The sequence below is a fragment of the Sceloporus occidentalis genome, unplaced genomic scaffold (assembly GCF_023333645.1).
Source record: "Sceloporus occidentalis isolate IW3139 unplaced genomic scaffold, rSceOcc1.0.p SCAF_11, whole genome shotgun sequence".
Classification (NCBI taxonomy): Eukaryota; Metazoa; Chordata; class Lepidosauria; order Squamata; family Phrynosomatidae; genus Sceloporus; species Sceloporus occidentalis.
Window position 1 is genome coordinate 793,476 of NW_028316991.1, and position 243,793 is coordinate 1,037,268.

At 37.1% G+C, this 243,793-nt stretch overlaps 3 protein-coding genes across 3 annotated transcripts; all 3 read left to right on the top strand.

Moving 5' to 3' along the window:
• Positions 1 to 66,473: 66,473 nt before the first annotated feature.
• Positions 66,474 to 68,142, top strand: LOC149305404 (transcription factor Sox-17-alpha-like). Its single transcript, XM_089477492.1, has 2 exons — positions 66,474 to 66,759; positions 67,280 to 68,142. The coding sequence occupies exons 1-2, from the start codon at positions 66,474 to 66,476 to the stop codon at positions 68,140 to 68,142; spliced, it is 1,149 nt and encodes a 382-aa protein (XP_089333618.1).
• A 7,628-nt stretch (positions 68,143 to 75,770) lies between these two features.
• Positions 75,771 to 77,436, top strand: LOC149305405 (transcription factor Sox-17-alpha-like). The gene is made up of 2 exons (XM_089477493.1): positions 75,771 to 76,032; positions 76,571 to 77,436. Exons 1-2 carry the CDS (start codon positions 75,771 to 75,773, stop codon positions 77,434 to 77,436), a joined length of 1,128 nt encoding a protein of 375 aa, XP_089333619.1.
• Positions 77,437 to 121,958: 44,522 nt separating this feature from the next.
• On the top strand, positions 121,959 to 235,767 carry LOC149305406 (lipoxygenase homology domain-containing protein 1-like). Its single transcript, XM_089477494.1, has 58 exons — positions 121,959 to 122,603; positions 124,691 to 124,862; positions 137,811 to 137,974; positions 138,431 to 138,517; positions 139,151 to 139,283; positions 141,676 to 141,827; positions 141,998 to 142,076; positions 142,431 to 142,506; positions 143,335 to 143,411; positions 143,523 to 143,554; positions 143,659 to 143,788; positions 144,449 to 144,552; positions 144,914 to 145,090; positions 145,636 to 145,848; positions 148,986 to 149,163; positions 149,591 to 149,670; positions 150,388 to 150,582; positions 155,566 to 155,652; positions 160,416 to 160,545; positions 161,774 to 161,925; positions 162,730 to 162,884; positions 163,766 to 163,824; positions 164,187 to 164,231; positions 164,429 to 164,592; positions 167,044 to 167,148; positions 169,082 to 169,301; positions 169,902 to 170,050; positions 171,686 to 171,785; positions 172,389 to 172,470; positions 175,643 to 175,662; positions 175,758 to 175,790; positions 178,444 to 178,613; positions 183,162 to 183,381; positions 184,684 to 184,838; positions 185,569 to 185,785; positions 186,792 to 186,973; positions 189,364 to 189,574; positions 189,988 to 190,139; positions 194,286 to 194,364; positions 195,656 to 195,787; positions 198,034 to 198,215; positions 201,367 to 201,499; positions 203,066 to 203,217; positions 205,328 to 205,586; positions 206,414 to 206,655; positions 210,415 to 210,541; positions 213,364 to 213,512; positions 217,377 to 217,575; positions 219,983 to 220,024; positions 220,605 to 220,783; positions 222,630 to 222,852; positions 226,411 to 226,559; positions 227,656 to 227,731; positions 229,359 to 229,434; positions 229,588 to 229,876; positions 232,258 to 232,336; positions 234,824 to 234,899; positions 235,713 to 235,767. The coding sequence occupies exons 1-58, from the start codon at positions 121,959 to 121,961 to the stop codon at positions 235,765 to 235,767; spliced, it is 8,400 nt and encodes a 2,799-aa protein (XP_089333620.1).
• The last annotated feature ends 8,026 nt before the right edge of the window (positions 235,768 to 243,793 follow it).

Consider the following 243,793-nt stretch of genomic DNA (forward strand, 5'->3'; position numbering starts at 1 on the left):
ATATTTTCGACATCAATGTACTTTGTTTTAGCCTTGTCTTACATTTCTTATCCTTTGCTCCTGTCTGTCTGTGATATTGACATTTGGCAAGCGAACTTGAATTGGAACCTTTTATTTTTGATCTGAATTGAATCAAGTGCCGTACCAGGGATGAAAAGCGATCCTGGCACTTTGGCTAAATGACATATAGTGTCTGCCTGTTTTTTTTTATCCTTTGTTGGCGGGGGGAGAATGGAGTAGCAATAAGTTTTAGTATTCGGCACTAATGGCCAGCAGCCCATTGGGCACTTGCACAGTGTGCCAGATGACCAGCCCGGGCCTGATATCTACCCTAGATAGGATAAAACTCTATAGCTAGGGCAAAATCCCTGCTTTATGATTGTGAATTTGGGCTGGGATTATCATGTTTGCACCAGTAGATGTTGGATCTTGATCTCTTTAATTTGATAATTTTACTAGTCATTGTAGACAATCAAAAGACTAGGGCATTTTTGCACATTTGGGATAAATCAAGTTAAGACAAGCTAAATACTAACCTTGTAAAAGTGAAATGAACAGTACATTATGTCATTTAGTAAAGGACATATTCTGCTGATTATTATCTTTGTCCATTGTGACACACAGTATGTTTCTATTCACTTAATCAAAAGGGCTATTATATTGTGAGGATTTAACATACAGATATGTTCCTATGCTCAGTTTGATGCCCAAAGTAGAATTATTGGTGATTAAGAATTAAATAACTGCATCCAGTTTTGAGGAAAATAATGACATTTCATAAGGAGGACATGAAATCACATAATGCCTACTTTGCTATTTAGTAACCAACACGCTATGACAAATATGGCGGTATAATAAGCGTAAAACAACTTAATCCTATACAAAGCAAGGTGATGCTTTAAACTAATTCAGTTGCAAAAGTTTTAGTGATTTTTAGTGATTTTGGCAAGGAAATTGGACTATGATAGTTCCAGATAAAGTTGTGCTACAATTCATGTTTTGTGTCTTGTTAATAAATGTGTCTTTCCCAACTATGACCTAGCTAGAAACCTCCTTATTTGCATTAGAATAAACAGAAAACCGTTACTAAAATCAAGTTATCCCCACACTTTGGAAGTTATGGTATATCAGAGTGAATAAGCAGGATTTGAGAGAGTTTACTAGAGGTTTCTACTAACTGCATTTGTTATGCACAGTGAAGAACCATCCCTGGCAAGTTTCTCTGCAAAAAGTATAATACATACTTCAATAAAGAGGTAACTAGGTTTAAACCAACCGCCATCCTTACTGCTGAGCTGGGATAAAACATCCTTTAAGGGCACGTGACAATGGGCAGAAGAACACTATGGAGGCTTTGCTGACTTGGCCTAGACATCCATATTGTTAATGGGCCAGTTAGGATACCAGTGATCTTTTAACCATCCCATTAAGCAGTGGTGCTACAGAGAGATTGCTCACTAGGGCAGTTGGCTCTCTATTAAGTGTCTTATGGAATGCCATAGGCCTAGTGGACTTAGGCCAGAATATACCACTGGGTAGTTGAAGAAATCTCACTGATTTACATGTACATTATACATGCTGATATTTTAATCTTGCACAGGTCCCCGTAGGGTGGCCACATCAGCCATGTTTTCCAGGAAAACATGGCCAATCTGGTCACCCTATCATTGGGGTTGGCCTTTTGCCATGAGTAGTAAATATGTGAGTTGAAACCATCTTGCAGACTTTTTTTTTGATCACAACTTTAGTGATTAAACCCCATTATGTACATTGCATGAGTCATAACACGAAGAATAAATATATTTTTGTAAGCCATGGTTTAAGAGGATTATATTGTAAATATTTTGGGGCTTTCTGCTGGTGCTTGCCCCTGTTCATTTTCATACATGGGACAGAGGGCTAATTTCTCAACTGCTCCTCACCGCCAGGTAATGATCATATCTATATATGCCTTCCAACAGGAGACGAAGGGACTGTGCACCTTCCTGTTCCCCTGATAAGTCACTAGATATAGGGGATTCAAAGGGTGTAGTACAGCTAGGTACCCTTTAACCCCAAACCTGCGTCATGTTTTTACTTTCTATGACTCCACACTTGTAGACAATATGATATGTTTCATATTATGACATAATTTAATATTAAAAAGAGTAATAAAACATATGTATGAGTGCAGCAATGTTTCTGTACTATTTTATTATGCCAAGTGCCATACCGGCAACCATCACTAAAGGATGTCCCACAAATAAATTGCATTGTTCTGATTGTCCACTGGGTGGAGAAGCACCTCAGTTCTTTAAAAGACTTACGGGAGATAATTGTATATTGCTCTGCTTTTAGTTTCCAGTTTTTTGACATTTCTGTGACAGGTAAACAAGTATTCATGCAAATCAAACAAAATTGTTCATTACATTAAAATAACCCTAAAATGATAAGTTAAAGAGGACCACATCAATGTAAATACATATTTATTTAATAACTGCTATGTACAGGTCTACGGAGCAAAATGTAATTTACAGTAACCAGTCCTTTAGCAACCGTGTCCATTTAAAGGTGAAAGATCTGGTGGTGCACAGATTTTAGCAGCAAAGCAACGCAGTTGGACCTCCACTGCGTACGTTTCATGCAGTACACAAAATCTCTCTAACACACATGCATCATCTGTTGTTGTTTAGCTTTTGCACAAAGTTGGGCGAGCTTTGCTGAACTGGTTGCGGAGTCTTGCATGACTTTCTGATTTTCTGTTGACAATCCAAGTGGTCTAAGAATAAGGACCACCAGCAGGAAATGAATTATCCTGTAGGGGAAGAGCAAATGGAAATTTATAAAAGGGATTGAAGGCACATTTGATAAATATTCCACTTTAAACCATGTATGATCGTGCTTGGCTGGTGCAGATAAAATTAAGCCTTATGCTGGACAATTTATGCATACTGACATTTCTAATCAAATCCATATTGTACCTGCTTCAGGAATACAGATCCTTGCCATAGATATTAAGGTCCATACTTGTTTACTTTGTATCCTATATGCATTGTAAAGAAATATGGAAGGCCACCACAATAGGAGAATGATTGTAGAACCTGTCTGAGCCTCAGCTTTGATACACCGTGAGAATTCTTCTTATGCGTCTATATATCTGTTACTTTTTCGGTGACCGTCTTTGTAATGGAGGCATGAGGAGAAATATACTGACTTCAGAACAGCAAGTTAATTATTAAGCTAGTTTTTTCTGTTCTTGCCACACACATCAGTTTGCCTGAGATAAAATAGATCAAAAAGAAATATCCCCAGAAACACCAGCTATTGGAGTATTTTATACAACCAGTCATGACAAATGCTGTTTTAGAACCAAAGAAGGAAAGTTTTACCTTATATATGAGAATAAATTATTATTTATTTTACCCAATTACGTAACATTCAGCTTGGATGGCTTCTAAAAAGATTATTTCCTCTAGTGAGATTATGGAAAAAAATAATTGATAGGATTACATATAAGAATATCAGCAGTAAATGAGCTGAGTTAAGTCTACAGGTTGGTTGTGCCAGTCAGGGGAAACATCCTGTTGATTCCACATTCTAATTATTGCTTCATGCTGAGTCTGATTATATCGAGCTAAGTGTCATACAATGGCAGTGAGAGAAAGATACTAGCCTCGACCATTACTATAGCTCCATTTTATAGATACATAATGAAGGCTAACAACAACCTCATTGTGTTCTAATCATCTAAGCTCATCAGTAAAGTGACATCAAACACTTGTTTACATTCCCCTGCAGACTTACAGTGTGTCTCTCAGTGAGACATAACAATCCAATCGGTTAGGCAGGCACATTGTAAGCAAATATGAAGATAGACCTTCGGCCTAAATTAGAGGGACTGTCAAACTTGCTAATGGTGTGACCATGTCACAGTTAGCATTAACACTGAGAAGAAGGTTTATTGTGTCAAAGTGGGCAGGCAAGGTAGCAGCTACCTGCTGTGCAACCACAATGCTCTTTAAGATTAGGCCTACATCCTTAAATCAGCCGCTGCTAATGTAGGCCAACAATACTTTTTAGAGGAGAAATGCCTTAACCTGATTTTTTTAAACAATGTCCCAGCCTAATTCTAGATTAGAAAATGCTAATGTATTGATAAATTGATTATCAAGAATCTCCAATTGTATGTGTTTTAAGTTTCTTTCTTTTCCACTAATAATCTATTGTTCTATTGTCTGGCTGTGTGTACAGTTTACAGAAAGTGATAAACACTTGCTAAAAAGCCCCCTCTTTTATAATGTTGTTTAAAACTTGGCCATAACTTTTAATATATGTTGAAATATTGAGCAAAAAGGACATAGAAAAATGACTAAAAATTAAAATAGAAAATCAACCCTTATCAATTAATAGGTGAACGAAAGTGGATTTGTTGTTGGTAACTCATGAAACGTTAACCCCTTCTGGGTAGAATTGCCATATACTAACAAGGTTCTAATTATCCTTCTGTTGGATAAATTAAATAAGTGACGTTTTGCAAAGGTTGACCTTGAAGAACTAGTGTCCTTTTTCAACCTTACTAAGCAGGCATATACGTAACTCGGTGTTATAATTTAATGTGCCATTGTCTCGAAGAGGCAAACATAACAACAAAGTAAATCAAAGTTTTACAAAAGAATTAAAATTTTTAATACTTGGTACAATACAGCATGTATGTCACTATGCCCAAGGCAAAAACAAAAACTCAGTGTTTTAGGCATTGTACCGTAAACACAGGTGTCTTGCCCTTGGTCTGCTTTACGAAAAGCTACAGCTGCTTATTAAATAAAGTCCGGGTTGCCAGGGTACATCTACACAATGCTAAATAAAGGTAATGGACTGGCACACTGTAAAGGTGAATTAATCCACTTCTATGATACATTTACAGGATCCAGACTTCTGTGCCCACAAACAGACTCTCTCAAGCACAAAATAACCAGAAACGAAAATACTAAGAGGACTATTGTGTTGCCTGAATTCAGTAATGTTCATCAGATTGGTCTCTAAAACATTAAAAGGTTTTCTTGGTGCATCTGGCACTTGAAGAGTTAATAAACCACAATAAATTTATGTTAAAGAAAAATATATATTTTTAAGAGGCATATGGAAATATTAATGGCTATTGTCTTTATTAAATGCCCCATAGGTTTAGGGTAGCCCTAAAAGATACCACATTTGTGTATTAGAATAATGGATGTCTCTCACCTGTAACAGGAGAAAGCACCTACCGAACAGACATTAAAACACATAACAACTAATACAAGTTTTTAGACAATTCTATAAGTATTTAGACTCTTCTATATTACCAACAAGGTTTTATGAAATACAGTGGTGCTCATTTCATTCATTACATCAACCCTTTTTCCAGTTTATAGCTTTTGCACCAAACACATTAACACCATTAAATAAAGGGTAAAACACATTTGAAAACTCTTTTCAGAACATTGTGTTAAGTGAAGTTAAATTCCATTTTCGAAAAACCACAAAAATGTGTTATCTGTGCAAAATTACACTGAAACCTTTGACATTTGGAGATACATTGAAAGGATAAGGCTTTTAAAATGTGAACCCGATTATGAAATTCATTATTCACCATAGTAAGTGGACCACTTGAGAATATCATCGCCCATGCGATCAATAAGATCAAAGCAGCCTGCACCAAATGGTCAAGACAATGATGCATTATGGCAGGTGACAGGCCCGTAAACATCTCCAGGGTCACATCTTTTCTTTACAGTTGCGCAAAATCCATCTAGAGCGGTGACAACCAAACATATCCAGCTTTAAAGTATCCACCAAGAAATACAAAACAGGGTCTCCTTAAATATTTTCCTTAAAAAATGTTCCAATAACCCAATCATGTTGAGGTTCTGGTTTCCTTAAGATCATCCATTTATAATCCATCTTCCAAGAAACACAAAGTGCCATATCCACATCCCTAGAGCTGAAATCTCAGAGGTATGGAAGACGACAGGTGTAGAGTGTGAGGAGCAGGTAAATCCCAGTACGTTCAACTAGAAAAAATACAGAAAATGGTGATGTCTCTGGAAAACTGGCATTTTATGCACTGATCTTTGTATTCTGCACAATGAGGCATTGTTAGGTATGAGATCCGTCAAACAATGAAGCCTTGATAGAACATAATACCTATTCAGAGGCTCAACTTTGCACTGTTACTCAGAAAACACACAAAAGCTCAAACTAAATTTGCTTTTAGTGGCATACAATGCACATCTGACATAATGCTTTAGTTAATAGCATTATATCTCCTTATATACATTTTGTATGTTTGTCACTTTCTGGTTCCTTCCTATAAGGAATATACATTATGGAACATCTGTTTTCTTATATTTTGTCTAAAAAATACATAATTTATTGTCTAATTTATTAAATGGAAAAAAAAAATAAAGCAGAGACCATGTTCTTGAGATTATGTGCTTGTTGCAATCCAAAATAAGGCTACAGGAATAGTTAATTATTTTTTTTTTAACTAAAATTAGATTATGAGAAGATCTACGTAGAGGCAGGCAAAATCATTTTGGGGCCAGCTTGATTTTGTAAAAGCCAGAAAGGTGTGGTTCTGTATAGTTCAATCAAGATGGATTTTTTTTGTTATTTGATTTGTGGGGATTTGTTCAGCACTAAATTGCATGTAAGATTTTAACTACATAAATATTTGGCTGTAGACATTCTAGACATACATATTTTGCTTTAATAATTTATAATTTATCTTAAATGTGTACAATTTGTGCGTACACCATTTTTAAAATAGACATTCAAGTTATGTTTGCATGTGTATTAACAATGTAACACTGTTTTATATACACTATGAGTCTATGACTATCTTTTTACCAATCTACATGGACAACTGAACTCTTCAGACAAGTTAACAGTCCAGTTGATTATTAAGAAACAGAGAGGTGCACCTTTCCTGAACTCATTCTGATGTAGCACAGTTCAAATTCTTGGTGCGGTTGTGTTAACTTGCGTAAATATGACTTTTATAGTTATTGCTATTCTGTTTTTCTGTTTGCTTGGAGATCTCAACGCTTGGGGTTTCCATACAGCAAAACCACATACAATTTAATTTTTTTTCTGGCTAAGATAGGATCAGTATTTCAGGCTCCATACAAGCCAAGGGCTTCTGGCTGGGAAATTCTAAATATAAAATGTTTAACATCTGCACTTAGATAGATGGTGACATCTAAATGACTCCCAAATGTTACCATTTGTTCACCTAGGCTTAATAAAATATCCTAGACAACTTTGTAGCCCTTTCCCAAATGGTATCCAAGTTGTGCCCTAAACATGGATGTCGCCAGAAGGGGGCACCAGTCTTCATCCTGCTCCACCTACACGAAACTTCAAGGGACTGCTCTAACATTTAACCTCAGATAGATCTTCTAGTGTTATGGCCAGAATGCTTTTGAATAGTCTCTTTGTGCCACATGACTACAAGGTTACAAGTAAAAATATTAATAGTGCATGATTAATAGGCTGTACGAGCTTCTCCTTCTGTACCAGTATGTCTTCCATGTGCTCATATTTTGTATATTGTCAATTTTAATGTTATTGTTAGTGTTATATTCTCCCTAATTGTAACAGTGCTACCAACTCTGCTGACACTCTGTATATAAAATGTACTACTACTAATAATAATAATAATGGTAATAATAACAATGTGAGGCATGATTTGGGAATTACACGTTAACAGGGCCGGCCCGACAATGGAGCCGAGTGGGGCAACCGCTCCAGGCGGCACTTTTGAAGGGGCGGCACTTCGCCGCCCCAAGCCCTTTTTATTTTATTTTTTTAAAGCGAAAGAGAGAGAAAGGGGCACTGAGTGGTTTTCGCTTACCAAGCTGTCAGTACCCGCTCGGCGCCCCTCTCTCTCTCCTCTGCGGCGAGTCTCCCTGTTCCGTCTCGGTGCCGGCTTGTAATGCTGAGTGCCGGAAGATTTCCGGCGCTGAGCGTTAAAAGCCGGCACCGAGACCGAACAGGGAGACTCGCCGCAGGACTGCTGAAAGGTAAGTACAAGGGGGCGGCAGGAACGGAGGGAGAGGAAGGGTAGATAAGGGGGGGGGGCATTTTAAAATTCGCCCCAGGCGGCATTTAGCCTTGGGCTGGCCCTGCACGTTAATATTGTTGATATTTCTATAATTAGTTGTACAAATTAGGTCAGGATGACATAGACAATGAGATCATATCCAGTGGTTTCTAATGAGACACTTTTACAGTATACACAGGTCAATCTAGATATGCCCATAAAAGGGTTCTAATATCCCCATTACGCCATTGTTATGCTGTGTCTGCATTTTTTAGACTGCAAGCTGTATGTATTCATACCCATTGTACCCCAATCAAAATGTGTGTACACCACTATTCTTATTATGCCTTTTATTATACTGTAAGCAAATAGTTTTTTGGGGTTTGCAGCACTTGATTGTAACACCGCCACATGAGCGGACCTGTCGTTTTCCACAAAATCTCTGTTTTTCAGTTCAGTACAACTAAATAAAGTAACTATGTTCATGAAATGAAAGAAGCAATATATGTACTAGATATCTAGATTATATGTTTACCATGTGAGCATCCGTTTAAACTTCCTTTTCTCAGGATCTGCAGGTTTTTTCCACCCTATTATTTATTTTCTTTTGGTACACAAAGGAGGACTTTGGATATATTTATGTTGCTTTTCTGTATTATTGAATCACGCTAACACCATAACACAGGTTAATTTTCTAGACTGAACTGTTTGATATAATATTTCCAAAAAATAGAAATCTGGTTTAATTTCCAAATTACCCTTAATTGTGTTGTAAAATTAGTGAAAAATATATATTTTTAAAAATAGATAGAAATGCTTCTAAATCCAGATTTTTTATGAGTATATTTGATATTGCAAGGTATTTTTGGTCGCTCTTTTATATAAAATATGCTTTGCTGTATAATCCCTTGTGCATTGTGTCTGCCAAGTTGTCATTCCTGATGGTTTGCCTGTGACCACTGAGGAAACATCTTGCTAACATTGAGGAATATGTCATGGTTGTGAAAGTATGTCATGGCAGCTCGTAGATTCCACTGCCAAAAACTCTGAGCTCACCTGTTCACTAAGCTGTTTTTCATTGCTTCTAATTATCCAACTGTGCATACTTGGCTGCCATATTTTCTGAAGTACTTACGCAATGATATGTGCCAACTACGTCAATTCCCTTCCTGCCTGACCCTAGAAGGCTGGCTTGACTCAGAGTTGCACTTTCCTAGCTAAAGATTAAAATGGGGCTCCTGGCTTAATTATTTTAACATTCCTTTCAAATCATTACTTATCAAGCAATCTGGGGAAAACGGTTTCCTACAGAAAGTTGGGATATCAAACAAGACAACAACATTGCTCTAGTAGTGAAAGTTATTTTAGGACACAATTTCCTGATGTAAAAGAAAAAAAAGTTTCTAAGTAAAAAGAAAAACTGAATATAAACAGAATAATCACTATCCAAGCATCCACGTATGCATGTACATTTATTAACAAAGTCATTTAAGCGAAAGGATATATGTTTTTTGTCCCAATTAATGGGTAATGAATGTGTTTATAAGTAGGGCCTGTAGAACACATTAAAGAATTGATACATCATAACAAGTTTAATTTAAAGTGCAGGATATATTATTGACTAGATTCTACATTATGCAAATTATTGCTTTGTTATGATCCCATATATATATATATATATATATATATATATATATATATATATATATATATATATATATATATATATATATATATAAGGGGTAGTAGAAGTATTATTAAACACTCATCTACAGACACCAGACAAGCCAGAAGGCTTGCTTTTCCCTCGGAAATCTCATGGTGCTTTCACAAGCACAAGGGATTCTGGGTAGGCGCATGCAAATAAGGTTAACAATTATCACCTTTGCCTCTATATCCACATTATACATGGATCTATATATATATATATGCACATTAATTCATTAACAGGAACATTTTTACAACTTAAAATAATTGTATGGGTGTTGAACTTGCATTTCTCATGGGCAGAATTTTTATAGCTGCAGCGTGGTTTAAGGAACGTTTCTCACAATGGCTAAAGGCATTTAACAGGTAAATGTCAAGTTGCTTCTTTGTAGCAAGAAGGTACTAGCGAAAGTAAAAATACAATCATTGGTCCGGGTTTGTGGAATATTCCCAAATTCCCTTCTATTGTACAACTTATCTCATTATCATGGCTATCTAATGTGAGCAGCTCATTTCATTGTTGGGTTATGGCAGGAGTCTAAGAGGGCTTGCTTCGAAACAATGGTGATGGTGTCTTGTGTTAGCATTTCATTTCCATTGAATCTGGCTCTGTTTGGACATGCAAGGCTTTGATTGTGACGTGCCAGATACCAAAATGAGGTAAATCAAATTACAGCAAAACTCTGATTTGGTCCTTGTGAAACTTCCTGGTAACCAGAGTTCAGATGGGAACATTATATTAAATAGATGAAACTTTACCGCATGTGTAAGTTATGACAAAGTTAATTACTATAATCTTCCCAATATATGACAGGTAGTTTTAAGTGAGAATGTAACAGTGTAACATTATACATTATAGTGTTGCAGTATACTTATACTACTACTGCTAATAAAAAATAGTTACCATAATAAAAGATAGTTCTAACATATATTTGGAGGGATCACTCTTATACCATATATATTATTCTGCAAGCAACATACATTTCGCTCTCGCAAGGTAACATTTTACTAAAACGTGCTGTCCTCATGTTTAGGAACTTTCTAAATGAACTCACCCTGAGACATTTAACCTTATAACAGTTAACCACTGACTTGCTAATGGTGCTCACCTAATGGGCAGTTTGAAAACCTAGCTGATCAGGTAAAAAATATTCTTAATTAAGTCAACTAATATTCAAACAAGAATTAAAGAGCTAACGAAACAAACACTAACAAAACCAAGAAAGACATCTCCAAATCAGAGTAGAATAAAAAAGAAGTCAGATCCAGACTATATGACCCTGAGAATCTGTCCATTCACCCTCAGATGACACCTGCGACTTCAGGTTATACCTGTGTGTCCAGGTATGATTTTCACTTTAGAAACAGCAGATGTTTGTATTTTCCTTCTTTGTATGCAGATTTAATAAAAGCTTATATTAAGTAGTTTTAGGTTGTTGGGTTTCTTTTTACATTTGAAGTCTTTGGACTGCAGATTTATGGTTCAGATGTTCCCCTGAGGACCACAAGTTAGCTACCTGTAAAGACATAGGCCTGTGCAGCAACATAGCAAGCTCACCACTAGCAAATAAGATACAGAGGAAGATATGTTTGCTTAAATGACATGCTAATTACAAAAATGCCAAAAAATATTTAAGGATTAAATAAAGTTCAACATGGAAGTATTTTTATTAATAAAAAATAACGGTCCCAGGATAAAAGGATATGATTTGATGATGATGATGATGAACATTTAAGAGGAGATGGTACAAAAAGGGTAGGAGATACCTGAAACAGGTCTGTCCTGGAAATATTAAATAAATAAAAAATTCAAAAAAGAGTGCCTAGGCATTTTGGTTGGATACATGGCATCATGGACTTTTTAAAATGTCAACAGATATTAAATAAACACCTGACTGCCTCTGCCAGAAAGCTTAAAACGGGCCGATTGATGGATCTTCCAGCAGAGCAATGATCCAAAATATAAATCAAAATTAACACAAACAAGGTCGTCCCCGTCCTCTGACTTGAACCCCATAGAAAACCTGTGGTGAACTGAAGAGGAGCATCAACCCCAAAAGATGAAGGACTTGAAGGGATTGTGAATGAAGTAATGGTCTAAGATTCCTTGCCATGTATTCTTCAACCCCATCAGTGATTATAGGATATATTCCTATATAAGACTCCCATTATCATGGCAAAAGGAGGAAGCACAATGTATTGAATAAAAGAGTGCCAATAATTGTGCCACACATATATTTAACAATTTTTATTTTTTGGGATAAACCTGTGTTGTATTTGCAATCGTTTGATATACATGAGAGCAGAGCATTTTTGTGTATTTCTTGAAAAAAAGATCAAAAGGTTAAACAAGAAAGACAAATTTTCACAGTCTTCTGTGCCAATATCTGTGGAGGGCACTGTACACAGAACGTCTCCTTAAAAGCATGTGGAGTGATTTGCTGAATAGCATATAGTAAATATAATTATTCACCTTCATCTTGGATTGAACTTTTCAATCCTTATGCATGACAAATTATCACATTCAAATATACCACTATCGTTGGTTTAAACTGGGGTATGCAATTTTACTTTATGTTATTCTGAATCTTGGGACATTAGGAACAATACCCACATTATCTATAATTATCCAGTTATTTCAGGCTACACATTTTCTTCAACTAGGTCAATTCATTACTCAATACATAGGATAATATGATATCAAAGGTTATGTGGATAAGCTAGTCTCTCTCCCAAATGTATTCTAAAAGACTTGATAATACACACACTGATATAATGTGTACTAACTATATGACCAGTCAATGAAATTACTGGTATAACTAGTATTATGACATCACTTAACCCATCACTTAACCCATATGTGCAAACATATAAAGTTTCAGGGCTTTTGAGATTCATTATTGATAATTATGCAGCCTTTGTAGTTAGAAGATAGTATACTACACGTATTGTTTCCAAAGAAGTGTAAGTAAAACATGTCTCTTTGATGAGAGCATCTGAGCCTCCAGTAGCATTCTAACATTTTTTTTATCCCATCTGATTTCTAAATTTCAATTAATCAATACCAATGTTTTAGATGCAGTGGGTTAACCCAAATCTCTTGGAATTTAATTTAATTCCTAATTTATTAGAAAATAAAGTTGTGTTTATAGTTGAAATTTTGTAGCAAATGCTAATGATCTATGATGGTATGGCTTCAAGACCACAGCTAAATGATATGTTTAACACAACATGAAATGATTACCAATGGTTCTGAAAATCATGCTTATGAGCCTTTGATGTGACTTGACCTGTAATTTCCATTGGATCAAAATCTTCTTCTATGCATATTGGCAAGGGATTTCCTTAGGATGCGTGAAAGTCTACAGTGGAGTGGATGCAGGTTTACATTAAAATCAAAATCCAAGTGGCCAGATAACCTTTTTGTTGTTTATTAGATAAATTGCGAATTTAGTGTGGAAATGAAAAACTTCAACTCACCAAATTCATTATAAGTTATTATACGTTTCTGCTGCAAGAACCCTATGTGTACAATGTATCACCCGTCTTGCTCATCAAACATTAAAAACAAAAAAATAGATACTCTGAATACTTTCATAGTTACTTGCCATACCAGGTGAAATTTCTAGCCATACTGGGATAAAAAACACATGCTCTTTATCATTCTCAGCTCATTGTTCAGGTTAATCTTAGTAACAAACAGGTAGACAGTTACAATACATAAAAGGCTGAAACACTAACATCGTATAAGCCAGACCACATAGGAAGACCAAGCCTTACATTACAGCTTAGCTCAGCAGGAGACGTGAAGCTTCTCAAATAGACTGCAAAGTCCCTTTCTTATCAGAAGGTTCAAATCACAGCAGGGATTGCAGGCGAGATTCCATTCAATTCCTTGGACACCTGTCATAAAATTTGGGAACCTGTGTCGCTCTGGATTTTTCACTTGTAATATGGATTTTGCCCCATGGACATAATCATTTCTGTGCACCTCCAACACAGTAAGCACCTTCAAGGGGTACAGCTGCTTAGGAAACAGCATCTGGGGTGCCATAGTCCCAGAATGGTGAATCCCTCCTCCATGTACCTACAATGAATTCCTATTCTTTGCTTGTAACATAGATACCAGGGAATGGTATAGTTTTTTAACCTGGAGGAAGGGATGAGTGGCCTTTTTTCAGCATGGATTGCTCCTTTGAGAATAACCATGATGACCTAAGATAAGTCATAAATTGAACATTTTTTACTGGCAGCTCTCACAGTAAAATGCTTTCTGATAGCAGTCTTAAAGCAGTAGACTTTCACAAATTAAAGTACGAGTCTAACTAAGGTTGGTAATCTTAAAGCTCTGTAAACAGAACAGTATACATATTGTATAACCATAACCAGGTCTGGACTGACGATGTTGAGGTGGCCATGATGACATAGGTATAGCCGGAGGCTGGTTTATATTTTTATGCTCATAAATCGTGCACCCTAGCATAGCGAGTTACTGACCGCTTGGTTCAGCTCCTGATCTGCTGCAGATCGGGTAAGGGTATGGAGCTAAGGGCCACCAACTCAGCGGGCATATGCCCCCAACACTATAGCAATATTCAGTTACATTTAATGATACAGCACTCGCAATCACTTCATAATGTAATACATACCGTAGATGACTTATATTACATAAATGACTGCTCACTTCATATACAATACCCGTAAACCTCCTCTTACCATATCCAGATACAGATAAAGCAATACACTAACAATTCATAATTTAAGAAACACACAAACAATTGGCAAATACACTTCCTAATGTAGTACATGCATTTCGCAATATCCAGATACACTTCACCAGGGCCGGCCTTAGGGGTGTGCGACCTGTGCGACCGCACAGGGCGCCATGTTTGCAGGGGCGCCTGACCGGGACTTAGATTAAAGCATCGGTTTTTTTTTAAACTTTATTTAACATCGATGATGTTAAATAAAGTTTAAAAAAAAAAACGATGCTTTAATCTAAGTCCCGGTCAGGGGCGCCGAGCGGTTGCTCGCGAAGTTCTCAGCAACCGCTCGGCGCCCCTTACTCTCCGTGACTCCGTTGCGGTGCCGGCATCTCATGTTGAGCGCCGGACTATTCCGGCGCTCAACATGAAATGCCGGCACCGCGGCAGAGCGAGAAGACGGATGCCTCCCGCTCTCACCGCAGGACTCCGGCAACAAGGTAAGGGGGGGGTGTAGTTTGAAGAGGGAGGGGGGTGTAGTTTGAAGGGGCAGAGGGAGGGGGGTGTAGTTTGAAGGGGCAAAGGGAGGGGGGTGTAGTTTGAAGGGGCAGAGGGTGGGGGGTGTAGTTTGAAGGGCCAGAGGGTGGGGGGTGTAGTTTGAAGGGGCAGAGGGAGGGGGGTGTAGTTTGAAGGGGCAGAGGGAGATGGGTGTAGTTTGAAGGGGCAGAGGGGGGGTGTAGTTTGAAGGGACAGAGGGGGGGGTGTAGTTTGAAGGGGCAGAGGGGGGTGTAGTTTGAAGGGCAGAGTGGGGTGTAGTTTGAAGGGACGGGGGGGTGTAGTTTGAAGGGGCAGAGGGGGGTGTAGTTTGAAGGGCAGAGGAGGGTGTAGTTTGAAGGGGCAGAGGGGGGGTAGTTTGAAGGGGCAGAGGGGAGGGGTAGTTTGAAGGGGTAGAGGGGAGGGGTAGTTTGAGGGGGGGGTAGTTTGAAGGGGCAGAGAGGGGGGGTAGTTTGAAGGGGCAGAGAGGGGGGGTAGTGAGGGGGGGCGCCAGAGGAGTAGTCCGCACAGGGCGCCACAACGCCTAAGGCCGGCTCTGCACTTCACAATATAGTATGATATTATCCACTGTATTTTTTTTAAATTTCATTTTAAATGAATATTGTTTTAACTTTTTACTCATCAAACTGCTAGATTATAATCTCATTTGAGCAGGGCCTTCCTCCCCATTTTGAAGCTCAAATTGTTATGTGAATTTCTTTGAACATTGCTGCAGAATATGATGGTGCCATTTCATAATAACAATTATAATAATAATAATAAAAATACCTCTATGTGCACAGAGATCCAGCAATCCAGATTGTAACATGCAAATTATAATTTCGTCAGGAATAAATGACACATTTTTGTTATATTTCTTTTTTTTTTTTTTGCATTACTTAAAAGGAATCTGATGCAGAAAGAAATGTCCACATAGAGCTCTGCCGTGAATGAGATAGAAACCTAAAGCTTACTTAGAAATGTATGAGCCTAGAGTTTGTGTATTTCACTTCAGTCCGCCCATATTTTATATCACTGATTATTTGCACCTTCAAGAAGCTTGTTAAATTGTCCCATGGACCTTAGTATTATTAGTATTTGCCACTGGCCCATAGTCATCAAAAATGCAAGGTGTTTAAAGTCGTGATACTTTTCCTGTTTAAGGTCTTTAAAATATTTCAAATAACCTTCAAATTACTCAGGATACACAGTTCATGTTTAGCTGACCTCACAAATGTTCTATGTGCTCTAGACCCGAATACGCTATTGGGTTGCAATACTTCTGTAATCAAATCACAGAGAAATGCAGAACGGTATCCCCTGTTTTTCATCCTGAGCATTATACAGTGCAAATAGGAAATAGAGTATTATTACTGGCAATGAAGAGCGACAAGCCTTATTTTCTGCATGTACACAAATTGTTTCCATGTTTAATTAACCTCTGAAAGTATTCTGTTTCTTTCCTCTCCATGGGGACAATAGAATATCTTCAGTTTGCACTTTGGAACCATAAATACACAACAGTAATACAATCTGTTCCCAACGGAACACTTATAATCTCCTACTTTTTGCCTTAGTGTATATTTCATATATGTATTTAAATAAATAGTAGCAAATTTAACAGCGAAGAAAACAATAAATTAAATAGTCAATTAAACAGCACTGCGGATTTCAATCTTGCCCTGAATGTAAGCGTTATACTATTTTGTAACAAAAGGTATCCATGGAGAATTTTCATATTTTCCCGGAGCTGTGGGCAAAATTTGAAATAATTCAGGTTGAGATGTAAATGAGCTTCGGTGAGCTTGTTGATGGAAGAGGGTTTAGTTAATAACACTGCAAGAGGGACTAAGTTGACTTTTCATATTGCACATTTACTGTTCATCTCCCCAAATTTTTCAGGGTTAGTAAATTACATTGTCTACTTCTGAAACTTTACAGTTTTCTTCAAGTGGACTGTAGTGCCACTGTTTATATGCCTATAATTCCATGGGTAGAGCATGTGCTCCCGTAGACACCATGCATCAGTACATAGATTTCATTTAATTACCTCCACACATGGTTAAAACTGTTGAATAATTTGTAACCACTATAAGGAGAGTTTGGTCAGTTTCATATTCTAGGATGGTATACCCAAGAGAGTCTCCTGAATATCTCTGAAGTTTATTATGTATGAAGGACATAACTCTACAGTATATGTAAGTGATTACAGCAGTACTGTACCAAGCCAGGCTGACTTGGTGTTCAGTTCCAAGCTATTTACGGTTGTAGTCATTGTAGTTGTTGTTAGTTTTTTATTTAATCAAAGATAAAAAGATTAGATAAAAAAAATAGTGCTATTTTTTGGAAATTTTTAATTAATTGAATATCAGAAAACTGTTCTTAAAGGTACCTACAGAACTTGTGGTTTTCGTCTTCACTAGTAGTCCATTCAACTTTTCTCAAGACTACAGTAAAGTTCTTGATTTTCAAGGCACGTTCATGAAGTCATGTTTTTGTTTTATGGGAGGTCTGTCACACATATACATTACATTACATAAATAACACATGTTTAGGTTGCACACTGTTAATGTGCTATTTTTTGCTAAGTGATTATCATATTACCTGTAATTACTGAGTTACACAGCATGTCTGTTCCACTAACATATCCCTGTTTCAGGTGTTGACTATTTTTTTTTTTTTTAAAGTTCTTTTAATTTTTCTTTTAATAAGTGGGCCTCCCAAATGAAGTTTCATGCCACATAAATTAAAGACTAATTAAGGAACATCAATAGTGAGACTCTAAATCAATATACACATATGAGGGAAAGAAAGAAAGAAAGAAAGAAAGAGAAAGAAAGAAAGAAAGAAAGAAAGAAAGAAAGAAAGAAAGAAAGAAAGGGACTGGTACTCTACTTATTTGTCTAGGTAGTATAGAATCTAAATTATTAGATACTTTTACATGTAAATCTTCATCATTTGCTTGCTTATTGGGTGTGCCAGGTCATTTTACTGTTACTAAATGTAATCAGCCTCCTCTCTTTGCCTCTCTAGTCTCCTTTCACCCTTTACATTTTCCTCTCTATCTGACACTCTCCTGTGTCTGTCTGACTGTCTCTCACACACACACACACACACACACAATTAGTTATTCTTTCTTTTTGAATTAGCGCCAGCACCTGTACAAACAGTAATAAATAAAAGGCCTATTGCACTATTCTGAGGTCAAGTCAACCTGTCTCGTAACCATGAGATTTGAGAACAAGGAACTTTCTGCTCTTCATGCTGGAGGTGTTGAATTTCCAATAATCCGATTAAACAGCACCGTTGCAAATTCTATTTATTTTATTTTATTATTTAAAAAAAGAGATACATTATACTGTAACATTTGAACTACCTTTTTGCCCATAACCTGATCTTCAGCGTGACCTTAATATGTATAATTATTAATTTTTCCCAGAGTTTTACGTCTGCACTATTGATCTCCCAAAGCTAAGCTCTGACTAAGGCTTTATCAAAGTCATCTCAAGGAATAAGGAACCCTTGACTTTCTGTTTGATGACTTCAAATCAATATATTTTCACAACCTATTCACATTACGTAGAACAAGGTCCTTAAAATGTAACAAGTAATAACTGTAACATTTTTAAAACAAATCTACCTTCAATAATATAGTTGACCAGCTGCAAGAATGTAGTTAATGAGGTGTCCCAATAAAACACATTAAAGCACACCTTATTGTAATCACAGCATACATGAGGATGTTGAAAAATCAATGTATTTTTTCGTTCACTGTGAGAAAAAGAAAGCAAATTAATTTGCAATCATAAGAAAGGGACCCATTTTGTCCTAGCATTGCCTTGACACATTTGAAATACTGTAGTCATACTTGTAATGCTTTTTTGTGCAACTGTTTGGGGAATTTCCACCAAAATTATTACTAGTTTCAGATGAAAAATGCTGTGCTGTTTTCAGGCAGCTCCATTATTTTAGCCCAATCCACTAGACAAACTCAGTGACTCCTTATCATACTGCCTGCGCGGAATAAGATCTGTCATAGTCACACGTCCTACCACTATGATTAAAGAAAGTCAATGTAGGAGAGGATTTAATTTTACGAACAGGCCTTTGTTAGGATTGCCATAAAGAATCGGCTGAGTGTGGCGTTTGAGCATGGGAAACCCAAAATATATCACATGACTGACAACAATGGCAGCCTCCAAGTCTGTAGATAAAGGGAGTTTATTGGAGAAAAACAAAATAAAATCAAGTTCTTTTCATTGCTACTCTACATCCCTGTATATAGCACTATATTTCATGTGACTTCACCTTTAAATACTTATGCTAGAGGAGCACTGGTGGTTGACTTCACTTGCGTACTTCAAATTATAATACGTTCTAATGGTCTTCTTAGTAACCTTTTAAATAATGTTTTTCCATGTAACTACGTTTTTTTTGTCTCCTGAGCATTTTCATTCTAATATCAGGGAAGTGTTTTATTTTGGCTAACATTATGATGTTGACCTTTTAAAATAAGTCTCTGCTGACAGTTTTCCCTTTAATCTCTCTATTCACAGCAGGCCTGGGGGGTTTCTGCTATCTGAGGCAGAGAACCAGTAGCAGGCCCTGTATCAGTCCAGTACAAGTATTGTTATTTTTCCTGTCATGTTTGTTGCAGCGCTGAACTAGTTTATTTTTCTTACAAAATACAGGAAGACACATTTTGAAAAAAAATATAGCTTGTATGTCATCAGCAATTACTTGGCCGTGGTGCTGGGCACTGGCGTGCCGACAGTTTATAGGTAAGGAGAATGTGCAGCCAGGAGAAAAGAGTAGGGAAAATGGAAAAAGTAGAGAGATGCTTATCTAGTGCAGCCTTCAGCGAGCTTCCCACCTCCCTTGTTCCCTCTTATTCCTCTCTGGGGAATACTGGATAATGCTTCACACAATTAGCTGTATTTCACCCTCATTCTCCAAGTGCCATTCTATTCTATAGAGTTAGCAGCTTTCTGTCCACCTTTTTCCTTTTGCGGCGTATATTAAGGAAACCACCCACCCATAACAGCCTCCAACTCCCAGCTGAATACAATTCCCTTCCCGTCTTGTAGAATAGGCACAGTGTGCCCACATCATGTACTGCACACGGCTCAAAGATCTTTGCCGGATAGCCACTCATACCTTAAAGTGTTATGGTGTTATTTATTACTTGAGTGCATTTGCATAAACAGTTTGAATATATAGGTAGATGGTCCAACTGTTCATATAGGTTGGCAACATAACAGAATATTTATGCAGTGTTTTTCTATAAAAATGTGGTTGGTACATAAAAATTTTAGGTGTACAGACAGAATTGCTAAAGAATATGTGTTCATATTGAGGAGCACTTCTCTAAAAGTCAGTTCACATAGGACACTGTCAGGGACATGTCTACTAGACATGTGCAAATGGGCCAAACACTTTTCAGTCAAATTTTTCGATACCTTTTTGTCCATTTGGTTTGAAAATCGGGAGCATTTTTAGAAGTTGCCCAGGCCCACATGCACTTATCAATTATGCTTCTGCATAATAAAATAAAATAAAACTCATGGGGTCACATGCATATGAAGCAATTTTGGAGTCTATTGGAGTAATCAACATGAAATCAAATGGTATGTGCTTGCTGATTGCATCATAACTAACAGTTTGCCTCAGAATTACTATGTTAAACCGATGATACACATTAATTAAAAAACAATATTAAAGTTTTTAACATGTGATAATTAGCAGGGTTATTCAATTGGCTGTATGTGTTTACTACTCCTCATTAATTTGCCATAAAATATGGCTCTGAATATGAACCATTGGTCCCCTTTCTGTAAATTTATCCTTTAGACCCAAACTGGCTGTTGAGCATAGCAGGTAAATCCTCCAACTCAGCTTCATGGGCTCAGGAAGCCAGCACAATTCTGTATAGAGTGAAGCCTTCTGCTGCATCAGCACGTCTTGATGCTGCAAAAGTGTCTGCAAGCTTGCTACAAACACATATAAATTCTACAAACTGAATTAAAATGCATTTTGGACTCCTTGTGTTGAATGGTTTGAGATTCCAGATTTTGAATAAAGATTACCCTGCATGATTCCTAAATATTTAACAGAAACATGCATTATTTTATGGGCACAGTCAAAAAAAAAATAGGGAAATCCTGTGTGATAACATATGGCAAGGCAAATATTTGTTTGGGTCCTTGTCACAATCATTATCCATCAATTTGTTGTTTAAGTGTCGGTAGTAAATTTGAAGAAGTACATCGTGCTTATTATTACAGGTTGTTTAAAATCCTGTTTCTCTTTCTAGGATATGATTGCTTACTCTAAACATTGCTAATGTAGTGTAGCAATTAGAACATAATTTACTAGAATGACTAAGCAGCTAAACTGCTAAGTGTTTATGTATGCTGATGCCAACACGTATATGTATTTTAATGTATATTAAACTGAGTTTTCTTATAGGAAGTAAATAGGATAAAGCAATATTTTAAATATAAGGGTTACAAATGAATAAAGCCATGGCATGTACGCATGTATGAGAGGTACAACGGTTAGAGCTTCAAGTCAAGTATCTGTCAACAGTTTTGAAGTGTCACTTTAAACATCCCACTGAACCACGTTTATTGTGTGTGTCCATTTACTCAAATAGACAAATAAATATTGATCCTACACACAAAGTATTTCCTTTCCGTTTTCATTGAATGTAAAATTGGAAGGGAAAGTGACTGCAAATGAGTAAATTAGAGACTTGTGGTATTGTGCCCTATCACAACCATGCCAGCAGGTCACCACAAATGATTCTTAGGTGCTGTTTTTTCATACAATGAAGTATTGTTTGTATTCTGCTAAATTGTTTACAGAGCTGGCTTCCTAAAACATCGTGGGCTAATTAACATTACACTTAATAGAAATGCCACCTAGCACAATACACATCTACACGGTTTCTGTGCAAGTTTGTGCCGTGATACTTTTTTTTCCAATCTAGGAAAATACACACAATAAGTTTAAACAGAAGAAAGTTTATACCAATTTAGTTTTCCTTTCATCTACCGAGCTGTTTATTTATGCACAAGGTTAATGAGGAAACAAAGAAGTTTCATTCCACGATCTAAAATGTGTCATCTGAATTTCCCATGGACTTTCCGCAATCTTTTGTAAAACAAAGAAAATGATTGATTCTCCAAACAAGTCAATGAAATCAAAATGCAACTGGGGACATTCGTCCTTATAGCATTTATTTATAACTAGCCAAATGACTGTGTTAAAAACTCTAACTTTTACAGATGAAGCAGAAATAGCCCCATATCAAGGCCACACATTTAATCTTTATGAGAAAATGAAAACGTGGGACATTGGACAGTGGTTGTCCAACACATTATGTCAGAGAACCACCTTCTAAAACCTTTTTAAATCCAAAACCAATCAATTTCCAATTAATAAATTTTTTTTTAAAAAAAAGCACCCTTAGGCCAATAGCTGCGATTGGTTGTAGAAGTCTGGATTTTAACATAAAAAGGTATATATATATATATATATATATATATATATATATATATATATATATATATATATTTGCACATAAATACATGTAAATATAAATAAATAATTAAATAATAATTATCTATAGCCATAATATGCTTAAATCATTGTTCCTGGCAGGTGAACCCTGCTTTCCAGTTCATAAAGCAAATTAGAGAACAAACCAAATCTTTCCAAAACAACCAATTAAAACATAAAAATATGTCTATGTTCAGTTCTATGTATTTGGTTCAAAGTTAACGTATGCATGACTTTAAGAAAAAAATACTCTTGCTCAGGCAATGAATAGCTTTTTGCAGTTCTTACATCACACGTCATATCCTGATCATTTGAGAACAAAATGAGTAAAAGAATGAAAGAGAAATTTGCTTGGCTTGTAACCACCTTGCACCTTTGCTTATAAATGAAGGGTAGGTAGTATACTGTGACGGGGTTCAGAAAACATAAAATGTTCGTTCTTGGAAAAAATAATTTATTGCCCGACTACACTGTGACAGCACATTTGTGTCTAGTAAACCCCCCTCCTTGCCTGATCCGGTTCCCATCCATATACTGTATGTATTCTGGACTTTTTACAGTATTTCCTTTTGCTTTAAACTGCTCTTGTAACAAAGTATTTTTTATTGTGTTATTCCAGAGTTGAGTTTTGATTACAAGGAAGAAACATAGTATATTGTTTCAGCTCATTCTTTTTAATAGGTTTAATAGCTACTAGTTTCTCACACGCAGAAATGTCCCATTAGACTTTCACTTGGCAGAGGGCTACATTTGCTGGCTGGATCAAATGACTACAGGGATTCACCAGGTTTCCTCAACGTCTTTGTTGCTGCTCTGTAACCCATTCACTGCAGTGTGAATGCACAAACCCATATAGGACATGTCGCCCATGTCAATCAAGTGCTATTATAGCATAAGTAACACATTACATTACATTTATTTATAGAATGCCAGCATATTCTGGCATGAAGAATAACTTTAAAACTGACAATACAATGAACATATGTTAAGACAAACTGACACAAAGAAATAAGTTCCTGCTCTTGTGTGCTTACAATCTAATATGACGATAAACACATCATGATTGAACTACACAAGTCAGAAGAAATGGACGAAGGCTAGTCGTATTTTCTCATAGCACTTGTGACTAGTAACTTTTATTAAATTTTATGTTTTGCAGTTTAATGCATCACATTCATGCAACTCCACATTACTGGGGCGCTCTTCCACTCACACTGTCACTCACTCTCCCACGCTCTCAAACTCATTCACTCTCTAATGTTTCCATACCTTCTCTGCTGACCACTTCTACTTCCGCTACTTGTTCTTCATCTTCTCTCTTTTGTCTTCTCCCTTTATTCTTTTTATCTTCTACCTTCTCTCTTCGTCCTCATCTCCGTGGACATAACCTGGCGGAAGTTCATGCCAGGTTATGCCCGTGGAGATGCGGACAAAGATAAAAGAGAGAAGACGAAGAACAAGAAGATGCAGTGGACGTAGAAGTGGTAGAGAGCGTGTCAGAGAGTGAGTGAGAGTATGAGAGAAAGAGTAAAAATAAAAGTAAATTGGGGCCCCAGGCAACAAATTTTCTTCCCAAATTAAAAATGCCCCCTCATTTTCACCTGATTCTAATGGGCAGGGAACGTAATTTGTTGCCCGAAAATTAATTGGTCAAAAACTAACTGAAAAATTTGTCTGAAATGTTTTTGGCACATTTGCACATGTCTAATTCCCAATAACATATTGCTAGATGCTGAGAGGTATATTCAGTCTGACTGTTTTCATCTTTTGGTTTTGGCTGTAAAGTGCTTACGTGCCCTTGGTAATCTTGCAATCTTATCACAGCAGAAAAGAGTAATTAGCAATTGTGGGCGTCTGCTGCTCATTGTTAATGATGAAAGTAGTCTTAACTTTCGTAGCCAATATGTCATAATAGGTTTCTTACCCTGTTTAATGAACATAATTTGTAATAAGGAGGTCATTTCCCCTTAACTCATACCAATGTAGAAGTATTGGTATGATAAAAATCAAATAGAAAGGTTACAAACAAAAATAATATATCCTGAGTCAGCATCTTGCCAGGGAGAAGGGAGACGGATGTTATTTGTGTTACTGTCTGGCTGGGAATTCTTTTATTTTCTAGCCACTATGGGATCTATTCCTTTACGTTGATACCTTTTCTGGTAAAAATAAAATGTTACCCAACATTTACTAAAAATCTTAAAGTCTACTGCAGTTGCTTGAGATAGTATCTAAACTCTATGCTATAGGGTTTACGCACTAATGGATTCCTTTTCATGGGTTTATTCATGGGCAGCACTATGTATGTTCTGGTCAGCAATATGTGAAAATGATATATAGTTGAAGTCGTCGCCCTAATTATGAATGACCAACTCCATAGGTAAAATCTGCATGATTTCTTGACTCAGCGGAGCAAAATGTTGCATCATGGAGGAAGTATTCTGGTGCAGCTCTTGAGCACTGAGTACTTTAAAATGCATTATTTTTTCAAGAGCCTGCCGAGGACACTGGAGAGTGCATTTAATGTTTCATGTTTCATAAACAGAAATGGTAGAGGTTAATATAATAAGGGAATTTTAGCATGTGTTGGATAGGCATAACCCTATCTCTGGACATAACTAACATCTAACATGCTGTTAACTATATCTAACATGTAAATTAATGTAAAATAGTGCCATTTTCTTACTTTTGCAAAGACAGATTTGCTGCACTACATGAGAAAAAAAAAAATTTCACTTTTACTGTTGTTATGACCTTTGGTGATATGATATTTTTTTCTTTCTCTGAGAATGTTAACAGGAAAAAGCAGCGGTTGACTGCTGGCAGCAAAAGAGACATTTATGTAGATTCTAAACATAATGATGTATCACCCTTGCAAATATATAGTACACGAGAACAAAAGATATCAAGTAGCGCCCATAACTGCACCACGTACATGGCAGGAAAGGATCAAAGGCATTTTAATGTTCGCTACGTGAGGAAAACTGGTGAAACGACTTTATAGGGAAGAGCCCAAAAGAAAGAGTTGGTAATGTGTTTATCGTTGTTTTGTTTAAATGCATGAAGAACAGAGAGGCAGCCAGCACCTCCTGAGAATGAGTGGCACCACTTATGATCATGATCTGCTTCTAGAGGAGGTTGGACTTGTGGCATTTATATAAAGGCAGAGTCTAATAATAGTCAGATTTCTCAGGTCAGAAAAATGTGAAAGCTAGTGGTTTTGTGAATCAATAATTTTCTGTTAATACTGAATGTTAATAGAGCGTGTAGAAAAACTTATCATTTGAAATGAATAAAGAGACATTCTCAGACAGATATATTTTAAGTCCATTAGCACTCATGAGAACACAGTTCTGTGCAAACTGATTAGTTTGTCATTATAGTCCACTAAAAGTCCACAACTTTTTATTTTGTAAACATGGCATGCACACCAAGTCATTTGGCACTTCTATGTCCAAGCAAACCAAATAACTATATGTCCAGTCGCTTACTGTGAGCTTGAAAGTCACCCCACAAAGCCCGGGAATGCATCACGCTTCAAAATGCTCTTCCGTAAATCCAAAGAGTGATGGCACCTGCTAAAGCCACATAAATACCTACCATAATACACTCTATGAATCAACAAGATCTGTTTGTCAGGATGGTTGTGCCTCATACTGGATAATTGGATCATGGACAGCAATATATAGAATTTGTAATTTATGGGGGAAAAAATTTTGGAAAACATTATGGAAAATTAAATGGAAAACTAAAGACAATGGTTAAAAAATATGAACATTAAGGTAATATTTGGAATACTTACATAGAAATTGATGGCAGATAAGACCATTTGCCCCATCTAGTCTGCCCATTTTTTGTATCAGTCCTTGGTCTAGTTTGTAGATATTTACGCTGCAGCATGGAGTATATGGTAAATATAAGAAGGTGATTAGGACACTAAAGCAAATACAGATCTGATGAGTGCTAAGAGTGTAAGATATGAACCTTTTTTGCCTATCACAAAGGCAGCAGCCATGATTGCAAGCATAAGAGAGAATGAAACTGAGATTAAAGGGAATTAGTTCAGTAGCTTTATGATTACAATCTATTGATTAGGTCTACAAGAAGAAACGTACATTCCAAATATGATCAACACTGTTTGCGACATCACAAATGTAAATAAGATCTAACACACCTTAGCTGTCCATATGTGCATGAAAAGAAGAGCCGTGTCTACAGATCAATAATGAAAGAAGACAGAGGTCATATCTTCTGGTATCTTTGGTAGCTTTTTTTAGTCAAAATGCCTCCTATTTCAAATTTCTCACATTTTATAGCACTGCAAGTACCAGATTAATTGTTTTAATATTTCTTTTTTTGCCACAACCCATAAAATCCACCCAATTCAATATTTATCCTTGGAGGACAGTTAACTTCTGATGGTTACTTTTGTATACCAAATAAGCCTGTTGTATATTATTACATCATTCAGTGCTTGAGAAGGTAATTTAGCCAGTTCCTTTAAAAGGTAAACATTTAGAAGGTTTGTGAATTAAAGCTATAGGACTTTTTTAGTGTGAAAATGAAGAGCAGAATAAATTTAGCTACGAAAGTACAGCAAAGTGAAGTACCTGCAACCAATCACCAGAGCCTCTAGCAAGTATGTGTCCATCTTTTTGCTAAATTACTTTACGTGCTTTCTTTGGAACAAGAAAAACAAACTTTTGTAGTTTATGCCACATTTTCCAAGTGAAACTCATTTTTCTTGCGAATAATTTCTTTAGTAAAGAGATTGAAAGATTGGCAAGGTTAACAAAGACACTCTAGCATTTATTGTTTTGCATGACTCACTCTTGCTTTTCTCCTCTTTCCAAAACATGAAATTTTATATGAAAAATATCTACAGTATTTAGAGAAACAAAGACATCCCTTCCAATCTACATCTCTCTGCTATTTCGGAAACAGGTGACATTTGGAGATGGGCCATTATTAGTTAAGTCAAATCCATGTAAGCTGTGGTATAAAGGATCAAATTAAGTATTTAAAGCCATTTCCTCTGAAGCATCCAGGGTCAAAGTGAATTGCAGCTCATAATCTTGTTTTCATTCTGAGCACTCATGCTCCCTGTGTTGCTGTGTAAGAAATGAGGAAATAGCACAAATCATCCTATATTTTGATAAAGTCGAATTGAGCTTTGGGTATAGATGGTAAACATTTAAGTATGTTTAGCTTTTAAAATCACATTTTCTTTTGGGACTTGACTACTGTTACGACTCTGCTCCCCACAGTACTTCCTTCCTGACCTCTCACGACTTCCTGCTTGAAGCCTTATCACTACAGAAAATGTGACACTTTACTGGCTGCGTTACTCGGAATTCACTAAAGCCCCATACATGGTAATCACCTCCTCATGCGCAAGAGGAATGCTCGGGTCTCTAACTCAAAGAACACACTGCAAACCGTTTGGAACCATGTTGTTAACAAAATACACAAAATAATTGTGGAATAGAAGCTTAGCGGAATAAACAGTACAGAAATATAAAGCCGTCAAGCTGTCAAGTGCTAAGTGACTTATTCTCCTAAATAACACATTAAGATACAGTTAAGCTACCAAAAATGACTTTCTCAAAAGAACAGCAGATTGGAAATGCTACATAAGGCACTATTTTCCTGGACATAATACACTGTTTTGTTAAAAAAAACTTTCCCTATACAGAAGCGTGTTCTCTGGATTTGGATAATGTACAACATCCCAATTAATTATGAATTTCCTAAGATTTTTTTAAACTTTCTATATAATTTGCATACATTCTCCGTACAAACTGCAATACGTGTCAAGGAATGACTATGTGAGTAACCGTGCTAAACAAACTGACTCGGCATGTTTACTGCATTCCACAACATCAAGATCTAAGTTGAGTGGAAACACAGGGGAAACATAAGTTTGTAAGTGTGGGACCAGTGAAGGAATTCTTTAAACATACCCAAGGAAAGGATAATATAAACATTATGACAATTTGATAGGACTTGGAGACAACTAATAAATGACCAGATAATCACAGAAAGCCAAGATGTCTGTGTTAATAACTGTGATTAAGAGTAAAGGGGGTTTCCTTTGCTTAAGGTTATTGTTACCAATGTGTCTATGACAACTATGATAATAGTATTCCATGCATTATCAAAAAAGTAAGCTCTAAAAATGTAATAAAATTGGACATAACACTAAATGACGTAAAATGATACCTACCATTCTAAACATGTAGAAGTGCACGCTAAAGAGAAATATGTAACATGGCTCTATAATAGCATATGTACCTTACATTTGTCTTTCACATGTGGGCTCTGGAGGAACCATAGGCATTGTAGTGGTCAGTGTACCCCAAAACTGGTTTATCGTTAAAGTGGTGGGATCGTGTTACTGCAAAACTCAATTTCAATTACTGTTCCACCCCCAATAACATTGGTTCCACAAACTGGGATACTGCATGCAGTGTCCTGACAAAGAATTGTCCTGTTTGTACAAAAAAATTATTATTATATGCTCCACCTGTCCATGTTCCACCCGTACAACCCCTGAATAGACGTAAGCCATGGGTCTTGGAATCACCTCTTCATGTCCTGCAAAATGGCGGGCATGTTAGTTTACATTCCTGCGAGAGAGGCTGCCTTTGGACAAATGGAAGTGGCCACATTTGGCAGGTCCCAGGAATGCATGTGGAGAGAGGCATGATATTCATTGTGTGTTCATGTGTGGGAGGTTGACATTTTTTGCATGATCCTGAGAACGTCTGAGATGAAGATTAAGCTATATGATAGAGGTGTGGATGTGCTAAAGCTTTGCCACAGCCCCGTCAGTGCATTTTCTCTGAAAGCAAAAGAGTGACTGACATGGTCTGGAGAACGAAAACTATGATCAGGTTTTGCTTCTATTTTAAATGAGGTGTGCATGTGCTGCCACTCGCCACCAGTTAAAGGTTTTCCCCTATTCCCCCCCCTCTTTTCTCTTTGCCCCTTTTTCATGCCTCTTCTTTCATCTCCTTTCTCTCCTCCTCCTCTTTCTCTCTTAACTCTCCTTTTTTTTTTGCTCACTCGCTGTTCTTTTTCTCTCATTTATTTCTTTACCATTTACTTTCGCTCTCTTCCTTTCTCTGTTTTTTTTTCATTCTCTCACCTCTTCTTTCTTCTCTCTCTCTCTCTCTCTCTCTCGCTTATCCCCACTCTCCACTCCTTTTTCTCTAGTAACAGTAGTTAAATGCTTCATATATGCAGGAAACAATGTTACTCATATGAGTCTTTACTACTGTACAAACCACAACAAAATCCAGGGTATGTCCAATTTAGTTGTTTGTTCAAGTTCATGAAATCATGTTTTCATGATCCAGAGTTCAGAGTGTAATGGAAGATTGTATTCTTTCATCCCTCTAATTATTAATATCATATATCTTCAGGATGCTCCAGATATTAGAAGTTACATGTTGGGGGGGACTTTTGTCAGACGTATGTCTCTCAGATAAGTATAGCCTGTTTGAAAGGATAGAGGATAATTTTTTTGTTATAGTGCAAGGCAAGCTATGTTACCCTTGAGACAGTTTCCCTAAGCTTTCTAGTCAAGACATAAATAAGTTCAGAAGGCAGAATGTCCCCAACTGAAGCACATTGTAACAAAGCAGGGAAGTAAAGTACTGCTTTGTTTACCGTGAGTACGTGACAATACTGACAGAGATGAAACACTAGTGCTTCTTAATGCTGAGAAACGTGAACATCTCTTTGTTATTTCTATACAACAGCACTTGTCAGCTGTTTCATTGGACAGACTGTAGCTCTTTTGGACTTGTATACTGGGAGAGCCAAGTCCCAGTAAAACAAAGACGCTGTAGGATGGTGCCTTTGGCAATTTCAGATCTCCTGTTGACCATGGAAGTTACAAGAAAAAAACCCTTATGGTTAGTGGATGCAACATGAGAAAAAGCTCAAACTGAAATAGAAATTGTATTGCAATTATTGTAAGCTTATTTACTTACGTGGAGACCTCAACAAGTGAAACATAAGATATATTCTTTCAACACATACCAGTTTTAAAATTTGTTTGACCTTCACATTATCAACAGAGCCAGTGCTGTCATTTAGAACAAGTTAAATTCCATATTTAACAACAGTTCTAAGATATTTCAACACAAATAGGTGGACAGTGGGATATATTATTTTAAAACCTAAGCATCCCTGAGCAGAAAAAAATGCACATTGCACATGCACTTAAATTATTTCTAACTTTGTATAGTGCCCATAGTAGACTATATATTTGGCACTCCTCATGCTGAATGGACCTACTTGCTAACATAGGAGAGAAGCTAATACGGTTGTCCTCTTTCAGCATAGCCCCTAAGCAGCTGCCTAGTTGGCCTTTATGAAACCAATGTAGTAAAAATGATATAAATGAAAGTGATTCCTAAAGTGCTAAAGGAACAACACACATATTCTGCATGATATCTGGTTAAAGTGACAGACCGTCTATAAATACCTTAAATACCATAATATTTGGAAATGACAAAGAAGAGCTTTGTCATCTGTCCACTTCTCCCTCCTATGATGACATCAGGATTCCTGGACGGTTAGCTGGTCTGCTCATTTGTGCAGCTCCAAAGCTCGGTGCTCAGAACTAGCTCTGATTACAAATCCATGCATCTATTTCCCCTTCTTGTTTGTGTTGGAAGGTTAGGTTCTATATTTTGCAAAAAGGAAGAAAAAAGCAAGCTGCAAAGGAAATAGAGTCAACATAATTTCATACTCATCCAAGAGTTTTGTCATTCTTGTAAGATGATAACGCGTGAAGTACCAGAACGATAAGCAATGTGTAGAATATTGGCAAATTCAGTTGTGGGTACCAGCAGATATGACATATGAGGTTGTCACATTTGCAGGCCTTTTGGGTAGCATCTCCTTTCATACTTGATTATATATGTGTCCCCTGTATGTTATTGCCATGCATGCCAGTGAAGTTAGCATGGGTTTATTGGACAGGCCTGGCAAGAACCGAATGGCCATAATAACTTGGCTACTGGCTACTGTTATCTCATGATGTTGCCACTCGATCAGGCACTGACCCCGCACTACTCATTCTATTCATGCGCAGAACCCTTTTTGTTGCAAGATGGCACTGTGTATGTGTGTAGGGGTAATTCTGAAAATAAGAAAGCAGCTGGGATAGCTGACTATGGTTGCATAAGCACTATTGGCGCAACCAAATTAAAACGGCTTATCCTCACCACATAGGAATCACCAGCTACAGGTTGCTATATCTGTTCAAGCTTGTGACGCTCATTGGTTGCTAAACATGCTCAGAATTTTGGTGCTATAAGTAATCACTTACACCAAATTTTTAATGGTCAAAATATAAATCCGCTTGTATCCTGTAATGTATATTCAATACATCGGTATGTTATAATAACAGTTTTATTGATGGCAATATTGGAGCACATCCAGTATTTTTATATTTTTTGTCTCTCTGATGTACCATATGGCAATCCTCTTTTGATGAGTTCATTACTAATAAGACATTTCTGCAAACAGGTTATACCTCAAACTGTAGGCAATACACAGCCAAACCATTAACTGTTAATGCCAAATGGGCATATGACAAGTGAAGGTCTCAGTGACCTGGCAACATGTTGTATAAGTAACATGGTGATTAATATGTTCTTTGTTGAGAAGGCTGTATTTCAATTAATTTCAATGACAGTAATTGCAGCAAGCAGTATTTATGAAGGCCACAAAGTAAAGTCAGTGAACCACATAAGAATGTCAGCATGTCCACTGAGGAATATGCTGTCCTAGGCTTTTTTTTAACTGCTTTTTTACATAACTGCATGTATTGGCATGGCAAGCTTCATTATTAATGAGAAATATATTAATACATACCAAACGTCATCCAGGTGCCTCTACCCTTCTCAGTTTTTTTCCTCTAAAATGTAAGCCTGCATGTGAGTTGCAACAAAATAAAACATTTAAAATCACTTAGGTTTATTATATGAAATGTTAAATACATAGAGGGAGAATAGAGGGAGAAACACATTTACTTTCTCCTATAAGAATGGCTGAGATGGCTCTTCATAATGCATTGTTAAATCAGAGAGGATATTAAAAAAAACACATAACACACGCTGAGCTTCCAAACACTGCATATTATATAATGCATAGACAGTATAAATGCTGCCTAGAGGGTGCTTTACTATACCTTCCAATGTGCCCAGCTATTTGTTTTTAATCTAAAACAAATATTAGTGAGTTCGTGTCAGATGAGGTATCTCACCAGGTTCCCTATGCATTATGAAGGAGTAATAACGGTAAGATTCTCTTGCAAGAAGGGATGGCTTGTACCTGCATATTGCTTAGCTAAATCAGTCAGATTTCATCATACCAACATATCTATTATAAGGTGTTAACTCATTCTGGCAGGATAGGCTTACTATGGTTGGTGATAAGTTGATTCTCGTTGGGTTCAATGGCTTTTGGTCCAGTTTTGGTGAAGTACTGGACCATTTGTCGGAGCAAGCACCCATTCTCTGTAGCTGGCATCCTTTTAACATTATGCCGTACTTAGAAAATGGCATTTTTAAACTACTTAGTAATGTAGTAGTAACACGACTATTAAGGTTGAAAAAATAGTCCATCAAATTCAACTAGTTGTAGATGATTGTTTTGCAGCAAAACCCAATGAGTATACCTCTGAACAAGAAGGGTTAATTACAGGGATATTCCCAGGGTGAGCTCCTTTTGAAAGTTTAAACATATGGAACATTGTGATATAGTCTTCATTCCTGTGATTGTGATACAAATCAAACTGTACATTTGCATTTTGGCAAACAAGCCCAAAAATTCCCAGTGATTTTAAGGATACCTTGTTTCCTGCCACTCTACAGACAACCAAAGGTGCATGGAGGTCAATTTTAGTCAGGTTGCTTGTAACCTAACAGACTGTCGGGTTGCTTTATTTTTCACTTTCTACCGAGAACTATAGTGTAATATAAAGTCCATCAAATGATGCATAGAATGTATGAAGGCTTCCATTACTAGACAAACGAGATACTGCTGAAAATTACACATGTATACTTGGAATACTGTATATTCTCATGTTAAATAAAACAGAAGTTTAAGCCACTTTAGCCAAATAGGAACTAGCCACTATATTAGATAAAGCAAAATGCTTTATTGTAATATGATTCAGGATGTGAGGAAAAATAGTGCAAATTAAGGTCTAAAGTCACAAAAAATTACTTCCTCTAAAAGTAAATTCATGAACAGGGCACTCTGTATTACAATAAACACTTCTATTGGGAAGTTGAATTGTAATGACAGTATATTGCTCGTAAGAATTGTTTTGCAGAAATAATTGTATTTGTTGTATGGTAATAGTATTTCTCAAGCTGGTGACTAATATAATGCATGGAGTAGTTATTGTCTTAATGCTTTTTCCTTTCTACCCCAGGGGAATAAAAAAACATCTTACATTTAATCATATGGTGTTATACATCTTGCCAAAATAAGATTTTTTTTTTTACTAAAGTAAAAAACTTCCACAAATATATTATATAATTTAATTTAGTTTATGGTCAACAGTGAGGACTGCTGCACAGCCTTATAAACTGTAGTAAATTGCTTTAAGTTGCTTGGGGTCCCTATTTGGTTATGGTGCCCCTCAGTGGTTAATACTTAATACAGATTCTTTATAAAGTTATATGACTTTAATATGTATTTTTTTTTTTAAATCCTTACATGTTTTTGCTTATTGTCCCTTGAAACCCATTGCCACCTCATAGAGAGAGATATTGATCTTTACTTCTAGATAAGTACAGTGTACATATGATATTCCTTCTCTGGACATTTTAAGGGCTAATTATATACTAGAAGATATAAAGGGAAATAGAAGGACAGAGATAAAGAGTATGAAATCCTCCTAACTTCTCATCATCTTAACATGAGACATGAGGCTTTTGTTTGTGCATGTCCTTGAAGTCTTACATAAAAGAAGCCTTCTACTGACGTCTGCCCTCTCTTTTATGTCAGCCATGGGCAGGTTATGCATCTTCACCTTTGCACAGATATTATTTAGTTATCATCTCTTCACGGCTGGATTAATTTACCAGACATGACATATTAACTTACACCTGTAACCTAAAATGTGTAAGTAATTTGGCGGCATGTTTTGGTCAGGTAAGGGGTTATTCTTCAGATAAGAAAAAGTTTCAGATGTCTTACTCAGATTATTTTGGTCAATAAATGGAAAAACCAACCTATAAAATCAATTTTGCAAATGTTGCCTAGTATTGTCATCTAGGAAAAAATGGGCCATTTCTGTACAAGCTTTCAAAAAACGAGTACAAAAATAAGTTCAACTAAGAAAGAAACAATATAGTTTTTTTTCTGTCTATATGCTACATTTTATTAGATACGAAATAATCACTTTTGGAGACAGAAATATGGATTCTTTGTCCATTCAGGATATGCACACAACCATGGGCCTGGCATAAGCCTCCAGCAGAAGGCCTTCACAATGTACTTTCGGACATGCATAATAACCTGCATCTGCAGGTATCATTAGAGCAATCTGCCCACCTTTATTAGTAGAGAAATACAGAGTATCAATGTTCGATTGTTCCCTAGTTGCAGAGTTTCCCAGTTACCGTCACTTAATGTTAGCACACAGCTGTGCAAAGGATCAAGAAGTATAAATCAGTGGCATTGTATGCATTGACTCCACTACTCCTTCCTGCTAGACAACCAGGGATTGTGGTTCAATTTAGAAGTGGGAAAAAAGATGATCAATGAGACAAAGGGGTCAAGTACATGCAAGCGGACATCAGTAGTTTAATTGCTCTTGCTTCTCAGGAGGGCCTCAATGTACTGTGTAAATATTAATGTTAATTTAAAGTGTCTGTATTTTCTTTCTTTATTATCAATTGTACAACATTGTGCGAATGTTTAAAGGATACTTATACTGTAGCTAACAGTTAAAACTTTAATTCCAAAAACTCTTGAAATTAGTCACCAGGAAAGGATAGAACAACTATAGTTTCTAAATCGGCAGATTGGCAGCGTAATAAAAGATCCAGCAAAACACCTGATTTAGGGGGTTAAGTCATCCATGCGGTTACGGATGGTTCCGTAGCAAAATGTCATTGTTTGAAAGTGAATGGGACAAGGAACACGGCATTAGAATCTGTCCCAGTGTTTGTCCCATCAGTCATTACAGTGTGTGTAATTTTAACTGAAGTCCCAGTGAGACCTGTGAGAATGTCTTCTGATGAAAGTGTAATGTGGTGCGGTGAGGAGGGGGGACAACTGGATTTGTAGAGAAGAAGTCATAAAGTCTGGAGCCGTAGCCAGATTTCCTCTGAAAGGTGAGGTGTGGCAGTATGTGTGTGGAACTGCTTAAGAGGGACACACGCCCTCCCCCTGGACTGGAGAAGCTGGCGATGTTCCAAGAAGCCAGACGCCAGGCTCCAGGCTCTCAGCACTGGGAGAGGCCGCTCAGCTTGGTTATACAATGGTATTATCTCAGGCCAACCACCGCTGCAGAAACTCTAAGCACTTCCTGTCCTCATGGTAGCTGTACAAACTGTCCGCTTTCCAGTCAGCATCTGACATACTCACCAGCACTTGGTCGCCAGACTCCCTGTATACATGTCTATAATTTCTCTCTGGGGCTTTGCAACTGGTGATTGTGATTTATTCCCCAAGGTCGTAGAAATAAAGAAGAAGAAAAATCGCTTTCAATTATTTAACCCTTTAAGTGCTGTTATAGAAACTGAGGACTTTGATGTTCCTAAGTACGAAAAAGTAACAAAATTCTGTTGATATGGCATAAAATTACTTCTTTGAAATAATTGTATGAGAGATCAGGGTTTACACAATTATTAACCCATCTGATTATGTATTATGTAATAAAACTGAGAATTAAATTCATGTAGAATGTATACAGTGGGGTTAGAATGTATAGTATCATGAAGTGGGTAGTTGTCTGCTGTGGGTACTACTACTTTGGCTTTTTATTTACCGCTGAACAGTTACTAAAGTTTAATTGCAGATGTCAGATTTTTGCCAGGACACATCTCTATCAGTGTCTATCAATGGAGATTCCCAGAGGAAGTGAAGTATGATTTTCTACAGTATAGCTTAAAACGAATCAATTTGTGTGTAGCTAAATCCGCAGCATCTAACAAAGATTTGCATTAGAAAATAAAGTCTGACACAAGAGGACGATGATAGATAGATTTAGATATGCACTGCGGCTTATTGACAGCGACAAGTTCTGGCCTAGGCTAATGAAGCCTAGGGTGGCAGGTCTAATGAATGGCAATACCTTTGCTGCAAGACTAGGGAGCAAATCATCCTATTGAGACTTTAGGCTATCCCATGTGCTGCTGCTCTTATGATGTCATATCTTGGTTTACAGCAGTGGGGGCAGCTGGGGGCACTGCCATATCCAACCATTGGCTGCTCTTACAGTATGTAATTTGGTGGCTGTCGTCCTTAAAGTGCCAGGGTGCCTCATCATCCCCAGCCATACCCATATACATGCATTTATAAATGTTAGCTAACTTATGTTCAGTGAAAAGCTCACAAGACAGCAAATAAGATAGCAGAAACTCATATTTCAAGGTCATCCTGATAAAGTATATTTGGTTTTCTATATTCATGCTCAAAAAATATGCCTGTCTAGTTTATTACTTGAAACACATTTCTATTGTTACAAACCTTTAAATATATAGGAAAAAAACAAAAAAATAATTATGCACTATGGACAGCAGCATATTCTGGCACAAGACAAATAGCCCTAGGTGGCAGTCCCTCTGCCTCAAAACAGGGGGCAGATTACCTTATTGTGTGATCAAGCTCCCTGGTACACTGCTGCTTCCTGGACCAGTTAGAACAGAGAGCTAATGTATCATCTCCCCAACTGTCCCATTAATACTATGAAGAATTATGCTTAGCTGTGAGGACCTCTTTTACTAATGTATTCATAGCTATTATAGCATTTATTATTTAACAGCATGTCCCCTTAATTACAATGTAAAATGTAAACGCTATGCATTAAATATAAAATATACACACAAAGAATATATATAGCACACTATACCTCACATTATGTTTTGACGCTCAAAACTAAGAATTGCAGCTCAGTTGCAGCAAATGTATAAACTAGCAACTAATATAGCTATATGGTTGATCATGGAGAAACATTTTAGCAGGAAAGGGTGGGCTTTGTGGGGTCTTTTTTTGAGGGGGGCAGGGAAAATACCTCTTCTTTAAGATTGTCTATTGAATTTATTAGAATAGTTTCTGTCTAAAATATGTCAGTAGTATATGTGTATATACAATCATCTATTCCTTAGCAGGTCTAAAAATTAGGTAAATACAACCTCAGGTGAACAGCAACACATGACATATTACAATGTGTTATTATGTATTCAACAAAAATAAAGCAAAAATGGGGAAGCCATGTGTGAAAAACTAAGTATACTCTTATTGAAATTAAAAGTAGCAGACAGGTGCTGGTAATGAAATAAAAAATGAGGTTTTAGCAGCTTACTGGTCTGGAGCATCCAGGTGTGTGATAATATAATGCCAATGAGGAAATATATCACCAATGAACTTAGAGAAGCAATTATTGCTGTCCATCAAGTCCATCATACTACAGTGAGCAAGATTTTTCAAAAGTGAAAAACATTCAAGACAGTTGCCAATCTTCCCAGGAGTGGACATTACAGCAAATTCACCCCAAGGTCAGACCTTGCAATGCTCAGAGAAATTGCAAAAACCCCCAACTCTACAGGCCTCAGCATGTTAAATGTTAAAGTCCATGAAAGTACAATCAGAAAAAGATTGAACAAGTAGGGGTTGTCAGGAGAAAGCATCTTCTCTCTAGAAAGAACACGGCAGCACAGCTTAGGTTTGCAAAGTTACATCTGAACAAACCACAAGACTTCTGGAACAATGTCCTTGGGACAGATGAGACCAAAGTGGAGATGTTTGGTGAAAACCAAACCCAGTATATCAGCACAAACACCTCATACCAACTGTCAAGCATGGTGATGGAGGAGTGATGGCCTGGGCTTGCTTTGCAGCCACAGAATCTAGGAAACTTGCAGTCATTGAGTCGACCATGAACTCCTCTGTATACCAAAACATGCTAGAGTCAAACGTAAAACCATCTGTCCAAAAGCTAAGGCTCAGACCAAATTGGGTCATGCAACAGGACAATGATCCCAAGCACACCAGCAAATCTACAACAGAATTGCTGAAAAAGAAAAGAATCAAGGTGTTATAATGGCCAAGACAATGTCCTCAACCTGATTGAAATGTTGTGGCAGGACCTAAAGAGAGCTGTGCATAAACAAATGCCAGCAAACCTCAATAAATTGAAGCAGCGTTGTAAAGAAGAGTGGGCCAAAATTCCTCCACAACGGTGTGAGAGACTGATAAAGTCATCCAGAAAATGATGACTGCTAAAAGTGGTTCTACAAACTATTGAATCATAAGGTATGCTCATGTTTTCACACATGGCTTCTCCATTTTGGCTTTATTTTTGTTGAATAAATTATGACACCGTGTAATATGTCATGTGTTGTTGTTTGTCTGAGGTTGTATTTAACCAATTTTAGACCTGCTAAAGAACAGATGATTGTTATGATGTCCTGATATATAAAACCACAGAATTCAAAGAGGGTGTACTTTTTTTTTATAAGACTGTAAACAGAGTATATATACTGTATATATATAACACTGAATGTATTGTGTGTGTCAATTCTAGCTTTATAATACAATACCACAGTAGCTTACTAATAACCTATGTGTTCTGTTGTGAGTTGAATCTGCCTAATGGAAACTTTAGAATGAAATCACAGTTTGTCTGGGTCATGTGAAAGTTCATAATAGGCTATATTTGATGATTCAGATATGTCTTTCTCTGTCTGTAAAGGCGGAAGGGCAGATCTGTTTTAGCATTGACTGCATTATTATACCATAGGTTAAAAAACCCCCCAAAAAACTGTAAGACCAGCTGACCTTTTTAGTATAATTTTTATCTACAATTCTTGAGGCTATTAGTCATTTCAATCCAAAGCGCCTAAACTAGACAGATAAGAAATACACAGCTGACACAGTAAAACACAAGGCGTGGAAACCAACAAGATACACTATACCGACAAAAGTATTGGGACACCTGACCATCACACCGACAGGGACTTTTATGATATGGCATTCTAAATACATAAACATTACTATGTAGTTGGTCCTCTTTTTGCAACTATAACAGCTTCCACTCTTTTGGGAAGGCTTTCCACAAAATTTTGCCCAATCATACAGAAGAACATTTGTGAGGTCAGGCACTGATGTTGGAGAAGAAGGTCTGGCTCATAATGCCCATTCCAGTTCATCCCAAAGGTGTTCGATGGGATTGAAGTCAGGGCTCTGTGCGGGCCAGTCAAGTTCTTCCATACCAAACTCATCCAATCATGTCTTTATGGACCTTTGCTTTATGGAGTTGCTGGTGTTCCTAAACACTTCCACTTTCCAATAATACCCCTTAAAGTTGACCATTTAATATCTACCAGGAATGACATTTTCATGAACTGACTTATTGCAAAGGTGGCATTCTATCATGGAACCACGCGTGAATTCACTGAGTTCTTTTTTCCCAAGTATGTGAAGGCTGCGTGACTAGGTGCTTGATTTTATACACCTGTGGCAATGGAACGGATTGAAACACCTGAATTCAATAATTATGAGGTGTTTTCCAATACTTGTGTCCATCTAGTGTATGTATCCATTTTTTTGAATTGTTGAGCTTCCTAATGCAGGATTATTCTTACCATTCAGATTCAGAGGCTAGCTAGCCAGATGCTGCTAAGTGGTCAATATAATTCAATAGAAAGTACAGCTTATGCAGAAATCAAATACTCTTCAGAGATGCACCAAGCCTATTTCAAACAGTAAATCCTACCTACATAATGATAGACTGTTTGCAAAGCATACACCTGCATAATATGTATGGCCTACTGGAAACCTGGTGTGCAGGGCTGCCAGCAGGGATACAACCAGTATAAGTGTACAACCTGCTCTCTCACCTGAGGTTACTGTATGTGTGTAAGTATGTTACTGTGTGTGTAAGTACTTATGTCAGTTTGTATGTGTAAGTATGTTAGTTTGTTTAGGTATTTTATTGTGTAGGAAGAGCTGCATGGGAGACAGGACTCAGCGAGATAAGAGGATGAGTAGTGTGTATGTGTGTATGTATGCGTACTGTACTCCTGTGTTAGAGCCAGTATGTATGTAAACTGTTAGAGTCAGTGTGTGAGTATTTTATGTAAAATAGACACACTGACTATAATACCCCACATATACACACATATATGTATAGTGTTAAAGTAACATAGTAACATAGTTCATAAGGTTGAAAAAAGACCAAAGTCCATCAAGTTCAACCTATATACATATTGTGTCCCTACTGTGTTGATCCAGAGGAAGGCAAAAAACCCTTATGAAGCAGATGCCAATTGCCCCATACCAGGGGGAAAATTCCTTCCCGACTCCAAATATGGCAATCAGAATAAATCCCTGGATCAACGTTCTGTCCCTATTAATCTAATATCCATAACTTGTAATATTATTGCTTTCAAGAAACACGTCCAGGCTCCTTTTGAACTCTTTTATTGAGTTTACCATCACCACTTCCTCTGGCAGAGAGTTCCATAATCTCACCGCTCTTACTGTAAAGAACCCCCGTCTGTGCTGGTGTAGAAACCTTCTTTCCTCCAGCCGTAGAGGATGTCCCCTTGTTATAGATACAGTCCTGGGTATAAATAGGTCCTGGGAGTGATCTCTGTACTGTCCCCTTATATATTTATACATAGTTATTAAGTCCCCCCTAAGCCGTCTTTTTTCCAAACTAAATAACCCCAATTCTGATAATCTTTCTGGGTACTGTAGTCCTCCCATTCCCCTTATTACTCTGGTTGCCCGTCTTTGAACCCTCTCCAGCTCCACTATATCTTTCTTGTACACTGGTGCCCAGTACTGTACACAGTATTCCATGTGTGGTCTGACTAGTGACTTGTACAGGGGTAGAATTATTTCCTTGTCGTGGGCATCTATGCCCCTTTTGATGCACCCCATGATTTTATTTGCCTTAGCAGCAGCTGCCTGACACTGGTCGCTACAGGTAAATTTACTGTTAACTAAAACTCCTAAGTCCTTTTCCATGTCAGTCGTCCCCAGTGTTTTCCCATTTAATACATATTCCCAGCCTGGATTTTTCTTCCCCATGTGCATAACCTTACATTTATCTGTGTTGAACCTCATCTGCCACATCCCAGCCCAAGCCTCCAACCTATGCAGATCCATTTGTAATCGTGCGCTGTCCTCTATTGTGTTAACCACGTTACAGAGCTTAGTATCGTCTGCAAAGATTGATACTTTACTATGCAATCCCTCTACAAGGTCATTAATAAATATATTAAAAAGAAAAGGACCCAAAACTGACCCCTGTCGTACCCCACTAGCAACAGTCACCCACTCAGAGTATGTACCATTAATAACCACCCTCTGTTTCCTATCACTGAGCCAGTTACTTACCCACATACACACATTCTCCCCCAGCCCAAGCATTCTCATTTTATGTATGAGCCTTTTATGTGGCACCGTATCAAATGCTTTGGAAAAATCAAGATATACGACATCCAGCGATTCACCCCGATCCAGTCTTGAGCTCACCTCCTCATAAAAGCTGATCAGGTTAGTTTGACAGGACCGATCCCTTGTAAACCCATGCTGATATGGAGTCATACATTTATTTTCATTGAGATACTCCAAAATAGCATCTCTTAGGAAACCCTCAAACAGTTTACACACAACAGAAGTTAAACTAACAGGCCTATAATTCCCCGGGTCACTTTTTGTCCCCTTTTTGAATATTGGCACCACATTTGCTATGCGCCAGTGAGTGTATATTAGTATATTAGTGTAGATTGTTTGATAATGTGTGCATGTGTTGTGTTAGTGCGGGCAAGGTGTTGTGTGTGTTACGTTATGAGTGTGTACATCTGCATGTAGTGTTAACATGTGTGTATTGTTTTTGGGGGTTAGCATGCCTGTGCATGAGTGTATGGTGTTAGAGTGTGTAAGTGTGTGTTAGTGTATGGTGTTAGCATGTGAGTTTATTTTTCAGCGTATGATGTTATCATGCATTTGTGTGTCAATGTATGGTATTGGAATGTCAGGGGTGAGAATAGGGTTAGTGGCTCCTGTGAGGAGGATATATAATGTGTGTGTATGTAAGTGTATGATGGAAGAGGGTGTTACAGCACCAAGACGCCACGAACCCCTGTTCTTATAAGGTGTGCTTATGGAAGGATCTTAAAGCAAAGTGATGATGACATTGTGTGGGCTGATGGGAGGCGTTAAGCATGTAGTAGGCCCCAAAATTTCTCGTGTGTAATGTAAGATGTGATTCTTTCATCTTCTTTCACCTTTCTAGTGATGTTTCCATCTGATTTCCCTAATTATTTGTCCTTTATTCAGCGCTTTTAGCGGAAGCTGTTATATCCTTGCATGGATGGCAAGCTCAGGACAGATTAGTTAATAATTATGCAGGATTTTCCAGACAAGGCATAACATAGTGGAAGAGTGGCCTTTGTAGATATAGCATCCTAGTTATTTTACAGCTTAAAAAATAAATAAATATATATATATATATATATATATATATATATATATATATATATATATATATATGTAATAAATTGTGTGAATATATACTGAAAGTCCCCTTGAACAGTTTTTTGTCTTTGAATGTGACCTTAATACCCTGCCAATTTTTGAGATGGTCCTGTTGATTTTAAGATTCCATTGAATTCAATTGGTCTAGGTAGACTGCAACAGAATCTCTTTTTAGCCATAAAACATTTGCGATTATGACTTTATTGCCTCTCGCATGATCTGAGGTTTCCCAATACATTTTTGTGACATCACTGCAAACAAAATAGCTGTTCACTATAGAAAATAATTTGTTAGATAAGTTTTACTGAGAACTAACACATGTAATTCCAACGGCAATCACTATGTTAACAGAAGTGCATGAAGGTCTTCAGACTTAGTCTGTATTATAAGACCTTTGGGAAAAACTAGATAGGAACTGTTAGCTGCATGTGAACAAGGTTTCAGGAACAAACTGAGCAGGGATTGAAGGAAACACATTTTAATTGGCCCCTTGTGCTGCAACAGGACTTCTGGGAAAGTCAACTTTGTCATGCATAGAGTAGCTAGAACTAATATATGTTAACACTTCCTGTAAAAGATCTCAGCCCATAAACACGATTTTCTCAATATGCCAACTCCTAGAACACAGGTGCTTATTTTGTGTTACATGTCATTTGTTTTGCTGTGCAATGTCTCGTGCCTGTATTACACTATTATTTATTGCTTTGCTCTTTTTGTTTTCATAATATTGGGATTTGCACTTCACAGTAACTGTGATATACATGATATGTGTTATACATCGATTTTGTACCTCAGGTGAAACAGGAAGTAAACTTTTTGTTCAGATTATAACATTATAACATAACAAATTGTAAACACACAATTTCTCCAAGCTTTACTAAGAGTCTCTAAGTCAAGCCCTGTTTCCCTAGGTCACATAGCCACTTTCTCCACAGTGAGGCACATAGTTTGGCAATGCTTGGTCCCTGCCTTCTCCCCACCCACTTTACTCCCATTCCCCACCCACTTTCCTCACATTCTCCACCCATAAAGGCATCTGGGGCTAGCCCCACCCCTACATACAATTATTCTTACTTATACACACATCTAGCTCTGTCCCTTAAGGAAGCTACAGCCCCAGAAGAGGAACAACTCCTGGTAATCCACCCTGATATGGATATACACTTAACATACACTTAAACAAGGGTTAAGTTCCAGTAGTCCTTTTTTAGAAGCCATTATTATGTGTGTTATCAGTTACTAATTTCAATATACACAAAATATTTATATCTGACCTTGCTAATCATACCGATCACACACAAAAAAAGACCTAAACATTTCCTTAACTCTCCTTCAATGTCCCAGAAGAATTAAGATTTATTAGACAGTTTGTCTGCTAAATCTAGGGTGTGTTCTTCTGGGGGCCAGCTAAATCAACAAAGCTATACATAGCACAGTCTGATTTAGTTAACAGCTGATAATTGTCCACCAATAGCTGTTCCATAGATAAGTGAGCTGCAAAGGAAATTCTCTACTTCCTTATTCACCAAACATGCATAAATGTTTTAGCCATAAAGATACTTTGTGGAATGACATCTTTTAATAAATGTCTTAAGGAAATTTTCACTTGCTTTGATAAGAGATTATTTCACAAGTGACAACTAATATTATCAGTTACCTCAAAATCCTGCAAACTAGCGAGACTGAGCAAAATTGCTTTTACACTTCCTGGAAACACCCTTCTTGTGGTCTGAGGTCAAGCCACAGTACCTAAAAGAAGTCACTGATGAATTATCATTGCTTCCAGAGATAGAAGACTGGATTAATCACTTTTTGTCATAACTGGATCTTGGTTCACATGGAAGAAACTGATACGAAAGACAATATATTGGCCTGTCTGGATCTTTGCAGATGGCAGACAATAAGGGACTTGCTCATCTAACCTCACATTGGGAGTAGGGTTAAATAGGGGTGGAACACTCACGACACTTGGCTTTGTAACAACCGTATATCACCAGTTAAGACGTTCCCTCCACCAGAGCCAGTGTGGGAAAAGATGCTTGATGAACTGCAATCTAAGCATACATTATGTTCAGCCTACTTTTGATCATACCTGGGCACACTCTAGAGCTGGCTGGCCCTCTCTCTTTTCCTAAAGAGCCAAGAAGGAGTATATCTTAGTTAAGATGATGGTTGGCCTGCATAGGGGTGCAGCTAGCATTAGAAACAATGAAACTGGGTGAAGACTGCATGAGGCAACCCCTCATTTACTTAGAACTTACTTACTTACACTAATAATGGTAGTGTTCCCATGTATGCTTCTTCAACCACATGAGGAAGTGGGGCCTTTTTTATATATATATGTGAGCCCTTGTCAGGAGGAATGTGTGGGTGAACTTTATGAAATGAGGGGATGTTAGGGCAGGGGCAAGGTTAATTTGGCTATGAGAGGTCATGGGACAATGGGGACTTGAGGCCTTTTATATTAAAAATTGGAGGACATAGGAGGACAATGAGATATTTTTCAGTGCTAACCCATACAAATGTGGGAAATGGCTTTCTTCATTGGGCTTCAAGGGCTTTCTAATACTTGGGAATCGCTATATACCAGCACATATTTCTCCCTTAACACTTCCTTAATGGACCACCCTATCCCATCCAACGGCAGGTAGTCAGTAGGACTCAAGGGGAAAAGAAACTAGGAGAGGACTGTTCCGGTGGCTACAATTACAATGGTTGTCACTGTTGAGGCGGTCCAAAGAACCCTTGTCTTGTGCACTTAAGGTAAGTCTTGGCCCAGGACAGCTGCCTTTTATGCCTCACGTTAAAAATTTACACTCATACTTATATCTATGTAAAATATAAAAAATAACTATTTAGGAAGATTATTCTTTCATGTGGTACCTTTTTGTGTAGGACCAGCGTTGGTTTTTAATCATGATTCATGTTTCTCAAGTTTTGCCTTCATAAGTATGGCATTTAATATATTCCTGGTAATTCCTGATAAATATAAAAGTTATCTAATATCTCCAGATTCTCAGTAATACGATATTGTGTACTGTATTAAGTTGTTATAGGCATTATAACACAGACAATTGTTACTTGCAAATACGGATGCTCCCAGAAGCCATTGAAAGTAATAAATAGAGTAAACAAGTATATTAAGGAGTAAATTTTCAAACTTCTGTGCCCATCAAATTTCACTATACAGTTGTATAAACACAATGAAGGGAAGTTTTGTTTTTTGTATGAAACTTCCCCTCAAAGCTTGAGTATTCAATGTAATTGTGAAAAACTAAAACAAAGAACAAATAAAAGGAAATTAAAATATATATGACACTGTTTATTAGACAAGTAAGTAATTTTCAAAAAAAATAATATTTTTTTTTGCGTTTCCATGTCCATCCTTTGGACACAACATGAGATGCCAAGAAACAAGAACATACAAAAAAGTAAATACAAAAATACCAAAAAATCTGAACTTCACTAAGCCTCCATGATGAACAGCGTTGAAGGCATATACCGTATTTGCTCGATTATAAGATGACCCTGATTATAAGACGACCCCCCAAAATCTAAATATTAATTTAGGAAAAAAACAAAAAGCCTGAATATAAGACTACCCTATAGGAAATATTAATTCATGTAAACAATTTTTTCATATTTAATAAAAGCTAGATATTTTTTTTATTTCCTTTTACTTGCCAACCTGCCCCCCCCCCCCAGTTATGCACATCTTCTCCTGCTGCTAGTGGAAAAGACGCTGCTCGCGACCAAAGCACCGGTAAGCAGCCTGGCCCCAGCGGACATTTTATTGAGGTCTGATTAGAAGACGACCTCGATTATAAGACGAGGGGTATTTTTCAGAGCTTTTGCTCTGAAAAAAACCTTGTCTTATAATTGAGCAAATACGGTATTTTGAATTGTTTTCAATAACTAGCAACTGTAAAATAAAAAATACAAAATATGGGAGTGCATCTTAAAAAAGCATAAAAGGCATACACATCCAGATCCCCAAGCTGCTGCTAGAATAACAATGGCTAATAAATACACAAAACAAATAATACCACTCCAAAAAATCTAAGGCATTAATATATTGATGATTCCATCAGCTACCACTGAAGCTATAATTAAGCGAACAGTCGTGTAGATTGTAAGCTTGTGAGTAGGGCCCTCTTTACGTAATGTATTGGTTTGCCAGCCTCCTCCCCAACACATTGTTTCAGTTTAAAACAGTATGCTGAGTACTTATGCTCAACCACTTGTGACATGACACTTTGGCCTGCATACTAGACTGGTGTGCTATTGGCATCAGTGAATTGTGGAGGGAGAATGCATTTAGAACCTGTGTACTAATAACTCCTGTGCATGTACAGGTATTTGCAATGTCGTGTGACCATGCACAGAAAACCCAGTACTACTCACTGAAAGAAGTCAGCTGGCAGCCACCACGCAAGTGAAAGCATGATAATTCTCACCAAAACATTACTTGCATTTCACTGAAACTATTTTATTTCAGTGACAGGCAATAAAAAAGATGGTTCCATGGTATACAAATAAATTGGGTTTCTAATACATATATTGCTTAATTTAATTTGTGTACATCAGTATTTTTAGTGTATCAAAGTGTAAATTGTAGGATTTGGGTGAGTGAATGGTCTACGTTAAGGTCCTTGAAAACATTTGCTTGTGCATTAAAACTATAAATATAACAGTATGGATGTGGAGTAAAAGACAAGTGGATTTGCCAAAGATGAATATTCCCTGACATTCTTAATTCCTTGGTTTCTTGAAAATAAAATGGGGTTTATTCAAAAAGTTAAGTGGTCTCACCATTGTTAACATGCTTTATTGTTGGCCAACAAAAGGTAGGTTTCTCTTGCAAGAAGGTCTAAGTAGTCCTGTGTAGTACATAGTATACTACATTATTATTTTTTGCTTCTCGACTCTTCACGTAGGATAAAAATCTATCTGGGTTGACTATATAAACCATATTTAAACTAAAGTCATGGATGTTTCAAACCACCTGCAACCTGTTGTGATTGACATCAGGTATATAAACCATATCACTGCATTAGAATTATTGTTCAAGACACAATTATCTTGTTCCTTTTTGAGTTCTTATTTAAGTATAAAGAGTTAATGACCAAGGATTGCAAAGCATTATATACCTACTACTGGTAATTTAAGGGTTAGGGTACATGCGATAGATGCTAGATGATGGCGTACAGCAATAATCAATGTATAATAAATGCAATTATGTGTGGCCTTGACCAGTGTATCGATGATTAGAACTGTTTGAGTTTCTTGGCGAAGCAGATTCTTTATTTGACATCCCAACACCTTTCCAAACATGAGGTGTTTAATTCTCTTTGCTATTTACATTTTATTACTTTATGGACAAACTATTGAAAACATCAAAGCGGTTTTGCATACACTGAAAGTACAGCCCTGGATTTTAAGAATCAACAGGAAGGGCTCCGTGACTAGGCCCAGGTTAGGGGGATTCCTTTGAACATTATGTCAATGGAGTTGTTTGTTATGTTTGCAACATTAATAATGGTTTTCCCTAAGCATAAGGTTGGAGAGCCAATAGCATGACCATTCATGAGAGGCAGCAGAAGTTACTTATATAAGATCCCCTGATGGTCAACTCCTTTAACCTTAACTGGTTTCCCGCTCACCCCCCCTCTTTAAGGTCCTGTACTATCGCAGGAGGTAGATCTCACAGAGAGGGAAAATCCAGGTGCACTAAACATGGGGCTGTAGTTTGTATTCTGTTAGTGGGACAGGCCCTAAGGTGTCATTTGGGTTAATGGCACCACCGTGCTAAGAGGATGTGACCGGTGTTTATCTGTCATCTATATACGCAGTTACTTTTTGGACATAGGACAATTCTTATTTATAGTTATTTTTTTACCTGAATGTTAAAGTGACTATATGGAACTATTTGATCATATGATGTCATATGAAGAGCTTTAATAATGATGAAAATGTTTTTTCATGTTATAGCGTTTTTTAGATAAATAAAACGCTGTGTCCTCTGCAGACTCAAACTGGGGTCGTGTCTTTGATGAGTTGGGTAATTTTACTTGAGGTTCCCTCAATAAATGGTGCCTGCATGTCACACTGAGAACCATTTTGCTGTATTTTAAGCTAAGGAATATAGCTACAAATATATGACATGATTTTATTCGTATACAGCAACACATAACTATGATTATTACATAATCGTAGGTTCTTTACATTGTAAAGAATATACACACAACATAAAAAGCATATTATAAGAGAGCAATACTTTCAGCGCTGTTTGTAAATTTTTAATAATATATCAAATTGTTAGCTATAACTACAAATCCTTATCTTATTATAGTATAGTAAATAGTACTATTTCTTGTCCTTAACACCCGAGAAGCATGATTTTACTAATGAAGGCCTAAGCAAGAAGCATTCAATAATGGTCTCTTAAAATCTGCTATTGGTCAGTTCAGCGAAGCAGGGACATTTACTATAGTGCATGGCCGGCATGGCCTCCATAGAACAGCACACTGGGTTATGACACCGGGTTATGACACCTTACCTTAGGTTATGACACCGGGTTATGACATTATATCCCTATGCATACTGATGAGTTCTGCTTCAACATAAGCTAGACTCCAACTGCGTCCATGGCTATAATCTGAACCTAAATATTTATTCACCAATCAAGATTTGATTTGCAGACAAAATATACCTTTAAATGACATTTAATAAGAAGAACCTATGTTCTTACTTCTACCTTTTTGAAAACTTGTTTTAATATTAAAATTGTATTTTTAATTCATTTTTATCACTTAGGATATTCCATAAATGGCTTGTGATCATATAATTTTGTCTCCATGTTTAATTCTGTGATCAGCGAAGTACATTCTCGCATATCACTAGATTGTTTTTCTTTACTTGTTGCAGATTTGCTGGTTCCAAGATGTGTAAAATATATTTCACATGCCCACCATGACAGTACACACTGGATCAGTCAACCAGTCCATGTTTCTCCTACCATCATTCTGTATGCAATTATGTATTTTTTAAATAATTTTAAGCCATCATTCATGTAGAATACAAAAATGGAAGAGAGATAATGAGCCCCCAGTGCCACTTTAGTCTTTAAACAGCTTGTCTATGCCATATTTCAACCCAAACAGCTTGCCTGTACAATCTTTGTTCCCGAGCAGCTTGTCTGTGCCATCTTTGTCTCTAAACAGGTTGTCTGTACCACCTTTGCCCCAAACAGTGTGTTAGTGCACCAAAACAACTTGTCCTTGTCATCATTGTCCTAAACAACTTGTCAATGCCCGCAAAGTGTATTAGTCTCTACAACTTCTGCTGTGAGACTATTATCTAGTACCTCTCCATCCTTATTATACTCACCTGTGATATTTATTAGAAGGTGTAATACTATATGATAGCTTTAAACGTGTGACTCATCTCCTACCGCAAGAAGACCTAAAGAGAGTGGCAAATGATAGCTGTGTAGAGTAACTGAACAAATAAAAAGTTCAGATTTTAATTTACTGTTGCTTTCATCGTGATTTACTGTTTTTAAACACAGTCGTGTTCAACCAAACCACATTATAATTTTACTGGATTGACTGTTCTAAGAAGTATTTATTGAACAGTATATAAGGCTGATTTCCTAATAGAAAAGGTCATCCAAATTTGGATCATTACCCAGTGTTGTGTATGTCCCCTGCTTCTTCTTTGATGTCTACAGTAAAATCTATACTGATCCACAGTAAGCAGTACATTGTATACTAAGAAGCACACAAGAATCTCCCATTGTGTTATATGTAAATACCCTGATGTCCTACCACTGAAACCCTTTCCAGGTTGTCCCTGAAAAAGAACCAGGCTTTAAACTTGGCACAAGCCTGCTGAAAAGCAGTCCTAATTATGAATCTCTGTAATTAGCAGACCTAGCCTAATCAAGAAAACATTTGAAAAACTGTCTCAATGGGACCAAATGCATCTTCTTCTGAACACATCATCTTGGATTGTTGAAAAATATGATGCATATATTAAAATAGCTGTTTTACACCGATTTAACAGAAGTAAGTTCTAATATTTGAATGGCCACCTCTGCTTTAGAACCTTTAATGGCTTCAGACAGCATTCCTTAAGTCTGTTTGTCTCTCTGGGAACTACAGTGATAAATTAAGCTCTGGAGCAACCCTTCTGTGACATTTTAACCCGGGTTAGTAGCCTTGATTATGGTTGAGCTCTATTAGAGAATCTTTGATGTTGGGATCTTCATTCATCTCCTGTTTGTTATTGTCATGGCTGTTTACCTCTCTCTGTATATGTGTCTTTTGAGGCGGGCAATAGGAAAACTGACACTACTTGTGAGTTATCAGAGCAGGATTGGAGAGGGAAGAGAATCTTTAAGATAGGCCTTGTTTGGTAAGCAGAGCACCGGCACTGAAGGTAATCACTTGCAGTCTTCCCTATAGACAAACACTGCTAGCCATAAACTGCAGGGTCATTACAAGTGCAACGGCTGTTTTATGCCCAACTACTTTACGGCACTTAGTTTACCATTTTACAAGTGTACTAAGTTAAGCTGAACCCCCAAGTATTTTAGAAAGACCACATTAAAACTTAATAGAAAACATAATGACTAAGTTGATGTTTTGTACCATTTATTTTGACTGGATAATGTTGACTGGGAGTAATTCTTCTTTTATAAAGTTGAGCTGTGTTTTAAAACTTTAGCAATATAAGGTATTCAGGCAATTTATTGAACAAGATACTTAGGGCAGCACAGGTACACACAGATTAAGAGGATTCTGTCTCCAGAGGGGAAGTCGTGCAGAGCATCCAAAGTGGGATGTTCTAATCCCTGATACAGCAGAGAGGTTTCTCCCCAGACGTACAGTAGATGCTTATCAACTTTCTACATTTGCCCGTAGTGAGAAGATTTTTACCACCACCATAGGAACTGCTAACATTTTGTATCTTCTTGTAATTTCATTATTCAGAAACAGAATCCTTTATTACAGAACGTTTAAAGCTCCAGCAGGACAGAAACCTGTTGTCCACTTATCTTATACTGAAAAGATTGATGTTTATCCCATCTACATGATGAACCTAAAACAATATAATTACAATCACAATGACTACAAAAAGAATACAAACAGACTAATATTAAATGATGCCTTATGAGTGTTAAATCTCATTTTGACTAACTTTATAAAAAGTTACCAGCTAGGTAGCTGTGGAAGTGCACAATTTAATAGCCCAAGAAGAAAATGCTTTGATATTCTAGGTGTAAAATAATGCCTGTTTTATTACTATGATAATAGATCACGATGTTCAAAGGTGGTTTGAGAATTTTACTTGCATATATCTTGCCTGCATGGATAGTTAACCATATCTAAGTAATATGTCTTACCTTAGCTATGCACATTAGTGTTTTTTTTTTTTACATTTTGGACAAATAAAATGTATGATTAACAAGAGCAAAATTAGCCATGAGAGCTAATTTTCTGTGCACCATGTCCACATTGCAGGATATTATATACATTTCTACCTATTGAAGACAAAGGAGACATTATTACTTAAAGTTTTTTTAAACACATAAGGTCATGGATTGCCATCCATTGTTGTCCTAAGGAATAGCCCAGCTGCCCAACAGCTATTCCCTTATACCAGAGAGAGTGTACCATGATGCCAGTATTGTGACTGAACCAAACAAGAATACTTTCCCAAGCCCAGAGGTAATTAGAAGGGAAATCCTATTTCCTTACTAAAGAAGCATGTCTCTGTTGAGTGCAGGAAGAATGAGAGCGTGGGAAGCATGACAAGAAGATCATTTAGGGACAGGTCTGCTATCAACTAGATAGTGTGAGCAAGGAACTTTGCACATGATACACTGTATTACAGGCAGGCTGTCGACATGCTGTTACTGTTGGATGTTGCAGGAAGCATAATATAGTTGGGATAGTTTTCTTTGTCATACCATAGTTTCACCAGGTATGGTGGGTCCGTTCTTTGCCATTGACAATGTAAAGTAAGAGGTTGAGTAGTTACTTGTATAACATAGATGTGTGAGTCCCCAATTTGCTTTTGTGAAGATTGTTCTTGAGAGAAGGAGCCATCATTGGTTTGAATTAAAAGCCCCCCCCCAACTATGACAGTACTAATAACTGATTCTTGCATTTTTTGATGTTCAAACAATGTATACTTTCATGAATGCCAAGCACCTTTAAATGTCCTATTTTCCCACCTGCCAATATAATTTAGGGATAAGCTATACAACCATCAGCTGTCATAAGATAACAAATGTGCAGTTACTTGGTTTGTTGCTGGCAAATTTAGACCTGCACAGAGCTCTACCAAGGCCCGCTTGATCCTTAGTGTCTGACATGGACCTACATTTTTTAAAGAAAGACAATACCAAAAGGCCAAACACCAGTGACCTGCTTGTCAGCAGCTTGAGAGGCTCGTTTGATTAGGAGGGAAAATATGGTGTCTGCTGCCTAGGCTAAGAGTCTTCCAAAAGTTTGTTCTGAACCTGCTGACTGTTTAAGACAAGATAATATACAATCTCCCATCAAAAGCAAGGAATCGGGAGCAAAGCAAATTCATTAAAACACAATGTTCCTTCTTGTTATAAGCTGAAAAAGGCCACTTAAGTAAAGACAGCCAAGCCAATTTGTTTTACATTCACCATTGTTTTGTTGTCTCTTATGTCAGTCTAAATGAAGTAACCCAGGTCGCACATGGTCAGTGTTCCCTGCCTCAGTTAATCATACACATGTAACTGGAAACAAGCCCAGATTTCGGTATTTTTCCAATATAAATGCCACCTTTGCCAGTAGCTAAATGAGAATTGACTGTTTGTGAAAAGATAGAGCACATGAATGCAAGAATCTGAGAGAAGCAGCTATAGTTTCACTGTGCTTGACTACATTTAACACAGAGAGAATTACATTATTTCTGTAAGCGCTAAAAGAATTATATCCATATTATGTAGGAAATATAAACGCATGAATACTTAAAAAAAACCTATTTCTCTTATTTTGTTCTGAAAATGTTAGGCACAAACCCATCTCTAAATTGGTACCACCACACATGTTCTAAGCAAATCATTACTTTGAACAGTAGTGATGGCAAGCGCAAAAATAAAAATGAATGATTTAAAAATGAATTAATTTTGCTTGTTTTTTTCTTCTATTTTCTTTACAATCTTTTTACATTTTATGACTATTTGAGGTTGTAAACAGTGTATATATTTGATGACCATCTCAATGCTACCTCTATCTTCTCTTCCAGTAACAGGGGCTATAAAATGTTAACCACAATGCTTGTCAAACGCAAACTTCAGACTGTTATAAACAATTCTGGTTAGAGTTTCATGGATTAGTTGCAATGGCACAACCCATGGAAGTTTTATATACCATTTGAAAAGTGAATTTGCTAGTTTATCATAAGAACACCTCATCTCTGTGTAATTCATTCTTTATGAGTTTCCTTCACAAAACCCCTCTCCTCAAGTTTTATGTAGTTGTCAGGACAAAGTTAAAGACACAAATCCAAAAAAGTGCATTTTGTTAGTGGACCATACCAAGTTAACTATCATGTTAATCCTGTAATAATTTGAGTGAATGAGTTATCATTCTCAAAGTTTACCTGAGAAGAAAGTAAAATATTGATGTTATTGGCAATTTTAGGCGTTAGTCGGTATAATGTTGTTAACCAGAGAGAAGAGAGTTTCATGGATCAGTTGCAATGGCACAACCCATGAAAGTTTTATATACTATTTGAAAAGTGAATTTGCTAGTTTATCATAAGAACACCTCATCTGGATTCATCTCTGTGCAATTAATTCTTTATGAGTTTCCTTCACAAAACTCCTCTCCTCAAGTTTTAGGTAGTTGTCAGGACAAAGTTGAAGACAAAAATCCAGTGGACCATACCAAGTTTAGCTATCATGTTAATCCTGTGATAATTGGAGTAAATGAGTTATCATAATCAAAGTTTACCTGAGAAGAAAGTAAAATATTGACGTTATTGGCAATTTTCGGTTTTAGTCGGTATAGTGTTGTTAACCAGAATATTTTTTAGGGATTGTTTACATTACAGTTGAGCTGAAATGTTTAAATGGTTGTATTTTCCTTAAAAAAAAACTCATTTATCAGGTTCCCCAACTATATGAGTATACATATCACTGTGCAAATGTCCAAAACTGTGAATATGACCAATTTGACCCCGAGGCTATGGATTTTCAGAAGTGTCTCCAGACTCTGGGTCTGTGCCCACTTCCTCCAGGCTTCCACCAACAGGAAAAAAGAGACGGTCACTTCTGGAAGAGCCTCACCCAAACCCCACTCAGTTGTCTTCTCAACTGAAATGAAATGAGATTTCATTTTTATTTCAACCTCACAATGTCCTTGTGCAATATATGCGCACCATAAGTTCATAGTCCACTATATATTTTTTTAATTACATATAGTCTTGAAGCTGTACTAATAATGAAGCATTTTATTTTTGTAAGTGTTTACACTTTTTGCATTGCAAGAAATGTAATACTTTCCCAGATACTTGGATCGCCATCTCCAGCTTTATTTAGTGTCATTTAGTCTTAGGAGAGTCACAAATGTTTTTTTTTTAGTAACTGGTTTTCACTGGACATATTCAAGTACAAATGCAGCATTTAAGTGAGACCATAATTTTTGCATGAGAAGATTTATTTTTATTATGGTTTATAATTTTAAAACCATGACTTATATTAAAACATATAAATCATTATTTCCATTTTGGTGACATTTAGAAAACACAGTCTGATCTGTTGGGAAAAAAACAGTAAGTGATTTACAAACTTTAAGCCCAAGAAGAAAATGAGTACCATTTGTTTGTTAGAGAATCAACAGCAAACAAAGGTTCTGCTTTCCTCTCTTTATAGGCTATTGTCTAAATAAATGAAATGTGAACTAATACTAGATCCTGTAATTCTAATCCTATTTAAGGAAATCCATAGCTGCACAAATGAGGGACATATGAGTTATTAAGGAAAAGTGTGGGAGGCACGAGTCATCAAGGAAAGGTGCTGTGAATACAGCGAGGAAATGATATCATTGCTTCTGGGAGAGTTAAGCCAGGTTGAGACTGTGCTAGGAGTGCAAACAGAGGACACTTTACATTATAGTTTTCTTCAAAGACTGTGAGAAGCACTTTAAACAAAGAGTCTACAGATTGATTTCTAGGTATCTGAGTGTTTTCAGATAAACAGACCAAAAAATGTAAATGTGGAAGCATCTACTGACTACAATATTTTATATAACTGTTATCCTGGTGTCCCACTAGGAGCAGACAAAATGTATGTCTAGGAAAATAGTGCACATGGCAAGTTTTGGAAACATGCATAAGGCACCCGAGGAATTCACTTGAGTGCCACAAAAATCTCAGACGCACATTCGTGCCAACTCCAGACTCACAGTGCAACGTACATGAGATCTTTGTGCAGTAGTGTTCAATACCTGGGAAATGTCAGGGTTTGACAAGTCTTTAATTTTTTTTTACATAAAACTCAGTAGATCAGCTGTAATAAGCAAAATTCCAAGGTCAAATAGTCTTTGATTGACATCTTCCTTTTGCACTCAGACTTAATGATACTTGAGCATCCATGATAATGGTCCTTACCTTCTAACAAATTTTTGTAACCATTTGGTTGTCAGCAATCAGCAATTCCCTACAATAACTTGTGATGGACTGTTAAAGGCTTAATATTTGAGGGGTCTCATTGCCAGGCCATATTGGAAAGCTTCCAGGTATGCTACTACTGGACCCCCACCTCTAAAACATTATCATTATTTAGATAAAAATAAAAAGGGCTCATTATTACACCTCAGACAAATGCCTAGTTTATCTTCCCAAGACACATACCTGACAGAATGAGCCAGGTTTCGTGATGGATCTTGGGCAAATTACTAGATTATTTTTCAAACTTATTTTTCGGTGCTTCGACTGCCACCTCCACCGTGAGACAATCACAATATATGATTACTTCGGTATTGTCAAAGTATAAAAGTAATATATAGAGTAAAGATATAAATTTACATATAGTAGGGAACCACAATTTCAGAGACCACATCAAATGAATTGCCACTTAAGACATTGTGATATAGTGATTGTTCCACATTAACGCTGTCAAAGAATCCATCTTGATACGTAACCCCCTGTATGCGATTATCGATTTGAAGAACTTCCCTACTACGAAAGCTGATTAAGGTGAACAAAGATTAATAGATGGCATTTTTAGTTTATGGTGATGTCTCACATTTTGTAGAATCAATTCTAAATTTAGGATAATCGAGCAACACAAATAAATTAGTAGAATTATGTCATATGCATACAGAAAGTAAAAATATTACTACATGGCCAGGTATTTAACACCAAGGACCAAGGCTGTTGTTAAAAAGCTGAAACAATAACTTAATTAGTGACATTTATTTTGTATAATCTAAATGTTAATTGAATGTATGAAGAAGATCTAGAATGTAGACACCAACTGGAAAAAATGTGGTGTCTAATAAAAATGAAAATTGTAGCTATTGTACACTTGGTATGATAAATGTAACTGGAGAACTGTTTCCTTTGCCATGAACTATGCCATGAACTATGCCATGATGCATGCTACACTCCCATAACTCTCTTGGCCAGACAGAGGGAAATCACAGTTTAGCAGACAAAGTCTTTCCCAGCGGGGAAAGACTTTCTGCTTCCTGAGTCCTAGTGTCAGAGGAGACGCTCCTTTCACCTCTATCCCTACCACTATCAGTATAAACTGATGAAGAACTTATCAGAATATGCAACTGGAACCTGAAATAACCAGGCCTAGTCCCTACGGTGTATGTAAGTGGTTCTCAAGTGAGGTTTTTATGGTGTTTGGCAGTGCTGCCAAAACCATATTCTGATTACCAAAAACCAACCCAGACTCACATATACCTCTCTTAGCCAACCTAATACACACAGCATTCACAACCAAATGGGCTCAAAATTACACAGAGCACATTCTGCCATACAATCAACAGAGCAGTGGGTGCTTCCATGACCAGTTTGCTTCTCTGTTTCACGAAGTACTAGAGTTAGAAAGGTAGGCAAGGTAGGTATTGAAAACATTTTAGATCAATATATCTATAGAAAACAAACTTGTTATGTGTTCCCTGCACCTGATTCTTACACTGGAATTCATTCCTTCATTTTGTAAGGTGCAGACAGGCTCCAGTCTTGGGAAATAATAAGAGTGCACACCTGCAAAGGAAGGAGACAGAGATTAGCCAAGCTCTCTGTATTATCTGACCGATCTCTTGATAGTACTGATAAGACCATTTGTAAATGTACAGCGTTTACTGTATTAGGATCTGACTGCTGACACAATGAGGCTGTCTTGTGGGAAGTCTCCTCCTCTGTGAAAAGGAAATTATGGTTCCTGTGAATTTCAGTAGTTTTGTAGATGAGAAGCACAAACACTACAACAGGGCTAAAACTAATATAGGTACTTTTCTTCAAGGGATTAGTTGATACTCGCTGACCACTCTACAGTGGAATCATCAAAAGAAAAAAATCAAAAGGAAAAGGTGCATGATAAAGTCTAGAACTACATTACTTTAAGTGGGCCACATAGTTTTCTCTGTACTGAGAGATCTTACATGGGTTAAATTATATATATATGTGTTTCAACTATCTAACTTTAATATATACGTTATGAAGGGCCAACCCTGATGAGCTTCTCTATCAATATGAACTGAGCTACAACTGCAGGTTCAGCCCTTCTTGAAGGAGAAGTCATCTAGTGTTGGCCGATTATGTTGTATCGTAAAATTATTGAGCTGAGGTAAATGACTTGCCTGTATAATCCCAGTTTAGTGAAGAAGTCTTCTACTGGTTTCACACAATATGCACCTTGTTCTGTTTTACACCCTATGCCTTTGCTCGCTTGGGCTCACACTTTGTGCCTGTCTCTCAGTTTCACACTTTTTTCAGGCACATGTTTGCTCCTTTTCACACTCTATGAGAATCACATTCAGTGAGTGAATTTTCTGACTCTCACTCAGCTTCACACATTTTGTCTCTTACTCACTTTGTTTCACACTCTCTGTGACTCTAAGCTGGCTCAGTTTTACACTTTGTTTTAAATTGTCTCTAAATTTCACACGTTCTCCTTTTGGGTCTGGTGGATATTCTGTGTGCTACTCAACATTCTGGGCCAGAGAAGCTTTACTCTTTTACAGTTCTCCTGATTACTACTGTCTCTTATAAAGTACATTAATATTCTTTTTGTGTTATATTTATATAAAGATTTCATGAGTCCCTGACATGTGACTATGTTGACTAATGTTTAAGCTTTGTGTTACCTACTGAAAAATATTATTGATCATTTAAGAACATATTATGGACAAACTTAAATTGGCTGAGTGTTTCAGTTCAACTTCTTTACCAGTTAATATTAGTGTTAGTTGCCTTACAAGACTGTATTTCAGAACATTATCCAAGAGCATGGAGATGTCAAACACTTACTCCCCTGTGTCAGCTGTTAAGAAATAGTACTTGGATATATTATGAACGTATCCTCTGGGGTAGGATCACTTTAGGTGTATCTAATTCAGTGCACAGGGGTTTTGATCACTGAAGTGGTCTAGAACAAAAATGTCTGTGTTATATTTCCTAGCTCTATCTTCCGCTAGAGCTTTGCATGGATCATAAGAGATATTTGAAATTGGTGAATAGATGGATTTCCCAGTCACTGAATGATGATTATCTCTGCATAATTAGTGAGACTTAAGAAATGGCCATCATGTGTTACTATCCATATAACAGGCATCCTGCTGTGGAGACATTAAGGCAGATGTAAAGTTAGAAAAATACTGAGGACAGAGCTATCCTGCATTCAGATATACAATTATTACAAGCATTGATCATTTAAGAGGAGATAACGGTTTAGACAATTCTGTGTTAATTTTTTGGTATTCATTGTCTTACAACCCATCTGTAATATTGGGTAACCAAACATCTTTACCAATACAAAATGTAATATATAACACAACCAATAACTATTTTACTCCGTGCCATTACTAAATCCTTTCTGAAGGGTATTGTCAATAGCACAGAAGATTTTCTGACCTAATAAGCATATTTTATTTACTTTACTTAGAGTTAAGCAGGTAGACAGTGATTAACAGCCTAGTCTCATTTACAGTTAATTAGAATACAATACATGAGAGATACACAAATTATAAATGTAAACACCTGAAGACAAGCAAAGATCACAATGTCTGTCTTTTGGATCTTGCAGCCGAGCATAGACAAAATTGGTAATTACGTACGGTTATAATATGTAGCACATAACACATACACACTCATGAGATTCACAATGGGTGTCACAAAACAAGCAATATGTTGATCAGAAGAAGAAAATTAAATCGAGTTGGAAATTTTATTAATAAAGTTTTTTTTACCACCCATAATTTGTACATTTTAATATAATACATTGCACGGAATTATAAACTTTTCATGGCAAATGTAGCCACAAATTTGAAAAAAGCAAGCAGGGCTCATTAGGAAGTATCCTTCAGTGACACTGCTTAATGCCTCGCTTAATGCTGGTGCTATCTCACAAGTCCCAGGACTGTGCTTCTTTCAGATCAAAAGAGACAAAAATTGGAAGGGAATATGAGAGCTCAGCATGACCCTTTCTAAGGGCATAGGGTCCAAACCAGGCATGGCTCTAGTATTTATATGGTACCCTTACATCTAAAAACCCATCTTCCTACTAATGCTTAACAATCATCATTCTGCTTTTGACCATCACCATCTCCCTTTGTGTCTGTGTAGACAGAAGGTCTGTTCATATGTTGGCAAGCAAACATGACACTGACTTACTTAAAACCTTGGAAAAAGGGGAGTAAGGGAGGAATGGGTGTAGATGGCTTTGACAGCTTGTGGGCAACACAACCTGACCATGATGAACATATTATTACAGTAATCGCGCTCTACAAAAACATTAAGAATGAATCAAATATATTATATAATGTATTAATATTAGCATCTTATAAAATCAGGGCCGGCCCTACAATGGGGCCGACTGGGGCAATTTCCCCAGGCGGCACTTCAGATGGGGCGGCACTTTGCCGCCCCAAGCGGTTTTTTTTTGTTTTTTTTGAAGCGGAGGAGAGAGAGAGGGGCACCGAGTGGTTTTCGCTTACCCGCTCGGCGCCCCTCTCTCTCTCCTCTGCGGCGAGTTTCCCTGTTCGGTCTCGGTGCCGGCTTGTAATGCAGAGCGCCGGAAGTGACGTGAATCTCCGGCGCTCAGCATTACAAGCCGGCACCGTGGCAGCACAGGGAGACTCGCCGCAGGACTGTTTAAGGGTAAGTAGCGGTGGGGGGGGTAGATAATGCCGCCCCCCCCCCGGCGTCGGCGGGGGGCGGCATTTTAAACTTCGCCCCAGGCGGCGATAAGTCTTCGGCCGGCCCTGTATAAAATATATGCTTACATTATTATCTTAATAACCTAAATCCTGAAAGACATGGAGGTCCAATGCAGAGGATTTTGGGCTGATGGGTTCTGCATGGTATCTTATAAATGCCAAGACTATCTAAAGTAGAACTTTATGGTGGCATTACATTATCATGCATGTATTTCCTTTTGCGTTATGAAAACTGAAAAATCTAGAACATTGCAGGATGTTGCACATAAGTTTCTTCAGCCACCAAGAATTAAATAAGTACAGGTTTATTTTTAAAGTAAAAGCTCTTTAATGCAACAATATATTATTTTTGTTAGGTTGTATTGTTAAAATGCTATGCCCTCACATTTTTCTTTGCAGATTAAAAGATACATTTTTGTTATTTAGATTTTTATGAAGATTGTACACAAGTGATTTGTGATCAGAAATCTAAAAACTTAATGAGTAACATTAAGGAAGGTTTGAAGTGGTGAGCTATGTTTTTTTTACATAGGTGAGTGAGAGGTAATGGGATATCTGTTTTACGAAGATTGCTTTGATGTAATGGAGAATCCATACACATGGATACTAAGTATCCAAGGTAATCAATAGGTGGCTGAAGAAAGTTGATTATTAAAATATAAACTATCTTGGTTTAGACGCTTTACTTTCTTCTTGGTATCACGGATAACTGTATTGACATTTGTTTTACATGCCATCTGACAAAAGGCTTTTTCTACCAATGAGTTCTATTTTATTTTACTTTTGCAGTTCAGAAAATAATCCTGGCATAAAGTTTCAATGACATTCATGGTACATTTATTAATTCTTAAAATGTAATGCTTCTAACACTTCTAAAATTACATTTATTGATTATTAGATTACTTATTTTTTCATTTGTACTTTAGAAGTGGAAAATATCAAAAACACCTATAGGAGGAACCTACTCTATGTTAATGAATCTGATGCTGGTATTGATAAGTAAAAGTATTTTTGATGATTCATAATGTAGTTTGTGAGCGTTTGAGGTGATCACTGGCTACACTGCATCTCATTTAGAGGTTTTAATGTGGAGTTAAATGGCACATAAACCAAAATTCACTGAAACTATTGATGAAAATTGTTGCCAACTGTAGATCATTTCAAGTTTAGAGGCTGTAGTGGGAGATCAACGCTGATCGTTAAAATAGACATTCCATATTTACAAATTTGCAGAACCAGTTCATTACTTGATCACCATGTTATGTGGATTGAATGGCCTGAAATCATTGGAAATGGACACCAATGGATACACAGATGATGGACAGACAGATAACTGCTGATGTGGCCAAGCATGTATGCAGGTGTTGTTGCTCCTGCTCTCCCACCCTGTCTTGCCCTTTCTTCAATCCTGAGCATCAAAAAGAAGACAAAAAGGTATTGCCTGATAGAGGTGACAAGGCCAGGCAAGACCTTTGTGACTCAGTTGTAACTGTTCCCAAGAATATACCTAAAGTGGTGAATAGGTGTCTAGATTGTACTTTTAAAGGGGGTTCTTGAAGGTTAAAATTGAAATCATCTGTTTTAAGATGCTAAGTGAAAGTAACATAGAAAAACTGCAGAACAAAGCTATGATTGTTATGTTTTCATATAACAATATTATATTGAACATTAGGAACAAATATGTAAATGTAAATATATACAGGTGTGAGAGTACATCCCAACAGATATTACAATGTATATTCCTGTAACACTTTGTTTTATATTCAGATGCCTGATAATCATGTTTGTATTAAAGATGTATTTATTGAACTTGATAATCTATTATCTGCACGGTAGCTTTTCTCAGAATTTAGACACAGAGAATCATTACTAAGTTTTTACACTTTAGTCACTATTTCAAGGCGCCCCCTACAGGACACATTTGGAACAAAGTATTGTGTTCAGTACAGCCGTAAAACACGAGCTTTAATAATATTTATTTTTATCAGAAGAACACATTACAATCATTTTTTCAGCGAACAATTTTAAGAGCCCGAGAATAGATTTAAAACACTAAGATACTACCAATATATTCGTGTCAAATAGCGTCAACTTCAGTGAAAAGAAATATATACACATATGCGGTAAATATACATGCAAATAAATGAAATCTGAAACAACATATAAACAATATTAAAAAGTTTATGCGATGTAACGTGCGGATTGTGGCATATTCTTATTACATTTTACATTTTGAAATATGCATCAAATGCAGACGATCTCCCTCAATAAAAAAAAACATCATGTGTGTAAAGTTGTATCACCAGCAAACTAAGCTCAGCTTTAAATTACTGCTTCAGTAAAAATGAAAGTTATAGAGTACACTATAAAGATCGTATTTTTTATTACATAGATATTTAGAAAAAAAATCGTTGCATTAACTGTCATTTATGGACGAATAAAACATTTATAAATGTCAAACTGTAGTATGGTCTGGATCATATATTTTTTTTTGGGGGGGGGATTTGTACTTTTCTAGCACCTAATGGGTTAAGATTGCTGGATGCTGGATACGCAGGCTTGTGTGGCAATGAAGGGGTTACTCTCAGTGAGGCTTAGTCCTGATTCTTTCTGTCTTTCTGTCGAGCCTGGAGTAGAAATTACAGCCGTGCAGGAAGCCCTGCGGATGCTGGCAGCCTCTCCTGTGGCATTTGTGGCTGACCCTGATAACAGTCAAACGCTGTTGTATTTGCACAGAGGACTGAAATAGAAACCTATTTAGCCAGGACTTGATATAAAACCTAATTGTCAGAAGCGTTAATGTGACTTTGGGCTAATGGGGGGTGAAGTAAATTAATTAACTTAAATTCTTTCTTTTAAAAACGTAAAGATAATTTGACAAATTAGGTTGAAACCTAAATCCATTTCCTGCTTCCAAGATCACAAATCAAACCCTGTATAACTCCAGTATCAATAATCCATCAGAACTGTCCACAGCCACCTATTATACAAATATATAATTCGGATCAGGACTAAGTGCAGGAAACTAAAACGTAGTAAACCCCTATGCTGGCAGGCTGATCTGTGTCTGTACTAATACATAGATGTGTTGGCATGCTTGGAAAAGATCAGAGAGACAGATATGTAATTTGACATAGTTTGAGTGTTTGTAATAATACCAGAGACTAATACGTTTTTTTGGGGGGAGATTTAACTTTCACAGCCGTAAAACTGAATTAACTGGAAGCTAATAAAATGCTAATTGCGGACAGGTTAACTCTTCTTGCTAACAGAGAAATGAGCTGTCAAGGCATTAGCCCCTTTAAAACCACAATAAAAAACCAATAATTTGTTTAGGTTTATAGAAACAGTATCAGTTATGACATCAAGCTTCATTTGTGATTTCCTCTCCAGGAAACCGATTTTTTTTAAAAAATTCAATAAAAATGGAAATGCCTAAGGAATCCGGATATATATTAAGATTTTTACTACTTTAACATTAATAGAACTCAATCGCACAGCTATATTCAATGAGCCTTATGCTAGAGACCAAATGACACGAATGTATTAGTCTTCAAAACGTTTCGTGCATACATATGAGAATTCGTATGCATTTTTGGGAATTATGTATGCATGTTTGTATATATATATATATATATCTATATATATATATATATATATATATATATATATACACACACACGCACACACACACATAGAGTATATAGTTATATAGAGTATATAGTTATTCATGCTAAATATATTTTCTATAATATAAATTATATACATTTTATTTAGAATGTATAATTATATATAATTATATACTCTATTTTGTATTATATGATTTATACTATTTAATATACTTACTTACCATTTATAGTCATTATTTAATACCCTGTCTGTCCTGTCCTAATAACTAATTTGAACTCCACAATCGTCTACTTTGTGTCAGTCTCATTTGTCTTTTTGTTTTTAATACGGTTTTATATTTATTTAGATGTCATTATTGCTTATTGTCGCAACTGTTCCTTTTCCTATCGCTACAAACATCTTTTAAAGAAAGGAACGCAAAAAAAAAAATAATAACGCCTGTTTATTATTTATATATATACTCCTTACGTCTAAAATATCATTCCTTATTCGTTTGACTATATATATATATATATATATATATATATATATATATATATATATATATATATGAATTACATCTAAGATATAACGTTAAGGAATCTTATCGGTCATCAGGCGTTATCTATAAGTGGTCACACAGCACATACTTTGTATATATAGTGCTTGTTCATTTTATTTACTGTAATAGACGGTGTCCGTGTATCTCATATTGTAAACTAGTAGAAGAAGGGTGGACCTGGTTTTCTGTATAATCAAAAAGGTTTCCCCCATATAAAAAAAATGTATACTAATGGAGATAAAATCTTGAGCTTTTGGGATCAGGGCTGTAATGTACAGGTGCCACTTTCTTGGAGGGGGTGAAGGACAGGCGCTGGGGGTGAAACTCACACCGATCCAGTGACAGACCTGCCCTTCACACCTTTCAGCTCCAGCCACGCCCCTTGCTCGCTGATTGGCTTGCACTCTTGTTATAGATCCCTGTGTATCGCCTCAGGGCAGACACAAGTCCCTCAAGCCCCAGAGTGAGCAGGAGGAGTTAGACAAACAGGACAAGTGACCGCCTGCAGACCGCTCCACTACTCACTCTCTTCTCCAGACATGAGCAGCCCCGATGGTGGCTACGCCAGTGACGACCAGACTCAAGGAAAGTGCTCGGTGCCAGTGATGATGTCGGGACTAGGGCAATGCCACTGGGCAGAGCCACTGAATTCCATGGCAGAGGGCAAGATAAAGGGTGAATCCGCATCTGCCAACCCTAGGAGCAAAGCTGAGGCTCGGATCCGCCGCCCTATGAACGCCTTCATGGTCTGGGCTAAAGACGAGCGCAAGAGACTGGCCCAACAGAACCCGGACCTACACAACGCGGAGCTCAGCAAGATGCTGGGTAAGGAGGAGATCGGGTTCTGGGGTGGGATGGGGATATTCAATGTGTTTGGTCAACATGTAGCTTCCTATATATGCTAACCTGTCATCTACCGAAATTTAGCTACTTATATATTTGAGTTGGATTACATATAGCGCCCGTTGAGTCTGTAGCGCTATTACAATGGGGTGACAATGATGTAGAGATAACATTAAAAATCACACTGTACAAATTGACAACAAGACGTACTGGTGCAGAGATCTTAGACGTGCAGATACAATTGGATATACAATGATTTTTTCTTTATAAAGTATTTAATCAGTGTGGCAATAAAACGTTTATTAACATTAGACAGTATAGGAATCAGTATATGTTAGCTGGTACACAGTGCCATTATTAACTTTCAATAATTATTGAGTGATCGGTTTGCGGAGTTTGTCTTCAGTGTTTCGGTCATTAAGTTATTTAGAACCTACTTTGCATCAGATGACATTACTTGCTGGAATCCTAATAACTAATTTGTTTCTTGTCTGCCCTGCAGGTAAGTCTTGGAAGTCCCTAACTCTGTCAGAGAAGCGCCCATTTGTGGAGGAAGCAGAGAGGCTGAGGGTGCAGCACATGCAGGATCACCCCAACTACAAGTACCGACCAAGGAGGAGGAAGCAGGTCAAGAGGATGAAGAGAGCCGACAATGGATTCATCCACATGTCCGAGCAGCCAGATGCTGCTGTTTTGGCCAGTGGTGGAAGGATCTGCCTGGAAAACTTCAGCCTAGGTTATAGTGACCAAAGTTATCACCATAGTCAGGTCCCACAAACCGGCCACTACAGAGACCACCAGCCAATGGCCAGCCATTATGACAACTACAGTCTGCCAACACCCGAATCCTCACCTCTGGATTTGGCTGACAGTGATGCTGTGTTTTTCACATCTCCCGCCCAAGAAGATTGTCCGATTATTCCTTACAGCTACAATGCCACCTACTCCCACCAGCAGAATCCTGTGAGTACCATGATGGGAAGACAAATGCCACAGAGTGAGCAGATGGGTCAGGGTAGCCCAGTACAGACAATGATGGGCTGTCAGACCCCACCGCAGATGTACTATGGTCAAGCTTACCTATCCAGCAGGCACCACCAAATGGCACAGCCTGGACAGCCGTCCCCACCACCTGAGGCTCAGCAGATGGGCAGAATAGATCCCACCATGCATCAAGCTGACATTTTGGGTGACGTTGACAGGACTGAATTTGAGCAATACCTGAGCTATGTAACAAAGGCAGATATAGGGATGCATTACCATGGGCCGGAACAGACTGTGTCCAGCGCAGAGAACGGGCTCATATCCTCCATTCTGTCCGATGCCAGCACCGCCGTGTACTACTGTAATTACTCCAATGTATGAAACACTGGTCCCGTGATCTCGAACAGTATTTTGCTTAATTTTCAATACTGGAAAATGTACCTTTAAGTCGTTTCAGACTTAACCTTTGAACGCCAGAGGTGCTCAAACGGTTATTTTTTTTAAAAGAAAATAAGAATATTTGTAAATAATGTAATATGGTCTAATTTATGTAACTTATTGCATATAGCGGAAGGGTATGCAATTTTAGCATTTGGACAATATAACTCTCATTCCCAGGCAGTGAGCCTTTCGAGGACAGTAAATTGTTGTCTTCCCTTCTTAGATTATATGAGAAGGCCTTATATTTTGAAGGTCGAAACATTGAGTTTGAGCTTCAATATCATCTCATTGAATGCAATGGCAAAACGCTGTGATTTTTTTGTGTACATGTACACGGGTTCTTTCATGAAATTGTAATTATTGTCGGTATTTTTACAGTTTTTTCTTATTTTGCACTTTTCTTAAATAAACTACATAAATTAAAAAAAAAATCATGTGATGTGTATACTTATTAGCGTCTGTTGGCAACAAAAATTATTTCCCACAGATCTGTGTAGAAATGCAATAAACGAAAAGTATCTTATGATGTATGATAAAATGTTTATTTCCAGAGACAGGAACAAAGTACATTACTTGGCTACCGCGTTAATTCTATTAAAAGGAAAATGTTACTACGAAATGTTTTCCCTCCTAATTGCAATTACGAGATATACAAATCAGTGGTGGCACTCAGAGGGTTAATCTGCGAGCCCACACTGGCAGATTACAAATCGCAATATTTAGGAAGCTAATTGCCAGGTTATAGAACCCCTGAGCTGCCCCAGTGTGTTCAGATTATTGAAATTAACCTCTTATTGTCTTGCCAGTGGGGGAGTTTATCTAAAGTAAGTGTATTCCTGTACCACCTGCAGGGCTAGACAAAGGAATGGCTGGACTAGGAGAATATTTTAGCTCTTTATTTGGGCTAATTGGTCTAAAGTAATTATATCTCTTAAACACAATGACCTTCGCTCGATAGTAGATCTGAGCAGTGATATATATATCGACTATAAGTAAATCTCTCTATCTCGACCGATTTTAAAGCGATTTAATTCGATTACACGGAGATTACACTAGTTTATTGGGGTGATGTCTTTCTGGCACGACCCCAAACTGTCTGGAGCAGGACCAGGGCATCAAGTTACTTATAAATTAGTTTTTTTTCTGACGATGAATGGCACCCACTAATAGCACTTAAATATGTAAGTATACGGTATATATCTATATCTATCTATCTATCTATCTATCTATCTATCTATCTATCTATATAATTATTTGCAGGGTCTCATAATTTATTAAAAATAGATTATTCGTAACGAAATTATTAAAAGTTTGTGGCACACAGTGACATCTATATGGAGGATAAATTTATAAACTTCGAGAGAATATTGCCTCTAATTAAAGCGCAATTAACTAACTCTAGATGGGATAAGCATAATGTTTAATTACTATTGGAACTATGTCATATGAGGTTATAAAGTAGAATGAATAAATGGGCAATTTAATGTGAGGGTGGAGAATATAATTATTATATGTGATCTTTAATTTGAGGCTAGAATGCGAATTACTGTTTTTAGCTGCACCCACAATCCCACTGATACCTCACTGCTACAATAACACATGCTCTTTGTGACACTTTAGTTACTGCAAAATATTCACCAGGTAGCTTTGACACTATTTCCCTAATTTTAGCACACAAAAATGCAAACCGTACAAAAAAATAGATTTTGCAGAATACATAATACACACTTTGTGCTCTTCGAATTTTGAATATTGTTTGCGAATTTGGAACGTAATGTGTTTTCTGTTTTCTTTTTTCATTATTGAAATTGACATTATATATTAACTTTAGTAGTCTGGACCCAGGCAATACTAAGGTAAGACATGGTGCAGTCATGGACCTGTGAGGGTAAGTGTGTTTGAAGAACTCATCTCACAGTTTGCCCCATCCATGGAGCAGTGGGAATTGTCAGTAAGGAACCTCCGCATATTGGTCCATGACATATCAATATGTGTCTTGGTATTTTATCTGTTTCTTTCTTTGGTTTAAGAAACATAATCTTTTCTTTTTGATAATCATGTAACCATGGGTTTGTGAGGTCTATTCACAAAGATAATTCTATGCACAAGGCTGATCTGAGGTTTTGGTTAAGCTGCAGAGTTTCTTTGGAGGCTAAATAATACAAAATGCAAGGCATTTTAATGTGATGTAGGGGATCACAATTAGCCTTGAGTACCAAAAAGTCTACCATCGTGGTATTACATATAGATACATTTATTTAGATGATTCTTCTAGTTTTCAGATCACTCAAGATAATAATCAATATACATCATCCAGACACGAGGCGGATTAACCACAAACCGTCTGCGTGCAGCTCTTGGTCACACTCAAGCTGGAGAAAACCATGAAGATGACTGGCTGTAGTTAAAGTTATGAATCGTGCTGATCTTTGATGGCAAGATGTCAAAACCCCAAATAATTAGATGCTATCTAGCTAGTGATTGGATATCCAACACTAAAAACCGTACTAAAAATATCACCTATAAATAATTTCTAGACAATACAGGTTAAAATATTTAGAATGTTTAAATGTATCTTCTGCTCAGACAGGATTACACCTTGACTATAGAGTTTAGAAAAATATGTTCATCTCTATCCTGTTAACAAATGGAGGGAGGCAATGCAGAATTAACACACAAAGATGCGATGGTACTGGGTTAGATAGCAGAAACATGATAACACATAAGCAAGACTGTACACAATACTAAACAATAGCTGTAACACCTGTAGAGACTAAGGCTTACTGCAAACATGTGGACTTGGCTGCTCTTCTAACCTACTATCTAGATTAGAAAAAGTTGGTTTGTATTGCAACATAATTATCTGAAGTCTGGATAATCACAGTGACATCAAAGTGTCTGAGAGAACTGGCTCGTCCATCTATCCTTAAACAAGCTAGACTCGTGATATGGAAAGTCTGTAAAGAGTATGAGGGATACAGGTGGAAGATAAAAGATGTATTTTAGCGGGGACTCTCACTTTCTCTTCGTTCCATAGGCTGCAGGGATGCCAATACAAGTTTCAGACCCAGCAATGGCGAAGGTACTGGGCTCCCGTCTCCTCATGGCCCATCATGCTCCCCATGTTAAAAATAAACCTCACATTCTCCAGGGTTCTCGGTGGTCCAGTAACCACATCCCCAGGATCCCAATGTTTCTATTTTACTTGTTTCTACATGTAGGCACACCAGTGGGGGACTCTCTGGACCCCAGGGCCAGTTGCATGTTCTGGCTTAGGCCAACAAGGCTTCTGGCAGCAAATTCAGGTGCAGCCGGAGTCCCCATCACAAAACCAGAGGACAGATTGCATTACAAAGTGCTGCATCCCTCTGAGACATGGAGTGTTGGGAAACAACATCATATCCTGGAACTCCACAGTTAATATGATGTTGATGGAGGGGAAAGATTGGCATATTGCCTTTAATCAGGCCAATTGCAGTACCCATGTTAAATACGCATTGCACCCCTGTAGAGGATGAACTGCCTGTACTCCCTGATGACAGCAAAGCCAAATTGGGCCCCAGCTAATGTGCCAGGCTAAGCAAGACATTTGTACAGCTAGACAGTTAGACATAGCTATTTTCGTAACTCTTAATTTATTAAGGTTTTGTTTTTATCATTTTAGTGGAATAAGTATTAATGTGTTACCATTTTATGGATATGCAATTATAAGTAATTATTAATTATTAATTAATTGTTATTAATGAAAACATTACAGGGCTACTCTAAACAATTATAAATAATGGTACGTTTTATTCACATAAAATCGTAGGATAGTTAGGATAGTAGGATAGCCTCTTCTGGCAGTAGTAGACGTTTAATTGAAGAACCAAATTAATTCATTAAACGTAATTTACCCTAACTAGATTTTGGGCTGGGCTTCAGTCACCTGATTGTGTAGTTTACCTAGTGTTTTAATGTCTTTACTGAATTCATTGGAGACAGACAGATAAATCTGTGTCGTTTCACATTGTATGGTAGTAACAAAGATAACAGTGTCTTATAATTAATTGGACATTGTTTTTTACTTACATGCCTGAACATGCTTGTACAATGTTAAATCTGGTACTATACCTTACTATCAGGCCTGAGTGTGGATTACTTGCCACTATAAAACAAAATATAACATATATAATTGTGCCACTTTGATATTGGATGTTCTTCTTGATATATTCTTCTCTCTCACTGGCATTTTCTGTAGATTTGTGTGTCTACTCATTGTATATCTACCTGCATACTAGGTGAATATGTCTCAGAGAGTATCAAGATATACACAATGGTGGTTTTTAAAACCCAATATTACAATATTAAATATAAAATTAAAATATTATATGAAACAATATATTTATTATTGCACAGAATCGATCAACTATAGAACCAAACTTTGTCCAGAATGTGAATGTATATTCTGTGAATTCAAGGGTAAAAAGGCTCTGTTGATTGGATTCTTAATATCATTAATCTATCAATGGCTATATCTCCTTGTAGACCCACATTCTAACTTAATCATATACTTTATCTTTTTTAAAAATAAAATTATACTCATACCTGTTATTCCCTGGGTAGGTGCCATATTATTTGGGCCATCTAATCCTCTTATCAAAAAAGTAAAATCTGCTAAATCGGATTTATAAAACAAGTTTATGGAAATATGTCTGGATAGTGCATCTTACAATTAATTATGTACACGATAAAAGTGATGAAATTATACTTGATGTGCACGTTCCAAAAATGTACCTTTGTAGTGCCGGAAACGACTCAACACATAGCTATAGACATATTGGCCAGGATTCAATATTGGAGAGAAACCTATCCTCCCAAAAATTAGAAACAAAAAAAGGTGAAATAAAATACAGACCTGGAAAAATAAAATAAAGATGGTAAAGGAAAAAGTGAAACAAGACACACACACACACACACACATATATATATATATATATATATATATATATATAGATAGATAGATAGATAGATAGATAGGTAGGTAGGTAGATAGATAGATAGATAGATAGATAGATAGATAGATAGATAGATAGATATATGAATATGAATTTGTCCACAGTCATATATTAAGATACAATTTATGTATGTATGTATGTATGTATGGATGAAGTATTGCAATCTATGGGAGGACTTTATTACTTGATAACATGTATTACTTCAATATTATTACAATAGCCAGTCAAGTTTTTTCAAACTACACAAACAGTAAAGTGTTTAATACTAATACTACTACTACTACTAATAATAATAATAATAAGGTATAAGCATTAGTATTGCTACTAGTATTATTATTGTTGTTTATGTTTGTTATTACTATTTTTGGTATTGTTACATGCATATTAAAAATCTTATTTTAGGAGACATTGCCAAAATGAAGTTTCATCAATACAATGCTTTTTTAATTAAGTTAGTTAGAGGAAAATGTAGTATATTACTGTATGGGCTACAATGTGCTAGAAGAGTAGATGTATAAGGGAGGAATTGTGTAATTGAATTGAGGGATCAGAGTGTTTAAAGGAGCAGTATCCGCTTTCAGCACCCAGGATAGTGTCTGTTCTGAGCTCAACCCAGTTTCGGTTGACACTTGTCCACTTCACCCGTGCGTGTTGATTCGACGCCTGGTCTACCTTAGTCTCAAACCCAAATCACATATTATTGAGTTTTCCTTTTTTTGTAATTTGAAAAGTGTGAGAAGCAAAATACATATATTTAAGTTAATTTAGACCTTTCCAGGTGATTTACACTTTTCATAATGATGTTTATCGCCAGAGATTTTTTTTTCTGGAGTAAGTGACCAGAGATAAGCCCTTCCTTTATTATTTTTTGGAAAAATCACACTTATGACTGTCATCAATGACTCCCGTGTGGAGTGTGATGCATTCAGGTGTCAAAACGTGTCTGGGTATGAAAGGGTAAAGAGATCTTTGTGTCTAGGCGTGGTTTCGACCGTGGAGCAGTCTGGAGAAAGTTTCGATGTAGTCTCGTTCCCCACCAGCACCACCATCTGATGTCCAATTATAATATCAAATGTATTAAATGACTGTCACTACCCCCACTCCAATTTCAACCCCTTAACAGTTTTGCCCTAAATGTACTTCATCTGTCTGGCTTAATTAGTTATAATACTGTCTCAATTGTATCTATAGTTAGTCTTTCCTTGTTAGTTTAAGAATGACCCTGTAACCTAATACACTTATTTGAACTTGTCTTCACGACAGCGCTAAACTAGCACGATACATCTTTACAGAGAGTCTGTCCCTTTAAATTTTCCAATTTATTTCAATTTACACACACAATAAAATAAATGCATTCTTATTCTACTGTATTTTCATGATTAGCTGAGGAAAAACAGTAAGACTATGAGGGAAGGGAGAATTTGTACCAAGGTCTCGATTATTGGTTATTTAGGTATACAATATCTGTCATTTGTGGTCATCAAGACTGGAGTCACCTGGCCATCCTATTATGATAAAAAAATAAATAAATTGGTGTTATCATAGGATTTCGGAAATTATGTGTTGGTAAAAAGCAATTTCCCTGTTGGAAAATATCAGGAAAAACCCCATAAACGTTAATTTTATAATATAATCTGTATATTATAATGTAATTTATATTTGATACAATGTATGGTCTAACTATATCAAGCTAGTGCCATAATTGGCAAATAATATTGGCTAAACTGGTTTCTTTGGTGTATTCATTTAAGAAGATTTTGTGACATAAGCTTTCTGTGGTTTTCAAAGCATTTCTGATTTTTCATCTGATTCCTATGCTACAACTAAAGGGTAACAAAAAACTTCTAAAATGTTCCATACTTGGTTTGTAATTGAAAGTACATCAAAAAGTTACTATTTACAAATGATTTAGATTTAAATTCATGTATAAACAATATCTCTATTTATTTAAAACTAAACCTTTTCAAAGCTGTCGAAACGTGAGGCTGATGAATATGCTATACAGTCAACCCAAAGCACAAATTGAAGAGATCAAATGCTTACAATGTAACCAATGTAATCAGTGGCAGATATAAAATAAATATATGAAATATCAATAGGAGATATTTCCCTCTATTAGATCTCAAAATACATCCTGTATATAAATTAAATTATATTGACTTTAACTTATAGTAATATTAATTCAATTTCTTTGAAAAAAGGTGACAAATCCGCAAAAAATTAAAAATAAAACAGAAACTCCTTTAATCTAGTGAAATGTATCTTTTTTGTTATTTTTAGCCTGTTGATTTATTTACCTAAATCCTCATTTACAATTTTCTGGAATCCTAGTCTGAGGATAATTACTCTAGAGGTGTTTGCTGGCCCCGCCCTTCACACCTTTCTAGGTCACACCGCTCGCTGGTTGGCTGAAGCGCTTGTTATAGCCCTCTGAGCATGGCCTGGAGGCAGACACACGTTGTAACGCGTTCTAGAGAGAACTGGAAGAACTAAAGCTTATCCCCAAGGGCAGGATCTGAGAGACCCACAATTGACCGCCTGCAAACCATCTCACAAATTGATTATTTAGACATGACCAGTCCTGATGGTGGCTACTCCAGCGACGACCAGAAAATGATGTCTGAACTAGGGCAATACCAATGGGAACAGCCACAAAACTCCTTGGCAGAGGGCAACATGAAGAGTGAATCCGGATCTGCCAACCCCAGCAGCAAAGCTGTGGCTCGGATCCGCCGCCCTATGAACGCCTTCATGGTCTGGGCTAAAGACGAGCGCAAGAGACTGGCCCAACAGAACCCGGACCTACACAACGCGGAGCTCAGCAAGATGCTTGGTAAGGAGGTGATCGGGGTCTGGGGTAGGATGGAGGATCAATGTGTTAGGGCAACACGTAGAAGGCGTTATATGTTTTCTGTCATCTACTGTAATACAGCCAATTTTGTTGCAATAACAATTGCATATGTTATCATATATCTAGTACGGTATCTGTCGAGAGGTCATCAATCTGATGCAAACTGTATTTTTCAGTATTTAAATATTGTATGTTTTTTTGGTAACAATTTACTTTTCTTAATCTGTTTTTTTTAGTTGGTAACAATGTATATCTGTGTATATCATAGCATGGTATGTAGGCAACAAAAATGCATCACCATCATATGGATCGGTAGCTGTAAGATTTAATGTACAGACTGATTTTTTAGCTACCGCTGTATTTAATTTCATAGAGATTGTTGAGGGTTCCAAATTTAATTTTTGGCCATTAATTTGCTTTGAGGCTCATTGTTTCATTAGTTAGGTAAATATTGAAGAATTGCTTAATGTTACATGACACCAATGGCTAATAGCTAATATGATTATTGTCTACCCTGCAGGTAAGACCTGGAAGTCCCTGACTCTGTCAGAGAAGCGTCCATTTGTGGAGGAAGCAGAGAGGCTGAGGGTTCAACACATGCAGGATCACCCTGACTACAAATACAGGCCAAGGAGAAAGAAGCAGGTTAAGAGAATGAAGGGTGCTGACAGTGACATGATCCACACACCTGAGCAACAAGAACCTTCTCTTTTGGGCAATAGTAAAAGAATCTGCCTGGACAACTACAACCAAAGGTATCCTGAGCACACACACAGCCAGCTTAACCAACCCTGCCAGCTAACACCAACCAACCACTATGGAAACCATCAGGCAATGGGACAATATACCAAAAACTACACTATGCCAAAATCTCACATGTCTCTGAATGGCAATGCCCACTTTACATCTCCTGCTCACGAAGACTTCCAAATTAACCCTTACAACTACAGTGCCCCCTCCTCATGTCAGAGGAGACCTGTTAACTCCATAAATAGCAATCAGATGCCACCAACCGGACACACTAGTCAGGAAAGCCCTGGTCAGAGCTTCATGGGATACCAAAGGGATGAGATGATTTCTCAGCAGTCATACTATGGTCAAGCATTCATATCTAGCAGAGATATTCATCTGCCGTCACATGGACAGTGCTCTCCATTATCAGAACATGAAGACATGGGCAAAGTAGCTTCCCCTATTCATCAAGGTCAAATGGTGTGCGACGTCGACAAAAACGAGTTTGACCAGTACCTGATGTATGACCTTAAATCAGAAACCGAACTAAGTTATAATTTTGATCACTGTTCAGGAGCAGGTGCTGGCAACCTTCTGTCTTCGTTAGCTCCAGAAGGAAACACCATTCCTTATTACAGCTATTGTAGTTTATAATGCACTTCCGTATTGTTTTAAATAACAGAATACACTTTTGAACCTCAGATGATGTCCACTAGCTTGACACTCAATGATTTAATGTAATTTTCTAAATGTATACATTTTAATATTTAGATTTAATTTATATTACTGCGCTATTAAATTCAGCAATGTGAGATCTAACATAGTTTACATTGTATAGTGTATAGGTATTTTTTACAGTATTATTTACTTTGAATATATTTACGTTGGAATATTTTACGATAAAATAAATGAGCAGATATATGTAAATTATGTCCCTTTGTCATGAGTGTCTTAATGTTATATGGTTTGGTTGATATCATAACATGATTGCTACATTACATAGAACATTCCTTAATTTTACACTAAACATCTGCAAGTGAAATATAAAAAAAAAAAGATTCACATTCTTTATAAAAGATATAAATTTTTATAAGTGCACACAACTGTCAACAACAAGTGTAACGGTTATTTAGAAATTTCTCCTACTAGATGCATTAAAACATCTCCAAACATGAATATGGCTAGTTTTCTAAATTTGATCACTAGAAGATATCTGCTAAGTATAGTAAGTATAGTAAGACACTGTTAATAAGACTTTATTGGTTTGTATATCCATAATCGCACTTTTGACATTCAAGCGGTAAAGACTTGCAATTGAAGTCATTTTGTGCAAACCTAATTGGGATTCTCCATATTTAACATTTATGACCTAGTTGTTATACATATGTTAAAGACACTTATATAGAGATTATTTTTCTTTAATTTATATACCTGTTATATACCTGGGGAAGAATGATAGGTTAATGAGAGGTCAGCTGGACATCAGTAGTAAAAGCAAGCGATTTGTATCGACTCAGTTGGTCTTGCAGGGCTACAATGAGGGGGGTACAACTAGTACCTGTGTATGGGGCTCCAGCAGGCAGGGGGGCCAGAGATACCATTTGGATGTAATTGCCATCGTAACATTCTTACAGAGTGCCTGAAGATTAAATGTAGCTGTTAACGTGAATTTAAACTAAAAATATTAAAATTAATAAAATACTTAATTGGCAATAACATAAAAGCACAAATGACATACTAGTATAGAAGGAGAAGAGAGATCTGCACCTGTAGGTCTGACTCTATTAAGAGAATAATAGGGAATAAGACAAAAAATGTGAGTCTGTCTGGTCAAAGATAATTTGATTGTAATGGAGGTTACGAACAGAACTGGCTTAAATATCTGGAAGGTAGTGGGGATATTGTCTGATTTGTTTTTTTAATGTAGGTTGGAGAGTATTAAGGCACATGGAACAGATTGTATGCTTATGGTAAATTGTATAAAGTTGTTCTCTTAATTAACTTTAACTGAGAAAAAATGCTCGATTATAAGACGACCCTGATTATAAGACGACCCCCCAAAATCTGAATATTAACTTAGGAAAAAAGAAAAAGCCTGAATATAAGACGACCCTAAAGGAAAAAAGTTTTACCAGTAAATGTTAATTCATGTAAACTATTTTTTTTAATAAAAGCTATGATTGAGAAAAATATTTTTTTTGTTTTTATTTCTTGTATTTTCCAGCCTGTCCCCCAGTTACGCACATGTGGCCCATGATATGCCTTTTAACCCTCTATATGCCACTGTGCCCCATGGTATGCCTTTTGACCCCCTATATGCCACTCTGCCTCCAGAAATGCCTTATACCCCTATATCCCATTCTGGCATTTAGGGGGTTAAAATGCATATTATGGGGCAGAGTGGCATATAGGGAGGTATAAGGCATTTCAGGAGGCAGAGTGGCATTAAGGGAGTTAAAAGGCATTGTATAGAGCACTCTGCCTCCAGAAATGCCTTATACCCCTATATGCCACTCTGGCATTTAGGGGGTTAAAAGGCATATTATGGGGCAGAGTGGCATATAGGGAGGTATAAGGCATTTCAGGAGGCAGAGTGCTCTATTAAATGCCCCCTTAACGCCACTCCAGAAATGCCCTATGCCCCCATTTAACTAACACACACACACACACTCTCTCCCCCCCCTCCCCTCTCCTCTCTCCTCTCTCCCCTCTCAGCCCTCTCTTACCGGTGCTTCCAGCCGGGGCAGCGGGTTGACGTCGCCTTCTGCTGCAGCCGGAAGGAGGTGGAGTTGGCAGCGGGGGTTTGTATGCGTCCGTCGCGTATACTTTCCCCGGCTGTCAGAGATCAGAGATCTCTGACAGTCGGGGAAGGTCTACGCGACGGACGCAGACAACCCCCGCTGCTAGCCACACCTCCTTCCGGCTGCAGCGGACGTTGTCTACGCGGATCGCGTAGACGTCAACCCGCTGCCCCGGCAATACAGCAGGAAGCACCGGTAAGTGTGTATGATGGGGGGGGGGGGGTGAGACAGGAGGATCCAGGTCCCCTGCAGCGGTGCGGGGGATCTGGATCTTAGTCTCCTAATCAGACTCTATTTGAGGTCTGATTAGAAGACGACCCCGATTAGAAGACGAGGGGTATTTTTCAGAGCATTTGCGCTGAAAAAAACCTCGTCTTATAATCGAGCAAATACGGTAATAACATATTTATAAGCATATACAGGCATGATCAGGGTTAGAAACTTTTATAAATTTTAGGACATGATACTGTATCCCCGCACAGCCTCAGTAGACCTTCAATGATTATGAAGAAACACCACAATGTAATATTGATGCCAATTTAAATAATCATGTAGATTAATACTGGTAACAATATCGTTTATACAACTGACATTACAATTTAAGCCAACTCCTTAGCATTACAAGAAGTGTGTAATAGTACAGACGATTTAAAAGACATTTAAAAAACAACGAAACATTTTGCTTGGACAGAAACAACAGGATTATGCTGTTAAAATTTCCTGATGAGTAAATTCCTGGTATGATTCAACTATCTTGCCTGGGTTCTGAAACTGCCCTTCTCAACAGTGACATCTGCAGGTGGAGCTACAGTACTGTTCATCAGTTACTAACAACATCAAATTGTACACTTAAAAGTAGATACACCTGCAAACGAAGCCTGTGTGATGCAGAGTTCTTTTGTCAATTGTCTCAGATTTGTGCTAGGAGATAGGGAACCAGATTATCCCTATTGTGATGTCTTTTTGTGGTGTTTTTCTCCATCAATTAAACATTTATCATAACAGGGTTACATAACAGCCATGCATGACAACTTCACCTCTAGTAGCCTACACCATCTTGCTTTAACTGAAACCTGGCTAACTTCATGCAACAGTGCTTCTCCAACTGCCACTCACACTCCCAGACCTAATGTCAGAAAGGGTGGTGGTGTAGGCTTCCTACTCTCTTCAATTTATACTTTCAACCTATTCCCTCTGCTTCATTATTCTTTTTCCCCCCTCATTGATGTTGTATACCGTACCCTTGCCCCTGCTAATATCTTTCTTGAATGCTTCTCCTCATGACTGTTTCAGTCAACTGACTTCTAATTTCCTTTCCTTTACTTCCTCCTTTTCTTGCACACAGCAAACCAACTCCCATACTCATGATTATGGTTACAACATGAACCTTGTTTTCCCCAGCATGTGCTCATTCACTTTGCCACCTATTTCAATAATAACAATTAAACCATCAGATGTGAAATATATGTACAGTTCCCCTCTGACTCTGCACCCTCCCTTACACTGAATTTCCCTTCCTCTTGTACATTAAGCTAATTATCCTGGGTTATCTCTTGCTCTCTTTTCTATCTTTCACTCCCCTTTTGTTCTATCTCATCCCCTCTTCTCTCTCCCCATGCTTCTATCATTTCCTCCTCCCCCATGCACTACATAATGGAGATGCCCTGATGGGTCATGTAACGCACATTATGTTACCCCATGACAGGAGGGCAGCAGTGGAGTGGCAGCTTTACCAGTGAAGACAGGTAAAAGGGAGGGGTAACAGTGTGAGATGCACAGATGATGGGATAGGAGATGAAGTGAGAAGAATATATATAAATATCGTGTTTGTGAACATATAGTGTCAAGGGTGTTACTGTACTGCATTAATGTATGTCAGCATGTGGCATTATAGTGTGTGTTAGTGTACGATGTTAGCAGGGCCGGCCGAAGACTTAACGCCGCCTGGGGCGAAGTTTAAAATGCCGCCCCCCACCGACGCCGGGGGGGGCGGCATTATCTACCCCCCCCCGGTACTTACTCTTAAACAGTCCTGCGGCGAGTCTCCTTGTGCTGCCACGGTGCCGGCTTGTAATGCTGAGCGCCGGAAATTCGCGTCACTTCCGGCGCTCTGCATTACAAGCCGGCACCGAGACCGAACAGGGAAACTCGCTGCAGAGGAGAGAGAGAGGGGCGCCGAGCGGGTAAGCGAAAATCACTCGGTGCCCCTCTCTCTCTCCTCCGCTTCAAAAAAAACAAAAAAAAACCGCTTGGGGCGGCAAAGTGCCGCCCCTTCTGAAGTGCCGCCTGGGGCAATTGCCCCAGTCGGCCCCATTGTAGGGCCGGCCCTGGATGTTAGCATGCATGTGTGTGAGTGTATTGTGTTAGTGTATGGTGTCAGCCTATGGTAGTACAATGTGTTTGTGTTAGCATGTGTCAGCGTATGGGTTATTATGTGTGCATGTTAGTTATGGGGGGCTGAAAAATACTACACTACTAAACTAACCGTAGACTCACACTTGCCGCCTTGTCTATCTCTTCCTCCCATCTTTGTCTTTTCCTCTCCCCTCCATCTCTCTCCCCTCCTTCTCTAGCTCTCTTGTTCTATCTTTCTCTTCTGTTAATTTCACAAATAAGAATGCAACATGTGCACTCTTATTTGACCTTACTTTAGGTCTTCCCCAATGTGACTGGGAATTCCCATGGCGACAAGGCTATTATAAATAGGGAGATATATTAGTAGAAAGAGAAATATTTCAAAATAGTTCAGAGAACGCCTCTTTACTGTACAACATTGGTACACTTTCATCAAAACATAAATTTATTTTTTACAAACTTAATGCTACAGTGAAGATACCGAATTTAGTTAATTTTACATATTGCATAAGTATACTACTGTATATAACTCTACTAATTCTAAACTGGGGGTTGCAACAATAACTAAAAATAATACTTTACAGGTCGAGACCCTTATGACTTTTTTTTATATTTTTAAAGGTTTGTACATGCCTCATAAATAAATGGTAGTATGGCAAGGGACTTATGTCTTTTGCCAAAGGTTACTAGACTGTAAGATCATAACTTTCCTGTCTTCATATAACCAGGTCATTCATTGTTCAACATTATCTGTCATCTGCTTTTTAGCTATAAAAAACACACAAGTAGAGACCAAGACCTTTTCTCAGTTTGTCTCACTCATTAGACTTCATAGTTAATATAGAACCCATTTTTACATTCTTTGTACAATTACAGTGAGAAATACAGCAAATTACAGTGCAGATTATAAAACCAATGTACAATGTACACAACAAACAGAAACAAACATGTAAAATAAAGAAGCAAAGAAATTTGTAGATATCCCTAGCTGCACTGATCTAGATGAAGAAAAAAATAGGAGATTTGCCCAGAAGGGGGAAATAACCCTCCATGACTCCATACAGTCATGGAGACTGGAGATTACAAAGAGCCACCAACAACAAATCTTGTTTCATGTTTAAGGATAAATGCTGCTCACTGGCTAACTGGAGCACATGGTTTTCATGGGGATAACTATCATTAAGCATCAATATAATCCTCACAAACTATATATTCCCAAAAAGCAAATTCCCAGGGGATTTCAAAGACACTCGATTTACCTTTCTAGGTGGCCCACAGCATTCAAATATCTGACAGGAACAAAGTATTTTGAGGGCTGTTTTTTACAACCTTTTCATCGAAGTCTCAACGTCACGTCGCCATGCAATCCATTATGCGTTCCATTTTGTGCACCAATGCATTGTGTACAAAGATATGCAGTGACAGCAATAGGTACATTGAGAAAACCCATAACTATACAGTGTGATAACTGAAGATCTGGAGATAATAGAGCCTCAATTATATATAGATCTGAAAAAAAAATATAATATTAATTTAGTAAATGGTAACATGTGTAATGCAATTGTTTACAATAAGATTGCCAACAAATGACATATTGCAAATATATAAACACATCACTACATATTGTATACAAATAAGCAATAAGCACATACATGCACCAGTGTTTTTTTTAAACCCAAAGATAGGGTGCATATTTTGTATCCACTAGAACATAGTGTAGAAAAAAAAAAACCATGTATGTAAAAATATAAAAAAACAGATAGATAAAATAAAGTATCTAGGAGCTAGGATCCCTGATTTATAGATCCAAAATAGTTCTCTCCTTTTCAGGAATGTTTCCCCAGGGATCCCTTGAAAAGGCATTTCAAGTGCACAATTTCAAGTATATAAATGTAATAAATATATGTATAGAAAAAAGGCACACCAACCAACAATAAATGATAGAATAACCAAACATATATGAAAATATGGTGCAACACTCTGACCTGTGCCTACCAGGTATAGACCAGTACCTTTTTAGGTGTACCACAGCAACTATAAATTGGTAGCCAGCAGGACAGTATCTTTCGGTATGCTCTCCTGTTTAATAACTTCACTAAATGCGAACACGAATCCTTCATAAGTTTAAAGCGTAAGTTATTAACGCCACCAGGGTCTGGGGATTTTCTAAATTTTAATTTGTGTTGCTCCCCAAACTTTTTTCTCAGTTATTGGCTTATTGGGGTCTAAAATATTCAGTTATATCTTCTATTTCAGTCTCCTTCAGTAGTTTACATGAGGTCTGGTAATAATTATTAAAAGCCTGACCTATGCTTTCTTGAGTTAGACAAAGCTTTTGTCCCTTGCTGATTTTAACCCCTTAAGGACCAGGCTGTTTTTTAACCTTTTGTATTGAAAAAAAACCAACACATTTTCTGACTTTTACCAGAAAAATCTTTTACTCATCCAAAAAAACTAATGAAAAAACCTGCTAAATAGATTGTACTGTTTGTCCTGAGTTTAGAAATACCCAGTGTTTTTATGTTTTTTTTGCTTTTTTCTGCATGTTATGAGGCAATAGGTACAGGTAGTGTTTTGCTATTTCAAAACCATTTTTTCCAAATCTGGTAATTTTCCTCCATGTCCTATTTTGGGTATCTTTGAAGCTGGCCAATGCAATTTACCCCATCATACCATATATTTTTGAAAACTAGACACCTCAAGGTATTTCAGATGCTGGTATTTTAACCCTTTCCATGAACTACCACCCTTTGTCAAACTTTGTGGTAGTAATTTATTTTGTGTTTTTTATCACTAAAATTGTGCTTCAGGTATGGATTTACAGCTTCTGGTATATTTCACTATCAAACAACACCCCAAGGTATTTCAAATGGTAGTATTTTAACCCTTTAATATCTTGCATTTAACCTTTTAATGTCATGCATGAGATTCTACCACCAGCCTTTGCAAAAATTTGTGGTAGTAATTTTTTAATCAAACACCCCAATGTGTGTTCAGCAACATCCCCCGAGTACAGTGATACCATACATGCATGGATTTGTCTGGTGTTTGTGGGTTAAAAGGCCACATTTGGGAAGTGCACTTTTTTTTTGATTTTGAGCCCAACCACTCCAATTTACCCCATCAAACCATTCATTTTTTCAAAAATTAGACACCCCTTTGAAATGTATTTGAAATGCTTTCACTTTAACTCTTTCCATGTCAAGATTTTTGGGAAGATACAGCGCTAATTTTAGCACTTGCTCATAATAATAAACTTAATTTTATTTCTTTTATTCTTTTTGGACTTTTTTACATTTTGCTGGAACCGAATGGTTCCTCCTCTTAAGCTTTTTTTTTTTTCATATTTTTTAAAATTATTTCCAAAATTTTACTAGATTTTTTTAGATTTTACTAATCACATTGTGATTAGAAAGCTGGGCTCCATTGACTTGCATGGTTGAATGCAGTACCGTTATTCAACCTGCAAGTGGAGCCAAAGTTCTCTAGAGGGTCTGGAGACCCTCTGGCGAACTGTTCCAACTTTGTTATTTTTTTTACAGGACACGCCGCCATCTTGCGAGTGGCAAAATCACTCTCCGGAGCGGTCACAGTGCGTCCTGGGGTGAGTGATCAGTGCCGCTGAATATATTTCAGCGACACCTTTGAAGTTTAAGAGGCGATCGTTGATTGCCTCCTAAACTCTTTTAAATACAGTGTATGGCGGATGTTGACCCCCCGGCAGAGGCGTATCTACTGAAAATAGCGCCTATGGCAAGCACTGAAATTGCGCCCCTGTCCAAATATCTAAAACCCATTTACTAGCCCCTGCTGCCTATATATATTTATATATATATATATATATATATATATATATATATATTAGTCCCTGCTGCCGATAGCGGGTATAGATCAACACACAAACCCAGATCAATTGAAATTCACTTGTGATCTCAGCACTGAAGGTATATATCAAATAAACAGAATCAGACATACAAGTCCTGTATTTGCAGGTATTCAATAATAATATATGAAACGTAGCATTGCAGGTATAGATCAACTGAATACGACATATTAACCCTGTATTTGCAGGTACACATAAATAATGTATGGAAACATAGCATAGCAGATATGGATCTACAGAATAACACAAAAACCCAGCTTTGCAGGTAAAGATCAATTGGAATTCACATAAAAACACGGCATTAAAGGTATATTTAAAACCCCATAAATTACAGGCATAGATCACAGGTTGCACCCCAAAGCCAGCCCTGGCGTCCACACTGCCCACATAGAACCTGACCAGCGCCCAGATTACACACATAAAATTTGCAATCTTTGTCGCCAAATAGCCCAGCACAAGTCAACTTTGTCCCCAAACAGTCCGGCCAGTGCCATCTTTGTCCCATATACACCCTGCCTGTGCCATCTTGGTCCCCAAGGCTCAAACCTCCTGCTAGTGCCATCTTTGCCCTTCCACAATTATACATCTATGATACACAAACACTTTTACAGTCACTCACTAATTCACACTTTAATTCAGACAACTCATCCACACATTAACTCATGCTCTCCCTCATTCACTCAATGCATCCACACATTAATGCACACTCTTTACTTATATCTACCCCCTCTCCCTTATCACTTTTTAACCCCCTCCCTCCCTCATCACTTTTTAACCCCCTCCCTTCCTCATCACTTTTTAACTCCCTCCCTCCCTTATCACTTTTTAACCCCTCTCTCCCCCCCCTTCTCTCTCACCTTGAAGTCCAGCGACGGGAGGACGATGCTTCTGTCTTCCTGCACCGCTCGCTGGTGCCCGCTGCTTCACTGCAGGGGCTTTTAAACGCTGTCTTCTTTTTTTTTTGATGCGGGGGAGAACCCATAGCCATACCCTATATACGCCTCTGCCCCCTGGAAAGGGTCCAGACATGGTCCCTGATGCTGATCTCGGTGTTGCTGAATGCCTCGACGCTTGTTTTAATTTACCGACCTTTTGACTATGAAATTTTGCGAAAGAAAGAAAGATGTTTTATCCATCAGCTGATCCACTAAACAGTTATAGTCTCCAGCCATAACTAATATACCTTTGATTTTTTTCAACTGTAGAGGATATCCTTTTTAGAAAAGCTACTGGGGAATAATTGGGTGCACACAAATTAATCAATGTATATATAGAATTAAATTGAAATTTTGACGTATCACTCTCTCTTCATACATTATTAATCTAAATCATCTCTATATAACATATGTTTAATATCTAAAGTTTACAAACTAAAAAGTATCAAAGACCAATAAGTGACTCTAACCCATTTCAAGGTAATTTATACCAAATTGATCCATCACCTATATTTATATGTCATATTACTAACAAAACAAAAAAAAAGGAAGTGAGTCAAAACTATGTAATTGTGAATTGTCCCAGATCAATTCACAATCCAGAGTTTGTATTGTACATTTTAAGAATAGAAAGTGCAGGGGAAAAAGGTCTTCTCTTTTTCCACGTTTGGTATGATAGATCATGGAAGATCTTTATTTTCTTATATTTTTCTTCAGAGGCTTCGTCTAACACTTTTTGCTCTGAAAACCTGCACTTTATACAATTGGCAGCAGGCTAACATTCCTAGGTAGAATCTCCAACCGTGTTTTAGGCTTTGGGATCCTGTGACATTTTTCCGTGGAATCCATTTGTTTTATTTAATTTCTATTCCCAATTCCTTAAAACAAGCAAGCAGATAATCTCTAAATTGCTCTTGGGGAATTTGTTCCAGTATGTTTTTAATAGGTAGATTGTTTCTTTGGGATCTCTCTTCTAGGTCTTCAACCTTTTTATCAAGAATGTTATATAATCCAGAGCAGAACAATTTTTGGAGTAAGGTCACATCAGGTTATGTCCAATCCTTCAATTGCATGAGAAGACATCACTGTACATGCAGCAAAGAAATCTACTGTTGAGCCAAAGGGGAGTGAGTCGGGGAAGGAGGGAGAGGGTAAGGGGTGGGGGCAGAGGGAAAGTGTATACCTATGAGGATGCATGCATGCATGCAAGTATGTTTGTGTCTGAGCATGTATGTGTGTTTGTGTATGAGCATGGATGAATGTGTGTGTGAGCATGGAAGTGTATATAGGTGTGTGAGCATGGAAGTGTATATAGGTGTGTAAGCATGGATGGGTATATGGGTAAGTAAGCATGGATAGGTAAATGTTTGTGTGTGAGCGTGTATGTGTTAGGGTGTGTGAGCATGTATGTATAAATGTGTGTGACTATGGATGTGCATAAGTACGTGTTAGTATGTGTGCATGTGGGTTGGCGTGATTGTGTGCAAATGTGAGAGTGCGTATGTAAGTTACTGAGGCAGAGGCAAGGGAGAAATGGGCAAAATATTCCAAATATAATTATGAATGGCAGGATATATAGGGAGTGATAAAGAAAATTGAGATCATGAAAAAGGAGGAGAGAGAGATCATGAAAAAGGAGGAGAAAGGAGAAGGATGGGGAGAAAGAGGAGCAATAAGAAGCAAGAGGGATAATAAGAAAGGGGAGAGATAATGAGAAAATAAGGAAATAAAAAGAAATTAAAGAGATTAGATAAATAAAAAGAGGAGATATAATGAGAAAGGAGGATCAAGGTATATGTTACAAAATTTAATGTCTAAAGCATATTTTGCATATTTCACAGAAGTTGCTGGAAATTAAAAAGTGTAGTTCATTTATAAGCGTTTTGCAAATAGTTATGTGTGTATATGTGTAGCATGCACAGTCTGCCGTGGGAGATCTAGCAATGCTCCTACTTGCCAGGTAATATTCCAAAAGATGCGAACGAAGATAGAAGATTACATTTAGCAGATTGAAGATACAAGAGAGAAGAGAAGACAGAAGGGAGATGATAAAAGATAAAAGATAGAAGATGTAAGATGAAGAAAAAGAACATGCAAAAGTGGAAGTGGTCATCAGAAGCAGAAGTGGTTGGCAGAGAAACATTCTGTCAGGAATCACCCTGAGTTCTACAGACCGCAAGGCATGGTTGCTCTTTTAAGAGGCCTGGCTGGACTTGAACTCACTGATGTATTATCACCTAGTTCTGTTATGGACTGAACCCCGCCTCCCTCACCTGGCCTCGTCAACACGCTGAATCTTAATATGAGATAGTCTGTATTGTAGAAGCTGGTGAGACAGGTAAGTACAGGCTCTAGACAGACAGGGGACAGGCAGATGTACAGCACCATAGCCCCCTAGTCAGGCACAAGATAGTCCTCGGATGCCGTAGCATGACAGTCTCTGGACTGACAGGGCCCGCTCTCTGGAACTCGGCTGGAAGGGCACAAGACTGGACACTAGGTTGGAAGCCCTCAGACAGGGCACATGGCTGAACATACGACTGGAAGCCCTCAGACAGGGCACATGGCTGAATACACGGCTGGAAGCCCTCAGACAGGGCACACAGCTGGAAGCCCTCAGACAGGGCACACGGCTGAACACACGACTGGAAGCCCTCAGACAGGGCACACGGCCGAACACACGGCTGAAAGCCCTCAGACAGGGCACACGGCTGAAAGCCCTCAGACAGCGCACACGGCCGAACACACGGCTGGAAGCCCTCAGACAGGGCACACGGCCGAACACAGGGCTGAAAGCCCTCAGACAGCGCACACGGCTGAACGCACGGCTGGAAGCCCTCAGACAGGGCACACAGCTGGAAGCCCTCAGACAGGGCACACGGCTGAACACACGACTGGAAGCCCTCAGACAGGGCACACGGCTGAACACACGACTGGAAGCCCTCAGACAGGGCACACGGCCGAACACACGGCTGAAAGCCCTCAGACAGCGCACACGGCCGAACACACGGCTGGAAGCCCTCAGACAGCGCACACGGCTGAACACACGGCTGGAAGCCCGCAGACAGGGCACACGGCTGAACACACGGCTGGAAGCACTCAGACATGGCACACGGCTGAACACACAGCTGGAAGCCCTCAGACAGGGCACACAGCTGAACACACGGCTGGAAGCCCTCAGACAGGGCACATGGCCGAACACATGGTTGGAAGCCCTCAGACAGCGCACACGGCTGAACACACGGCTGACAGCCCTCAGACAGCGCACACGGCTGAACACAAGGCTGGAAGCCCTCAGACAGCGCACACGGCTGAACACATGGCTGGAAGCCCTCATACAGTGCACACTGCTGAACACATGGCTGGAAGCCCTCAGACAGCGCACATGGCTGAAAGCCCTCAGACAGGGCACATGGCTGGAAGCCCTCAGACAGGGCACACGGCTGGACACACGGCTGGAAGCCCTCATACAGTGCACATAGCTGAACACACGGCTGGAAGCCCTCAGACATTGCACGCGGCTGGAAGCCCTCAGACAGCGCACACGGCTGGAAGCACTCAGACAGGGCACATGGCTGCCCTCAGACAGGTCACACGGCTGGACACATGGCTGGAAGCCCTCAGACAGGGCACACGGCTAGACACACGGCAGAGCACTGGAAACACAGCAGGGCACACGGCAGGAAGCCCTCAGGCAGGACAGACATAGTCAGGCAGGCCAGGTCCGAATGACAGGGCACCGACACACGGCAGGGCACTGGACACACGGCAGGGTACTGGACACACAGCAGGGACACTGGACACACAGCAGGGAGAGTGGACACATGACAGGAAACCCTCAGGCAACACAGTGGCTGAGAGAAGGGTGCAAACATTAACTAAAAAAAAACAATTTCAAAGTTAAATAGAGCAGAGCCTCAGCACTACTAGTTTTTTCACCAGGAGTTGACACTGGTAATCCTTTGTATTTTTGATGTGATCTATGTGAAGACCACAATAATATCATAACGCAAGGTTATTCAGATTGTCTGTTATTGAGCAACAGGTAAAGCATCTGGGTTTAAACAGGTGGTAGAACTTTGCTAGCGAAACAGAGGGTAGTTGGAGGTAGGCAATCTTATATTTTTCCTCAGGGTGGCTTCCCCATAATGTCCCCACACTCTATCTTTAAAGGATGTGTCTTATGGCGAGTGTTGCTGGGTCTGTACCTGCTGTAACTTGGCCTAGGTCAGGATGGGTAGGGAAAGTGTCGTTTAGTGACACTAGTGTCCTTGACAAAGCTTGTTGCAGTCATTGATGCATAATAGACATTTGATAAAATGCTGCTATCTGTTGGTAGCAGGATTTTATATGACTTTTAAAGATGGTTGCACTATTTATATAGTTATATTTATTTAGTTTTTTGGGGAAGATGTCACAAACGAACATACAGATATATTATTAGAGTTTTATATTACCAAAGAATACAATACAATCAATTACTGTTCTAATAAACAAAATGTTGTTAGAATAGAAACATTTACACCAGCCCACTGTACTATTACACTACAACAACAGTGCACTTCATGCAACCAGACAGAAGGGAGGTGTGAGACAACACAGGTTTAGTATATGGAGGAAACAAGGCTTAAAGGGCCAAGTACACAACAACATTAAGGTCAGGGTCACCATAACCTGGCAAGCAGGAAGAAAGCACAGCTGGTTCACAATGTAAAGGAAGTCCATAAGATTGTAGAAGGTGCAAACTGATAATCCCAGAATGGTTAGGCTCAGAGTAAGGATGTCAGGAAGAATTACTCAGCAGTGAGAGTGTGTCTTGAGCAGCCACACCATAAGCCTCAGATTTGCATTCTAACAATGGGCTCAGTTGCATTACTATTGTGCATGTGATTTATTTTAGTACTTTAATTGAGTTTTAATTTTTGGCCAATTTATTTCCCTTCAAAATATAAAATGCTTTATTAGCTAGAATAAGCATTCTTATTAGATAAGAACCATTCAACCCATCTAGTCTTCCAGATTTTCCTGCTATAAAGACTCAAACCTCATTATCACTTGGTATTTTCTTAATTTCAGTATAGCTATATGCCTAACACATGCAAGTTTAAATTCCCATATTGTGAATTCCCCCTTGTAGCCAGAACACTACACCAAACAAGCCTAATCTGCCCCTGGTTTGCACCCCCCCCCCGACTTGCCTCAGTAGGCTTAGTCATCCTAGACCAGAAGAAGCCACTGGCCACTACTGCATACCTGTACCTTTTGGTATCAGAGACATCTTTGTTCATTGACAAGGCTTAACTCTCAGCACCTGACGTAAGCAGATTTCACATCATACAAAGGGTGCCTGTCACTGCCATTGTGGCCTATTGTTAGACAGAGACCCACCAATTGGCTTTTGCCTCACAGTAGCATTGCATGTATAAGTTACCAGAATCAGAAGGATTGTGTTTTTGTCAGAAACAACACTTTGATAAAAATACAGAATAAAAAAATCATGTATTCACAAATAAACAATTATAATATGTTAAAGTACATAATTCTACTTGTTTACTTTTTATTAAGTTACTTCTTTAAAAGACAAACTGACATTAAGCTGTTTTTCAGTTGTAGTTAAGTTTTACTAAGAGATTTAAGAGAACAGCCTATATGTTAAACATTCTAAGTTGTTGTTCTATCATTGTACAGGAATTGTACAGTTGCTTCTACGTAATACACAAAACGTATTTTACTGGTTTAAAGACTGGTTGTGGTGGTTTCCATGAAATACATTAAGAATATTAAATATCCATTGTATACTACACAGGACTTTTGCCTCCTCATCCATCATAAATAGGCATAGTCCTTTTTTAAATGACCTCTAACACCCTTCACATTTATATTCCAGTCCCCCAAAAAATCAGTACGTAACAATATTGCAATAAATCATTATGAACAGATAATGAAATATATGTGAGCAGACAAACAGAAAAAGAATAGATCTGTGTTAAGTATAAATAGTACAAATATGTCTTACTTCCTTACAGGAACAAGAAGCTGGGCAGAATTTTTAGGCTCAGTCAGGATGTATTCGACCAGTAAAAAGTGACTTCTGTTCTAGACTAAACAAACTCATAAGGGCGATTTGTTGGTTTGTTTAGTCTACTCCAGAGGTCACGTTCTGTACTCAACTCTTCCTGGTGAAGGGAGATGGTCCATCAAACATGATACTGCTTCACTATGCCATCCATGTGAATTCTAAATTAGATTTGTGAAGGATATAAGGTGAAGAAAGTGTTTAAAACAATAAGGTTATGAATGTGTAGCCATTTTATTTTGTCAATATTTTTGCAACAAATTATGCCATGTTTTACAGGAAACACAATGTTTTAAAATTTGTTGCACTTTGAATAATTTGCATATTTTATGGTATAGTGTGAGTATTTCAGACAAAATCATTTTCTATTTAATAGCCAGTTGGTACATCTGTACATTTTTACATTTTTTAATGGTCTGTAAAGGATTTTCACATGCAAAGTAAAGTTTTCAAAAACAATGCAATAAACAGTATGTACACTGTAGATACACAAAAAAATATGTTTTTTTTTCTAATATCTAATAAAATATTTAACCTTGCATAACACATTTATAAAGATAAGTATGAGTCCATACATTGTGTAATATCAGAGTATAGGCTTCATAAACACATCACACAGATCACAATATTACCTTATGTAGCTACAATCAAATTGAAGAGTTCCTAGCTATGTTTACTTGCATTCATACATACTGAAATAAAATATACTAGTCTCATTATTGTATGTATAATTGCAATTACCAGCAGCTATGCATGTTTTAGTCGCAGCTGCTATACCACCATTTCTGGTGCTGTGCTTCATTTGTAGGGTTTTTGTGGGGGAAAATTTATATATGAGATTTGCCACTTTTCAATCACAAATATAAACATTGCTGCAATCACTTTAGTATTTTATCAGGGTTTGACATCCATGATAGGTTTTTAATTTGCCTCATTAGTGTTTTATAGACTTTTATTGAAATCATACTCCCTTAACACTGTGACCTGACAAGAGGAACCTCATCATAGGAAAGAGATTGCAGAAGGACTTGGTTCCCAAAGAAGGACTGTCCTCCCAAATCCTGATCCTGTTTTTAGCTCTGTGGCTCTTTGGAAAAAAAAACTTATTTGGATACTTGTGGGCCTACATTGACACTTTTTATGGGTCAACTTTGTGGGACCTCTCACTTTTGGGTTCTTAAGCAATTCATAAGAGTAGGTTTCATAAACAAGTCATAGGCCACATTGCCAACTCACCTATGCGGCCACAATATATTGGTAACCAGTCTAAAACACAGTGATCTTTGACTTGGAGAGCTCCTAGCTATGTTTACTGAATTCACATGTAGTGCTGCTATAGTATGTAAGATGTGCATTCAATTCCCACCCATGAATGTATATGTTCTACCTACTGAAAGGCAGCATTTAACATGTGCGGGTCCGCAATATGTGAAAATATGTGTCCTGGAAAACATGGTCAATGAGGTTACCCTAGCACACACTGAAATTTAACACATCAAAACAGTTAAGAGAGTGACCGGTATGGCTGGGAAATATAATTCGCTAGATGCTGGTTGCAGTTGGAGTAGCTTTGATATAGTTTTGATATGCAGTAGTGGTTTCAGTAAACATAATTAACTGAAAATGAATTATTTTGAATGTGGTACATTCTACTTCAGTACAGCAAATAAATGCCACAGGAATAAGCAATATTAGGTCATTTGCTGGGTTAAATGTCTATTGTCCTTATACTGCGGGTTCAAAGTGATGAATATTCAGCTCATTGTATACAGTGTATTTTCTTAAGCCTTTGTTTGTCCCATTTACTGGCAATTTAAGCAAACACGTATTTAGGAGGAATATGTAAATGTGGCGTTTAAAAAAACTGATAAGATGATACCACATTTTATTAACAAACGTGGTGCAAATGGCATACAGCTATATCCACTCTACCTCTGCATGCATAAGTCCAGCGTGCCGAGTATCTCATTGGCAGACTTTATATACCTAGGTGTACCAGCATGTTTTACTAACACGAGAATTTGATACATTTAGTTAGTCCATTTATGCAAACACTTATGCAGTCATATTGCTAATCCCAAAATCACACACCTATCTGATAATTCCCTTTGCACCTAAGGCTAAGAGAGAGGATTTCCTTTAATTGGATGCAACCTAGCTGCAACCTTCTGTTTTTATAACTAATAGCTTTATTTTTGTTAATTTCATCTTGCCTGTTCTCAAGTGTTTATTTACAGTTGCTAATTTTTCTGAAAATACGTTTCAGTAATTAGTAAATCATCTCCTGATAGGCTGTAAACTCACAAGAACATGAATGATTTGAGACAAGTGAAATACTCAGTATAATTATTCTTTAATATGGATTATAATGTGAGAATGCTCTAAACGCAATTGTATTCTATTTATATGAACTTTGTAATGTATAAAGGTTCAGCAGCATCTTTAGTCTTCAAGAACTAAAACACTCTTTAACGTCACCATTAATACTAAAGGCCTAAAAAGACTGTGGAACACTGAGATCTGCACAAGGGCAATAGGAAAGAAATGCTTGTATATGCATTTGCCATCTTGTATCTCTTTAGAAAACGACTAAGCTTTCATTTCTACTACTTATTAAATGTAAGGTTCACACAGTCGTCATCTGATGACATTCAACAAAACATAGCTTGGCTTTTTCCTATTTTGGTGAGCAGAGATGGTCACCAAGAACATGGCTTCTGATCCAGTTGGGAGTTGTGGACTCTGCTAGTTCCTCTATTGTCTGCTCATCTGGACAGAGAGGAGGTTTGATGCAGCAAGAGAACATCCTAAGGTAACTTAGTCTATATCATTGAAAATGTTTATAAATTTGGATTCCCTAATCATTTTCAAAGAGTTTAAAAATAACTTCACTGTTATTATAATGTTTTGCATAATTGAATTTAAGGGTAAAAAAAACAACACAAAATGTCTCTTGTAATGTATCAGTTTGATTTTTAACTTTGATGTCCATAATGTTGGGTTAAGCTATAAGTATTATACCACATCATGTCCATATTATTATGAGAAATACAGACTAATATATTTACATTTCATTTAGCCAACTCCCCTTTACTCTATTAATGGTCAACCCTAGTTAACTTCTTGCGCAAGAAGCTGATCTGGGCCAGCATAACATCTTGAGCCACGGTAAATTGTGCCATTTGCTCTTACAAACATTATGGTTAGCGAATGCTCATCAAACTAGGGATGAACCACTAACAGTAACAATACTTTGTGTGTAATTTTACTCTTATGTGCAGTATCAAGTTTGATGGTTCACTGCAAAGTCACCACAGTGTGACTTTGCTATCATATAATAATAGAAATACTTATCTACCAATAATATTACACTTTAATTTATAATGCATCATAAAAATGTAGAAGGAAAACAAACACTACAAAATACTCTAGAATGAAAAATAAATGCCTTAATAGAGGGTATGATCAATTATGTTATAGAACTTAACACATTGACTTGATAGTTAAGTCACACCGAAAGAATAGAATGCGCCGCAAATACCCAAATATTAACACTTTCAAAGAGAATTAAAGTATCCTCTGTGCAACACGCAATTAGTTCATTCATTAATCTACAGATGCCATAATTCAAACATTTTGCAAACACCCCAAAGACCCTGACCACTGCCTGCCAATTAAACTGACCAGATTTTGGACATAATTAATTAAAAGTTTTTTTATTATGAGCTGCTGGTGGTGCCACACACTCAAAATCAGTACCACTTATGGGCCCAAGCTGCTGTAGATGGGAAACAAGCAGAGAAGTGGTGCCAGGTGCCTGGCTAGTACCTACGAGTGTGAATCTTGTGCTTCTTCTTGTCAAATGAAGAAAAGATTCTCCATATCAACCTCTTATAGGGCTTCACTTCCCATATCAGGACATGCAGCCACCTCATTCCCCCCTTCCCTCCATTGCCAAAACCTAAGAAGGACAAGGGGACAGGGGGGGCTCACTAAAGACTTTAAAAAGAGGTGGCAGTCAAAAGGCACAGCCATTCCCACACCAAAAACAAGTCTTGGGTCCTGGCTCCATTGAGGCATTTTCAATGCAAAACAATGTAAATCCATTTGAAAAATCAATAACGTTTGTGTACTAAAAACAACAAAATTGAATCTGTGAATATGTAAAAAACGAAATATTTATGCTATACCTGGCCCCAGCTTATGACTGGGTTATAATTTTAATCACCTCCACTCGCCAGCTATAGGCTTGGGCAATGATGGATAAAAGAATAAAAGGCGCATAAAGGATCAGTAAATTATACTTGGTGATCTTACCAACCAACACAGTGAAAAAAGCTGCAGTCATTTGGTGGCACCAAATTAATTAATCAAACTACTTTAATCTCAATGTGGCATCAGTATAACTTTCTTGGAAACATTTTTGAGTACACACAGTCTTTTGTGTCTTTCTCTTGTATTTTTCTAAATACACCATAAACAAATTGTTCTCTGGGATACATCATGTTGATAATGTAAAATCTGAATGAGTACCTTGGTGTGCAAAGCATATAAGGATGACATAATAATCTTTTCAGGTCCTATGTACCACAGCAATAATTAACTTTATGGTTACACAGACTTACATTGTGCTCCTCAGAAGGATATTAAACATTGTAAAGCATGGGTAGACATGGGTCTTCAGAAAAAATGTATGTGCCCATGATTTGACAACAACATAGAAAAATAGACCTAAATGACAACCCTCTTGTGTCATCACCTAACGCTTCTCTAAAGTGATTCCCAGACCCCACACATTTTGACAACTGCTGTACTGGAGTGTGTAAAATATTTTATAAAGAAACAAAATAAGAACAAGTTTGATTGCGCTTACAGGAGTAAAACTCTTACTCATCAGCCGTAAGTATACCTGCCTTAGGTAGAAACATATATCTTACTAAATGTCTTCTTAAATATCTGAGTGCCAGCTGGCTAGGAAATTTACTACTTTTCCATAACTTACACTATTAATTTCACACTTTTAGTTAATTATTTCAGACTTAACTTGTTTGGGGTATCTTTGAAATCAATGTCTTTTGCTAACAGCCTCTTGTTCCCGACATGACCACCCACTGTGGGTATTTGTCCTGTTGCTTACATCCCAAGCAGGTACATTAGTTCTTAATCCTGCTATAATACCTTATTTAACTAAACACAGAAGCAGCCAAACCCATCCCACCAGGTGTAAATTGACTAACTAGTAACATTGATTACAGCCCAAGGCTGGAAATTGAATGAACTGAGCAAAATAACCGATTTTACTGAAAGGTTATATGAGGTTGAACTTATTTAAGGGTAATTAAATTGGTAGCATGATAAATAATCATTTTTGTAACATGTAACAGATATATCCTAAAGCCAAATGTAAGATGTGATAAACAGGTTACAATATTAGTTTATAGCATTGGTGACCTACTGGTTACACATCATCCCAAAGGCTTTTGGTGACTTTGGCAAACCTACATTCTTTAAAGTTTCCTTTATCTGGTTTGGCTCGCAAAGTGTCCACTACTGCCTGGAATAATAGACAGTCACCTTGTTTAGCCATGTGGACAAACTGGTCCTGCTGCCAAGCTGTGTAAGGCACGTAAATGTATCTTTCATTATATAAAACATTACAATTATTGGGAATAACATTAACCAGTTCTTGGTAAAAGGAAATGCCTCTTATTTTATTGTCACTTGATAAGTTCTGATGTAGATAGTCTTCTTTGCTGAGGTGGAAGTGTCATTTGTTGGAGCTTAATGAATACAAGTTAATAATAGTGATAATGATAATAACAATAAGTGAAAAAGGGAATTATGAGGGATGTCAGGGATAGTCTGTAAGTGTCTACAGAATAAACTTATAGTGGAGTCCTGCAACATTTGAGGCATCTCATGCAAACTTTAAAGCACCTTCAGTAGCCTTACATGAAAATGAAAAATGTTTTCAAATTTGCAAATGATGGCATTAACCCATAGCTGGAACAGTCGATATGATTTAGCATAAGAAGATCAAACCTTACTTGCATGGGGTCATGGATGTTAAATTAAACTCTTAAATGCCATAAAATGTATTTTTTGTTTGTACATGACACATTTTTTTTTGCAATACATGTTTGATTATATATAATTATGAGGAGCAATCAAATCACATGCCAAACATGTTTATATTTTTTTTTATTTATGAACTTACATACAGGGTCATAGTCACTCCTGGGAATGAAAGGGTGAATGTGTGGAGGGTTGTAAGAGATGATATCATTATTAGGCTGAAGAATGTTCCCAGATGCCTGATTTCAGGAACACTCAAGTCCTTCCTCAGCTGTAATCTGTTTTTATGCTACACATTCTTTCCTTCCTCATGCTGCGGAAGGAACTTCATTGGCTTTTAACAGCAACATTTACAAATGTTCATTAGCCATATAAAGGTATCATACTTAAGACAAACAAATGTTGTTTTCCTCTGACTAAGAAATTGCATATCTGCAATAATGTTAAGGGTTGTTATATTATCATCAGCTCAAACAGAGATAACAGATAACTAATGTTTCTGTGTTCATCTAACTGTGACTGGATATCAACAATTTCCATTTCATTTCACTGATATCAGTATATTTAAAGCTCTGATTTGGCCTTCTACACATGTATTCTTCATATTGAAAAAAAAACTATGCTTTTGTGAATTTTATAAAGACATGATCAGTACATGATTCAGATAAGGGTTACTGAATAAAATACACAAATAACCTACTCTCCATCTATCTCATATTATCACACACAAATATATACACAACTAATATTTTAAATAAGCAAGATTTCTTAAACAGATAACAAAAAGCCTGGGTCTACCTATGTCAATATGTACAGAACTACATATGTCTTAGACTCATTGTACATATGGTAGGTTAAGCTTCCACCTAGAGCACCCAAATGCGTGGCCATTATTTTGTGAAATTAGGCTAATGCTGTAATTAGTTCTGATTTCTAGGGCACTTACGAAACTTTGCACCCAAATCATTTATACATAACTCAGTCGAGCCATATTTATACAGAGCAATTCTGTTGTAAAATACTAAACGTGGAGCAATCGGCTGGGCCATCCTGTTGGCTCTTATGGTGCTTGCTCAGGAAGCATTATATTGGCCAGTCTGTGTTTCATGGCCAGACTTTTTGATGTTGCTCTACTGGTTATCCTTAGGAAATAGATGACTAGTGCTTTATATTTAAATCAGAATAAACTACTCAGACTTATTAATTCTTACTTCAGTTTTATTTAGCCACACTGACTGCAAACCAGAATATTGTACTTTCATTTCATATTCAATATCCATTCATCATTTATCACTTGATCCATATTTAAGAAAATAAACATTTTATAGGTTTTCTTAAAATTCCTTTATTTCTAGTTTTCACCATCTGGTTTAAAGTTCTGCATTCATTTTTTTTCATTATTTATTTTGTTCATTCAAGTGGCAGGGCTAGATCCATACCACTGGAGTAGCAAATATTATGAATGTTTCTACAATCAAGCTACCCACATTTGGTTGGAAAATTTAGTAAAATAAGGGATGCATTTCAGAATTCTTCCTGGTTACAATTTCACACCTTTGTCTAGTCAATATCAGAATATACAAACTAGCACAAATTGTGCCATTTAGGTCACATTCCAAGGTTGACTTGATCATACTATTTCTAGGTTGTGTTACTTGACTGTTATGAAATGCATCATTACAAAAATATAATCATTTGTTTTACCTTTTACAGAACAATAAGCAAGTGTTTGGTACCTCCTGAAGGGATATAGGAAGACATATTACCCTCCCTTCTTTAACTATATTCCAGTAATGACAGATGATTAACTTTCTTCCAGGGCTGGTCTATCCATTGTAGCTTGCCTAAAAATGCCAATGTACCTTAGGGATGTCCTGACAACTTTTCAGTATTTGAGAGTTTTGGTCTAACATTTTATATCACAGATGTCAATGGACAGATGCTGAGTCTGTATAACATTGTACCGTAGTAGTATAGTATTGTACTCCACAGGAGGAAAAAAGAGCAAACCTGGTAAGGATGATACCTTTATTGGAAGACACCTATATAATCTTATGTTTTGTATTATCTTCACTAAATCAACTATTTCTGAATATTTAATAGTATACAGGTATAGCACACTCTCCAATAAGCAGAGTAAGTTATTGAGACTATTGTCACCGCAAGGTGATACAGAATGTACAGAAGAGCTGACAACTTCTAGTTCCAGGGGGAAGCCTAGGTAGATGGACAAGTATTATACCGGTTCAAAATGCATAGTATTCAGTCTTATCCAACACTGATTAATTAGTAGGAGATAGCTGGAAAACCCACAACTAATTCGGCCAAGGGTAGATGCCACAATAAGTTCCTGTTGCTATATGTGCTCTAACGGCTATTTGTCGAGTGGCAAGTAAAATAGAAAGAAATTGGAAGAAAAGTCAGCTTTAACTGTAATAAATGGAAAAGCTAAGAGAGCAACATTTTTTTGCGTCTTATGCATTTTACATCAACACTCAACACTTTACACCTCCAACACAACACCCCTCTCCGGCATTCGCGCGTGGAGACTCTTCACTTTCCACCTCATTCATAAATTGACAGTTCTGTAACTTTAGTAGCAAGCATCTGGTCTATGAGAGAGAGGTGAGTGAATGAAATTGAAACTTTACTTTTGTACCAAAATACCAAATTTGCTTAGGTTGCTTCTGATAAATACACAGTTATGCATGTTAGTTACAATGTAGCAGTGAAGAGCTATTTATGGTATGAAATATGATTTAGTATGACATTTGTAATAACAGCCAATTCCTGTACTTTGAATTTCAAGACCACCTGCTTGGTTTCCTCGCCTTATGGCCTTTGTCTGCCCTGGGGTTGACAGATAAGCTGTGAACATCCTTTATGAAAGGAAGCAGAGATACATGATATTTGCACCAGGGTTTTTAGTATATTATCTGAGCCAGGACATCCTAAAATAAGAAAAGAAAAAAAAATGGTCAAAAATAGTACTTAGAGCGGAAAAATGTCAGGGTTAAAAGTAAACAATGCACTTGTTCGTGAAGATTGTGGGAAATGGTAGTGTCTTTATATCTTTGCACAGGTGCAGTCAAACTTCTAGCATGTATATATAAAGTGAGGACATGACTGGTGGAGTCATACATAGAGCTATTCAATTAAACTTGGAGCAAAACAGGAAGTCATTTTACATTGTATTTTTGCACCATCCCCTAGATGCTATACTGTGCCATGGCAACAATTATATTATTTTCCTTTGTATAAAAATAATCTTCCACATTTTCCATGATCATCTTGACAATATGATTCCCATGGTAAAATTTCTAAAAAGAATTGACTCTTGACCTTATCTAATTAGGTCAGGGTAGAACACCTTCCATTTGACTTCCTCTCGACTGCTGTTGTTTGGTTAATGAAGCAGATTTAACAGAATCTTATGGAAGGAAAGGAATAGGTGGAGCAGCCTGAAATCATCTTAGATACTGATTTATTCAGGGTTTAATGTTTGTTTTGGCTTGGAATATTTACTTTCAATTGGAAAAAATTGTCTGGGATCTCAATGGTTGTTCTAAGTCCTATATCAATTACATGGGGTAAAATAACATATTTTAATGGTTTAATTAAGACATTTTTATATCCATTATCCATATCCCAGAGTTCAGAAAGTAGGTTGAAGGAGATTGATTATTACATAACTAGCCATTTTTTATGTATTTCCCAACAGACTAAATAGAACCCTCAGCAGACTCAATGAGCAAGGGCCCACAATCATGAACCTACTGTGGATCTGGACCACCTGTTAATACATGTTTATCCTAGCCCAGACTGGCCATTTGACACACTGAGTAAATGCTCAGTAGGCCAGTGCCCTGTAGCTCTCCCATAATGTAATCCTTCATTTGGTAACCAACTGCAGGATATATATGGCTTCAAATTGCCAAAGTGTAAGATCTGCAGTTGCACACATGTAATTTAATGGCTGCTTCCCGTAACCTGCAATGGACAATTTTCTGTCCTTGTCCATTTCTTTCTGCACCATCTGCTTTACATTCATACCCTTGGAGAGAGGAAGGAATAACAAAGTACATAGTTCTTGGTGTTGTTGGGAAGTCAAGATACACAAAATCTCCCACTCTCTGCTCTGAGACGTAAGTGAATCAATCCCACTGATATGCATGGCGCTCTGGGAAACTCATAGGAAACCCACAGCAATTTAGGCACCAGTAGTTTTAAACAAGTTACCCTTAGGCTAGGTTTCCACTTGGGTTTTTTTTGCTAAAAACGCCCATAAAACGCCAATTCAGCCACACGACGTTTTTTTAGTGAAAAAACGCTGCGGCCAGATGTTAGCTGTTCTTCAATAGGAAATCGCACAATGCCATATCCACTTGGCGTTTTTCTGGTTGGCGTTTTTTCAGTATCTGTGTATCTGTGTGTCCTACGAGAAATAGGCTGGAAACAAACAGTTTCACACAAAACAAAGTTCATATTGAATTTTACACCGTTTGGTGTTTTTTCAGTCCTCTTTGGCGTTTTTCTGCTTTTTTGGGCTCTGTGGCAGTTTTTCAGAATCGCAGCATGTTGACACTCTGGCGTTTTTTGCAAGGAAATCTTGGCGTTTTTCTCCAATAGAAGTCTATGGGAGAGAAAAAACACCATGAAAAAGCCATGTGGGTTTTGCCTTGGTGTTTTTTATGGCATTTTTTTCCCACAGTTACAATGTAGAGGATGGACCCAGTATCTGTGTGTCCTACGAGAAATAGGCTGGAAACAAACAGTTTCACACAAAACAAAGTTCATATTGAATTCTACACCATTTGGAACAAACATGCCATTACAAACAAACATACCCAACTGGATCCTTTGGGGCCAATCTTCCTAGAGGAACAGACATTCGGAATAAAGCATGCCTTACAAACCACAGAAAATAGACAAAAGGGTCCGCCGGGGCATGTTTAAGTAGAACTCTACCATGGAAATGACATCAGGAGGGGCAGATACTTGCCATTTATCCTAATCCCTTTTAGCTGGGTGAAAATTCCAACGTGTAAAGGCTGGAAACACTGCCTAAGGTCAAAAAAGCAATTTCCACAGAAAGGCTAAAACGCCAGAAAAAACTCCAGAAAAAACGCCAAAACTAAAATTATGGCAGTTTTCTTGGCGTTTTTCCTGGCGTTTTTCATCAAGAAAATAACGCAGGACAAAAACCCAAATGGAAACCTAGCCTTGGGGTAGGTTTCCACTTGGGTTTTATTTGCAAAAAACGCCCATAATAACGCCAATTCAGCCACATGACAGTTTTTTTGTGAAAAAACGCTACGGCCAGATGTTAGCGGTTCTTCAATAGGAAATCGCACAATGCCATATCCACTTGGCGTTTTTCTGCTTGGCGTTTTTTCAGTATCTGTGTATCTGTGTGTCCTACGAGAAATAGGCTGGAAACAAACAGTTTCACACAAAACAAAGTTCATATTGAATTTTACACCATTTGGAACAAACATGCCATTACAAACAAACATACCCAACTGGATCCTGCCTGCCAAAAGCAACAGCAAACAATTTGCACCATCATTTGGGGCCAATCTTCCTAGAGGAGCAGACATTCGGAATAAAGCATGCCTTACAAACCGCAGAAAAGAGACAAAAGGGTCCGCCGGGGCGTGTTTAAGTAGAACTCTACCAAGGAAATGACATCAGGAGGGGGCAGATACTTGCCAATTATCCTAATGCCTTTTAGCTGGGTGAAAATTCTAACGTGTAAAGGCTGGAAAAACTCCAGAAAAAACGCCTAAAAGCAGGTAAATGCAGTGGCAGTTTTCTTGGCATTTTTCCTGGCGTTTTTCATCATGAAAATAACGCAGGACAAAAACCCAAGCGGAAACCTAGCCTTATAGAGCTTTCAAAAGTAATGGGGCTCTGGAAAATCTTGCCCATGACAACAATTAGAGACTAAGTGGGTCTGAGTCCAAGACCCAGCTTAGCCTTAATAGGTGTTAAGAATGGTTGAAATTGTGCAGTTTGTGATTCAGCTCCCTGACTAAACCCCAAATAGCAGTCGTGGATTCTACACTGCGAGCACTAAAAAAAGCAAAATCCAATTCTGTGCTCCGTAATCACAATACGCTAGCAATCGATACTGGGACATGACGTCATAACCCCGTGCTCTGGATCAATTTCCAGCGCATAGTGATTAGGGAGCATCAGAGCAGAGGATGGAAGACTATGCAACATTATATCCTTGCCCACCAGACTGAAAGCAGCTAGTGATGGGAAGTTCGGATCATTAAAGTGAATCGGATCATTTCGATTCGTTCACTGAAATGATCCGATTCATGATCCGGATCTTCGGATCACTCAGTGTGTCTGCACGGAGTTACTGTTTTCCAGTAACTCCGTGCAGGCACACTAACGATTGGCCCCGCCCCTTTCATTATGAATCCTCCCCCCTGCCTCCAGTGATGTCAATGAAGGCAGAGAGTCGTTCAAAGATTCGGATCTTACAGGGATCCGAATCTTACAGTGATCCGGATCATTGTAAGATCCGGATCATTGTAAGATCCGGATCATTGTAAGATCCGGATCATTGTAAGATCCGGATCTTTGAACGACTCTCTGCCTTCATTGGCATTGTAATCATTCAGAGAATGTCACCATACTGTTATAAATAATACATTCATAATCACTGCCCCCAGGATTTACATTCCCCTTTACCTGCAACTGCACCTTAAGCTAACTTTATTAAATTAATTAAATTAACCCTCACCATTAAATTAACCCTAAACACCCCATCAACCATGACTGCCCTAAAATTAACCCTTAACACCCCATCAACCATGACTGCCCCTAAAATTAACCCTTAACACCCTATTAACCATAACTGCCCCCAAATTAACCCTAAACACCCCATTAAGCATAACTGCCCCTAAATTATCCTTAAACACCCCATTAAGCATAACTGCCCCCAAATTAACACTAAAGACCCCATCAACCATACCAATTTATTAGGTAATTTATCTGGAGTACATGCAATTAATTTAGGGGCAGTTATGGTTAATGGAGTATTTAGGGTTAATTTCAGGGGCCGTTGTGGTTAATGGGGTCTTTAGGGTTAATTTCAGGGGCCGTTATGGTTAATGGGATCTTTACGGTTAATTTCAGGGGCAGTTATGGTTGATGGGGTATAAGGGTTAATTTTATGCTGATGATTGAGGGTTAATTTAATTAATTTAATAAAGTTAACTGTAGGTGCAGTTATAGGTAAAGGGGGGCAAACTCAGGGGAATCTAAATCCTGGGGGCAGTGTGAACATTATTAATGTATTTATTTATAAAAGTATGGTATCAGTGATTTTCTCTGAATGATTCGAATCTCTGTAAGATTCGGATCCTTGTAAGATCCGGATCCCTGTAAGATTCGAATCATTCGACTCTTCGGTTCATTCGACTCTTCGGTTCATTCGACTCTTCGGTTCATTCGACTCTTCGGTTCATTCGACTCTTCGGATCATTCGACTCTTTGAACGAATCTCTGACTCTATGAGTCATCGTTCCTGTGAGAATTAATGAGCTGTAACCTGACCCCAGAGTGCTCTGCAGATGACTCACAGCTCTAGGATCAGGTTACAGCTGCATGATGATTCACAGACTGAACCGCTACAAACGAATCGTTCAGTCTAGTGAACCGACTCATCCGGATCACTAAAAAGAACCGGATCAAATGAACGATTCGTTCATGATCCGGACATCACTAAAAGCAGCTAGTGCTTCCCTGCTCTCCCGTACATGTACACACATATGCTTACTTCATTACTCCTCATCTCACATCATGTTTTCGTTTTTTTGGGGGGAGGGAACAGTGCATTGCCTTGCCCAGGTCCTACAATTTTGTTAAAATGACCCTCCATATCAGTTTCACAGCATAAACTGCAAGTTTATCTGCCTCCCTGATTATGACATACTGTATGTAAAGATTTATCTGTCTTTAATTATATTGTAACAATGTTGCTCCACATGTCAGGGGAGCGAGAGGATGACACCGCTGTGCGTTCCGTCCATCTTCTTGTATATGACAGCCCCTTAATTAACATCCAGGCAACGTCTATTTGATAAATGAAAAACTGCACCTGAAAGATCTTACTTGATAATCTGCAGAAACTTTCTCTACCAGGAGAGGGCAACAGGAAACAAGGAAACAGGAAAACATTAGAGCAGTTATGCCAATGAAAATAATGCTGCCTTTATGTGAAAAAAGTTAATATATGATTTTGTTAAATAAGAATCCAAGGACAATATTAACACATAGTTAATCTAATGTTGTTGAAATGGCATTTTCTCATGTATTTATGGAAGTATCAGAGCTCAGATCAACTATAAATACTTAAGAAGACTGTGTTGTCTTGAAAACAGACATGAAACTATCCTGAATCTAAGATGAGAACAAGGACTGGTAAAGACCTGCGTCGTTACATCAGGAAAATGGGCAGACTAGATGGGCAGAATGGTTCTTCTCTGCCATCAAATTCTGTCTCTTCGTTGAAATCAGTTGTTCTAATATTCCTTTTTTTCCCACAATGCTATTTCCTACTGCCTCTAAAGTTGAGTTGCACTGAGCATGTTTGCATTTCCATAGTACATTCATGTACATCCACAATACAAATGCCCACTCATAGTTTCAGTTAATAGAGTATATAATTATTTGGAGAACTGAAACTGTGTGATCTTGGCTGATCGGTAAAATGTAAATTCATTTTCATTTACTAGAATGTTTTAGATAAGGTATTTGGTTCATTGAATTCAATATGATTTTCATAACTGCCTTGTTTGTGCAGATATGATGGATCTTTGTGTCAAGACAAGCAACCCAGCTTAGATAATCCCTGGCTTTATTTGTAGGTGTGGCAGTGCCTTACTTACCGTTGCCACAGTGCAGCTCAATGAAGAATAAACATAAGAGATTTTTAAAACAAATAAATCCTCATTCTTCACTCTGTGGTGGCTTGAATAAGAACGTTTTATTTATAATATACTGGCTCTTAATATCTCTCCAAATGAATGAGGTTCGATGGTCTGGCCCAGAGGAAAACAGGTATTACATATGTATTTTTCTCTTAAGGCATATCCTTCTATATTTTTATTGTTAAATGCATTTATTAAATACTTAAAGCACCAGCAGATCTTGTTGCAATGGCGTGAGTTTGGTGGAATGGATAAAATGGTTTATTGCACATACATATTTATCCAGAAAGTCTGTGAATCGATGACTTGACAATGGAAAACTACTTGCTCCATTTAAACTAATTCCTTAATTATTAATTAAAAACATTTCATTAAAATTAATGGTATGTTTTGTGATAAATGCACATCATTTACCAACTTGCTCCAGATTTGTCCAATTTTTAGCTTGAATCATTCCTCCTGTGATTAAAACATAAAACACAGGTAATAGTTACAGTACATTTTTACAAGTGAGTCTTATTGTAGGAAACAGTATTAAGCACCTTCTATGCTATTAAATTATCTTATAACCTTTATTTGGAGTATATTGCGGTGTGGTTTAATATGATGCCCATTTACATTGAAAAGTGTAATAGATGCTTGTTTAGACAGGACACACATACTAACTGTGTGATACAGCACTTTCTAGCTGTTTTTCATTAGTGACAGTAAAAAAAAAACTATTCTGCAAATCATACCAAGGAAATGACATAACTGCACATGTTGGTGTTAAATTATAATGATTCTCTGACTTATGATTACTTTGTATCTACCTGCTATCAGGTGTGCTGCATATATATACAAAATTTATATTAATTTTGAACTTGCTGGCTTTATTTTAGTCAAGAGTAGCCAAATGGGCCTTGGTACCGCACACAGCCTTAGGTTTTTGATCTATCAAATTATCTTACATTTGTCCTGACACGGTTTGAATCCCTGTCCTATACAGCTTTGTAGTTTGTGAAACAAAGATAATAAACCATTAATATGTCTCAAAGTAATAGCAATGGGTATGCAAGATCCAAGCTGTCTATTGGCTCTAAACACATATCTGGAAAGTTCCTTTATAACTGAATGGGTTGTTATGTACAATGTGTATACTTGTTACTACTCTTCAACATTGTAAAATAAGGTACACAGAAAAATACCACTAAAGCAAATATAACAAATGAAGTTAGCAAACAGAGCTCCATTACACAAGCTTTATAATGAAGTGTCTATTTCAATTATTTATGATCAGCACCATGGCAATCCTGAATGTCTTTGTGTAATATGCTTAAATGATCAATGGTATTAGAATACTGCAACAAACGAACCTATGCTCTTATAAACTTACTCTAACAAAATCCTCAAGCAAATATCACTTAATGGTTGGACTGGGAATGGAAAATTCATTCTTCAGCACGTAATCATTTTTTTTCTAAAGTTCTCTAGCCCAGAAATATCAGGGCCAATCCATGATTTTGTTTTCTAGATTTCCAGATCTGGATCTATTTTGTGAAACTGACCCTGCTGAATTTACTGAAATGCTTATTTGTTATATTGTTTATTATCAAAATATGGCAGTTTTCTACTTGTCTGCCTTCTTGAGTTCAATATACTGTATGTCCTCCAAGGGTTGCAATAACTCAAGTGGAAGGAGCTAGCTTGACCTGGTGACAGAAGACCTCTTGCTTTGATGGTAGAACTAATGAGTCAGATTTTGTGGTAACTGTTTCTAATCTACTATGGAGTTGTTGCTAATTAATAGTACATAGTGTTACACGGAAATCGATCTATTGATTTCTCTAAAAAGGCATCATTTTGCAGAGGAGGCTGTACTGCGTGTATTTGACATCTACTACAATTAAAATGGTCTACTCTACACCACGTCTTCCTAGACATAAGTTAAACGGAACTATTTGGTTATTCCATACCGTATCAACTATATTTTAACATTGGTATATATAGCTCTCTTGCGTAATTACTTATTCTCAAGGTACCCTACCAATACACATTTATTTGCAATGAGTTGATGTATTTCAACTCATTTATGTATGCTTTATGCAATGTTAATGTGGCCCTTACAGCAAAAGAAACCTTGACAGTGTTGACCCAAATGAATAGTGAAGCTATTAACTCACCAGCACTCACTAATAAACCAATATAGACAGTTAATTAATAGACCCAGCTATTACTCTTAAGTTGGCATTTACACATGGCAGCGGATCCTATACTTTACCTTGGCTCCTGTGCTGCCCCATCAAAGAAAGGGGTTATCTTTTTAAAGTCACCAACACCCACATAATCTCTTTTTGTTACTACTAATATTATTATGGCACGGCCTATAACATATTTCCATACATTGAATAAGCCGTACAATAAGTCAAAGGTTTCTTTCATTTGTTGTAGGGAGCAATGTTTACGTCGTGCTTTTTGTGGTTTGTAGACAGTACATGCCATTATAGTAATGTATTTTATTTATTATTACATGAAATAAACCCCAGCTTTTCCCATTGTGCACTGAAAAGCAGAGGGTTTAACTGATTACATGACCATCTATGGCATTAACTATATTATGTGTGAATGCGTTTAATAGTTGAAATGCCACTAAAAACAAACTTTAGCAAAACAAACAAAAAAAAACAAAAAAAAAACCCCCAAAGCTTTAGCAAGCTGATATTGTAATTTGTATCTTTTTTAAAGCTTCATTTTCTATAGCTAGTTTTAGTAAGACTTTAGACCAAAACAACAAATAAGTAAAATCATACCATCATACCATGCTAGACAGGTGCGGTTGCCAATATCAGCAAAGTAGAAGGGGCAAGCCTTTCTGATTTAGCTTTGCCTTTTTGTTGGGCTGTTTCTCAAACTGCACCTCTATATTTTAAGGTTTGTTAAACTTATTGGATACTAATAATAGATAAAAATGGTGCTACAGGGAAAGTACTACTAGGTGACTTGCTCTTTGATGAGTTACATCTTGATTTCAAGAATACTTCATTCATCAATGCCTTGAGATCATGTCATCAAAAGTCATTGTGAAGTATGTGCATAGAAATTACATTTACGGTAATTTATAGAACTCCTGCAGATTCAGTAACACTATTACAATGAGTTTGTAACAACGTACAAAATGAATAACGTAAGACATGCTTGTATGGCTGAGAAGAGAGCCCTGCTCTTGTGAGCCTCTGTAAAGATGAGACATTAGGTGAAGGACTACTTGGATTAGATTGCAGAGAAGGTCACGTGCAGATGCCAGTTCTCTAAAGAATTGAATGGTGGGGGGAAGTTGGGAGTGCAGGTTGTGGAATATTACAAGGATAGATATTTTGCTTCCCTGAACAGGTTGGTTTTTTAAGAAGCATTTAAAAATAGAATATGTAGAGGAGAGCCAGACAGAACGAAGCAGGGAATTCCTTATGTGGGTGCAGCACGGCAGAAACTCTGGAAACCGCTGTGAGGAAAGATGGCAACAAATTATAAGACATACGAGTCCTGGGCAGAGCAAAGAGAGCATTTAGGAGAGGGTTTAGAGATCGCAGAGATATGGGACAGTGCTGTTAAGGGCAAACAGGGGCAGCAGGTGAAGAGGAAATTGGATAGTACTGCCACCTGCTGGGGTTAGGTAGGTTAGCCTCGAACAAGAGTCAGACTGTTTTTAAAATTGATACAGGAATGTGATGGACTTCTTTGAAGACTGGACTCCTAATGACAAGGCATCATTGGCACTTTAAGGCCAGCGGCTCTCTGGGTAGCATAGGTGCAGCCTATGGCTGATATGTGTGGTAGCACATTACCTTGCAATGCCCATGTGGTGTGCAGCCAGGCATATCCAGCCGATGGCCACACACTGCTACACTCGATCTACTGCTGGAGTGAGGGGCAGTGGCCTATCAGGCATTTTCCCGGTGTGCCTGATGGCCAGTCAGGTCCAAAATATATTCTCTGTTCAAAAAACGTAGCCTGAAAAACACTGTCTAAATAAAAAATATTTCAAATTTTTTTCAGAGGGTAGTTAGTAGACTTGTGCATTCGTCTTCGGGCGAACATGAAAACGAACACGAAGAGTGCGTTTTCGTGTTCGTTCCGAAGACATGAAGAAGAGAAGACAGTGCAGGTAAAACGTAGGCGAAGACGAAGACTCACACACGAAGAATCTTCGCCTTCGTCTACTAATCTACCCGGTCCCTCCCCCATCTAATTTACCTTATCTTCACAGCATCGCGGGAGTTGACTGAAGTGGAAATCAGAAGGTTCGTCGTCAGGGGTTACAGGGCAGTGTGAGTGAGCCTATTGGTCACCTGCAGGGTCTTCCTCTGGCATCAAACAATTGGTTGATGCCAGAGGAAGACCCTGCAGGTGACCAATAGGCTCACTTGCACAGCCTTTTTAATTCCTGATTTCCGCTCCCGTTAACCCCTGCAATGCTGCGTTGGATAATGGGAGCAGAAATCTGTAGGGTAAAGGGCTGTGCAAGCGACCAATAGGCTCACTCGCACGGCCCCTTACCACTAGTTGCTAGGCAGAAAAAAAAAGCAACCTGGGACCCTGCTGCACCAGTTAACTTAAAAGTCCGTGCCAGTGACCAACAAAGTCACTGGTACGGACATTTAACTGACACAGCAGGGACACCAGTGGTCTCCCCACTGTGTCAGTTAAATGTCAGTGCCAGCGACCAACAAAGTCGCCGGTACGGACATTTAACTTAGTATAAATAGCTTACTATAACTTCGGACAGAATGCTGCCCTCTGTTGGTTTTACATTAAGTAGCATATGCTTGAAATCCAAAGTTATTCTGCTACTCAACGTAAAACCAACAGAGGGCAGCATTCTGTCCGAAGATATATTAGCCATATGTGGCAGTGTGTTCATTTTCATTTATTAATTATTTAAATAAAATATATTTCCATGATCCGCTGGTCTCCCCACTGCAACAGTTAAATGTCCGCACTCACGGACATTAATTTTGTCGAATTTACAAACTCTTTTTTTCTATTTATTTTGGGTTTTTTTGTATTAAACTGTTAGACGAAAGGATCATGGGAATAAATGCAAATGAGCACACGGCCCCATATGGCTTATATATCTTTGGACAGAATGCTGCCCTCTGTTGGTTTTACATTAAGTAGCATATGTTTGAAATCCAAAGTTATTCTGCTACTCGACGTAAAACCAACAGAGGGCAGCATTCTGTCCAAAGATATATTAGCCATAGTCTAACAGTTTAATACAAAAAAAACCCTAAATAAATAGAAAAAAAGAGTTTGGAAGTTCGACAAAATTAATGTCCGCGAGTGCGGACATTTAACTGTTGCAGCGGGGAGACCAGCGGATCATGGAAATATATTTTATTTAAATAATTAATAAATGAAAATGAACACATTGCCACATATGGCTAATATATCTTCGGACAGAATGCTGCCCTCTGTTGGTTTTACGTTGAGTAGCAGAATAACTTTGGATTTCAAACATATGCTACTTAATGTAAAACCAACAGAGGGCAGCATTCTGTCCAAAGATATATAAGCCATATGGGGCCGTGTGCTCATTTGCATTTATTCCCATGATCCTTTCGTCTAACAGTTTAATACAAAAAAACCCAAAATAAATAGAAAAAAAGAGTTTGTAAATTCGACAAAATTAATGTCCGTGAGTGCGGACATTTAACTGTTGCAGTGGGGAGACCAGCGGATCATGGAAATATATTTTATTTAAATAATTAATAAATGAAAATTAACACACTGCCACATATGGCTAATATATCATCGGACAGAATGCTGCCCTCTGTTGGTTTTACACTGAGTAGCAGAATATTCTGCCCGAGAATATATTAGCTATATATGGTACTGTGATCATTGGTCGACAGCAGGAGGCCCCCTGCTGGCGACCAATGGAGTTGCTGATACACACATTTAAAGTACTGGCGCCAGAGCTGCGTTAACCCCGTATTAACCCCTTAACCGGAAAAAACGAAGAAAAAACGAATATTCGCCCGAAGAGAAGACAGGAACGGGCGAATATTCGCGGAATACGAAGATTTTTTTTCCCCGAAGACGAGCACGAAGACGAACACGAAGAGCCCCCTGGTGCCCAAGTCTAGTAGTTAGTTGGGAGCTGCATTAATGAAATATCAACGGAATGAATCAGTATTTTCGATGTTTCTAATACAAGGATAGGAAAACTCATCCAAACAAAAGTTAAGAACGTGCTCATCAGAGATTTTTAGAATGTTTAGTGTAAAGGAAAATATTGGAGCTATAGAGAGAGAAGTCCAACATAGCTCATCCTTAATGGACCATATCGGCATGCCATTGTGGCAGTAGATATCAAATATTAAGTGTTCCTTGCCTGATGGAACCTTTTTTTAAATAGTAATAAAAATATTTATACGAAACCTAATGATTTCAGTGCATATCTTTTGTAGTAATCAGTGTACTCCGGATCGAAGGGTGTGTGCTAATGTGTCAGTGGTGTTAAACGCTTGTAGATAAGTCACTCAGCTCATTTTCTTAAAGTCGAGTGATGTAAAACAGCTTGCACGATGCAGAGAGGTTGCTTTCCGTGAAGCTATTCCAAAGCTAACAAATGTTTTACTTTTAAAATCCCGCTACTGTTTTGTCAGCTGGTTAGACATCAAGTCTTAAGGACGGGTCTGTAATTGTTTAAAAATATAACACATGCCAGAATTTCACGTGAGTACTCTATCTGTGCAGTTTTAAACTCTGATAACGCAAGTAATAAGAGAAAAAACACAACAGGAAGAAAGCAGAATACCATACTGATGAGATCATTCTATTTTGGAAAGGTAGTATCTGGAATAAACAAAATTCTGTCACATGATATCCAGATTCTATATTTTTGTTTTGAGTTAATTTGTTAAACATGTAATGAGGCCCTATATATAAACATATGTTATTCTAACCTTTATTTTTTATAACCCCTTAAGGACAAAGGGCGGTCCCAAAACCCATTGAAAACAATGCATTTTGAGCATTTTAAGGGGTTAACACAAATTATGATATATATTTCTGGAGCAATATGAGGAGGAGAATTAATAGGATCAATTACCTAATATTATTCTTTTAAATATATATATATATATGTATATATATACATATATATATATATATATATATATACCGATCAGCCGTAACATTATGACCACTGACTAATCTTGTTATCATTGCACCTATCAGTGGGTGGTATATATTAGGCAGCAAGTGAACATTTTGTCCTCAAAGTTGATGTTTTAGAAGCAGGAATAATGAGCTACTGTAAAGATCTGAGCGACTTGTGACAAGGGCCAACTTGTGATGGTTAGACGACTGGGGTCAGAGCATCTCCAAAAGTGCAGCTCTTGTGGTGTGTTCCCAGTCTGCAGTGCTCAGTACCCATAAAAAGTGGTCCAAGTAAGGAAAAGCAGTGAACCCACGACAGGGTCATGGCCATTCAAGGCTTATTGAGACATGTGGAGGGGCGAAGGCTGGCCCATGTGGTCAAATCCACTCATGTGGTTGGGTCCTGCCAGTCATGTGGTTGTTACTTTGACACGTACCACCTACCTAAGCATCTTTGCAGACCAAGGTGTTGACTCAATCCAATCAAGCATTTGCGGGATTGCTGGACAAACAAGTCTGATCCATGGAGGTTCCACCTCGCAACTCCAACCCGCAACAGGACTTAAAGGATCTGCTGCTAACGTCTTGGTGCCAGATACCACAGCACACCTTCAGAGGTCTAGGGGAGTCCATGCCTCGATAGGTCAGGGCTGTTTTGGTGGCCATAATGTTATTGTTGATATATATATATATATATATATATATATATATATATATATATATAGTATATTCTAGTCAAGTACCACTGTATGTGGTGTAGCAGTTAATGGCAAAGTGCTTTTGTCCTCTCTGTATGTATGTCACAACCCCAAATCGTATATTTTACAATCTAGTACACTCTACAAGTTATTGTGTATAAGGAAGAACGTTATTATGTTTACAGATTAAAATAATTAATTCACATGTATTCAAAGACCATATTATACATATAAAAAGGGAGCAGTCATCTTATCTTCCTGAATTAAAGTAAAACGATGTATAGTTACATGATTAGTTATATCGTTTTATTTTCATTTTGTTGTTTTAGATCAGGTGGAATCCTACTTGGGAACCTGGAACTTGAGTGCTGCCTAACACAAGGATTGTTTCAGTAGACTTACTTAATTTCATGTTCTCAGAATGTGAGTGATTCCAAATAAATGATTCCTTCAGTTTGTTAAATTACTGCTGCCCTCTGGTGGCAACAGATTGACTCTGGCAACGTTTTGTAAGTTGGGATGAGAAGGTGGGAGGAAAGTTCAGGACCTGAAACTAGTTTTGCATATTTTTTCCCACAGATCTCAGTTTTCATTTGGTAAAATAATAATTTATTTTTAAATAACATATCTCTAAAACAATAACACTGATTGAAAAACACAAAGAAAACATTACAGGCTATTCTAATAATTGGTGTAATGGAGACAGCTCATGGAACTTCATAACCAGCATAACCCGAATCAGTGACATCTTTTAACTGCAAATGCAGTACTGCAATATTTGTAATTTTAGGTCCGATAGCAAATTACATACACCTTGATGTCCAGAAGTCCTGTTTCTCTTGTGATTTATTAAGCTCCAAGAGAGTCTTATCAGTAGAGATAACAAAATTCAGGCATTATGCTTACTTACTTTCTGTGAACACTTTGTCTATAGCCCTGTCAGGTTCGCTTGAAAGATTGTTGCAGGTTGACCTTGACTGTACAATATATTTCTGCCATTCTTCTGAAGTTGCGTTAAAGCATGATTCGGTGTTTTATTTCTAGCTTCTTTTTACAGGTAGAAATCACAATATAGTCCTGCATGCATAGTTACAGTTTTTGATAACAAAATAAGAGTTAAAACAATATTCATGTAAAGTTAGCTAAAAGATGCACACAAGACGGTTGATTAACGTTGAATACATTTATTTATAAAGCACCAATATTTCTCCGTAATGTACAATTTGAATCTGAATGTAAAACAAAAATACAAGCCTGCTGATTGGATGATTCCGTTTACTACTATGGTGATGAGACCACTTTTTAAACTATGCACCAGAAGTACTTTTTCCACCCAGAAGTACTTTTTAGATTTTCTGGCAAAGTAAACTTGTATTTGTCATTTATATATATATACCTAGGAACTTTCCAGAATAGGTTACCTGGAGCTCTTATGGGCGAGTGGCTTTATTCAGGGGTGGTGCTAGCCACTTTGGTGGGTGGGGAGTGGGAGGTAAGTGGGCAGGGAGTAAGCAGGCTGTTGCTCCTCTGCCTGTAGAAAGTAAAAACTGACCCAGAGTTGGCAGAGGAAGGCCTTGCCTTCTAAGTTCCTAGGTATGTATCAGGAGACATGGAGGTTGTCCACCAGCGACCCTGCCTATGGTAGGTGGTTCCTCCAACCATTACGTCACTAGGTGGCCTCCCTATGGACATAATACAAATACCCGAGCAGAGCAACATTCAATAACACAAATGATTAAATTGTTGGCAGATTAAGTGGTAATCGGTGATTCTATAGAAACTGACTGATTGTGTCTTTTTATCTTAGAAGAAAAGAGTGAATATCTGTGGTTCTCAAACTAGCCAAAAATCATACAGATTGTGAGCTGTAAATATAACACAGACTCGTGATTAGAGACAGACGCTTACGGTTTCTTCTGGCTCCTCCTCCTGGATTTAAGAGCTGCTTGCAAATGATGCTGTATTTCTGATCCGATATGTTTGCATTGTTCCTTCCTTGTGTTAATTCAAATGAATATATACATACTTTCTAATACAAAGCTCCAACTATCTTCTCTGAGTATGATGGTACAGACAAAACTCATCTTATGTAACCTTAAATCTAGTTCCTTTATTTATAATCACTAAACTAGTAAAACAATAAAAAGGGGATATCACGTAAAAGCTGGAATCAAAGCATTCCTTCTGCAGAGCATTTTTTGCAGATATTTCTGGCTCTGCAATCAGGTCCTGGTGCAACTTAATGGGCCCTTCTGTTTGAGAAAGACAGCAAACTGTAGGTGGTAAATGCAGAAGCTGATTAAATAAACACAACCTTCAGTTTCACCATCGTTACCTTTTAAATAATAATAATAACATAAGTTTAATACCGTAACATTTTCAAAAGCAATCAAATACTTTTTTCAAGAGTGTAATATGGGGTTAAAGTGTGAATACGCCAGACTGCAATTAAATCTTTCAGTAATCTGGATTAAGTAAAGATGTTACAAAGCTCATTACAGGTCTACCAACAATAAAATAGGTCATATGTGGAAAGGAATTGTATGGATTACGACGTACAACAGCAACTGCTGCATGATTGGACAAAACCATAGGGGTTTATTCACTAAAGAGTGAGTTTGCAAAGCACTGGAACATTAAGACTTCTTGATATCATTATGCATTACGAGGAGCCAGCTTTTTCTGCAATAAAGATGGGCAGAAACGTTCAACATTCCACCAAATGCCCACTTTATTTAACCTATGTTATCTACAGTGAAAAAATAAGCCAACACTCCAATACTATGGTATTATCCCATAACAGAAATGGCTACACAGTCCCTTTATTCATCCAAAATGAAGCCCTTTCTATCATGGTGTAATAAAGTAGTAGTAGTAAAGCAGTAAAGTAGTAAAGTATGATTGTTAGATTAGAGGAATTTATGTCTAAAAGTAGGTAGTAGGCAATGTGAGGCATTGGCACACCAGACATTTCCACGGCAGATAGCCTGGACATGATGCCTGGAAAAAAAGTAGACCACCTGTGTCTTTAATTTACAATAGGATTCAATGATAACACAGAGTAATATACCTTTTTTGTCCCCTATGGATGCATAGGCTGTCTTTTCAGTAGTGAGGGTGATAAAACCAAGGACTTCTTCAGTGGCCAAGGCGCATCGCATGGCCTAGGCACATCCTGAGATAAAATTAACAGGTGCAACAGGTCCATATGTGTCAAAACAATACATGAGATTACATGAGGTTTTTTTTTAAATAAGAAAATCATAAACAAATAAACTTTGTCACTCTGTGTCCTAAATTTATGAGAAATGTAGACACAATAAAATACATCTATGCCTGCTGTACACCAAGGTTCACTTAATTTGTCTCTAGAGTAGTGATTAGCTCTGAAACCGTATTAAGCAAATTGATACTGATGTCTTGAGAGGCAAGTGGCCCTCATAGAATTTAATCTTTTAGAGCTGTTATGGTGCACAGACATATCCTGGAACTGATGGACTTTTAAAAATTCTTCTGTTTATGGCAGTTTAAAATGTTGGTAAGTACAATTACCTAAATATTCTACTTATTTAGGATATAATGATGTAACATACAATGTTTTTATTATGAAAGGTATAATTTTGGCAAATAGCAGCACATTGCATTTCAGAACCTTTAATAGTATTACAATACTTAACAAAGGGGACGTGAGCGACCTTCAATTAATATGTCATAGTACAAGCTCTTTTCCTGGAAATATACCTATTAATTGTTTGAATTAACACATCTTTAATATTTCACAGCAAGCATTTAAAAATAATATTATTAAATTTTTTAATGATCGACATACCATTTTAGTAATATGTTACATTTCCACACGCCACAAAAACAGAGGCTTATTATACATGCACAGTAATCAATACTTAATAATAGTAATTGTTATAAATTAAAATGTTATATATTTTATAGGGTTTATTGTTGCTAAAAATCCAGCCCCTTAAAAATAACTTTTTTTAGTGATTACTCGACAAGTACCTGTTCACATGTTATTTTTTTTTAAGAATCTGTCTAGATGGTAAATTAGAAGCGAGTATGGTGATCCGCATAGGGGCTTTGTAGATCCCAGGAATCTGTCTTGTAACTAAAGGGTACCACTGATGATGCTTTGGTGACATTACTGGAGTCCCTTTTTTTATAATTGCATAATTTCTTTTTATTTCCTATTATTTAAATTTTTACAAGTTTCCTAGTTCCCTCTCTTCATTTTTTCATTGCTGTTACTGCAAATCACATAGTGATCAGACACAGAGGTTTCACTGGTGAATGCCCGAACCGCCATCCAGGCATTCAAACACTTTCCGTGTAACCAGTACTGGTACCAGTACCTAGGTGGAAGAAGACCTGTTGTCTGTAGTTTAGCTTGTATAAGAAAAGACTCTGGCTCAAATCATAGCTGAATAACTCCCGTTTGTTTCAGCCATTACGTTTGCCACAAGCTAAATGCTTGCCTACAATGCTTACATCCAGTGCTCTAAATTCATCAACGTGCCAAGTTAAATGCTTGTCTACAATGCTTACATCTAGTGCTCTGGATTCAGCAATGTTCCATGCTTACTACACTTACTATCATGTCATAGAGCAATAATATTGTCAGTTTCCTGCAAAGCTGAGAGATGTGACTGCTTTATTCACTGATAGAACCCTGTGAAACACAACGGATTACCAAGCATAATACATAGTAAACCCATAATATGTATTAATACTGGTTGTGCTTTGTACACTCCTGATGGAAACCCTTAACACAAATTAAGCCCAAATACTGCACAAAAAGGGGCTTCATGTGCCCATGGGAAAGTTGAGCATGGAAATGCATGGCTGCTGAAATAAATGTCAAACCCTTTAGTCTGGTCTGATATATTCATCTAATTTTGTCAGAATTGTACTTTAGCATTTGTGAAATTAAATATTATTAAATATTCTACAGCAAAGTTGTTCTATGGAAAATGCCAATACATAAAGTTTAATGGTAGGCACAGAAAATCCAGGCTTTGTTTCTAATTTTACATCACATTTAATTAATAGGCTGGTGTTGTACTTGCATTGTAAAGGTTACTGAAGTGAAATTAGAAACTCACAGATTATGAAAAGATCATATCCCATAAAATTCTTCATTTTATCGAAATGGATTTAAAGTCAATGTGCTTCCATGAAAATCATGCGATAAAAGATGGAGTATATTGCGAGAATAATGCAGATCTGTACTTAATTTTGTCCCAGAATGCCCCATTTACATACAATATAAATAAGCCAGCATCATGTAAGCCAGTCATTCTATTATGGAAATTTGGGAAATGTTTCCATCAAAGCAATATGATCAGGGATATTAAGGCAAACACTAATGTCAACTCAGTGGTTTGACTTGGCCTTAGAATACCCAGCTAACCAGGGCCAGATTAAAATTTCTAAATGCTTGAGGTGTTAGTCATTTTTGGTAAGAGAGTTGTGGCATAACCTCATTTATAGAAGGTCACCCCTGGCAAGTTTCCCTGTGAATGTATATTTTAATCTATAAAGTGTCTTTTGAGAACGTACACTGATTTAAATATGCGTTATACAGGGACATCCAAACTTCTATTGGAGAATGACCTCAATGGGGCTGGCTCTACATAATGTTTAGTGAAGTAGGTAAAAATTGCAAATTTTCCTAGTTTTCTAGGATTCTAAATTTCATTAGTGAATAAACCACCATAGTAGTGGTGCCCTCCCACGTTTTAACAATCAAAAGCTTTTTCCAAGAGAGGTATGGGCAGACCAATGAAGGATTATGAGGAAAAATTAATTACATTTCCTTGTGTGACCTACCAACAAGAAGGTTCTTGCATCATGATAAAATTAAGGACGGATAATAAAGAAGGGTAACCAAGAAAAAAAAAAGTAAGTTTGTTATCATTATGTTGACTACTGAAAATAATTACTGTGTAAATCAGTTAGTCAATTGTCAACCCCTATCAAAAGGTAACTAATAATGTCAGAGCTACTTTGCCATTATATAATTGAGGCAAATTCTTCTGTGACCCTGGTATCTCTGTCTTCAGATGCCTTGAAAAGTACATCTAAAACACAGAAATCTACATTAAAACTATCCTTTAACCCTGTGTCTAAAATACCATCAATGGTTTTTATACATGTGCAGAGTTTGAATATACGGTATATTGAAAAGCGAGGAAATCAGTCTGAAAAGGCTAATTTTCAATTCTTTTCTAGTGGAGTGCTGTCAAAGATGAGTGATACTACTTCTACCAACATCTCGGTGGCTCAAGCAAATTCCATTGACAGTGTGCAAACTGGTTCAGTACGACAATCAAATCTAACAAGATCTAATACAACCAAGAAGCTATGCTTCTACAAAAGTGGAGATCCACGATTCAGTGGAATAAAGATGGTTGTCACCAATCGTTCCTTCAAAACATTTGATGCCTTACTAGACAGTTTGTCCAAAAAAGTCCCTTTGCCTTTTGGAGTTAGGAATATTACAACTCCACGTGGGATACATCATGTAACCAATTTAGAGGAACTTGAAGATGGCAAATCCTACATATGTTCCCAACAGAAGAAAGTAAAGCCAATTAATCTTGAAAGGGCAAACAAAAAACCATTACGATGGCAGAGCAGCAGACCACTCAGTGCCCGTCGTCGTGCTGTCCATGAAGCGAAGCTCACTGAATTTGGTTCTTTTCAGCGAGAAAACACTATTGTAATTGGAAATTCAAAAAAGCTTGTCGTTTTAAAAAATGGAGATACTGAGTTTAAACATAACATCTTTATCAACAAGAAGTCTATGCAAAGCTTTGATGATTTTCTAGAGGAGATAACAGAGGCCTTGCAATATCCAGTTTTCAAGCTATACAGTACTGATGGACGAAGGGTAAGAGGAACGTTAGTTCTGTCATATTTGTAATAATCCATAATGTGTTTTTTTAATCAGTCTTACTGTATAGATCACACTCTCTGTTTCAATAAAACCTCAGATCGCAAAATGGACAGGGAAGTAAAATCGGTCCAGGCACTTTAAGTCCAGCAGCCAATAAATCACCTTTGTGAAACTTCCTGTTGCATACACGTGATCACCATACCTGGGAACTCTTTGGGTTTCATACGGAGACTCTGGGTGAAGAGCTGGGTCGCGGAGCAGCATTTAGTTACAACCCATTTCCCATTGGGATTAGCCCCTACCATGTATGTGGATAGCCCCACCTCCAGTGTGACTAACTCTGCCCATCACAAAACCACTCCTCTAAAGTGGGAGGGATCCTAGGTATGGTGACCACATACCTCAGTCTTACATCACCCACCTAGACAATTGCAGTGTGTGGCTGTGTGTATCCAGAGTGCAACAGCACACTAAAGCATTGGATTAGTTGGGCAAGTGGCAATTATGGTAGGTGGGAGGCAAAAAGGGCACTAGCTCACTAGGTATTTTGTGTGACTGATGACCAGCCACACGACCATACCAGAAGTGACATGCCATACAGTCCGGGCAACGTTGCCTAATGATCAATATGGACATTTACTCCAAACCCATTGCCATTGCCCATTGTTTGTTGGAAGGATGAACTGAATATCTACCTATTTTTATTAGACATGTGCAAGTGGGCCAAAAACAATTGGGCATATTTTTCAGTTCATTTTTGGCCCATTGGTTCTCGGGCAACAAATTTTCCTTGCCTGGTGCCCACATTCACTCTCACTCACTCTCTCACACTGTCACTCTCTCTCATTCTCGTTCATTCTCTCAATGTTTCCCTACCTTCTCAGCCGACCACTTCTGCTGACCACTTCCACTTCCGCATTTTCTTCCACATCTTCTTCCGCACCTTCTTCATCTTCTGTCTTCTCCGTTCTCTTCTCTATTCTATTTTCTCCAGGGACATAACCCGTCAACTTGTACAATTGCTGCTGTCCTTTACAAATTCATAACTCTTGAGGCTTATTGGAGTTCATAGAGAGCTTCTACATTTTGCTCAGCTTGTGGAAGAATCACAAGTGAGACACCCAAGAAAAGTGCCCTGGGAAAGGGTGACTTTTTCCTCCATGCTGCATACTAGGGTATGCACACTTAGGGCAATTTAGAGCTTTATGTAATGCCTACAGATAGATCAGTATATGAATTCTGCCATAGTCTTATTGGTCTGAGCTTAGAATTAAGCTCAGACCACTAAGTAACATTTGTAACATTTTGTCAATTCTCGTGTTTAATGTTTTTATCACTCCCTGTATTTAATGCTGTCTGAACCAGCGGAATTGTATTGAATATATGTGACACCATAATATAGTTTTTTCTTAATCTAAAATGTACTGGCACAAAGGGTCTCACAATTCTAGAGAACCCACCCTAGAATAAATGTTCATCTAAAAAATAAACATTATCCCCTGGGAAAATAATAAGCAAATAAGTTTATAATACCTAAAGGATGCTTGAAGAGGAAGACGGGAACACCTCGACAGCATTCAAAGTCAATTTATATTATTCAACTTAAAAAAAGATGCAATTAAAAGAAAATAGGGAGTATATCATTCAGACACACAGCAGGAAATGCACCAGATGGTATCAGCTCCAGACATCAGTAAAGCTTAATGTGCATTGTCTCACATAATGACCTTAAATTCCTGTGCAACAAGTTATTTTTATACTGAGCTGAAATAATCCTTTACTATGTGGGTCACAGTTGCCACCTAAAAACAAGTTTAAATAAACAAATTTATACGTGTGGTGATTTTTTTTTAAACAGTTAGCATTTTTTTAAAACTATTTTTACAATTCAAATTTTTCACAGTTTCTGAAAGTTTTCAGAGGCCAATATGCCTGTTTCTGCTGGTTTCATCCCACAACAAAGAATGGCTCATATTTTCTTTAATTTGAAAGACTGTTGCGGTGTCCAGTCATACCTATTGGTGTCCAGAGAAAATGTTTCTCCTTGTTTGCCAATAACATAATTTGAATTTACTCTTCAGATTCCTAGTATTCGTGCTCTACTGCTAAGTTCTGGGACAATCGTGGCAGCAGGAAGAGAGCCTTTCAAGCCTGCAAATTATGAGACCGAAAGGGAATTCCTACCAGCTAAATTGCCGGGGATCACTAATCGTGTTATTCCAAAAGCAAGATTAAAACCTGAAATGAAAAGCCGTGAGTAAAATGTATCTAAGTTCTCTCATTGCCATTAAAGGATTCGTCTCTGAAATCTGTAATATCAAATGCAGAGTCTGGATGTACCAATACAAAAAAAAGGGTTTAAACCAGTTATGTATTGTCGGTGTACAATGTCAGCAGCATTGACAGAGGTGTGACAACATAGAGGCGTACGCTTAAAAATCATTTGATAAAGAGATAAAGCCATAATTGAATTTGCAGCTAGCCAGATCGGGCATGTGTCTAGAGCATCATGTTTTAAGAGGCTCTGTGCGAGGTGAAAAGAGTGGGCATAGGAACAGTACCTGCTACATTCCCAACAACTCCACTCCATTTTGGTTGATATCCTCCAATTTTCTGCCGAGGGACGACTTATTTCAAGCTCTTCCAGTGTTACTTTTTTTGTATAATGTTGGTCATTTGTGTGCCTATCTATCTCTGCCAATAGGTACTCCTCATACCCAATATTTTAATCTAGAAAAACATGTCACATGCACCCCATCAATTTCTTTTGTTATGCAAGGTGGGGTGAGCCCATGGAGTGAGTAATTTTTCCTAGTACATACCAGTCCTAATAATATATTTCTTCATTCAAGTGTGAGTTTGGGTGAGTGCATTAGCACTCATGTCAGAGCATCATTTTATTTTCTTTATCATCTCATATTTGAATATATACATATTTCTTAGCACCACATTTTGTAAAACTAGTGCGTATTTAAGTAAAAGGAGTAAGTAATTAATTCTTATTCAATAGACCTTTGATACTAACAGTTATCTAAAAAACTTTCACCCTGTTCTTACCATACACATAAAAATTGAAGATCTGGGCCACATGATTATTTTTATTGTTGGTAGCATCTGTTACAATGCCCTTCCCTTCATATATTGAATGCATTAAAGATTCCACACAACATTTTAAGTGAGAATGAGGAATTAATATAGTTTATGAAGAGAAAAGAGCTACTAACCTTTCAGTTTTATAGCCAGTCTCCCTCTAGGGCGATCAGGCCCCCTGGTGTCCCGGTGCTTAATGGGCTGGTTACAGGGGAGATGTTTGATTTCCCCGAATTGGCCCATTTACACTAAGGAGGCTGTGACGTCATATCCAAATGCTCCATGTCTTAAAGGCACTGCTTTTCTTTTAATGTAGCTTCTAAAGCAGCTTGTCATTTTGCGACATATCCCCATCTGCATGCTCTATCTCAGGATGCTGCTGCTCCAGATGCACGGGATCACATTATGTTACATGACCCCAAGTCCAGCAATAGATCTCTTTGGTGGTAGGCTACTTGGATGAAGCTTCCAAACTGGTACCAGGGCAGGCAGCCTCAAAATGTCCTGATAAACGTGCCCAAATCTGATCATCTCCTGTTTCTGTCCACTGTTAAAGTAGCATTTTTGTAGCATTTTTTTATGTTAATCAGTGTGCATGATTTTATTCAGTGATATGTGTAAGATGACATCAGGTTATTTTATTAAACAAATGTTATAAATACAAATATACTGGTAAGGGAAGAATATTATGAACTTTTTGGTAAAAATAATAGGAAGACGGTCTGCTACATCAAGTTCAAACTTCTTTGTGTGGTTTGTGTAATCTAGATCTTGCATTTTCTTTGTCATGTTTACTAACACTCCATTTTGTCTCTCTGCCTTGCTTTCATGCTTCTGTGGTATTGTCTTCTCACCTGGATAATCTGAACTCTTCATCTTCTACTTCTGATTTAACCCTGTCATTATCAACTTGAATGCATGTCAGAACTGAAAATGAATGAATCTATTTTGACAAGTCCCAGTGGTCAGGAGAACTCTGTTTCATCAAATAAAATATGCAATACAGACAATAACTTTGTAGATTTTTCTTATATTCCACAAAATGAAATAAGTCTTACAGAACACTGGCCCCACTCTGGTGAAGAACTACCTGGCATTTGTCCTGGTGACAACATTGAGAAATCAATCCATCTAAATTCTGACGGTACCTTGACTGTTGAAATGAGGGTTCGCTTCAAGTTAAAGGAAGAAGAAACCATTAACTGGTCAACAACAGTCAGCCGATCTGATTTGTTATATTACAAAAGGAAACTTTCTAATTCCACTGTAGAACCTGAAATTCAAACTATTAGCATAAGGGAAAATTCTCTAAAAGTAAATTCCAAAGACCAAAAGTCCTCAGAAGCAGGCATATTGGAAAAAAAACATGAATCCTGTGCAAAAGTAAGTCAGCTTGAACAACTTGATACTGGTTTAAATATAAATTTATATAGAAATGCTAGGAAAGAAAAGACTCCATTCGTTAGACCTCCGACACCTGGGATAAGAAAAGGCCAGGAAAGAAGAGCATCTTTGAAAATAATTTCTGAAGGAAATGTGAGGGAAAATATCAGAAGGATGTTCTTCAACAATATTGAGCAAGAGGATGTCCAGTCTGAGACTTCAGATTCACAAAGAAATGGGCTGAGCATTAAGCAAAATGGTTTAGACAACAAAAGTACGGAGTGCTTGTCATCCAAGCACAGACAGAAGAGCTTTGAAGTTTTAGAGACCTCACATATGGAATTATTGCAAAGCAACTCAAGAGGCAAAACAATTCTTAAGAAATCTGACATTACCACAGAGAGCAGTGGTTGTGTACACTTTAATAGAGATTTTCTGAAAGATCGGCCACACACAGCAGGTAAGCAGGTGTTTCATCAAGAACAGTTCAAATTTAAAGAAATTAAAAGATCTGTGAGCACTTCAGTCGCATTTTCAGAACCATCAATAATACAGAATGAAGCAAGCCAAGGGATTTCTGATTTTGTAGCTAGGGATTCCCTGCCTGTGTCATCAAGTGGAACACATGCAGAAGATACACATTGCTTAGAGATTTCAGGTGAGGTGCCAACTTCAGCTAACCATGCATCTGTCAATTTAGAATGTAAAATGAGTGATAGCTTGGAAAATGAAATGAATGATTCTCATTATAATCAATCCAGAGACTCTGGAAGACAAAAGAAGAAGAAAAAGAAGAAAATAGTGGGGGACGAAATAAACCTGAGAATGCATGAAGAGAGGGAGGCCTGCAAGCAATTTGATGGAGCAAACATTGAGAATGATCTTTACCATCCAGGTAATGAAGCAGGAGCACCCAAAGCTTGCAATATTAATGATCAGTCTCCAGAAGTACCAGATTTATGTGACCAACAACATCAGGCATCAAGGTGTATTTTATCTGATGATATTTGTATTTCTCATGTTACTATGAGTCCAGAACATAGTGAAATTAATACAATGAGAAAATTAAAAGGCAATAAGCAAATGGCAAAAGTAAAGCCTAGGTCAGTCAGGAAGATTGATGATTCATCAACAAAAAATGATAACAATGAGCGTGGAAAATCTGAAAAGATGGAAGATGACAACCTTGATTCTGTTAAAGTGAATGATAACTATGTTAGTATTGTAGATAAATCTGGTTTGCTTTCCTGCTCTACTAAACTGGCACATAATCCCCTAACTGACCATATTCAATGGCATGGTGAAAAAGCCTCTAAAAAGGTCACTAAAATTTCCAAAAAGTCTCACAAATCAGTAAAGAAGCCAAAAGATCTAAAAAAGAAAACAAAAAACAAAATGCTGTTGACTAATAGAGAAAATGGTACCGAAATTCCAGATGCAACACAAGTTGTAAGTTCCCCAATTCTCTACAATTCGTTTGAAAGTTATGTTCAATCTTGGCTTAAGAACATATTCCCAAATGCCACCTTTCCTGTCATTCATCTTTTCCCTTCACCTAGGAAAAAAGATATTACACCATCCAAAAATAGCCAACATTCAGAGAAGGAAGCCAACATAATGGATGCTGATGTACACACTAATGTACACAGTAAAGAGACAACTTGTGATACTGAACTAAATAAGATACAACCAGCCAACATAATAGTACCACATGAGCAATCGCTGGATGATGGAGCTGCGTCAGTTCTGATGGAGAGGGATAAACATCTAGCAGAATTAATTATTCAGCATTTTGCTGATTTGGAGAACAATGCACCAAGGGAAGGAAACAAAAGTGATGAACTAGTAAACTGGATAATCCGCAATCAAATAATAAACCCGCCGCAGAAAAAAGCAAGCTTGGATGTGGCTGTCCAGGTTGAGAGCGTTGATGAATATCAACCAGTTCCCAAATCAAATACCTGTGTGAAAGAGGTGCTGGTAGAGCAGTCACAATCACCACCCATGAACATACAAAAAACAAAGGCATGCCCTTTAGAAAAGTCCTTTAGTCTCCCAGGATTGTCTTCTAAAGGAAGTTCTTCATCCTCTCAGGTTCTTCTTGCCTGGTTGATAGTACTACATTTAAAACAGGGTATGATGTATAAAGTGGATAATGTTGTATCCAAAAGTTCTTCCATTGGCTTTGAAATATTCACCCTGTTGCAATCTCTGAAAAAAATAGCAATTTCAGAAAAAGCAGATGACTTGAAAGCTGCTGTCATAAATTTACAAGAATCTGCACTGCGACATGATGTAGACATGGAAAGCCTCTTACGTACTTGTGAAGAAGCCACAGCAAAAAAAATGTCAACAGTTCCACAAATGGAAGAAAGCAGTATTAGGGAAATATTTAATAACCAAAAGTTGAACGTGGGTGTTGAGTGTACACTTGGTGACAATGAAATAAGGCAGACTCAAAATTGTAATTCACTGCTTACTCCTGACAATAATGACTTGACTGATTATCTGGATGACTTCTTTGCATCTGTGCCTTCAACAGAGATCTCTGGTGAACATTTAAAACACAGCACTGCTGTTAGCTCTGAGGCTACATACCAAACCAGCATCAGTAAGACAGAATTACAAGAATACACAAACAATACAAGTAATGAAACACAGAGGAACACAGGGCAATTTGCTTTTAAAGAATCAATAGCTGACAACAATAAATCATGGGGCACATCTATGAATTTGTCTAAATGTCACAAGGGTTCATCCATGTCAGATGTCAACTATGAGGCTGATGCCACTGATAAAACCAACATGACACCTTCAAAGAAAGTATCAAAAGTAAAAATGATGGTTCAAGAAATGGAGCAAAGGAAATGCTGTACTTATAATTCTGAACACAGAAAATGTACCCACAGTCCATTGTCTTCAGATTGGTCAGATTACAGGCAAGACAGTGAAGAAAGCCTGAACAGTGAAACATTACAAGCATCCAGTGAAATAATGACAGAGAGTGGGGAGGAACAGATACAAGAGAAACCTATTAAAACTGGTTATGTCAGACGGGCTATTGAAAGGTTGTACGGTAAAGCAGACTCCAAAATCAGCCCTGTCTTTGTCTCAACCAAAAATGCAACACAGAAGATTAAAGAATCTCCAAAACAAAGTATGAAACAAAGTGCAACTTTTGGCCCAGCAGGTAAATCCTTGTCAAAAGAAAACATATTAAGGACTTTATCCAGCCCAAGTAACTATAGTAAGACTAGAAATCAAGAAAAATGCACAGACTCCTTAAAAAGCACATCATTACCATTGTTGGAGCTTGAATATTTTCACAATAAGGGATTAGAAACAGAAATTTTAAATAACGATGAGGTTAAACACACAGAATCAGAAGTAAATGGTGGTGTACTTATAGATAAGGGTCGGTGGCTTCTCAAAGACAACCATCTGGTAAGGAGGTCTCCCCCTGAGACTATTGGAATGTACTCTCACTTAGATACAACCTCTGCTGACACATTTCTTGACACCACAAGTGATGAGGTTCTATATCCACGTTCCATAGGTAAAATGAATCAGCAGCTGCCACTTGGTGATATATCGTCATCTGAAATTGAAGATATGGTTAAGCCTCAGCACTGTCATTATTTTAATATGCCCCATGGAAGTGATTCAGAGCCATTTAATGATGCATTTAGTATAAATCCAAGAGGCAGACCGAAGTCATCTGATACTCTTTACAAAACTCAGGACTTACCAAGCACCACACTTTTAAAGAAGGGCAGTGAGATCAGTGGAAGCCTTCCATCATTTGCCACAAGGGACTTGCATTTTTCAGATAACAAAGTGCATCCTTTGCCTCAGCATGGTGTAGAGGAGACTTCTGAAGGTCAGACTTCCAAGCCAAACTCAAAAAGCAGAGCACAAGTTAAGGAACAAGATTCACTGGATAAACTTCATTTCGTCTGTGGCCAGCACTGTCCAATCTTAGCCGCAATGATTGTTCCCATTAATGAAGCAAGAAGAGGATTTGCCTACCAAAGTCCAAATGACATCGATCATTTACTGTTGTTTCCATCTGAATCTAATACAAAAGTGATTACCCCTTACTTGGCAAACAAGTTATTAAAAGATGAGAATAACAACATAAGCACATACTATGAAAATATTAAAACAGTAAATATTTGTAACAGCAATAACAATAAGCCCTTCCCTTTTAGCCATGTATGTATTAGACAGGGACCTAGCCAATATCTGTTAAAGATGTGCTCTTCATCTACACTAAATAGACTTTTAAACAAATCAAGAAAGATATACAATACAACTTATATAAAAAGTGTGTTTACAGATAACGATTGTACACACACAGATGAAAACAACAATGTTCTATATCAAATTAAATAGCTTTAGGTGTTTTTTCCTGTTTCATATGTGTGTGTAAAGTATTGTTGTGTAGCTCTTTAAAAGCTAGATGTTGTTTTAACACACACACACACATATATATATATATATATATATATATATATATATATATATATATATATATATATATATATATATATATATATATATATATATATATTAGAAATCTGCATTATTTGTATGCCATGGGAGAAACCATCATAGCTTCATCTATATAGGATCTGCATGATTATTCTTCTCTATTATGATCTGTCTCTCCTTTTGTTAAGTTGCTGATTGTTGTTGATTAGTGATTTTTGTAAGGGTAGGGGGAGATAAAGGGGGTAACTTCATATTTAGTTATAGTAAAAAAAAAGTTGTGGATGTGGCAGTTTAAAACAAAGAAATAGTTTCACCATTGAAAAGATGATATCAAAATGAGCAAGTAAAATAAAAAATACATTTATTAGAGGTAAGTAGTATTTTATTTTTAAAAAGCTTCTGTCCAAGTTAACATTTTTCAAAGTCAACTATTTAATGTCTAAAACCAATACAAACTAAACTATACATTTAATTTCCTTGTATACATATTTAATCAGGGTTCAGTTGTGTAGTTAGAGTTATTGCTACCTAAAAAGTTTTCATGTGTTTCTACATATGTATTGACTCGAATTTCTCAGGTGCCTACATTTTTGTGTAATTTTAAAACAAGTGTAAAATGCATATAAATGAAGGAATAAACCAGTCTGCCTGTCTTTTCATACTGAAAATAAAGAAATTCTGTATAAAGAAATGAACTAATCCAGATAACATGATGGGTGTTAGAATTATGCTAATTATGTGTTTACTGATATATGTCCCGTATAGTTCTAATCCTATTATCAAAGGAGATTAATAGGCATATTTCAGGACTCCACAGTTTAAGTCTTTGAGGGCCACAAACAGGTCACACATGTTGGATATCCCAGCTTGGGCACAAGCATCCCAATTAAAATTTGTTCAACTACTTGTTTTCAGAATAGAGTACACAGAGTTCTAGGCCTATTTGGTGCCTCTGAGGACTGGATTCGCACAACTCCTGTGTACTCCAATTACTGTACCCCAAATGTGTTTTCAGAGCCTTCTCTAATGAAGAATTGGAAGGTTTTGGAGATATGTCATTTTATTTAGGCTTCAAGTCAGGCCTATCCATGCAGTGTATTGAAAAACAGGTTTTCTTTCTAGCTCCTTCCCATGATAAATTATTTTACAATGATTATATCACTCCTAACATAAGTGAGTGAACCTGATCAGCCACATATTCCATAAGCCTCTGGACAGGACAAACACAGTACTGGTCTATATGTCTCCAGTACTTCCCTCTTATATGCACTTGTTTGTTAACATAAGAAGAAACTCCATGGTAGCACCCCTGAGTAGCTCAACTGCCACATGGCCAGTGTCGCCACCGGTGGTTGAGCTCAGGAGTTAAACCCAACATGCACCTGACATTCTGTAATCTGGAGAAATGATTGACTGTCTGGGAAATGCCTATGTAACAGGTTTAGGGTTTACTCAGGTTTACAGATTTAAACCCTGGATTTAGTGTAAAATTCTATGCATACTATTTTTGTTAGTTTGACTGCTCCTTTAATTAATCAGTACAATGGCATGTTTTCTATTCAGTAAGTGCCGACATTGTAATTTTTTATTTGTGTTAATTATTTATGTTTTCAGTGAAATATTCTAGAATGTTTTGGTTTCTTACATTTTGTAACCTTACAGATGGCTTGATAAGTACTATTTGTAAAACAAGTTAATTTAAAAATTGTGGGTACTAAATTATTATACCTGTTTGAAAAATCTATATATGATTTGGTTATACTTGATATTATTAGTATCTTTGTATTTAATAAAACATATTTTAGATACAGCCTTTTTGTGATTTTATAGCTTGAAATTCAACAATGTCTAGTCTACCCGCTTTTCACAAAAACTTAAAGTACACAGGGAGATATGGCCGAGTGAATGCAGGAGAAAAGATTTGCCAGGTAATATGTCTATAGCAAAATTGCAGGTAAGCATAGTAGCCAGGAATGAATGACGCATAGGTAGTCCCATATAAGTATTCACTTATGAGTTAATAGAGTTGATAGAGTGGATATTTGGTACCAGTAAAAGAATCAAGATATTAACCTTTCAGATGAGAAGCTGGGTTTTTAAATTATATTTTCTTCCCCATGAATATCGCAGAGTTTCATATTGAAATACTGGAATTTAAAAGAAGGTAACTTAAGTTAAAATTGTCCAATGCGTGTGCCACATTTTATTTAGGTTGCATGCTGGATATTGTATGATAATATGCATCATTTATATTGAGCTCACCTAACACCTTTCAACCTCGCAGCACAAACATGTTGGTTAGGAAATAAAATTAGCCACAGTTACCTCTACATACCTGGGATCTGGAATGAGATACATTTAACGAATACTTCTCAAAAGAATGAATGAAAGAGGGTATTCAATTTCCTATCACAATGAAATAAGATCATAACATCACTACAGGAAGTAGACATCTGCATATGGGAAATTCCAACACATATGATTTAAACTATACTCAAGCCATCATATGAACTTTAATGCTACAAAAGGGCACTGTCTAATCTGTATGTAGGGTGCACTGCATACTTATCTATTTCAGTAGAAATGCCACAGATTGCGTATATCCCCCATTGACCACTAGGGAGAAGGTTGAAAAATAAAATGAGGACAGAAAGGCTAAAAAGTAGAGAGTAATAAAGCTGGGTGCATTGCATTGCAAGTGTCACGGACCGGGTGATCAGGTCTAATAGGAGCCCAGGTGCAGGGGATACGAGGGGCTCTGTCTGTACCCCACGATGCCTGTACAGACAGGCGCAGGAAATAAACCACAGACAGAAGATGCTGATAATAGTTGTATTGCAGATGATGGTACAACATATAAACAAGGAAAGTCTCTTGGCTGGAAGCCCTCTGGATGGGGCACACACGGCAGGAAGCCCTCTGGATGGGGCACACACGGCAGGAAGCCCTCGGGATGGGGCACACACGGCAGGAAGCCCTCTGGATGGGGCACACACGGCAGGAAGCCCTCTGGATGGGGCACACGCGGCAGGAAGCCCTCTGGATGGGGCGCACACGACAGGTAAGCCCACTTGCAGGGCACTCAGCTTTGGAGTCCACTTGTGGGTTGCTGGCCGCAACACAGGAACAGGTCAGGAACCAAAGCAGGAACCAAAGCAGGAACCAAAGCAGGAACCAAAGCAGGCAGTCCTAAAACGTCAATGTCAAGGCCCAGACTGAAGGGCTGGGCAGGTTTATAAAGGCTGTGATGTCCAAGTACACCTTGTTTCCTGGTTATGGCAATCAGGTCTGAGTGCAGCTGGACTTGATAATCACTCTGAGTGCTTCAGAGTGACAAGAGCGGCCACTAGCGGTTGGAAACGGGAAACGAGCAGCAGAGTGAAGATAATTCCTATCAGCAAACGGTGGACGTTACAGCAAGGCACAACCAACTAAACTTAAAGTTAAGTAGGTTTTCCCAGGTTGAGATCCAACAGACAAGCTACTGTGGCTCAAATTGCTGAAAAAACGTAATGCTGGTTCTGATAGAAATGTCTCAGAACACACAGTGCATCAGGGTTTGTTGCATATAGCCGCGTAGCCGCAGACCAGTCAGGGTGCCCCTGCCCACCCCTGTACACTGCCGAAACTGCCTAACATGGGCATAAGAACTAGACCACGGAGAAATAGAAGAAGGTGGCCTGGTCCAATGAATCACGTTTTCTTTTACATCACATGGATGGCCAGGTGCGTCGCTTACCTAGAGAACACATGGCACCAGGATGCATCCATGGAGGCCCCACCTTGCAACTTATAGGACCTAAAGGGTCTGCTGCTAAAGTCTTGGTGCCAGATACCACACCACAACTTCAGGTCTAGTGGAGTCCATGCCTCAATGGGTCAGGCCTGTTCTGGCGGCAAAAGGGGGTCCTACACAATATTAGGCAGGTGGTAAGAAATTCCTCCGTTGCTGTTATTTTTCACATTTTTTAAAACTATACTACCATTAAAAAAAAAACTCGGAATGTAATTCATAAGTTTAGACCTGGGCTCATAAATGTGTCTTTTATGTGAATTTACCTCAATAACCCCAAAGTAGATTATCCTGATGAAAATTAAATGGGAGTTAACTAACAATTTGTTGTATTTTACACCTGATAAATAGCCATTTGTTCCTTAATTTAATTCCTTTAATTTAACATAAAGCAATCTTCTTGCAGAATCACCAATATCAATTAAAAGCACAAATAAAACAGCAATTTTGTCATGAGGCTTATACAACTAATGTTCAAGAAAGAATTGAAACTACAAATTGGAATTATTAAAGTAACCTAATAAGTTAGCTAGTATATTCACTAACTTCATTCCCAGATACCTCTGTCCCCAAAGACAACCACATTGTTTAACTATGTTTTTGTGAAGAAGTTGATGCTATATTATAAGTGTTGTTGCAATTATGATAAAGCACCTTCTTCCGTAGAAGATACAAGCTCTTTTCTGAGCAACCAGTGCTGTCAACATGAAGGGACAATGAGTAGCTCTCAGCAGACGTAGTGAGCTAGAGTCACTCCTACCACGTTTGATCTTAGATGATTGATTGAGATGTCCACTGTTAGCTGTCATTAAGGCAATGGCAGGAGTAGCTCTGAAAATGCATCTTAAATTTTGGAAACTTGAGGACATTTACAAAATAAAGGTATGCTTGTCTTTAAGACACGTACACCTTTTCCAATGGAACATAAAGAGTTGCACTTCAAATCCGCCATATCTTTTTACAGGACAACTACAGTCCTACATTATGTATAAACTAAGTAATCAATTTTCTTCTCTGTTTTTAAATATCCTATATAGTTTTGGGTATATTTTGTTCATATAGTTTGATTTTGGATGCAGACCAAACTTCTAATCCTTAAATATTTTATATGGATGAATGCATTAGCCAAGTTGAATGTTTTAAGACCTGAATAATTGATAATGCTAATCATTGGGGTGTTGCATTTTATGAATGAACAGTTGCAATGAATTTTCTGTTTGATAAACCCGTCTAGGAAGTTATTGCTTGTAATGCACAGCTATACAACAAATACGATAAGTATCACATTCAATACATTCATGAATACCTAAGATACAATGTAACTCTGTAATGAGTTTAGCATCCACATCTATTATTAACTTAAACCACTGGGTGCCAGATGAATATGTTTAACCTTCTTATTTTTTTGTGTTTTTGGTGCATGATGAGTTAACATATCAGCAACATTTAAAATGATTTCTCAACTCTCAATTCATCAAACTATGTACATTGGATTTGTCTAAACCAGATCCACGTTAGGGCTCATATGCCATTTCATCCCTTGTTTTTCCTCTGTATCCCAGTGCTTCCTAACTCTAAGTATCAATGATATGTACAAAAAGCAGGAGAAAATGGGTTTATAAATGCCTTATTTAGTTTTATATTGTACTACTAAGACACAAAGACATGTTGAAAAGCCATGTTACAAATATCTTTTAAACTTTGTAAAATAAACAACCACCTGATGAGTAGGTCCCCTAAAAAAATAAAACTCAAGAAATAAGAGCAACAGTAAGAGTAGGAAGACCATGATTACTCCATTCCTGGTGAGGAGAAAGTCCTATGGTCTGAGTTCAGTTCTGATGAAGTTCCTGTGGGCAAGTGCATGTACTGTATATATTTAAAGTTGCAGCACCAAGTGAAGGCGGAATTGCAGCTCTTGACTAGTTCTTATACAGGGCAATTAGTAATTCAGCTCCAGTCCTCTAAGGAGACAGACTGATCTCTGGACTGGAATGTAGAGGAGTGTTTGGACTTGGGTGACCACATCGGCCATGTTTTCCATGACACATATAATTTTTACGTATTGATGACCAGCACAGGTAACATGCTGCCCTGCAGTATGTGGGATGTACAGACTCATGGAACAGAACCAATCAGTCAGTTATATATCCCCCATACTGCAGGGAAGCATTTTATCCGGGCTGGTCAGTAGCATGTAAAAAATATATCCTGGAAAACATGGTTGATGTGGTCACTCTAGTTTGGACAGACACACTTAAGATTTATATGTTTATATTCTTTAATTATTATATCTATTGTATCCATGTGTATTTTCACCAAAACTGGTGATCCTCCATATATGACATTACCTCATCTTTAATTAAGCAATTACTTGCCCTTGCCCTTGTGTATTCATTTTGAGATTATATCTTGTTTTATTTCTTGTGTAATCTGTTTAGCTGGCAAGTGGAGCGTATCAATCATAACCAGTGAAATGGCTTTTGCCGGAACTACATCTCAAGTGTACATTACCTTTTATGGGCATTGGAAAGCCTCAGAGCCTGTTTTTCTGTATAGTGATGAAGAAGACACATTTCAGAGTGGTCATGAGGATACCTTTATGGTGTGTAAACATATATCTTTATGAATATCTACTTACATACTAAAGATAATGCTAATATAGTAGTATTACTGTAGGTAAAATTCCTATAATTGAATAAGTGTTCTAGACCATGCTCATCCCTATAAAACAGGTGGGGAAACAATTGTATAAGTACTTTACATATTCCTTTGATGTATCTGTTTGGAACACTTTCTGCCACATTGTAATATTTTAACTGTAGTCTTGAACCAACTAATGCCTTCCTTCATCATGCATGAGCATGCGTAACATATATTATTGTATGGAATAATATATGTTGTTTGGCAAAAGATCTCCTATTTATCAAATCCAAATGATTATTGTTGATATTATTAAACATCTCTGCTTCGTAATGAAAAGATATTTATATTTTAATTAGTAAGAATTAATAGTGCTATTTTTGTATGATCTATGGCTAAAGTACTATTTTTGAAATAGATTAACATTGGAGATGTTGGGGAAGTCTACAAAATACGTATAGGACACAGTAATTCTGGAGAATTTCCTGCGTGGCACTGCGAACAGGTAAATGATTGCAATGTAAATACTGTACATAAAATGAAGATTATGAAAACATGAAATATAGCTTGATAACACTTATTTTTTATTCAAGCTATGAAAACATTTCAGCACCCCATTAAGGCAGAATCAACAACTAACTTGATTAAAGTGATGTTCTTTTGGCTTATATAATTCTAGGGAACACTTAACATTTTTATTTAGGCAAAAACAAACAAACTATATATTTCACAGATTAAATGATTGCTGTACATTCAGAGATTAAACATGTTTCAGCTACAATAAGAATGGTTACTAACATCTCCATTATTTATTGAAAAATACAAAATATTCATGGGAAACTTGCAAACATCACTTACATATAAATATGTATGTGTGTAGTATCGATCGATCTATCGATCTATCTTTCTATCTATCTCTATCTATATATAAAAACATAAAAAAATTACTTTTTATTAAAAAACAAGGGAATTTTTAAGTGACCTTTAAACTTTTAAACACTAAGCTATTTATGTATAATGTGGATATCAAAATAATATAAGTCTTCATTTTAGTCTTCATTTTATTAATTTACCTGCCAAATAATCCTGTTTTACACATATATTCTACTGATTGTATTTTATTCCTTGATTTCTATAGGTGAAACTATTAAATATTTTCTCCAATGAGCAATTTATCATCAATGTCAACCGCTGGCTAGCACAGGATCAGGATGATGGAGAGATCTGCCGAGAGTTTCCAGTTACCCTTCATAGCCACTCTCAGCTTCCAGGTACATTAACTACAAATGTGGATAAATTCTCATAATGTCCATTTTCTCCTTTTCTCCTTACTCTATATAGGAACACTTGAAAAACTCGAACGCATCAGCAAAACAACTTGAAATATATGAAAGCTTTGAAAACATGTCAAACGAAAAAATACAGTGATGCCATACAATTATAGTCACCAGTATTCACTTTTATAGACTCTGTGGTTTATCTGAAAAGCACCAGGCTGTACATTTACCTAGAAACCTATTTACTGTAACAATATTACTAGCGTCCAAGTGATGCACATTCTGATTCATTCCTAAAAGAAAAAAAATATCTCAAACTTTGCTATGGGTGCTGACAAAGTTAAAACATGCTTTAAATACTAAGCAATAATGGCACATTTTTATTGGCTAATATTTTTTCTTTTTATTGATATATGTTTTCATGAATCCATGGTTAGTGTTAAAAGGAAAAATAAAGAATCCGTATACTGGTGCACATGGCTTGGTAAGGTTTTACCTGCACTTCTATGTTTCTTATAAACCTGTGCTGATTTTTATTAAATACTCTTTACCCTGGCACTTTGGCTCAGGCAGAAATGTAGACATCTCAAAAATGTAGGATCAGCAGTTCTAAATCTAATTTTAGGTTTTATTCAATTTCAGAATATTTCATATCCACGATGTAAGTTTACATTAAAAATAAAACATCCATAAAATATGTGTTTAGCACAAAAAAAAAACTTGGGTTAAAGGATCTTGAAGACAGCATACCAGCATTGAACATCCTTCAAATTTATTGCTACAATCTCAGTGGATACACTGCATCTGATTTCATATTTGTACTTAGATTCTTAAGTGGCTAAAATAAGTGGACCTGTCACTATTGAGATTTGCTTGAGAATAATTGTACCTTTAGTAATTGAAAGTAGACATGTGCAAATTTTGTTCCCTGGCCATCTGGTTCATTCAAAAATTCGTTAACTCTCTCTAAATGTTTCCCTGCCCTCTCCGCCGACAATTTCCACTTCTGCTGAGCTCTTATGCATCTTCTTCATCTTTTATCTTCTCTCTTCTATCCTTGTCCGCATCTCCACAGACATAACCCGAAAGTGCCGCCATATTGCCCATAGTCCACGTCAGGGCAAGATGACAGCACTTTCAGTGGAGGATCCGAGAGAGACAATGTCACCGCAAGCTCCACCATATTGCCCTCAGTTCACGTTAGGGAAAAATTATAGTGCTTTCAGTGACATCCTCTCCCCCAATTGGAGGATCGTGGAGAGGACGCCACCGGATGCATCGCCAATTTGGCGGACGTTCTGGCCGGGTTATGTCCACAGAGATAACAACACATAACGACGCATAACAACAAGAGTATGCAGAAGTGGAAGTGGTCAGCAGAGAAGGTAGGGAAACATTAAGAGAGCGCGAGAGAGTAAATGAGAATGAGAGTGGGAGAGAGTGAGAGTGTGAGTGAATGTGGACCCACTTCTTGTGGTATATGAGAAAACCAAGACTGAAAGAACTGAAACCAAGACTGAAAGAAAGCATCAGTGTCCAGTTCATGTGGAGATAACGTTGTTGATGACTCTTTTGCTCAGGGAAGCATGATCTTGATAACGAGACACTACATCTGAATCGTCAGTATGAGTATACTCTAAATAGAAATAATAATCCGTCACTGTCAGAAGAACAGTTTTATGCAATTCTTTTTAGAAGCAGGTAAAGGTTCTTCCTCTTTAGAGGTTCTGGAGTGTGAACCAGGAGCACACTTCTAAAAACTGCTGAAGGATGGCAGAGAGTCACTAGGTTATTGGTCATAGAAATATTTATGGTCCTTAAAAGGGGACAACATTTGACAGTCTAAGTGCTAATGCTTCTTATGTAGCTTTACCAGACTTCACTCCCTGTTTTACATTATTGCCCATTACCAGAGTCAGAGGAATATTAGAAGAAGTCATATGAGGGCTTTGTGCAGGGATGTTAGAAAGAGCCATAGAAACCAGCTAAGCTATGGTAGTAGTGAAGAAAACAAATAGATGCAAAATGGTACGGAACAACAAAGGCAAGATAAATAAAACTACTAAAATAATGAAAATGTATAAAACTTTTAGAGCACAATACGAGGTCAGTAATAAAAGGTATACTTATCTGCTACGGCAGCAGCAAAAAAAGAGGATGCATTTCTGTCATTGACTCTATTTTAAATTTAACTGTTTGTTTTCTGTATTGTTGACCTCAATGAAGTGAGTATAAGTTAAAGTGACAGGTCCACTTTTATGTTTTATATTATTGATTGTAATTCAAAGAGAATACAAGTCATTTCTATGTTTATTGATAATTTCATTTTTTTGTGTGAGTGTGTTTTCCTTATAGCTGTTACTGCAGGAACTGTTTTCTTTTCTAGTGACAAACTACGAAATCCATGTTGTGACAGGGGATCTATGGAATGCAGGAACCGAGGCTAATGTTTATATAGCAATTCATGGTGAATATGGGGACACAGGATCCAGGCAATTGGTTAGGACAAACAAACCCAAAAGATTTGTAAAAGGACAAGTAAGTAGCTCTTTAAGTTAATATTAATAGATTATCAGGTGATGTTTGGCCATATCAAGAGGTGGACACGTGGCAATTTGCATGCTTAGATACATCATCGAAATACATAGGTATGGAAGCATTGCTGAAATCAGATAGAATATTAATTGCTTTATTGTATTTCCTTTCAGACTGACACTTTCACATTAGAAGCTGTCCATCTTGGGAGTTTACATACAGTCATTGTAGGCCATGATGGACTTGGAACAGGTAATAAATATTAAAATAAATATGTGGTCAGATAAAAGACTTATTGGTTTCACAAACAATGATAATGTATGTAATGTTAGGTGACCTGTGATGCAACTAGTATTCTTAATGGCCAACTTTGGATTGTTTCCCTTGTACCACTAACCCTAGGTACACCACTAACATGCACTGATACATACAGTCACACTAATACCATGCACTAACACCCTCCCACACACACATGCTTTTGAAACTAGTTTATGCTAACACCATACACTAACATACACACCATATACTGTTTAATAGAAAACATGTTTCATTATTTATACTGAGATTGAATATTAATTTGCAAACTTTCATATTTCATTAATTCAGGCAATGGATGGTATTTGGAGAAAATAATTGTCTATGATCCTGTGAAAGATAAAGAATATGCATTCTTCTGTCATAGGTCTGTAACTGATTCATGATCATTTTACAATGTATCTATAGATTATTCATTTCTTTTGGAAACAGCCGATTTAATATAATAATGCTATTGAAACCATTTATCAAAAAAAAACCATGAACAAATACATCAAGAAAAATCAATTACATCAATGCAAGGGGCACTGCTAATGCTATGGTAATGATACATTTTATAATAGTTATTTGATTCTGTTTTATGTGTAGTACTAATCGGATAGTTGTGCTAAACTTGTCATTTATCCAAAGTATCATTTTTCAGCATTTTTACAGCATATTTTTAATTCTTGTAATCTTGAAGCTACAAAATATTTGGATTTTTTAATACAATTATATTTAGAATAAATAAATGAGAACATTTCATTAAAAGAACATTTCAAAATGTTAGCTCTCCATATAGTGAGCTTTCAATATAATTTCATATAATTTTGTTCTTCAGTTGAGTTTTACTATTTGGTGTAAATCAGTACATAGTTAAATTCTGGCATAAAATCTAATTCCTTGAAATGAAAAGTGTTTTATCATCCAAAACATTTCTAATGTGCATCCTAATAATGTAAACATGAGAATATTACACAAATGGGGCATATCCTGCTCTGTTATAGCTAGGCAATACGTCTCTATAATTTAGTAATTTGAATCATTCCATCATTCATGTAATTTATATTAATTACAATACATTGGGAATAGGGTTTTTTTTTTGCTTGCACAAATGATGCCATGGTCACATATTTTCCATAACAGTAAACTAACAATACACCACGTTTCTTCAGTCACCATTCTTCATTTTCATTTCTTCTGTTTGTTCACTAAGATGGCTAGATGAAGGAGAAGATGATGGTAAAATTGCAAGACTAGTGTTTATTGCAAATGAAACCGATTTCCCAGCCAGTAAGTCTTAAAATAAAAGCTAAATAAACACTAAGATTTTTTTTTATTATCCATGCTTTGGAAGTTATAATGATGTTTACAGATAAAACTTTTTTTTTTTACATTCAACAGGACAAGAGCTTGAGTTGAAGAGGAAAGAAATTGTAAGGAGTTCCGTTATTGTTTATATGGCACCTTGCCATGTTATGGGAGGTCTACAAATTAATGTTAATAAAATAACCATTTCTATTTGTACTCCTTTAATCAGTGGCACTCAGAGAAGTGGAAATATCAAAAAGGCAACCTCCTACAGTTCTATTGCAAAGCAACAGGGAAATTTATTCGGCTCACTCCAGACAGCAAAGTAGATGCACTTGGAGAAAAGAAGGATAAATATGGTAAATTGATCTTGAAAGTGAACATTTTAAGTATTTGTGTGCCAAACCTATGTGACAAATGGGGTAGATTTGGGTAAGTATGTGTTTTTAGATTTTTAGCTTCAAGTGGAAATGGAAACCTATTAAGACATACATGTATGACACTGGATTGTTGATGTATTTCGTGGGTTTATTGTGAATCATTTCATACAATTATCCTATACAATTTTTTTTTTAATCCTGGATCAGTTTATGTCTCTATGATATGATGAGGGCTTCCTTTTTCAACCTGGAGCAAAAGGGGCAATTGCACAGGACTCAGAATTACCTTAGTTCCATGGAAGCTGTGCCTTAAGCCACCTCACATTTGTGAGTTGGAGATGTGACCAGCCATCAGCACAGACCTCCCGAGTGCTTCCTCCATTGAGTCCTCATCACCACCTGCTGTTGGAGAGTTCCAGGATATGTCCTATGTCCAGCAGCAGGACTCATTAAAAGAGGTTTGTGCCAGTAGCTGCACAGATCTCCACTCGGGTACAATTGGGCTGTTCCCCCAAGCCCTTTCATGTATAAAGACAGCACTGGACATAGCAAATAGGCATGTGAAATATTTGACTTTTTGGTATGTTTTATATTGTACTTTACAAACAGAAGCAAATAAATATTTATTCAATTGTCCAGGTGTTTTTGATGTGATAGTAAAAAGAGGAAACGTTCGGATCTTTAACAGTCATGAGATCAAAGCTCTTGCCTTGGCGATAGACAAGGGGAAAGTCACTGCTATGGTATGTTGAATACTTTTTGGATTGCATTTCTTACTATATTAATTTTCTTTTACCACTCACTATTTTTTGGCCCATTCCCCATGCAAACAAATTATGTAAGTATCCTGGTTACAAGGTCTAGCAAAGGTCCCTAGTATGACTGAATCACCCACAAAACTATACCTTTATTTTTATGTTTTATTTTAATGCTTCCTTTAAAGTTCATACTTTGGAATATATGACATTTATATAGCAACTCATTTGATTTAACACAAATCCATAAAGGTAACAACTTTCCTTATCGTCATCTTCTGCCTATACAGTATACATATGAACTGGTTGATATTACTTGTGGATTTGGTTGGTTTATTTTATTTTCTAGGATAACAGCGGCATTCTTTGTGAACTATATGTTCACCTTCAACACAACCGTTGTGTTACTTTAGAATCTACAAGAGTCCCGGGTCTCACAGTTTCTTTTGAGCATAACGGTGAAGCAGCTGATGGGTATACTGACAACTATGCAGGAATTTCCAAAGAATTTGTGGTGCATGTCAAGGTGAATTGATTATTATTAATAAACATATTTCAGGTTTTTTGAAGGTACATTCTAATACTGGAAAAAGTTGCACTGCTTATTTTTCCAATAGGAGAAAATTTGAATTGAATGGTATATATATATATATATATATATATATATATATATATATATATATATATGTATATATATATATATATATATGTATATAAAATATACAAAATATATAGGGAATATAGAGCAAAAATGTATGGTAACAAAACAATCTATGTGTTAGCACTGTATAATAGGGTGTATAAATTATATACTGATTTGCCAGCATGTATTTTTATATTGATGTCAAATTAACAGAATAATATGGTTTATTGGGTTTATTGTGATATTTTTTTATATTTAACTCTTGGTCTTAGGAAATGATCCACTTCTTACTTCTGTGCAAAACCAACATAACAGTAATGTTGTATTGCCTTCTTTTTTGTTTTGGATATCTTGAAAAGGTTTAACTTGAAGAATGTGTGTATTTATCCTGCCTTACTGATATTGAATCTCTGTTCTTTTCATTTTAGGGCATTTTTCAAGATGAGGCTATCATATTATTGACCACCAGCTGGAGCCAGGCTTTGTGTATCAAGAATGAAGGACTTTGTAGTGGAGCTGGGAAACAGACTCCGGATTCCCATTGGAGAGTCCATAAAATCAGCCCCACTGTCTGCATGTTTGAAAGTGTAACACATCCTAAAATGTATTTATGCATCAAGAATGGGCAGTGTCATGGCAAAGTAAGCAAATATGTTGCCTTAATAAGGTCTGTAAAAATGCTTAGAATGAATAATAGATTAAAGTTAATATTCATTGCTTTCTTTTCAAATGAAGGGACAATTAAATATATATATATATATATATATATATATATATATATATATATATATATATACGGATAAATGTACATTAAATATCACATTAATTTTTTCTTTACTATTGGACAAGTTCACCAAATCTTTTACTCCTTAATGAACTTAGGATGTCATAGTATGGTATATTTCACTAGTGGTACATGGAAGATCAGGCTTATGGCAACCTGGAGCCTTTTCTGTCAGGGGAGGGCTGGCAGCCCAAGGCCTGGGGGGCAAGTCTAGTCAACTGGCCCATTGCGCCACCAAAGCGGCTGCGAGCGACATTGAAAGCAGCTGTCGTGCGGCAGTCACTCCACCGGCGCTTAATGAAATCAAGGCGGCCGGCGTGCACGCACCGCACCGCCCAATGGCGGTGCCTCAGCTCTTCATCCCACCCCTTTAAAGATGTGGGACAAAGAGCTGAGGCACAGCCATTGGGTCTGACTGCCGCATGATGCAGGGGTGTACCGAGAGTATTTGGCACCTGTGGCATATACTGTATGTGGCACCCCCCCCACACACACTTTAAAACTGCATAGTTTCTATGGTTAGGCAAACATTGACAGGGGTACAGCATAACTATTATATACTGACGTCAATGCGTGCCTATCACTATACATTGAGCCAGACACTGACAATACTGCACTACAACCCCTATCACTATATACTAAGCCAAACATTGATGTGGTGTAGGCCTACCACGTCAGTGACTGGGTTAGTATATAGTAGGGATGCACCAAAATGAAAATTCTGGACCTAAACTGAAAATTCAGCATTCACTTGGCCAAAACCAAAAAAAAAACCCCAAAAAACTTTAAAATACTTTATTAAAAGTAACTCACCAAAATTAGACAAAAAAAAAATCAACAACAATATTAATTTATATATATATATATATATATAATTAACAGCAATCACAATCCTATCATGCCCAGGTTCTAGCATGTGCTGGCTGACTTAGCATGATAGGAGTGTGATTGCTGTTTGCAATATATATATATATATATAATTATTCTGTCCAATAAAAGTGTGGTAACACACCAAAGTTGGACCAAAAAAAAATTTGATAACAGCAATCACACTCCTATCATGCCTAGGCAGCCAGTATATGCTGGAATCTGGGCATGAAAGGAATGTGATTACAGCCTCCCTATGCCATGCTATCACCCAACACTTACACATCCATGCTATCTGAAACCCTCATTCACAAACATTCAGCATAACACCCATCACTCTCACACACTATCCACTCTCCCTGAATCTTTTCCTACCTTTCTTCTGTCACTGTCACTTTTCCTCCTCCTCTTCGTTCTTCCTTTCTTCTGTGTCCTGTCCTTTCGGTGCGGAAGATGGTGGGCGTGGCTTCAAATCACGGCGCACAGCCACAGTTGCCGCGCCGGCACCCCTCAGATGAGCGGCAGCCGGGGCGGGCCGCCCCCGCCAGGTACGCTACCGGCACGACGGGCGCATTCAATCCAGCCGCAAACTAAGCGGCTGCGTTGAATATCCGTCTGCCGGCCATCCGGCCGGCCCACCGGCCCGGATTCAGGGGGATTCAGGGGGCAATTGCCCTGGCAGGAGTCATCTTTACGGGCTCTGTGCTCTCACATGAAGAGTAATGCCACTCAGAATAAGTACTGATTGCACTTCAGTAATTTTTAATTCCACCACATTCATGTAGTCTACGCTGGTAGTGTTAATGTGGATCCCACCAGAAACACTGAAAATAGCAATTAAAGCTATTAAAATAGTAAGAAAAAGGAAAAACACTTCACACGCTTCCCGTTAGAAATCTCAAATAAAAAAAACCTAAAACATTTCACTGCACCCACAGAAAACAAAATTTTTCCAAATTATAAGGTACAATGAATAAGGTCATGAATTGCTTACACGGACAGTTAGTGAAAATTCACATTGATAAAGTCATTGTGAGAAAATGATTGTCATATTTATAATCCCTTTTAAGAACAAGAGTTAAGAGGAAAAAAACATTGCAAGAGATTTGAGGGATGTTTGTGTACCCCTCCAGACTGCAAAGCATTATTTAAGCCCGCTGTGTGTAGTTTTATAACCCATTCCAAAACCATAGGTTTTAATATGGAGCCCCGCCCTTTGAGGCTATAACAGTCTTCACTCTTCTAGACTTTCCACAAGATTTTGGAGCATGTATGTGGGAAATTTGTGCTCATGTAGCCAACAGAACATTTTTGAGGTCATGCAATGATGTTGGATGAAAAGACATGGTTCACACTTCATCCAAAAGGTGTTCAATGTAGTTAGCGTCAAGGCTGTGTATAGGGCATTCAAGGTCCTCCTTCGCCAAACTTGTCAAACCATGTCTTTATGGACCTTGCTTTGCACACAGGGGCACTTTAATGTTGGGTTTGTTTGGAAAGGGCCTTACCCAAACTGGCGTCACAAAGTTGGAAGCATATAGTTGTTTAAAATGTCTTTGCTTGCTCTAGCATTAACATTGCATTACCCTATTTTGTTTGTTGGGGTCCCAGCTCAAAACCTGGAAAACATCCCCAGACCATTATCCCTCCTCCACCAAAATTCCACTACGCATTACAGTAAGTAGTATTTTCCTGGCATCTGCCAAACCCAGATTTGTCCATCAGACTTCATGTGTGATTCATCACTCCAGAGAACATATTTCTACTGCTCCAGAGCCTAGTAGTATTGTGCTTTACTCCACTGCAGTCAACACTTGGCATTGCACATGGTGATCTTCAGTTTGTGTGCAGCTGCTTGGCAATGGAAACCAATTTCATGAGGTTCTCAATGTAGTGCTTGTGCTGATGTTGCTTCCACTGTAGTGAGTGATTCTACAGAGGACAGGTGATTTGTACACACTACTCACTTTAGCACTTGGCCAGCGGCTCACTGGGCATTCGCCCCCGGCCCAATGTTACTGCTGGCCAGTCCAGGCCTGTATATCATCAGTATAATAATAATATAGGTTAAAAGGCTTATCTGAAGAAATGTCTTATTTTTTTTGTCTAACTGTGATTTTGTAACAGGGAACAGGAGATGATTATTGTCATTTCACCGTTGAAAGAAATATAGACACTGGATCAGTCATCCTGGAATCAGTCAGGAATAAAGGAATCTATATTGGTCTTCTACCCAATGGGAATGCGGTAACAGTGGTCCACACTGGGGAGAAAAACATGATTTTCTATCCAAGGGTCATCAAGTGTATGTATTAGCTGCCAAACCATTAAGATGTTACAATTAAAACTACCATAATACTACAAAATATAATGGAAGGCGTATAGAATAGAGTTTAATGGAAGAGGAACTGAAAGACTCAGTTGGATGTACAGATTTTGTCACATAGGAGGTATTATTATTACCTTTTTTTATTAACTGTCAACAAATTATGCAGTGTTGTACAATTGAGCACTAGGGGTAATTGAAACAAAAGGAAGAGTGAAAAGAGGGAGTAGTAGCTCTCATTAATTTGTTGTTTCAGGACACACACACACCTGTCATGTGGCGTGGTGTTTGATTAATATTAATATTGTTAATTAAATAAAAGTATAAGAATAAAAAGTAACCTGAAACCTAACATTTCCAGAAAATAAATAAATAAAATTGTTTCACTTTTTCTCATATATTTTAGTTGGCAGAAAACCCCCTGCAGAAACATCTGTAACACCCAGCAAGAAAAGGGAAGAGATCAGCAAACACGATGGAGAACTTGTTAAAATCCAGGGGCCGCTGGCTCAGAGCCCATCAGTGTCTCCACCCTTGAGCCAAAGTGAGTTACATCATTACTACAAAGATCTGTTTCATGTCAACACATAAATTTTTCAGGCATACAACAGGGGGGAGGTAAACCCGATTTTATGGGATGTTATCTCATACAGCATGTAATGTTACAAAAACTAGGCAGTATTTTGTTCTCTGCTTATTGTAAGTGTGCATTTATGCCATACACATTCAATGGAGCTCTTGTTACCCACCTTTTTGTTACTTTGTTCAATATTTTATTTATGTATTTTAAATATGTGAATGTATATCCATATACACTGTATGGACAAAAGTATTGGGACACCTGACCATTACAGCAACAAGGACTTTTAAGACATATTCTAAATACAGAGACATTAATATATAGTTGGTTCCCTCTTTGCAGCTATAACAGCTTCCAGTCTTCTGGGAAGGCTTTCCACAAGATTTTGATGTTCTTCTGTGAGAATTTTTCCCATTAATCCAGTACATCATTTGTGAGGGCAGGCACTGATGTTGATGAGAAGGTCAGAGTGGCAATTTCCATTAAAGTTCATCCCAAAGGTGTTCAGTTTGGTTGAGGTCAGGGCTCTGTTTGGGCCGGTCAAGTTGGCACATTGGTGTAAGAAAAATGTTCTGTTCTTGAAAATATGATGTACAAGTTTCCTTTACTATATTACAGCAGAGCCAATCAAAGAAGAGATACATGTTCATACACCTAACTCACATGAATGGAAGGTGTCGGTACTGACAGGCAGTGTTGGAACTTTAGCTAACGTCACCCTATGGGTTTATGGAAGCAGAGGGACATCCGGGCCCATAACCCTAAGAGAAGACAACCTAGAACAGCCTTTTCAGCCTCAACAAGAAGATCAGTTCATGGTAATGTCTTCCAGTGTCCTGTTTGGATACCATATTTAAATGTAGCTGAATACCAAACTCACTTATGTGGTGTCAACAAATGTAACACTGAAGAAGTAAATTAACAGGACACGTTTGCTATGGAATAGTTGACACAAACGGTTATTTTTTGTGCACTCCCATATACATGCTGTTGCACAAGACATACTTCAGTCTTTTGGGAATGCATCTTTCAATAGGTTAGATATTTTATTAGTTTTATATTATTGTGATGTTTTGTGCTGGATAACACTGTAATACACTGTGATACACTCATTCATATCAAAAATTGTAAGTATTTAGAAACAGGATAAGCTGCCCCCATTGAGTCACATACGCCAACTAGCTAACATGTGATTGCCTCCCCCTACTCCCACTGATTTCAATGGAATCTCAGGCTACCAGGAGGAGGATAACTTCTAGTCAATTTTTTTAAATCCAAAGGTCACATGTTTTAAGAATACATTCACCAATGACATGTTAAATTAAGGGGCTAGAATGTTCCTTTAAAAGTACCTTTTCACTCCACAGATTAACCTCTGTATTTTGCACACATACATATACACATTTGTATATATATGTAAAGGCTGTTTACAGCCTGTATTTGTGGGAGGGGTCTTGAGGAGTATTTATATCCCCCTTCAGCATTCTCTCCTTCAGGGCAGTAGGTTTACCTTATGGGCGTTTGGTTACCGCTGGGCGTCTACTTAGACCTCTCTCTCCCAGGGGGCGTCTCTTTACACTTCCAGGGCGTCCTGCCGCTGCACATCCATATACTTCACTGCTCTTCACTCAGTCATAACTGTGCAGCAGTTCTGCTAGTTTCCATGTGCTGGGATGGAAAGGGAGAGAGAGGGGGAGCTCATTTCACGGGGCTGCTTCACTGAGCTACTCATTTGCTTCACGTGCGGGGGGGTGTTTGGGTGAGCTACATATTTGCTTCACATGCGGAGGGAAGGGGCGTTTCGTTTGGTCGCGTTAAGAATTTGCTATACGTGCCGAGGGGGGTCTTTGTTTGGTTGAGCTACTTGTTTGCTTCAGGTGCGTAGGGGGAAGGGGACTTCGTTGGGTCGAGCTACTCGTTTGCTATACATGCCGAGGGGGGTCTTCGTTTGGTCGAGCTACTCGTTTGCTTCATGTGCAAGAACAAATAAACAAATAGTGGCTGTAAACAAGCCAGGAGTAAATACACGAGAAAAACACCTCAAGAGTGGTCCGGGTCTACCCAAAGTTCGGGACACAGGGACACAGATCAGACATGGTCAGGGTCAAGGCAAAGTTCAGCACACAGAATAAACAAAATGTATAGCACTTAGAGGAGCAGCAACTAAACTCTTTGAACGGGCAACACAAACTGGGCAATAGAAGTTATAAACCAAGGACTCCTAGCCAATCAGGTCAGCAAGTGCCAGGCTGATTGGCTGACAGGCTTGGGCCTAGGTCATAACTGACTGAGACTGCAACTGAACTGTTAAAGGATATAAAGAAGTAAAAACCAGTGTCAAAAGTGAAAGTAAAAGTAATAAAATCAAGGAAATATTCTCCTTTTACTGTAGTGTACAGCCGCAACCCTCCACGAAATGTTGAAACAATGATTCTGAAAAAGACTTCCACTCACATTTAGATGGATGTATCAAGCGTTTAAATGTGAGTGTACCCAATTATCACGTGTTTACAAGTGTCGAAAGATATCATCCTATGGTAGATGTTTTTCCTCTCTTCTATATTCACCGTTTTGGACAGCACCCCTAGACGGAAGTCTTTTTCAGAATCACTGAACTGTTATATACAGCTCCCTGAGGAGCAGTTACATGGCTTGACCACCTGTGAGTCACAGTCTATCTCACAAGGTGTCAAGTTTATGTCAACAAGAGAATGAAAGGCCGGTGCTGGAGCACTCACTCTAAAGAGGAGGAGGATGCCATCGAAGGAGAAGCAGTTAAGTACATGCCAATGTAAATTTGAGTACCACCATATAAGTGACCTAGGGGGCTTGGCACCACTGCATTGTTGTCTTCTATCTATGTATATGGTAAGGGATTTAGACTTTCCAAGAAACTGAAAATGAGTACTGACTCTGAGTAAGACTAATTAACAGATAGTGTGCCCATTTGTATTAATTATATATGTTACTTACCTCTGGGTAAATAATTACAAATATGCTGTCACCGGTAATGTTCTTTTTTCTAATCATTCGTAATTATAAATGACAATAATTAACAAAACAAATATAATGCAGCCAACAAAGCATATGTTTCCTGCTTTTTCTTAACAATATGGAATCGTATGAGTTCATTTTTCACATAACTCAAAGAGGCAAAGTTATTTCTAGAAAAATAAAATCCCCAGAGATACAAATTTTAGTAATTTTTAATCAAAAATGTTAAACTGATACTTTTTGTCTCTACTTAGTACACAAAATCCTGGAAGCTCGTTCCCAAAGGAAATTTTTAAGCTAATTATTGTGATGCTAGTGAATTTGAAGGTAATTATTTCATAAATTGCCACTCTTAGCGAATAATTTACATGGTGCATTGCAGATGTAGAAATAAATATAGTTTATTGAACAACAAGAAAAATGAGTTTAGAATATTAATATCTCGTTTATGCTAAACAGAATTATAACATCAGTTTAAATTATAAATAGAAAAAGCCTTTATCTGCTTTTACTGCTAGTTTAATGGTATGCCTAAGGAGTGGGACAATACAACCACCAACCAATACACTTATGAGTTAGCACAATGTGATTTTGCAGCACCAAATTTGCACAAGTTGGACAAAAAGTCCGACGTCCAAATTTCATTAACTTGCAAGGTGACAATCTCCTTCTAAACAAAGATATAATAAATCACAAAACAGGGGTTCCCAGGTAGGGGTGTACCTAGAGTATTTGGCACCTGGGGTGGATCCTGTATGTGGCACCCATGCCATTTTAAAAATCTAAACTGTATGGCAACTGAAAAAAGTAAAAATCTGAAAAAATAAAATATTAACTTAAAAATAAATTAAATAAGTAAATTAAATAATAAAACTTACTGAACAGATATATCCTATAACTAGTCAGACATTGACGGTGATACAGCATAACTGCTATCATTATACATTATCTCAGACATTGAAGGTGGTACAGTGTAACTCCTAAAACTATACAATGAGCCAGACATTGACAATGGTACAGCATAACTGCTATCATTATATACTAAACCAGACATTAACAGTGGTACATCATAACACCCATCACTATATACTGAGCCAGGCATTGACAATGGTACAGCATAACTGCTATCATTATACACTCAGCCAGACATTGACGGTCGTTCAGCATAACTCTTATGACTATATGCTGAGACAGACATTGACGGTGTTACAGCATAACCCCCTATCAATATATATATACTGAGCCAGACATTGATGGTTGTACAGTGTAACTCCTATCACTATACATTGAGCAAGGGATTGACGTGGTAGGCTCAGTATATAGTGATATGATTTATGCTGTACCACCGTCAATGTCTGGCTCAGTATACAGCTATGAGAGTTATGCTGTACCATCGTCAACTAGATTGTAAATTCACAAGAGCAGGCCCTCTTCTCCTTTTGTGTTAGTTTGTTATGTCAGCGCTTAACACCCATCACTACTGAGCCAGACACTGATGGTGGTACAACATGACTCCCACCACTATACACTGAACAAGACATTGAGAATGGTACAGCATAACTCCCATCACTCTCACACACTTAGTAATGTTTTCTCACACTCTGCTACCTTGATTGATTTTAAGCTGGTAAGAGGCTGCTCCTCTAGCGTCAGATTCTGGAGGGGTGTACACCCGATGCTGGCCTGGTAGCACCCCCCCTGATTAGTGGACCGCACTCCCCAGGTACGCTACTGTCCCCAGGAAACCTATTAACAGAGAGATAAATCAACCCCCTTCTTCTAACAGCCTCTTGTGCAGTGGTCCAGGGGTATACCTACCTAACCCCCATCCTCTTCTCAGTGGGATTGTGGAATTAAATAAAACATGAATGGGAGGTATGGGTTTTTGTCTCTCATAGGATCATCGCCTCCCATCCCTCTGGACAGGGGATGAGATGTGGGGGTTGTACTTGAGAAGAATATCCACAGGTTGATTAAATTATCTCATGCCCAACATGTGCAGGATTGGGGAAGAAAGGTCGACCCCCATTCAATTTTTTGTTTTTCATTTATTTATTCCTTTATTTTTTATCATTTATATAGAAAAATTTCTGGTCAATCAGGTTAACCCTTAATGCTACTGACCATTCCACTTCTGAACAGACCCAAAACAGTATGTATTGAGGGGCTTAAATGTGTGTTAAATGTTTGACTTGATCTGCATAGTAGACCAAAATGATCTAAATAATGTCTGAGGATACTGTGAAGGACTTATTTCAAGAAAATAAGGCAGTTGAAAGGACAGTAAGTTCATTGAGAATATACCTCAGGACCTCTTTCATATGCTGCCACAAAGTAGCAGGCAGCTGCAGGTTTTGTAGCAGACATTTTAATTAGTGCTCCATTTTAATTAGATGTGGTTCCCCTCCATTTCTATTTAGAAGGAAGGAGCGGGCATTAACAGAATTGGGGTGGAACTTGCTGCAGGACAAATCACAAGTAGTGGTTGGTGAGTAAGTAAAGCTAATCCCCACTCAGAGGTCCAAGGGCTACCCAGGAGGTCTGGCAAACAGCTGCTGTACCCAGGTCATGAAATAAAATTTACATATTGGAATAAAATTTACACATAAGCATTCAATGGAAACAAGCATTGTTATACGTACATCTCTCAGTTATTCCTACGAACATTAATAACAATTATGACATTAAAGCTAAAGGTATGCAAATGCATATTTTTGCATAGGGAATTGTATATCCAATATATATCTATACACATATATTAACAAATCTTTACCTACAACCAATGTATTATTTCTGTTTGTTTTTAGGTGAAACTATCAAATATAGGAAAAATATACAAGATAAGGATTGGACATGATGGAACCAGTGACCATCCTGAGTGGGAGCTGAAATGGGTATAGCTTACCGTTACCAAATAATGGCTCTTATGTGTTTTACCCTAATAGATATGTTTTAGGAATACTTATTTAACCTTCATTTGAATCATTTGAATAATTTGTTTTGCTTAGGTAAAATGGTACATATTATTATCTCTGTGTATGATGGTTAAAGATTTGGAGCCAACAAAGCTTATTTTTACATGTTCATTCTAGAGATGGGTGAACCAGACTGTGTACAACATGACCTGAGCTCAGGTTTGGCCCAGGGAGTCACTAGCAAGCTGAGCAAAACTTGCATGTGACATAATTAAAGCTTAAGGGCCAAAACCATAAATAAGAGGAGGACTTTAAGTAACCACAGATTATTATTTTCCTGTCTTCACAAGCCAAGCAAAATCAGATGTCAGGCTTTGGCCAATGGCAGTAATAGCTCCAGCATTGCAGCTAAGGTCTTTACACAGGTAGAGTTGTTAAGCCTGGGCCAGTGGTTAGGTCAGATCCAGACCCAAGAAAAGTAAATTCTGTTGCAATATTTTTGTTGGACCTGATTAAAAGCATCATGGGCCTGGTGCTGAGGATTTTGGCGGGCCTTTTTATGGAAATAAATAAAATAGACATATCTTAACTCCTCGGCATACATGTGTACGGGATAAATATGACACCAGTGCTATTTAGATAGTATAGGATAGAATCTGATGTGATGGGATTCACACTATACACTAAAAAGTCATCATACATGGAGCGCCTGAAGTCACAATTTAGTGCCACTAATTTAATATAATATGAAGAATACCTTACTTTTCCTCTGACTGATTTCTGGGCCTAGAAAGTTTGTCCTCTGAAGTCACTACAAATTCAGAAGAGCGTTTCATCTCTGGATAAGTAAAAATTAAATAGTTAAGTTTATTCCTACAGTAAGTTAAGTGCCAGGAAACAGATGGACAAACACACACACACCAGGGCAGGCTCTGCCACACTGACACCCAAACACACACATAAGGACAGCCTCTGCCACACTGACACCCACTGACATCCTAGCCTCAAATAGCCTCCCTCTGCCATGCTTCCCCCCACTTACATATCTATGCTATTGCACACATATTCATTCACTTACTCATTCAGAAACATTCATATACTGATACTCATTCATTTACTCATTTACAGATACTCATTCATTCACAGATACTCATTCATTCACAGATACTCATTCATTCACAGATACTCATTCCCTCAATCACACATACTCGTTCAACACCCTCCCCCACCCTCTTACCTGAACTGCAGATCTCTTGGTGCCACTTGCAGACTTCCACAGGGACTGCTGTTTCCCTCTGTAAGGTAAGCAGGGCCTCTGCTGAAGTGATTGTGAGGGTTGCCCGTGGCCCCTGGAGTGGCAGGCCTGGTTGCATAGCGGCCCTTGCAAACGCGGTTGCTGCAGGCTTTTGACCCGCATTAAAGACGGCCCTGGTGGATGTGCGGCTGCATCGGCCACTTCAGTGTGCAGCCAACCCAGCCCTGACTGAGCCTACTTTCAGGTGGGGGCCTGGAGTTGCAGCTACATCAGCCCCTAGATTAATCCAGCTCTGCCTGGACCCAGCTGCAAGAAAGGTTTGCTACTACCTCGGGTATACAGATGCTACTTACACCTGGCTTACCAACCCATGGTTCTCCAGCTGTGTTTATATGTTGTTTTGTAACTCTCACCAACCTTAGCTTGTCAGAGCTTGGGAGTTCTATCTAAATGCTGATGTTTTACTGTGCACATTAAAAATGGCCAGAACCACCAAAATAGCCTGGTTAAAAAAATAAAACTGGATTGCTTATGACTTGGTAAAATACATATATTTATCTTTGGTTGTTTACTTTATGACTGAAGTAATGCCATTGCAGCTTGATAGCTAGAATCACTTTGCATAACAAATTATGCCATCTGGCTGCTTTGAATCTGTTTACTTTAGGAATATCGAAACGGCATAGAATTTAAGTAATTTTAATTATGCCCACATGATTTTTTGTGCCATATGTTCTATTGTATTTTATGCAGTCCATTTGATTACCACATGCCATAAATCCTGTATGATAATTTGAAGGGTGTCAATGAATTCCCTTTGCCGTAAAAGCAATTAGATGTATAAAATAAGAGTACTCCCAGTAAGTAACTGATAATTTCTAAACCCTTACATGTTATATTATAAGCATTATCCAGAGTGTTCAGTTTACAAAAAGGCATTTACTTTCAAACTCTGCTAATTGTAATGATCAAGCAGGAAAGACATTTAATTTCTGTATCCCTTTTTGGGGAACGGTTCTGGATTTTCCTTTTTTAAATCACTCTACCTTTTCTCTCAATTCTCTGAATCAAAGACATGACTAATGATAATCTTTTCTGAGAGTGCATAACCAAATTTTTTATATTCCAAAATCCAGCAGACTTTACTTAACGTTTACTTAACGTTTTGCACCTTACACAAAGTTGTGTGTAATGTACAAATCAAGCACACACTAGAGGTCAGAAATGGTGGATCAAAGAAGTCTTATCTCTACAGAGGGGAAGGCTTCCCTCTGTAGTTATGAAAGAATCTTTGTTTTCCAGAATCTCAAGCAAGCCTTGATTTAATATTATTATTATTATTATGAGTATTATTAGTTTGTTAGGATTTCCTTCTTATGTTTCTTCTCTGGTTTAATAAAACTGTTGCGAAAACTCTGGTTCCGATGATTCAAATGCTCAGTGTTCACTTTAACTTCTTGGGGTAGACTTTCTTAAAAACATCAAGTATATCAGTAAGTTAAAAATATGAGGTTTGTGTGATAAAGAGGATCTGTTTTTGTTCCATCGTCACCAATAAAAATTTCCAAATCATTCCACTAATATTGCATTTTCCTTTCCTCCTGTAGACTACTAATGAGTCAGATTTAAACTTTTCAGCTGTTCTTAATCTAAACATGTTTTGTTCATCATTAACATCTGACTAATTCTTTAGATAGTGTGCCAATTTCAAGTCTACAAAACGTATCTTTAATTTCTTAGGAGCTTTGGATGTCTGGCTTCATTTTTGCTAACATTTCAAAAATTTGTAAAAAAACAAAAAACAAACCTTGTCCAGCACTGGATAATATACTATAAATTATGTATGTATATACAGTTAGATCTGGGAATATTTAGACACGGACACAATTTTGTTCATGCTTTTTGTGTGTCCTGCATGTGTGAATGCATTTTCATTATTGCTCACCTAAATTAAGCTTGTACTATTCTGATTTCACTAACTGACCACAAGGTGTCTCTGCTGTTAATGAATGAATGAATTTGAACCTACAGATGAGCTCATCTTTTGGACAGTCTTAGTTAATGTAAAATGTTTGTTTCAGGCAAATCATTTTTTTTGTTTAACTTTAAGGGATTCAGTTTTATTTTTCATTGTGTTTTATTGTCAGTCACATATTTCATAGATAAATGATTATCAATATAACAAAACATATATTGTTAGGATGAGCCTAGATTTGAAACTTTGTTATTTTGATCAGTTGAATCTACTTATCCCCAATCAGGTAAGTTATAGCCAATTTTACCCAATAGTAGGATCTGTTCTCCATTTGTTATTGCATGTAGACCTTGATGAAAAACCATTGCAGTGGGTTTTTTTGCAGCAGAAAAAAGATGTTTGTAGGATTCAGGAATATAATACTGTGTACCATTTTTGACACTTGTGGGGGCTTGATGTGTGTGCTGGTTTAACATATCAACTAATTCTCAGTTTCTATGTTTAACAGATTTGTGTAACTTCATATTCACAGATCCTTAGCTAATGTCAACATTTTCACAGCAATGCAAATCTCAGTGGATCTATACAGAGCCAAGTAAATGTAGCATGAAAATTGGTCTAATCATCTGATTATAGCTATATTTTAAAAGGGAGATGGAAATTTAATTAACATTTACTGCCAGCATATTAATGTGATGTATACACTCCAAAATCCAAAGTTTGTGAAATGTGTTTGTAAAATGCCAGCAAAGCAGAACAACCCATCCATACTACAGACGATATATATATATATATATATTATATTATAAATAATAAATGTGCAAATTTGAAGGTCATTGGTCATTCTCAGGTTGTCATGTCTTATGTTAAATAAGCATGGGAAAAGAAAAATGTTGGTGCGCTAAGCTAGTCACAGGCTCAAATAATACAAATGTGTAAAATGAGGCCTACCAAACAGGCGTGAGCATGCTGCAAAAACAGTGTATTGGCTGTACAATGTATACAAAAACAAAAACTGTCTACACTTCTCACCCTAATAAAGTTGGCAACAAATATATAAACATAATATAAATGAGAGGTTTTGGTTATATGAATTGGCCAAAGCATAATTAAGCTCACCCACCATGTCAAAGCAGACTCTCAGTAGGGTGAGAACCTACTCTCACCTCCTACATAGTGGGCACACAAAGCAGTTTATACTGCTACCAAAACCTTATTAATGTGTTAGGGAAGGTGCAAGTAAGCCTCCTCCCAATTAACCCCTGAACAGCAAGCTGCAACCAGACAAATGAGGAGTCATATTTTGTGGGGAGAAAAACAAATGTCGAAATGAAGATTGCATAAATTGGACTGACCATCAAGACATCCACCAGAAGTGGCAGAAGAAACCAGAATGGACTTCCATCAGGATATCTATTCTGGTTTCTTTTGCCACTGCACCTATTCATTTTTCTATTATTTCCTGGAATATCAAGAGAAATCAAACATGTTTCTTCTATTTATTATTTTCAGGTAATCCTAGAGAAAATGAAAAATGGAAAAACACATTATTTTGAGGTTAACAGGTGGCTGTCCAGAAACAGAGACAGTGAAATCGTGTGTGAGGTTCCTGTCACAGAGAATGGTACATTTGTTTATCCAGGTAGGTAATCCAGGTTGAGCAATCAACAAGGAGTCTAGTTTATACAATTTGAACACCGAGAAATGGCCCTCCTTTTGTTTCCTCTACCATAGGGTGGCTGGGCCCTATACTGAAATATAAACATATGGGTGGCTCTACTAAATAATATCACACTTCAACATTTAGCCAAAAGTTGATTTGACTGGCCACTCTAACAAACACTCATCATTTAAATCCCTTTTATATGCTATAGATGGCTAGCAAATGCAACTTGGCTACCCAGCCCCAATTGGACCCTTCAGTGTTCTTTAAGCTCCACAATAAGTTAGCTCTAAAGTGTCAAGGGTAGATATCAAACTATATAAATATCTAGTAGACTTGTGCATTCGCACGAATTGCTTTTTTAGCAACATTAGAATATTTGGACAATTCATATAAATCCTGGAAAATGAGGAGGGGCCCCAACGAAACGAATGAAAACAACGAAAACAGCTCTAAAATGTTTTATTTTGTTGGTTCTTTCACTCTCACTCTCTCATTAATGCTTTCCCACACTCTCATTCACTCTCTCATGCTCTTTCGGAATGTTTCCCTACCTTCTCTGCCGACTGTTGTTCTTCTGTCACTGCTCCAAGAAGTATTGGTTTTTCGTCTGCTTCTCCTTGGACAACGGGACATGACCTTCCAGTGAACCTCCTCCAAATGGCGGAGCTTCCAGGCACATCCTTGCAAAAAGCAAAATATATTAATAGCTTCAAATTTGATTTTTTTTTTGTTTACTCATTTTTGGCCAACTGATACGATGCTGTAATGTAATATTCAGAGCTAATGAAACATAAAACAAACAGATCTAGCCATTTTAGGGCACCATGCCCTTGTCTGTAGGACCTAGTAATATACTAATATAGTAATATAGGGGGCAAAGCAGTTATAGTTTGGTATATAATCTGGGAACAGGACAGAACTATGGGACTTGTGGAGATTCTAGAATGATTCCAGACTGGCTAAGCATAAATAACTGTTTATATATCTGAATAGAATAGAGTGGAGCAAGAGACGTACCCTTCTATCCAAATGTTCCACCACAGGGGCCCAAAACTAGATGAGCAAAATTGTATTTTGTTTCACTTTTGACTTATCCCTGATTAAACTACAGTGATATATTATTTAACATATTTCTGCATATCATTTGATAGGCTGCTGGACAGTATTTTAACATTTGATGCTGAGAGCTCTGTTTATTTTTTAGTTGTGAAGTACCTGATCAGCGTGTACACTGAGTCCTTTGAGCAAGCAGGAACCAATGCTCCAGTCTACATCTGTATTTATGGAGAAATAGGAGACACAGGAAAGAGGCTTTTGTTGAAGTCAGATTTCCCGCATAAATTCCAACCAGGACAGGTATGCCTTAAGTGTAAATAGAACCTGTATGGATATTATTTTATTCCACATTATGCCATTGATCAGATATGCTGGGGATAGTTACATCAAAGGAATATTACAGTATACAATAATATCAATGCATGTTCTGTTTACAGTATGAATTATTTCTGTTGTATGGTTCTAAATATTGTTTGCAAGATGATAATATTTTTGTACGTACTGTATACATATAGGTTAATTATGGATTTAAAGCACAGAAAAAGAAAAACATTGCATCCAAAAGATTTTTTTTTTACATTTTGTGTAGAAGTCACTACTCATACAAGAACATTTATTTGGCTATAAGATATCATTTGTTGAGTTACAATTTATTTTAATATACTTCTTAATCATATAGAAAATTAGATTTAACCCCTTAAGGACAATGGGCGGTCCCAAAACCCATTGAAAACAATGCACATTGAAAACAATGTGCATTTTGAGCCCGTACATGTACAGGCTTTGTTATTAAGGGGTTAAACCATAGTCCATTTATTTTTATTTTTCTGTCTTTTTCTGTTTATTCTATATTTTTCCCAAGCAACCTACGTTCTTTAACTTTGTCATCCTTTGTGCATCTCTGCAACTTTTCAAGCACCAAAATCAGTATCAAAAACACATTCCATTCTTTTAAGTAGAACTTTATGAAAAACAAATCTTTTTTCTTCTTCTATTATGAAACAAAATAGCTATGCCATGTGGTAGCAGGAGGCTCACAGGTAAGTGAACGTTGCATATATTATTTTTCCATTCCTCAGAATTGACATTATTATCATGCTTTAGGTTGATGTGTTTGAAATTGAAGCTGTGTCACTTGGGAAGCTTCAGAAAGTGCTCCTTGTCTGCGAGGCCAATCACAAGTCACAGTACTGGCATTGTAAGAAAGTAATCATTCGGGAACAGGGGAAGAACTCAGAATATATATTCAATTGTGAAAGGTAACATTATTCAGACTATCACAATTCTTATGCATGTCCTTTTAAATGCGGTATATCTCATTTCTCTCAAGGACGCTTACATGTTTGATGTCAGTTTTATGGAAACTTAGCTCACCAATAATTCTGAACTTCTGTGTCAAAATATGGTTTGTCTGTAATTCCTGAAGTTTCATTTTCCTAAGATCCTTCTGCCTGTCACATGGGGATATTCATTCTTTTCTCACATATTCCTCTAATGTTGAGCCTTTCTACAGTAAAGAAAGCAGAAGCTAGAATTTATTTTAATAAAATAATAGTGAGACTATTAAAACAATACATTTCTTAAAATCACATTTGAATTATTTTAACATGTATTGATTATTCTTATGGAATTTAAATAATGCTTCAGCAATTGTAAAACATATAGTTGCATTGTCATAAGGGAACTTTAACATAACCATATCTGATTTCCAGTTGTTTAATGAAAAAATAAATGTGAGTACATTTATATTCCAATGGTTGTTTCTTAAAGGTACACTATTATAAAATTCTCATCTTTGTATAATACTGGCTTTGAATAGGAAGACTTTAATCAATCAATCCATCTTTTATTTTGTGAGTGCTCCTTCTTTTGTGGACTTTTATATTGTGGTCAAGGCTGTAAGCACCTGGGAAGTGAATCACGTTGATAGATTGAAAAAGAGTTCAGGTAGTGTGAACTTTTACATATATATATATATATATATATATATATATATATATATATATATATATATATATATATATATATTAGACGCTGAAGATCAGGCTTAAGGTACAGTATTAAAGCTTATCCCAGGACTCATTGTTATGTATGACTGAGATGTTATCATAATTAAATCTTTCTTGTCCACTTTTGGCAGGTGGCTTCCATTCATGTCTCAAAGTGTGCTTCATTCAGAAATTGAGCTGGAGGTTGAAGGTATTAAATCCAACACAACTGTAATGGACGTATGTGCATCCATGTAAATTTATATTTTATTTTGGGCAGGTCATTTTTCTTTGGCTGCATAGACCGTCACTAAGACTAATGACTCTGTACAATGGCTTGATAATGTGACCAATAAAATATCTAATGTAGTTATACTATCAGTTGATAGAGTCTGAATATGGACAGCTTGACAAAGAAACAAATCATCCACTGCCCCACTATGTTTCACACCACAATTAGACTATAAAATCCATGGAAAACTTCTGTAGACAACAAAACAAATAATCAGAGTTACCATGAGACCTGGATCGTCTTGGTGTTTAATCTCATACTTTTTTTTGCCTGTTGTGTAGATATGCAGATTGTTACTGAAGAAAGACAATTTAATGGAGAGCATGGTAAATATTTATATTTATATTGTAATTAGACTTGTGCATTCGTATTCAACCTTTAACTCTTGGACCAGTGGTCTCTCCCGGCCAAGTTGCAGCACCAGGATTTAAAAAGTCTGTAGGAGCGACTCTATTGGTCGCCAACAGGGTGCTCGTCTGCCATCAACCAATGAAGTGCATGACCATAATGTTGTCCTCAACAGAAGGGGACTGGACAATTACCATCGTCACTGGCAATTTCCAGGAAGCAGCCACTGAAGCAACCGTTTTCATTTATGTTTATGGCGAAGGGACAGACTCTGGACCCATCCTCTTAGGATCAGGGGGACATCAGCTGTTCAATATAAATAGTGCAGACACATTTCAGGTATGCATTTTGATATTTGTTTATACAGATGTAATTATCAGTTTTTATATAAACATATGGCTATCCTCCACCTTACATAAAAATTAACATATAATAATTTTTATAAAGTATTGACCATTCAGTGTGCCGCTGACTGAAACCCCAAGATTTTAAGAATACTGGATCCATGCCCCCTAGTTACACTACTAAAGAACTAACATAAATTGCTTGTATATACAGAAAAAAAACAAAAATCAACTGAGATGAAACAACAAGGCGTTAATTCGAAACATTTGTTGTGGCAGAAGCTGTGTTGCTTTTAGTAATGGCTTTTCTTTTTCAGAGGTCTTTTATTTTTTTTTTCTTTCCAATTTTACCAAAGTAATGCAATACCAAACAGATTGAAATTGAGCTGGTTATAATTCTTTAAAATGGATATCAGGTTTAACACATGGTATGAAATGGGTTCTTTCAAGAATGTAATTGGACTTCATTTATGCTGTGATGCTTCCACTTTCAGGAATAAAAAGAGAAAATACCAAGGGTGCTGAATTTGTAACTGATTTCTGTGTTAAAAACATCACACATTTCACAAGAAACAAGCTTCCCCACTCAGATAAAACATCCGTTTTACTTTGTTCTATGTTAAGCAAATACAAATTAACAGATCCATCATTTTATTATTTTCTGAATTGCATAAGAAACACAGAAGGTGTTATGGAACGTGGTTTCTATGGTAACATCTGGTTGGTGCCATTACGGTGTTGTGCAATATGGCAATTAAGTGTTCCTGGCAAACAGTAAACATGAGGCAAAGGTTTAGGCTTTCAACAAAGCTTGGATAAATGTTTACAATGCTGTTTTTAGTTAGAAATGTGTTGGCAAGGACTCAGTACTAAACACAATATCAATTGAAGATAAATACTTACCTGTGCAGCAGGTGACAGCACACCAGCTGTGGGCTGGCCATGAGGGCAGGGGGGCAATTGTCGATCTGAATTGGACTCGCCCAAGGCAGAAGTGAGTGACATAGCACAATGTAAAAGTGGCCCTGCATAAAAGCTAGAAAGAAGCATGGTAAAGTGGTAAAGGGTAAGGAGGTAAGAGAGTAATGCAGTGACAGAGGAGAAGGGAGTTGGGGAAGGAGGGAGTGAGAATGAATGCAAGTTAGAGTGAGTGTGTGTGTGTGTTAGCATGAATGTGTATGTGTTAGCATGAGTGTTAGAGTGTGTGCTAGAGTAAGTACAGTGTGTATGTGTTTGTGTGAATGTGTATGTGTTAGCATGTATGTGTTAGCTTGAGTGTTTATGTATGTGTAAATTATGCATTTAAATATGTGTGTCAGTGCATCTGCTTGTTATCTGAGGAGAAAAGGGTTGATGGGCAATTTGGTTTTACCTGCAACCTGGACCAGAAGGTACCTGCCCTCCCCTCCCACGCACCCACTGCTTAAAGTTCTTCCAGTGGTTAATGGCGAATGGTAGCAGAGCAGACAGCTTTGCCCCAGGAGCCACAGCTAAAGAGACCACAGTCTATTAATGTTATGGACTGGACTTTGCCTATTTAAATAACCGGCACCTTTCTAAAGATACTCAGGTGTTTAGCGACTCCCTGTACCAGCCTGGTGTTCTTTTTATCCTGATCCCTGTATCACATTCCCTTTCTTATACTAGTTTACTTCTATGAGTGCTTGCTTTACTATCTGCCTGTCTAATTTGTATATTGACCTCCAGACTAGGTCTTGAACTTGATATAGCTCAACTTGCTTTTGTTCGAATGACCTAATGCCTATTTCTCGACTACGTATCTTTGATTACATTTGGACTGTGGGTATACGGCGTGACACCATATCTGGCTACTTCAGCTACTAATGTGTTCATTGCCTGGCCAATTGCCTCTTAGATTCCCGAACTTGCATTTACTCACGGAAAACTCAATTGAGTTAAGATGCGTTCTTTCTTTTTTGTCTTTTTAAAAAAAACTATTTTATTTTTTGAATGGTCCCTTTCCTTTGGCTAACTATTGAGGACTGGCTTTGTGGATCAATGCTGTATGGGCCTTTAAATGCACCAATATGGTGCTTGGGTGGGCCTCATTCCCCTATCAATCTTTCAGTTAACTTAATCAATTCCATATCAGGGGGCAGGGATGGTTGCATGGGTTGCATGGGATGAGGTTGTATGGTAATTGAATGGTAATTCATCTTACTTATTTTATATAAGGGTCTGTGCCTGCCATATGTTTTTTTATATTATTTAACCCTCCCATCTTCATGAACAGAAGGGCCAATCATCATAATAAAAGGACCCCTTTAAAAAAAAAAAATACTGAGAATTTTGTGACTGGTCTTACAAACAATTATTAGTGGGAACATCATAAATTAGCTAATACATAGTACTAAAGAATCTGATGTTGTTCTATAAATAAAATGTAATAAATATTAAATTTTAAATTCTGTTGTAATGGTGGTAGAAACCAAATAATATGTCTGCTTTGGACTTTAAAGTAAAAATGATCAGCTCATCACTGTGGGACTTTGGGAATGTTGAACAAGAATATGACATTCAGGGTCTTCAGGTACAGTTCACAGATAAGGGGTCACATCCTCTGGCCTGGCTACAAACCCATACTATGTTTCATATGGAAAGGGAGGGGAAGACTTCTTGACCAGCAACCGGGGATATGGCAAAGCATTCAACGTTTCTTCACTGATCGACATCACAGTACCTCATCAATATCTTATTTTATTTGCCATGATGTCTATCATATGCAACTGCCTTATGGTCTTGAACGACAGGAGCATTACAACTTAATTTAATTATCAAACCAAGTGAAATGTCATCTCTCTTTATATTTGAGGTTACAGGATTATTAAAAGTACAATATGACATGTTGGCTGGACTAAAAGTATGGATATGGAACAATCATACGTTCTAAATTGTAGTGGGCTGGAGCACCGTAACACACTGTTTAACAAATGTTCCACGGGGCTTAACAGCATCATTAAGCTTAATAAAAAGGAGATATCATTCTTAGTGTATCTAATTTTAACTCTGTGATCTCCAAGATCAGAAGATATAACTCATGTATCTACTAATGATTGTTATCAAATAAGGAGGTAGTTTCATTTGCTGTCTTTAGATTTATTTCAGAGAAAGTGTCTTTAGTCATTATTCTCACCAGGCAAAAGAAAGATCCAAGGATTTTGGAACCTTCCCAATAGAGTTTCCTTCAGGTTACAGCCATTCAAGCCCCCCTGTTTTGAAACTACAGTATGATCTGCTTTTCTAAATATGTTACATAGGGGCATGACTCTAAGTGCGTCAGATGTGCATTATTCATAGTGCCTTCTGATTAAACAAGACATACCTAGAATGGCAAGTACGTTAGAGATTCTGTGTTTTCTTGCATTTTTGGTAATGGTTTTTGTTGTAGCTCACTATCCATCTAAAAAAGTGGCTATTATGTAGGACTCGAGATGTTACCTACAGCCTGTGAACTCCCAGACATTTTCATTAAGGGAAATTTTATCTTACATCAAGTTCTGCCTGAGCTATCAATTTGTCTCTAATATCACAGTCTTACTGAAAGGACAAACAAGTCTCTCAGACAGTCCTGTATTGCTTTGTTTAACTATCACAGGACAACTGGACTGAATTACTCCCTTGAGTTCACTTGGAATTCTTGTAACGAAACAGTATTTTTCTAATACTACCATTTGCTGTTATGAATATGTAGTATGTAAGTAATTCGCTAAATTATGCAAGTTTTGGCTTTAAAATAAACTCATCTCAACTTTTGCTGATATGTAATTGCCACCTAGCCTATCAGAGCTATAACATCTATGTAAATCATGTGAAAATAGCCAGTATAATTTTCTACAATAAACAATAAGGATTATTCAATAAACAGTGACCTGTAGTAAGCATTTCATGTCGCTGACTTAACTATTCATTATAAAGGATCGACCATAGTGAGTTGGCCTTGTATAATTCATCATCAGTATAATCTCCCAAATGCAGTGGCATGTCATCCTTTCCCCCGGGGTAGACCACTTAATGTGTAAACAAATTAGTGATTTCATTTTATCTTAACTCATTTAATAAAACTATGTTAGGTATTGACATGAAAACATGCATGGATACAAGTTAACACACATGATCTCCTCTGCCTAATGTGTGTCTCCTGTAGCCAAGGTGAGAGATATTTTGCAAACCTTTTTCAATGTACAGTTAAGGAGAAGAAATTAACCTCAAGAATAGCTTAAATATCTACGATTCATAATGACAAATTTAGCTCTTCTCATACCTATATGCTGCACCCCATGTTTGTATTTTTTGGACTCACTCAAAGTAGTTTGTTTTTAACAAGTTACACTGACTGAAGTGTACAAATAACACACTTGTGCAAGTTTTCAGTACAGTTATGCACAGTGATGACCAAATCCACTTAAAGGTACCTCGAAGAATATAATGATTTTATGTAACCAGCCTGTTTATTTTTTCAATAGGTTAATTTAAAGCATCTTGGTAAACCCTATAAAATACGCATTGGGCATGACAATTCGGGAGAAAATAGTGAATGGTATTTGGAGTCAATAAGACTTCAAAACCTTTCATCAAATGAAGACTTTTATTTACCTGTGAACCGATGGCTTGGAGAGGAAAAGGATGATGGAGCCACATGGATAGAACTTGCTGTGTCAGCAGTTGGAAACCATGCATTGCCGCGTATGTAACTAACCAAAAAGAATTTTTAATTAGTCCTCAGTTATGTTTACAATATTGAAGTGGTAGCATATTTCCTATGAGTTAAGCTATTTTGTGACACCGTCAGTGGTTTGTAGGGCAATAGATGTTAAATTACCCAACTATATAGTTGGATGAATAAGCAAGGCACTCTACTAGTGTTTTTTTTACTTCCCAGGTTTTTGAAGAATGCATATCCTGATAGGATGTTTGGAATGAATGTCTAGATGATCGGATGTTGATAACATCAGATCATCCAAACATTCACATGATTTACACACCTTGAACACCAACTTTGTCTTAAATTCTGTAGTGTTATCCACATGCCTCCATTCAATTGCTGCCTGAAACAAACATACATGCTGCCAAGGATTCAGTTATCATTTTTTAGTACAAACAACCCGAGTTGCTAGAACATTTAAAATCTTAATGTCTGTATCAATCACCCTATCTCTTACGAAGAGAAGAGGATATAATTGTCACAAATCCGCCTGTTCACGCGTTTTAAGGTATTTGTATTTATCGGCTATGTTCATCATCTGGTAATCTGCTTTTTATGTTTTCTCTTTTTTTGTATTATAGTTGTGGATTATGAGATTCATGTATACACAGTTTCCAGTGCTGGCAGTGAATCAACTGTGTTTATCAAGCTTTTTGGAACAAGGGGAGATTCTGGAAAAAGAAAGCTCCATAAATCCCAAAATCAAACCATCAAGTTTCAGAAAGGACAGGTACCAGATATTGTTTCCTCTCTTACTGTCTTAATGATTTGTATAGTTTTGGAATAGTACTTTAAACCACCAACATTTTATTAAATAATGCAAGTATCAGCAAGCACCACTGAGCAGCCCTTCACACCACCTTGATTTATTTCTTGGACAGCAAAATGATTTTTTTAAAAAGTCATGAAAGATATTCACAATCACTCACACTGCAACAGTGGCAGGTTCCTTGCATAGATTACAGAAGCCTCTTTAACTCACCTTAACCCATGACTGTAATCCAAGCATATCTGAAAATAAACAAAAACATACTTATTACGTTCTGTTTGTCAACTCGTGTTTCCATTTTTCCCTTCATAAACATTATCATAAAAAATATCTAGTAAAGTATTAAACATTTTATAAGATCATATTTTTAATAGAGAGGTATGTTCCTTAATAAATCATGTGGTCAATTGCATTAAGGGTTAACTCTACTGACCAGGCATTTATATATATATACTACAAATTTCAGGAGAGGGAATGCAGGTTTGATGTAAACTTGAAAATCTGAGTCTGAAACTCTCAAAATATCACTCTCTCTACAATATTATTATTTTTTTTTTTTTTAAAGAAACAAGGGTCCTCAGGGCCCACAATTACCCAGGGGGTTTGATGATCCCTTCCTCCTTCCCTTTCTCTGATGCCTCCCCCTAACCGATCCGATGTGAGCTTCTTGATTTTTGTTTACCTTGCATCCACTCGACTCTTGCAGTTGTGATAGATGTTTTGATAAAAGTGAATTTACTGCTGCAAACTCACATGTTCATCCAACTCGCATGCACTCGCAGTTTACTGAATAGACCCACTCTTAGTAATGTTTACAAGTGGTTAGTACAGACTGACAAGTGTAGGGTGTCCATTACCTGTGGAAAGGGATATTTTAAGGCTACACTTGTACAGTGAATAACTAGGACTGCTACTTTTTGTAGGAGTGAGTAGCTGAGAAGTGACCCATGTCCCCTATTCAAAAATATAACCAAACCACAGGTAGCATTTTTGTCTCTTGTTATCTGTTATTGAACGAGACAAACATGTAATATCTAAACACTGGAAGAGAGGACATAATGATCAATCCATACTGTAGGTATACAAATTATTTCTGTCCCACCAATAATTATACAAAATTGTGTTTTGCATTACCAAATAACACAAATTCTTCTTCTTCTTTGTCTTTTTTCATAGTGCTAGTGTGATGACTAAAAATAAATGTTTCCATAAAGTAAACAATATAACAAACAGATGAAGAAGCCCTGTTCTTGTCAACATACAGACTATTAGGAGGTTGAGGAGGAGTGAGACAGAAGGTCAGGAATAGGTAGATTCTTGATGCTATATAGAGACAGCAGATGAATGATGATGAGATAGCAAGTAAATGTGGATTGACAAAAGGAAGAAAAGAGAAGGTTGGTTAGTCTGCAATGAACCAGGCTTCATTACTTTTCTCTGGACAAATATGTTGTAGTTACTATAATCTTCTAGATTTGAATTATCTTCTTTCAGTGTGTCTAAATTTATAATATTTTCATCCGCTACAGCTCTGGGGAGCTTGTTCACATTTTACAAAAGTGCTCATGATAATTGTTTTTGTAATATTTTGTGTAGGTTGATATATTTCGCATTCAAGCAATTTCTCTGGGATTCCTTCAGAAAATACAGATTAGTCAAGATGGACTTGAACAAGGTATTGTTGAACTTGAACATGGTAAAATTGTTATTTCAGTAAAATGGTCATTCTTTCAGCACAAGATATCATAAGAACGTGCATTAGTTAAATCAGCGTTTTGTGGCTGGACTTAAGGTAAATTATATATACCACATGGTTCAATAAGTCAGAAGAACACCTACATGCTGCTGGTTTGATTTGATTAGATCTTATTAGTGCAGGATAGGTGCTGCTCTGATACATGATATCAATGCAATCCCAAACTTCTAATCTTCTCTAAGCTATGTGTAAAGTTGCAGCCAAAAATAAATAAGGTAGCACTTGGGTAATAAATAAAAAGACACCGTTCTATCCTCATCTACTTGCCTCTGCCTTGAATTCTACACCTACTATTAGAAACTTTGTACTTTTATGAAGTCAAAGCAGGATTTTAGACATCCACATATTGACATAAGTATATCTAATTTATATATTCTCTTGTTACTTTGTTCTTCCTTTACTTACCTAGTTTATTTTCCATAACTGTCTCATTATATATAATATATAATCACGTACAAACATAAAAAACTACTATAGATTGCCAAGAAATGTGATTACAAACTTAAGCACCATCAAGAAATGTGCTCTCCTTTCTCCATTTAGGGGATGGCTGGCTCTTGGACAAGATAATAGTTCATTATACAGAGAGTGATAGTGATCACAAAGTCCTTTTTCCATGCAACAGGTAAGCATCTTAATGTATATCCATCATTTCCAGAGACCATGAGTAAAGCTTAGCCAAGAGCACAAGACAATTCCAACATACAGTATATCTGGCATACCAGACTCACACTGAACTCATACAGCAAGATGCAGTAGGTTTCATTGAATGCAAGATGTTTTAGAATAGAGATATAAAAGATATAGATATACAAGCCCTTGTCAATGCTTATATTTTGAGAGAATTGGATTTTACCAAAAATGTACTGCTGGTATGAATTAGCTCTATGTTCAGTATGTTAAAAATGTATTTAATACCTTTTTTACCACAATTCTGCTCTTAACCAACTGTCCCTATTTTAGTACTTTAACAGGGTCTCCTCTGTATTATAGTATTTATGTATTTTAAGTTTCCTGGTTTCTTGGTTGTAGAGGGAAGGATATTGCCTCCAGCTTTCAAAGCTTAATAAAAAGTACTATATACCATAATTCTTCAGAGACATCAGAGAAGCAAGTCTTGTATATGGATTATTTTACTCTTTTGAGCATGAACACCACTCAGTAAATCCAATTATTTTGAAAAGTTCAGTTGTTTTCCCTGTAGACTCTCATGTGCCATCATGGTTCCAGAAGTATGCAAAAATAATGTGTTGCTTGCAATTCTACAATAATACATTACTTAATGTCAGCAGCACTCAGTGGTGTGTAGTCATGTTAGACATGTGCATCAGAAGTCAGTTTGGAAGCCAGTGAATTTAATTTATAAGTTAAATGGTCATCTAAAAGAGGTTGTTTATTTGTTGTCAAAGTTTGTGAGACGCATCATGAGAGACGCAGACTTAATGAAGTTAGTGGTGATCAATGTGAAACTTTCTTGTCACAAAGAATTTATTCAGCAATAGGCTGAAGACTTTAATTCCAGAACAGAAACAATTGCATCATTTTTCTGCCTGAAGCAAAACGAGGGACATTGAGTGATGAAGGATGAAAACATCAAATTATATTGTGCTGATTTTCACTTCTAGGAAAGAACAACTGAACAGTTGTCATATCTGCCATGGTAGTATTGCATATATTAGAGAAAGTTATAAAATATAAATAAAGCAAATAACAAAGGATATATATGATACCAATAGTTTTCTATTCAAGTGAATTGGAATGCAATACAATTCTACACTGTAACAGATGTTTTGTTCCAGGATTCAGCACTATGAACTGTTTGAGATTTCAATTGAGGACTCAAGTGATACAAAATTTGTTAGAAAAAAAATCGGTTAAAATACAAAATTATTGTGCGTAGGTAACCGCTTAAACACACTACTATAATAATTTCTATGCCAGTCATATATCTCCAACAGTTCAGGTTTTAGGGTCTAGCTTTAGTGGGCACTGGGGATCATGGGCTAGCTGGGGAGATTTCTTCCAGGCATCTGTAGAATCAATGGAGGTCTATGATATTGCTGCAGGGACCTTCATGTGACCACCTGTGCTGAAAATAAGCTAGTTGGGCAAGCCACACATCCCAACACAGGTGTATCGATTTTAACACCTGAAATGTTAGGGGGGTATACAGTTGCAGTTACTTGTAACAAGAGGGCAACTCATGTTAGACCTACTCTTCATAACCTGCCTTTAAATTATTGCACCAGTTCAGATGATCATGGGAGTCATCATTCACCAGGAGTTAAAACACTAGAGGTTGACTAAATATGCTTTGATTTTAAGACTGTGTAATAAATGAGTCCTTTTGGATTGGATATGCTGTTTAATTTAAGTTATCCACTAGGGATATGCAAATCAGCATTAAACAAGAAATCAAAAGGTGAGAAAAGGGCCTAGACAGAAAAGACTCTATAAAACTGTGTTACTCAAAGATCTTATTTGTTATATTTGTCTCCCCTGTTGACGCCTGTTGAATCAAAATTTGCAAAAATTGTTATGCAAAGTGTATGATGTATAAAGTGAAGTGAAGTGTGTTAGAGTTAGTGTGTGTGTTAGTGCATATGTAACTATGCACAAGGGAATGCAAGGGACAATTAAGGTATAGACAATTAACATTCTGTATTGGGATTAAACCAGGCTGAACTATTTAATCATGGATATTATAGTGCACCAACTGTATTGCAGCCTAGTTCTGCCATTGACAGGCAAGCATGCTGGTGATTTACTAATTAGATTATTTACAACAGAGCAAACAAGGCATTTGCCCCATGATCCCGGGTGGCAGGTGCTTCTGCTTGCTTGTATGCCATTTATATAGTTGTCTGGGCTGTACAAACGGAGCTTATTGGGCTCAGATTGGACACTGCTTTATGTATGTGGTGTGCATCTGTTTTAATAAAATAAACATTTTGTAGACTGCTTCATGAGAACCAAGAAAATGGAAAAACAGAAATGGAACTATTTCCCTGTGGTGAGTAAAAGACTAAATATGGTATAGGTCTACAACATTAAAACTGTTTGTTAAAAGTAATTCCTAACAGTCAAAATAGACATGCACAATTTCAATGATAGAGATAGAGACTTTGAAACATCGACAGATAAGAACCATTAGGCCCACCTAGTCTGCCCATTTTTCCTGGGCAAAAGGAGACTCAGACCTTAATCAGTCCTTGATCTTGTCTTAGATTGAATATATATATTGATGCCTATCCCTTACATGTTTAAATCTCCTTCACAATATTAGCATCTACCAATGATGAGAGGCTGATCCTTAATCTACCACTCTTACATTAAATATGAACCCATGACACTCTAGTTTAAGATTGTGGCTTCTTATTCTAAACTTCCCTTTTGTTAATGGTTAAGTCCCTCTCTCTTTTCTCTGCTCCAAGTTATACACATTGAGACCCCTTATTCTTTCCTAAAATTTGAATCCTGCAAACCATTTACCATTTTGGTAACTCTCTTCTGAACTCTTGCCAATCGTTATAATATCTTTATGGAGATGTGGTCTCCAGAACTGTACACACGACTCTTGGTGAGGTCTGACCACAGATCTATAAAATGGCAGAACCACCTCCCTCATCCTGCTACTAATATCTCTATCTATACAACCCAACACCCTGCTTGCTTTTTCTGATGCTTTATTGCAGCTCCTACTTACCTTTAAGAAATAATTGCTCCCAAGTCCCTGTGTTCTGTTGATGATAATGCATATGTTTGTGTATTTTTTGTTTATATGCTCATACACAAAGGTTTTTGGATGTATTAATGGGTATGTAATAGTGTGTGTGTAATAGCACTGGTTTTCTATATATTTGATTAGTGAATCAGCAAGCTGATTAATGCTTTGATCAATTTAATTTACAGAACAGCAGAAGTCAGAACCAGGAGCAAATGAAGGTAAGGTCATCACTAAATACTGCAAAACGGGTGCAACATTTCAGCACTAGAGCACTTCTCATGATGCAAGGATAAATCCTTTATTCAGTGGGCTTAAAATTAGCAAAGCATACCTTTACATTAATAAAACAATTCATATTATTTACAAACTATAAAATATTTTTTTTTGAAAATCAGAATGGAAGGTCAGCAGATAAAAAAAATACTCTAATCAATGACCATAATGTTATATTGCCTTTTTCAAATTTTGAGCATGTTTTATAATAATAATAATAATAATAATTATTATTATTATTATTAATATAATTTGTGGTAGATGTTCAACAGTCAACCATGAAAGCAGGATTTAGAAGAATTTGAAAGAATATGTAACTAAAGCTCAAAAGCTATGATATGACCGGAGTATTGGTGTCTTCTGTTTAAAGAAAAGATTCAAATATTCAAAGAATTTGGCAACTTTCAGAAACTACTTTAAGGTTTACTTACAGATGTCTCATTTGAATGTATGCAAATGAAAGACATGTCTTGTCAGGAAACATTTCATCGTCTGCTTAAGAAAATAGGTTCATATAAGTCCCAGAGGAGACTTCTTTTCCAATACGTATTTGAAGGCTTTTCATTCTGGAGAAAACATACTATGCCCCTTTGTATGTTTATATGTTGTCTCCTTATTCATCTGATTTGTAATCTGCTGGTTCTATATTATACAGAAAAAAGTTACTTTTGTTAATAGCCGTCAACCAGAAGATTTGGTACTACAACGTGTTTGGAAATAAATCCCTAAAACAAATCCTCCTTTAGGTGAATTCATTGAAGGCCATATATAGCTCATCTATAGCTCATCCACCAAGAACAGTCTGTGTGAGTGAAAATACCATTAATGTAAGGATTTATATTATTTTTTAGACTGTGGTTTTCAATCTCCTTTTTTTTCTGTAATAGAGATGCAACATTTTTTTTGGTCATGAATCAGGGTTTTTTCAATGAAGATTCTATAAAAAATCCACATACTCTGTCCAACTCACATAAAGAGCCAGCATTTACTTTTAGAACGAGTAATAATTTGCTTTCTCTATGTTCAAAACAACCATCTCTTCGCTCTTCCATTACACTAAAAGGCAGAAAATAATAGGAAATCTACTCTGGCGAACAACAAGAACATGGATGCCTTTCCTTAAGAATATCTAATAGCAGAGGCATTATTAAACACTCATCTACATCCACCAGACAAGCTAGAAGACTGAAGCTTTTCCCACCGAAATTCTACCTCCACTGCAAGCGATTCTTGGTATTCGTTTGCAAACAAGGTTAACAGTGATCACCTTTTTTGCCTTTATATCCACTTTATACTTCACAAATATCTGAAATAAATGAAGACTCTAATTTCTCCTCCCAGTTTAAAGGGAATATCATAATACATTGAATTCTTTAAAATTGAAACCTGTGTACTAGGTATAATAAAGATACACATGAATCCCAAGTGATTTCTGCCCAAGTGAAAAGAAGTCTGGCACCTATTCGAAGAGACTAGGAAATAAACCTTATGATAAAAGGAATATAAAATATTATACTGGCTGCTTTGCTAAAAATGAATCTGGTCTGATCTCTATTCTGATGTTTAAATGATGGAAAGAACTCTGGAAGACTTCTTGCGAACTTCATACAGTAATCAATTGAAAAACTTATTTCCTTGGAAAATAATGGAACATCGCATGGTGATGCAGACAGATCTTCTGATGTCCAATGAAAAGACCATTAATCTATAAAAGACCCATATAATGTGGATTGCTACTAGATAAAGCTGAAGCAAGATTCTCCCCAAAAGAGCAAATTTTGAACCAGTGAGGACCCCTGGAAAACATAGTTTTGGCAACATCGCCAAGCTTTCTGACCCAAAAATCTTTACCCTGATTCAGCAGAAAAAACAAGAGCATGGTGCTGTGAAACACCTGCTACTATTTAAGGATTATTAAGGATGGAAAGCAGGTCATCATCTTCAGCAAAGCTAATTCATACATTTCAATTTTAATAACTGATAGAGAAAGTCATGTTTACCTTGAAATTAAATTATCGTTGGTTGTCTATATTTTCTGGAGAATAAATCATTACTGGTGGCATGGGGAGATATGATTTTAATTTTATATGCCTCTCTAAAGAACTTGGTATTCCTTGGTATACACAAATAACACAAATGTGTAAAAGCCAAAAGGAAGTAAGACAGACCTAGTTTTAGGCTAATTAGTTATTTGTTTAATCATAAATTACTGACAAAACAGAATATGTGAGATATAAAATCCTAATAACGAGCTTATCTTTAAATTAAATGTGATGATAGGGTAAAAAATGAAAGTATACTAATGGAAACATGTGTGATTCTATCATTATATTATAAGATAATCACTTATGTACACAACCAAAACTTAAAAGTAACAATAACAATATTAAAGGAAAATGATTACTTGCTTTGTCGTAAACAGCTTTGAGTGAAATTTACTACAAAAATGGCTTTATACAGGTTCATTATCTTTGTGTTTAAGAGTATATTGGTAGCTTTTTTAAATAGATTATTATTATTATTATTATTAATTGTCATATCTAATCATAGACCATTAATGCACTGTTCAAATAAGCTTAGTTTGCTTTTTCCATATAGAAAAAAGATGGATCATCCAAGTTAAAACTGCAAAGGATTCATCAGAGTTGAAAAATATGAAAGTTTATTTTGTCCTTTATGGCTCAGAAGGAAAAACTGGTGAGATTCCTTTAATGCCTCTAAGTCCAGACGCAGAGTGCTTTCTTCCTGGGACCGAGGATCAATTTAATGTAAGTAGTCAGGAACATAGTCATTTCACTTTCTGACATATCACAAGTCTTCAAGTGACAAAAAAAAAGAAAAGATGTCTCTTCGGTACGTCCATGTAGGGTGTTTCAATATATATTTAATGTTCCAATACTGATATTTCTGACAACTCTTATCCATTTAAATTACCCTTGTATCTTAATTAGTTATTTATAACAGGAATAATGTGTCTAGTTATATAATGAACAAATATCTAGTCATCCAACATTCATCAAGCATATAACAAGTAGAGGTTTTGGTATCATTTTTTTTTTTTTTCATAAAGCTTTTTGATGTTTGTCTTTTCATTTAGTTACTTTTGTGTAAGACTGTACATAAGATATCCATGGGGACCATATATCTATATAGGTCTGCTTTCTTCCGATACTTATATAGTATCCCTCTTCCATCTTGCACTGGAACTGAATTTGCGTATAGATCTCTTCCCAGAATATTCTACCTGATTTTTTCCAGTTCCTAGCAATGACTAATTTACAAGCTAATAATAATTGAACTAGTAAGTTTTTTTGTGTTTTAAGTAGCTTAGTAAGACCCATATGGAATAAAAATGTTTGAGGAGATAAATCTATTTTACATTGCAATATCTTGTTAATTACGTCGGAGAGAGTTTTTAATATTACCCCTACTTCCTCACATTCCCACCACATATGGTAAATAGTACCTTCTTTTTTTCCGCATCTCCAGCACTGTCTTGAAGTATTTTTGTCGAACTTTGATATTTGGACTGGAGTTCTGTACCATCTATGTACGATTTTATAGTATAATTCATGCATGTTCAAGCAATGTGAGTGCTTCTTAATGTCATTATAGGCTTGTAGCCATTCTTCTTTTGAATATACTTCACCGGTTTCTTTTTCCCATTTTTCTTTATTAAGTAGGGGATCTTCTGATTTTAGGCTTTCTTTCAACACTTTAACTTTATGGATTAATCTTGATTTATGTTGTTTACTAAGAAATTCTCCCTTACGAAAAAATTACTGCAGTTTTTCTGAAGTAATACTGCAGTTTTTTGGACATGAAAAAACTGCAATACTGCACTTTTACTGCAGTATTACTGCAGTTTTACTGCATTTGTACTTCACTGTACTGCAGTTTTACTGCAGTTATTTTTGTACGGAAGTACAAATGCAATAAAGCTTCAGTACATTGAAGTACAACTGCAGGTTTGCAATACAAAAAAAAAAAGTGCGGTAAATGTGCAGTAATACTGCAGTACAGTGAAGTACAAATGCAGTAAAACTGCAGTAAATGTGCAGTAATACTGCAGTAAAAGTGCAGTATTGCAGTTTTTTCATGTCCAAAAAACTGCAGTATTACTTCAGAAAAACTGCAGTAATTTTTCGTAAGGGCTTCGAACAATGTGGATCTTGTAGTTCCTACCAATTGAAGAAAATGTTTAAGTCTTATATAATTATATATTTCAGTGTTGGGCAGCTTCCATTTCTCTTTTATGAGAGGCCAAGATAACAATGTTTCAGAATCATAAAGATCTGTTATGTATCTTATATTTAATTGATTCAATTTATTTAAATTTAAATATTTTATATAATTTGTTAGTACTTTAATTGGAGCAGAGTATAGAACACCTTTCTTAACTTTCATGAATATTTACCGATATTATTAAATCTGTAATCACCGAATTGTCGGTTTTTATATTCTTCGTTATATCATGATTTATCCATACAATATCGTAAAGATGTAGAGGGTTTATATTTTCTTTTTCGATAGTAAACCATGCAGTATTATCATTTTTCGGTTTATCCCATAGAAGAAAATGGGTGAACATACAAATTTCATGTAAATCTTTTATATTAGGTAATGAAAGACCTCCAGTTTGTGTACTCTTTATTACATTTTTAAAATAAATTCTCGGGATCTTATTTTGCCAAATAAATGATGTTATTAATTTTTGTATTTGGGAGAGAATTGAATAGGGGACTCTCATCGGGATTGCTCTTAAAATATATAATATTTTAGGAATGTAATAGGCGTTAATTGCGTTTAATCTCCCCAGCCACGAAATTTCGAGTCCCTTCCAATGCTGTAATTTTTTTTTTCATTTTATTTATTGCTACTAAATAATTCTCTCTAATCATTTCTTTGAGGTTAAATTTTAATTTAATGCCTAAATAATCTAGAGAACTATTTTTCCAGTCCACATTGATATACGATCTCATCAATCTAGCTTGTTCCTCTGTTTGGTGAATTGAGATAATTTGAGTTTTATTGATATTAAGTTTGTAATTCGAAAGATTACCATATTCTTTAATCACTTCTAACACATATTTTATCGATTTTTCACGCTAAGGTAGTGTCAGGATAATATCGTCTCCGAATAAAGTTATCTTAAATTCATTCTGTTTCATTTTAATTCCTATTATCTCTGATGAGTTTCTTATTGCTTGGGCTAATGGTTCAATTGATAGAACGTATAGTAAAGGGGTTAAGGGGCAGCTTTGTCTAGTTCCATTGCTTATTCTAAAACCATTTGAGGTAAACATGGGTCCTGTTATTTGAGCAGAAGGAGATTTATAAAGCGCTAGGACATTATTTCTAAGTTGCCCTGATCTATAAGGTTTATTTTTTTGCAAGTATTATCAGTTAATGTTCTATCTTTTATAAAGCCCGTGGATTATTTCAGGTAAATATTTCTTAAGTCTTTCAGCCAAAATCTTTGAGTATATCTTTAGATCGATATTAATCAATGAAATTGGCCTGTAGTTAGAAACGAAGCTCGGGTCTTTATTTGGTTTTAATATCGGGCATATTGAGGCTTGTAGCATCTCAGGTGGAAAATTGTTTCCCCCCATGATTTCTTTAAATGAATTAAATAGCAATGGAACAATTATATCTTTAAATGTTGAATAGAACGCTGCCGTATAGCCATCCTGGAGCTTTTTTTTTCTTTAAGTTCTCAATTTCTTTCTGAATTTCCTCTTTATTAATTGGGGCATTTAATATTTCTAGAGCCTCTTCGTTTAATTTCGGTAGCTTAAGGGAGCTAAGGTAGGTCCTAATTTTACTTAATGATTTAGGAGATCCTTCTAGATTGTAAAGAGATTTATAATAGTCTTCCAAGCATTTGGCTATTTGTGATAGATTTAAAAAGGTGTCATTTCCTACTACTATTTTTTTATAACACTTTTTTTTTGATCATACATTAACTTATTTGTTAAGTATTTTCCCACACGGTTATTACCGTAGTACCAATTTTGTTTTCTTAAGAGTCCCCTATTTATTCTCTCCTGTGTTTTTGTGTTTATTTCTGTTCTTATTTAATTAATTTCTTTTGTATGAGTTGTGTTAGGATTATTTCTAATATATAGATCAACAAATTTTTGTCCCTGTATATTTTTTATAATGGAGCTTGCTTTTATTAAACATCCCCGCATAAAACACTTAAATGTGTTCCAGAGCGTTAAATGGGAGACTTCTCCATTGTTGTTTTTTTCCATAAATAGATTAGCTTGATTACTCAGATTTTTCCAGATTTCTTCCTTATATAATAATGACTCATCTAACCTCCATCTACGATTGATTTTGTAATGTTTATTGATTTAGGTTCTAATACCAAGGTGCTTGATAAACATATTTATATCACCATGAGCTTTGCTGATATACTGTACTATAAGTAAAAAAATTTAAACGGGTGACCCTTACACCATTTGTCTTGCCAAAAAAGACAGGTTTGATAAGTTTTAAAAATACACAATTTACTTGGATTCCATATGACACACTGTGCATTCATGCTCGCTTTTTGACACATCATAATATACTCTTAATCTTCCATAAGTGGTGCCCTTAGTTTCCCCCCCTAGCAATGCATCTGCTTATTAGATTTTTCTCTAAATAAATGCCTTTTGCCCTTTATTGAGTCATTTGTGTCTATATTATGAAGCTGATGATAACTACCAAATTAGTCCAAATTAGTCGAGTGGCATAGTTTGCAGTCTTATGTCTTCTGAAAGTTATTGAAACTCCTGTAAAGTGTTGCCTTAGGTTTATTTTTACAATGAATAGAAATGTTATAGACATGTTACATTGCCCAGAGTGCACACATTGTTTGTTTGATTGTTCAAATGATGTAATATAATTTTTAATGTTATCAATTGTTTAGTAGCTTTATAGCATCTATTGATTATACTTTTATTGATTTTCTGTGTGATGAGCTAGAGCCTACTGCCTGTGTGATGCGTTATACATATCATCACTACATATAATATAAATATATAATCAAAACCACACAAGTGTATTTTTGTATTTTGAATATATATATATATATATATATATATTGAACCATATGAATATTGTAGCTTTTATTGTTTAAAGACTCCATACTAAGCCTAGCATGGCAACAAAAAGCCTCTAACAACAATTTATGATCTTTACAGTCACTTCCTGAGATCATGGTATATATCTGTATCAGAAAAGGAGAACACTTTTCATAATTATGCTTGATATACTTTATAATAAATATGTGTGCCTTTTTGCACTGTATGCTTGTTTTGTAGGTGTCCTTTAAGGATATTGGGGACATATACAAGATGCGAATTGTCTTCTCTGCTTTGCCTATTTCACCTGGATGGCACTTAAGGCATGTCCGTGTCGAAGAGTCAACAAGTAACAGTGAAATATATTTTAATTGTGACTGCTGGCTTTCTGTGGGCACAGAAGGAGAGGAAGTTATCAAGGAATTCCCTATAGTGAATAATCAGCAGGAACCATTACCAGGTAAGTTTGGGACTAATATTTTTTCAAGAAAAAGTACTTAAAAATCTTGCTAAAAATGAATTTTCTTCTTGTAGTTATACTGGGTATACCGCATAGTTAAGTGAAGAAAAAATATTTTACAATAGGTACAACAGCGGTCAGGGCACATTTTTCTCTTTTGCATTTAGTAGCAAAGTTACATTTTCAATAATCTGTTTTGGACTCACACAGAACTTCATAGAGGATGATAATGATAAGTTCATAGAGAAAGAGAGGTTCATAAATGTTTCTCTTTCTCTGTGAATCCATCTTTATTATTCTGGCCTCCCAGTGAACTTGCACAAAAGGGCAGAGGCTCCGGGTACACCCTCTCCCCCATCCCCAAACGTGAACAAACAATGAAGAGACAGGGAGAAGCGGACAAAGAAAAAGACAGAAGAAAGAAGAAGAAGATGCAAGAGAGGAAGCAGGGATGCAGGAAAGGAAACAGGGACAAGGAAGCGGTCGGCAAAGAATGCAGGGAGAAATTAAGAGAGAGCATGAGAGAATGTTAGAGTGAGCGAGGAATGGAAAGCATGTTAAAGGAAACGATAGTTGACTATTTCGATGTAAATGGCATACAAGATCACAAACAGCACACATTTACTGCAAGGAGATCTTGTCAAAGTATCTAGATTTCAGTAAGGCATTTGACATTGTTCCTTACTGAAGAATCAGTGTTTGGGTTTGGATGTTAAAATAGTTACATGGACATGGCAAAGGTTGAGTGACAGGAGAATATCCAGGGCCTTTCAGTTTGCATACAACCATCATTTTACCAAAAATATTAAATTATAAAACAATAGAAAAAATAAATGAATTGGGATCAAAACAATTGATATTTACAGGTCCAGAACAAGTTAGACGAGAGACACCAAGTGCTAGCTTTTCTTTTATCCACTCAGTTTCTTGGTGCTGAGAGGTAATTTATACTGGTTGGAGACGTTTTGCAATCCACAACTTTTCTTCAATCCACTCTAGGATATATAGAATTATGCATGCCTAATCCCCATACCCCATACTTGATTGGATGTTGAGAATCTGACCTCCGAAATGCTAAAAGTTAGCACCAGCTCTGTTCAACTTGTAAACGTGTGTATAGATGGTTCTGGGGATATAGTTTAATATACAAAATAGATCTTGGCATGAGAGTTTTATATTAATAGGAGGGTGTTCAACGTGAGGTTTTATTGGGTATCACTTCTAAACACATACACAGATGAAATATAAATCACCACGTACATTTTTATAATTTTCTGAACCATCCTTTTAATCTCTTTGCAGTCATTGAGTATATTGTTTCTGTTCATATTGGTGATCACTGGGGAGCAGAGACCACAGCTAATGTTTATGTCACTGTCTATGGAGACCGAGGGGACTCAGGTGCGAGGAAACTGCGTCATTCTTTGCCACCAGGAGAAGGATTTGCACGAAGCAAGGTATCAGCCACAATCTTTTCTTTTTTTATTATCCCAACTGATGATTATTAGCTTTATTCATTTTCATACTAATGCAAACAAAGTGTCAAGCAAAGACAAAAGCCTGCTTATTGCAGATAACATGAGCATCCTCAAATGTATTATTAAGCACCAGATTCCCTGCAGATGGACTTGTAAGACACGCTGATTGTTTATTGCATAGCAGCGTTAAAATAAGTATTTGTTAGCACACTTAAAAATTCTTCCAAAACTGGAGAATGGAAAGGTAATGTTTTTGGAGATTTGGGAACAGTGGAATGACCAATCTAGCAATCTATTATTTTGGGCCAAGAAGCTTTCCATCCTTTGGTCCGAGGTGTTGGCAAAGGGTATAACTCCTGGTAAAAATTCAGCTATGAAGAATGTTGAATTTCCCCAATATTCATGTATAAATACTTGGAAGTTTAACTTTCTCCTCTATTAGCTGTTTTATACACCACTTTATATTAAGTTAAATCTATCATATATCTGTATGAGAAGTGTGATAATGCAAAGGCACATGATAACGGAAACAGACGTTTTAAGTTAGTGTGGAATAAATATATCTAAAAAATACAATACTTAAGATAAATAGACAAATTGTATTAATTATTATTATTATTTTAAGATTGTGTAGCAACCAATCATAGAAAATTAAATGGCACAATAAAGTGTTTACTTTGTATTAACTGTATTTTTATATGTTATATAGATAGATTATTTCCTTTTGGAAGCTGTTTCTTTGGGACAAATTAAAAAAGTGGTTCTTGGACATGATGGAGAAGGATATGGAGCAGGAATGTACCTGAAGATGGTGACGATAAAAGAGTCGCAAGATTCTGGCACTGAATGGATATTTCCATTTTGGAACTGGCTAGACAACTATCTGGGGTTGTGCCAAACGGTCTGCAAACTCTACACAATTGGTATTACTTGAATCTGTTAATACGCACTAAGCTTCTTTTGCTTTTCTACTTGATGTTAGAACAGGGTGACAGAAAGGCGCTTGTAAATGCAGTGTAAATATAGGAGAGCCTTATAATCATTTTACTTATCTACGTCCTACAAGCAACATTGTAACACAATGCAGCTTTCCAGCATCTCAGATGTTTTTTAATCTTTCAATGACCCCCCATTTTTCCAGGTGATACTTATTCCACGGCTGGTAACTTTGCCAGGGGAGGGCTGCTCTGATTTAAACATCTTGGGCTGCGCTAACTGAAGCTTCTATTTATATCCTACTTGTAACTTCACATACAATATATATATATATATATATATATATATATATATATATATATATATATATATCCAACAGGATATGTAGGCTAACATGGACTTAGAAGAGTGTTTAAATTCTGACATTATCCTTTTCTTATCCGATTCTTTTATTTGCTTTCTTTGCTTTGTGTTTTGGTCAGGACTGATTCGCACCCTCTTGTCTTCCGGATATATCTTATATTACTAGTCTACTTAGCTGGACTCTAAATTTGTACTTCCATCTTTGAGTTTGTACTCAAGCGGTCTATACTTTTCTATACCTGATGCATTGTTTCTATCTCAGCAACAATGTAAGGAATGCAATAAATAAAGTATTTTATTATCTTTCTGCAACTACCCATGAAGGGGGGCAATTACAACTAAGGAACAGGGGTGTGGATGCAGTCTTCTTATATAAAATGTATGCAGTATGATATCATAGGTGAAAGTATTCAAACTACCTGACAGAAACTACACAAGGAAAAGTTTTGCTAAAGTTAATATTTTTCTCCAAGCAAATAAAAATTGCTTTGTTCAGTGCAATTTTACAAAACTATTGCCGTGGTTACCTATTAGTTCAAGCCGCCTTAACCTGTAATATGACAGATAAATACCCTTAGATTTTTTTCCTGTTCTGTCCTATATTTCATCTTTTGCCACTTTCTTGATTTTAAGGCAGGAGATTATCTACAAATCCTAACCCAATTGCCCAGTCAGGGGGCTTATGGATAATTGATATCACTGGTTCTGAATATGACAGATCAGAAATCCTCGCCAACTTTGACATTGTCTTTTACGGGGACAAAGGCAAAGAAGAAGTAGAAGCAAAAATTGTTGGAAACATAATACAGATGAAGGTATTTAAACTCTTACCTGTGTCTTATAATAAATCCCAAAGAGTCTTTCCAATCTCAGCGAGACAAGTTAAAATTGAACCAGAGATCCTACTGGAGAGGCAGTTTGTTCAGCATCGGACTTAATTGTGTTGGGGGCATCCAGTATCAGGACCATGGTGTGGATTTTTGTCATTTAAATTCTAATGATATTGCTGCCTTTATATCAATGAAGGAGAGACCACTGTATTATATTGCATTTTTATGGACTGGGATGACATCCAGTTAGCTTTGCCTTTTGTGAGAAATCACACTGTGCACTAGATGGGATTATGGACATTGTCACTATTTTAGATTTATGGTGTTCTCACTGTTTTGGAGGTGGATGAGATTTTTTTCACATATAACACTGTAGGCACTAGACATGTTCACTCTTCAATCTGCTACCTTTAATTTTCTATCTTCATCTGCATATCCGCAGACATAACCTGTCAGGAACTTCTGCCAAAATGGCGGCGCTTGCAGTAATGTCCTTTCCCCGGTACTACAGTTGGGGGAGAGGACATCACCGAAAGTGTCATCATTTTGCCCTAACTTTAACTTAATGCAATATGGTGGTACGTCCGGTGACGCTGTCTCCAAGATCTTTCAATCAGGGGAGTGGACGTCACCACAAAAAAACAGCGCTTTCAGAGACGTCCTCTCCCCAGACCGGAGAATCAAGGAGATTACATCCCCGCAAGCTCCGCCATTTTGGTGGAAGTTTCTGGTTGGTTATGTTCGTGGAGATGCAGATGAAGATAGAAGATTAAAAATAGAAGGGAGAAGATAAAAGATGAAGAAGTAGATGCCGAAGCAGAAGTGGTCGGCTGAGAAACATTTAGAGAGCATGAGAGAGTGAACGAGAGTGTGAAAGAGTGTTACAGCACCTCGGACCCTCTTCACCCGGGAACATCCTTTACCTCTGTCCATCTGTCCTTCTGTAGAGCTGCAGGGAAGGGGCTCCGTCACGGCATTTCTATATTTAATTTGGTAGATTCAAGTTTACTATTAATCACCTAATGAAATATATATCCTATGTGATTACCTTATACACTATATCCTAATATAACATTACAATAACATCCATCAATTTAATTGCTAATCCTTATTTTTCTTCTTTTTCTGATTGTTTTGAGTGCACCCACTTTTATGTTTTCTTTTGGGGTGAGACCTGGTATGTTGCATCATTGCCCAGGAGTGCAAAATGTTTTGTACAAAATGTTGCAGTCCTTAATAGCATTTGTTCTTGCCAAATGCAGAACTGACAAAGTGAAAACTATGGTGAATGTGAATAATTATTTAAAAAATGCTTATTCGGTAGTAGAGAATTAGGGCGAAGTACTTTCAAGTCAACTTACTGAACCAATGAAATAGCCTCATCTCTCCTCACCCTGTTTTGGCGGTGTCTGTCCCCTGTGTCTGTACCATGGGAGTTTATAACTTCTAGCTGACAGCTAACAGATGTGCCTAGCTACATTATGTGCATTAATTATAGCCTTGGAGTTGTTTTAGTGGCCATACATACATTTGCAGTAAACATACGAATACCAACCTTTACTTTAGCAGCTTTTTGTCTCTGAATATATTAAGTATATTTATATTGTGTACATACTGAATGCTAAGGCTCCAGGCATGTCAGAGTAGTTTCTTGCCCTTCATAAACCATAATTTTAAAGAAATACACAGGTAAAATGTTTTGCTTATTGAATCAAAATTAAAAGTACCGGTATGTGTCCAATATTGAAATGTAAGCATTATTTATGTCAATCAATTCTGCTTCCTTATTTTCATGGTGACACAAGACTCACTTTTCTAATGTTTGCACATGGACAGAGCATGGTATGCCTGGCACAGCAGAGCTCTTTTGACCCACCTGTAAAGATATAATATGTCATAATGGCATTAGACGAAGTGCATCTAATCGTACTAATCATACTTACACATTCATACTCACATACACTGATACATAGACATGCATGCTCACACACACTTATACATATACCTGCATGCTTACATGCGTACAAGCATACATACTCCTGCCCACATCTCCTTTCCTCTCCTGTAGATTTCGGACTTCAGTGTGCTGCTAGCGGTTTCACCGCAGGGTCACGTGAGATAACCCTGTTGCATTCCTGTCTCTCTCTCCGTGTCGGTTCAAAATTGATTAGAGAGGGCCCTTCTGACCGGGACCAGGCCCTCTCTGAACTATTTTGAAGTGGTATGGAGAGAGGCAGGAACAAGTGGTTGCCTGGGCCATCTAGAGAGGCAGGCTCCATCACAGTTGCAACCACTGTGACCCATGTAGTTACGCCACCGATCATAGTACCTTGGAAGAATTTTAATTTTCTTTTTACTCCATTTCATTCTTTTAGGAAGAACTTAAAAATGTGGGTTCTCTTTACAAGATACGTGTTTCATGGTCAGATATTAAGTTAAAGAAGGCTTGGCATTTGACTTCGATCCATATGAAGCACTCTGTTACTAATCAGGAAATGTGGTTGATGGCTGATTGCAGGTTGAAGCCCAACGACGAAAACTGCATAGAAATTCCTGCAATGTATCCCAAAAAAGATCCTCTCCCTGGTAACATATATTTTTAAGTTGTTTTTTCCATATCCAATGATTGTTAAAAAGACACAATCAACAGCAGTAATTTTTGGGTGACAAAATTTAAGACCTGCCAATTTGTTGCCTGAGTGATACGTATTTGACCAGAGAGCAGATATCCATTCTGTCTTATGACACAAACCAATTACATTTGCTCCACTGCTGTCCTCTGATTCATCACTCTATAGTATATGAAGTAATTTGCGATGATGTGTGAATCACACAAAAAATATAAGGGAGCAAACTACAGAGATTTGGAAGACGCAAAAATGTCCGCTCCCTCCCCAGTGAAGACTAGATACATTTAAGGAAGCCCAGTTGGTGGCTAGGCACAAGGTATCACATTTGTTTATTACCTAAACAACAGATGATTCTGCTTTTTCTTTCAGTGGTAGAATATGCCATTCATCTGCACACTAGAGACACGAAGAACACAGGTATAAATGGCACAGTTTACATTTGCATAGAAGGTGAAAATGGAGATACTGGAAATCGACTCTTAAATATCTCTGGCTCTCATAGAAATGACAGCAAAGAGCAGGTAACAAAACAGTAGATGAATCATTTTGTGATATTTACATTTATTGCTATAAACAAATATAGTGTTTTCTGGATAGATGCTATTAAATTGATGATGCACCACAATATTGGTTATGCACTTACCAGGCAGCTCAAAGCTAAATCCGTCATTGATATCATCTTAGATTCAGGAGGGCCATATTCTTATCCCATGCATATTAAAATTCCTTCACTGTATTAGCCTCTACAATGACGGCTAGGAGGCCATTCCTCCTTATCTACCCCACTAGCAGACATCGCTTCATGTATTTCAACATTTCTAATACATCTCCTCTCTTTTTTTTCCTCCAAGCTTCACATAGTGGGATCACCCAGACTTTCTTCATCTCTTTAAGCTTAGCTTTGTGCTTGCTCTCATCTTCTTCCTGAGTCTGTTTATCGTTCCTAAATGCTACCTTCTTCTCCTGCGGTATATGCTCTACTACTGAAAGGACCACAATGGTTCCCTCTTTCCTTTAGTCTTATTGACAAGTTTAATGCAAGGTTCTGCTGAACAGAACATCTTTTACATAATTCCAATTCTTGTGGACTCCAAGACTCAAATAGTTTCCGGTACCAAATCTAACACAGCCTCTTTGCCTGTTCCACAGTGCTTGTAAATAATTTAAGGAGTCATATACATTCAAACAACCATTTTGTTTCCAAATTAACATCTGTTGTGGTTTTCACAATGTTTTAGATTGACAGTATCAGTACTCCTAGAATTTTGTGGTATTGCTAGGATAATTAATACATTGAATTGTAATTGTCCTCAGGCCTGTCCTCTACAAAGATTTTAATGTAGTGAAAAATATTTTGTTTAATAACATTTAACAGGGTGTTTTGCACATTCATGACGTACAATTTTGTCACGAAGACTGTGAGTCTTAATGCAGGTCTGGTATGTTACGTACAAAATAAATGTAAAAAATAACTAATGGTTCCCAGGGCATAGGACTTCCATCCCTGTCAGTCTACTTGATTCAACAGAAACCCCCCTCACTCGAAGACTCTTTTGTAGATGTACATTACATACTCCCTTTAGATATTGAAGCTCCACGTTTGCACTAAGTGCTGAGGTTCAGGTCGTGAGACGTGGAATGCTCTCTTACTTTCCTTTTTTATCCTGTATGAGCAAACTTTTTAAGACAAGTACCCTCACTTTATTTAGTTTAGTGATTTGTCATTCACTCATTCTGAGATGGTATATGACACTAGGTTGTTGGACCTCTGGAGGTGATTTTATATCTGTATTTGTGTCTCTATAAAACTCACAAGCTGGGAAAACCAAGGCTAACAGTGTAAGGGATTAACAAGCATTTCCTTAATGCTCGGCCTGATGAAAAACATATTTTTTTCCCAATTCTTGGCAGTTACGTAAAGTTTTTTCAAATGCATTTCCATGAAACTTGGATTTTAACTTTCAATGTTCCTTTAAGAAAGCATGTTAAGAATGGATTTTCTCAACAAAAGAACATGATAGAACTGCCAAAACACAACCTGCTCAGCATAAAATAAATATCTTTATCGCCTACACTACCATTTGTCTGATTACAAACACTTGCTCCAAGAACACTACTTTTATGAGGCATTGAGAACATGGGGTTGTTGCTTTACAATTAAAGTCTACCCTTTCTAGATTCACATATGGTGCTGACACCCATTATACACACGACATTTTACAGTTAGTCTTATGTTATTTTGTATGTTTATGTTTCTATTATTGATTTGATGTTGAGATTAAAATTATTGATACTGATATCAGTGGCTCTTATGCCTTGATTTGAGGGAGGACTGGCATTGATAAAAAGTATTTTTTGCCCCTGGGTTGCACTGATAGAAATCCTTTTGGATTAAGGGCACATTTTTGTTATTTGTTTCTTTACCCCAATTAATTTGGAGATTTAATATATAGTCTAAAGAACCTGATAAGTTTCTATCAATAGCACATATTGCATCTGTTCTCTCTATTAGATTTGTATGCAGCCTTTTTTGGTTGAATCTAGTGGGAAGGAATGGCATTTTTCACAGTCCAAAAGCATTTAGACCACCATACTTTGCTATACACATTTTGTATACCCATTCTTTAAGAACTTAAGCCAGGATCATATCTGGAAGTCTCAGGTTTTGGTTTTCAAAATACACAATTGGCAGTATTCTGGGGCAGTCTACAAGGAGCTATTCCTCTTCTGAGAAAATGGTTTTACTTAAGAGCATTGCTAGCCACAGAGATAACTGGCTGGGGAACAGAGGACGCAGGAAGGGAGTATATAGAATGTGGGCAGAGAAGAAGCATGACCACACACCAATAGAAAGAAAGAAAGATCAAGAGGTACATGATTTTACCCAAAGACTCCAGGTAAGACCCAGAGAGTTACCAATTATGGCAGTAGAGCAACCAGTCAGTTTGGGAATCTGTCCCTAGAGAGAGCATTCATGGGGATAAATTAAATGACCCATCGTATGAAATTTATGTGAATCCGAAGTTTGTGCTATTTTGCTTAGCACCATCTGTTCTTAGAACCTTTAAGATAGGAAAGTGATGAACAACTTTGCCTTCTAAAAGGTCCTGCCTTTCTGGATTATTTTTGCAAATTCCACATGGCTGAGGTTTATGTGCTCTGGATCCCTGCATATAACCCATGTATCCTACATACCACAGAAAATCATGCTTTTCTCTTTTATGTTCTATGCTAATTCCATATTGAACAAAAAGGAGAAAAAAAAACAAATAATAAATACTTACAAAATAGCCAGTGCTCATGATAAAATGTTCCAGCTGTAATGTTGACAAATGTTGTTAAATAAATGCTTTCTTAACAATAGCTTTCTATATTTTGCTCTTTAAACCTACACAAGGCAGGTACAATTCCTTTGCTTAAATGTTTTAAGGTAGGCTTTTTACATTTCAACTGTTTGAAAACTGTTCTCATTCCCATATGAATACATTAAAATACAATCAGTTTATGAAGTGATATAATTTACTTGCAAAAAATGACAAGGCTAAGTCATAGCTTGCATAATGCATAAGAATCCAAGTAGCCCACACTGTACTACAGGGCAGCTCTCAAGCGGCTGATCTACACTATGTGTGCCCCATGGCCCCCCAACTTAACCAAACAACTTGTCCCACATTGACACCTTTGCTCCCAAACAGCTTATCACTGCCATCTTTGTCCCCAAACAGCTTGCATGTGCCATTTTGCCCCAAACAGCTTGTCTGTTCCATCTTTGTCCCAAAAGAGCTTGACTGAGCCATGTGTGCCCCAAACAGTTTCCACTGTGCCGTCATTCCCCCAAACAGCTTCCCGGGGACCCCAAACAGCTTGTCTGCACCATCTTTGCCACCAAACAGCTTGTCAGTGCCTCCAAACAGCCTGTCTGTCCCATCTTTGTCCCTTAACAGTTTACCTGTGTCATCTTGGTTCCCAACAGCGTGTCTGTGTCCCCAAATAGCTTTTCAGTGTCCCCAGACAGTCTGCCTGTGCCATCCTTGCCCCTAACAGCTTATCTGAGCATGCATGTGTCGTAATAGTTCTAACTGGTTCTGTTTATTGTCTCATTTGCTACAGAGTGAGATATTGACACCACAACCCAAATAGTATTGTATAGTATTGAAAAAAGACTTTGGTCCATCAAGTTCAACCTTTCACACATACCCACTTCTAAAGTTCTAAAGTAGGTCTTGTTAAATGGAAGGTCAGAGACTCAGAAAGTTCTACAGGAATAAAGTTAAGCAATTATATACAACTCACATAAGATATGCAGAGGTTTCATTGGAAGTAAGTTGAAGATTTAAAAGCTTACTGCAAAGATAATGGAAAATAATTATATAGAAGAAGGTAAATGCTCCAATAAAACAAAAATAATAATATATTTATATATATTGGAATACACTAGTATTTTAAATACCCTATGCCAAAAAATAGAGGTGTAAATATTGTATAGGTAATGAATTTCACTGCAGAAAACCAAGGGAAATATACGCTAATTTCTTTGCTGAAAAAAAAATATGCTATGATGTCATACTATAATAGATCTGCATCTTCCTTTCATAATCTGAAAGGTTCTCCATTTATCGCTAGGAATCATAGTACCAATTACTCTTATTGTTTTGTTTATATTCCAGGTGGATGTTTTTAAAATCAAAGCTGTGCACCTAGGGAAGCTGCAAAGGATTGTGGTTACATTTTTCAACCCACAAAAAGGTAATCAATGTAGTAAATTCAGGTATTCCATTTGTAAGGTATAGCATTCAAGAAGAAGGTAAAGTGTAATTTATAATGAGCTTTTGGTGTATGGTGTATTGTGGCCTAGGCAGAAAAATCCATAGGGGCACAGAATTGGGCGATGAGTGTGATCACCACACATCTCTATATTTTACCATATTGTTACCACTTTGCTTTCAATATCCTTTCCATTTACTAATGTTAAGCCCCTTAAAGATGTCTGTATGGGTCACAAATATGAGCCTTCCACAGCTGTAATTTAGCTTCCCAAGGAATCTGTCCCAGATACAATTGGTCCGCCTGGTGGACCTTGAGCAGATTGTAAAAAATAGGGTTGATTGGATGTTCTACCATTAAAAATTCTGCTACTTTTTTCTTAATCAAAAACACCTGCTTCCAATCCATCATCAGTTAGATGCTTCAATTCAGCTTTAAATCTTGCAAGTTACTTTCCTTTAAATCTCTCAGAAATCAGAACATCATCCAGCTGCCTCCACGCCTCTTCCAGATAGTATTGCCTGTTTTGTACAACTATAGAGCCTGCTTTATCTGAGTTACGAATCACAATCTCAAACAGGAAAGCCAAAAACTTTTTAATGTTAATCTTTCAGACTTTTCATTATCACCTGCAGAATGCGCCAACATGCCACTTTAATTTATTTTCCACTATACGTCATATCAATATATTTGTGAGTATATTGACTTTAAAAAAGCTGTGCTTCATAAATGTTATTTAACCAAGGAAGAGGAGTATTAAACCATAAGCTCCATTTTGTAGAAAGGTATTTTTCCTGTACATAGAATTCAGGCTTTTCTATTTAATGTTGTAAATCCTGTTTTCTCTAACTTAGCTTTCTATTATTACACATCAATATTAGTACTACTACTAATCATAATGTTATATATCAAAGACTTGTTATTGTACATCAATGTACCGGAAGTGTGACCCAGCACATGATACTGTACATGTGCTGGGTCACACTTCCGGTACATTGATGTACAATAACAAGTCTTTGATATATAACATTATGATTAGTAGTAGTACTAATATTGATGTGTAATAATAGAAAGCTAAGTTTGAGAAAACAGGATTTACAACATTAAATAGAAAAGCCTGAATTCTATGTACAGGAAAAATACCTTTCTACAAAATGGAGCTTATGGTTTAATACTCCTCTTCCTTGGAGTATTAAACCGTATGATCTAAAAAGCAAATCTGTATAGGTTTCAGATTATTTTTTTTCACTACATTTTTGGCATATTCACACAGATCAATGGTTTCTGGAGAAGATTATTGTTAAAGATCTGGAATTCTCTTTCACTAACTACACATTTATCCATAATGACTGGATCACCTGTGACAATGAAAAAGGATTAACAGAATCTATAATTATGTTGAAAGGTAAGAATGCACAATTAAAACTTTTTTTTGGGGGGGGGGGTAGCAGATCCTAATTGTCTCTCTTTTGCAAGAGCAGTCTCTCTTTCAGACCAAAATTCCTTAGTCATTCTAAAGTCAACACTTTGACTTTACTAAAGCCAAAATTTTTATTTTAAACAGCACTAAATGTCTTGACCCATGCACTTCACATTATCATTACGACACTGTGTATTAACTGTTCAAACACCGAAAAAATTACACAGAGGCACATTGGATTTAGAATTGGCCCCGGCATTTATTTACTAAATGGCATTTATTATTTACTAAATGCCGGGACATTGTTTATTACTCCAAATTTAACAGTATTAAAGAAATGTACACGTCTTAAAATTCTGAATTTAAAACTGAACCGACCATAACTTAATGGTCCTATTGACGATACCTGCCCCGCCAGATACCACCGGTCGTTGTAAAACTCAGGACACGATGGGTCGGGGCAATAAACACCTTGAATGTAGAAAAACCTGTATGGGCATCACTCTAACATCTATCATCTAACCTACAACATGAATGTATGCCCATACCACAAACTAGATCAAGGTCTAAAAACCTCTGGATCACTCCGCCAGATCCCAACGCAATCCAATGCAGCATTCCTCCGCTGAACTCCTAGACTCGGGGAGGGAGGGCGGGAATCTTCTCTCCTCTGTATATCAGTTGAAATAATAAATATGGTTATTTTCGCATAAATTTATACAGTATATTTTCCCTCCAAAATAAATCCCACCCAGATGATACTGAGTAGCTGACCGATGTTTGAACCCAAATCTTCCCCCAGTTCTTTCCTGAGTGCATGGCTGGGTCATGTAATTCCTTCTGCCTATACATCTCCAGGGGTTTCTTTACAGGTTATTAGTACAAGTAAAAGACATTTATACTGTTTAAAATGACATGGCTACCTCCTTTTCTTATACAAACCAAAGAGGCCAAGTTTGGATAGAGATGGGCCACCGTTTCTATTACCAATTGTTGAACAACAATGAACTTGCGTACAAACCACAGTGAGTGGATACATGAAATAACATAATTTGGATAATTATCTAAATCTACTTAGGGACACCCGGCTATGGAAACTCCACCTGCATGGAGATCACCCAGTCTACCCTTCAAACTAGTTAAAAAGGAAAAAATGGTTCAGCACTCCCAGGTGTTCGTACCCTTCAAACTAGGTCAGACACCCAAGCCGCAGGTCACCAGCTCAGAGGGCCCAATTACCATTTCACTAGCCTCACACTTGCTTCTGGCCAGCTCTCTCTCTCCTGTTACATCCCTCAAGCTAGCTCACTTGGACCTCACCCCCCTGCAACTAATAACTTAACACCTCATGGTCGCTGTCTAGCTTAGTCATGGTGCCCTTGCGCTTATTCGTCTTCAGAGCAACCTTACTTGATCTAAATTAGAAAACCTCTAAGTCACCTAAATAGTCTACCTAGTGTTCCATCTGCTCCTAAAACCCTGAACCATACCTCCTAGAACAAAAGTGTCTCTTTGTCAGAAGGTACAATCAAAACATGGGTCATAACTCTAGTGTTTCAAAAAAATGTAAAACAGTTTGTAAACAGAATCATATTTAAATATACCTATTCAATTTTGGGCTATTACTGCTAGTGGTTATAAGCAAAAGTGAAAAGGTTATAAGAAAGAGAGATTGAACTCTTTTTTTTGTATGTTTTGCTTTAAATTTTGCAATGACGGCTTGTAGCCCAAAGATTATTTAACAAAAGCACTTTGAATGAAAAATCTGTCAATTCCAGTAAGAGTTGTATTTCTTTGCTAGAAGGTTTTGAATATTTACGATGGTCTACCTTTGGGACTAGTTAGCTAGTGAGGATATTTATATACAAGCGTAAAGCTATACCAAAGAAAGAACATAAGGTCCAAAGAAGAGGTTGTACTGCAAGAAGAAAAATGGGTAGAGTAGTATACCTGGGAACTTCCCACTGCAGACCACCCAGAGCTTTAAGTCGTTCACCCAGAGACTCCAGGTTAAAGTCAGAGAGTTCCTATATATGTTAAGACTAGATGTGAAAAGTGGTTTTATCCATATTTTATGAACAACAGTTTTACCCACACAAAGTTAAATTATTTATATGCAGTGTGTTTCATTAACACATTTTGGGGCATTTTAACAAATGTTGCAAACACATCAGTTTTGCAAGTACTTAATTGCATTCTATTCAAATTAATTATTTGTTTTCTTGGCTCAGAGCTAACTGTGGAACCCTACACTATAAAACATTTCAATGCTTCAACAAAAGGAAAGTGGATCATGCAAGTTCTTGGTACACAACCAGAGGGTGAAAACGTAGACATTTCTTTTGTTGTATTCGGAAGAACAGGGAAATCATCGTTATTGAAATTAAAAAACCTAGACTACAGTCCCTTTCTGGTAGGTATTAGGTTTTTTTAGATTTTTAAGTAGAACATTAAAGTTTTATTTTACATAAATCCTTTGTGTTTGCATAATGTATTATCCTGCTGCATTTGATTTTACAAATTTAAGATACACAACTGAATTCATTGGCTTCGAAATCTGTAAATAATTTTGAATTATAAAACGATTTGTCGTGTGATCACTCCTGGCAGGTGGATGTTGGAAACATTGGGTCGATAATAAAGGTCTCGTTCCTATCTATGGATCTGACGTATGAGACCAAACTGCAGCTACAGAAGGTACATCTTATGTTAACTGATTATGACTAATGTAAAGATTGTGCAGGGAATCTCAATGATCCTGAGTTACTGAACAATATATTAATATATGCTGAAGGACAATGATCTTTGCCTTCACAATGTCAACTAGAAAATAACCTTAATTATGGGACATCTTATAATGCTTTGATACGCATGTACTGTACAATAAAAATTTTTCATAAATTACATTTGACAATATACAGAATTGACAATAACATTAGCAAGTGTTAAGGCATACAGTATGCCCACGGGATTTATTAACACAACTTTTAAAATAGTTTTAGATGTGTTTAAAAATGTAATTATGTAGGCAGGATAAGTAAAGCAACAAAGCACTCCTGTAGGTGATGATATCTACAAAGGACCATATGCATGGATGATACATTATAGATTTCCAAAATCATCAGAACCCCTGTGGACTTTGGTTAAAACATGAGTTAATGAGAGGCCCATTGTACTTTCTTCAGTTTTTGATCATAGTTTGGGGTATGGTACATATGGCCATTACTGTTACAGTAGCATAATTCCAAGCCATTGTGTGAGGCAGCTGAGTTCCTGAACCTCTCTTTTTACAAGGATAAAGTTAAGCCATGCCTTCCAACAAAGGGCTTGTTCCAGTTTGTGACCTACAAAATTAAGGTATAACTTTTGAAGAAGTGACCACTGGTGTGAATGGACAGCTTGTGAATTAATGTAACACCCGGTGACAGTACATAGTGTACACACACAGTCTGTATGTACTTATTGCCTATAGCTAGCATGAACCTGATTAAACTCCTAATTCATGTGGTTGTTCCTCCTTAGGATCATTTATGAAAGTTGAAAGGATCTCTTACTTTAACTTAAATTCAACCAGTGTCCTGTATTATTAAACCTTCTAAAGAAAAATGGATTCCGCATGTACTCCATGCAGTGCATTTTACTGTATAAAAACTGGTGCATGCAGACCGGAGTTACAAAATGAGACTTCTGTCTCGTTTAACTCATTCCCTAGCTGTTTATACTGAAAGCAGGAACCATACTTCAGTATTCCTGTTTTACATACTTTTCAGAATCCCATTCCAATCCTTTGGGTTCTGATCTTATCTTGGCAAACAATGGGAGTAGCAGCAATAAGTCACATGCTTCTTGTCCAAAAGTGATTGTTCCTCTGGCATACATGTGTTTAGCAGCTGCTTCAAAAACGTCAAAGGGATTGCTACTGTGCCTGTCCGTACTTATGCTTCCTGGTTTCAGCAAAGGTAGCCAGGGGAGAACTGAACAACGTCTTTTTTTCTAATGTATGGAACTAGAGCTTTTGCTCAAATATCCATGCATTAAAATACATTGAAGTCCATGCAAAAGACTTTTTATATATTACTCCAAATATATTGATATGGAATACATGGTATTGGACGGGTACATTCATATATACACCATTTTATATATTTTCTCATATTTATTTCAATATCCTGGAACTGAAAAGAAAACCTGCAGTTTGCATACAATATGTACTAAAGTTGCCATTCAAAGAGAGTGATTAGTAATTTTCTTGTAATGTGCTTGTGTGCAGTGTTTGATGGCCACCAGCTGGTGCTCAAAAATAATTTCTGTTTATGCACTAAAAAATATCAGTCTTAATTTATACCTAGAGGTATATTGCCATTTGAAACCGCAATGGACACAAATAGGTGAACTTAAATATATTGTATTCCCTGCAAGCACTTTTTTGCTTTGGAGGAGGGATAAATATATTGTATTCCCTGCAAGCACTTTTTTGCTTTGGAGGAGGGATACATATTAACAAATATAGCATAAACATTATGGTACGGGCTTTGTAGGTTGACCTCACCCTTTAGTGATATTAAAATAAGCAGGCAGATGCATACTGGTATATATATTATATTCTAAGTGCAAGAGGCAGGAAGAGAAACTTATTAAAAATAGCAAGGTGGGAAACCATAGCCTTTTTAATGCTGAAGTCTGTAATGTATGGACTCCAATGCATGCATTTGCTTTCTAATACATGCATATTAACAGTTTTATTAATTTTATAATTAAATAATTTGACGACTAGATTTGCTGTATTGTGAAACACAGACATAACTTTGAATTTATGGTCAGTGTCAGCTTGAATTGGTATATTAGACAGTTTTCAGCTTTCTTAAAACAATAGTATTCATTTCTCACTGATATCAATGTGATCTCAGTTTGGACTGACATAGGTATAACCATGAGCAGTAACTACACACGGTGTTAAATCCCAGTAGATGACGGAAGCACAGCCACCAGCAGCTCTTAATGTAACCATCTGTACCATCTATTATGATGTATTATTATTATAATTAGATTTAATTAACATCTTCATAACATTTTGGCTGTATCCAAAGTTTCAAAAAACAAGTTTACAATCTAGAAACATCTTACCTAGATTGTCTTACTTTTACATTTGTATTTTTATAGACTGTGTCTTTTACTTCCTATCATTTTGGTTTAGTTTATTTTTTATTTTTTTTTCAGAAAACTATAGCAGACTGGAAAATTCACTTAGCATTGGAAGAGTCATGTCTTGTTTAGCTGAAAGCAGTGTTTTACATTTTGGGAGAAGTATCTTATCGAGATGCATTAAAATTCTAATTTCATAAAGCAGAAAACAATTTAGAGGGTTTTTTTTTTATCTTTTTCTTTTATTAGAAGCTTAATAATAATATTACAAGCCTTGAGCTATATTAGAATTTATCTCACATTTTCCAATAGATAGGTAAAAATTATAGAAGATGTAAAAAAATCATTGGATGTCTAATAGAAAATTGTCTGTTTTGTTACAAAATTGAAACATGATAATATTTCTTTTAAATTATGTTAAGGTTCGTATGAAAGATGAAGACACTAAACAGGAGATAGGGTTTTACCCTGGGAAACCGCTACTTCCTAATGAAGACAGTACAGAATCTGTGCAAGAATTGGCAGCAGTGCTTCCTAATAGTCCACCCCTATCAGGTATGTGAAAGCAACCCCAGTAAACAGCTTTATTTTTTAGAAAGTATACAGTGACTTAAATATGTTTAATAATCCCAAAACATTCCCAGTCACTAATATACTGTAATCCATATTATTCTATGTACCAGCATTTTGAAAATGCATTTTAAAGCATTCGTAATGCGTTTGTAGCAGTATACCTTTCTATCCAGGCATGGTTAACTAATAGAGTTTGATACTTTAATCAGCTTTCTGCCACACAAAAATGTTAAAGATCAAGGTTATTACATTGAACTGCTTGTAGAAGTAAGTCCATGTTCTTTTTACCAACTACAATTAATACAATTCTAGCATGGAGCCCAGGTAAGTAAATATTCTTAACTTGTGAAAAAGTCACTTCCATTGAATAGATTTGATGTGATCATTTTAATTGCGCATTGAGTTCTGGTATAAAGAGACCTCTGAGGTCCTGGAAGCTTATGTCAATCCACATATTTTTCTGTGGTGGCCACATGAAATGTATCAAATTTGCATATACACTGCATATTCTCTTGGACCAAAAAGGCTATAATAATTTTACTTATTAACCATATATAGTAATATGTTAAATGAATGAAATAAATTAAAGCAATGCTCCACCAGCATTGCATAAACCTAATCAATGTCATTTCATATTCATAATTACTTGTTTACAACAATCTCAACACAATTTGGTTATAACAAAACTAAATCATGGAGGTTCTCGGCACATTTTTACAGCGCTTATAAACTGAATTTTATTTGTCAGTCACTAATTGAATGAGGTTTGCGTTAATCTCATTATAATGTTAGACAGGGCCAACCATTACAGTTGAATGGGGCCCAGCTGTCCTGGGAGCCAACTCAGGGAGACTCCCAACAGTTAAAAAAAAAAAATGCTGCACTGGACCACTTATTAGAGGGAGGATCCTTACTAAGGTGAATTAGGAGAGACTTCTCAACTCTCCTGATTGGCTAAGAGTTCAGAACCGTTTCCTGATTGGCTGAGTCCCTCCAAATGGAGCTCAGTGTCAGTGTATAGATGCAAGGGGGAAGATAGTAATGTCCATGGTTTTGCAATGGAATATCCATGTCCAACAAGCTAATATTGGTGTGATGGCCAGGTGTTCTCATACTTTTGGTCATATAATTGTAATATATAAATCTAATAGATACATAGTAGTGGAGGTATTACAAATATAATGCCTAAAAATATCTATAAAAATATTACATTAAAGAAACAGATTCATTGTCGAAACTTTACCAAACCAAAAAAGTGAATGAACTATATAAATATTATAAATATGAAAATAAAAAGGTAAAATTCTACTCTAAATTTACCTTTTCTGCCACTTATAAGACAATATCATTTATGATGTCATCAATGGCACAATGTTTTATGTCATCTGTATACTACAGAGCTGCAAAGTTACAATTAACTTGGTATCTAAAAGTGGACCTTCATGGTTGTAATGTGTATGTTTTGAGAAAAAAGAAAAATAAAAACCTTCAGAAGATATTTTTCTTTGTTATAATTTTATTTTTTGTCATTTTGTTCCTCCACTGTAGAAGTTTCGTATGTCCTTCAAATTAGAACAGGTAATTTTCCTGCCTCTGGGACAGACGCAGATGTCTTTATTACAGTGTTTGGAGAAAATGGAGATACGTGTAAAAGAAAACTGAGACACTTACCACTCTCAGGAATGTTTGAAAAAGATAAGGTCAGTGTTTAGTGTATATAAAGCAAACATTTTCTGCAAATATTATATAGGAAGCACAGCTGTCATTAATATTTGTCTGAGATGTCGAAATATTATGTTTATGCAAAATAATTACTTTATGGTGACAGCTAAAACATTAAAATGTATGTTTCATTGTTTTCCAAATGTTTAATTTTCATCTTATAGGTAAGCAGTTTAATAATAACCTCTGTGTATCCCATGCAGACAACCCCAGCAGTCATCCATGTTCCCTTTGATTCCCCTAATGTAGATCACCACATAAGCTATCCCTATGAATAAACATTTTCTCTGATAGTATTTGATAAAAGTTGTGTGTGTCTGTTTAGTATGTGAATCTAGATCACTTGATTGTATGTACACGAAGAAATTTCCATTAACAGCTCTGATTAAAAAATATGGCATTTTAAAGGGCTCTGTAGGTTCCCTAATGGTCATAGTATTTTTATGTTATTTTAGCTTTACTAGGAGAATCAAGGCTCCCCATGTACCCCATGATTATTCTCTACTACTATAGTAGGTGTCACGCACAGCGTAGGTGGAGACACTGATATCAGGCAGGACCGAGATGCTGCAGGGAAGCTAAGCAGAGTAACAGCAGAAACATAGTGAGACAGGGGAACTGTAGCGAGGCAGGGGAACTGTAAATAAGGGGAAACTACAGAGAAGCAGCTCCACAGCCTGAATGGGGCCTGACAGTAGTAAAATGCAGAGCACAGGGAAATACAGGAATGGATTATGGCAACGGGGGAACTGTAGCGAGACAAGGGAACTGTAGTGAGACTGAATGGGGCCTGACAGTAGGTAAGAGGATTTTGACCCGCACATAAAATCTACATAGATTGGGTATTACTATACTACTGTAGTGTGTTGAAAATACGTTGAGGATTTATTCAGAAGTGGCACTTTACCCATGAAGAAAATTCTATATAAAGGTGAGCGTGTGTAACAATAAGAAAAACTTCCTGTCCTACAAAAAAATGTATAATGTATGTAAGTACATAAACCATGTAATAGAAAATATTGGGGCAGGAAATAGAGCTGTCAGGAAGGGGATAAATGCAGATTGAAGTAAATGTGTTCTATTCCATGCAAATCAGAGCAGGTATTCTTTAATTAATGGATTTTAAAAAATTAACTTCTGTCCCCAGGGGCCTCCACTGAAAGAAGAAAGTGTAAGCGAGAGTTGTACTTCCTGTAACAACAAAGGCAATGGTCAATGGCAAAAAGCTCCTAGTAAAGTTATTTATTTATATAGTATTTTACGAGAAAGTATACATTGAGATTTCTTGTTTTCAAGTATATCCTGGGTTCATGAACATTGCATGCCTACAATAGGTTACATATAATATTCAAAGTACAAAATAACATTCAAATACAAATATACACATTTCACATAGAACTCAAACAGGTAAGAAAACAAGTCAAATATGGAACCATAATTACAGGTGCATTATGTATAGAGGTATGTTGACAGAGAGGGGAAGTGGTGGAAGCCATATATGGCAATTAAACATACAGGATCACTTCCAAGCTCATTATAAAGAATATATTAAGTCTTCACACTTTACCTAACAGAAAGATACATTTTCTCTAGGAAAATAATACTTTTGAGGCAAGCTTTTTATTAAAAAAAAATCATAGTTTTCCTTAAAAGATCTCCCTCCGTTAATGGCAGGCCAGTGTACAGTGCTGATTCTTATTAAACAGTTTTTTTTTTGCCAAAGGAGACATACTCCTCGGGTACTGGACATCAACTCCAACTATACAGCGCCACTAATATAATATGTTCTGGATAAAAACTTGAGTTAATTTGAGACTAAGGTCTGAATTGTACTTTAGTCTACATTTGGGTTTCTGCCCCCTTAGCCTTACTTTTCATGAAGCCTGAAGTCAAGATTTTTTTTATTGCATCTGATATCAGACATTAAAATGAATAATTAATTTCAAGGTTTAAATAGTGTTTGTACAAATTTGGTTTTAAAGAAAATGTTAATATACTATTGTCTGACTGAGACAGTGATTAATGAGAGAACACATTATGTGAAGCTTGTGTGTTTCAACTTTGTTAGTAATGACTCATTCATTCTAGGTAAATATCTTCACTATAAAAGCAGTAGACCTTGGCACTCTGACTAAGGTACAAGTTGAGCACAGTGCAGTTGGGTACGGAGCCGGATGGTATCTGGATCAAATAACCATCCAAGAGACAGATAAGACGGATACTGAGTACTTGTTTCCATGCCATCAATGGTTAGACACGGGAATTGGTGACAAACAAACTAAATGTGAATTAAAGCTTTTGGGAAAAGTCAGCAAAAATGTTGGAAGGCTACATACATCACCTCAAGGTAAAGAGACCTCTTAACTCAAGTCTCAAGAAATCTGCTGTTTTAGGAGGAAATAAGTGGCTCCTTATTACATAAAACGTATCTTCTTTTATTGAGCTATTTTTTATGGTTTATGCACTTATGCATATACAGTATATACAGCCATATGTCTTGATGGTGTAACCATTTAAAATTCCACCTCATATCATCTCCTAAGATAATGCTTTTGAAGATAATTTGGATGAGTTGTTTTATTTCTGATTGGTAGTAATGAATTTATCCATGTATATATTATATTTAAACTGCCATTCCACACCAAAATGACAGCGGCCAAGAGACATTATACTCTTTATTGTACATACCTTTGACTCGTGTGGCTATGACTTTTTTTAGAACATTACTAAGAAGTCACGTTCCACATTAGAACTTCCACCATTCTCTTCCAGCTTCTGGTATTAAAAATACCTGTTGTCTTTAGATTCAAAAGTCTTCAAAATATCTGCTCTTCTTCAATTTCTCCTCATTTATAAAAGCATATTTCCCTCTTAAATTGATTAGATTCCTTAACATGCTTGAAGGTTTCTATCTGTCTCTTTTTTATGATGTACAATTTTATTTCTTTCATAGTATATTAATTTGTCCATGTCTTCAAATACATTTTGCTCTCTGAGGACATTGATAGGTGAATTCTATATTCTAATTGAGATCTTACTAATGACTTACTTTATACTGAAATCTCTTTACCTAGACAAGTGTTCTACGGAAGTTTCTTGCTTGCTTTGTCAGACATAGCCGCAAATGTATATAGTAAGATATTAGAAAACCCATGATATTTTGTGTGCATTCAGGAGCTGTTGATGTCATTGTCATGGTGGGTGAAGTGGAAAATGGTTTTGTGAGTTCTGCGGTATCTGTAACTATTTGTTGTGAACATGGAAATCACGAATCAGCAGTATTTGCAAAAGGATCTCTAAAACAAAACAGCACATCTCAGACTACTGTGGATCTAAAGAAAGACCTTGGTCCTGTACGCAAACTCCGGCTACAAATGCAAGATGATGCAAAGGGAAAGAATTGGTTTTGCAAAGAGGTAAAATGGCTTCCAGTATTACTATACTTATTCTCTTTCCTTCAATTCTTGTTTAAATTATGTAATTAGTCAATTGGACTCATATTTGTATTTATGTAAATGTTTATTTGTAATTATGACCCTTTAAAATGACACACATCCATACAGAGGGTGAAAACAAGGTCCTTGTATGCTGTGGCAGAGGGTATCACCTTCTAGGTTATTCACAAAGAGGTCAAACAAGGGATTTGCTTGAGCTCTTTGGTATCAGGGGCCTACCTTTTTCATGGGGGGAAAACGAAAATTTGGGGAGTGAGTAAAGTGCCCCTTCTTGCCCCCCTGTGGGCACCCATGACTGTAGACCTTTGGTATTTTCTTAAGTAATTAGTCTTCTGGCTTTGCTGTCCTCATCCATCTGTCTTTACTGTACTCATGAATGTCAGCATGTGTAATATTCAAGTCTCTTTGTGCAGTTTGCGGCCATGAAATTGTTTGCATGCCTTCTAACTGCTTAGGGCAGACACTATATTCCTGAAAGAAAGGTCCCTGTGGTCACTGTACCTGGAGGCTCAATTGATAGGAAATATGACTGTTGTAGGCTGGAGTCCTCTCTCAGAGTTCTCCTTATTTGTCTCAGAAAGAAATTGATGTTTGGAAGCATATTGTTGGATGTTCACCTGTGCATATAGCCTGTCCTCTCCTGGGTTTTTTCATGTAAGTTCTACCGACCCCTTCCACGAGGAGGATATCACTGGAAACCATTTTTGCTAAATATGACTGCAGTTATTTTCTAATACTAAATTCCCTAATTTATTGGATACTATTTTGTTTAAATGGTTTTCTACGATAAATGACATGTGTATGTAATTTCTTGCCTGAAAGCTAGACAGTGGTTAGACCAATAGGTGAGGTGGTAGAGAAAGAGGACATGATTTCTCCCCTCCAATTTGCTTGTTTTTGTGCTGAAGAGGAAGAAGCATGTCTGCTAAGGGGAGATACAGAGTAAGAGAAAGTGAGGAAAAAAACAAACAAATTTCAATAAAACTCAGAGCCTTCTCCTTCGTTTTCATTTGTTTCTTTGTGACAGCCTCCTTATTTTCAAACATTTGTACCAATTAACGAATTTAACAAAATTTGTCAAAATTAGAATTTGTACAAACCTGAATGCAGAAGTCTTTTGTCAGTAATATATTGTCTTGAAAAGAAGATAATCTAAGAAAGTAATTAGCTATGGAAAACCTAAAACACCTAAAATAATAACTAGACTTGTGCATTCGTTTTCGGGCGAACATGAAAACGAACACGAAGAGTGCGTTTTCGTGTCCGTTCCGAAGACACGCCGAAGAGAAGACAGCGGCGGTAAAACGTAGGCGAAGACGAAGACACACACCACGAAGATCTTCGTGATCGTCTTCGTTTACCATTCTCCCCCCCTTCTAACTTACCTTGGCATCGCGGCATCGCGGCAGTTCACGGAAGTGGAAATCCGCAGGTTCGCAGTCACGGGTTACAGGGCAGTGCGAATGAGCCTATTGGTCGCCTACAGGGACCTCCTCTGGCATCAACCAATTGGTTGATGCCAGAGGAAGACCCTGCAGGTGGCCAATAGGCTCACTCGCACGGCCTTTGTAACCCCTGACAGCAAACCTATGGATTTTCCCGTTAACCCCTTCGATGCTGCGTTAGATAACGGGAGCGGAAATCCGTAGGTTAAAGGGCCGTGCAAGCGACCAATAGGCTCACTCGCACGGCCCCTTAACCCCTTAAGGTGCAACAAGTGCGCCAGGAGATAAAAGTCTGTACGAGCGACCAACAGAGTCGCTCGTACAGACTTTAAAAACCCCAATGCTGCAACTTACCCTGCAGATCCCACTGGTCTCCCTGTTCTATCAGTTAAATGTCCGTACAAGCGACTTTATTGGTTGTTCGTACGGACATTTAACTGATAGAACAGGGAGATCAATGGCATCTGCAGGGTAAGTTGCAGCATTGGGGTTTTAAAAGTCTGTACGAGCTACCAACAGAGTCGCTCGTACAGACTTTAAAAACCCCAATGCTGCAACTTACCCTGCAGATCCCACTGGTCTCCCTGTTCTATCAGTTAAATGTCCGTACAAGTGACTTTATTGGTCGTTCGTACGGACATTTAACTGATAGAACAGGGAGATCAATGGCATCTGCAGGGTAAGTTGCAGCATTGGGGTTTTAAAAGTCCCACTGGTCTCCCTGTTCTATCAGTTAAATGTCCGTACGAACAACCAATAAAGTAGCTTGTACGGACATTTAACTGATAGATCAGGGAGACCAATGGCATCTGCCGGACAAGTTACGGCACCAGGAGTTTAACAGTCTGTACGAGCGACCCTATTGGTCGCCAGCAGGGGGCTCGTCTGCCATCAACCATTGGCAGACGAGCCCCCTGCTGACGACCAATAGAGTTGCTCATACGGACATTTAAACTCCTGGCGCCAGAGCTGCTCCGGTACGCGTTAACCCCGTATTAACCACTTAACCGGAAAAAAATAAGAAAAACCAAACACGAAGAATGTCCACGAATATTCGCCCGAAGAGAAGACAGGAACAGGCGAATATTCGCGGAATACGAAGATTTTTTTCCCCCCGAAGACGAGCACGGAGACGAACACGAAGAGCCCCCTGGTGCCCAAGTCTAATAATAACTAATGTTCTCATAGTCCTAGTAACAGCTTGCACATGTGTCAACAAAGCCTGGCTCATGATCTTTGTTACTAGTTAAAATCTCAAGTCAGCCAGTCAACAAACTCTGGGGCTGAAATCTTAGACTGGCTAGTTATCAATGATTGTTTTTTGTTTGTTTGTTCTGGTGTTCAAGGATTCTTGAGAAGCTATTTTTTTCTAAGGCTTGTTAGCAGACACAGGGGTGATTTATAACAGCATTTAAATACCAAATTCTTCTCAAAGTGAAAAGCTATAACACTAAAATTCAACAGAATTAGCAGGTAGGCAACGCGTGGTAAAAGGCTAAACCTGTGGGAATTTAGCCCCGGTAACGGCATCCTAGCTGCCTTCATACATTTGATTCAGGTGGGTGTGCTAGCGGGCAGTCCAGCGGGCAGTGCGACTGCGCCCGTTTTATGCATTTCACACAGTTTCAAATAATTATGCGCTGCTCTTCCACAAATCAATTGTTTCTGGAGTGTAAAACAATTCTCGTGACATTGATGGTAAAATCTTGCTTACATTTGCACAGTTTATATCTGTGGGAAAGGCATTTTCACATGCTACAGTGGGCAAAGTGTTTGCAGTCACCTAAAATGGAAAGAAATAGCAATATAATTTACGGTATTAAGTACTTCCCCCTCTGGCGTGTTCTTTTGTAGTGTTTTATATAATGAGAACAATAAGAGCTAAGGGCTCAGTTAGGTTCCTTTTAACTGAAACACCTCACTGGGGCCTTGTGCATTATACAAAACAATTCCACACATGGTTGTGACTTGCACAAATCGATGAATTTTGGTAACATGTACATATACACTACACTTTATATAAATAAATTAAAATATTTCTTTAAAGAGTCTCTCTTTTTTTGAAGATAGTTGGAAAATACATATTCCTTTACAGTCATCACTTCCTGCTCGGAATACAACAACAAACATATAATTTTTTATTCTGTAAGTTTCATATTTTTTACAGTATATATATTTTAATTTAACATGTCATTTTCTTTTGTTTTAATTTGCAATTTAGTTACTTGTCTAAGCAAATGTTAAATGTTCTTTTTCCCCTCTCTTTTACAATTAGGTTAAGTTGCAGCATCAACAAAGCAATGAAATACTTGAATTTCCATTTCTTCAAACCTTCAGTAATGATGGGAGGAACACAGTAGCCGAACTTCCAGCCATGTATCCCGACAGACGTGCTTTAATAGGTATGTAAAATATATTTTTTACTGTTTTAATTCACAAGTAACACAAGAAACAGTTAAAAGTATATTTTGTATTTGAGATATTTTATTGCATATATAAGGGACATACCGTATTTGCTCGATTATAAGACGAGGTTTTTTCCAGAGCAAATGCTCTGAAAAATACCCCTCATCTTATAATCGGGGACGTCTCATAATCAGACCTCAACTAAGATCCAGATCCCCCGCAGCGATCCAGGGGACCTGGATCCTCCTGTCTCTCCCCCCCCCAACTTACCGGTACTTCAGAGTCCCCGGTGCTTAGTCCGGGCAGCGTGTAGAGCTCTACGCGATTCGCGTAGACAACTTCCACTGCAGCCGGGAGGAGGTGCGGTTATCAGCAGGGGTTGTCTGCGTCCATCGCGCAGACCTTCCCCGGCTGTCAGAGATCAGAGTTCCCCGTGATCTCTGACAGCCGGGGAAGGTCTGCGAGATGGACGCAGACAACCCCCGCTGCTAACCGCACCTCTACCGGCTGCAGCGGAAGTTGTGTACGCAAATCGCACCAGTAAGTTTGGAGGAGGGAGGGGGAGGGAGTGTTAAATGGGGGGCATAAGGCATTTCTGGAGGCAGAGTGCTCTGTGAAATGCCTTTTAACCCCCTTAATGCCACTCTGCCTCCTGAAATGCATTATACCTCCATATATGCCACTCTGCCCCATAATATGCCTTTTAACCCCCTAAATGCCAGAGTGGCATATAGGGGTATAAGGCAATTCTGGGGGCAGAGTGGCACATAGAGGGTCAAAAGGCATATCATGGGGCACAGTGGCATATAGGGGGTATAAGGCATTTCTGGGGCAGAGTGGCAAGCCAGGGGGCAGATGTGCAAAACTGGGGAGGCAGGTTGAAAAAAAAGGAAATAAAAACAAAATATTTTTCTCAATCATAGCTTTTATTAAAAAAAAAATGTTCACATAGTTTACATGAATTAACATTTACTGGTAAAACTTTTTCCCTTTAGGGTCATCTTATATTCAGGCTTTTTCTTTTTTTCATAAATTAATATTCAGATTTTGGGGGGTCGTCTTATAATCAGGGTCATCTTATAATCGAGCAAATATATTTTTCTATTTTACATTTTTTCAACAAATAATATAAAAAAGATACTTAATATAACTATAATATGTATTTTTCAACCCTCTTAAATTTTTTATTCTGTGTATTAAAATGTGTCCTTTCAAGTGTGTATCCTTTATGGATTTAACAAATAAGTAATCCTTAACATTAATCATGTAATTGCTGAAAATATTTCAGCTCACTGTTGGGGAGTAATTATCATTTTACTACATAAAAAACATAAATTCCACAGATTAAGTTATAAATATAATATTCTGCCTTTTAAGAGCCTAGGTTCTAAGATGCTTTCACTATAGGTATTTTCGAGTGCCCCTTTTGCCTTATCCTGTACTAAACTTCATAATGTACTATTTTGTAAGAACCCAAATAATATATTTATTAAGAAGAACAACTCCTTTTTTACTCATAATCTTGAGTTACTGATCTCACTGTATGTACTTAAGTGGTTATAAAAGTTCTAACAAAAAGAATGAGAAACACACCATTGAATAACAATAACAGAAAGGGAGAAGTGGTTTTGCCACTTTAAAGATCTCTGGTCAGACCTTACCTACAATATTTTGTGCAGTGCTGGAGACCAGATCTACCAAAGACTATTGACATATTGGTAAGAATTCAGAAGACGGCTACTAAAATGGTAAATAGTTTGCAAAATACAAATTACCAGGAAAGACTCAATGTGTATAGATTGGAGAAAGAAGAGGGGGAAGATCCCTTTAAATATTGACATAATTAAAGGGATTGAACAAAGTACAGGAGGGAAGCTTATTTCAAAGGAGCAAAAATTTTAGATGTAAATTAAGGAAGAGTCTTCACATGAAGAAAATGGGCAGAATAGATAAGCAGAATTTTTTTATCTGCTGTCGAATCCTATATTTCTTTGCTGATTACATTATTCTCAAACTCATAGAGAACATATCAGCTTTTATATAAAAAAAAAAACAACAGAAGCTACCACCAGGCTTTACTTAAAGTCTAATCAGCTGAACCACCTAACTCCATTCTAGCATTTGCCCTCAGGTTTGGCTAGCTTTTCGCTCCCACCTGTCAACCACCTGGTTTGGAATTTTCATTTATCTCCTAGAGGAGCATCAGCAGTTATGGCTAAAATGTAGACCATGTGACCATGATCTTATCTTAACTCCTGCTCCGGCACGTGCAAATCTAAGGAATTAATACATCAGAACATAGAAGAGGCACAATTATGACTTTTTATTTTTAATTTGTGACTTTTCTGATCTCACATTGTGACTTCTTGTGGAGTTGTGGACTTCACTGTAGAGTCTAAAGTGATCTAAAAAGTCATATTCATTTGTAACTTTCATGAGCCAACTTCCACTTAGTGTGCTAGCATCACTTGTAGTCCAATTTGTGCCAGCCAGGTCCTTGTTGCTACCATAATTCTGATCAGTCAACAACTAGAATACAAATACGGTGTCACTACACAGAATTCGGCAAAAAAATGTGTTAAAGTAAAAATAACCGAAGTGGTCACAGTACAAAATGTTAACACAGTTTGGGACTCATGTATACACAAAGTTTCACCTAGGGCTGAATTCTGTTACTTGGAATAAATGTATCAATGTAAGAAAACAGACAAATGCTGTTTAATGAAGATGTTTTTTTCTGTAATTCCCAGGCACTCTGAGTGAAGTAGAGTTTGATAAATAGTCTGATTAATGTCAATTTGTCTTTTAATCCCTGTAGTGAAGACCTATGCTGTCTACGTAACCACTGCTCAATCACCACAGATAATTACAGACGCAAAAGTATTCATCACTCTACGTGGAAGCATCGGAGACACTGGAAGAAGAAAGTTTTCTTATAAAAGAACTGACTTTACCAATAAAAGAAAGGTAAGGTCTTCAGTTCAGTTCATATATTTATAACTTAAATCTTTTATGAGGCATCAGTACCTTTATTTGAGCAATGAATTAAATAAGCAGTAAAGGACATAATTAGACTACCCACAAAACAAGCTTAAACTCGATGTAATAAAGTCTGTATACTATGTTAGTGAGTATGTTAGTGAAGTGAGTGTTGTACAGTGTACTACAGTGTACTAGCATGTAGTGTCTATTTTATTGGATTCTGTGCCATCTGCCATTTTTAAAAAAAGGATGGTAAATAACATAGATTTGACAAATTATTTAACCATGGTGTGTATATAGTATGGTGCACAATAGGAAATCATTACAAATGCTACACATTTTGAATATTTGAGGAATTGTATATTAGTTATATGAAACTGTAACTCTCTTGACAATCTTTAGCGAATAAACTCTATTTTGTTTACCAGTTAGCCTGTCTTAATAGAACCAGACCACAATATTTTGTCATATTCATTCATTCATTGCTATGGGTAAACCTTATTACATAATATAATAATAATATAATATAATACAAGAACCAGTAAACTGTCCATGAAAAACAAAAAAATACAGACTCGCTATTATAACCCACAATGTTCGCTATATTGTTTAGTACTAACTGTATTCCACATAATCCAAACAGATTATCTGTTTTATTTGCTAAACCTACCTTACCTGTTGAGTATTTTAATATATAATATAAAAGTAACTGCTCCTATAATTATAATATATAATATATATATATTATATATATATATAATAGCTGTCACGAACGCGGTCCATACAGACGACTGTAGTGACCCACAGCGCCCAATGATGGAATTTCAGGAGTCACTGTGCAAGAGCGGAGTTGGACAGGGCCTGGTTCAGGGAGACTGCACTCTCCAGGGTGTTGAGCACCTAGGGTTGTGCGGCCACACACCAGGGCCCTGACATAGCAGCGGATGTTGTCCAGAACAAAACAAAGTGTTATCCTGCAGGCAACCTGGAGCCGGCAGGAGACATAGCACTAAAGATGAATGTGCAGGAGGCTGCAGACTGGGAGTAGGGAAGCTAAGCAGAGTAACAGCAGAAACATAGTAAGCAAGGGGGACAGAACGAGCAAGGAACATACCAGACAAGACATACATGGTACAGGACACAACAAAGGACAGGGAACAAGGCAAGGAACACAGGGGATGGAGTGAGGAGCTGAGATCCTCAGACGCTTCTCCTTTAAGCAAGGATAGGATATCTTAACTGGGACATGGGGAGAGGAGAGAGGAACTGAGATCCTCAGATGATTCAGGGAAAAGAGGGCAAAGGCACATAAATACAGGACTAGACTAGGGCTATATGATAACAATTGGAATCATATGGCATAGTATGCTTAGCCCACCACTACACCAAAGTACTCCAATATTCGGTGGGTCCTAACACTAAACCCTGCCTACTGAATCACTAAAGCTGAAACTAAACATTAAATCTAAACACAGAACCGAGAAAGACATATCTTTAGACTGCTGACTGAACATAACAAATGGGTGGGGCACACCTTATAAAGGAAACAGAGCTGAAGCCAAGAGCAGGACCGAAATACAAGAATCAGAAGCAGGGCCGGCCCAAGGCAAAATGCCGCCTGGGGCAAATTTTAAAATGCCGCCTCCCCTTATCTACCCTTCCTCGCCCTCAGTCCCTGCCGCCCCCCCCATTATCTACCCTTCCTCTCCCTCCGTCCCTGCCGCCCCCCCATTATCTACCCTTCCCCTCCCTCCGTTCCCCCCCCCCTTGTATTTACCTTTCAGCAGTCCTGCGGCGAGTCTCCCTGTTCGGTCTCGGTGCCGGCTTGTAATGCTGAGCGCTGGAAATCTTCTGGCACTCAGCATTACAAGCCGGCACCGAGACCGAACAGGGAGACTCGCCGCAGAGGAGAGAGAGGGGCGCCGAGCGGGTACTGACAGCTTGGTAAGCGAAAACCATTCGGCGCCCCTTTCTCTCTTTCGCTTTTAAAAAAAAAAAAAAAGGGCCCCTTCAAAAGTGCCGCCTGGAGTGGTTGCCCCACTTGGCTCCATTGTCGGGCCGGCCCTGATCAGAAGCCAACAGCAGAGCACAAGGAAATCCAGGAATGGATTACAGCAAAGGGGGAACTGTAGCGAGACAGGAGAAACTAGAGAGAAGCAGCTCCGCAGCCTGAATGGGGCCTGACAATAGCCTTGTCATCTTGGCAATCGTCTGTCATGCTAGGTGCCCTGCCTAGCATGAAGATTGAAGTAAGGTTCAATCGGCGTGCACGTGCTGAATTCTGATTGGTCACTTTCAGCGTGTGCCACAGTTACAAATGGTTTCTTTCTTTTTTAAAACGGGAAAGATCCTGTTGGCTACCTTTTATATACATTCCTTAAAAATGAAAAAAGAAAATAACGTATACCTGACCTAGAAGTTGCAGCCCAACCCCAGCTGCTGTCCTTCTCCTCCATAGTCCCACAGTTGTCGCCACTGTTTGGCTCCTTGATGCATGTACACAGGGGTAGATACATATAACAAGATTAAACTGAACATTACTGGTTAGATCTGGGAATAATAAATTACATACTCCTATGTAAGTTAAACCTCAAATCAAAGTTTTTATTCAATTGTTTGTTTTCATCTGAATAGTACCGTCTCTCTATCCCATGTTTAGCATAATGTTATCTTGTATTCCGCTGTAGAAATGATGGTACCATAGCAACTGCAGTCTCAAAGGAAAGTATTTGCTAAATCTGAACCCTGGTGTTTGAGTTTATTGCTCTTATTTAATTTTAAACATTCAAAAATGTTGTTTCTTTAGCAGTCAGTAGGAAGCTTTCAGCCCTTAATTGATACTGAATAAGTGTTTTTATACAGTCAGTCATTCTTGTTCAAAATAATATATAAACTCCAGAGAAATTAAGTCTATCCATTGCTCAATGACTATGAGAACACAGCATCTTATTGCTTCTTACATATGATATGTTATCACAAGCAATTTCAATGAAAGGGTCCTATACCCCCCTCAACTATAAATATATATATATATATATATATATATATATATATATATATATATATATATATCATATTGCAGTCAGGGAAGCAATTCTATTCTACTACACAGTATTCTACTAACAGATGATGTTGTTTTAATACCAGCCGATTAAATTTGCTTTTTATGCATTACTTTGATTGGATCAGTTAATCTGAACATTTACCTTGTCTCCCCAAAATATGGACCCTCCAACAATACATAGTTTTGTCCTTGTTTAAGTTTGATCTTTATAGTGACAGCTTAAGAAGTTGAAGCTTCATTATTACATATGCAATACATATAGCTATTGTAAAGATGCATAGTATATGCTGTGCAGAGAAAAACAAGGTTATACATATTTTATACAGTTCAAAAGCTGTATTTTTGTTAATTCCTGCAGCACAATGCATATAAAGACTATCTTAATGTTATACATGCACACTTCGAGACACAGTTTGAGACAAATTATGCTTAATAAAGTAAGAATAAATTGATAGCCTTAGATCTCCATAAGCATACTAACATTTTATTTGCCGAATTTTCTATAATATAGCCATTTACTTGCTAACAAGGCACATTGCCTATTTTTTATATTTAAAAATATAGGTATTTTAATATGCATTACTCTTTAACGCCACACTTAGATATATACATTATAAGCCTAATTATCATTTCAGTTTATGGGAACAGAAAGACAAACAAATTCTAGCCGTAGAGGGAATTACATAATAATGAATGCTGGAAGAGAGTAATAGCCAGTACGTGCTATGAATTAAATGAACATTAGCTTACTTCTAAACATTATGTTCTAATACCTTATCAATTAGACTGCAGAATTTCAATTGGAATGTGTTGACATTGGTGTAATACAAGAGCTATTCATAGAAAAAGAACAGCAAACTAATTTACAACTAGAGAAAGCGGTTGTGGAGGATGGAAAATATATCAAGAAAAAGTATGTTTTCATGCCGCAGCAGTGGAAAAAAGAAAAAAACAAAATGATGTCCATGACTCTTCAAGTGACAGGTAAGTAGAATTTAAAGTATGTATATATATATGAGTGTGTGTGCTAAAATGTACTAAAACAATATTTTTTGATACTGATTTATAAATCTGTTCATGTTTTCCTGTTTCTGTATAAAACATGAACTCTGCCAAGGTAATAATAAGTTGTTTTTTAGCTATTGATGATTTACTGATCTTTCCTGCTCTGCAGTTATTTTGCAATTTCCCTGCAAAATCACATCTGATCATCACGCAATTTTCAATATACAGTTTTCTAATTTGAAACATGAGTATTTCTTAAAATAAAATACTTTTTGCATTTCTGTTCCAATTCTGTGTAGACATTAATATGTAAACCAGAGGAATATTCAGCTCGGAAAGACAGCTGCAATGTAACATTAAAACCCACACTCACAAATGGTACTTAACAACTTCACATGACTAATCGATTGCTAGGTTGATGGATTGGGATGTGTGACATGCCTTAAATTGAAAGGAAAAATATATTTTGACAATTGAATATTAATTGCTCCAAAATAATAATTATTAATAACTACTTCCCTTTACTGTGCCAGTTTTACCATTCTGCAATAAACATATATAAACTATCCACCTCCACAGTTTATAATGTAAGCTGAAATTCCTTAATGCATTACCATTATTAGACATTGTCCTGATGTAATAACTTTTATAAAGTACATTTTTTTATGTTCTAAAACTCATAATAATAAGACACACATATAATAAGAAAAAAAGAAAAGTATTCTTTTTAACATATGGTGCATCCCTTTCATTGTTACTTAAAATAAGCCAATCCAAGGGGAAGGCTAGCACAGCCTCCATTGCTGCTTTCATGTGGCTACCTCACAACACTCTGTAGCTGAGCAATGAGAAGTGGGTTCTTCTTGTATTGCAGGAAGATGGGGGCTACTTGACCCTACCCACTTATGGAGCTAATTCTGCCCACTTCTGAGATCTGTCCCTCACATACCTCTTTCCATATATACATAAGTAAATGTCCAGATTTGGACAACTGAAATGTGTGTGGGGGGGTGATACTGCTGTGGATGATGATGGATTAGACTGGTACTTTACCTGAAATAAGGATCACACATTGTGATTGACTTATTTTAGTACATACACTGTTCCTCCATACATTTCTGCCCTCATAAGCAAATACTCTCCTACTCGATCCTTACGTTCTTCCCATGGGCTAAGGCTCTCCTCCTCACTTATCACCTCTTCCTTTTCCCATCCACAAGATTTCACTCGAGCTGCCCCATATCTCTGGAATCTACTTCCACCGAACCTTCAGCATTCACCCTCCCCCCGACATTTAAGAAACATCTCAACACCCACTTCTTCAGAGAAGCCGCACCAGCTTAGCTGCTAGAACTTCCTTGTCACTGATACAACCACCACACTACCTCTCACCCTTTCTCTGTGCCTTATGTTTGTCACCCCATTCCCTCCAGATTATAAGCTTGCGAGCAGGGCTCTCTCAACCTATGTATCGGTTTGTCTTAGTCTGTCAATTCTCGTCTTGTCAGACCCCTTTGAATATATGTATTGTATTAAGCGCTGCATAAATTGTTGGTGCTATATAAATAAAAGATAATAATAATAATAATAATAATAATAATAATAATAATACATGCATGTCAATTAACTCTGTATATTAAGACTACCATTTAGAACATACTGTAATCATTTCCCATCTAGACTACTATAACTCCTTCCTCACTGATATTTCTGATTTACAAATCTCCCGTCTTCAATCCAAACACAACTATCACAATACTTTCTTTTCTCCAGAACATGGCTTACAGATACTCTGGCTTCCTATAAAACATCATTAAAAACTTTGTTCTTACCTTCAAAGGTCACCCCCATCTATATTTCATCTTTGATACCCTACTGTCCACAGCAGTCCAAATTAGAGGCACTTACCCTCACTGCTCTATATTTATGGAAATCCCTAATACAATTTAGTACAACGCAAACTAAACAAACTAATTTTTATTGTAGCAACACAGTAACATACAAACATCCATTCAACCTGCCTTACATCCTTCCGCTGATTGTATCTGTATGTCTGCCCACTACTACATCCACTCCAAAATATTCGGAGCAAATGTGTTGTATTCATACCTATTGTACCCCAATTAAAATATCTGCATGACTACTGTACTTATTATCCAACTGCTTCTATTATACCTCCCGTTTATTATATTGTGAACAGTTAAGTACATCTGTGAGCTCTAAATAAATAAAAGTATGCCTACAATATACACATTTTTATTTTGTTGATCTGACTTCTGCAGAAACACAAGAAGGAAACAGTACAGAAGCTCTAGTTTATGGAAAGAAACCATTGACATCAGGTGATATTCTTTAATTAACTTTAACAAATTAACTTATTTTGTAGTTTATTTTGAAGATAAGAAATCCTACACAAAAGCCACCACAGGTATTCAGAGCCCACGAGGCCCAAATATGCTTTTAGTGGCTGTTTATTGTACACATTAACATTTTCAATAATTTATCTGTATTTATTTTTTAATGTTGAAGCAAAACATGTCATAGAGCTTGCGCAGTGCCCTAAAGCCTACTGGCTTTGTTTCATATATTTAGAACAATCTATATAGAAATATAAAAAATAAAAACAAGCATACACCAGCACAGCCAAATCTAAAAGGATTTTTTTATATGAAAAGCCGTGATATGCTGAAGCTGCGATCAGGTAACAGACGCTAAAGCTCCAGGCTGAGTCAAGAGAACCCTAAGTATGAATCACTCAACTTCGATTTTTCACATATACAGCAGCTGATATAATGCTGACATTTATAAACATTTATAAGTAACTGCTTTTCCATAGAATGAACCAAGGAGCAAATGCTATAGACTTTTTGTACCTATTATCTGAGGGGTGGATTATATATATATATATATATATATATATATATATATATACATACATACATACATACATTAAAGCTTTCCTGACAGCCAAGACAAATGTTAATTATATTTGGTTTTCATTAACATAGATGGCGAGTGGATAATTTATTTGACTATGTCTAATGAGGAAATTCAGCAGCCAATTACAAGTCCACCGGAAGAAGCCTGTGATTTGGTTTTTGTGCTTTATGGAGACAAGGGCAAGTCCAGCTTCATTGTTGGAGAGAAAGGGACATTATCTCGAGTTAAGACCCTGATGACTTACAAGGTACTGTTATTTATTGCTAAACACTCAAGCGTAGTAATTAATTTCTGGGCACAATAGTTTTCAAAGGAAAATGAATCAAAGTAATAAATTGCATGCAGACTCATTACCTGCAATAATAGTTAGATTAATGTTTAATGCCATAACATTCTATAAATTATTTCTGAACAGTATTCACTGAAACAGTGCCTTTGTTTAAACTTAAAACCTTGCTTTTTTCTCAGAGCGTCATTAATATTTATCTGCAATTAAAACCAATGGTCTAACATGACTGAAGGTTGCTACATTGCCAATAATAATAATCATATGTGTTATCAAAATGAAAAAGCTGAGTATAATAGAAAAATAGCAAATTGTTCATGCATAAGAACTATAATTTAATTGGAGGTCCTTTGTCTTGCAATCATAAAATGCTAAATAATAATAATGATAATAGCAAACTGCTTGAAATTATTTGGTGGGGGAGACTTCTCAGAGAGAAGCGTGTGTTTAAACCAACCAAATGTAAAAAAAAAATGTATGTAATTGATGTTGTATTTAATGTAAGTAGTGTACTTAAGGGCATCATTGCCTTAGGCCTGGCCCAGGGCAGCTACCCCACCATGTCCTATCTCAAGCCACATGTCCTGTTTTGTAAGTGCCGAACATGAAATGTTTCCTTTAAAAGACATCTGGCATGGTGCAATATACTACATCAGACCGTCTTAATGCAAATGGGCTGATTACATGAGAGTTCTTTCATCACCCTAGCCAGCCCGCGGCTGAAATCTTTTGATGCTTTAGCTGTCTTCGTATGGATCGCTGAAGATCATGGAAGCTGTATCTAGCGTCAAGGCTTAATATTTGTCTGTGTTGCAAATGTAAAACACATTGTTGTAGGTGAACTGAAACGGTTAACTTTCCCATCAACAGTATTACTTTACTGCGAAAAAGGCCAGCTGGTAGCTTTCCAACAGCTGGAGAGCTACCAATTGTCATTCCTGTTGTACATGTAGTGTTTCCATTGCAACAACATAAACAAGGAAACAGAAAGAAAATAAAATATAGAGGATTAAAACTGATTTGAGAGAGATTTACAAGCAAACATAAAACAAGACAAATTAAGTTCAGACAAGGAAAAATGTGTATGTATATTGACAGAACTGCCTCAATACATCCTAGTTCTATAGTTTTATTGACCTATATAATTAATAATGTCAAAGTCCATGGGATTTTAACATGGAAAGATTATGTCGCTAGTGCTGGGGTAGGTCATTTGGGAAAGATATGTAAGATTATAAAGAAAATTTGCATTTGACCTTGGTACAGATTGATTATAAATCAGTGACACTCACAATGGGTGACATAAGTTGAGAAGAAACATAACATCGTGTTATCGTAATGATAAATTAAGGTCAGTCCACCCAAAGTTTCTTGCGAAAATAACCCTGCATAATGCATACTCAATTCAGGGAGATGGAATTAAAGAACCGTGAAATAAAAGTTTGGCCACGCTCTGCTGGCAGTGTGAGCATTGAAACAATGCTAAAAAAAATAGAAATTAAAATAAAAAATTATTATATAATTAAACGGACACCAGGACATCATAAGAGGCATCACCCTGAGGTCCAGCTGAAAAGTTTCAAATAAATATATAAATAATAAAATGAAATACAATGCAAAAAAGATTAAAAGATGTAAAAATACCTCGTCCCCCTCCCATTTGAAATATACATTAAAACCCTTCCTTGCCTCGCAACCCAAACATAAAAAAATACCAAAAAAAATTTTTGTGTGTGAGGGAGAATTTTGCTTTCTTATAAAATGTTAAAAACATAAATAACTTACAAATATATTTTATTTTTTCTAGGTCAATCTAATAAACGATTTGGGAGATTTATATAAAGTGCAATTGGGTTTTGAAAAATTGAACGAAAACAGAGAACGGTTATATTTCCACCACTTAAAAATGCAGAATACAAAAACCTTGGATATGTTTAACTACTCAATAAATCAAGATCTTCCTCTTTCAATGAATGGAGACAGATGGATTGAAGTCCCAGTTGAGTGGCCTCTAAAATCCACTCTTACAGGTATATGTGAAACTTAGATATTTTGTTATATTTACAGGTTTGAAGTATATGGTGTATTTTTAAAGTGTCGTGTTAAGGCACAAACTGTGATATGAATACGCCTACAGATTGAGTGTGCCTTATATAATGTATTGGCAATCTTCCGTTCTACTATTTCCGTGTCGAATGCAGCTGCACAAAAACAGATACATGTGCAGGAACATTTATGAGACGGAAAAACAGCCCTTTTCCTCAACACTAAACCAGGTTTTTTTAATCTTTCTTAACTGGACAAGAGGTGGTTAAATAATTCTTAAGAAATTGAACAAGCTGTAGTGTCTTTACCAAATTATCAGCTGTTAACAGTAACTTGAAACAACTCAATGAGTGACTACAGAAATCAAACTTACCAGGGCCTCATTCAACTTCTACTTGTGTCGATCAGTTGTTATTCTTCGACCACATTTCCTAACCGCCATTCAGGGACACTTACTTTGTGCAACCAATTACTGGCTACTTAGAAAGTTCATACATGTTAAGCATCCGTTAAGAAATAGAAAAAGAAAACTAAACAAGTAGTCATAAAGAACAGATTTGTATTGTTTTCTCAACGAGCAAGAACTTTTTAAAAATATCTATAAATTACTAACCATATATAATAAACTGCAAACATTTTTTACACATATTCCTTATGTGAAAATAACAGATATATCACTGTAAATATATTCTTGCACACAAATTGGGACTATCAAAAACACAAAAACAGGTCATTTGACATGTATACTAAAGGTAAGATTTGATTCCAAAGACAGGCTCTTCAGTATTTGTGTATTGTTTAGTTTAGCGGTATACTGGGACACTCTCTGAAATAATACCTTGGCTCCAACATACAGTGGCAGACTCATTGTGAGTGGTTCAGAGCAGCTCTGCAGCAGCCAGTAGCAAACATGTAAAGCCAGCCAGAGGCTGAGCTGCCGCCTGCCCACCAGACAACCAGAGGCTGAGCTGCCACCTGCCAACCAGCCAACCAGAGGCTGAGCTGCCACCTGCCAACCAGCCAACCAGAGGCTGAGCTGCCACCTGCCAACCAGCCAACCAGAGGCTGAGCTGCCACCTAGCCATTTTGGGGCTGAGCTGCCATCCAGAGGACTGAGCTGCCAAGTGGCAACCAGCCTACCGTAGGCAGTACTACTAGACTAAGAGTTGTAATTGACACACTACATTGTCCCTGAATGAACTTGGAACAGTGCCTCAAAATATGACCCCTATTTCCAAGTGCTCTAGAGTAATTTCATCATGGCATTACTTATCATTTGAGAACTAGCTTACAATGAAAGTATAGCAACTTGGCCACTCACAGACACTTATATTGAATGCAGTTGGTCAGGTGAGTTAAGGGCTACAACTCTACAAAATTAAAACATCTGCTCAAGAGGAAGAAGAACATTCCTCCTGGTTAAATGCTCAACAAATAGCATAAAGTGATGAACGTATCTTCCTTTTTCACCCTCAACTTGAAACAACTTCACAAGAAATGTTATGTTTTAAACTCAACAGCATTTAACCTAAGTTGATGTTAATTTAATTAATGATATCTTACTGTTCGGTTTGTCACACTAAACCACAATATGTACTAAATAGTAGAAGGTGCAGATATTAAAGTATAGCTAAGTATTGACCATAAAGCAGTTAATCATAAGAAAATTTATGCAACAGATCACATGTTTAAATCTGTCAGAGAAATTGTTTATCATTTGTAAGGAATAAAAAAGACCACTGCTGATTTTTGTTTTCAAGAAAAACAAAAGTATAAAAGTGATAAGACTGTTTAATAAGAAACATCTTTATAGTGTATATCAGGAAATTGCATTAGAACAGTGTGCTTTCTAAATGCCAAGCGAAAGATACAGATCAATTTGTGAGGTACAAACTTGCAATAGAAACTTGTCACCACTGAGTCTATGAAACTTTCATAAATCTTGAGATTTGATGGCAGTGAGTGACTAGACTTTGCTTTGATGAGAACTATTGATTTGAAATCCATGACAGACATGAAAGACATTCATTTTCAAAAGAGTTTGTATTGTGTGAACATATCCACACCTGTCATGTAGAATCTACAGTAACATTACACAAATTCCATTTTTGCAGATACACAACTTGTAAATCACTCAAGGAAAGTTACAATTGTTGGTCATATAATCCTTGCAACAAAAGAACATTTAAAGTGACCTGTAATGTTTCCAGCTCCTGCATTCGATAATTTATTATATGCATTTGTACTTATTTTAATACAACTATTTTAAACACTTTATTAATTGTCCTTGAGCCAGCCAGATTAAACACTTCACAGTGAATAAATACACCCCTGATGTATGCTTTGCTGGAAGTTAATTTTGGTTCAGAACTTGTTAACCTAAATCTATAAAAATATATATCAGATTTTTCAGTCCAGGGGGACATCATTTCATGTTGGACTTTTCACTTCCTGTTTAATTGACTAAACAATTATGACCTTTTGCTTTAGCCCAACAACCATCTGTTTGAAACCATTATAAAAACAAATTCAATTGTACATTTGCCAGAGCATGCTAACCTTTATAGAAGGTTAGCTACTGGTGGTTTGTGGGAAGAATTGTAATCATTGCTTAAGTTTCTCCCCTATACATTTTCTGTAACCTCTTCAGCAAGAACAAAGCATGAAATTCGGTAAATATTTGATAAAGGTCAAAAAATCAGAGGAAACTTCACTTTTAATTTGGAAAAGAAAAACATTAAAAATAATGTAATGTGACAAATAGTTCCTCTATAATATTATTACACTGACTCCAGTTCCAACTGGATCATGACCTGTGTTTTAAAAGAATTCCTGTTACTTTACATGATCAGAATACAAAACCTTTCTAGATTGCGTTTTATTTCTTTAATTGATAAATATTTTGCAATTATATATTTGTTAAGAATGCCAGGCATTTTAAATGTAAATGTAAACTGACCTTGTTCACCAACAAATAATATATTTATACACATGCAAGCTTAAATATATTTTGCATTTTGCACTTTTCATTATTTTCTGAGCTATGCTCATTTCTTTTCTACGCATGAGTAATAATAATCATCATCATCATCATCATCATTATTTTTACATTGGATGAAGTAGCCATAGACCTCTATATATTCATTTACTTGTTTATTTAGATGGCTAGCTAAACATTTGCAGCAAACGCGCATTTTCAATTATTCATTACTAGCATGGGCAATGTGTTATCATCCCTGGCTTATTTCTCTGCAGAATTAGTATATAGCATTTATTTACTGTGTAACAGACACGAGTGTAAGGAAGTGGTGAGTTTACATATCCACAGACTACATACCCGGAGAGCAGAGCTTAGCATTGTATGTTTTTTCCAGTAGTGACAAATATGATGGAAAAATCATGAGGACCATTTTTTTGGTTGCCATAGCAATTGCACCACATTTAGGACACTGCTCCATGTGTTTTGCCTATTGTAAAAAAAACAAACTGTATATGATTCAGTACACTGATGAATTTAAACATATTTTCCTTTCCTATTATAGCGGTTAAATATTATGTCACTGTTTTTGCCACTGGAAACCTGAACCAGGGAGCCGGTGTGGATCTGTCTATATGCTTACATGGCAAGCAAGGGGACTCAGGAGACAGACATCTCACGTGGCAAAATGCAGAAGATGAAAATGGGGAAGAGGTAATAGTCACAATAATTTTCCACAATGATTATGGTAATTATCAGTGTAATGATTGCAATAAACCAGCATCGACCAAAAATGTTTTTTCTGTAATGCAGTGATATTTTAGAAAGTCCGCTGAGATTTAGGTATGGATTTAATAGCATATGGGTTTAACAGCGTGTCAAACATCTGTTCCAATTTGGAGTCTATCTTCCAAGGAAAATTGTAGTCCGAGAGATAGGGAGATTTCCCAGTGGGTTGATTAAAATCAGCAGATTTGGTCTGGTAGGAAAAAGCAGACACCTCTGGCTGTGAACAGATTCACCGCCAATTCCGGCCACTAGATGGGCTGTATAGATGCTGTGCATATTACATGTGTGTATTTCTGTATGATATGTTGTTGTGTATACATATATATTACCTTGTGAATATGGCATTATCTTGATTCACTTAAGGAAATTATCAGGAAAGACTTAAGGATCTCAACATGTACAGTTTGTAGGAATGATCAGTGAGATGGGGGATATGGCAGAAATATTTAAATACATTATTCAAGAGACATAATCCCAGGACAAGAGTTCATATTGTGAAATATAGCAGTCTGAGCCTTAGATAAATAATGTAGGAAAATATCTATTTAATTAGAGTGTGATAGATAAGCAGATCAGCTTTCCGACAGTGAAAGAAGTTGATACATTTAGTGAATTTAAGCATGCATTGGATGTTCATAAGGCTGTCCATAAGGCTTGATCTATTACATTTTATTGATTTTATTGATCTAGCCTGTCTAGATATCCTTGTTGTAATACGATATGGTAAATTCTACATATGTTATGCAGCAATGGTTGAATGTACTGACTTTACTTCTTATTGTGCCTAGTGTTAGTTATTATTTTCATCGGACATTACATAAACGGACATCAATACCCAGTTCGTTAAAATGGTATTCCGCTATGTCTGACATTGTGGCTGGGAAAGTGTGATAAACGCGTTACATTCAATTTCCTGTAACTAATGGTGGACTTAATTAAAATGCTGTGATATAAACCAGACATGCACGCATTTCACTTGGTATTTAGCGTTTACAATAAACAGTCTTCTATTCTTTCATAGTTATTTACCAGTATATTATATGCGGTGGAGATTGGAGAAATTTTCCACGTTGACATTTCAATGAGCAGCAAAAATGGTATGTTTAAGTTATTGTGAACAGAAAATGTGAAAATGTATTGTGATTTTATTTTATAGATTTAGAGGTTTATGGACAGATCCGGCATCATCCTGTTAATCAGCATGCTATTTTTTACTTCAGAAATAAACAGACATTTCTAGTTAAGATATCTTATACCTAATTATCAAATAAAATGAAAAGAAAAAGCAGAAATGGAGAGACAAGGCAAGTAAACAACATATATGATCAGGGACATCTTAATGGGCAGGATGGGACGTGTGGAGAGTTCAGAAATCAGTGCAATGTAGTTGAGAGGGAGAAGAAAACAGACAGCAGTGACAAAAATATAGGGTTAAATCTTGACTTTGTAATGAAAGAAAAAAGAAGAGCATGAGAGGACAAGATGGAGGAAAGAAAGAACACACAGGAGCTAAACATAAAGGACAGAAATGATTTTACAAAGGGCTATTATATTTAAATGTACATAGGGATAAAAATAAATTCAACCTACTCTGTGTTCAACCTGCTCACAATAAACCGAACACCCTGGGAAATTGAGAAATTGATGAACGGCTGTATCATACGTGAGTTAGGACTCTGAGAATGAAAGCATTATCGCCCTCTTTTCAGAATTTTGCCCCAGTGCTGCTCTTCAGTCAGAACCCAATAGCGCTCATCACTCAGTGCTGATATAGCCACTGATGGCTCGTTTGGGTTATATCATGGTACAGAAGATAAGTTGGGGACTATCTGTGACTAAGAACACCTTGCATACAAAAACCAGCCTTGAACTTTGGCTGAAAATACATTCCGTTGTGTCCTTGTCCGTACATAGAAAAGGAACCTATTGATTTCCGTTGGATGAGATGTTCATACTAGGGAAAAATAAAGTAAAACTTATGAATGCACAACGAGGATTTATATATATAGCGGAAATGTGCATGATCAGAGAAAGAAATGTTTGTTGGAAAAAAGAAAGTAGAAGGTATGCCCAATGGATGACCATTAAAAACAAAAAAAAGGAAAGCCCTGGATGGGATATAGCAAAGGAAAATCAAGGAGTTGTACAAGGTTGAGGAAAAGAAACTTGACTCGTAGAGAAATTTGTAAAGAAACTTAAATAGATATATTCAGGTGCTTGTGAGTACATGGGACTATAGAACTGCATTGACATGTGGAACCAGTTAAAAAACTTGCAGGTGCGAGCGGTTTTTCGGGTGTTGCGGGCGGAGCGGGCGGTCAGAGAATGTACCTGCGGCTCTACATGAGACTTAAAAATGTGTGAGTCACTGTTGATCTCAGCCTCCAACACACATGCGTCTTATTCGTTCCCACATGTTAAAATAAATACAGTAATAATGACATTAAATAAAAATTGGGTCCCCACAAGCTCCTAGTGATTACGATGAAGCTACTCTTACCCTGTGGGAGTGTTTGCTAATAATTTTTTGTGAGAACATAGACTGTGCCCCCTCACCCACTGTCCTTGCCCAGTGGACAGTAGTGAGGCTATGTGCTTTTTGCAATTTTACATTAATTTATAAATTATAATAATATAATAAATAATGTATACATTTTTCAGCACAGTGTATTCACTTAGAGTTTACATTTTAGCCATGTAACCATCTGTGTCTATGCATTACAGATTGCCAACTACATATCAAGAAGATCCAAATACAGGAGTCTTCAAAGCAGGAGGTGTACATATTTGAATTAAACCAGTAGGTTGAGAATTTATTTCATACACATTAGGTTGTGATCTGATATGCTTACCCTGTTAGAATTTATAACTAAAAACAAATTCTAAACGGAAATATTTACAGAACTCCTCAAAATATAGCTTTCTGCTAACTGAAATCATTTGCCTCTCCTAGGGACTTTTCAGTTATTGCCAATGAACCAGCTATTTGGAGGAAAGTTCCTTTGTCTGAAGTTGTTCATGAAGAACAAGAATCCAACCACATTAGATTGCTTAACTTTGATCAGAAGGAAATTGTGAAAGATGAGCTAGTGGAACATCTGATTAAAGTGTACACAGGTGATGTGACATCAGCAGGCACAGATGCCCACGTACATATACATTTATTTGGTGAATGGGATTCATTTGGACCAGTTGAGCTAACACAGCAATTGGAGGACCATAATCCTTTTGAAAGGGGAATGGTAAGAACATGTTAGTCTTTTTCTTTCATAAGAAGATATTGTGTCATTGTTGACAAGATTTATCACAACAAAATTAGAACAGTCTTTGAGAAAACATTTGAAATGTTTATTTAAATATTGAGCAATGACATCATACAGGAGAAGACTGGCATCCTTAAACTCAGGGTAAGGTGCAAGTCAAGTGACTTGACTATATAATGTCATAATACCGTTGTCTAACATTATGCTTATTGCATGTTATCTTATCCTGTCCAAATATTTTGGGGAATAACCAGAAAGTCAGTAATTACAGGAGCATAGAAAGGATACATTCAGGGTGTAAATGCTGTCTAAAGCCATGATAACTCTATAGACCCCAAATGTTAAGGAAGTAGCCCAAAATCTTCAAATCAGAGCAACATCAAGGACACTTTGCCCCTCTTATCTGGCTTCTTGTCAATTTCTGACTTCACAGAAGAGGCGTTTACTAGTGCTTCCCTGACATAACTAATGACATAAATATGGCATACATTTATTTAGGAGGGTACGGATTGCCTGTATACTTGAAATTGCATTTGGGGTGTTTTACAAGCAATCTATATAGTATGAGTATAGATGATTTGGATCTATATTTGTGACACCACTGCATCTATATGGCTAAGTTCCAAACTATTTAAATGTTAGACACACACACAGTAATATACTTATGTTAGTGTGTGTTTGTGTATATTACAGAAGCCTCAACATAGCATTTTTGTTATGCCACTGATTTAGTGGTACAAGGGGACAGAGCTTTAGCAAGAAATTCCAAAAGGCTTTGTGACCTATTGATAGCTATTCATGCAAAAAGTTACATTTTATCCACACAGTTTAATTTGCAAAGACATTTATTGTATTTGTAAGGCTGTAGAATACAATTATATGCTTATACACAGCAAATATTCTGAGCTCCCGTTAGGGAGGGGCAAAGGGGTTTGGGTCCTAAAAAGGAGCTGTCCCTAAAGAGAGATGCATTGAAGATATGATAGAGAGGTAAGCACCATATCAGTCAGAGGATCCTGCATTTTAAGACATGACACTACAGTCCCATGAATAATAAAACATACTGGCACCTTTCTTTGTTTTTACTTCCATTTGTATAAATTTATGTCATCAACCATATACAGATTTATATGCAGCTTACTCTTTAAAAATAATGTATCACAAGCAAGTGTTCTTAATCCATCCAACTACCAATTACACCATAGATACCAGATTTTCACTATGATTCCCAAGGAGCATCCCATGCAATTAGAAGGTGTTGCATTGTGGAAAGTGTATCAGAAGTATGTAGTGTTAACTAAGGGAAACATGCATTCAAATCATTTCTATTGCTTTTTGTTGCTGGACATTAAACAACATTAATCCTTCTTATATTGCGTTTTTCAAAAACATATTCAGATTCACTACAGCTGATTTGCTGTTACCCAGTTTACATTCATGATTTAGCTAATTCCTATAGTCTAAACAAGGTCCATGTTTCTACAATGAAAAAAAACACCAGTTGGGTTGTATAAGACAATCACAGCTTCAGTTCACCAACCTCATGACATTTTATAAAGGGCCAACCAACAGTAAATTTCTCCTTCAAGAAGGGCTCAACCTTAGTTTAATCAGTGAGAATTCTCTTCACTATGCCTCCTCACTATACATTATGTAGGACCATATAGTAGAAACATACCACGGCTGACCCCTCATAATTCATAATAACCAGTGTAGGATGAAGCCACCACTCTCTCGCAAACTCACCTACAAACTCCTATTTTAGAGAATAAACTTCTGTGTCAAAACATATCTATAATGACTGGAGATGTCTGGAGCACATGGAGCGTATGGTTATACATTTTCAGTACTAACATTGTGAGTTTATTATTTGTATATATATATATATATATATATATATATATATATATATATATATATATATATATACATACATCCTAGCCTTTCTTTGTGTACATATACAGTATATATATGTCATCTGTATTTAACAAAATAATAATAAATCAACTAACAATAGAAACGGCTCCCTAACGGGACAGTCATGCTAATAATTTGGAACGTTTCTCTGTAGAATTAGCCTAATCATCTCTAATTCCCAGTTGTTCCTGTCAGATCCCAATTACTTAGAGATCACTGGAGGAGCCAACAAGATATTCCCTTAAGTGTCTGGCTACGGTATTTTGCAAAGTTATCGCAAGATGAATTTCAAATGTGGTGTTTGCTTGTATATCAGAGGCCATCTTTCCTAACAATTTTTAGAATTCTCATTATTCACTGTACATAGATATCACCCATATTTGTAATCCGTCACATTTCATATTTTTTGTACAAAATATACATTTTTCTTTGCTAATTTTCAGGTTGATACATTTAGAATTCTATCAAAACGTTTGGGAAGAATCTTACATATTGAAGTAGGCCATGATGGCAAAGGACTCGGTAAGTTTGCATTTGTATAATACAGCAGGATTGATAACAAGTAAAACCTAAACCTTGCAAAGGGGCACCCAAATGTCTATATCTATAAAAAGATTTTTATGGCAATTTTATAGAATTTGCATCAAGTAACCACTTGACAAGGGCTATAGAAAGTTTTTAGAAGATCTTCATTTTCAAAATTATTTTAACTACCTTACATCATCCACAGAGTCAAATATATGTATTTTGTGACACCAGGCACTGGCTCTCCGCCTCTACCATGTCTACTATGCAATATCATCCACTGAATTATGAGCCAAACACACAAAAAGTGAATCAATTGTGCCTTACACATATATTGTTCTCTGTAAAAATCAAGCTTGTTTAATCAAGCAGCCACTAGGATGTCCCTGCTTGTTGAAGAATTCCATTGCTAAATTGTCTACAGATTTAGGATTTGGGATATGTGTTGTCAGCAATTCCAGTTCATGGCCTTCCCTTCTCCTTGCATACCTCTCATGGTTAACCCTTGTTTTCTACCCATCACTGAATCCAACATTTTAGTAATTTGTTCCCAGAAGGCAATGTCAGGATTGAGGATATACTAGGGGATGGGGAGGTGAAACCAATCTTTGTGTAAGGGTACCTAGCCAGGCTGACAACCTACCACCAGTTGCCACACACTGTGTCAAAACGCCAAGGGTAGGCATCTTCTTTTTTGAACGGTATGTTTTAGAGGAGAATAGACACTCCCGTTTGATTTCTGTGATGTATAATGACGTTTTGTTCCCAAGTTGCTCCATTTCTTTATTTTGCAAAATGTTGGGAGACTTTTCACTTACTAGGGAACAGTGGCATACAGACTTTATCCTGACTATATTTCTTCCAGAAGTGGACCTCCGTCTTATTTATAATAATATCAGATAGCTGTTGGTGCTGCCAGTTGGGTAGAAGCACTTTTTCCCATGTGGTTTGGTCATGCCCAATAAAGTAATATCTCTTTAATGTGACAATGAAATCTTTTTAAAAGGCTGGTCAGGGAAGCATCATTTATTTAAGGAAATATTTATTTTTAAGAAAATAGGACCTGTTCTTGCAGCAGAGAGTTACCTCTATAAAATACTTAGTATGGGTCATAATGTGTCATACTGGTGGGGGCCACATCCTGATAGACTGATAGCTTGATCATAAATGTTGGGTGTGGTGGTAGTGGCAGTACATCACTGATTTTTGGCTGGATACCTTACATGTTCATGAATATTGTATATTGTTTTTGAGTGTCTTGAGCGGGACACACTTGCAGTCATGCTAACTCTCATGGTTGCCCTCATATGCTGCATGGTCCACTAATTGTACAAGATAACCCAAATCCCCTGAGGAAACATAGCGTGATGCTACGTGGAAAACCGCATTGGGTTCAATTAATTATTTATTTTTGTTATCAAGGCACCTCAGGAATTTATGAGGGTGAGATAGGCTAGTAGGTGTAAATTACTCCTCTCCTCAATGTGGGGACAAGTTATGGCATTTTTGATAGTGCAGAATTGGTGGACCATAGAAGAGGAAGCACACACTTAGTTGCACTTTTGCCATCCGTTATTAACCCCCTCAGGACAGGGTCTGCAGCTGTGCAGTTTGTATAATAGAATATTTAAGTATGCTTATCATTAAAGGTTCCATTTTCTTTTGTTTTCTGTCTAGCAAGTTAGGGATTGCTAACCTTTTTTAATCCTGTGGGTATTTATATAGTAGGCCATCTTCTTTTTTTTAAATATAAATAAAGAATTTATATCATAAAAACACAACGAAATCTAAAAGCGTATAACCAAAAAATACAATTGTAAAAAATTATAGATTTTAGATGTATTTTCGAAGCACAAAGACCAATAGCTAAACAGATTGAACGACTAAAGGCCAAACATTATTAACTGAGGGTGTCAAAACCAACAAGTTTAAGGTCATCTCTATTATGAAAAGTAAAAGTGTAATCAGCATATTAAAAAGAATGTGAACCATTAGTATAAACAAATACATATAAAAAATGCTACACAAATGATTAATTACATATACAGTTGCTCCCAGCTGTCATCTTTCTTGCTAATGCTTGACTTTTCTCTTCCTGTCTTTTAACCTCTCCTTATTTTATGAACTATGTTTCCGTTTTTTCTCCTGCTCATTCACATTTTCCCTACCAAACGATTTCTCTTCCTGTCTCGTTTCTCTGCATATTTGTTTTTCTCCAGCAACTCAGAATGCCAATATACGTTTCTGTTAAGTTCAGTGGCCCAGCATCATCATAAGATGACTTAGTTAACACTCAAGACCTCAAGAATGTAATTGATAATTGTAATGAATCCACGTGTTCTCAAACACAGTAAATTATTGTATCATGTCTCTATACTGCCAACATGACTACATTATGTACAACCATTTGTGTACAGGGATTGTCAGGTTCTGTGTATGTCACCACAATGGCAATAACACACAATCTTTCTTTTGTCGTACCAGGGAGTGGCTGGTTCTTGGATAAGATTGAGATCACAAATGTAACTACAAATGAAACGGCTCTCTTCAGATGCAGCAGGTTTGCGTTAATTGAATTTAGATTTATAGATTTATTTTCAAGTTGGTAAAGCATGATCTACAAATTGGCTATTTCGAGTGCACATGGTATGATGAGGCAGCCATTGAGGTATTTCATGCAAGGCTATCTTAAAATATTTATCATTACTATGTAAATGGCATAATGTCATGATGTTGAAATGATTAATAGTTTTATCATAAGGTTATTGAATCATTCACAGATTCCAAGAAAACCTAAGCAGGGGAACTGTTAGGCTTTTTAAACTCATTCAAATCTATCCTTATGTGCAGTTTCCCTATTTATAATTTACCATACAAACAGGTGCCCATTTTTGCACTAATATTTAATAGAAACAATTATCTTTATACATGTTCAACTTCAGCTCCTTAAAACCTTTTGCACCTTCTGCACCTAAAAGGCCCCAGTTTCTATAAATCCCAGAAACCCCTGGATAGTGGATACTACAGGAACCCCCATAAAAAAACATAAGAAGTGGTGGGTGAGACAAGGTTGGATTATTACCACTGATGGGGTATTGGAGAAGGTACAAAATGAATCTCACCCACCACTAAAAAAAAAGTCTCTCTTTTTCAGCAAGGGACATAAGTATGCCCCTTGCAAGCATTCTGTCCAAAGCATTAGTATTCTATAACTATTCCTGATATCTACTTTACCGTCCCCTATTATTATGCCGTTAGGTCCTTAAAAAGTGAATTTTTTGAACCAATGAACACAGTTGCAATAATTATACCTAAAATATTTTGCATAAACGGAATCACTATATACTTGTATTTTTTTCCTGTTTTTTTTAAGGTGGCTCTCTGAAGAAGAGGATGATGGTAGCACAGTGATACACCTTTACTCGTAACAAACACCTCCTGCGAATCTGATGAATTGTCATCTTAGGATGCTGAACTATGTATTCTACATATATGCCAATAACAGGCAACACACATACAAGTTTGTTATTTGGTAACCACGAAGACATGTTACGTGCTAGTAATACTCTGAAGTTATCAATATCAATGGTTTAGCCAACAAAATGGTATACATTGCCCCAAAATATTTTTATGTTTGCTGGTGACACCTGGGGCGTGGCCTTGTTCCCAAAAGAAGCAGAGGCAGGAGCCCCCTACTATAATTTCATCACTTTCACATCACTCTGCAACCTAAACACACCATCTACACCCTTCTTCAATCCTCATAACAGGATTCATTCATCAGTGATGAATGGAAGGACGTCAACTACTGGCCACTCAGTGACCACACATGATGATTAGTATGGTTAGACACAAGTCCAAAGCATCCTCACTGCTGTAATAATATCATGACTACACATTGAAATTGTAAAATATGTGTTTTGCTGCGGTTTCACAATGGAGAAAGAAGCAACTAACCAGGAATTCTGGCCATATGATCAACAGTATTTTACTGTTGTGGTTGTCGTGTAGGCTGCAGATTGTTAGTAATGTTCCTTGTCATGTAGCAAATACCATTCAATTATTATCATAAAGCAATAACTTCTGTGTGCTAAAATGTCAATCAATATTTTAGACAAAAGTAAATTAATTCAATAAAGTGGATTTCTTTGGCTCTAATGAACATGTTTCCGTTATTAAGTATAAATTGTAACATTCTTGTAGTGTTCCTGCAGATCCTTGGATTCGTGGTTATTTTAAACAGAAGAAGTCAAAGAAGTTATTAGCGTCACAACTTTTAGCATAACTGAATTGATTTATCAGTTTGTGGAATTATTTTGGAAATATTTTATTACTAGGAGCTATCAGTGGCAGGCTGGCTCCCTAAGGGACTAATTGGGTTTACTTGTTCCACAGAGCGCTGTTTTTCAACCTTTTTTTGCCGATGGCCCCTTTCCAACCTTGTTTTTCTCCCGTGGCCCTATCCAAGTGCCGTTACCTGTGGTTTTGTTGAGTTGTATTATTTATCCCTGTCCGTTGACTTAACAGAGAGATATAATCAAAGACAGGATAACTAAACACTAGAAGGTAAACAGTAAACATATATCTGGTCTATATGTAACTACAGTTTATCCACATGTGGTTAGGAATGCGAAATCTATACTTGTCAGTTAGATATTGCAGACCAAGTACCAGATGGCAGGAACAGAAGCAAAGCCAACAAGCAAGCCTGTGGTCAGAAACAGGATGGTCAAGGTCTCAAAATCCATGGTTAAACAAGCCAATGGCCAGCAACAGGAGGGTAGTTAGCAAGAACAGGAGCAGGACAATGTAACTGGGGTTTAGGACACCTGCTTGCAGTGCAGGTGTTGGCTTTTTAGACAGCCAGCTCACCTAACTTCAAAAATGAGTGTGGTTCGGTTAAAAATCCTTTTCTGTGCGTGAACTAATTGGCCTGCTATAGAAGCTGGAGATAGAAAACAATATTGAAGCCACATGCTGCTGGGCTTCTGGTGCTGGAATCTCCTGGGAAGTAGATCAGATCTGCAAAAATACTTACATTGCTAATAAAAAGTCCTGTACAACCCTAAACCAAAACCGGTCAAAAATAATCAACTAATGCTTTTCAATCTTTATTTGAGGAAACGTTGTGGAAAAATATGCATAGGAATCAGTATGTTTTATTGCATATATATTCATCATATTTCTATAGAATCACTTTAGGCGGAAGTGGTTGACAATGAGAACTCAAACCATATTGAGAATCACTATAATTTACATATATCCCATGCCTCAAACTCCCTTCTTTGTGTGCATAGCTAAACGTTGGTTCACTTTGTGATTGCTTGGAGGCCATTAGTCCTCCTTTCTGGGTTATAATTCGAAGAAATTTCTGCTAGAATCTAGCGGATGTGTCTGAATGAAAGCTGATTATAAACAGGTATATATATGCAAACATTCAGAGATAAGAAACCAGTGGTATGGTAGGATATTGAATGCACATCTTTCTAGGAAAAATTACATTACAATGTTCTTAGAAAATGCTTAAAAAATAGCCATTTTACTTTGCATTGTGGAAGGCTGGTACTGTATGTAATGATATTTTAATAATGCAGAACCCAAAGTCTAATCGTTTTCAGGAAGCAGTAATGACTTGGATTAATTCCTTCCATAAATTAAATGTATTAATTCCTAAGATATTACCAGTATAAGTATCAGTAACCTTTAACTATTGTTAATGTCATACCTGAGTACTGGAGGCATGTGTAGGAAGTCCCTTGTAGGGAATAGCCTCTACACAATTATTGTGAACAGCAGACCTATTGAGTGGAACAATCTCTGTACACAAGGCTGAGTAGGGAACAACAGAAAGGACTGGAGCAGATTGAGTGTGCTGGATAGAAGGGAGATATGTTGTCAGACATAGACAGGAGCCAGCAATCATAAATTAATAGCATTGCAAAATAGGTAACTGTGATCAAGTTTGTCTGTAGGAGTCACCAACCAGGAATAAGTAACTTTGGAAAAGCAGAAACTGTGAGCAGAGTCCGACAGGCCAGAAATCAGCAACAGGGATTCAGATGAGGTTGGGGCACGAAACTGGACAGACCTTGTATTCACAGACCATTTTAAGTGGAACACAAACAACTGTTCACCTAGTGTCAGAGATAAATAGTCAGTTATTTGGCTAGCGTAATGAAACTACACGTGATATATCCAACTTCAGTCAGCTCAAGAGCTGGCACGAATGATCACATCTTGTATTCAATGGGAGTACTTGCCTACAACTGATTGCTTCAAGCAGTGACTAAAAATCTCTATTCGAAGCATAAGTTAGGATTCCCATGTATGAAAAAACCCACACATACAATTCAATTGACTTCCTTCAAGTCTCTATGAAAACATAGCAGAGGGAAGATGCTGCCTATCCTGTACGATGGAATAAAAACTACTTGATAAACATACATTTAGTTGGAAAGGGACTTGTTAGTAGTAGTAGAAGTAGTAGTAGTTCTATCCTTCTTCTAATCATGTCTAAAGATTATCTACCATTGGCAGCGCAATGCTGTCCAGAGATGTAAAAGTGGGGCATTTAAGTAACAGAATCTATTTATCCTCTTTCTATAAACACCACTTATGCTGGCAAACCAAATGCTGGAATGGGATATACATCCTGGAGGGAACGGCGGGTCCACAATACGATAGAAAAGCGGTGATTGTGACACAGTTTCAGTTGTACAGGCATAGCAATAATAAATGCCAGCAATGTTCTCAGAATAAATTACTAAATTACACCTGCATTATAGCAGTCTGAGCCTGAATTGGGCAAGGAATAAAAGGTAGCATGGGACTTCATCAGAAAGCTGTAAGATGGATGGTTGCAGAGCATGCCAATAAGTCTGCAGTAATGGCACTACGTGTGACATAACACAGATGCTTTCAATAATCCATGAAAATATGAATTGTATATCATATTACATATGAATGCATTTAAATTGAAAATGACTTTGCATAATTTATTCCGAATTGTAGAAAATGATCCAGCTTCTCAAAATTACTCATTAATAGAACCAAGGCTGCTTCAATATTCATATTTCTGTGTAATGGATGGAGAAATTAGAGAGGCAGGTGCATGAGTGGGCTACAAATACCTAATTTCCTTTCATACAAATCTTGGAACATCAGGTTCTGTGTTTCATAGCTACCATGCAGTGATGTTCATTGTCTTTCAACTGTTTAGTCTGCAGGTGAAGATATATATAATGTCTTCTTTACGTCATGCAGTATTCACTTCAAGAGACATGTCTAGCCCAATCTTCCAGTAATAAAACAAACTATAATACATTTAGCAGATAAACTCAACATATATTAATTATCCCTGTCCAGCAGCAAAATGGATACCATAATGGTCGATATGCTCTCTAAAGCCCTTCTTACTAGAAATCCAAATTTCATTTGGAAAATTGCAGGTTGCACACCTAAAAAAGTTAGGAAATCAATGAGGAAGTCATGAGGCAATTTTTAAGCATATAAGAACCATTTTGCCCGTCCACCCATTTTTTTCCTGCTGTAAAAAAACCCATATCTTATTCTGTCATTGGTCTTGTCTTGTGCAGCAACCACTAGTGTTGCATCCCAAAACACAAAAAACAGAAAGTCTTCGAAATGTGTTGTGTCCACTGGTGAAGAGCCACAGGGTTTATGCACAACCTGTAGAAGCTGTGGGTCTTACAATATATACCCAGGTACAATATGTGGGCATATATTGCTTAATTCCATGGATCAAAGTTTAGTAGAGGAAATGAAAGCTCATTCGCTTGTCAGATTCTTGCACTAAACTTGAAAAATAGAAGCAGGGGGCAGGTAGAACATTTTTCTACAATTTGATGATTTTCGTAGAGTAGTGATCTAAAGTAATTATTTACCGGATGGGAATAAAATATTAACTAAGAGAAAAATCAGTTTTTAATAAAGAAAGTGTTTTTAATTAAATCATTACTTTGGCAGAGCCTTCACATTATGAAATTTTATAGCAGACATATCAATTAATCAAAGATGTAGAAGTATCTAAAACAGTAGTAGTAGACTAGCTATACCAATCTGCTACTTTAGGAATATCCTCAAGTCTAGCACTTTAGATGTCATAGCTCTTCTGACTGAATGGGCCTTAAAACTTTAACATCTGCCATTTCCATCCACCCGGCAAGAGTAGTAGAAGAAACATGACCATGACTTTACAATAAGAAATTAGATGCTGTGATTTAGCAGGATAACATAACATGGTTGCCTTATGCAAATAATGCTGCAAACAGTTAACAACACATAAATTAGGCTGGTTAGGAAACCGAAGATAAAAAATTGACTAAGTCCTCCTAGAAATGAAAAACATGACACCTTTAGGATCAAAAGATTTATTATAAAAATCAACAGCTCCAATATCCAACACACGTTTACATAAGATAAGACATAAAAGCATAATAAGCTTAACAGACAATTGCTTTAGTGATAGTGATTCATTAGACAGCCATGATGAAAGAAAATTAATGACCTTGTTAACATCCCATGTTTTTAGATACTTAGGCACTGGAGGTTTCTTGATTCAAATTGCTTTCATAAGTTGACATATTAAAGGATGTTTTCCAATTGTAAAATAATCCACAAAGGCATGTTATATATAAATAGCAAAACTATACACAGTAATGGTTATGTTAGCCTTTCCAGGATCATACAGAAAAGCCAAAAAAAGTGTTACGTCTTTCACATGTGCTTGAATGAGAGCCAGATCCTGTTCCAATCACCAGCTAGACCATATCTTCCAGGACTGGTCTGATAACATGTGCATAGCCAATTGTAAAAGTATGTCAATGAAGAAGGGATTTAAACAGAGGCGTATCTACTGAAAATAGCGCCTATGGCAAGCACTGAAATTGTGCCCCTGTCCAAATAAAAACCCATTTACTAGCCCCTGCTGCCTATATATATATATATATATATATATATATATATATATATATATATATATTAGTCCCTGCTGCCGATAGCGGGTATAGATCAACACGCAAACCCAGATCAATTGAAATTCACTTGTGATCTCAGCACTGAAGGTATATATCAAATAAACAGAATCAGACATACAAGTCCTGTATTTGCAGGTATACAATAATAATATATGAAACGTAGCATCGCAGGTATAGATCAACTGAATAAGACATATTAACCCTATATTTGCAGGTACACATAAATAATGTATGGAAACATAGCATAGCAGATATGGATCTACAGCATAACACAAAAACCCAGCTTTGCAGGTAAAGATCAATTGGAATTCACATAAAAACACGGCATTAAAGGTATATTTAAAACCCCCTAAATTACAGGCATAGATCACAGGTTGCACACCGCAAAGCCAGCCCTGGCGTCCACACTGCCGACATAGAACCTGGCCAGCACCCAGATTACACACATAAGATTTGCCATCTTTGTCCCCAAATAGCCCACCACAAGTCAACTTTGTCCCCAAACAGTCCGGCCAGTGCCATCTTTGTCCCATATACACCCTGCCTGTGCCATCTCGGTCCCCAAGGCTCAAACCTCCTGCTAGTGCCATCTTTGCCCTTCCACAATTATACATCTATGATACACAAACACTTTTACAGTCACTCACTAATTCACACTTTAATTCAGAGAACTCATCCACACATTAACTCATGCTCTCCCTCATTCAGACAATTCATCCACACATTAACTCATGCTCTCCCTCATTCAGACAATACATTCACATATTAACTCATGCTCGCCCTCATTCAGACAACTCATCCACACATTAACTCATGCTCTCTCTCATTCACTCAATGCATCCACACATTAATGCACACTCTTTACTTATATCTACCCCCCTCCCTCATCACTTTTTAACCCCCTCCCTCCCTCATCACTTTTTAACCCACCCCCTCCCTTCCTTCCCACTTTTTAACCCCCTCCCTCCCTTACCACTTTTTAACCCCCTCCCTCCCTTACCACTTTTTAACCCCCTCCCTCCCTTCCTCACCACTTTTTAACCCCCTCCCTCCCCACTTTTTAACCCCCTCCCTCCCTCCCCACTTTTTAACCCCCTCCCTCCCCACTTTTTAACCTCCTCCCTCATGACTTTTTAACCCACCCCCTCCCTCCCTCCCCACTTTTTAACCCCCTCCCTCCCTCCCCACTTTTTAACCCCCCCCTCTCACCTTGAAGTCCAGCGACGGGAGCACGATGTTGCTGTCTTCCTGCACCGCTCGCTGGTGCCCGCTGCTTCACTGCTGAGCGCCGTAATATGACGTCATATTTCGGCGCCCAGCAGTGAAGCAGCGGGCACCAGCGAGCGGCTTTTAAACACTGATGCGGAGGAGATAGAGGGGCGCCTAGCAACCGCTCGGCGCCCCTCTATCTCCTCCGCATCAGTGTTTAAAAGCCGCTCGCTGGTGCCGGCATTTCATGCAGAGCGCCGCAATATGCCGGCATATTGCGGCGCTCTGCATGAAATGCCGGCACCGGGATGGGGGTAGAGGGCTCGTGGAGGAGAATGAGGGGCGCCGAGCGGTTGCTAGACGCCCCTCTCTCTCCTCCGCATCAAAAAAAAATAAAAAATGCCGGTGAGCGGCATTTAAAAGCCGCTCACCGGCGCCCCCCTTGAGATGGCGCCCATGGCACATGCCATGGCTGCCATACCCTATATACGCCTCTGGATTTAAATCAAGCATGCCATCAGGACATGAGAATCATCCAGGACTAATGGATGACTTTCCTTTAAAAGGATTGACAAGAATGTCTTGGAAGGATGGGATAATTTAAGGGATGTCTCTACTCAACTTCAGAAGATTGGGAAACCAAGATAAGGTTATGAGAACCAATGTAACGTTCTGATTTCTAACAGCAAGAAACAACTCCGGGAATATTATAGAATGGTGGGAAAGCATTGTTTATTCCTTGTGACCATTCTTGAAGAAATCTGGATCTGGCCTCCAGCCGATAAACCTTGGTAACCAGGAATTTAGTTGAGTACCAAAGAGAAATGGTCTCCAAATTGAAGATATTTGCTTAAAAACTGACCTGTGGAAATCAAGTGATTGATGTCTTTCAAATGTCTGTAATTCCAATCTGCAATCATGTTTGAAAGGCCAAGTGTGTACTCTGATTGGATTGTGATGCCTTGATCAAAACAGAAATGCCATACATTTTTCACTAATTCCAATAAGGGTTTCAATTTACTTCCCCCTAAGCAATTTACTTATTGCACCGCCGATATATTTGTTCATCTTCAACAAAATGTAACTATGAACCTTGAATTTCGCATAAGATTTTAGGGCAAAAGATCCTAGCAGTTCTACACAATTGATGTCCATCAATTTCCCTAGACCATTTGCCACCCGTTCTCTGAGTATCGCATTAAGCTCCCCAGCCTAGACTTGCATCTGAATCTATGACTAGGTCTGAAAT

Coding starts and splice junctions, on each gene's coding strand:
- LOC149305405 (XM_089477493.1), top strand. CDS start 75,771: ATGACCAGTCCTGATGGTGGCTACTCCAGCGACGACCAGAAAATGATG. Junction 76,033..76,570: donor GGAGCTCAGCAAGATGCTTG/GTAAGGAGGTGA, acceptor TCTACCCTGCAG/GTAAGACCTGGAAGTCCCTG.
- LOC149305404 (XM_089477492.1), top strand. CDS start 66,474: ATGAGCAGCCCCGATGGTGGCTACGCCAGTGACGACCAGACTCAAGGA. Junction 66,760..67,279: donor GGAGCTCAGCAAGATGCTGG/GTAAGGAGGAGA, acceptor TCTGCCCTGCAG/GTAAGTCTTGGAAGTCCCTA.
- LOC149305406 (XM_089477494.1), top strand. CDS start 121,959: ATGAGTGATACTACTTCTACCAACATCTCGGTGGCTCAAGCAAATTCC. Junction 149,671..150,387: donor GCAAACACGATGGAGAACTT/GTTAAAATCCAG, acceptor ATTACAGCAGAG/CCAATCAAAGAAGAGATACA. Junction 175,663..175,757: donor GTTTTTGGATGTATTAATGG/GTATGTAATAGT, acceptor TTTAATTTACAG/AACAGCAGAAGTCAGAACCA.